The sequence below is a fragment of the Acomys russatus genome, chromosome 14 (genome assembly GCF_903995435.1).
Source record: "Acomys russatus chromosome 14, mAcoRus1.1, whole genome shotgun sequence".
Classification (NCBI taxonomy): Eukaryota; Metazoa; Chordata; class Mammalia; order Rodentia; family Muridae; genus Acomys; species Acomys russatus.
This window is the reverse complement of record NC_067150.1, coordinates 59,378,456-59,666,813: the sequence shown is the minus strand read 5'-3', so window position 1 is coordinate 59,666,813 and position 288,358 is coordinate 59,378,456.

Below are 288,358 nucleotides of genomic sequence, written 5' to 3'. Positions count from 1 at the left end.
GGCTGGGGTGAGGAGGCTCACCTCAGGGTGGCTGGGGTGTGGAGGCTCACCTCAGGGTGGCTGGGGTGTGGAGGCTCACCTCAGGGTGGCTAGGGTGAGAAGGCTCACCTCAGGGTGGCTGGGGTGTGGAGGCTCACCTCAGGGTGGCTGGGGTGAGGAGGCTCACCTCAGGGTGGCTGGGGTGTGGAGGCTCACCTCAGGGTGGCTAGGGTGAGAAGGCTCACCTCAGGGTAGCTGGGGTGAGGAGGCTCACCTCAGGGTGGCTGGGGTGAGGAGGCTCACCTCAGGGTGGCTGGGGTGAGGAGGCTCACCTCAGGGTGGCTGGGGTGAGAAGGCTCACCTCAGGGTGGCTGGGGTGTGGAGGCTCACCTCAGGGTGGCTGGGGTGAGGAGGCTCACCTCAGGGTGGCTGGGGTGTGGAGGCTCACCTCAGGGTGGCTGGGGTGTGGAGGCTCACCTCAGGGTGGCTGGGGTGAGGAGGCTCACCTCAGGGTGGCTGGGGTGAGGAGGCTCACCTCAGGGTGGCTGGGGTGTGGAGGCTCACCTCAGGGTGGCTGGGGTGTGGAGGCTCACCTCAGGGTGGCTGGGGTGTGGAGGCTCACCTCAGGGTGGCTGGGGTGTGGAGGCTCACCTCAGGGTGGCTAGGGTGAGACGGCTCACCTCAGGGTGGCTGGGGTGAGAAGGCTCACCTCAGGGTGGCTGGGGTGAGAAGACTCACCTCAGGGTGGCTGGGGTGAGGAGGCTCACCTCAGGGTGGCTGGGGTGAGGAGGCTCACCTCAGGGTGGCTGGGGTGAGGAGGCTCACCTCAGGGTGGCTGGAGTGTGGAGGCTCACCTCAGGGTGGCTTGGAAGCAGAGGGGAAAATAAGCCTCAGACTATCAGTGGTCTTCTCCATTTTCCCCTTTAATGCCTGCCACTCACACCCAGGGTGGGCTTTACCTTGTCTGTTAATCTTCCCTGGATACCTCCTCACAGACCCAGAAATGAGCTAAACTAAGCTCACTTTCTGGCCAATCCAGGAGACAATCAGAATTCACCATTGTCATGAGACAGTAGAAAATTTTTGGTGGGAAGATGACAAAATGAACCAAACATCTGAGAAAGTTGAGTTCTAGGTGTTTTTCTCTCTCTCTCTCCCTCTCTCTCTCTCTCTCTCTCTCTTACTCTCTCTCTCTCTCACACACATACTATATAAAATTATATAATTATATATATAATTCTGTATACACCTAAATATAAACACATAATTTTATAGGAACAACATATATAAAATATAAATTTGATTTATATAATTTCTTATATATAAACATATAAAAATAATTCATATGTAATATATAATTATACATAAACATATATAAGCAGTGTAACAGTATTAATATGGAACTAGAGAAAGAAAAAGATTATAGGAAAAATATATTGCACTAAACCCTTTACAATTTTTTATCCCAACTACATCTTTCTTGTATACAGCTATTGAGAAATTGTGACTTTGACTGACAAAGGTTTAATAAAAAACAGACTTGTTTGTAGCAAATATCACCTAGCAGCTGAAGGACACCCACCAGGACAGCCACATCCAGAGCCATGAAGGGATCCAGGAGGCAGGAGCTTGAAGGCTAATGTCATATCTGAGGCATAAACATATGTGTACACACACACACACACACACACACACACACACACACACACACACACACACACTCAAAAAAAGAATGAAGTCAGTATATAGCCAGTAAGAGGTGTTCTTTTTGGTAAGATTTAATTCTCATAATATGAAGAGATATAAGACGCATTCAGTAGATCTAAGCTTAGTTCAGCTTCTCTGATATGCCATTATTTTTTTCAGAAGATATTTATCCATTTATTATCTGTCACCTGTGTCATATGACACTGAGAAATTGATCAGCAGCCATCCAAAAATGTCTGCCTTTAGAATGGAAAGAGCTGACAAGTATGGATTAAATTGATAAAAAAAAAAAAAAAATAATTCCAAACATGATTAGAGTCACTTTTTTGTATATCCTGCACAGCAGGTGGAGAATCCTCAGAGAGAATTAAGGAAAGGTTTAGGGAAAGCAGATTAGTGGAGAAAGATTAAATATGTTTCAGAAGCATATTTCAAATGACAGTCCTTCAACAAGCAACGTTAAACTATTAGGCACACAGAGATGCAAGGCCTTTGTCCAAACACCTATCCGTATACACAGCAAGACACATGAGTGCGTGTGCCCTTGTAGAGCAAACTGTGCATTCAGAAAACAACTTAGAAGTGAAGATTGTAACTGAGGACTATATTATTTTTCTTTTTATCTGCACAGTTAATCATACAACGTACATAGAAAAACATATTGTAAAAGATTCTGACAACACAAAACCCTCGGGGCCTGAGGAGATGGCGCAGGGCATTAAGCACTTGGTGCATGTGGGAGGTTGGGGACAGGAGTTTAGATTCCCAGAATCCACTGGGATTCTGGCATGGTTGCTACTTGTAATTCCAGCACTTGGGAAGCAGAGATGGCACCTTTAGGGTGAGTGAGATAGGTAGAATAGCAAGGATTGGCCAACTCTAGGCTCGCAAAGAAAACCTGCGCAGATAGATACAGTGGAGGAAATCAAGGAGGGCATCTGATGTCAACTTGAGGCCTGTACATGCATACATACGCACCCATACATATATACACACTTACTCATGAGAACCTGTACACACACTCATACTCACCCACACACACACACACACAGACACACACACTCACACACACAGACACACACACACATACTCACACAGACAGACAGACACACACACACACAGACACACACACTCACACTCACCCACACACACACTCACACACTCACACACACAGACACACACACTCACACACACACATACTCACACAGACAGACAGACAGACACACTCACACACACACAGACACACACACTCACACACACATACTCACACAGACAGACAGACAGACACACTCACACACACACAGACACACACACACTCACACACACACATACTCACACAGACAGACAGACAGACACACTCACACACACACACTCACACACACAGACACACACACACTCACACACACACATACTCACACAGACAGACAGACAGACACACACACACACACTCACACACACACTCACACACACACATACTCACACAGACAGACAGACACACACACACACACACACAAACAGAAACAAAAATCAAATCCAAGAACAAAATGTGAGGGCGCCACTGTATGTCATAGCCTCCTCAGGAACCCCGGCTCCATATTACATGATCCACTAGGTTAGCTGGTGCAAAGCGTAGCATGTCCCGTCCGGTCCTCTCTAGAAATATCCCTGCATAGGCTCCTGTCATTCCTATTTGTTTCTCTTACACAATGTTCTTGTATTACTCTCCTTTCTTCACAAAATAATATGTACGGTGTCTATTTACACACACATGCACACACATATGCATTATTTCAAACGGTTGGCACAGTATCCTTATGTATGTCTGCGGATGTGTTGTGTATGTGTTCATATACATGTGTGTCGTATGATATGTGTTCACATGTGTGGGAGTGCACATGCACTGGCATGTGTATGTGGAGGTCAAAGGTCAACATTAAGAATCTGTCATTTTCCATCTATTTTCTTGAGACAAGGTCTTTCATTGATCCTGGCACTCACTCCTTGCACTAGGCTCGTTGGCCAGCAAGCTCTGGGGTTCTGGCCATCTCCACATTACCCACAATGCTGGGGGTGCAGGAGTAAACTATGCTGCGCTTTTACAAGGGTGCCAAGGATCTGAACTCAGGTTCTCATCCTTGGGAAGCAAGTGCCTTGTACATGAGCCCTTGAGAAGGTCTTCTCTAACATGGACGTTTTATACTTTATTTAACTGATGTTGATTCTAACGAAGGTCCCAAAGAGGCTTGCTTTCTTGCTTTCCAGCCCATGATGGGGGAGACACAATCTCTAGGAAACTTGTTTGAGGTTCCCACTTGATTCTGACTAGAAAAGAGGCCCAGAAGGACCCAATGAAAGCCAGTTCTGCCCCTACTGCAGCAGCCGCACAGTGCTGGCTCTCACCTTCTTCTTCATCTATGGACATTGTGGTTGCAGGGATTTGGGGAGGGGCATTTCAGAGATGCCCATCTCACACACGCACTTACTGTCTGCTCCTTATGGGATCCTGGGGTCCCTCTCCTTATCTGAGTTACCCATATCTGAGTCCAACTACACGATACACAGATATTAGCCGTTTCTGAGTGGTTGGTTACTATGAGATTATCCATGTGTGTTTGTATATACATGTTTCTACAATATACTTTACAGGATTATATAATTTATATGACTTATACCATCAACAAATATGTGCATCATATTATATAATAAAAATACAAGATTAAGAAAGTCAGAAATGGGGCTGGGGAGATGGTTCAACAGTTAAGAAGGTTTATCACTTTTGCAGAGGACTCAGTCTTGGTTCCCAGGACCTACAATGATAGCACATAACCACCCAGCTGTAACTAGAATTCTGGAGTACCTGATGTCCCTTCCTGGCCTCTGCATGCTCCGGCACACAGGCTCACATAGTACATGCTGCACGTACATGCCAAGCCCATATACATACCCACAGTATTAAAACAAAAACAAAACTAACCAGTTAAAAAAAAAATAAAGGTATTTTAAGAAACCAGAAAATAAGGCAAATGAGCAGGCATGCACCCAGAATTTAGAGTTATCCAGGAGACTAAGATTTATCACTTTAATTTTTCACAACATCAAATATGTAACAATTTACAATATCATATATTACATGTAGTTAGTATCTAATAAATAAGAATAAATGTACAGTGGCTAGTTTTCTTGCAACCTACAAATTACTTGTGTAAAATAATGCCCCAGCCCCTCTCAACCTTAGTTTTTCTTTTTTGAAGTGAGGATGATAACTCAACCTCGCAGAATTGGTGAGATCACACGAAATGATGCAAGGCAGCTTAACAGTAAGAACGCAACGGTAGCTTGTGTAACACATCAAATAACGGACCCTGGCCTTGGCACCAGCCAGACCTGGGATCGGAGTCTTGCTTCTCTACTTATGGAAGTGACCTTAAGGAAGTGAGTTAGCCCCATATTCTCCATAAAATGAAGACAAGGCCAACCTCAAATACGATAGAGTGAACTCGATAATGTGTCTCCGCATTAGATTCCCCCCTCCCCCACCTGCAGCGCACACACCATGGGGAGAGTTCCCAGTCAGTTCCAGGTGCTGACTGGCCACTCCGTTCCACGGCCCTTTCTGTTATCAAAAAGCACATTGTATGGCTACATGAGAAAGAAAAAAAAAAAAACATAAAAATAAAAAAGCGGCCGCTCAAGCTTGCTGCGTTGTATTTTTCCAATGAATTTGGCGCCTATCAAATCTCCGGTAATAGCCGTAATACCTCAACGGCGTTTCTATGTTTCCCAGTGTTGAAACAATTTCCCACGGAGCTGCGGTGTTTGTGCACATCTGCAAACAGAAGCACCGGCAGCTCGTGGGGGTGGAGGCTTCTTCCATCCACATTAGGTGTGCTAGGCGGTGCGGATGGAGACCGTGCTAAACGAACAGTGTCGGGTAGGATAGAGATGCCTTCCGAGCCGCCCAGGTGTGACATTTGAGGCTCAGAGAGTATTCATGAGCTTCCTAAGGTCAAAGGGTGGGAGGAAGCTATTGGCTTCACCTCCAGGCTTCCCAAGGGCTCATCCTGCTAAGGCACACCCCGCCCGCCCCCCACCCCGCCTCGTGTGTTCCTGACAGACTAGGATAATCTATGCAAGAACAGTGTGGAGAGGGAGTCTGCACTGAGGTCTATTCTAGGAAGGGTGTTAGGTCTAGAGAAACAGTGAGCAGGAGATGCGAAAGAAAAACAAGAAGGGACTGTGGAACCTGCTGACACACCCAAGTGAAAAGAGAGGCGAGGGGCAGGCCTTCCTGGGAGGCACTGGCGTGTTCCGGTAGCCAGGTAAATTCAGTATAGACTCTCAAAAAGGTGAGGGGATTTAGAATCCGAACTTGCACGAGCAGGCCCTGAACTCTGGTTTTCAGAACAGACATTCCCATGAGTCAGTGCAAATGACTCCCAACACAAGTGCTTCAGCTTTCGCCTACTAGAAACCTCGCACTTGAGCAGCATGCTCGGGTGCATCACAGGAGCAACCAAGCTTGGATGAGATAATCAGTCCTTAGAACCGGCTTGTTCCTTTCCCCCTGTCTGTTTCTAGTATTCTCATTATGAAACATGTGACGTCGTCTCACTTCGGTTCTTCCCACTTCCCTTTTCTCCTCCCACCCTACTATCATTTTCATAGCCAGATGTGCCTTGACAACAGACAAGGCCTTTATGGTACCCCAGTGATTAATCTTCCTCGACAACGTGACTGGATTTAGAATCACCGTGGAAACATGTTTTCAGGTGTGCCCAGGAAGATGTTTCCCGAAAAGTTGGACCAGAGAAAGGAAGCTCCACTAGGAAGGTGGCTGGCAGCCCCAGTGGTGCCTTGACTGAATAAAAACAAGAAAGAGAGCTGAACACGAGCATTCGCCTCTCTCTTCTTGCTGACTATGACGGTACTATGCCCAGCCTCCTGGAAATTCCACTGCCAGGCCTCCCTTTCCTCGCCGGGGTGGACTGCGACCTTGAACTACAAGCCCCAAATAACTAGTTCCTTCCTTAAGTTGCTTCTCGCCAGGAATTTGTTCACAGCAACGAGGAAGGCTGCGATGAGAGAGGAAATCTTCCTTGCAGCGCCACCAGGTCCACCTGACTGTCCTCAATGGCTTTCTATGAAGCCAACTATCACTGAGCGATAATGACCAATGGACTTTTGCCTTTCCCAACGACTTCCATATTAACATAGACTATCCTAGGAGAAACATTTAGGCTTTTTACTCGATGCTGTGTGCCTAATGCTTACCACTGAGCCACATTCCCAGCTTCCCTGAAGCTGTTCCTCTAAGTGAGTAAATGAATCTCTAATGAAATTACTACGGGTAGAGATGCAAGATATTCTTGAAGGGCAAATGGATTTGCTAGACATTTGAAATTACATCCACACCTACGTCTCCACTAATTCAAACTCTTGGAAGGCTGACCCCCTTCTAGGCCCTTTAATCACCTCCTCCCTACCTTCTGTGTTAGGATGCTATGGCTGCACATGGCCCGTGGGCAGATGAGAACACTTTTCTTCCCGGACATAGACAGTGATTCTCTCCACTATCAATGACATTTCTTTTTCCCCGTGGGATCCCTAGGAAATGAGAAAGCTGAGCTGTCCCCAGGGTGTGTTGAATTAGGCCAGTTGCTTAGTTCTTTTTCCTACTGGGGAACGAGCAGGATAATTGAGGAGGAGACGGCTGCATGGTACTCAGTTTTTGAATATGTGTGTCATACACACACCAGGAACTGTTGAAGGTCTCCTGACAGCAGTGGCTGGGTGATGTGTAGTTTTCTGGAAGAGCAAACGAACTTGACATGGGATGGGGGTGTGGGGTTGTCTGTTTCCCTACCCATGGCTAATCTCCTAGGGGCCCTGCAGATAATTCTGAGAACTTCCTTCGTGCCCCGTGCCTTCTCCAGAGACAATGTCCTTGTAGTGACACTCTGGATTCCTGGTTCCTGACCTCTTGCCCCTCCTTAGACCATGCCTCCTGTTCCCTGTATACCATCGCTCTTTGGTTAACCACACAGTTGGCTTTTGATTTTGATTTCACTTGTGTAGGTTATCTCTCAGAGTTCCATGTTACATAAACCCCAAATCATTCCACATCTTCTATCCATTGTAGTCTCCCGGGATTTCACTGTGTAGACACCTATTTATAGTTGATAACCCTGGAAGTGCCACTGAATCCATTGTTTTCTCTTGTGAGTAAGTAAGAATCATTTGGTCAAGTTATTAATAAAAAAAAAAAAATCTATGACAAGAGTGCTGCTTGATCCATTGTCATGTTTAAAAAAAAAAGTCAACCTTGTATACTAGACAAATGAGAACCCGGAAGCCATGACGCAGATAAACATTATGAGAAACAAGATTTGGTGAGCTGAGCCTCCTTAACTGCTGGTATGTTGTTGTTTTGTTTTGTTTTTTTTTGTTTTTTGTTTTTTTTTTGTTTTTTTTGTTTTTGAGACAGGGTTTCTCTGTGTAGCCTTGGCCATCCTGGACTCACTTTGTAGACCAGGCTGGCCTCGAACTCACAGCGATCTGCCTGCCTCTGCCTCCCAAGTGCTGGGATTAAAGGCGTGCGCCACCACGCCCGGCAAAGCTGATTCTTGTAAGATTCAGAAGAGGGAATAGGCCACATTCTGGGAGGAGCACAAGGGAAGTGTGCATGTCTCAGCTTAAGAAAAGAAGCCCAGAGCTAAGCAGCTGAATGTGAAAATATCTTTCAGAGACTGAAGACCGTCACTGAGCTTTTGGAAGGAACCTTCAGCCACATTTTACAGGGTGCCTGCGTTCTTGGTAACAGATACACGGGGAGCTGAGTGGGTGAGCCAACCTTGTTTAAAGTGATACAGAGCTGAAATAGTCATATGCTACAGGCTTTCAACTCTAGGCATTAGAGATGAATTGCATTAATTATTTGTGGTAAGTGTATCAATTAGCTATTGCTGTGTAACAAACCAACCTAATGCTTAGTGGTTCAAAATAACTTATAAATTTATAAGTAACACTATTATTGTTCATGTTTCTGAGGTTTCCTGAGGACTAGCTAGTGTGGCATTGACTTGACTAGATGGCTCTCTTTGTCCCATCTAGGTTTAGTCATGTGTCCACGGGTAGACAGGCAGGGTATTATTGGAGCCTGGGCTCTAGGCAGCGGTAGCTTCATCAGGTCACTTCCGCTCCACGTGTCTCTTGCCCTCTGCTGAGACGAGCCAGTTTCCCCAGCATGTGTGCACCATTTTGGCAGATCTGGAGCTCAGCATGAACATATTCAGCTGCTTGAGGCCTCACCTAAGAAGGAGTCCAGTGTCATATCTGCCTTACTCTACCGGACAAAGTACGTCTCATGGCTGAACACAGGTCAAGAGACGAGTTATGTCCTGCTTACGTGGGAAGGGCTGCTATAAGACATGAAGCAAATATGATATTCATTAAGTACTTAATAAATGTGAGCTAATAAGTGTTATCTTTCATGAGTCCCGTGAACTAAAACACAAAAATCATAAAATACTGCTAAATATAGAAGTCATAGCAACACTAGTAATTCTGATCACTGTTATGACTAAGGAATGAGAGATGCCAGTAATTCAGTTTGTTTGTTTGTTTGTTTGTTTGTTTTTAATGAAAATAAGATCTCTTTTTATAACACTAACAAAAAGATGCCTGACAGAGAGTCGGGATACAGGTAGGTGATAACTCACGGTGGTACACAGGAACCAGGCATCCATCCTGGGGCTTAGGTGTTGGATGCATAATAAATAGGCATTAGCAGCCTCCTTCTCCAGACAACGCAAGATGCTTCTGTCGGTCATTAGACTAAGATCACAATTAAGTGGCAAACAGATTCCAACTTGGTTTGGTTCTAAATGCAAGCTCTTTGGGTGTTAGAAATAGTGTTCAGCCAAGCCCTTCTCTTCAGCTCATTTTTATACACAGCATGCATGCAAACACACACAGCAGGCTTGATAAACAGTTTAGGGGTTCAGCAAATAAAATTGAAATTAAAACAACTCTAATTTCATTACAAATTCTTCCTATCTCTATTTTCCAACAATCTTCATGAGTCCATTAAAAAAAAAACCCACCATATACCACCAGCAGCAGCAGCAGCAACAACAACAACAACACACAATCACTTTGAGTCTTTATTCTGTTCCTTTATAATATTCTGAGAATTTTTCATTTTGTTTTTTGCAGTATGGGGGAATCCAACCCCTTTGAATTCTAAGAAACCGCCCTACTACTGAATTATGGCTCCAGCACTACCTCTGTAATATTCTAGAAAGTTCACCACCCTGCATTAATTTTTCCTCTCACTTACATGCACACATACTGGTAGTTCTTGACACACCCTGACACAGGTTTCCTTACCAAACAAGTCATTCACGGCATGAAAACATGCTCTTACTTAAAAAAAAAAAAAGAAAGAAAGAAAGAAAGAAAAAGACAAGCCTCAGCATTGCATTTATCACTCAGCTATCAAGATACCATTTGGAGGCCTTTTCAGATGGTTCAAATCATGTTGCCATTGCCAACGCTGTGAAATGGCACACAACTGGAGTACTGTTGTGGTTTGTTGGTACATACAGACGTGCTCTATGGGCTCCTGTATTGAAACATTTGGTTCCAGTTGGTGTCACTATTTGAGAAAGGTTGGAGAACCTTTGGCTGAAGAAAGTGAGTCCCTGGGGACAGGTTATGAGACTTACAGGCTAGCTGTCCTCCCTGTTCACTCTGCTTCCTGAGAGCAGGTGCAGTGTGACCAGCCAGACTTCTGGACCTGCCACCACATCTCCCCGGTCTGCTGCTGTGTCCTCCACACCACAGCAGCTACATCTTTCTGAACTATAGACCAGTGATTTGCTTTGGTCCGGATACTTTATCACAGCAACAAGGAAAGAAGCCAAGACACGTGACTTAGTGAGCAGACAGTGGCGCTCCACTGAACACATTCATGTAGGCAAATTTGCTTCTCCTTTATGCAAAGTCAAGTGATAGAAGCTCTCATTGTCCTGACATCACTGTCAGCAAGGAGCCTTGAAAATGGTCAGGGACTCAGTAGACACACGAGAAGCAGTGGGATGATGGAGCTTAGTCTCATCTTAGCAACTCAAGAAAATATAAAGTTTCTGGTGACCAGTCTGTGAGTTGTCCCCAACTGGGCCCCAGAACCCCTTTTTGGTAATAATATGTTTCCTGTGTCTGCTCTCCACTAGCCTTGTGTTACTCTTGAGATTAGGACAGATTAGGTCTCATGAATGAACACAGAAGAGTTATTTCTGTATTGATAATCTATGTGTGGCTTATTTTTAAAAAGGCAATGATGAAGAAGACAGCGAAGCAAATGCGAAGAGGTGTAGGCTGGTTCTGCTCAGAATAACTAACCACTAGGGAAGCCTGGAGAATAATTCCCCCCCCCCCAATTTCTCAGCTCTTTTCTTCACCAGTCAAGCTTTGGAATAAGAAGTTAACACTTCAACACTGGACAGTCCAGGTTGCAGTCCACATAATCATCAGTGCATCTAGCTACATGACAAGCTCTGTGAGCCTGTGTTATGTCATGTCTTGTGCATGTGTATGGGGGTGTACAGCTGTGTGTGTGTATTGGGGTGTACAGTGACACATGCACAGGATAGCTGGCTAATGATCCCCAGGGGTCCTTCTATCTTTGCCTCCCTCACTCTCAGATTTCTTGTCTACTTTATAAGAGAATGATCCTTACTTCTCTTCCTCGGAAGGCTGAGATGCAAGAAGCGTTGGTATTCTTGAACATTTTTTTCCATTTTTGATTGTAATTAATGTCCTGTAGTTTCAAACAGTGGCTTATTGGTGTTTTGAATAATTCTTTTATTCTATAAGGCACATGCTTCTGACAGGTCACTAACGTTGACACCACTATATAACCATTTCAAAGATTTCCCATCGTAACCCACTATATTAGCCTGGCAACCAATGAAATTCTTTTTAAAGACTTATTCATAGACAGCATCTCAAACCAATGGGAAGACAAAAGCTGGAATCTTTTTTTTTTTTTTTTTTTTTTTAGCTCTTCCTCTATGTTATGGGTTCTTTATATACTTACATATGAGAAAGCGGCACAAGGTCACAGCAGGCTCCACAGGAGTCAAACAAACGCCTCTCCAAGTGATGACACTTTGGCCAGTCTTTACTATTTGTAGCTTAGCTCTAAAAGAAGAATACAAATAAGATATCACATTAGCAAGACAAGGCTTAATCATTGTTTTCTCTTAGTTATCAAATTTCCTGCAAATATAGAGGATTATTCCTTTACTTTTTTATTTAAAAAATCAAGTAGCTTTAGTTCTAGAAAGGCTTTGGTTTGCCTGACTTTTGACACTTCTATCAACTCTAAGTCCCAGGGATCTGAGCAGCTGTGGCCAAGAGGAGTCAAAGCCACGGACAATACATCTATCTGATTGGCAGGTGCATTAAGCAGTTGCCTTTAGCATTATGTGGCTTCCTTTGGGTCAAGCAATCCAGGAAGATATTGATTCGTGGTTCTTCAATACCTGGCAGACTATAGATAATGTTTATACAGAGATTTGATATACGTTTTCTCATTCAGGTCTTACATCTACAGAGCAATGATAATAAGAAAGAAACAGATGAGTGTTTAGTTCTTATAACCTCAATGTACAATCCTGTAACAACTAGGAGCGATAACCTTTGGATAGTTCATGACAGATGACAGGGTGAGAGCGCTACTGCCATCATCTCGTGGTCTTCTCTCAAGATGTAAGCTGTTGTGATTCTCATTTAAAGACGAAGATCCCAAGCTACCCAGCCAGTAAAATGTAAAAGGATTACTCATAAAAACAGGTTTTTTAAGGAATAAAATAATTGTAATCAAGGACTATTATACAGGCAGGAAATCCTAGTTGTAAAACTGAGTCTTTGAATGTCAATCTCTTGCTCATTTCCCTGTAGCAATGACTCTCCTCTTGGAGGGCACAATGAGTGTAGGCAGTGAGGATGTGGACAGATGTTATGGAACCGGAGGAACCCGGCCTCATAAACACTCCTTGGGGGCTTCACTCTGGAATAAACAGATCGTGATTTCTTCTATACCATGAAAAGAGATCTTTAACGTGACACTGTACAAGAAGAGACTCGATACTCTAAGAGCATATATAGGTGGGGGAGGTCTCCCTCAGTCACAGACATAGGGGAGGGGAGAAGGGGGGAAGCGGGAGGGAGGGAGGAATAGGGGGGTACAAGGGAAGGGCTAACAATTGAGATGTAATATGAATAAATTAATAAAAAAATTTTAAAGAAAAAAAAAAGAATCGCATGAGGTCAAGCAAGATGACACGGTCAACTCCCAACCAATTTGTAACCTAGAAAAGTGGCAGCTATAGAAGGCTCAACTATCAAAAAGCGAACATAGTTTAGGTAGCTTTGAGCTCTTCTAGGAATTTTCTCATTTTCTCATAGAAATCTCAGTAAATCAAAGCAAGCCTGTTGCGTAAACAGACAAGGAAGAACAAGCATGGCAGACAGCAACTCTATGGCTCTGAGCGGGTCTAGGAATTCTGCTTTCTCATAGAACCACAGTAAATCAAAGCGAGCCTTTTGTGTACAGAGGCATAAAGGGACGAGGAAGGCTAAACACAATAGGGCAGCAATGCGAGCTCTGGCAGCTGAAAAGCAGAGATTCAGTGGAAACTGAGCAGCTGAGAGCAAACTGAAAGCATAAGGAAGCAGATTTCCGCTTCCGCGTTTCTCACTTCAGGTATTGTTTCCTCCCATAGCATTGGAGGCATGGAAGGCTATTCTCTGGACATGAAAGTCAGTGTCTGGGCAGGGTTTGGGAAGACACAGTTGATTATACATACAGAGTAGAGGATGCCCAACTCTTATCTGTGGTTTAGCTTGGAGATTGCTCATGGCAAGTCTTTTGTGCTCCAGACAAGGCGTGAAAAGAGTCCTCCTATGAGCTGATATAAACCAATCAATGATCTTCACAAGCACGAACACAGACAGCATTACCTAACATCCAAGGGGAGTCTCCCATATAAGATGGTGAAAGAAATTTGAACGACACAGGGAAAACAGAGCGAAAATAACCAACCATCACTAACAGCCTTAGAATGGGCACCACTGGGAAGAAGGAGGTGAAGGCGATGTCAGGGAAAGTGGATACGGTCAAGACGTGTGGTATAACTTTCACAGAAAGGACACTATGAAATCTACCCCTTCATACAATGAATCAGCACTGCTAAAATACGTTTATAAAAACCCCAATGAAACTGGAGCAGAATTCTGTGAAAGACGAAAAGTCAGGAAAGTGCAACCTCCGATAGACACCACTTATGGAGATTAAACATGTGATATCAAGGGTGAAAAAATATCAATGAAAGTATTTTAGTAAAAAGACTAACATTGGAGAATCAAGTTATATATTTCAAAATTCACCAAATAGTTATGTAGAGAAAAGAATAGATCCAGGACAGGGAGTAATCAATGAAACAATTCAAGAAACTCTCCTACAGTGAAAGGAAATACCTTTCTAGATTGGAAAACCCTGCTGGGGCTGCACTGGAGAGTGGGTTCTCCTATCATGAAATCTCAGAGCACTTCACTCCAAGAAAATACCTCACGAGCTGCCAGGGACGATGAGCAGGTATACAAAACAAAACAAAACAAAACAAAAAACAAAACCTATTTTTAAAAGATTATTTATTTATTTATTTTTATCAATTATATTAATGCATGTATATAGGTATGTGCCTGTGAGTACAGGTCACCACAGAGATGAGAAGAAGACATACACAGATCCCCTAGAGCCACCTGTAGCGGTCTGAATCGGCATGACCCCCACAGAGCCATGTGTTTGAATGACTGGCCATAGCCATAGGGAATGGCACTATTAGAAGGAGGTGTGGCCTTGTGAGAGGAGGTGTGGCCTTATTGGAAAAGGTCTGGTTTTATTGGAAGAGGTGTGGGTGGCCTTATTGGAGAAGATGTGGGCTTGTTAGAGGAAGTGTATCACTGTGCAGTTGGCAGGGGCTTTGTGGTCTTAAATGCTCAAGCTACACCAGCTATGAAACCTACCCAGTCCCCTGCTGGCCGCCTTCAGATCAAGATGTAGAACCCTCGGCTTCTCCAGCACCATGTCTGCCTGCACGCTTCCATGCTTCCCCCCATGATGATACTGGACTAAACCTCTGCAACTGTTAAGCCAGCCCCAGCTAAATGTTTGCCTTGGTCATGGTGTCTCTACAGAGCAACAAAACCCTGACTAAGACACCACCGAGGGCAGGTTCTGGAAACCAAACCCCAGTAAAAGCAGTGTGAGCTGTAAGTGCTGACTCATCTCTCCAGAATAGTTTTATTTATGCATGCCACATAATAACTATACACGTTTTGGGGTGCAGTGTGACACTGTGACTTAAATCCATTGTGTAATGATCAGGGAGGCTACCCACCCATTGCCCCATGCAATCATCATCTCTTTGTGGTGGGGACATTTAAATATTATCTTCTAACCATTTTGAATCATCCTATAAAATGCTGCTAACCATAGCCAGCCCATGATACAGGAGATCACCAGAACGAAGCGTCCTGTGATGCTCACTGGCCGGCCTGTCTTTACCCTCACCTCCTCTGCCTGCCTCTCCTCCTTCTTCTCTCAACTATCCCACTTCTTATTTATTGATTAAAAAAAAAAGTACTTTGTTATTTCATTTTAATTTTATTCTTTGAGAATTTCATATATGCATAAAACGAGATAGGATAATTTCTACTCACGTCCCCCTATAACACTCATCAGATCTTCCCAGCATATCCCTCTTCCAAATTAGTACCCTCTCATTTTCACTTTAATACCTCATTATGCCCAATGAGTGCTGCTTGTATGTGCACGGCATGGGAGCATCCATTGGAGCAAGAACAGCCTGCCAATGGCCGGCCATATGCCCAAAGAGGAATGCACCTCCCTCTCACAACTTTCAGTAGTGTCTCAGCTATGGATGGAGCCTCACAAACACTCCCCCACTCGTGCCAGAATTTTGACTGGCTTGATCTTGCACAGGTCTCGAGCAGGCAATCATAGATGCTGTGAGTTCAGGTCTGTAATGGCCACATTGTCCAGAAGACAGCGTTTCACAGCACCCTCTACCTGCCCCATCCTTTGGCTCTTACATTCTTTCTTCCTCCTCTTCTGTGATGTCCCCTCAGCTTGGGCTGGACACCCAATAGCCTCTGATTTTCAGTACTTTGACCAGTTGTGATTCTTTGCATCGACTGCTACCAACTGAGAAACAAGCTTCTCTGACCCGACTGAGAGCAAGCCAGGAGAGATAGTCAAGGGTAAAAATGAAATAGATACATTTCTTGATAGGCTGTTGAAATCTGTACTGGAAAGCTTTTGTACTGGGGAAAGGATAGCAATTGATACAAACTAACAGTATCAGGAAGAATGAACGAAAGAAAAAGAAAGAGAAGCAAGAAAGAAAGAGACAAAAGAACGAGGGAGGGAGGGGAAAAGGAGAAAAGAAGGAAGAAAGCTCAGGAGCCAATCAATTTCCAAAACACAGAAAGCAAGGAAGAGGGGGAAAACATAGAACTATGAAGTCACAAATAATATTCTTGTGAGAAATACAGTGAAAATAACTGAGTATTGATTTACTCAAAAAAATGATGAGGCCGGACAGCATAGAGGAAAGGGAGTTAAAACCTCATCTATCATAATGCAAAGTCAGAGGTCATACTTAATATGCACTAACCCAAACAAGGCCGCATGTGCATGCTATTTAGAAAGATTTCCATTTAAATGCCAACATCTGCCCCAATCCAGAGGAAGAGTGAGAAGAGTGTGGGGCAGGGAGCTGCTTGGAAGTCAAGATGAGCCTTTCGAAAGGCTTTGACGTTTAGTCTCTGTGCTCCCACTACCTTGATGAAATAAACACTCATCATCAAGTGCCAAGTGCAGAGTGCGGGGTGAGAACAGGTCCCCTGTCCCCAGTTTGCGAGACCCTCACACTTCCCCCAACACCTCTAGCACGTACAGAATTAGCTGAGCAGTTCCGAAGTCTCCAGATGTGTCATCTAGCCAAATTCATCTTCGGAAGCTCAACGCTTTGAGCTTAAGCGCCTCATAGACAAGGGAGGGTCAATACACGACTGTGTGCTACCCAGGCCTGTAAGCGCATGAAGCAAGGAACAGTTTTTGTGGAAATTACTAGCAGATAACCTGAAGACAAATAAAAACATTAAATATTCATTTCCTTCTCCTGAGCAATAAGTGATTGTGGCTTTCCGATCCTAGAGTCTCTGGGACTTTGTTGACAAATCATTTCGTGTCCTCTGGGCAGATCTTGGAACATTTTTCTTCCTGCTTCCAAGGAGAGAAATCATCTTGGCAAGAAGCTCGGTCTCGTACGCACTTTATTTCTCTTCACAGTGACTGGGTGGATGATCCTCCAGGGGCCCCTGCTCTGGGCCGACTTTCGATGGGTGAAGTACAACATAATTCTTACTTTTACATCCAGTCATTTTAGCAGTGTGGATTCTGGTAGGTCTTTTTTCTGCTGGTCAGTCTTGTCGAGAAAATCTCTCAGCATAAATAACCGGCTACTATGGCTGCCTTCGCTGTATCCATTCCTACCTGCTTTGCCACTGGTCCTGCTGGTTGGGGCTGCCTTTGGCCGACTTGTCATAATTCTTCTTATTAGTTACATCTCTGGTCCTCTTGTGTTTTTTATCAACGTTGGCATCTTTCTGGATTTTTGGTTGGATGCTCATGAACTCCTACAATTTTGGGTTTTTTTGTTTTTGTTTTTTTGATTTTTGGTTGGTTTTTTTTTTTTTTAACATTTATTTACTTTGGGAGTGTTGGGGGGCATGCTATAGTGAGATTGTGAATGTCAAAAGACAGCTTGCAGGAGTCAGTTCTCACCTTCCACTGTGTAGGTTCCAAGGATTTAACTCACGTCATCAGGCTTGGCAGCAAGCGCTTTTACCTGCTGAGCCATCTCTCTGGCCCTGCAATTCTTCCACTGAGGTCTTTCCCTCTGTCATTACGGGTACAAGGTCAGTGTGGTCTTCTGCACTCTACAAGCTTTCGTCTGCAGTTAGCTTCTCTCCTAACTTCCATCAGAAACCCAGATGATTTCTTTCACCGTTACAGAGACTGTGCCATTGTTAGCATCTTCTTTAGTGCCCCCAGTTGGCTTCCTGCTCCTCTCGGGACTATAACATGAGTTCCTGTCAACGACTCATGTTACCTTCTCCCATCTCACACACTAGTCTAGGTACCAACACTGTCTTTTGATTTCTATACTTCTACATTGTAAATGTCTTAATTTGGGTTATTTGTAGTAGATCTAGTCTCTAATACTTACTCTCAGTTTAGAATCCTGAGACGAACCTAGAACTCCAGAGAAACCAAGTATGTGGCCACTGTCCTGGGAAAATAGGAGAGACCAGGAAGAGCTAAGAAACACTGGAGATTCCATCTGCTTTTAGCCCAGACCCTGGTTCCCCAAAGCCATAACGGTTCTGTTCATTCTAACATGACAAAGGCCTCCAAACCTGTCTTCCCAGAGAGTGCTGCCATGGTGGCTTGAACAGGAATGGCCCCATACACTCATGTGTTTGAATGCTCGGCCGTAGGGAGTGGCACTATTCGGAGGTGTGGCCTTTTGGAGTAGGTGTGGCCTTGTTAGAGGAAGTGCGTCACTGTGGGGAAGGATTTTGAGATCTCCTATACTCAAGCTATGCCTACTGTGGCACAAGTCTTCTTCTGTTGCCTGTGGATCAAGATGTGGAACTCTTGGCTCCTCCAGCACCATGTCTGCCTGCACGCTCCCATATTTCCCGTCATGATGGTAATGGGCTAAACTTCTGAAACTGTAAGCCAGCCTCAATTAAATGTTTTTCTTTCTAAGAGTTGCTGGGCTCATGGTGTCTCTTCACCGCAATGAAACTCAAACTAAAACAACACCCGTCTTAGAAACCTGCTGTTTGTAAAACTAAAATAAAGGAGAAAATAATATTGGAGTCTCAGAAGTCCAGTTTCAGCCACTGTGGACAGAGTGCATGCCATTAATAAAGCAAAGCCCGGCCTTCCTTCCCAAACCAGTTTACATATTCAAGGAAGATTTACATATGTTGCCGACGGCATTTATTCACACAGCCATTAAACATTTATTAAGTACCTATTAAGGTCCAGGTACTATATACGGCCTATCCTTTCAGATTGTAATTCAGCAACACATATTTAGGATTGTTACTATTTCCATATATTCTGTACCAGTAATATGACTCTTGGGAATTTTTCCTAAGGTAATAATTCACATGGAAAAAGGGTAATATGCAAAATATATTTATAGCAGTTTAGCTTCTAATAATTGAAAAGTCTAAATGCCCAGTGGTGGGGTAATTAAGACAGTCATGGCATGTTCAGTTCATGAAAAGTAGATAAGACAAAGCACAGAGGACAGAAAAAGAATATGTGAAGTATTAGGGGCAAAACTGAGGACAAATTCTATGAAAATATGATGTCACCTATGTAAAACCATGTTTGTAATGAAAGTTCCAGAAGCCAGTGAAAGATGTAAATGGAGTTGGGTTGGGTGGTCAGATGACGCTCCTGTTTCCCGTCGTAGGATGTAATAGTCCCCTTAATACCTACTACCCCAGGTTCATCTCTGCTGCAGTGGGGGAAAAAAACCACACACACACACACACACACACACACACACACACACACACACACACACACTAAAGTGCAATGTAGGGGAAATAGGGTTTATTTTAGTTCACAACCTCAAGTTACAGTCCGTAACCATATAAAAGCCACGGGTAATAGCATTGAGGAATGACTCCATTCGTGCTTAAGGCCAGCTGGCTTCCTCCACCCTGCACAGCCTAGGACCTGAGCCCACGGGATGGTGACAGCCACATTGAGGCTAGACACTCCTACACCAATTAACACAATAGGACACAAATCTCCCACAGGCCAGTCTCATCTAAACAGCCCCTTACTGAAACTCTCTCCTCAAATGACGCTGCATTTTGTCAAGTTGACAAAGTGAACCACTGTTGTGACTAAAAATAGTGAGTTAGACATATGTCTATCCTGAAAGTGGAATTCGTGAGACCCTTAATAATGTCAATTTGGCTAAATATGAAAATATTTATGTTTTTGGACTGAAGGGAACAGAACTCCTCAGAAAATGGTAATAAGTGGTGGTAATTATGTCCGGGTCTAGAGAGATGAGTGACCCAGCCACAAGGAGCTCGTATGCCCTCGCAGAGGACCAGAGTTTGGTTTCTAGCATGCAAGTGAGACCATTCACAACTGGCCGTAACTAAGGCTCCTCTGGCCTCTGCTAGCACCCACATGCACAGGTGTGCACGGACATGTGCACAGATCTCAAAGCAGCGGAGCAGGTATCATCCAGTATCCAGGACCACAGCTTCACTCCCTGCAGAGACCGTTGCTTCCTCTCTCCAGCTTCTGCAACTTGTTCACCATTGTTCTGTGGTGCTTTCCCCTTAATCTGGTACTCTCAAGGTCTTAAACTCCCCGGGGGTCAGCAGGGGTCATGGATATCTGATCAGATTAGGTTAAAAACCTGCTGAGTTTCCAGACAAACAGGCCACTCAGTGTTTCTGAGCCTTGCTCTTTCCCCCTGTAAATCAGGGTTGCTCACAAAGCCCCCTCTCGCAGGGCCACAGTGACAACACTTGCAAGAATTCCAGCCATTCACTGCTACTGGACGGGAGCCCAGGGGATGTGAACTTCAGGTCTCAAAGCTCGAAAGCCATCTGGGGCTGTGTGAGCCTCTGTGCACTGGAGGAGACAGACAGGAGGTGAGGTCTCTTTTATCAGTTGCTGCTTTTAGCTTAGCAGGTACAAATCTACGCAGTATGGCCTGGGATGGAAGTGGGTGGAGTCCTTACAGCAGCGTTCTGCAATGGCCACCGCGTTGCTTAATATTATCATCATGAAGGCAACATGTGTTTATGGGCTAAAACTCAGAATGGAGAGAAAAATTGAAACCAGCTTTCCCCAAAGTATCTTTCATGAAGATGGGGCTGCTGCAGTTGGCAGTTCTCTCTCAGTTTTCCCAGCACAGGGGCTTTGGCAGGTTTTAAGCCCAACTGTAATTACACTACACACAAAATTCTGCATCTTGAATTTTTCATTTAAATGTAGCAAATAAACTGTTTTTGAACCACTTTTTAGTGTTCAGGGCCATTATTTTTAATGGCTGCACACTGTACTTGTTTGGAAACTATACAGGCCATGTGCAGGCATGCACACTGCCCTTGTTTATTTTATGTTTAATTCATAAAATATATTTGAGATTGTAGCTATGCTATTTCTCCATTCCCTTCCTCCAAAGCCTTCTATATACCTCCCTCTCTTCTTCAAATTCATGGCTTCTTTTCTCGCCAATTGTCATCGCATGCACAGTCTTCCCACTCTAGGAAGACCTCTGAGTTTTCTGGATGGCTAAGGGTAGTCTGGAATCCAGAACTTTTCTTGGAAAGGGGGTGAAAGAAGGAAGTGGATACAAGAAGTAAGTAGGAAAAAAAAAAGGCTGACATAAGAGCTTAGGGATACACAGGGGCAGGGAAGGGGCAACGGAAAAGGATGAAAGAACAAGAGAAAAAGATGAAATAGAAGAAAAAGTAAAAAGGTAAGAGAATAGGAAGAGAAGGAAAGAATGAGAAAGAGAGGGAAGAAAGGAAAGAATGAGGAGGCAAAGGGCACACACTTTCAGATAAGCTATGGCCCCTACCAGTGCAACTAGAAGCTGTCTAAGGAAGATGTCCCCCAGGGTTCTTGTCTCAGGGGCTGATTCAAAGCTTCATGGTCTTTCCTGTTCATATTTAATGCTATGAACATTGGGCTTTTCAATATTTATTATTGTGATCACCCTTATGACATCCTTTTTAAATTCTCTGTCTCTGTGCTGTGTGTGTGTGTGTGTGTGTGTGTGTGTGTGTGTGTATGTGTCTATCATGAATTCAGGTACTACTTAAGGTCAGAAGAGGTCATCAGAGCCCCTGGAGCTGGATGTGGGAGCTGGGAATTGCCAGAGCAGGAAGTAGTCTTAACCACCGAGCCATCTCTCCAGCCCCAGTCTTTCTAAAGATGCCTTATTATTCCACTGAACAGAAGAAGACACCCTTGGGTTTCTTAAGACAGTGCCCGGTACAAGATACCACTTGGATCCTTCCTCCAGGGATTTCGTTTTCTCCCTAATTCATTTGGTGTCCTTGGCTGGGATCAACTGCCTCTTTCCAGTATTGTGCTTCTGTGACCGTAATCAAATTTCGAGTTATGTGGTCCATTAGACACATGCTGGCATTTTTACAGCTCTTGATGGGGAGTTGGGCCCCTGTTCCCTCCTGTTTTGGGGGAAAGCATGCTTTTTGGACGGTTTGAAAGCCTCTTATCCAGCTGTCAGTTGATCAACACTGCTGAGCTGAGGCCTTGAGCTTGGCTCTCCCCCAGTCTGCCCTGGGGACCATCTGTATTTTCTGAGCCTGGGACCTGCCATTGCCCACAGGACGGCTGTGAACATCAGAGGCCCTGGCAGCTAGTAAAGGCTGGGGCTGGATGTGAACAGCTTGCCTGAAAGCAGGCTCATTCCACGATTGCAGGAAGCCAAAAGCTGTACCAGAAAGCCCTGGCAGGAAGGCCTTACCCATCAGTGGGGTTACAAAGCCATCTCCCTACAGGCAGGCCCCCTCGTCTCACTTCTCGTGGATGGGACAGGGTGCTTTTTCTGCTATGCAGGAGGCTTGGAGAACCTGGAAGTGAGCCCTCTTTTCCCACTGAGACACCCTCCTGTGACTGGAGTCGGCAAGAAGCCCTTTAGACAAAGCAGCCCCACCCATAAAATAGGGATGAGGACTCCTGTCCTGGTCACACTGCAGATTTGTTAGGAGCAAGTAAGAGTTAAAGTAGAGAACAAAGCATCCTTCCTGGTCGCTGGGAGTTATGCAGTATTGGCTGAAAGGACATTGCATAGGGACCAGGAGCTGCAGGTTCACATAACACCTGTGCTACCTACAGCTTCCAACGTCTATTTCTGCCATCTGTAAACTGTGTTAACAAAGCCTGCTTGCACAGATGCTTTGCAAGAACTAGATTGTGGAAATCCTTTAAGTAAGATATCCTGATGCTTTGCTGGGTCACCAGTATCGGAGAGGGGCGGTAGACTGAAAACTTGTGTTCTGACCACACTGGTATTACTTATGGGGTACTGTAGGTGGGGCAGGCCGCTAAGATCCAATAGAGTTGGCTAAGAACAGGGGTTGAGCTCTCAGGACGCGGGGTGATGCCTATCCTACAAGAAGAGACACCAAGGACCTTGCTTGCTTTTCTTTCCCTTCCTGTGTGAGGGCACAGGGAGACTGCAGCCATCTACAAGCCAGGAGTAGGTGGTCATCAGAGCCGAGTCATGCTGGCACCGTCACCTTGTGCTTGCAGCCTCCAAAACTATGAGAACTTAACTTCGTCTGGAGTGTTTCGCTTACGAAAGCGTAAGTGTTCTTAGAAACTCAGTGTTAGGTCTTTCCTTGCCCTGGAGGGCAGCTTGATTGCGTACTCCCTATGACCAGCAATAACTCTAAACCCAGGCCTTGCCAGGGAGGTGAGGTGCTTGCATCTATGCAGAAGGTAAAGTGGTGCTCCAAATGCAGGGCTCAAGTTTAATGGAGCAGAGAAGAGCATGGACCTGTTCTTGCAAAGGACCTGAGTTCAACTCCCAGCATCCACACGAAGTAGCTCACAGCTGCCTCTGACTCCAGCTCCAGTGCCCTCTTCTGTCCCCCAAGGGTCCCTGCATTCACAGACATAAACATTCACACAACCCTCATACACATAATTAAATCATAAAATATTTTTTAAAACCTCATAAATCCAATAAAATATTAGAATTTCAAGTAAAGATGTGATCGGTCAGAGTTGTACAAAGTCACACAAGAACCAAGGAAGCAAAGTTGGTAATAACAGTCCTACTATCAAAAAAAAAAAAAAAATGGTATTTTTGTTTCACGTGAATTTTGGTTCTTTAAACATTACATTAAAATGGTATGTGTGTTCATGAGCATATTTGGGGCCATCTGAAGAGTGCTTGAGACAACGCTGCTTGCTCAGCCTCAGCCATCACACACATGACTTCAGCCCATGGAGCCCTCCTGGCCCCAGATCCTGTGACTGCCCCCTCACGCACAATGAAGATGCGCTGTCTATAACCTCACTTGTCTGGGCTCTGGTCTGTTCGTCTGTATTGTATATTAATTATTAACAATTCACTTATGGAGTTGGAATTAAGGAAAAAAACAAAACAAAAACAGTGACAGAAAAAAAAAATCACAAGCCAAAAGACTGAGTCTCTCTTGTGGTAGAGTGCCAATTTTTTTCTTTCTATAAATACATATTAAATGTGCATGGTTGTGTCTCAGGTCGGTACTTAGAACTAGCAGATGAGTCACAGGCTCTGTTCTTAAGAGCTCATAGCCTGCTGAGGAAGCTAGGTGCACAAGGAAGGGTGCTCCTTGCAGTGAGGGTGAGAGCACGAGAGAGCTCTTCATTCTTTCCTCAGAGCCAGAGAGGCCTGTAGGTGACTGGTTGCTTTGGTTCTCAGCAGCACTCATTTTCCGGGCTCGCTTCCCACAGGCTGACTGTAGAGGAGTCAGGAAAAGCCTACTCCTACAAGCCAGCCTGGCTTTCTAACTCTCATCCTCATGTGTGTCTATGATGTGTGTACTTGGACACTCTCAGAGAAGAAGCCTCCAACACTCCTACCATGAAACTTCCTCCCACTGTCTGCCCCGTGCTCCCGAGCTCCTGTTTCATGAAACAGAGGGGAAGAGAAGAAAAGACAAAGAAAAGGAAAATTAGCTTTCCACTAAAATAATATTATATCTTAAAATAGTTTCTTTTTTTATAATAAAGAGTCAATCAATTCAGGGTTCAAACTCCCCAGTGTCTCTCCTTTCAAGGTGGCTCCCATAACCTTGGGGACCTAGCTGATCCTGGTGCAGGTATCAGCCTGGCATCCCATGAGAGTCACATGTCTTCCATGGTCACTGGGGTCCCCTCTCTGTGTCCACTAAGTTGTGTGTGGGTCCATCTGGTCTGGATGGGCAGATGGCCCCTTTGATGAGTTCACCAACCCTTCTCCAGTGGCCAGTCCCTGTTCTCCAGAAACCTCCTCTGCAGCTTCTTTACCCTTGGCATCAAGAAACAACCTCGTCACGAGCTAGCTTTATGATGGGAAAAGTGTTCCAGGGGATAAACAAAGAGGAGATATTCAGAGTTTTCATGAGACAGAGGATTCGAACTTCCTCTGGATGTGATGGGAACCCTTCAAAATCTTAAGTAGCTCAAGATGGTGCAGGCCTCATGAAACACAGGGATGCAGGTGTGTTTGAGGGTATGGGAGGAGAGGCAACATGGCTAAGGCCATAAGCTAAGCCCAGACTGGGCCAAATGTGATGGCCGGCTAAACCTAGGCGGTACCATAGAGATTAGAGGTCTGGGTTGGGGAGCGACCCTGCAGGACTTGCAGACTTGCTGATCATGGGTGTGGGAGTAATCCAGGGGAGGTATAAGAGAATGGAAGGTAGAGTGGGGGTCATGCTGCTACTGAGATGAGGGAACACAGTAGGTTGGAAAAAGCTTTGGGTCCAGGTGGGACCTGGAATTCTGTTTGGATGTGTTAAGCTTGGATGGCCCTGAGAGTTCCCAGGGGAGGCGATGAGCAGGCCTTCAGCAATGTGATCTCAGGGAAAGGGTATGGGTGCCACCAGCACAGGGCCAACACTTTTACCCATGACAAGGAAGGCAGTACTGGTACTGGAGACAGCTAGCTGTAGGATAAAGGTCTAGTGGAGGACCTGTCTCTGTGTAGAATTTGGGCAGACAAAGGAGTCGGGGGCGGGGCTATGGGAAGACAGTATACACAAGGAGTCAAGACGAGTGGGCTCAAGGCGGTGTGCTCTGAGGGCGGCCAAGGGAGGCTGGTCTGGAAGACACTTGCTGCTCTCACCAGCCAGAAGTACGCAACTCCTTCATTCCCTCCACCCTCTCCTGGTCCCTCTCAATAGTCCCATCACCTCCTATTGATTACAATGTAAATAGATCTGTCCCTCACCTAGCTGTGTGAGCAATCCTTTTATCCTTGAATCCATTTCAGAGGTAGTCAAGAGTCTGGCCAAGTCAATGCAAAGAATCATTGCAGGTGTGAGTGGGTAGACTAGGTGTGAGTGGGTAGACTAGGTGTGAGTGGGTAGACTAGGTGTGAGTGGGTAGACTAGGTGTGAGTGGGCAGAGTAGGTATGAGTGGTGGACTAGGTGTGAGTGGGTGGACTAGGTGTGAGTGGGTAGACTAGGTGTGAGTGGGCAGACTAGGGGCAGGGTTCGAGGAGACTGCGTGCAGGCTGTGATGGAACGTACCTCGGTGTCTCAGAGGAGCACGCACCATGAACACAGAGGAAGGATACAGTAGGGGAAAGGGCTCCACTAGAGCAGTGTTTCTTCAAGGGAAACAGGAAAGCTCTGCCAGAGTGTTGGATCAGCCAACTGTTGGCCCCTGTGAAAGACTTAAGTATGGGAAGGACACAATGGCCATTTTCTGCAAGGGAAGTCCAGTTCTTTCTCGCCAACATAGCATGGGCTTCCCTGCTGTTGTAAGAATTCCTTCCCCAGGGACATAAACAATGTCTTCTTCTTCCTCATAAGGTCCCAACAACAAACAGAAGTACCATCTCACGGAAGTTCCACCTGGGGGATGGATGAGTTTATGGGTTTCCATATTGAGAGTGGGTGAGCAGTTACTTACAGGAGTATGAATGACCCCAATGCAGCCATACTGGGAAGCTGATTCCCTGCATGACGGTTTCATACAGCTGCAAAGATGGACAGCCTCCTTCTTGACATGCCCCAGCCCATGTAGCCTACTACCACTGCCAACACCATCTGAGACCCCAAGGCCCTGGGCAACCAGGCCAGGACTTCATAAAAATGGCTGAAAGGAGCAGATGGAATCTTAGGTATGGGTCATTTGGCTCCTCCCACTCCCTCCTTCTATGACAGGATGTTGGTAGTCAACATGTCATACCCTGATGGACTTCTGCAAGCAGGCACAGCTGCTTTGATGAAGATGGAGACTGGTTTGCTCAGAAGGATGTGTTCTACCATAGGGATAGCTGGGAGATTCACATTGCGGGACAGGACACTGACTTCCTATAGCTGCATCCCTACGACTGCAAAACATTACACATCTCCAGGGACAACCTCCTGCTTTGGGTCAGCAAAAGGTGGTTTCCTTGGTGTTTTAGGTTTGTGGGTAGTTTGTGGGCACTAGGACACAGCATGCCTGCTGCAGACCTTCCGATGACCACAGGGCCAATCACTTGAACTAAACACCACCATTTGAAATACACAAGGGTCTTCTGTTTTCAAGGCTAACAGATACTATTGCTCCATAACCTTCAGCCAGCAAGAGGGGCGGGAACTAGCGAAACGATGTCCCCTTCCTTCACTTGCCCATTCAACTGCTTTGAAGCATGGCCTTGGAACGTCTCTACCACAAGTTGACTCCCAGTGAAACACTATGAAGGGTATGCGTCCGAGTAATACATGCTGATGCAAGGGCCAAATAGGAACAACGGAGACTCTGCACTGATGGTGAGCAAGACAGCAAATAAGTCTACGTGGGATGCTCAGCGCAGGACTCCAAACTGAAGAGGAATGGTTCGGGTCAATGAAAGGCTCAGAGCAAGAACAGTGAAGGGGCTCCTGGCAGCAGCCTGGACATGCTCAGCCCCCTGCCATGATGCCCCCGTGTCTTGGACTTACATATTTTACTTGTACTAGATTTACTATTTTTTTTTTTGTATAGAATTCCAAGAGAAGACACACGCACACACACACACACACACACACGCACACACACACACACACACACACACGCATGCACACATTCACGCCCACACATCAGTGAGCAGTGGCGCACCCTTGTAATCGAAGTACTGAGGAGGAAGAGTCAGGAAGGTCCCTGGGGCTTGCTGGTCAGCCAACGTCACCTACTTGGCAAATTCCAGACCAGTGAACATATTCCTGAGAACATATTCCTGAGAACATATTCCTGAGAACGCTGCTGCCCTCAGGTCTCCACGCTCTCTAGCACCCTTACACACGCGCGTGTGACACGGAGGGAGGGAGGGAGGGAGGGAGCGGGAGACCGAGACAGAAAGGGATAGGTAAATCAAGACAGAGGCAAAGCCAAAGGATTCCCATTGAGCTGCCTGTGAACCTCCATCTTACCTTTCCTCTTGGCATTGGTCTGGACTCCCTCTCCAGCTTCTCCATGCAAACCACGATCCTTGCTGTTCACCTTCCCTCTGTCCTCCCCAGCCTGGAAGAGCTGCCCTTTCATTCTCCCAAGCAGTGCACCCCGACACCAGCAGGCTCTGTATCAGAACAGTGTTCCCCAAGCTGGTGACATTCTTGGCCTCCCTGCCTGTCAGTGGCCTCACTCTCCATACAGGGACACCTGGACCTTGTCCGCTGAGCTGGCTTCCCACCTTGCCAGTGAGCACTACAGCTAAGAGAGCAGCACTTCCACCCTTCAGTGAGGGAACCCAGCTCCGTGGGAGCCTGTTTAACTCAGTCTGCACACTGCCCACCTCCACTTGGAGTGACTGGCACAGAAGAATGATTCATTTCTCCCCCTCCTTCCCAAGGCCCAGGGATTATCCGGGAAGAGGAGGTGGAGAAATTTTAAGAGGCAGAGGTTGCAGAAGCACACTTACGCATGTGTACATGCACGCTGCTTGCACACACACAACATACACACACGAGAGGGGGGGTGCGGGGGGAGGGAGAGAGAACAATGGTCTCCAGGCACAGCAGGATCATTGCACAGAGGAACTTCCAGCATCTGTAGTTACCTGAAGGAGACCCGCACAAGATCAAGACCATCACAATCCCAGCATGCATCACCACCGGGAGGGAGTGTTGCATGAAGCTCCACCCCAAGCTGAGGAGCTATTAGCAGTTGATGCTGCTGAGGGCCAGAGACTTGGCTCTGGGATGTGGCCCCTGGTAGGTTGCCCATGCTCAGTGACACTGATTGACCTCAATGGTTTTTAAAAAGAATGCATGAAATTGGAAAAGGACATGGTGAGTCATTTCTGGCGGATGTTAGAGGGGGGTAGATTTTATCAAAACATATTGTACATATGTTTAAAATTTGCAATGTATTTAAATACTTAAAAAGTGTTTGGCTAATTGAAAACCCAAGACAGTTACGGTTACCACTGTATTATATTTTGATTCTGAAAGTATATTTGAAAAAAAAAAAAAGAAAGTATATTTGTATTCACTAATTTATTCCTATAATAGGAATGCTTTTTAACCCACCCAACCCCCACCCCTAGCTTTAAAAAATACAAGAACGACAACAACAGGACCAGAAAACCACTGAGTGGCCAACCACTCCCTAAAGTTGAGTAACACAAACTCATGGCTGCTGCTACCTGAATTAGTTTTTCTGTTGAGACACTGGGCATCAATTCTGTAGGAGGATATTTCTCAGATGGTTGAGAAGAATGATTGAAAACTCATTACCTAATATTAAGGGATCACATTGGTTTCCAATTTTTTTTTTGATATAAGGGTTTGTCAGAAACAAGACACTCTCATTGTCTTACGGTTGTAAGGTTGGGGTCAGAAGTCTCAAGTTGCTTTCAAAATGTCAGCAGGGCTGCATTCCTTCTAGAAGTTGTAGGAAATAATTTGTTTTGTTTTTAATGTTTCCACCCTCTAGAGATCATGTGCGTGTGGCTCGTGACCCTTTGTCAGTCTCCGATGCCAGTGGGGTCAGATGCTCCAAGCTCAGTCTGCCTTCCTGGGTGTTATTAACTCACCTTCTTCCTCTGTTCCTGCCCGCATGTTTACGTGAGGCCACCTGGGTAAGAAAGGTTGCTCTCCTACGGCAAGGCCCCTGCTAAACCGCCCCAGGAGACCCCGTTCACCATCCAAGGCAGCCAGCGGTTCTCAGCCTTCCAATGTGGCAACGACCCTTTAATACAGTTCCCGTGTTGTGGTGGCCTCCAACAACAAAGCTATTCTCATTGCTACTTCATAACTTTTTTTTTTTTTTTTTTTTTTTAGCAATTTTGCTACTTTTATGAATCGTAATATCTGGACTTTCCAGTGGTCCTATGGGGGTCGAGACACACAGGCTGAGAACCACTAAAATAAGGTACCAGGTTCAGGGGCTAGTAGTTAGAAGTCTCTATTAGGAACTCTTACTCCATTTCCACAGGAATTATTAGTAATTTTCGTTAATAGGGTAGTGACATAACAATTATATTTTTAATACAAATGCTTTTCCTCCAGCTTGCTAAACCACTCCCATTTTCTGGAGTACTTTTCCTTTCTTCCTCCTCCTTTTCTTCGTCTTTTGTTTGTTTGTTTGTTTGTTTTGTTTTTCAAGACAGGGATTTTCTGTGTAGCCTTGGCTGTCCTGTACTTGATCTATAGACCAGACTGGCCTCAAACTCACAGACATCCGCCTGCCTCTGCCTCCCGCGTGCTGGGATTACAAGCATATGCCACTACACCAGGCTTACTTTCCCTTTCTTAATAAATGGTCTCCATGTCCCCTCCTCTCAAAGGTTCGGGACCATCATGCGGGAGGGAGGAGGAATACAGTAAGAGCCAGCCAGACGTGGCGAAGGACTGGCATGAAAGCGTGTCTTCTAGCCATGACAGGACCACCACACTCAAGAATGCACAGCGGCTGCACCTGTCTTCACAGGTATTCCAGCAAATCCACAAGCCCCACACCACCACGGTGAGGAGCTGCGGGTGGGTGGGGGATGGCTTCTAGAGAAGGGGGCGGGCGGTTTTATTTGGGGGTGTGGCCTCTGCCAGCTCCACCTTGCTTCAGTGGATGGCCCCACCTACGAGGATATGAACAACACCAACTGGACTTGGTAGGGTGCATAGTTCAAAATGGGACAAGAAGTGGGGAGGGAGTGGGAGTGATCTAGCAACAGTTAGAGGAGGAACGGGGGCGGCGGCGGTTGAATACAATAAAAAAATACATTATATTTATATAATATATACAATACATATATACAATATATGAACATTATATATGTACAATATGTGTACATATATACAATATTATATATATTAAATAACAACATTATAATTTTAAAAATAATAAAATTTAAAAACAAAAAATAAAAGCAAACTAAAATGATCTCAGTTGTCACAGATAATTTCCTGAAGTATTTGCGCTAAAGTAGCAACAATGCTGGATATTTGCTTTATTTTTTTCTTTCTTGGTATTGTTTTTTTACTATAATTTATTCAGATTACATCCTGATGATTGTTATCCCCTCACTTCCTCACTTGTATCTTCGCGGTCCCCACTCCCCCTCCCTCCTTTCCTCCCTCCCTCCCTTCCTCCCTCCCTCCCTCCCTCCCTCCCCTTATTCCCCTCCCCTAGACCTCTGACAGAAGGGGACCTCCACCCTCACCATATGACCACAGCCTATCAGGTCTCATCCGGCTTTAAAATTTCTAGATCAGACATGTAAATGTATGTAGAAAAATAGCCTATAAACTTCTATCAGAAAAATATTAATTACTGACACAGCGTTAGACAAATAATTCACTTTACCTCTGTCTCTTTCATACATATTTGCAAATTCCTGAGATATTTTTTTCAAACTAGAGATATTATTGGAGTTTCTGTCTGACCCCATCTAATCTCATCATTCCTCCCCTCCCCACTCCCTCCCTCCCTCCCTCCCTTCTCCCACTCCCCCCTCCCCTCCCCCCACTCCTCTCTCTCCCTTCCTCCTCCCCCCCCTCCCGCCCTCCCTCCCTCCCTTCTCCCACTCCCTCCCTCCCTCCCCCCACTCCCTCTCTCCCTTCTCCTCCTCCCCTCCCTCCCCACTCCTCCCTCCCTCCCTCCCTTCTCCCACTCCCTCCCTCCCTCCCCCCACTCCCTCTCTTCCTTCCTCCCTCCCCCACTCCTCCCTCCCTCCCTCCCTTCTCCCCTCCTCCCTCCCTCCCCCCACTCCTCTCTCCCTTCCTCCCTCCCCCACTCCCCCTCCCTCCCCCCCTCCCCCCACTCCCTCCCTATCTCCCCCACTCCCCCCCTCCTCCCCCCACTCCCTCTCTCCCTCCTTCCCCTCCCTCCCTTCTCTCCCCCCTCCTCCTTCTCCCCACTCCTCCCTCCTCCCCCCACTCCCTCTCCCTTCCTCCCTCCCCCACTCCCTCCCTTCCCTCCCCCCACTCCCTCCCTCTCTCCCCCACTCCCTCCCTCCCTCCCCCCACTCCCTCTCTCCCTTCCTCCCTCCCTTCTCCCTCCCTCCCTCCCTCCCTTCTCCCACTCCCTCCCTCCCTCCCCCCACTCCCTCTCTCCCTTCCTCCCTCCCCCACTCCCTCCCTCCCTCCTCCCACTCCCTCCCTCCCTCCCTCACTCCCTCCCTCCCTTCCTCCTTCTCTCATTCCCTTCCTCTTTTCTTTCTTTGCTTCCTTCCTTCCCAGAGGTAATTGGTGTTTTGAATTTGCTGTTTCTACTCCTGCTTATAATATTAGACATATAATTATAGTGTTATGACACACACGTGTCTTAAACAACATATAATTACTTTTCTCATTTTTCCAACTTTATATAAATAGCACATCACACATTTTTAAAGAAAAAATTTGAGATGTATTCATGTTGACACACAGATAATTATAGTTCATTATATTTAGGTGATATAAAGTGTTCAAGACTAGCCATATTGGTGAGCTCTGGGTTTGACAGAGGAATGCTGCCTCAGTGAATAAACTAAAAAAAAAAAAAAAAAAAAAAAAAAAAAGTGGCTGAGGCTGATTACAACACCAACCACGCATGCTCATGCACATGTGTGCTCGCACGCGCACAAGCGTGACTCGGTGCGTTGAAACGACAGATAAGGAAGACATGAAGTTGGCAGGGGGATATGTTGGGGTATCACAGAGGGAGTTTGCGGTGGGGGAGTGTATGATCAAGACGCATAGCACACATGTAGGAAGTTTTCAAAGAATAAAAATAAATGCAAGCTACACACACACACACACACACACACACACACACACTGAAAAAAGCCAGATTAGTTTTAAGTTTTAGTTACCACAAATAATACTATGATGGCCCTTTTAAATATCCCTCACATGGCAAGTGTGAAATTCCCTCTGGGATAACTGAGCAGTTGTCCGGCTGATCTGTAAACTATAAGCAACTTCCTGTGTACAGGTCTTGCTAAATATTTAATAACAAACTGGTGAAAACTTAGACGCTTCTGCAGAATGTGGGGTTTTGTACTTACACACTAATATTGTGAGACTTTAGAACTTTGGCTGAGGAAATGATGGTGAAGTGGGATCCCGCCATTTTAATTTGCAAATCGCTGGTAGATGGCGGAGACGAAGACCTTTGCGTCTTCCTTTCTCTGTTTCCTCTTGTAGGCATGCTCCCTTAAAGGGTGTCTCATCTCTGGGTTATCTTACCCATAGCGTTTTAAGTCTCAATGGGTTTTACTTCCAAAAGTATACATTCTTATCTCTGCTTTGTCTTTGGACTACAAATATTCCCATTTCATTATTCATTTGTGCCTGTGTAAGTGTGTGTGTGTGTGTGTGTGTGTAAGTGTGTGTGTGTAAGTGTGTGTGTGTGTGTGTATGTGTGTGTGCATGCGTGCCTGTATACATATATATGTACATGGCTTGCTTGTCTGTGCGCATGACGCGGCCACAAGAGAAGTTCTGTATCTCCCTCAGTTGTTCTACATTTTATTTTTTATTTTTATAAAACAGCGTCTCTCTCTCTGCAGCTAGAGCTCACCAATTCAGCCAGCCCTAGGGATGTGCCTGTCTCCACCCCTCTAACAGTAGGATTGCAGACGTGTGTTGCCACTGAGCCCAGCATATTTCATGGATGCTGGGGATCTGCTACATAGCAAACATTTACCTCCTGAGCCGTCTCCCCAGCCCCAGGCCTGGCAGATTTTTTGGACTGTTTCCTGTATTCCTTTGATGGGTTTGGGATGTAAGCAACGCAGGTGTATTACCAATGGGAGACGCCTGGTCCGCAGTGCTTCTTCCTCTCTCACTATATGCGCATTCTCTGTCCTCTAGAGATTATCCAAGGCCTCTTCTTAGATTCCTGGGCTAGGCCTCACAAGGGCATCTGGGATCCTTTGCCAGGGTGATATGTGATCCTCACAGATCCACCCTGAAGCTAGGGAGGGGCTTAGGTGAGGTCCTGCTGCTGAACCCTATCACGCCCTGGAGTGGTACAGTAGGTCACAGGGTAGATCTATTTTTAGTTATTTTAAGGAGCCTCTGTGCTGACTTTCACAGCCTCTGGGATAATTTGCATTCCCACAGCAGTGCACAACGGCCCCTGTTAGTCTGTGTCCTCACCAGTATCTGTTACCATGAAGGATTTCTAAAGGTTTGCTTTGATTCCCAAGATTTTAGCTTTATCTTTGGCTGACTCAGGGAATGCTGACTTCCTGTTGCTAGGCTACATCATCTGTCTGGTGGTCCTTACTGGTCTTGCCATGATAAAAATGGAGAGCTGTGTGGAGCTTCTCACTCTGAAGGTGAGGCTATGAGATCAGAGAGCCATCCTTTGCCCCCTGCACTTCTGTTCTCCTGCTGTCTCCTGGCCTAGATCCACCCAGGGGTTCCCCTACATGGCTACTCCCTTCTGCCAGCTATGGGCTAACCTGGACTAACCTACCTCCTCATCAGGAAGGTATCCACAGCTCCACTTTGGGTGCTAGAGAGCCGCTCAAGGGTCAGGAACACTAGCTGTTCCTGCAGAGGCCCCAGTGCAGTTCCCAGCACCCACATGGCAGCTCACAACCAGTTCCAGGGGATCTGACACCTTCTTCTGGCTTCTGCGGGTACCAGGCTCCGGACTGTGGAGCTCTGTGCAGGCAAGAACTCCTATGCATAAACCCAACCCTACGTCTAAGGCTTAGAGAACACCACAGGAAGCGGGTAGAAAGACCGTAAGAGGCAGAGGACCAGGGCATGTGCTGTGAGATAGTGGGGACTGCTTCACATCCTTGGTGCTGATTTCCTTGAGACAATCTCTGGGGCGGACTAGGAGGGCTGGATTAATTCTGCCCCGCCGCATGCCTTCCTCGCTTTATTTGCCTTAAACCTCCAAGTCTAGAATTATTTATAGCCTCATAACTGTCCAATACCCACTTCTAAATCTGTATGGTTAAAACCGCAACTGGAAGCAAGGGAACCTGTTATACTGTCATTTAATTAATAAAAGCAGAATTCTCAGTTTTTCTGCCATATGTATTTTTTGTTCAGCGGCAATGAAGGTGCTATCTTCGGAGCTGCTTTTAAACTTTAATAAGCTTCCTTTCTGTAAAGTGTGGCTAATGTTGTAAAAGAGTGCCTAAAACATATTTTCGAAAGAAAAACACAATCCTGAAACAGGAAAAAAAAAAAACAATGTCACCAAGGGGTAGGGGTGGAGGGCGAGGACAACATATCCTTGTAGCTGTAACAAGCCCATGGCTTTGTGGGACTTGGGGGGTGGGGTGGGGAAGAGCAGGAGGAAGGTAACTCCTTTCTGGGAGGGGTCACGGGGGGAGAAAAAAGAGAATAAGGACTAGATAAATAAATAGACAAGGCCCCCAATTCCAAAACCTCTAATGTGAAACCCCCCACTCACTTGTCTCTTAAGGGTTCTACTGCAGCCGACCAGTGTCTTGCCGGAGACCGAGTGTTCAGAGTCCACACCGTAGCACCAAGTCATATGGAGACAACGGAGTCTCATGCTGTGCAGTGGCCTTTGAGGCTCTAGCCCCTCACCTGTCCCACCACTCATGCCTGCTGCCTGCCACTCTGAGTGTCACCGCAGCAGTTTGCCTCTAACTTCAACCTTCTTCTTCCTTCTGGACAAGCTAGCCAACTCTATACCTCCTAGGAAAGAGATAGACCGGGGGTGGGATGGGGGGGGGAGAGGTGTGGGGGAGGAGCGCCAACTACTCCTGGGCATTGGGCCTGCTCTGGAGTGTGGTTGATATACCCAGTGATGCTCCATTGAAGAAAAACTGGTTTTCCATTTCCAGGAGAAATCAATCCCAAGTTGCTTCTCCATTAGGGCGGGTCTCTGTGTCCACTTCCCCTTCTCAGAGCTGGGACAGCATCTGGTTTGAGTTGGTGTGAGCCTCCTGCATGCTGTCAGAGTCTCTGTGAGGCTATGAGACCAGAGAGGCAGCCTCCCCTCACCCCCCACCGCCCCTGGTTTCTGTTCTCAGTAGTGTGTCAGCCCTGTTGTGTCTGGACAAGGCTGTTTCCTTGGAGTCACCCACTGTCTCTGGCTCTTACAGGCTGACGGAGGTGGGGAGGATGTGGGAGGAGTTGGGGGAGAGGAACGAATACAATCAAATATATCGAATGGAAAAACTTTAAATAAATTCTTTAAAATGAAGGAAAATAATTCTTTTAGAGCTTCAGGAAGGGTGAAGACTCCCAGTCAAGTATGTGTAAATAAACACATCTCTTTTGTCTCTCTCTCTCAAACAAACAGAAAGAAATGAAAGAAGTGTGCGCCAACACTGGGCCAGAGAACTTTCCAGAGCATTTTAGATGGTGGGAGACTAGTGAATGGAGAATCCTTGAAACCTTTGTCGCTGCCCAGAGTCCTGAGAAAAGCAGCTGGGTCATGCTTTAGCCTGGAGGGTGAAGTGAGGGGGTGAGAGGATGGGGGATGGGGAGGGTGGAAATGGGGTGGTGTTGAGGGGGGGACACCGAGTCGGGGGAGGGGGGAGCAGAGACTCCTGGCTCAGTTGCTGCCATGGATGCAGCAGGCGCACAGAGAACAGGCAAGGCTGGAGCCCGTGTGAAGCCTCACACCTGAACACCTTGGTCTCTGGGGATGGATGCTTTGTTTGGGTTGCAGCCTATTCTGTAAGAACCCAAGGCTTCTCATTAGACACCAAGAAAAGTCTCCAGACACCCTCAATATCCTCACAAGGATACAGTGGCCTCCAGTTGAGAACCAGTCATTTAGGGAGCCTTGGTCATCCCTCGGAGCCGTAGTCTAGTCTCTAAACTTTCTACTGGATTACCACCTAGGAAAGGGTCAAGGAGCTTCCCTGAGAAACTTCCCAAGGCCAGATGATATTTAAGAGTACCCCAAGGGCTTGGTGGTGGTGGCACACACCTTTAATCCCAGCACTGAGGAGGCAAGTGGATCTCTGTGAGTTCGAGGCCAGCCTGGTCTACAAAGCAAGTCCAGGACAGCCAAGGCTACACACACACACACACACACACACACACACACACAAAAAAAAAAGTACCCCAAGGATATAGTCAGATGCTCCCTCAGCCTCTCTGTAGGAGGTCCCATAGTGACAAGGCCCTAACTGAACACATAGTACAGAACACAGATACACACGTACTTCGCACAAACACACACACACACACACACCAGCGTCTGAATACTTCTCTCCCAAATACAGTCTGACAGTCAAGGAGTCTTTGTCAGGTTCTGCCATCACAACAAACAGCAAACCCCAGCGGCACAGGTAGCCTTTGTCTCCCCGCCCACTTGTCTGCGAGCTGGCTTGGGCTTCCTACCGCCTGGACCTCACTTCAGTTCCCTTCAGCTCCAACTGAGGGGCCAACGTGGCCAGGCAGGAAGAGTCCCTCAGTGTCTAATACAATTAATTTTTAAACCCCGGCATGCGTTGACCTGAATTTTCAGAAGGCGAGAAGGAAGAGAAAGTCCTAAAAGGTTCGAGGGCAGGGTGTGCCTGTGCACACGCACAATGACAGGAACTGGAGGGCACACACGTGGTCACCAGGAGTGTTAGGACAGAGAACTGAACCTTGGAGGTGAGGAAGGAAAAGGCACCTAAGCTACCATCATCAGAATGGAATAACTGATTTCGGATGAGCACCCTTCAAGCAGAGTGCGGAGTAAGGTTGGTCCAGCAGGGAAAAGCTTCCGACATCAAGGCTGACAACCTGAGTTCGAGTCCTGTGATCCACTTGGTGGAAGGAAGGAAGTGGCTCCCAGGAATTGTCCTCTGACTGTCACCTGCACCCAACACATACATACGCCTTCTATATACTAAACAAACCCGTAAATAATTAAAATAAATAAAAGATTAAGCTGAAAAGAAGATGCAAACTCCAATAAGAGACAATACGAGGACACACACAGGACTAGCAATGGTAACACTTGACTGACAGAGGGTACACACAGGTCAGACAGTCCAAGTTGGAGCAGGAACATAAACACCGCCTGTTTCAACTTGTGCTCTGTGGCAATTTGCCCATGCTCTGGGTGCATTTTCTCCCTCGGTCTTCCTCATAGGCTGAAACATCTTTGGAGTCAAGAGGTTGCTGGCACATGGTCGCAACCCCTAACTTTGTAGACTACCCGCTCAGCACTGTGGACACTGTGTCGATGACCTCCAATTTTCATCCTAGGGCAGATGTGACCCTCTTCTTGCAGAGGAGTGCTCTTGATAGCAAGCTGTGCCAAAGGTCGGCAAGGTGGTCATGTGTAAGGGGACACGGGTGGGTGCTGGAAGGGTAGACGGGCGGGCTCAAGCCTTCATAGCAGGCAAAGCCATGGGTGGGAAGCCATGGCTCTTTGCTGAAGTCCACGGCTGGACCCGTCTATCACAGTCCTCTGGGGGAAATGGGCTCACACATTAATTAACAATCAAGAAACTCTTCCCCAGACCCAGCCACAGGCCACGCTGATCTCAGCAATCCCCCAGTTGAGCTTCTCCTCTTAGTTGACAGTAGGTTTTGTCAAGTTGACAATGAATCCTAAGCAGGACACCCTCCCTCCCTCCAGAAGCCTTACTCTTACACAGGAAGGTTCTAGAAGCTTCCTATACAACACCTTATTTAACTTTGACAATCCCCTGGAGGATAGGAGGCTAATCATTGACATGTGACTTGCATTTCCATGTGAAGAAGGTAAAACATATTGGGAACACAGTAGTCCTTGGCCACAATGCAAAGGCTTATGGGAAAAAATGCTAAATCAGTATCCTGGGGCTCTTCACTTTTGAAACCTGAGGCACAGGCTTCTTCTGCGGGTCACCCCAGGTCTCATATGTCTGATGGGGCTAAAATGGGACCAGGATTGTCGCTGTGATTGCAGTTTCATCTCATAGGAATATCAGGCAGGACTTAGCGGGAAATATGCATGAGGGGTTTCCCCAGAGTCTACGTCACCATACCTTGGTGTTGTCAGAGGCAATAAACGGCATGGTTAGCTTTGTGTGCACTGCACAGGGCTAGTGGGCCGGATGTGTCTATGAGGCCTCTCCCAGAGGGACGGATGAATGTGGGTGGCATTAGCCTGAAGAGAAACCTGGCTAGTATTGACACAGTTCCCCTCTCTCTTCCTCTCTTTCCTCTTTCCCTCCATCCTTCCCTCTCTTCTCTTCACTCCTTCCTCCCCCTCTCCTTGGCTACTGTGGTGTGAGTGCCTTCTTCCCCCTCTCCTTCCTATTTACTATGGTGTGAGTGCCTTCTTCCCCCTCTCCTTCCTGGCTACTATGGTGTAAGTGCCTTCCTCCCCTTTCCTTCCTGGCTACTGTGGTGTGAGTGCCTTCCTCCCCATCTCCTTCCTGGCTACTATGGTGTGAGTGCCTTCCTCCCCATCTCCTTGGCTACTGTGGTGTGAGTGCCTTCCTCCCCTCTCCTTCCTGGCTACTGTGGTGTGAGTGCCTTCCTCCTCTCCTTCCTGGCTACTATGGTGTGAGTGCCTTCCTCCCCCATCTCCTCCCCACCACACCACAATAGCTAAAAAATGTAACCAGAACAAATCCTTCCTCCCATAAGTCGTTTCTCTCATGTTGTAGCTAATGTAGGGTATGGCCTAATAATGTTTATTATTAACCCTGCAATTATTATTATGGCTGTGTTTTCTAACCTGCTAGCAATCAATGAAACACAGACACCTGTTCTATTTTAAAATAGCCCTGGTGCAGGGCAGATAGTAATCCCCTAAACTTCCTCCCATATTGGGGCAGGCATCTTACACCCTGCTCCAATCCCATGCCATCTGCTTCTAATAATTTCTATCTCGCTGCCTCCCATGAGCCGAATCCTCCATCCATGCCAGCCATGTACTTCTCCTTCCACCTCACCCAGGGTGTCAGCCCCAGTCTTTCCCCATCTCTCTCTCTCTCTCTCTCTCTCTCTCTCTCTCTCTCTCTCTCTCTCTCTCTCTCTCTGTTTCTGTGGGTCTCTGTCTCTGTCTCTCTCTCTCTCTCTGTGTGTCTCTGTCTCTGTCTCTCTTCCTCCTCCAGTCTTCCTTCATCTCTCTCTCTCTCTCTCTGTCTCTGTCTGTCCGTCTGTCCGTCTCTCTCTCTCTCTCTCTCTGTTTCTGTGGGTCTCTGTCTCTGTCTCTCTCTCTCTCTGTGTGTGTCTCTGTCTCTGTCTCTCTTCCTCCTCCAGTCTTCCTCCATCTCTCTCTCTCTCTCTCTCTCTCTCTCTGTCCGTCTGTCCGTCTCTCTCTCTCTCTCTCTCTCTCTCTCTCTCTCTCTCTCTCTCTCTCTCTCTCAAAAGCCCGAGACCTATCCCATTTGCCCAGGTGTGTTGGCTTTTTATTGATCAAACAGCAACAAGGGTTTAGGCAAGGTTACAAACATTTTGGGGTCCATGGGTCTGCTCATTTGGGCAGCAACCAGACCAACTTCCAACACTCTCAGGTATCTGGGCACAGCCATAAGGAAGCTGACTAACACATTCGAATCATCAAGGCTGGATAAAAAACAGGGCCCCCAGGAAACTCGATTTTCTCCTTTTATTTGGCCTGCGTGGTCATTCGGAACAACAACCTGTTTGCTCAAGGTCCCCCAGATGCCCATTAATGAAGCTGGACTTTATTATTCAAGCCCGCCTTTCCCACACAGTCTGCAGGCTCTCGTTAGCTGATGGAGGGAGTCCGTAGACTGGCAGTAGAGAGCAGAAGTGTCAACCTGGGGATGTAGGAAGAGGGACAGGCGATGGGGACATATAGTTAATGTGAGGCTTCTTCAGATGGGGCGGAGCGGGGGCCCCAGAGAAGCACCGTCCATTAGCAGACCAGTCAGAGGGCAGCTCAGGTAGGAGGGGAGAGGGCAGTTGCTGAGACAGAGATAATTCTGAGCAAGCTCCAGGAAGTAGGACATTACGATTGGCAGAAGTGAATTTGAGTACCGATGGTCTCGGGGGACATTTTATTCAGGCGTCAGTGTAGTGGGCGTTGACTCTCGGACTAATCCCAGCTGGACATTTAGGATTTCCAGTCTGGGAAGTATCCTTTTGCCTATGCCTCTTTTTTACGCTGTTATCCACGTTTGTGTGCAGGTGTGCATGTGTGTGTGCAGTTGCACATGTGTGCTCATGTGTACAGAGGCTAGAGAACAGTCTCAAATATTTTTCCTCGGGCGCAATACACCACAGTTTTTTGAGACAGTGTCACCCAATGGTCTGGGGATCAATGATCAGGCTAGGTGGGCTAGCCAGGCACATCCCAGACACTGCCTGTCTCCATCTCCTCAGCGCTGAGATTAAAGTACACACACATGTACTTTTCATGGGCCCTAGGAATCACATTCAGGCTCTCATGGTTTTGTGGCAAGCACCCACCGAGCCACCCCCTTAGCTTCCTGTTGGCTGTTGGCTAGGCATCTTCTGGACACTAAGATCTGTGAAGGCCGGAACATTGTCTGTGTGGCTCAAGTATGCTTAGCCCTGTGGCTGTGACATACTAGAAGAAGGAATACAGCAGAGAGGAAGGAAATGACTATATTTTAAAAATAATTGTACTATAGCAATGTCCCCAAAGGCCAGAAGAACATGCTAGAACAATGGAAAAAAAGACATTAAAAATTCAAAAATAATTAGCCAATATTTTGGTGTAAGTCAGAATGTGCATGCTTCATAACCACCCCCCACATACACACCAGACACAGTCCCTGCCTCTCCCCCAAACCTACAAGAGAGAGAAGACAAATCATCATGACTGAAGAGACACAGACTCTAGCAGAGACAGAGAAGCAAAAATGAAAACCAACAAGTGACCCTGTGACTACGGGGTAAATGTTTTATGTTTGCTCTCTGGGGTTCCCAGAAAACGCTAATCCTGAAGCAGGAGACTCTAGTCCAGCAGTTCTCAACTTGTAGCTTGTAACCCTTTTAGGGGCTGCATATCAGATATCCCGCAAATCAGATATTTCTATTACATTCGGACTCATAACAGCAGCAAGATTACATTTATGAAGCAGCAACAAAAATAATTTATGGTTGGGAGTTGTCACCACATGAGGAACTATATTAAAGGATAGCAGTATTGGGAAGGTGGGGAACCAGGGCTGTAGGCCTGCCCCATGGAGTGTGGCAAGACGAAGCCAGAATGTTACCACTTCTAGTACACTTGAGGAGAGTGAGGGCGCAGTTGCCAAACAGCCAGTTCTGAGCAGCCCTTACTAGACCCATTTCTGATCCAGGCTGGTGCTTTTCAAATTCAGGTTTAAGGGTCTAGCTTAGAGCCGTGCATGGCAGTGCACACCTGTAACCCCAGCACTCAAGAGATGGAGGCACGAGCTCACAAGTTGAAGGCCAGCCTGGGATACATAGGGTGTTGAAGGCTAGACTGGGCTACACAAGAGTCTGTCTCAAAACAAAACAAAACAAAAATCTACCTGTAACAATAAGGAATTATCACTTTTATTTTCTCCCCCAAATAGCCAAGAGAAAAATTGTCAAAGAGCCTATCAGATATTTTCACTGTCTTTTAAAAAATATTTTTAGAGCTGAAAAAACAATTTCCCTATAAGACATGTGTTAAGGAAGCATGTCTTAGTGATTTTTCTCCTCATCCACAGACACGGGAGGAAGCTCGTTGCCAAGGGCTGAAATGACTTGAGCAGTGCCAATCCAGCCTGCCACTGGATGGTCTAATTGGAAACGAGGCGCGATGAAAGAGAAGAGCAAGTTCTGAGACTCCAGTGGGAAAGATGCTTCTGGAAGCCTGGTGAAGGGAAGGACAGAGCATCTGAGACACAATGTTACCATCTGTGGATGGCACAAGAGGTTTCTTCTTCTGGTCAGTGCTCACTTTGTGCATTAGAGAAAGCCGTGGCACGACACCGTAGGCACCGGTATTTAGTGATGGGCAGACACACCAGGCCTTCCGTCATGAGTAATAACAACACAGTTCGCTTTGCTTTTGTTTTTTTGTTGTTGTTGTTTGTTTTTTGTTTTGTTTTGTTTTGTTTTTTGGCACCACTAAGAAGGAAATAGAAGACAGGCAAGGTGATTTGCTCTAAGCTACTTACATGGTAAGAATGGGATGAGGCAGGATTTGAACTCTGTAGATAATGGCTTCTCTTTAAAAAATAAATAAAGTGTGTGTGTGTGTATTTGTGTGATATGCATGTGTATGAGGGTGTGCATGGTTGCATATGTATGTGTGTGTGATATACATGTGTATGGGTGTGCATTATGTGAGTGGGTGTGTTTGTGTGTGATGTATTGTGTGAGGTGTGTGCATGCCATAGTGCACATGTGAAAGTCAGTGATCAACTTGCAGAAGTCCTGTCTCCCTTTCCACCTTTCCTTGGGTTCCAGGATGGAACTCGGGTCACCAGGCTTGCACAGCTGATACCTTCACCTGCTTACACACCTGAGCCATCTCACCTGTGTTATAACACCTTCATCTGCAGAGCATCGCCAGGCACATACCAACATCCACCAATAGGATTGAGTTCTGACAATCTAAAGAGAAACGCAAAAGTCTCCCTCCTAATCACAGTAGCTAACATCCATCTGTAGCACCGAACAACCTATAAAGACTATTCTATGCTCCTCCTTGTATCTCGTATTCAGTGGAAGCCTCCATGGAGTCCTGTCCCATTAGAAATCATAGCCTGGAGAAGTCAAGGGAGGTGAAGCTATCTGCAGGCAAGATCTTAACTTCATCTGCCTGGCCCCATACCCTGCATGTAGCTGTGTGCACATGCCTGCGTGCCTGTATGTGTGTATATGCACATGCATAAGTGTATGCGTGTGTGTGCGCGCGCGCACGCGCGTGCATTGGCACGTGTGTGTTATGTTTATTTTATTTTTACTTATATTTACAAGTGTGTGTCAGGGCAGGGGTGGGGGCTACACTGAGTGCAGGTGCCTGTGGACTCCAGTAGCGTGTTGGATCTCTGGAACTGGAGTCATGGGAAGCTGTGAGCTGCTTGGTGTGTGCTGGGAACCGAACTCTGCAAGAGCAGTACTGAAACTTCTGAGCCACCTCTGCAGCCTCGGGCTTGCCGTCTCGGTATTATTATCTCTCCGACCTCAGAGGCCAAACCCGGCACGACCTTGTCCAAACACTATCAGCTTTTGCTAAAACTCTGCAGCTGAGGTGGACTGAGTAAATTTCTGACAAAAAAAAAAAAAAAAAAATCAACATGAAGTAAACATTAATTTATCAAGAAATGTTCAGCCAAATTAGAGCCTTCTTTCGATCACACATGATGATGGTAATGATCTGTCTAGGAAAGCATCCGGGATTAACTTTAAAATCTAAGAATGTCAACAAAGACTCATTCAATTACAGTCATGATTACTTAAGGTTCTCATATGAAAGCGCGGAACCTTGCTAAATTTGCACAGTTCTTTGAAGTCACAGAGCGCTCTCCCACTCCTTGTCTCATCTGCCTCTCAAGAGAAGACAGCTATATTCAATTAGTACCTTTCTCAGCCGACAGAAGCGGGTACTGACACGAGGCCAGGGTGCGGCTTACCCACTAGAGACAGGTAGGACCGCGGTAAACCAGATCACCTGGGTCCCGATTCTAAAGCTCTCTAGAGGGTGTGAGGAAACGGCACAGTTGGTAAAGTGTTTTTTGCACGTGCATGAGGGCCTGAGTTCAAGACCCCAGGAGTCTCACTGAAAGAAAAAGTCCAGGGAAGAGTAATGGGGGCTTGTCATGCTCTGGCTGGGGAGGTGAATGCCGGTGGACCCCTGCGGCTCACACTAGTACCTCAACCATAGCCACCCAATTGTACACGTATTATTTTTATGTGGACTCTGACAAAGCTCCCAGACTCAGTGCGTATGTCTTCTCACCGGCACTGGCTGGCTTCTGGGAGGCTCTGGTAAGCAGCCATGAGGTAAGGTGGTGTCATCGCACACGGGCATTTCTGACCTGCCTGTGGATACCATCTGGAGGCAGACATGGAACCCCAGCAGCAGAGAAGGATGTGAGAGACACAGAGGCAGTGGCCACTGCCTGGAGAAGATCTGAGGAGCCATGAGCAGATACAGCCTGGGGTGACTCAGAAGCCGGGAGGTGACTCGGATGCTGAGACTAGTGGAAACAAGTTTAGCCCTAGAACAAAGAATAGGACCGTCTAGAAGAGGACCAACTTGGACAAAAGCTAATACCAATATTTTACATGCCAGGCATGGCATCAAAGATGGCCGGCACTTATGCAACCAATGATGCGTCCCATATACTTGACTGGTCTCTGCGTCACAACTGTAAAACATAGCCATCGCTCCAGAGACATTATTTCGTGGTGTCTGCTCATCGCTTCCTCTTGAGGACACCTTGCCCCTTCCCCAGAAAGCGGCCCTGTCTCCCCTATATCCAGGTCGGCAACACCCGTGTTAGGCTCTCCAGCCCTCTCCACTCTGCAGACATGAATGGGCCTGGCCACATCGTGCTGTAGCTTGTGTGCACCTCGGCGTCTGCCGCTGGACCACTCTCTGAGACCAGCGCCTTTCCCATCACTACAAGGAAGAAAGCATCCACAGCTCACAGTAGCCTATGCCAACATCAGTAAAGAGTGAGAGTTGGGGGGCTGGTAATATAGGCCAGCGGGCAGCGCACTGGCCTGGGCCCCAGGAAGCCTTGGGTTCTGGGCAAGAACACTGAAGAAACTGAGTATGGGCATGATGCTGCTTACCTGTAGCACTGGGGATGTGGGGGCAAGAGGATCAGAAGTCAGTAGTGAGAGTGAGTTCAAGGCCAGCGGGGCAAACATAAAACCCTGCCTTTCCCAGCTCAGTGGTGCACCCAGTGAGTAGTGTGGATTTTCATTTAGAAGTTTTTCCGAACTCCAGAAAATTTTTTAAATTATAAACAATGGACCTCAATTTTATCTCTCTTTGCTCCTGCTTCTACAGAAGAAGATGGTAAATACAAGACTCACTCTCTCTCTCTCTCTCTCTCTCTCTCTCTCTCTCTCTCTCTCCCTCTCTCTCTGTGTGTGTGTGTGTGTATGTGTGTGTGTGTCTGTCTGTCTGTCTGTCTGTCTATCTGAGAGCAGAGGTGGAGGGGTTAACTCTAACCTGAGATCCCAGTGGGCTTGAAAACCCACATCCTCTCCTCCAGCCTGGCTGGAGCGTGTGTTTGCTCCTGTTTGTGGTGAAAGGCTTCTAAGCACAGGCGAACACAGAATGCCGGGCAGCAAGTAGACTTCTGAGAATTTTGTTGGATGAGCATATAAGTGGATGAATCCCAGGAAAAGTGGCGTCACTGAGCTACCTGGGAGACTGAGCGTTCAGAGCTAACCTGGGCCACAGAGGAAGCAGCCTCAAGCGAAGAAAAACATTTTCAAGGGAAGTTACAGGAATCGTGACACTCTGGTGACACAAAGTATGATGCTGAACATCTAAGACTTCCTCAGGTAAAAGCCCTGCGTGTGCTCTGTGGCTGAGGATATCAAGATTCAGAGACTTGGGACGTTGCCCCTCCCTAGACAAATCCTTTCAGGATCATCACTGGTACTGAGGACTGGCTCATAAAAAGGACGTGTGCTTAGCTTAGGAGAATATGTAACTCTGGCTGAGGAAGGAGTGTGGGCAAAGCTGTAGGCAACTGGGGTACTGAGATGCCCAGTGATCAAGGCTAAGCAGGCCTGAGGAGGGTAGAACGGAAAGGCAGCTGAGATCCTTGGAGCTCAGAAAGAACTACAGCTCTCCTTGATGTGCATGAACCCCAGGGTTTCCCCTGCAAGATAATTTTATGAATAAGTTTTAGATAATACCATATTTATCAGCTCAGCTCAAGGCAGGAGTACAGAGAAGTGTAAACCTCCAGTCAGCTGGGTTCCAATTAATGGAATATTTCAAAAAAAAAAAAGGGGGGGGGGTGGGGAGAAAAGAAAGAAATGTCCTAGGGCTTGGTGGGCAAGAGCACCTGCTGTGCAAGCATGAGGCCTGAGTCAGAGTCCCAGTAGCCACATTAAAAAAAAAAAAAAAGCTGGGCAAGGCCACATATGGCTATAGTCCTGGCATGACAGGACATGGCTACATATGGCATGGCCCAGCTGAGATGAGTGAATTCGAAGGGCCAGGCAGATAGCCGGGAGGAAATAGTGAGGCTTTTTGACTCAGCGAGAAACCCTGCCTCACAGGAATAGGATGGAGACTGGTAGAGAAGGAAATCGAACAACCTTATCTGTCCTCCACATGCATACACATATGTGTGAGCGCACACGTGCACACACACACACACACACACACACACACACACACACACACACACACACACACACACTCAAAACTCAGTTCAACGCTCAGAGGAATTTATATTTGCATAACATTTTCAGCTATCACAGGGGACCTCCTATACACCCTTTGCAGAGTTTCAGAGTGTGACATCTTATGTAAATGTGCAATGATGAAGGCTCAGAACTTAACGTTGGTGGGATACTATTGGCTAATCCTATGTTGTAATCCACACAGCCCAGGCCAGTACGGGACTCCACACACACATAGCCCAGGCCAGTATGGACTCCACACACACAGCCCAGGCCAGTATGGACTCCACACACACAGCCCAGGCCAGTGCGGGACTCCACACACACAGCTCAGGCCAGTATGGACTCCATACACACAGCCCAGGCCAGTGCGGGACTCCACACACACAGCCCAGGCCAGTGTGGGACTCCACACACACAGCCCAGGCCAGTGTGGGACTCCACACACACAGCCCAGGCCAGTGCGGGACTCCACACAGCCCAGGCCAATGCAGGACTCCACACAGCCCAGGCCAATGCAGGACTCCACACAGCCCAGGCCAGTGCGGGACTCCACACAGCCCAGGCCAGTGCGGGACTCCACACACACAGCTCAAGCCAGTGTGGGACTCCACACACACAGCCCAGGCCAGTGTGGGACTCCACACACACAGCCCAGGCCAGTGCGGGACTCCACACAGCCCAGGCCAATGCAGGACTCCACACAGCCCAGGCCAATGCAGGACTCCACACAGCCCAGGCCAATGCAGGACTCCACACAGCCCAGGCCAGTGCGGGACTCCACACAGCACTGTGCCACCACTGTGCATGCTCAGCCTCCCTTGGCTTGACACTGTCTAACTTTCCTCTCCTTCCAGGACCGTGTTGCCTTCACAAAGGCCTGGCTAGCTAGTTCATCCCTCACTTTGAAGTTGTTGGGTGTTTCATCATTAGACGGAGGTTAGACTACTGACAAGCTGTGCTCCAACATGCTCTCTGGGCGAGTGCATTGACATGCTTTGTATCAGGTGTGACATGATGTCAGGTCATTTTAGTCTATTTGTGAGGGCAGTGTCTGCCAGATTGTGCCCATTCTTCCCTTTGTTATACATACATACATGCATACACACATACATACACACACATACACACATACATACACACATACATACATACACACACACATACATACATACATACATACACACATGCATACATACATACACACACATACACACATACATACATACACACACACATACATACATACACACACATACATACATACATACACACATACATACATACATACACACACATACATACATACACACACATACATACATACATACACACACATACATACATACATACACACACATACATACATACACACACACACACATACATACATACATACACACACACATACATACATACACACACATACATACATACACACACATACATACATACACACATACATACACACACACACATACATACATACATACATACATACACACATGCATACATACACACACATACATACACACACACACACACACACACATACATACATACTTCTGTGCTAGTATCATGCCTTTCCTTAAACTTGCACTGGACTGGGCTGCGTGGAGTCCTGCACGCGGCAGGGCACAGGTGTGGGTAGAGTCCTGCACGTGGCAGAGCACAGGTGTGGAGTTCTGCACGCGGCAGGACACAGGTGTGGAGGTCAGAGGACAACTTGGAGGGACTCAGTTCACTCCTTCCACTGTGTGAGTTCCAGAGATTGAACTCTGGTCGTCAGGGCTTGGCCACAAGTGCCTGTCTCCACTGAGCCATCTCACCGGCCTACAGGACTGTTCACTGTGGCCTTCTCATGCTGCCTTGTATTTTTAACATGATTGTATTTATGCATGATTAACTGGACATGCATAAGGACAATCTGTTCCTCCTCGTGGACACTTTTCCTCAAACTTTTTAATCAGTGTGGACCTGTGTTTCATTTATTCTATGACTATGACCCAATGGAAAGTTTCTATCTTGTGGCTCTGTCGTGGAGCACTGTTTTGTGGCTCTGGGCTTGGCCATAGAGAATCTGTGTGCCCTTATGAGACGCCTCCACCTTGTTTTTGGTTTTGTTTTCTGTCATTTGAACATCTCTTGTGGTTCTGAAGACATTCTGGGTTCACCCTATGCTGTTCTTGCTGTGGTCCCATAACCAATCACCCCTTCCAGGAGCCTCACTTCCTTTTGTTATTAGCAAAAGGTACAGAGAAGCCAAGATCTCGGTTCAAGATGTGCTCAGTGCTCCTGGGGCATTCTCTCCTCTTATTCCTCTCACTGGACAAAGCCGTGACACGCACACATCATTTCGGTCAGAACCCCTCCCATAGCCATCACTGTTTCCTCACCTATTACTTTGTGTGTGCATTTCCTGGCCACGACTCGGCTCACGTCTCCAATGCTCGTCCCATGGTGCAAGGTTCCTGCAGACCCAATGAATGCTTGCTCTGAGGACAATGTTTAACCTCTCCCTATACCTAAGCGATGTAGCATGTCTTTATAATCCAGCTGCTACATTTACTGAGCTGGGGGGGAAATTTTCCATAACAGAGAAAAATAAAAGTACCCTTTGTGTTCCCATTGGCCAATTTTGTGTCATTCATACTGAGTACAAAAGGGACACCAGCCTACACATGTGACAATGTTAAAGGCATGCAAAATGAAAATATTATAGGCAGGATAGATAGCTCAGCAGTTAAGAGTGCCTGTTACTTTTCCAGAGGACCAGAGATCAGTTCTCAGCATATGCGTGGACAAACACTCATACACATAAAGTTAAAAGAAAATCTTTAAAAAGGATACCCAGCCACTTACATATCTTCATTTTTTTTAAAGCCCATATTCTTAAAAGTCTCACACGGGGGACGGCATTTATCATGGACCCTGCTGCTTTGCAAGCACCCCGATAGAGGCTTAGAAAAGAAAGCCAAGTTTAAACGTTTGTATCAATGAAAACTGTTTATAACTCAGAAGACTGTGCCCTGCATGAGCTTTCCAATGCATTTATCACTTCACTCCAGAGCTGGGTGGGGAGCGACGACCTCTGCCTGCCAGCAGAAGTCTAAGAAAAGCAATGAAGAACATGTCAGAAACACTGTGAATCTTTTGCAGGCAGTTAGAATAGTGAAAATGATCTTGATTCTTCTCCCCACCCCCCATTCATAAATCTCCATCGGCACTTAAAGATAACGCTGTCAATCCATTGCTGTCTTCCCACAGGCGGCACCTTTATGCCAGCTCCCCTCGGAGCTCAAAAAACGGCAGCCGAAATGGGAAGGCCTTCCTGCAAGCGTGTGCTGGTAAGATGCTAATGAGGGAATTGAGAAGAGAGGCAGGCAGAGTAAGAAAGAGGGTGGCTTCTCGCTTTCACTGCAGGTTAATGGACAAATCTTTTAAGGTTTCTGTGATCTACTTTCTCCTCTCAAATAATAATTAGTAGTAATAATCCACGTTAGGCACTGTTCTTACAGAGGACCAGAGTCAGTTCCCAGCACCCATATGGTGGCTCACAGTCACCCAATCCCAGTTCCAACATCTTCTGGCATCTCTGGACACTGCATGCATGTGGCAAACATGTATATGCACAAAACAGCAATAAATAATAAAAATGAAATAATAATATTAGCTTCTCCTAACTCATGGGAGGAACATAAAAAGAAAGAAAAAAAAGTCAAAATAGTAGATCTAAAACACACGTGGAGAAGGTAAAGTCATCACTGTGGTAATTGGTACAAGATATTCTTAGTCACGTCACTGTGCTTTTGTCATAGGAAATGCTCAGATGAAGAGTCTCCAAGTATTTAGCAGGAAATGTGCAGCCTGGAAAAGATATGACGTGGGCGACATCAGGCTGGGAAGAGAGCTCACAGTTGCATTGGCAAAGCTGAGATTTGACACGAGTTCAGCACTCCACAGTGCCAAGCTGATAGCACACGCTCGCTAAATAGTCGTTGACTGAGCATTTGCTTTCCGTGCACTGTGGAATATCTGTTTCCGTCTCTCCTTAACTGTGGTAGGAGCTTAAGATAGGAAGTGTGCTTGATTTATTTGCCATTTTCCTGTACCATCTTTAGTGCTTGCCACAGGCCTGGCATTCAATTTATCTCTTAAAAGAATGGAAAAAAAATATGAATGGATGAAATACTGTGAAAATGATGTTTCCATTGCTATGGGGGAAATAACTGGATGGATAGACCAGTTGCTTAAAAAGTGAACACTAAAGAACCAAGTTGAAAGGAAGCGGCAACCTGACTTCAAAATTACTTCGAACACTGCAGTAATTAAGACAAGGTTGTTGCCTTGGATAAGTGAGTAGGTGAGTGAACAGAGCTGGGAAGAAACTGACACATAGGCCATTGACTACTGCTTAACATAAGATGAAAAGAGGCAGGGAAATATTTTCAAAACTGGGGGCACAGGTAGGGTTTGGTGGCACATGCTTGTATTTATAGCCTACCTAAGGGACTGAGGGAGGAAGATCACAAGTTCAAGGCCAGCCTTGGCTGTATAATAAGTTTCAAACAGCCTGTGTATCTTAGTGAGACTAGGTCTAAAATGTTTTTAGAGGGATAGATGCACTTGGTAGTCAAGGGAAATGAGATCCCCAATTACTGCCTCACAGTACAGAGACTTAATTTAAATGGAGATGGAATATAGGTCAAAACATGGTGCTAGAGCTAAGAAGCTTCTAGAATTAAGCACAGAAGAATACTCTTTAGAGGTAGGCAAAGGTTTTATTGAAAGCATTAAACATGAAAAAGAAAAGAATAAACTGGGCCTCTGTTCGAGTTTTCTTTCCATTGCTGTGATAAAACACTATGGTCACAAACAGCTTAGGGGAAGGAAGGGTTTGTGTGACTCAGGTGTCCAGGTCACTGTCCACCATAGAGGCACCTGAAGCAGAAACCAGGGAGGAATGCTGCCCACTGACCCACGCACAGGATCATGCTAAGCTAGCTTTCTCATACAGCCCAGGACCACTCACCTAGGGAATGGTACCACCCGCAGTAGGCTAGGCCCTCTCATGTCAATTCGTAAAGCAAGACAACCCCTCACAGACTTGCCCAAAACCCAGCCTGATAAACTCAATGACTAAACTGAAACTCTTTCTCCAGCTGATTCCAGGCTGTATCAATTGACAATTAAAATGTTAACTCTATCAGCGTCCACACTACCAAACTTTCTACTCATCCAAAGAAATGAACCAACAAACCACAGGCTGGGAGGAAATTTTTGGCAACACATACTGATGATTCTCCAGGTACCAGCCTGGCCCTGCCTCAGGTCTTTCCTCTACAGACAAGCGTCTTGGTAGAAAACTTCCAAACTTCTTCTACAGAGTCTACTGTTGCCTCACTTCTACACTCTTGCGCTGCTTGCAGCTAGAATGATCTTAGAAAAAAAACCCTAACTCTCTTGTCACTTTTCTACTCAGAACATTCCAATAGGGGATGGGGAGACAGAGCAACAGTCAAGAGTACCAGATGTTTTCCTAGGGACCCAGGTTCTATTCCCAGCACTTGCATGGCAGCTCAATTTTCTATAGCTCCAGGCCTGGTGTATATGGTACCTTCTTATGGCCTCCACTGGCACCAGACATGCATGTGGTACACAGACATATATGCAGACTAAACACTCATATACAAAAATCAACACATTAACAACAATGATAATATTGTTATAATAATAATCCTCCCAATATAGTGATGATGGTGATGATGATGATGGTGGTGATGGTGATGATGGTGGTGGTGGTGATGATGGTGATGATGATGATGATGGTGGTGATGCTGATGGTGATGATGATGGTGGTGATGGTGGTGGTGATGATGATGGTGGTGGTGATGATGATGGTGGTGGTGATGGTGATGATAATGGTGGTGATGATGGTGGTGGTAATGATGGTGGTGATGATGATGATGGTGGTGATGATGGTGGTGGTGATGATGATGGTGATGATGATGATGATGGTAATGATGATGGTGGTGATGATGATGGTGGTGGTGATGATGGTGGTGGTGATGATGATGGTGGTGGTGATGGTGGTGATGATGATGGTGGTGGTGATGATGGTGGTGGTGATGATGATGGTGATGATGATGGTGGTGGTGATGATGGTGGTGGTGGTGATGGTGGTGGTGGTGATGATGGTGGTGGTGGTGATGATGGTGGTGGTGGTGATGATGGTGGTGGTGGTGATGGTGATGATGGTGGTGATGATGGTGGTGGTGGTGATGATGATGATGGTGGTGATGATGGTGGTGGTGGTGATGGTGATGATGGTGGTGATGATGATGATGGTGGTGATGATGGTGGTGGTGGTGATGGTGATGATGGTGGTGATGATGATGATGGTGGTGATGATGGTGGTGGTGATGATGATGGTGATGATGATGATGGTGGTGATGGTGACGATGATGGTGGTGGTGATGGTGATGATAGTGGTGGTGATGATGATGGTGGTGATGATGATGATGATGATGATGATGACCCTCCCAATGGCTTCCTATCACATCCATAACAAAATTCCAGCCCTGAATCTCAATGCTCTTCTTCCTCTTCTAGCGCCATTTACAACATAACTACTAGCAGCCCTTCTAACAGTTACCCCAGTAGACCAGCCTTCCATCTTAGTCACTCTTCCATTCCTTTATGAAATTATTCCTGAATGTTCATAGCTGGAGAGTTATGATACTTCGATTTTGCAGACCTGACCTATATTATAGTCCCTATCATCATTGCATGCTGGTCTTTGGTTTGTTTTTTATGCAGCTCTTTCTAATATCCAAAGTGAGGTATTTTGAAAGCTTTCTGATTCTCAAGGCTTATTTTTATATTCTTCAAATGTCTTTTAACAATAGCATATTGTTTCTCATGAAGCCTTTGCCTTGCAGCATTATGATTGTATATTCCCTTGCCTGTATGTCTCCCCAGCTAAACATAGTTTTATACACCTTGGATGTAGCATTTAAGATGTGAATCCACTGGAATAGGTTGGGTTAGCTACAAATATTGAGGAAATTGTTGAATGAGGTCAACCTTGATCTGAGAGGCTAGTTTTTCACTTAACAATTATCTTGGTAGAATCATTTAACCTGGGACATCTCCAGGAGTTTTGTTGGTAATAATAACAGCTCACAAATGTTTTGCCAGTAGTAAGTGGCCTAGTCATGTCTCAGTTTCATTTCCTGATGCTGTAGGAAAACAACTTAAGGGAGAACGGTTTCATCTGGTTCCCAGCTCTAGGCTACAGCCCATTGCTGTGGGGGAACTCAAGGCAGAAGGAACTTGAAGCAGTTGGTCATATCATAGCCACAGTCAAGAGCAGACAGGAATATATTAATGAATGCACAGTAGTGGTTACCTCGCTCCCTCCACTCTCATACAATTCAGCATCTGCTTGCTAGGGAATGGCACTGCCTACAGTGAGCACATCTTTCCACCTCAAATAACACCATCAAGATAATTCTCCACAGACATGCGCACGGTCAACCTGATCTAGACAATACCTCAGCGAGACGGTCTTCCCAGATGGCTTTATATTGTGTTAAATCATTAAAACTAGCCACCACCAATCAATATGGGATAGTAGGCATATGGCCTGGCTTTAGTCAATAGCTTGCTTGCAAATGTTACTTTTAGCAGTTTAACCATAATGCCTATGGCAGAAACCAACTGTGGCTTTCTATAAGAGAAACTGGGAGTGAAATATTAAAAAAAAAAAAAAAAAGGTGGGTTTGGGGAGGAAGAGGCTGTAACATGATAGCCTTCCCAGTCTAGAAATTTTGGAAAAATCAAGGCAGAATAGACCAAGCACACAGTGCAACCTATCACATGGAAACAGCTGGAAAGTCAGATCATGTGACACTTTTCTTTTAATGTCATGGACATATGGGCTCCTGTTTATGTGTGTAGTTGCACTAGTGCTTGCCTGGGCAAATAGGGGGCCACAGAACAACCCCAGCTCTCATTCCTCAGGTATTGTGCCAGTTTTTTTATTTTTGACCTGTTCTCTTATTAGCCATGGACCTGCTTCTCTGGTTGCCTGTGTTGGGCTTACAAGCTTGCAGTGTCTTGCCCTTCCTTTGTATGTGGCTTTTTGCGGTTCAATCTAGGGCCTTTATGTTTTCCCAACTATGCTGTATTTTTAGCACAAACACTTTGGCCCTAGTGTGTCACCTTACTATGTAGTTAGCTGTCTTGTGTAAAATCCCGTGTGAGGCCCCCATGGCTTCAGAAAGCTCACTGTAACAGAATAGGTCTTGCGATGGACGGGGATGGATAGGGATGGATGAGGACAGATGGGGATGGATGGGATGGACAGGATGGACGGGGATGGACAGGGATGGATGGGATGGACAGGGATGGATGGGGATGGATTGGGATGGATGGGATGGACAGGGATGGATGGGAAGGACGGGGATGGATGGGGATGGACAGGGACGGATGGGATGGATAGGGATGGATGGGATGAATGGAAATGAATGAGGATGGATGGGGATGGATGGAGATGAAAGAGGATGGATGGTGATGGACGGAGATGGATGGGATGGACGGGGATGGATGGGATGAATGGAGATGGATGGGGATGGATGGGATGGATGGGGATGGACGGGATGGATGAGGATGGATGGAGATGAAAGAGGATGGATGGGGATGGATGGGCATGAATGGGATGGATGGGATGGATGGGAATGGATGGGATGGATTGGGATGGACGGGATGGATGGGGATGGACGGGATGGATGGGGATGGACAGGGATGGATGGGATGGATGGGGATGGACAGGGATGGATGGGATGGACAGGGATGGATGGGATGGATGAGGATGAATGGGATGGATGGGATGGATGGGGATGGACGGGATGGACAGGGATTGGATGGGATGGATGGGGATGGACAGGGATGGATGGGATGGATGGGGATGGATGGGATGGACAGGGATGGATGGGATGGATGAGGATGAATGGGATGGATGGGGATGGATGGGATGGATGGGGATGGATGGGATGGATGGGGATGGACGGGATGGATGGGGATGGACAGGGATGGATGGGATGGATGGGGATGGATGGGATGGATGGGGATGGATGGGATGGATGGGATGGATGGGGATGGATGGGATGGATGGGGATGGACGGGATGGATGGGGATGGATGGGATGGATGGGATGGACAGGGATGGATGGGATGGATGGGGATGGACAGGGATTGGATGGGATGGATGGGGATGGACAGGGATTGGATGGGATGGATGGGGATGGATGGGATGGATGGGGATGGATGGGATGGATGGGGATGGACAGGGACGGATGGGATGGATGGGGATGGACAGGGATTGGATGGGATGGATGGGGATGGATGGGATGGATGGGGGATGGATGGATGGGATGGATGGATGGGGATGGACAGGGACGGATGGGATGGATGGGGATGGACAGGGATTGGATGGGATGGATGGGGATGGATGGGATGGATGGGGATGGATGGGATGGATGGGGATGGACGGGATGGATGGGGATGGACAGGGATGGATGGGATGGATGGGGATGGACAGGGATTGGATGGGATGGATGGGGATGGATGGGATGGATGGGGATGGACGGGATGGATGGGGATGGACAGGGATGGATGGGATGGATGGGGATGGATGGGATGGATGGGGATGGATGGGATGGATGGGGATGGATGGGATGGATGGGGATGGACAGGGATGGATGGGATGGATGGGGATGGACAGGGATGGATGGGATGGATGGGGATGGATGGGATGGATGGGGATGGACGGGATGGATGGGGATGGACAGGGATGGACGGGATGGACAGGGATGGACAGGATGGATGGGGATGGACGGGGATGGATGGGATGGATGGGGATGGATGTGATGGATGGGGATGGATGGGATGGATGGGGATGGATGGGATGGATGGGATGGATGGGATGGATGGGGATGGACGGGAGGGATGGGGATGGATGGGATGGATGGGGATGGACAGGGATGGATGGGATGGATGGGGATGGATGGGGATGGATGGGATGGATGGGATGGATGGGGATGGACGGGATGGATGTGGATGGACAGGGATGGACAGGATGGATGGGGATGGACAGGGATGGACGGGATGGATGGGGATGGACAGGGATGGATGGTATGGATGGTGATGGATGGGATAGATGGGATAGACAGAGACGGATGGGGATGGACGGGGATGGATGGGTTCAGACAAGCGTTTTGAGTGGCCTCCTTAAAACATCTCTGTGATGTTTTTATTTACGAGTTAATAAGGTGACATTATTTTAAAAGATACATTTTTAAAATGAAAAAGATACCAGCTTCTCTTATGACCATTCGTTGCATTGATGTAGCAACAACTACGATAGGACAGGTTCTGCTGAGTTAGCCCAGTCACGGGGTAGGACCCGAGCCAGGGTTAAACAAACAGGGGGTAGGACCCGACCCAGGGTTAAACAAACAGGGGGTAGGACCTGAGCCAGGGTTAAACAAACAGGGGGTAGGACCTGAGCCAGGGTTAAACAAACAGGGGGTAGGACCCGACCCAGGGTTAAACAGGGGGTAGGACCCGAGCCAGGGTTAAACAGGGGGTAGGACCCGACCCAGGGTTAAACAGGGGGTAGGACCCGACCCAGGGTTAAACAGGGGGTAGGACCCGATTCAGGGTTAAACAGGGGGTAGGACCCGACCCAGGGTTAAACAGGGGGTAGGACCCGATTCAGGGTTAAACAGGGGGTAGGACCCGACCCAGGGTTAAACAAACAGGGGGTAGGACCCGACCCAGGGTTAAACAAACAGGGGGTAGGACCCGACCCAGGGTTAAACAGGGGGTAGGACCCGACCCAGGGTTAAACAGGGGGTAGGACCCGATTCAGGGTTAAACAGGGGGTAGGACCCAACCCAGGGTTAAACAGGGGGTAGGACCCAACCCAGGGCTAAACAGGCATGGATGCCTCAGTTATACCGCAGGGTTGGTGATAGTAAATGCCCCTCTTTAATTTGGATGATAAATCCCGTTACAAGCTATGAAGTGCTCTAGAAACATAGTAACCATTACTAACTGATGGGCTGTTCTCCAGACATTCAGTGTCTGCTGCAGTTCCTCGTTAGTGACACAAGCCTCTTTTCATGGTTTCCACTGCTCATAATGTAACTTACAATGTTGTGCGTTTTCTCACTTAATGCTTTATTAAAAGATAATATATTATACAGAATTAGGTCTTCTGATTACTATTCACTTTCAGTTCATTTTCTGCTTTGCTTCAGGTAGTTTTGCTCTTAGGATGATCCCGACAGCATTCAGGGAGGCCGTCAATGAGCTTAGCAGGTAAATTAGCTTTCAAACAAGTCTGAGGACCTGAGTTCAAACCCCAGGACCCTCATGGTGGAAGGAGAGAACTGACTTTTGAAAGTTTCCCTCTGGCCTCCACACACATGCTATATGCAGCAAGAGTATGCCAAAACACATGTGAACAAACGTGTATGCACACACACACACACACACACACACACAGAGAGAGACACAAATGAATAAATAAAATAAATGTAATCAGAATTTACAAATAACTCTGATATCACAAGGATAATAAAGGAAGTGTAGGATCTGGTCTACCTCGAACATTTCAAGGAAGTTTGAGAACTCAAGCTAACCTTGTATTGAGATCATCTCCACATGGCAAAGACTAAGAGAGGATGGATCGGGAACGGCGGAGTCTGCTGAGGTGCAGGGTGCCGAGAGCTTCTGCTCGTCCCTGGGGCCTACTGGCATTTAATAGCTGCATGTGCACACTGGAGGGAACTCTGAGGCTGTTCATGGCTGAGCACAAAAGCCAGACTCCAGGCTCAGTATTATTAGAAGGGGGTGTGATGCTCAGTTTTAATTGTCAACACAGCGTAGAGTCACCTGGGCAGGGAGTCTTGCCAGGTTATGCTGTCTTACAGGCGTATCTGAGGGAGCCGTTAGTTAGGTTAACTGATGTGGAAAGACTCATCCCACCACGTATAGGAAGGACTATTCCCTCCGCAGGGGTGCCCTGACTTGTATGGGAGTGGAGAATGAAGCAGAGCGCATGCGTGCAAGTAAACAAGGGAGCTCAAGCACGCATGCGTTCATTTCTCTGTGCTCTTGACTGTGTTTGCAAGGCGACTGGCTGTTTTGAAGTTCCTGCTATGACTTCCCCCGCAATGAGGGACGCTCACCTGGAATTGTAAGATGAAATAAATCCTTTTCTTCCTTAAATTGCTTTTTGTCAGGGTATTTTATCACAGCAACAGGAATGAAACTAGCATATGCGCTTAACATAAAAGAAAGTGTGGATTAAAAATCATTAGCCTATGGGAAGAAAATAAACGTATTAATCTGAGACTAAAGCATAGCAGGGGAATTCTCTGGAGAATTTGTGACCACAGTTATGTACTCACAGGGATTCCAAGGAAATTGCACATCAAAATGTCTGGCTGACAATGGCTACAAAACAGATTAATGGCAGAAACAAAGCCCAGTTCTATAAAGAATTACCTTCAAAGCAGACTTAGCAGAATCCGTTATAACTTAAATGTGTAAGAATAGAGAAGTCAAAGTCACAACTGCAAAGAGACTAACCAAAGTGAATTAGATACTGGAAAACCATAGCAAAAGATTTAAATGCCCACTGATTTCAGTAACAGTCACTGGAAAGAAACTATACAGTTAACATATTCTAAAGGGGCGGAGATAAAGAGGAATTTAAAATATAATCAATGAGCAATGTAATATGAAAAAAATACCAAGCAATTTTGAAAAATCAAACCACTAATAACACAAAAATTACAACTCCCTTAAGAGCAGTAACAGACTGAGAAGCAGACGGCAGGAGTAAAGACAGAGTTGGCGAACTGGAGTACAGACCTGAGTGGATTGCTTATCATAAGGTACACGCTAAAGCTATTGCTTACTGCTTGTGGGGAAAAGTAAATGTAATATGATAATCTTAAGAAAAAGAGATTGAGCCAGGTGTGGTGGCTTATTCCTGTAATCCAAGCACTCAGGAGAGCAGAGGCAGGAGGATCTCTGTGAGTTTGAGGCCAACCTGGTCTACAAAGCAAGTCCAGGACAGTCAAGGTTATACAGAGAAAACTTGTCTCCAAAATAACAACAACAACAACAACAACAAACCCACCCACCTCCCCTGCTCAAAAAAAAAAAAAAAAAAAGAAAGAAAAGAGAAAGGAAGAAAGAAAAAGAGATTGGAAGAGAAAGTATAGTAAATGTCAAATAAAAGTCACAGAAGAAAACGGATGGAAAGCAGAAGAGGACTTGAATGGTATTACAGAATCGATGGAAATTCTCAGATTCAGTAATGACGACAACAAATACCAAACCAAAAAAAAATCTATATCTATAAATAAAAAGACATCTAAGGCAGCTTTTAGAAAGATTATATTGGATGGTGATATCAGCATTTATCTTGCCTGTTTATGAGTCCATTCGTAGTTGAATTGCAGGCATTCTTCCTTTAAGGAAGAAATTTGGCTCACAGTTTTCTAGCTTGTCACGGTCCTCCCACATCAAAGTGCAGACTGAGCATCTGTGATACATTTGACTATCAATTTTCAAAAGCTTGAGTAACCTGGGGAAGGGGTATGAAGGCTGTCTAGGTTTGGTTGGCCTGTGGGCAAGTCCGGGGGCATATACCGCTTGTGTTACTTGGGGTAGGAAAACAATTCTCCCCGAGGGCGGCACCACTCCTTAAGCAGGCAATCTGGGACACTGCTGGAGGACAGAAGGTGGTGAGAAGGCCACCATCACGCATGCATTAGCTCATTGCTCTCTGCTCACAACTGTGGGCGGACTGGGACAAGTTTCTTCCTTCCTGTTGCCTTGACTTGCCCATAATCTTGGACACTATTCTTAAACCGTGAGCCAAATTTCTCCCTTTTAAAAAAGAATACTTTCCTCCAGGTGAGAGGGATATGGAAGAATGGGGAGATAGAAGGACCCAGAGAGTCCAGGAGCCCCACAAGAAGATCATCAAAGCTGGTGGATGTGGACCCGGGGGGTGGGGGCTGGACAAACTGCTGTACCAATCAAGGACAATGCATGCAGTAAACCTAGACCCCCCCCCTGTTCAGATTTAGCCAATAGACAGTGAGTTCTCCAAGGTTGTGGAGAGAGCAGGGACTGCCTCTGACATGAACTCTGGTGCCCCCTATTTGACCACTTCCCCATAGTGGGGAGGCCCAGTGGCACTCAGAGGAAGGGGAAACAGGCTATCTGGATGAGACCTGATAGGCTGTGGTCATATGGTGGGGGAGGAGGTCCCCTTCTGTCAGAGGTCTAGGGGAGGGGAATAGGGTGAAAGAGGGAGGGAGGGGGGACAGGAAGATACAAGTGAGGGAATAACAATCAGGTTGTAATCTGAATAAATTATGATAACTTTTTAAAAATTAAAAAAAAAGAATACTTTCAATTCAACTGCTAAGACAACATAGGTGCCAAGACATAGTAAATTTTTTTCAATCCTCAAGAAAAAATAACTGTATACTTGTAGAAAAATCTCCATGAAGAAGGCAAAGAAAAATATTTGAGGGTAAATTTTGAGTTTACCAACAACAAATCTTCACACATGAAGTATCTAAAAGATGAGCTTCCAGGAAAGAGAAAATAGCTTCAAAAGAAAAGCAAATATCCAAACAGAACCAAGCGAAGAAACAGCCAACAGAACTGAAGTGTGAATCTGTGAAATTTGTCCATATCTAGACAGAAGAAACTATTTTGGGGTGAGAGAGAAGTGAGGAACAGAAAACAAAAATTTGTGTTTCCATGCTTGGCTGCAGTCTTTCACCATAGGAGGCTTTGCCACTTGTCCCTTCCAAAAAGAATCAAATCTACACACATGAAGTGGAGCTGGGACTCAGGGATCCATGAGCACCTGTACCAGCCAACCATGGTCATCAGAGTGCAGCCGATGATGCCCTACGTCATCCATGCTGGCAGTATGTGCTCTTTACCACTGAGCCCACTCTCCAGCCCCCTTATACAGTATTCTTTCAAATTGGGGTGCACAGATGTGATACCTGTCCTCAAGTTCTGCCTGGGATATCTACCTCCCATAGCTCCAGAGGCCACAGTTGGAAAGCAACCTACAGTTGTGCCAACAGCTGGGAAGACAGCTGTTCAATATTCATTCAGGACCCTGCATCGAAAGAAACTGCTGTTTATACCCCTTCAATTGCCATCACTGAGCCTGTTATAGGAAAAGCAGCTGGAAAGATGGTTCAGTGGCTAACGGTACTCACTGTTCTTGCAAACTACGTGTGATTTGTTCCCAGCACCCATCTTAGGTGGCTTACAACCACCTATAGCTCCTGTTCTAGGGGACCTGACACCTTCTTCTGGCCTCTAAGGGCATCTGCATGCATGTGGCACACATAAACACAACAAGGGACACACATGTACTCACAAAGGAATTTTAAAGGTACTGAAACATGTGGCCCATACAGATTTGTCGTTATGTCAAGTGCCATCCAGATCTCTGCACGCCCTGGGTGCCAGACAAATGTGGTCGAAGCTGAGCCGCAACTGTCATGCTGTCTAGTCACCATGCTTGTGAATACTTGCTTATTATCCTGATCAGCTTCTTGGAGACTTCTGGAAATGTCAAATGCTCTTCTTTAAGATAATCCCAGAGCAACCAGCCTGTGAATCTCGCTGTCCTACTTTGATTCCTGTTGCTGTGGTAGAACACGGACCAACACCGACTTGGAGTGCGAAGGGTTGCTTCGGTTTACTCCATCCATCATCAAGGGAAGCCAGGCAGGAACTCGGCGAACTCTCCCTACGAAATGAAGATTCTGCCAGGGAGCCTCTTTCCTCCCCGGGGCATCCGCTGGACTACAATTCAAGGGAGCACTGTGACTTTTTTGTTGTTGTTGTTGTTCTGAGAATTGGTCACACCTGCTTTGTTTTATTACCTTCTCTTTTATGCAGCTGGCGATTAAGCGGATTCAGGTCTTGTTTGTTTTGTTGTTGTTGTTGTTTCAAACGGAATAGCTATTTCCGTGCATTTTTAATAAGGAGCTAGGTTAGATGATGATAATATCTGATGATTGAATGTATGTTCTAGGGGACAGTGGATGCCCCTCAGACTGTGTCATTTTCCTTCAAGGGCATCCTGGTTGGATAGCAGAACTGGATTCTGCCCCGCCTGGAACCTGAGAGTATGTGTCAGCTTCTTATTGCACCCTACAGGGAGGGGTGTGCAGAACGCACATGTCCACTTGCCAGAGGCCCCCTGTTTGCTCTGGGACTCATGGAAGGCTGCTGCCTTGACTTCTGTCTGCTTCCTGATGCCCACCGTCTCCACATAAGGTCTTTTAACCTTCAGACACCCACCTGCCACTATGGATAAAGATGACACCTGAAGCATTCCACCTTCTTCTGTGAAATTTTCTTGGAAACATTTGCTTTCCTCCTCTTGCCCTGTTTCCTGCTCGGGTGGTTCCTCGGGCTTGGGTTACCTCCTCTCCCCTTTTATTTCTAGTTCTAGGTTGCCCAGAAGTCATCACACAGGGCTGGCCCTTGACCCTTCCCAAAATTGGACTCTATGTCCACCATTAAGTCCCACTCTCTTCAAGTTTCCTTGGGTAAAATCCTCTTAAGTCGCTGGGGACTTGGAGCTTTGGTTCTTACATTGACCTACTCATAAAGGGTCAGCCACACTTCCCAGCTGGACTGTCATCTCTACAGCTGGAACTCTACCAGATTCCAGCCAGAGGGGACTTGGCCTCACCTCGAGACTCCCAAGCATTGGTGTTGTCCCATGCAGGCATGAAGCCCTCTGAATCACAATTCTACCCTGTGGCCCGCAGATTCATTATTTGTACTTCTGTTCCTTGACCTCAGTCCCATTTGGAGAACTGAGACGTTGGAGTTGAGCCAAGTCTAGCCAGCTTTGGTAGTCTGTGTATTGCTTTCCTTAAGGTTGGGTCTACATAAATTTAGCTTCCTCTGGATTTGGTGATACCTGTTTCCTTCCTTGTCCCATGTACCTGTGCTGGTGTGATCCAATAGACTTTATCATTGAACCCACAAGAAGTAATAAATTGCTAATAATGACTCAGTGAAAAAGCTCTGTTGAACTTTACCAAACCACAGTGAGGGGTGTTTCTGCGTTCTTGGAATCCCAGCACTTATTATGGCACTCTGTGTATTTTAGTCCCAGAGGGCTGAGTTCTTTCCACTTTTCCCTCATCTCCAAGAATGAGAATGACTTGGTACTACCTTATAGGAACATTATAAAAGCAGTAGTCCATATTAACCACAGGAAACCATGCCTAGGGGAAAAAAATCCAAATCATTCCCTTAATGCTAGCAATTCAGCTCTCTAAAGGAAAAAATACACCAGGTTGCCACGGGTTAAGTAGAGTGTGTGTGTGTGTGTGTGTGTGTGTGTGTGTGTGTGTGTGTGTGTATGTGTGTGTGTGTATGTGTGTGTGTGTGTGTGTCTGTGTGTGTGTGCATGTGTGCGTGCTTCTCACTCAGTTCTTCAGAACTACCTTCCTTTGCTCAGCCTGACGTCTTCCCTACTCCACAGAGCAGCCTAAGTCACTCCTTCTGTTCACAGCCAATGGACTGACTCATTAGCCCAAACCGCCAAGGATCAGGCCCTCTTCCCTGTTGCTCACTCTCTCTACCTCAGGCTAGACCTCCTGGCTTAAGCTTCATGTCTTCTCCCTCTCTGCGACCATGTGTTTCCTGAAGCCCACAGTTTTGATTTGCTCTGGTCAAGCCATCTCTGGCTCTGAATGAACCTTGAATCCCCATAACTTTCTGGATGCCTCCCCCTCGATGCTGTCTATGGATGCCATCCAAGAAGGGTTGCTGCTCTCTCTCACGCTTCCACAGCTGCAGAAGCCCCTACACTTCTTTGGTCCAGATCTTTATCCTGTGACATGATCACTGGAATTTTCTCTGCAACCGAAGGGCTTCCGTGACATCTAAATCACCGCTTCCCCCTTCCACCTTCCAACCCACAGTTGTCTTAAGCCGAATGTCCAGACATAGATTTTCCTTTTCTGTTCTTGGCTGATTTTGATTGTCTTGGGTTTTGTCATTCTTCAAAGTGTGAGCCCAGTCCTTCTTGTCTTTCATACAGTGTCCTTTATGCTTCTAATATCATAGAATTTCTTTCTTAAACTTTGTCACCAGTTGCCAAGCATAATTTTTTAACCTGATGTTATTCCTGGTTGTTATTCTACAACAGAGATTGCTCAACCTTTTGACACTGTGACACGGAACTGTGATCTACAGATTTATCTGGCTGCATTCAAAGCATCCCAGGACACATGTGACCTGCCGCCTTCATTCTCAACATGCTTGTCTGTTGCCATCCTTCTTCCTTTCCCTTCTTTTGGCTCCTCATGAAAAGTTTTCTTAGAAGCCATATGAAAATGTATACTGCATCCAAGTGGGTCCGAGGACCTGAGAAACCTCTGGAGGGGTTGCATTTGTGTGGCAGGTGTCATCACACCTGTCTCTAAAGCTTGGCCTTCTTTTCACCTGCAAATGAACAACTAGGAAAGTCGTTTCAACCTTCCTAATGCTGCGACCATAAAATTATTTTCATTGCTACTTCATAACTTTAAGTTTGCTACTGTTGTGAATTGCAGTGTAAACATCTGTGTCTTTTGATGGTCTTGGGTGACCACTGTGGAAAAGTCCTTTGACTGCAAAAAGGGGGTCGCTATGTTCAGGTTGATAATGGCTGATCTAGGATGAACGCCCTTTGAGCGAGCTGAACTAGGAGGCACTCAGAGTCCATCTTCAGGGCTTCAGAAGAGCAGTGCACTTCTATGGAGCCAGGTCTCGCCCACTGCAGAGGCAGTGGTGCACAGGGGTAAGAGCTTGAGGTGGAGGCCTGGGAGATGGCTCAGCAGGTAAAGGCTCTTGCCACCAAGTCCGAAAAACATGCAGTTGAATGGTATTTTTGTTTTCTAGAATTCAGTCTCATTTCTGTTTCATCATCTGTCTAGTAAATATTTTATTAAAAACGGGACCTCATGGCAATATATTTCAGAGTTTCTGGATCTTGCCATAAAGAATAGGGATTCACATATGTCTACCCTGCAATACAAAGAAGCTAAGCCACCCTTGCTTCTATGTGCTCCCTTGGCTGTTGACACAGAGGACTGGGGTTTGTCCTTGAGCATGGGCAGTTCAGTGATGACTCAGTATTTAGAGTGGTTCAGATCCGCCTGCTTTGAATCCAGCCCCCTCCTTTTGGATGGTTATCTTTCCTTAATCTTGTAGCCATTTTACCATCCCCAGCTCAGCACTCTGACACTTCAATCTAGCAAATCCACAGCTTTCCCCTCTTCTATGTTGCATGGCAAGAGACAGACAGACAGACAGACAGACAAATGACACAGAGAGAGAGAGAGAGAGAGAGAGAGAGAGAGAGAGAGAGAGAGTCAGCATTGTGTGCAGGTGCCATGCCTATGGAGGCCAGAAGATGACATCACCATCACATCCCCTGGAGCTGGAGTAATTGTACCTGTGAACCTCCTATCATGGGGGCTGGGAACTGAACTCAGGTTCTTTGAAAGATGGAAAAGTGCTCTTAAGCATCAAGCCGTCTCTCCCCACTTCCTCTTACTTACATTGCTGTCTGTAGAGAAGGCAGTTCAATACATTTGTTGTACTATGCTCAGAAGCAGCAATCAGTCTTGATAAATTCATTAAGCATTCGCGTGAAAATACTGGGTAGGAAGTTAAATACACACACGTGATATTCAGACATGGGCTCCAGATGCCACTGCAGCCAGAGAGAGAAAGAGAGAGGAGAGTAGTGGGGACAAACACGGGCAAGGAAACCCATGCAAGGCCTGAGCCTCGAGCAGGGTGGGAGGTCTCTGAAGTTTGGAACACCCGGAGGAGAGTTGAGAGAGGGCACTGACTTGGCATCACAAGTATGGCTAAACAAATACCACCACGAGCTTCCCGGGAGCCTGGATTCCGAGTGAAAAGAAAAGTTTAACTAGAATGAAGGACATGATCAATTGTGTCAAATTCTGCTGAGCCAGCTGGTAAGGTGAGAACTCAACTCACTTATTGGATTGGAGAACACAAAGGTCACCAATGACCTTGGGAAGAGGAAGTCTGCTGGAAGTGAATCATAAAAACCATTGCCTACTTCAGAGAATGACTGTGAGGATTTACACGGCGAACCATAAATTATCCTAATATGTAGAAAGCTCATAAAATGAATAAGGAAATGAGGAGTTGGTGTTTAATGGGTATAGAGCTTCCATTTGGAGGGAAAGTCCTGAAAATGGCTGCTCCTGTTGGTTCTCAGCCAAGAGAACACACCCAAGGCCGGCGACTTGCACATTTAAAATTGGTTAAAACAGAAACTTTGATCTTATGTATATTGCATCATAATTTTCAAAAGAAACAAGTGGTAGGGTTGGTGACTCGGTGGTTAAGAGCACTTGCTGTTCTTGTGGAGGACTCTGGTTTAATCCCCAGAGCCCACACTAGGTTGCTTATAACCACCTGTAACTCCAGATCCTAGGGATCTGACTCCCTTCTTTGGCCTCTGCAGGCAGTGCATGAGTGTGGAACACACACACACACACACACACACACACACACACACACACAGGTAGGCACATACACATACATCTAAGAATGAACTAATTAATTTTTAAAAATTCAAAAATTAGACAAGTCGTAACTCAAAAAAAGAAAAAGAAAACATAAAATAAGAACATATAGAAAAGTAAACACAACACATATTTAACACTTAGACTTAGTCCTACATAATAATTAAGTTAATAAAATAGTTAATGTGGATTACACTAGCAGGTAGCACACACCTTTAGGCCAAGAGCAAGAGCTTCCTGTAAGCAAGAGATAAATAAAGTCGATCACTGGCCAAGAGGCAGAGCAAGCAACCAGTTGACAGGGAGCGGTCATAAGAAACCACAGAAGAAGACATTGAGGAAGAATGTTTAGGACATCATGGAGAAGGAGAAAGGGCGTTTTCCTTCTGGGATGTTGACTGAGTAGGAAGGTCAGCCGGCTCCTTTCTCTGCCTCTCTGACCTAGTAGGTTTTCACCCCAACATCTGGCTCCTGAGTCTTTATAGGTAAAACCAAATGTTTGGAATTTTGTTTTAAAAACAACAAGGCTTAACCAGTTTTAAAATGAAGACAAAACACAGACACTATGCAAAGTGCACAAAAGCCCTGGAAATAGAAACAAGCGGAAGTGTTCACACACGTGCATGTCCTGTGGTGTGAGTGAGATATGTTCCCTGGCGTCTCATACCCTTGGACACAGTGGGACTGCTTGGGAAGATTCTGGAGCGTCAGGGACCTGGAGCCTTGCTGGGGTTCACAACCTCCTCTCACTTGCAGTTCATGCTTTGCTTTCCGCGTGCAGCGCAAATGAACCCAGCCGGCCCCTGTGGCCATGCCTTCCCCCATGTGGATTCTAGCCCCCTGAAACCACAAGCAAAACAAACTTCCTCCTAGGAAGCTGCGTCTGGCTGGTGCTGTGTATCATTTGCGCATGTTACTCTTTCACAAAGTGTTAAAGCTTTACAGGGTCATGTGATATAGTCTAGAAAAGCCCACATATTGCAAACATTTAACTTAATGCATTCCCACACACTGAGCTAGTGACATCACAACCATCAAGGACAACAGCAGCTTTCCTGTCCGATGCCTTTTTCTCTCACCTATCCCTCCTTCCTCCCCTCATTTCTACCCTCCTTCCTTCCTAAGTTAATTCCTCCCTCCCTCCCTCCCTCCCTGCCTTCCTTCCTCCCTCTCTCCCTCCCTGCCTTCCTTCTTTCTTCCTCCCTCCCTCCCTGCCTGCCTCCCTTCCTCCCTCCCTCCCTTCCTGCCTTCCTTCTTTCCTCCTTCCCTCCCTCCCTCCATCCCTCCCTCCCTGCCTGCCTCCCTTCCTCCCTCCCTCCCTCCCTGCCTTCCTTCTTTCTTTCTTCCTCCCTCCCTCCCTCCCTCCCTGCCTTCCTTCTTTCCTCCTTCCCTCCCTCCCTCCATCCCTCCCTCCCTGCCTGCCTCCCTTCCTCCCTCCCTCCCTCCCTGCATGCCTCCCTTTTTCCCTCCCTCCCTCCCTGCCTGCCTTCCTTCCTACCTACCTTCTTCCTTCCAGTGTTGTCCTCTGTGATCCCCCGGTACAGCCCTAACACCCACTCCCTGAGTGCAGGCTGCAGGTCTGGGCTCATTTGCATCAGATGGAGGAATAAGCAGCCCATCAGTTGGATCTAGTACAGGTTGAGCCTGGGAAAGTGCTTCAGGCAAGAGCAGGATTTTTTCCCCTCCAATTCTATACTGGGAAAAACCTAAAACACACTTAGCCCAACATTCTGAGCCCTGAGGCACTTGGAGCAAAAAGTAATCTGTGTGTTTCTGACTCATTCCCCTCACCTCAAAGGCTCTTCAGAGGGGAGTTTGGCTGCTATGAAGTCTAAGAACTTCAACTTTTCCTCTACAATAAGGAGAACTCATCCACTGAACCTATTTCCCCAAAGAGAGGTCCGCACGGAACTCATATCGGTGAGGGTTCTGGACGCAGAGGCACAGATTCCAATCCCTACAAAGCTGTCCTCTGCTTGACAATGAAGCAGTTTAAGATCCTAATGAAAGTCAAAAAAAGAAAAAGAGGAAGAAAATAATGCTAGGAAATGATTTTTTTTTTTTTTAAAGGAAAGGTTCTTTTAGTTAGGAGGAAATTGAAATTCTGTAATTCAATTTGGTTCAATTTCTACTTATTTTATAGTGAAATATAAAATAAGTTTTTTCATTTAATTTTATAAGTGGTGATTTATGTAATTTTTATCTAATATGAAAAAAAAAAGTATTCCCTCTCCTCCTTCCTCCTGCCTGTTTTTCCTCTTCCTGTGACACAAAAGCTTAAAACACATATTCCAGGCACAAAGCAATTTGGTGCCCTGCCAGGGATGGTCCAGGTTGTCTGAACCCTTCACCCCGCATCAGCAAGCTCTGTCTTTTGAGAAGTAAACAAGTTATCAGGGTAAATGCAGAACCGAGGAGACCTTAAGCCCACTGTGAGCGCTCAAGGAGGCACACAGGGATAACACAGGAGGTGCCAGGACCCCCAGGGTGGGTGGAGTTTGGACAGGGATGTGGTACACACAAGTGATGGAACCTCTGTGTTCTAAGAGAGGTAGCTGAGGGCTAAACCTGGGAAACTGATCATCGACCTTCACAGAACTTTGACCTTCTCAGGCTGCTTGATAAAGAGTGGCCAGGGGAGGTCTCATGGCGTGACGCACAGGGTGGAGGGGCATCCACCCAAGCCAGCTGACTGACTTTATTTCCTGGACTCCACACTATGAAAGAAGAAACCGACCATGCAGGTTGTCCTCTGGGCTACACACACACACACACACACACACACACACACACACACACACACACACACACACATGAATAAATACATGGGAAGGAAGAACAGTAAAGAGAAACTGTCCAGATGTCCACTGTTCTGTCTACATGCACAGCCACTTAGGACACTGATTCAATAGACTGGTCATTCCACACTGAGAGTTAATTTAAAATTTCTTTTAGAACCCCTCCCTCCATCCCTCTCTTCCTTCCTCCCTCCTTCTCTCCCTCCCTCCCTCCCTTTCCCCTGTCTCTTTCTTTCCTTCTTTCTTGACAGCTCTAGTTATCTTAGAACTCAATATATAGACCAGGCTAGCCTTGAACTCACAGAGATTGGCCTACCTCTGCCTCCTGAGTTCTGGGATGAAAGGTATGTTCCACCATGCCCAGCCCAGGTTTGTTTTATCAAAAACAAATAAGCAAACAAACCTGAATTCATGCCTGGCAAGTTAACCAACCTAGTTGTAGGTCAAGTAAAATATTCTACTGGATGTCGGGCGTGGTGGCACATGCCTTTAATCCCAGCACTCGGGAGGCAGAGGCAGGCAGATCACTGTGAGTTCGAGGCCAGCCTGGTCTACAAAGTGAGTCCAGGACAGCCAAGCTACACAGAGAAACTCTGTCTCAAAAAGCAAAACAAAAATTCTACTGGGAATTATCCTTGAATGTTGTTTTGTGTGTGCATACATGCATGCAGTACACTCAACTGTACAGGCATGTGTGAAGGTCAGAGGTCAATGGTGAGTGTTTTTCTCACTTACTATTCACCTTGATTCTTGAGATACGATCTCCATGGACTCTGGAGGTCGCCTTTTCTCAGTTAGACTGGCTTGCCAGTGAAATGCAGGGATCTCTGTCTCCCTGGCTCTGGGGTTCCAGGTGAGTTCCACTGTGCCTGGCTTTTGTGTCTGAGTTCTGGGAATCTGAATTCAGGACCTCATGCTTACAGCAAGCGCTCTACCCATCGAGTCACCTCCCAGCTGTTGGAGAGTTTACATTGATGAAGTTTATATCACCTGGCTGGATCTTCAAGTTCCTTGGGTCTAATAGTTCCCTATTCTGTCGAGAGCCATTATAACATATGGTAAATGAAATGCAATTTTCCCAAGTAGCTTGTTTAAAATGAGAACTTAAAATAGCTTTTACTTCACTGTGAAACTTTGCTGCCTCGTCTCCCTTACGAATGGAACCAGGTCAAGTCCGATGGGCAGAGAGGCTACGGAGAGGAGCGGTCAGGAAGATGCCCCTGGCAGTCTTTTTCTTTTCATTTTCTTTTTGTGTATGTATGTGAATGTGTATATGGTATATAAATGCATATGTACGCTCACTTGTGTGTACATGCGTGCACACGGGTGTGAAGGCCTGAGTCTGACATCAGTCATCTTTCTCAATATCTATCTAATCCTTTTATTTATATTTGTTTATTTATTTACTTGAGACAAGGTTTCCCTGTGTAACAACCCTGAATGTCCTGGACTTGCTTTGTAGGACAGGCTGGCCTCAAACTCCCAGCTATCTACCTACCTCTGCCTCCCAGAGTGCTGGGATTACAGATGTGTGCCACGCCTCCCTGGCTTATCTTATTATTTTATAGAGGCAGGACCTCTCTCTTAGACTCAGATACAGTTACAGCTACAGTTAGGCTCTAGTCATCTTGCTCCAGAGATGCCCAGTCTCTGCCCTTCGAGGACAGAGTCAGAGGTGAGCTGTCACACCCACACTATAGTTCTGGGAATTCAAACTCTGGTCTTCTTGCTTAGATCACATGAACTTTAAACCCTGGTCCATCTCCCCAGTCCCACAGAATGTCTTTTAAATTGTTTCCTAAACCACTAACTGCAAAGCATTCTGTAGAGCAGGTGTCACTGTGCCCAACCACAAAGCCACACGAGGGTTTGTAGCACTCAGATTATTTCCGGTGGGCAGAAGAAACTGTGTTAAAGAGATGCATTGTTTCCTATTTCTCACTGTCCTACTGTACAAGTACACTTTTTTTTTTTTTTTAGTTTGATACCATTTAATTAGAGAGGTTAAACAAAAATGTCTTCAATATTCTTGAAAATATTAAGATCCTTCATCTTTCTTGAGCTGCTTCTTGTTGGTGGGTATTTGTCACGCAACATGATGGGGTTTATAATGCCTTTTTTGATGGACCAAGGAGAGGGCAAGAATTAGCATCCAAGGTGATCTCTGACCTCCACATGTGCTGTTGTATAGAACCCCTCTGAAATGTGAGCTTTACTATCCTCTCAGGGGCTCTTTGAAAGTTTTTTTTTAACAAAATTATCTTTGTTTCAGTGAGAAAACCAAGGCTCAGCAACCTGTGGGATGCAACAGGGTGGCAATCCTGACTCGCTGTGGTTGTTGCTGTTTACATTGTTGCTGTTCTGTTCTGTTAAAGAAAGGTACCACAGGGGAATGATACGTAGAGAAAAATCAAAATTTGTTTTCCCACCACCATAAATTATTTAAAATTTTATTTTTAGCTCTATGTATGTGTGTGTGCACATACAGTACAGGTGCCCATGGGGGACATAAGACGGTGATAGATCCCATAGAGCCGGTGTCACAGGCAGTTTTAAGGCCTCAATGGTGAGTTTTACTGCGAACCAAACTAAGGCTCTTTAACCACTGAGCTTTCCCTCCAGTACATCCAAGATAAATTTGACAGAAAGATACTATCTAAATGTTATTAAAGACAGATGAAAGATGCTGTCAACCACTAAGCTTAAACTCTCTTTGCTGGAGCATATATGACACAATTTGGCCTCATAAAATTCCTGAACTGTAGATGCTATTACCCTCCCTTTATGGAGGGGGGGGACTGAGGCTTGCAAACTCTAAGCCATACAATTGAAAGTAATAACCTAGACCACCTGCAGCGGCCTTGTTCTAAGGTGCATGCCTTTCTTGTTATGTGGGGTATTTCTCTAAGTGAGCGGAGAAAAGCAAAGGAGAAAAATTAATTATAAAAATTAATTATAATAAAATGTGCTGAGACTTGATGCAGAGACAGGTGCAGATATTTCCACAATGAAAAGTGATCCCTCCTAGCTAATGACTTGTTGGCTGTATCTTTGTCATGTCTTATTCACGAATTTCACTTGATGTATATACCTATTTGCTTTATGCTGCCTTTACTCCACAAGTAAATGGACAGGAGACCTCTGTTGCCAAGTACAATGATGTACAAAGGAGGTGAGGTGAAAACGCATTTTGCAAATGCACTGGAGATGAGACTAAGGAACAAGGGCTGATTAGTTAACAATGCAAATGACAGAACCATTAAACCATGTAGTCAGTACGAAAGGGAAGAGAGAAAAGGGCAGAGACAGGTGAGGTGGCTCTGTGGGTAAAGCTACTTGTCGAAAAGCCTGATAATGTGAGATCAAATCCAGTAGCCCACACGATAGAGAGGATTAACTCCGGAAGTTGTTCTCTGACCAACACATAAATACTGTACCCCTGCCCCACGAGTCATAGCAAACAAAAAAAGAGCGAATGGGATAAAAAGGAAACACACTGTAGAATGAACCTGAACATACTAATAATTGCATTACATGTAAATGCTGTAAATATACCAGCACAAAGACAGAGATTGTCAGATCAGAGAAACCTGAACCTGTCTGTGGCAGAATGAGGACATGCTTTAAACATAATAAAGCTGCAGTGTAAAAGTAAGAGATGCCAGAAAGGATAGTAAGTAACTCTATTTTTTTTCCTGGCTTCATTTCTTTCTTTCTTCTTTATTTCTTTATTCCCTGTTTTTCAGCCATGTAATTTGTGAAAGGATAAAAAGCTCTCTAAATCAAATCCAGGCTCCATGTCCGGTTGTTAGCTGATCTAGTTATTAACAAAGCTAATGAAGATTAGATTTAACATCTGTGGGCTTTGAACCACCTCATCAAATATAACTTTTCTTCTAGGGAAACAAGAAAACAAGTATTTATAAAGGTTTGCTTTGTTTTAAATGTAAGTAAAATGTCTTAATGATGAAATCAAACCCTTCTGGAGCTAGGGAACTGGCTCAGCAGTTAAGAGCAGGTAGTGCTCACACAGAGGACCCTTGTTTGCTCTCCAGAACCCATGTCACGTAGCTTGCTGACACCTATAATTCCAGATCCAGGAAATCTAATATCCTCTTTTGGCCTCTGAGGTCACCAGCACTTACATGCACATATCCACACAGATATCCACACAGACACAGAAACACAGACACCCCCCCCACACCCCAACACAGACACACACACATACAGACACACACACAGACACACAGACACATACACACACATACACACACACACACACACAAAGACACATATATTAATGAATTAAATAACAGTATATACTTACAAGCACAACAAAAACTTAAAATCTCTAATATCGTGCCACCCATAAAGAAACACTTGTTATATTTCAGATACTTCTGTGCTACTAGAACTGAGCTACCTTTTATATTAAAAAATATGTTGACTCTACTTTGCACTACATTGTGTGATTCTTTTCACACCAATGTAATGTCTAAAAAATGCAATGACCACAGTTCCCCCTACATTACACCACAGATATTCATGCTAATAACTGTGTCTAGGTTAACATTGACTATATGTCAGACACTAAGAGCTTTTTTTCCTATCACCTGTTCCCTTTTCATCTTACTCCCAGTGACTATATACTTTTGAATCACCAATAGGCTGACTTGTAATTTTTAGCATAAAGTTGAGTTTTTCTTTGGCATTGACTTGACATATACACTACTTCCCCTAAATATTTTGTGTCTTTCTGTTCTTATTTTCAGAGGCTCATTCATTCCAATATCCTGCCTGTTGAATGTGCCTGGGATAGGATATGACCACAACGGAGCAGCCTACACACTCTGTGGTAAAGGTGTGAGTCCTTCTTATGCACTCTCCTGCTCCACGTCCCAGTCCTTCACTGTAGGTCACTAAGTTGGGCTCGGGCTTTTACACATCGAACGGTGGTGAATATCCTTGCGTGCACGCTAGCCTACTACGTCACGAATATCCGACGACTTGCCTGATTACCAGATGTTCTCTGGAAACTAAAGCACACACCTGGTGTAGAACATGAAGTCAGTCAGTGGTGGATGGGTGCAAGCTTCTGCTGGAGTTGGTATCCGTGTCTCCCGTTACAACAAGACCTCAAGTCACATCTTCCTACAGAGGTAGCATGTATGCCACCAAACCAAGTGGACACTATATAAAAATCTGGGAGATTCCCCCATCCCTAAACTCCAGGGCCCTTTGTTCACATTTCCCAGCACACCCGTGTCCTCATTGATGACTTGAAACAGGTCCCTTTAGGCAGTACCATGCGGTGACTCAGTTGGCATCATTCCTAATCAATATAGAGTTGTCTACCAGCCAAGCAGTCTGCAACAGAGCAACACTGAATATGTAGTGTGGCCCAAGGTCATGCAGCCAGGAAGAGGCAGAGTCAGGATTCCAACCCCTTGGTGTTCTGTCTCCACGGTACAAGGTCTTCTGTCCTTTCACTGTGGCAGGAAAAGCCAGACTCTGGAGACAGACAGTCTGGCATTGTCACTTGGCTAACACTGAGTAAATTGTCACCTTCTCTGTCCAAACTTTCTTTACCTAAGAAGGACTGGGAACAGTATCTACCTCATTGTGAGGTCATAGGGGTCAAGGGAAGGGATGAATCCAAAGAACAAAGCACACTCTATGTCATATAAAAAAATAGAGCTCCATACATCCACCACTATCTCAGTAAAGTGTGTACATTGTGGAGACACGGCTCTGTGGTTAAGGATGCTTGCTGCTCTTCCAGGGTTTGTGAGTTCGGTTCCCAGCACCCACACTGGACAGCTCAGAGCCACTGGTCACTCCAGCTCCAGGCCACCCAGCATCATCTTCTACCTGCCAGGGACGGTGTGTGAGCGCACACACATACTCAAAAATGAAGCACTGTGATAAGATTGCATTGTGTACAGTGTTTGTTTCTTCTCTCACACGGTCTCTACAAGGATTGGAATGTTTGACACTTCTGCTTTTTAGTAAGGTCACACGCCTTTAACCCCAGCACTCAGGAGGCAGAGGCAGGTGGATCGCTGTGAGTTCGAGGCCAGCCTGGCCTACAAAAAGCAAGTCCAGGACAGTCAAGGCTACACAGAGAAACCCTGTCTTGAAAAACCAAAACCAAAACCAAAACAAACAAACAATGATTTATCAAGCACAGAAATTCCTTTTTTGTTAAGGAGAAGCTAATTTATGTTTCAATGTAAAATATTTAGCCCCACCCATTAAAGAACAACAATAAGTTCATTTAGTTGATGAAGTTTCTTTAGGAAGGAAGGAAAGGAGGGAGGGAGGGAAGGAGGGAGGGAGAGAAGGAGGGAGGGAAGGAGGGAGGGAAGGAAGGAGGGAGAGAAGGAGGGAGGGAAGGAGGGAGGGAGGGAGGGAGGGAGAGAAGGAGGGAGGGAGAGAAGGAGGGAGGGAAGGAGGGAGGGAGGGAAGGAGGGAGGGAGGGAGAGAAGGAGGGAGGGAGGGAGGGAGGGAAGGAGGGAGGGAAGGAGGGAGGGAGAGAAGGAGGGAGGGAAGGAGGGAGGGAAGGAAGGAGGGAGGGAGGGAGGGAGGGAAGGAGGGAGGGAGAGAAGGAGGGAGGGAAAGAGGGAGGGAGAGAGGGAGGGAAGGAGGGAGGGAGAGAAGGAGGGAGGGAGAGAAAGAGGGAGGGAGAGAGGGAGGAAGGGAGAGAGGAAGAAATGAGCAAACTAACAAACGAATGAACGAAGGCACAAAGGAAGCCAGCTAAGTGACTTTACAGGGCCAATGGCTATCCCCACAGCATATCCTGAACACCTGAATTTTGACAATGACCAGGAGTTGGATTATTGTCATGTGAATAAACATAGTCCCATTAGGTTTCTCTTTACAAGGAGCATGAGCTTTGAACATGACGATCTCGTCACTTCACAGAGCACCTCTTGATAAGTGAAAACATTAACTCTCAGGAGACAATCTTCTTATATAGTCTATTTAAAAAGCTCTTAGAGGCTGGAGAGATGGCTCCGTAGTTAAGAATACCTGCTGTTCTTCCAGAGGAACAGAGTTTGGTTCCCAGCACCCACGTCAGGTGGCTCACGACCACCTGTTACTCTTGCTTCAAGAGACAACACACCCTTCTTCTGGTGCCTGATGATACTGTACTCATGTGTGTGTGTGTGCGTGTGTGTGTGTGTGTGCGCGTGCGTGTGCGCGCGCATGTGCATACACTCATACATAAAGAAAAAAATGTTTTTAATATAAATAAAAAGAGCTTAATGGGCTTCCAAATCTCTCCTGTCAATTGATGGCTCTAGAAAAATTTGGAGCACATTATTATTTATAAAACAGGCAATTACAGACTAGATAGAACCGAGTCATACGAACACAAAGACCCAAGTTCAATACCCAGAAGCTATGTGTCTAAGTTATTTTTCCATTATAGTGAAGAGACACCATGACCAAAGCACCTTCTAAAAGGAATCACTTAGTTGGGGGGCATGATTACAATTTTAGAGGGTTAGTCTATGAACACCATAGAGAGAGCCTGGCAGCAGGCAGGCAGGCATGGTCCTGGAGCAGTAGCTGATAGCTTACACGTTAGTGATAACCTGAACAGCACGTGCTTCTGGAAACTCAAAGGCCACTCCCAGTAAGGGATCTCCTCTGACAAGGTCACGCCTCCCAATCCTTCCCCCAACTAGGGACCAAGCGTTCATACATAACAGCCCATGGGCCCTGTTCTCACGCAAACTGCCACACTATGTTTTGTTTTTGAGCCTCATGTATGTCTTTAATTTCAGGAATGGAGATTCAGGAAACAGGACCCTTGGGCTTCAATCACAAGACAGCTTAGTTGAACAAGAGAGCTTCATGTTCTGTGAGCGGAGTCCCTGCCTAAAAACAGTGAGGTAGAGAGAAATCTAAGAAGATACCTAATGTGGACCCCAGACTCCACATGGACAGACATACATGCGAACATGCACACACACCCATGTACTCATGCCCACACAAATCAACATGTACACATGTGCACTCACAGATCCTACAATATATGATGTGTGTACTGTGTGCCAGTAAACTGTCATTTGAGTGACACTATCTCATTCTAGTACAGCCTGACCTATTGAGGATGTCTCTGTTTGACTTGTGGGAAAACTCAAGCACAGGCCAGAGAGGGAGCCACCATGGTCGCCCTCGGGTACCACAAGAGAGCATGCACTTTGACCTCTTTGTCTCAACAGCATTCTATTGTCACTTGAAGGAAGTCACATCCACCTGAGGAAACCCTCTGAAGACACATCACAATGTCCTTTCTATGACCGTCTGTGTTCCTGTCCATCAGCGTTCCACACCCAGTCCCACGGGGCAGATGGCAAGTGTCCGCACAACAGAAATAGCACGGGGTTTCATCTGGACACTGCGCTGTGCACGCAAGGCTCTGTGGAGTCCAGGCAGCTGTGACTCACCCATCAGCTCCGGAATCTCTTTCAAAATTTACTGATCTCCTGACAGGAATGGGCAATGGCTTCACAGAAAATGCAAAGCTCTGAACCTTTGCCAGGCTCTCCAACCCAAGCAAAGCCCAGCTGCTTACGCTGGCGATGGGCAATAACATTGTTCTCCTGGCTCCTGCAAAGTCAAAGATGTCTCTCCTTCCATTCCTCAAGGCTTAATGAATGACGAATTAAAGTCAGCCAAATGTGGGCCGACCCAGGCAGGGCTGCCGGAGACAGATTTCTGATCTAATAGCCTTGGGAGTTTTCTCTGACATGGCTAAGCCTGAGAGAGTCCACTTAGTGAAGCAGCAAGAAGTGAAATCTGATAGAATAAAAATGTATATCTTCCATTACTGCTAAGGCAGAGGTTTAGGGAGACAGAGGGAGAGTGAGGAGAAGAAACACACTGGTTTTGGGGGGACACTGGCTGGACTCTCCATTCTTCCCCTTAGTGACTGTGTGACTGTGTGACTGAGGCAGGCTGCTCAGCTGCCCTGAGCCCCTAGTTTTTCATCCACAAATGAAGATAGTATTATTTACCACCTGGGCTCCATGTGAGGACTAAGTGAATTAATTAGGAATCTAACTGGGCACACGTATATTGGCCACATCTCCACATTCCAGAAGTTTGGGGAATTTATAGTCAAAAGAGACTTACAAAATTGAGTTCAGACATCTGATATTATAGCTTAAAGGTGAGACCCAGGAAATTAAAATCTAAAATTATATAATTAGATAATGAATGAATTTCATTCCGGCCCATTCTTTAGGTAGCCACTTGGGCACTGTGTAAATCTTGCGTTCACATATGCACATACATACCCACCAATCACCATGAAGCATAGATATGAAACATGCTATGTCCACATACCACACTGACAAGAACTGTTAAGGATTTGGCTGGGGAGATGGCTCAGGCATTAAGGTGCTTGCTTAGTAAGCATGAAGAAGTGAGGTGTTTCCTAGCACCCATTAAGAAGCCAGGTGTTGTGGTACACACCTGTAATCTCAGCACTGGGATGGGCAGAGACAGAGGATCCCATGGGTTCTCTAGGCAGCAGACTAGGCAAATTGGCAAGCCCCAAGCCAAAGTAAAAGTAAAAGACTCTGTCTCAAAAACAAACAAACAAAACAAAATAGTGGCTGTGGAGCAACAGGTGAGGCCTCCACCTGTCTGTGAAGGCACGCACATGCATGTATGTACACATACACACACACACATGCACAAAATCAGAGAATTATGAAGGATCTTTTTCAAGGCCTCAGGCATCAGGACCTTGATGTGTAGAAAGTCTATTCTGGTTGGTTGTTACTAACACAGCTTAAGGGTCACCCAAGAACAGAGTCACAATTGGAAGATTGCCTAGGTCAACTTTGGCCTGAGAGCATGTGTGTGTGTGTGTGTGTGTGTGTGTGTGTGTGTGTGTGTGTGTGTGATTTCCTTTGTTGCTAACCAATGCAGGAAGGTCCATCCCACTGTGAACATTGCTGTGCCTGGGTAGGCGAGCCTGGGTTCTACAAGAAAGGCAGCTGAGAATGGAGCTGGAGCAAGGCGGCTAGAGGGCTTCCATTTTCAAATTCCTGCTCCTGTTCCTGCCCTGACTTCCCTCAGTGATGGACTGTGTAAGATGCAACAATCTTTCCCTTACATTTGCTCAGAGTTTTTTAAAATCATAACAACAGAGTGAAACTAGACTAGAAAGTGTCCTGAGGGTACAGTGCCAGGATGACAAATCCAGAGGAAGATGGGCATGGGCTGGCATGCCATCGGGAGAAGTGACCATCCAGTTAGCAACACTAGTTCATGTGAAACAGACGCCCACGAGTGGTAGCTTGTATGAATGCTAAGTGTGTGGTTTAAGCAAGGAAGTGAGAGGTGAACATGAGAGAGCGCTGAGGGCTCATTAGAAGTTTCCTGGAGTGCCCAACCTGAGGGAGTCTTCTTCCAGGAGGAGATTAGCAAGGGAGAAGGGACATGGTCAGCCACATCTTGGTGGGAGGTGAAGCCTTGGTAGCCTCACGTCTGTAGAGTGGAGATGAATTAGCACCTGCACCACAGGCTGTTGGGAGGATACAGCACTAGATACCTGGTGAGCACTGAGTGCAAACTGGAGATGATTAGTCCCTGAATCGTGGGCTCTTGGGGAGATACAGCATTAGGGCCTGGGAGAATTCAGTACTCGGTGCATGGTGAGCACTGGGCACTGAGCACATGCTCAGCTTTACACTGGGTCTTATGCTCAAAATCCCTGCAAGGCACAGACAATAGCTCTCTTCACTTTACAGTGAGGAGCACAGTTAGCTGCCATACCTGTTATACAACCAGAAGATACCCAGGCCTGGACTTGATGGCAGATGTCTGTAACACCAGGCCAATTTGTCACTATCACCACGTAATTAGCCACCTGTCACAGCCATTATTCCATATAGCCCTGGTGTGACGTGCAGATCATCTCCTTACCCAACCATTACTTACTGGCCACTTGTTATAGGCGCAACACACTGCTGGGTGCTGTGGGAGGAAAAAAAAACCAGAACTGTAGTCCTTGGAATTAAGAGTCATAAACACTTGCTGCTAGAGAGACCTGGGTTCAATTCCCAGTATCTACCTGGTGGCTACAATCATCTGTTGCACCAGTTCAAGGGGACTCAATGCCCTCTTCTGGCCTCTATAGGCATCAGGCACACACAAGGCACACAGACTTAGATACAGGGCAAAACAAAAAACAAACAAACAAACAAAAAAATCCCAACCCATACACGTAAAATAAAAAGAGAGAAAGCAAAGGCTAGAGAGAGTGAGGACGAGAGAGAATGCAAGAGAGCGAGAGCGATGGAAGGAGGGAGGAAGTGAGGGAGGGAGGGGGAGAGAGAGAGACACAGAGACAGAGGAGAGAGACAGAGACAGAGACAGAGACAGAGACAGAGACAGAGACAGAGAGACAGAGAGAGAGAGGAAGACTCGAAGAGATCTCTGTGTCCCTAGAGGTGAGTGAGCTTCTATTCCATCCACCCTCCCCTCACTGCCCTCCCACTGCTACGCAGCTGCCTGCCCAGCCTTAGGCTCTTAGGGCCCTCTTCAGGTGGACCATCTGGACCAGCCGGACCTGTGACTACCCAGCCTTACCTAACATCGGCTCTGTGGATGCAAGTCTGGCATGGCCTGTCCACCTCGGTGATGATGTCGGTCTTTCTCTCCCAGAGACCTCTAGAAGAAGTTGGCTTTCTTTTCTATCCATAAACTTCTTGGTGTGAGGGGGGCATGAGGGTCTTCCTGGTGTGAGGGTGCATGAGGGTCTTCCTGGTGTGAGGGGGCATGAGGGTCTTCCCGGTATGAGGGGGCATGAGGGTCTTCCTGGTGTGAGGAGGGGCATGAGGGTCTTCCTAGCTCGCTGGTTGTTTCTCCAGCTATTACACTTATAAAGAGAAAATTGTCATAATCATTTATGGCCTAAACATAGAAATTTATTGCCCCCAAATTATTTTTTACAAATCATGTAGTTAGCTAGGTAGGTTGACACACATCGTGAATCCCAGCACTTGGGAGGCAGAGGCAGGTGTATCTCTGCGAATTAGAGCCCAGATTGGTCCAGTTATTTCCAAGCTATCCAGGGTTATATAGTGTCTCAAAAGAGTAGCAAATAATAAATTCTAACGGATAAAAATTATATATGGTCTATATTATAAAGTTTTGAAATATGTATGTATAATGGAATGACCAAAGAAAGCTAACTAACATATATTAATCTTACAAAATTTACATTTTATCAGTGAGCATAATTAAAATCTACTGTCAGCAATTTCCCAGAACACAACACATCACCATTAGCTACAATCATCATGTCACAGAATGGCTTTCTTCAATGTATTAAGTGCCGCGTCCTTCGGTCAACATCATCTACCCATTCCCCATCTCTTCCTGATCCTGTCACGACAGTTCTTCTCATTCCGCTTTACTGTGAGACCAGCCTTTAGGTTCTACACATAGAGGGGGTCATGTGGCGTTGTAAAGCATGCTGTACACAGCTGGAGAGACAGCTCAGTGGTTTGGAGAGAGAACCAACTGCTCTTCCAGAGGATCTGCCTTTGGCTCCCATCACTTGCAGCAAGCAGCTCAAACTGCTTATAACTCCAGCTCTAGGGAACCTGACACCCTCTTCTAGCCTCTGCGCTACTTGCACACACAGACACATACGTGCACACTCACACACACACACACACAGACATAAATATAAACACAACTTTTGAAAGTAAAGCCATCGAACAGAAGCACTCACTTTGCCTTAACTGTAGTGACTTCCTCCCTGAGCCCCAGGCTTGTCTGCTCTCTCCCCTCTGTTCTTGAAGAATCATCATTAGGTATTGGTGACCCCAATATCTGGCATCCAATCCATCTTCCCTCACAAACCCCATCCTGTGGTTAAATCCTACACTGGTCATTGCCAATAGCTCCCAGCCTAACACTTCTTCCTCTGTCTTCCTAGCTCAGCTCCCAGACACTCATTCAAAAGGCTGCAGGACCTTGATTCTCTGGCCTGTTGGTCTGTTTTCACCATTTTTATTTCGTGTACATCCTCACCATCTTTGATGCCATGACCCGTCACTCTTGCAAAATCGTCATGTACTTCTTACCCGTCTCTCCTGTCATCTGTTCACTTAGAAAATCCTTATCCGAGTTTTCAGCTTTTGGCTCCCAGGAGGTTACACTGCAACTTTCCTCTGTTTTCCAGAATCTTGGTCTATCCAACACCAGCCACCTCCCACCATTCTGCCCAAGTTCCACCTCAAAGAGATAAAAGTCATGTACTTGAGGTGCCCTGGAGGTGAGGTCGGCACCACATCGACCTTGGCCCTCAAGGTGGGTTGCCTGGTCTTCAAAAAAAAAAGTTGGTGACAACATTGTTAAGGCAATCTGTGACTGGAAAGGTCTGAGGATTACAGTAAAATTAGCCATCCAGAAGAGAGAGGCCTAGATTGAGGTGGTGGCCTCTGCCTCTGCCCTGATCAGCAGAGCCCCAAAGGAGCTGCCAAGAGACAGAAAGAAGTAGAAGAATATTAAACACTGTGGGAATATTACTTTTGATGAGATTGTCAACATTGCCCAGCAGATGAGAATACCTTCTGGAACTGTTAAGGAATTCTTGGGTACCGCAGTCTATGCACTGCAGTGTGGATAGCCGCCATCTTCATGACATCATGGTGTGACATCATGACACCAAGAGTGGTGCAGTGGAATGCCCAGCTGGTTAAGAAGCAACAAGAGAAAACATTTCAATAAAAAAGGCCATCTGAGAAAAAGAAAGAAAGAAGGCCCTTATCTGTTTAACTTCCCCTCCCATCTTAGCATCTGCGCTCAAGAACTGAGCAGGGATGGGGCAAACGCTGGATGACTGGTTGCACTTGAAATGTGTGTTTGCAAATCTTACACATTTCCATAGTCAGTCCACTCTTTTCCTCATGTTACCTTGTACCCGCTTTCCCCAGGCCTTCTACAGGGTGTCGACCAAAGACACCCTCCTCCAAATACCCACACTGTAAATACTGTAAGGCCCAGGCCCACACCTGGTCATCACCTCAAAGACACTGCCTCAGTGCCTGCCGCTGTTCTCCTGAACACTTAACTTGTATATTTTGAATTTGTGAGGCAAATGAAAGTTATTTCACACGTACAATCTTAACACAAAAGTCCTTTTTCAGCACAACGTCTCTCTCTTTACAACATATATTTGAGGCAAACCTCTGTAAGCGTGATCTCTAATGATCAAATCCTCTTCATCAATGTCTATTCTTTCTTACCTAGGGTCCTCTGACTGCTCTTCAAGGCCTTGAGACTGTTCAAACCTAGTGACTAATTCTCAAAGCTTTCATTATTTTGCTCACAGGTTCTCAGGAATTTTCTTTGTTGAGGTATTTGGAGTGCTCGCCTACCCCGTCAGCTAATTCCCCCGACACTGCCATCTTATGTCTCTCTCCCTTTCTTGCTTGTATGGGAAAGAGCAGCTAGCCTGACATCTTCAGTTGGTTGCCCAGCAGACGTTACAACTCAGTCTACATAAATAATTTTCTTCCTCTGTTCTTCAGAGCTCTATCTCCTTCTTGACTACTTTTCAAGGCAGTCATTGGTGCCACTGGTCACCCAGCTGCTCGGGAAAAAAAGCCTTTGAGAGGCCCTTAATACTTCTCTCCTGTTTTCTCTCTTCCCCGACAACACACAGATCCAGAACATCCTGCATGGTCTCTCAAAACAGCTCCTTACACCTGCATTCTGATTCTGTCATGACAGGATCTAGATGCGCACACTAGCGCTGCCCTCACAGTGCAATAGAGACCGCTGGCTTAAACACTTGTTTTTAAAACTTCTGGGAGAGCACTGCAAATACAGACAAAGTCTAAAGCAGGCTATGAATTCATACAGACAATCATGGCCCTGAGGACTCTCTAGCCCAGGAGTATTTAAAGCCCAGGGAACCTGAGTTTAAGTTTTAACAACCCATTCTTTATGCGGAGAGATTAATAATATGCCTACATAGTCTAAGACCATCAGGACTTACATCTTTAACAAGGGTGATATGCCAAAGTAAAGCCAGCCCACGCACAAACACAGGCAAGAAAAGTTGCAGGGCAGTGAAGGAGGCAGCCATCATGTGTGTTTATAGTCCAGCTTAACATTGCAAAGATGGCTAAAGCCTGTTAGGCTGCAGATTTTGTTTAAAAGGTACTTAGGCTCTCAGCAGCTAAGAGCAGATTTCCTATAGCTGAACAGATTTTGTGCTTAAGCCTCAAAGGTGCTTCACAAATATTCTTTGATAAAAGTGGTCAAACCCCAGGTTAACAGAATAGTCACTGCGGCAGAATGAGCAGAAACAACAGACAGTGGAAACAGGCCCACAGAGAGCGAAAACTGGACCGTTCACATATGACCATGCTGGAATATATGCGTGTTTGTGTAAAGCGAAAGCTAGACAGGACTGTAACTAGAAACCTAGAGACACTTAAATGGGGGTAACTTTTAGCAAATGCAAAAAAGAAAAATTAAGAAAAATAAAGAAATTTTGACCAATCAAAGTCTGATCAATAATCAAAAGAATGATTTAAAAGGTTGACGGTATTGACAAATATTGCACACAGCTCACAACAACTGCATGGTATGTACCTTTAAATACAGCTGAGACATTAGCAATTTACTCCACATTAAGATGGAAATATGAATTGTAACAAATTTCACATTAAAATAATTCAGTTAGTCAAAGAAATAGTAGGATATGGATGAAATGAAATTAAAAAATGAACAAAACTGAAATAGGACACAGATCATCACAAGAGACCCAAATTTTATTATTTAAGAAGTTATTAAAGTCATAAGCACTTTGAAACTATTAAGAATGTCACAAACATCTAGAAATAAAGATATTTTTCAAGCTCTTTTAAAATGTTTTTAATTATCTCTATGTGAGTGTGTCTATGTATGCGTAATGCACTCACATACCCGCCATGTGCACAAGTGTGGAGGTCTGAAAAGGTGTGAGATCTCTGGAAGCAGGAGTTACAGGTGGTTGTGAGCCACCTGATGTCGGTGCTGGGAGCTGAACTTGAGTGCTCTAAGAGTATCGAGTGCTTTTAACTGCTGAGCAGTTTGGTTTGTTTTTTGTTTTTTTGTTTTTTTGGTTTTTTTTTTTTTTCAAATTACCAGTGAAACCTGAAGATTTCTATTTATAAATTGTTTATAGAAACAGAAAAATAGTACTTAGTGTTCTATTGCTGTGAAAAGACACCATGACCACAACAACACTTATAAAATAAAACATTCAATTGGCGCTTGCTTACAGTTTCAGAGGATTTGTCCAGTATCATCATGGCAGACAGACATGGTACCGGAGAAGGAGCTGAGGTTCTACATCTGGACCCGCGGGTACCAGGAAGAGAGAGACACTGGGCCTGGCTGGATTATTAAATAATCTAAAGTTACCTGATACTTTCATTAGAAAAATAAAAACATAGGCACACGGTATAGAACAGAGAGCCTAAACACAAACCTGAACCCGCACGCTGAACTACTGTTTATAAAGGGCTCCACAGAAGCTCCATGGAGGAACCAGCGCATGTGCAGCTGACATAACCGGACACTGGCACAGGAAGACGGCAACTGCATCATACGTGGCGCGTGGGGAGGGCTGGGGTGACACACAGTGGATCATAATGACAGGAGTGTAAGAAATAAGCCCGTAAATCTTCTCGGAAAGAACATGGTAGAAGTTCAGGAACATTGGCCTTGGAACCTTTCGGGGGCTGGGGACTATCACCAAAACCTCAGTCAACAAAAGAGGAAATAAATAAATGTGACCATATCAGACCAAGACATCAGTGTGAAGCAAAAGACACAACGCAGTGAAAAGACAACGCACAGACTTGTGGAAAATATTATGATTACATACCTCATAAGAGGTTAACTCCCCATGTTTTATAAAGAAATCTTAAATTCAACAGCAATAAATAAATAAATAAATAAATAAATAAATAAAAATTACTTTATCAAAAACTGGCCAAAAAACTGAATAGAAAAAATACTATGCAATGTCACTAATCATCAGGCACAAGGAAACCATTCTGAGATGGTTCCGCACCCACTAGAATGGCCATTATAACAAATAAAAGTGCATAAACACATTGATGGATACTCAAAGAGAACAGAAATACAGATTTGTGCAGCCATCATGGGAAACAGTACAGGTGTTTCTTTAAAAATTATTTTAAAAATACACCAACCTCACAGCACAGCCATGCCTTCTCTTTGTTAACTAACCCAGAAGTCAACTCCTTTGCAGCATCCTTTACGGTACCCAAGACATAGACAGAGCCTTAACATTTATCCAAAGATGAGTAGGTAAAGAAAATGTGGCACAGGTATCGGTATATTAATGGAGTATTATTCAACCTTATAGACAAAGGAAGTCTTGCCACCATCCACAATCTTGAAGCCATTTTGCTGTGTGAAATAAGCCAGTTACAGAAAGAAAAATATTGCACGAACTTATTCATAGGTAAAGCCTAACATAGAAACAAAAATGGGACCCATATTTAGAGAAGGGTTAGGGGTGTTGCACAGTCATAGCGTGTGTTTGCTACAGAGGACATTTATACCACCCTCTTAGCAGCAGCTCAGGTAACATCTCAGAAGAGGGGGGCGGAGAAAATCTAAGAGTTACAACATACGGAAGAGCACTGTGAAATGTTCTTCTGTATGTGACACAGCCAATACACTCATGATCGAATTGTGGCAGAAGTTGCCACAATTCCTCCCCGATTAACTGCCAGTGAATTCTTGGGTAGAGGCATACAGTGTCTTCAGTTATACATCCACGTATGAACCCACCATGCTCCAATAGAGAGCTCCAAGTCCCTGGTTACCCAGATGATCCTAGTTAAACTCAGTGAGTCTCAAAACAAAACAAGACAGACATGAATGTGGGAGAGGGGTTTGTAGAGATGACAGAAAACGAGATGAATAGGAGGAAGATAAGAGGGTTGGGTGACAGTAACCAGAATACTTTGTGTAGATGTATGAAACTGTCAAAGAACAAATTTAATAAAAGACATAAGAAATAAAAGCAACTGCCTTTTAACCTTGCTACCAAGCTCAACAAGGGCAACTCCAGAGAAGTAAATCCCACGGCATCTCATTCATAAACATTGATGCATTGAGCAGAATTTCCAAAGAAAATCAGCCAACCAAATCAAGAAGCCAGAACACATCGTGACTGAATAAAATTCCTTTCATCAAGGCAAAACTGATTTACATTAAAGAAAGCATCCACTTTATGTAATCGCAGCTTAAGGGAGATAAACATATTCTCATCCCCATAGTGGAAGAAGAGACAGCATTCCATGCGACTCAATACTTATTCACAAATGAAGACATTATCCATACATTGGGAGCCCCGGTGAATTACTGATATTATAACGTACTAAAATGGCGAGTCTGATGGTGGTTGACTGGCACGCACTGTCTTCACCTAGGCTTGGTTTCAAGTTCTAGGTCCTATTTAAGACTGTCCACATTTGGATTCCTAGGCTATTCTGAGCATGTTCTCCCGGAAGCAGCAGAAGAAACGGAATGGACGGCAGAAACTTGGGGCACTGCCCAAAGCCAACGCGTGGACTCAGCATACAGTTGTTCCCCGGGCATCATGTGTCGTACAGTATATCCTGCAACCAGACTTAGTGTTGACGAGGTGGCATGTGAAGAGGGAAGGACTGGAATGTCAGGGAACACAAGGCATGAATATAGAACAAGTGAGACATTATGGGTCATATGCATCTCATCCATGAGAAACTAAAGAGAAACTAGCTGCAACCGACATGGAGGGTGATGAAAAAGTTGCAGAGATCCACAGCAAATAACGTGAAAAAAATGTGACATGATACTGGAATGGCTTACGCTTAAGGCTCATGGGAAAGTGAAATTGCAAATCTCCAGGAAAATGGATGGAACTTGGTGTGTTAATCAGGGTCATCCAGGCTCTGAAAGACAAATGTCACACATTCTCTCTCGTCTGTGGATTCCAGCTTTTAAATATATGGATGCATATTTACACACGTGTGGTTAGAGATCAGGAAACTCAGAAGAGGACCAGGTGAGAGGGAAAGAAATGCTAGGGAAGGCAGCAGAGTTTGGGAGGTGGGAATTGAACACATCAGGTGTAAGACTAGGAGGCTACTAGGGGTAGGAGAATTAAAAAAAAAAAATTGGGGTGGAGTAATAGGAGAGAAGAAAGGAGGAAAGATCAACTAAAGCACATTTTGCTTGAAAAACGGCATTGTGAAACTACTCTATGTTGATAATTGCAAAGTAAAACTAAAGATCTTAATCCCCAAGCCACATTAGGTCAACTGATCCTTGAGGCTGAGACTCTGAGCACTGGAAGAATCTAAGGTTTGCTGTGAGACCATAAGAAGACAGGTGGAGAAGCTTCATTCCAGAGTCCTGCTTGCAATACCAGGATCATGGCATGCCCATTGCTAGAGTCCTCTCTAGGTGATTAAACCAGGATATGTGAGGGTGGAGCCTGCATATTCTTCAGTGTTCCAAGCTCTCCAGAGAGGCAACAGTCAGGCCTGGGAACCTCTGGTTTTGGGCATTTCTACTTTACATCTGCCAATATTGCAAATACCTGCTGTACTTTTCCTACACCAGGGATTCAGTTCCAAGGTAAGGTAGCTAAATGGTTCTTTGACTGGTGAGTGACAAATACTAACCAATATAATACTGGGCAAAGCTATCCAGTATTATTGCATAGTTATGGAAGAAAAAAATAATTCTTTAGATGAAAAAAAAAAAGCCCCACAAACAAATACATATTCCAGTTTTTTGGTTAAAGGTGGGTGGTCCCAGTACCATCAAATTCTTCAGAAGCCTCTTACTACAGGAAGAAAAGTTGACGAAGATACAAGGCATGTCTCTATCTTCTCTGCAGACCTTCAAATACAGCCCAGTCATATGAACCACATAACACCTCTCCTGTTCTCACAGCTCGGGAAAGAGGAGAGGGCAAGGTGGTGAGAGCAGGAGGCAATATCACACCAAATATTATAATAGTCCTGCCAGCCCCACCGTACCTGAGAAGTGTAGTTCACACTCACAAGAGCGTGTAGCAAGTTCTGCACCTCTGGCGCCTCCTTGGCAGGCATGTAACTCCTAAATGACTTAGCAAAATTTGGATCTCAGGAGGCTGGGACACTCTTCTGTAGATAGAAACGGGTAAGAGTCATCTGAGGACCCCATAGACACCGTGGCTTGGCCTGGTCTTTCTCTGTCTGTCCTTCTGCCAGATGCCAGTCACTGGACAAGGAAGGAAAACTCAAGCCCCGGCTGCATACATACCAAGGACCCCAATGAGCAAAACCTTTGCCTAAAATGCATATTCATGTTCCTACTTTATGAAGCTAATTTTATAGATTATGTGTCATGCTACAGAGATAGCGCCATTCTGTTTCTAGAAGTGTAAAGAAGTGGTTCAGGGTCACAGATCAAGGCCAGGGCTGAGATTTTTACTTGAAATCTTTCCTCCTGGCCCGTGTGCTCCCCTCTAGGGTAACTGGAGCTCTTGACATGGCCATGGTGCCTGCAAAACACCCACTGTTACTGTTACACCATGCTAAACACACAGTAGGCACATACTACAGGAATCTATTTCTATCCCCCCTTTTTTCTTCAGATAGTTTTCCTAACCCTCAAGCAAGTCATAAACCATAGACAACAGGGCCTGATGACATCATGACTGGGGCCCCCGCCTGATGACATCATGACCGGCCACTGTACTGGGGCCCTAACCACAGTTCCTTTGATCAAAATGCCAGACCATAGGACTGTGTAGTAAGTGTATTATTACCTTGAGCTTCACAGGTCAAAGAGAGCACGACAAATAGTTGTGTGCACTGGAGAGGTCCATGGCCTCTAATCAGTAAGAGACGTCGGAGGGCCCTGAGCAGTCAGCTCTCATCAAGTCCCCACCATGGTGCTCATGTTTCTTTTCCACAGCTATTACAGGCTGATACAGGGGTTAGGTTAGTAGGATGACAGTTTGATCAGAGACTCAGAAGTATTTGTAATAGTCCTAGTAACAACTGTATCTGTTACTTTTTATGATGCTGTGACAGTATCTGACAAGTAGCAATTTAAGGAAAGGAGTGCTTATTCTGGCTTACAGTTCAAAGGGATACAGTCCATCATTCTGGGGGAAGTCATGGTGTCAAGAATGGACCAGGTGTCACCTAGTCACTCTGCACTGCAGTCAAGAAGCAGAGAAGGGATGGGTTATAAAGCTTCTACTCCTCCCCCCTCGTGACCTACTTCCTCCAGCAAGGTCTCGTCTCTTAAAGATTCCACAGCCTTCTTAAACAGCACTTCTAACTGGGAACCAAATGTTCAAACACGACCCCAGGAAAGACATTTCATATTCAAATCACAACACTCTGATTCCTCATTCTCCATTCTCCCTCCCCTACCCTTAGAATGATGCACACACAAAGGCAAAGGCAAAGGCAATGGAACAGCCTTGTTAGTATCTAACTCCTGGACCAAAGTGTTGATTTTAATAGCCCTCTTGTGACCTGTGGCTTTAGCTCTGGGCTAAAACAGACAGATACTCCTTTTCTGTCCCGATGCTTATCTCTTTGGATCTATACTATGGGGCCAGTGAGCATCCTATGAGCCTACAAACAAGGAGACAGAAGGCTAGTGTAGGACTACTCACCCAGCCAGGCATACAAAGGAGACAACGGGGAGATAACTTACATGTAGCTGGGTACTGTCTGACCTCAGCAATTCAACTACTTGGAGGAGGGGCATGAGAGAGCAAACAGAAACTCTGCCTTCACCACTCAAAAGGGTGATAAAATGTGGTCTAAGAAATGTTCTGCACCCTGCCATGACCTGGAGGCAAAGCAGGATCTCAGTGGAGGTACAGAGAGGCATGAGCCCACAGGTTAAAAAGACTAATGGGGGTGTCTTCGCCATAAAACCCACTAGGGTTCAATTTTCCTGTTCCTTTCTCTCTCTTTCCTTTCTTTCTTTCTTTCTTTCTTTCTTTCTTTTTCTTTCTTTCTTTTTTTCTTTTGAGCTCCTGTGTTTACAGATTTAGTGAGGCTTGAGTTCCAACCAAAGCAACAACAACAAAAAGACCAAATCACCCCTCATGATTTTTTTTCATAATAATTTTATTGATTATTTAGGAATTTCACATCATGCACCCAAGCCCACTCACTTCCCAGTGCTCCCAGGTCTGCTTTCCCACCGTGATTGTTAATCTTTATCGTCAACATCTCTGGATGTAAATGACTATAGCGATGCATTTCTCAGTGTGTCTATGAGAGGATTTCTACAAATGTTTAAGGGGAAGAGGGAAGACCATGCCTTCACCGACTGTGTTTATCCTTATTCCATGGGCTGGACCCTAGAGTGGGTAAGAAAAGGAGGCAAGCACCAGTATTCATCTCTTTTTGTTTCCTGAGTACAGGTGCAATGTGACAAGCTGCCTCAAGTTCCTGCTGCCATGTCATCCCCACCAGGGCAGGCTGCACCCTGAACTTATCGGCCAAGACAAACACTTTCTTCTTCAAGTTGCTCCGTGTAAAGTATTTGGTCACAGGAATTAGAAAAATGATTCAAATGACTCTGTAAGCAGGATCATTGTCCTATAACCAACACAGCTGAGAGGTGACAATTCACTCTGCATTCACTTTTCTTTTCCTTTGTCACCTGCAGCAAAACTCCACCCTTGGGTGCCTGGGTGTCCACATGGAGATGGCTGAGCTCCGGGGTTGCTGTTGATGGGGGCTAAGAGAGGGTTTTCCAGTATGTTCTCAAGAGAGTTTGCTTGTTCTTCTGTCAGCAGGACCTGAAGTCCTTTCACAACTTTTCAACTCTTAAGACTAGTCTCTTGTCAGCCTTCTGTCAACCAGGCGTTAGCCCCTAAGCAGCTGTCAGGCCAGGCCCCTCCTGCCCACCGCATTCACAGTTTAGCTTACTCGAGCTCATTTTCCTCCTACTCTTGGCTCTTTCCAGCCCTAGGTCCTGGTCATGCTGGCCCTGGCCAGCATCCTTTGGTGGCTGCTCATTGCCTTTGGTTAGTATGCAAACGTAGAATGTAGGGATTTTTAAAAATGTAACCAAATCCTTTATAACACCATGTTCCTCCTTAACAATGGCGTTTGTGGTTCCTGGTTGCTGCACACATTCTCTGTTGTTTCTTCCCTGTACCCTTCCATGTCAACTTAGTTCTACAATATATGACAAGACAGTCTTTATGCAACAGAAGGATGGAAGGGGGAGGTGAGGGGAGAAGAGAAGACAAGGAAAGGGAAGAGAAGAGAAGAGAAGAGAAGAGAAGAGAAGAGAAGAGAAGAGAAGGGAAGGGGAGGGGAGGGGAGGAGAGGGGGGAGGGGAGGAAGGGAAGAGGAGGGGAGGAAGGGAAGGGAAGGGAGGGGAGAGGATTAGAAGGAAGGGGAGGGAAGGCAAGGAGTGGAGGAATAAATGGAAAAAGTGACTGAATTTTTGGAGGCTGGGAATTGTAGGCTAGGCCTGTGGGCAAGGCCGACTGAGACGTCTTTAGGTAGTGTGGCTGGGTGACAGCAAAATGCAGATACAAGTTGGTGGTCCATAAAAAGAAGCCCCTCCCCTATTCAGATAGGCTGCCCTTTCCCCCTGCTTGTCCCCAAAATTCTCCATGCCTAGATCCCAAATGCATGACACCAAACAACCCTGGCAGCCTCAAGAAATAATGGAGCAGACACCAGTAAAGTGAGGAAAAAGAACAAAGGAAGATTGTGACCACCTGTCATAAAGACAAGACAAGAGAGGGCCATTAAGGGGGAGGAGAAGTCATCCTAGGCTAGGGAGATGGCTCAGTTGGAAAGTACTGCTCTTGCAAGTATGAGGACCTGAGTTCAATTCCAGCACCCACATGAAAACAAAACAAAATGAAACAACAAAACTCTGCCTGGTAGCATTCCTTATAATCACAGCACTGGGGTGGGGGTGGGGGTGGGGCGGGCTTGGAAACAGATGCCTTGGTTTCACTGATCAGTTGGTCCAGCCAAATCAGGGAGGTCCAGAGTCAGCAAGTGGCTCTCACCTCAAAAAATAAGGTGAAAACAAATTGATGGCAGCATCTAACATCAACCTCTCATCTCTATGTGCATGCATGGCACATGCACACTCTCACAAACGCACTGTACATACACACAAATACAATATTTTAAATAAAAGAACGTTCCTCTAATAACGGATGTATGCACCATCCTCTTTGGATGTTTCAGTGCTGTGTTTGAGATTGGACTTTAAACAACCTTTTGAAAAGTGGTCAGTCACAACTTACAGCTTATTATCTTTTGTTTTCATGCTTCTGTGTCTCACATTCTGTTTGTTTCTTCTGTTCTATTTTCAGATAAAGATGGCTTAAGTAAAAATTTTTTAAAAGGAAAGCTGCCTTCGAACACATTCATGAATATTTTAGCATGCATTTTGTGTACACATTTAATATTCTCTCCAGAGCACACAGAGCAAAGAAGCAGGAAGGAGACGCCAGGCCACACATCAGTGCCTGCTGCCCAATGGCTAATCTCAGGAGTAAAGAGCAGAGTCCCCAACAAAGCCTGACCATGTCCAGTACCACCAGAGAGGGACATGGAAGCATTCCTGATCAGATGTTGAAGGGGTGGGGCACATGAGGGCACAGAGGTGGAAGGGAGCAGGGAGGCAGGAAGACACTGCTGCCGCCCATCACTCACCCATTCCAGAAGAGCTAAACACTTCCTTACTTTCCATGGTCCTGAATCTATGTCGTTAGCAGGAAGTTTAGTAAAGTGTGGCTGCTACTTCCCGCTGTTGTGGGAGATGCTCTGGTGCAGCGTCTGGAGAAGCGGTGGGAGCAGTGGGCATATCTAGGAAGACTTCTGGGTTGAGTCGGTGCTAGATCTGAGGAGGGAGAAAGAGCTAGCTTTAAGCAGGGGACCTCCACCTTGGAAACTGCATGCATGAAGGTCCTTAAGTGAAAAAGGAGGGCTCAGGGTCAACAACAGGATAGCTCTGCACAGGTGCCTAGTGTGGAAAGAGAGGTGGGATGAGAAAGAAGGCTGGCCCCGGCCAAGCAAGCTCTCCTGTAGAATAGCTGGCATGAGGTGCTCAGGGTATGAACTTTGGGAGGCAACGGAGTTTGAGCCGTGAAAAGATTCAAATCTTTTCAGCTCTGAGGTTTTAGAAGGTTCACCCAGGTGGAGGCAAGAAGAAAGGAGAAGTTAGCAGGGTTGCCATCAGACAGAGGAGAGATGCCAAGGCCCTTTGTGGAGGCAGAGGAGTGGAAGAGGCCCAAGAGATGGAAGGGAACAGTGTGATAGTCTATTTGGAAACCCAAGGGACAGGACAGAAGACGGAAGGGCATGGCATGCATTGGCGCCTACTGTTCCTTAGTTCAATTGCCTGTGAGTGGGGCAGCAGAATTGGGGCTAAGTGCTGAATAACCCGGCCATGAAGCCTGCTGCCTTTGTTGGCCTACACTGTGACCACTCAGTGTAGCTGCTTGAGTGCCTATAAAGAGGGGAGTGAAAACTGTATCTTAACAGTGACATTGGGGAATGCTTTAAAGGGCTGAGGACAGCACCTTTTGGAGAAATATGTCTTATAAGGCCGTGTCCAGTAGTCTCTGGAACCTCTGACCTATAGGAAGCCAGTTTGCGTGAGGTGGGGTAGACTGGGTGTTGTAACCGGGGTGGACTGTGACCTGTGCTAGTGAGTTCAGAGTCCACTCCAATGGCCACTACTGGTCTTCAGACTCTCTGTAAAGAATATGTGGCAAGTTAAAAAAAAAAAATCAAACGTGGGTAAGCACTTACCAGTCTTTGTACCAGTTGGACATTGTTACTATATCCAAGGCAGGGGACTCTTTTACACTCTGTAGCCAGGTGGAGGGGAACTCAAGAAGCAAAATGGCCACCTCACAGGGATTCGAGAAGCATTGAGGAGGACAATAGTTTCTGGAATTTGTTCTGCATCAAAGTCACCAGGGAACATTCCAGAAACCCGGCAGACCCAGCTGACCCCGTATGCCACGAGGATCTCTCTAAGAGGAGGACAATAGTTTCTGGAATTTGTTCACATCAAGTCACCAGAGAACATTCTAGAAACCCGGCAGACCCAGCTGACCCCGTATGCCACGAGGATCTCTCTAAGAGCAGCAGCCAGTCTTCCGTATTTTTTAGGCTCCCACATGACACTGCTATGTGTGTGACTACACGGTCATCACATGAGGAAAGAACTGAGTGGAGTTTTCTAAATTTTAACATGCAAGAAAATCACTTGTGACCTGATTGAAATACAGATTCATTAATTATAGAGTGGGGCCTGCAAGGCAGCAGCCTTGTGAAGCTCCCAGGTAAGGCCCAGACCACGTGTCATGAGTAAGATTCACGTGAGCTATAAGTGTTATTTAACCAGACTGTGGACACTTGTAGGTCAAGGGTTAAAACAGACACAAAGGCAGACACAGGTGCCAACCAGGAAGTAGCCAGACAAGGCCTTAGCCCGGGACAGCCGATGCTCAAAATCACTGTGTCCCTGCTGCACCGTGCCTTTGTCAGGGCTATTTCTGGTGATGATTTGGGATTCCATCTGCTCTGTTTCCTCTCTTACCCACCACTCCCACCCCCACCCAGCCACTGGTCTTCCAACAAAGTAACTTGTGGAAAATTATATAATTTCCCTGGTTCAATTAAAGAGAAAAGAGAACGTGCCTACGTGGAAGCCTGACCCTAAGTAAACGTCAATGGCTGCCTCTGGATTCTGGGCACCTTGGGGCAGAGGGTTTTCTAAGAGTTAGGAACAGTTAGAGAAAAACACATCAAGGGAATGAAGATAAACTGAACCCCCCAAAGACAGCACCTCATAAAGTCCATGAGCTTCCTCTATTGGGAGTCTTGGTCTCCTTAACGGTAGCAAGTCAATAAGCTCCTGTGTTTTCACCCCAGACCAGGCCAGACTACAAAGGGACTGCCTCAGAAAGTCCTTCATCAATCAGCTGCATGAGCCAGCTTGGCCAGAGCCAAGAAGGTGTGACCATCAAAGAACCTTGGCTAGAAGAGTTGTTCTCGGGGTCCCCGTCACTCCTGCCTGGAAGAACAGCCAGTCCTGTCCGTGCTTCCAGAGAACTTTGCATGTGTCCCTACATGACACTAACGTGAAGCTAAGTATGTGAGACTCTCACCGGAACCTAAGCCTTCTCAGTCACGCGATGGCCACATTTTTCCATAGTCCAATGTGTCGGTAGTGGCTAGGGGTACTGCATGGCCCTAGTTAGTTAGAGGAGCTATTGAACAGATATGTTTCTGTTTTGTTTTCTGTGCAAGGTCAGCCAATGGTGGTGGTGGTGGTGGAGTGGGTAACTCAGACAACTGGCGGGCATGCGGGACCTGACAGGAAGTCCTCCTGAGGAGGCAAGAGGTCAACAGGAAGAGTGGACGCTGAAGAACGGGGACTCCAGGCAGGAAGAAGACAGAAAACAGACACAACCAAGGAAGGGTAAGGAGTCTGACCATCATGGTTCTGGGTTGGGCCTGCATCTTTCAGAGGGCATTGAGCAAATAACCGTGATGACTTAGCATCAGCAAAGGAGATGAAGAGCCCTCACGATAAACACAAGGAGATGTTGAAGCACTGACTCCAGGCACTACCCGCAAAGTGTCTGACAGAGGATGCTGGTGGGGGTTGGCTTCCGAGGTGATAGATCTGGAGCGGGAAAGGACATACACGTCTCCACACACCCAGACAAGCTGAAGGGCATGCCTGTGTCTGGGGATTTGGCGGCATGGAGCTGGGGAATTGCCAGGTTCCCAATCTAACTCCTGTCTTAATAGTGTTTTATAGTGTTTTATGTTAATTAAATGTCAACTGTAGGCATGTGCCAAGAGGCCCTGCAAAATCTGGTGTGTAGGGACAAGGGGACAATTGTACTTACTGCAGCAGCTGTCCCCAGATGCCCACAGACCAAAGTGCAAGAGGGAAAAAAATACAGACCCCGTCTGGGCCCTCTACAGAGCTAATTGCAAGTAAGCAATAGCTGCAGAGTGGCTGAGGAACCGCCTGGGTCTTCTGCTTATAGAGATGGCCATGGGTCTAGCCTGCCTACTCCTCCTTGTCCCCATGCCTCGAACCTTATCCCTCATCTCCTCATGCCCAGTAGAAATCACTTCTACTGGTAACGGAAACAGGAGCTCCTAGGAGGAAGAGGAGGCCCGTGGTGCATAGCAGAGGCAAATCTGGCAAGAGCTTTGATCATGGAGCCACAGACTGAATCGCTTGCTGTATAACTTTAGGCTGCACAAGTCACACCTCACATGGCAAGAACACTTACTGCAGGCCAGACCCTATGGTGAAGCTGCATGTGGCTCGGCAAAGCTGTCCTCAGAGACAGAGTCCACAGTCAGAAAGGTAACAGGAAAGGAAAGATGTTGGGCGGTCCTTGGGAGTGACACTCATAAGGATGAGGAGAGCTCACAGGGATTGAGGAAATGCTTGCTGGACAACAAAAGACACCCGAGTTCGACGCCCCACCGGTGGAAAAGATTTGGGTGTGGCAGTGCAGGCTTTTAGCCCAGTACAGAGGAGACAGGGAAAGGCAGAGCCCTGGGGCTTGATCAACAATCTTCAGGTAAAAGTGACAGATATTCTCTGTCTGTCTGTCTGTCTGTCTGTCTGTCTGTCTGTCTGTCGCTGTCTCTGTCTCTGTCTCTGTCTCTGTCTCTGTCTCTGTCTCTGTCTCTCTCTCTCTCTCTCCTCTGTCCTCTCATCGTCTCCTCTCCTCCCTCTCTCCCCTCTCTCTCCTCTCTCCCGATCTATCTCTCGCTCCTCCCTCTCTCTCTCTCTCTCTCTCTCTCACACACACACACACACACACACAATTTAGATTGACAGAGTGCTAAGGGACAGCACCTGAGGTTGACCTCTGTCCTCCACACTTGTCCATATCTATGCAGACAAGAAGCTGTACCCCACTAAGAAGCAGGGCAGGAATTTGAGGCAGCTATACACAGGACCTCCTGTGTGATGAGCCATCTTCCTGACTGCCTTCCAGCCTGTGAGTCTGAGGCACTTCAAACTCTCCAGCAAGAAAGTCAGGGGTGAGTTACAGGCCTTCCTGAGGAGAGTGAGCCTCAGGCTCCTCCCCCCCCCCCTCCTCACACCCTGCACCCCCCTGCTCCCCTGCAGCTCCTTCTCCTCCAAGCAGGCTGTGGATCTTGAGGCTCCAAGTCTACTCCCTGGGCAAGAGGGGACAGTTACCTAGCAGCTTCTTGAAGCATCTTTTCAGGGCTCTGCCTCATCAGCCCAAAGTTGCATCCTTGTCCAAACTGTCAGAGCCATCTGCCTGCAGCCCGCGTGGCAGAAAGACCATCTGTCAGCCTCTGACCCATGCCTGCTCATCTCACAGGCCACTTGGGCCAGCTCATGCTTGCTGAGAGCCTCTGGTGTCTGCCTCCACAGCCCATCTTCCCAACCTGACTGACAACTCCCGAGCAGCTAGAAGAGGGGTGCAGAGGGCGAGATGACCTGAGAAACCATGTTCACCCTGGGAACACAAGCACACAAGCACACAACACAGACACACACACCGTTGGGGAGGGGTGGAGAGAACATACTTTCTTTTTTGCCGTAAGCCTTGACTCACTCCAAATTCTCTCCTTATGGTGTAGGGACTACATAGCAGGAATGTGCACCATCCTAATCCCACCTTATCAAGTTAAACCTTATAGATACAATAAACAACCCAGCATTATAGGATTATCTCAAATTATTGTTCATGGTTCCTTGCCATGCAGTTTGAGCTGCATAGTAGAATGCCTGGAAAAAAAAAAATAACAGCGCTGGTGACGCTGCTGGTCGCAGCACCCACATTTGAGTCTAGGAAACAAGGACTGAAATGTGGTCATTTGGAAATGTTTCCTGGATGCCGCAGATGTGAATGGTGACGTGGGATGGAGTATCCACAGAGCTGTGGGGATAGGAAGGGTAAGGAAGGAGGGGAGCCGAGGGCGGGAGGCTCTCTACCACTGCAGGTAGATAAGGACGGTTTCCATCAGGGTATAAAGCAGGTAGAATGGGCCTAGAGTGACAGTAAGCTCGGAGTTTGTGGGAGGTCGGAGGAATCTGTGTAGGGAGCATGGGAGGGGGGGTGAATAGTAGAAACGTAGAAGAGGGGATGCGGGTGGCTGGTTCCGTGGGAAGCCCATGACAGTCTAGGTTTTCTCCTAACTCCACTAGCCAGCCCCCTCTTTCTGGAAGATCTTAAGAAATAGAAATAGAAAGAAATATCTGGTTTTGTATTCTAGAAAGATTACCTTGGCTCCATATAGGAAGGTAGATTACAATGGTGTTGTCAAGGAATTAGGGGCTAGGGATAGCTCAGTTAAGTCCCATGTGAGCATAAGAACCCGAGTTCTACCTCCACATAAAGCAACCAATCAAACAGGTACGCACTTGTAATCTCACTGCCAGAGAAGCAGAACTAGACAGAGCCCTGGGATGCGCTGGTCAACCTGACTCACCCAATCCGAGAGCTCTGGGCCATTGAGAGATGCTGTCTCCACAGAGCAAAGTGGATGGAGCCCTCTGGCCTCCACATGCATACATGGATGCTGCATGGACACCTGCCCAAAGTCAAAGAACTGGAGCAGAGAGATGGGTGGGACCCATAGGGTGTCAGGAGGGCTCCGAGGGTAGACTTGTGTAGCAGGGTGCTTTGTGATGCCAGGAATTATGAGAGACAAAATCATGGAGACAAAAAGCTAACATGTCACAGGCAGAAAAGATCCCTGGTCCCCCAGTGGCAGGGTTGCAGCTGAACCAACACTGACAGATGCCTGACCCTGGACTGCTCAAGGAGAGAGAGAGAGAGAGAGAGAAACACACCCATGTTTGTGACAGCGATGGCCTAGTTTCCAGTGATAGGATCATGTGGTTATAGGCCGTAGAGCTACTATTGTGTGTCAGACATTCCTCCTCAGGAGGCATAAAAATCAGTAATGTTGGGCTGGGGTGTGGTTCAGTTGGCAGAGTGCTTGTCTAGCATGCATGAAGCCCTGGGTTCAATGCCCAGCATGCATGAAGCCCTGGGTTCAATGCCCAGCACTGCAAAAACCAGAGATAACATGTATATATAGAAAAAAAAAAATCCTGATCCTCCAATGCCAGGATGGCAATTGCACCAACGCTGACAGATGCCTAACCTTGGACTGCTCAACAGAAAATACATACTCCAGCAACAAAACAAAACAGCAAACAGGTCCTGCCTGTGACAGTAGCATTTTTGAGGTGGATGCCGAGCCAGAAGCTCAAGGTCACCCTCAGAATATAGCAACATGAGAAGTGTGTGTGTGTGTGTTGTGTTGTGTGTGTATCCATGTGTGTGTCTGTGTGCACGCGTACACACACGTGTATGTCCATCCCTGATTTACACCTAAACTTGAGGTAGTTTGGAGAATTTGCTTCCAAAAATTGAGTGAGCCAAAAGTATCTTGGTGCCCCCGATGAAAGAAGTGTGGGCTGGCTGCTCTCCCTTGGACAGGACCAACCATTAAGAGCATCAGCGTGGAATAGCTACAGCCTGGTCCTTCTACGCATGACAGTCTCGGGCCAACAATAACAAGCTGGAGGAAATGAACCCCCAGGGGAGAGAAGCATAGTGCGAAGAGCCGCTGGAGAGCAGAAGCAACCGGCCCTAGCACTGTACAAGAGTCTGTGCAGACAGGCTAGTTTGGGAAAAGGGTGTTGAGAACCCAGCTAGGACCATGGACAAGGGGGCAGGGGAGATCAGGAGCAGGTGGCACTGCCCCCCTCACCCCAGTCTCCACTGCCGTTTCCAGGGTCATGATCTCCCAGTTGCTTTCAGTTAGAAACTGCAGTGGGACCACGGGGCGAAGGAAGGACCCTGACTGGGGTTAGGGCAGGCAGCTGGTCCCCGAGCAGGGAACCCAGGGTCCTAGATATGCACAGGCCCTGCAGTGTCTCTGCTGCCCAACAGTAGGCATGGACATGGGCCAAGGAAGGGATGTGTCTCCGCTTTCCAGGTGAGCGGGAGGACATCTGACAAGCCAGGTGGAAACACCAAGTATAATTTAATACCTCCTTTCTAACAGCGATTAGACGACACACTTCTACTCTTAATGTGCTCATAGTAAGTAGATTATCATCTGGAGCTAACCTAAGATTAACCTGAGATCTCGCTGTCTTTCTTACATACTACACGAGGGCCACTGTGCTCCTGAAACTGACTTATAGAAGTACTTTGCATTACTATGCGAGAGAATTCTACACGAAAGTTTGAGGGTGGGATCTGGATGTAGCGGCCTGGGGGGGGGTACTTGCCTATCATATCCATAGCCCAGAGCTCTACCGCACAACACTGGGAAACAGATGGGTTAAATGACGGAAAAGCTGATGGACAGATAATTGCTCGTATTTATGGGATTTCAGTAAATGTATACATTGCACAGCAATAAAAATCAGGGCAGTTCAGGATGGCAGCCGTTCTCAACCTTCATCAATTTTTATGAGAACATTTAAAACCCTCTTTTAGGCAGTTGGAGTATGCAAGACCCCACTGCTAACTATATTGACCCTACTGGGCTTCAGGCACCGGGACCTATTTTTGTGTCTGGGAGCTAAGGCTCGCCGGCAACATCTGCACATTGTAATACAAGACATGCATATTCAAGTGGGCATATTTTGGGTCACTAGGTTCCGGGACATGTCTTGACATTTAATGCTTTGGACATCCAGTTTTGACTCACTGGATGAATAAAAAAATATTTTTTTAATTGAAGGAAATGTATTTTGGGGTTAAAAAAATTCTCATTTCACCATGAAAATATCACCCAGAAATGTGTATTTTCATGCAGAAGTCTGCTTTTAAAAGTTAGAAAGCTATAGCTTAAAGGAGATGGCCAAAACTTTTCATTTTTAACTCCTCAGTTTTACCAAGTAGGAGAAATGATAGTTACAAAAACTGTTCTGGGCAGTAATCCAGATCATCTGAGATATTCAGAACATAGTATACAAAATTATTAAGGGGTTTATTTTGTTTGGCTTGTGTTTGGTGTGTATGATGAGTGTGTGAGGGTGTGTCCTATGGTTCACATGTCAAGGTGAGAGGACAACTTGAGCGAGGCAGTCACAACACCTGTCATCAAGGGCGTGGTCAGGTGTTTCCACATTCTGGGCCTCTTGGTCTTCAAAAACCTCAGCGTCCTACAGAATATGGCATTTAAAGATGTTTTCATTGTTTTAAGGATTCTTTGACAATAAAACAAGTCAACTCCTGGCAATGCCCAGCCTACTTCAAAGAAGATGATGAGCGTCAAAGAACCTCCTTATGGAGATGGCTTCAAACGTGGCAAACAAGCCACTGGGCAACATGTCCTCATTTCAGCTACAGACAGAATTCTGCCTAAAAACAGGCAAGCTTGGATCCAGGCCGAGTCGACAGCCAAGCTCTGCCAAGACAGGGTAAGCAAGTCCTCAATAGTTCCTGCCTCACAAATATGTCTGTCAGATATAGTAAGCCTGAAGGCTGAAGATGATGCCCCAACGTTATAGAGTTTTGAGTTCTGTTCAGGCAGCAAACTGTCTCTGACTTTTTTTTTCACTTTGAAGCTGTTAACTTGCACTTCCTGTGTACTCGGGTAATTAATTTTATTCCTTCTCAAGTCTCTGATGGGTTGAAGACCAGATAGTTTAATTTTACAATTAAACCTAGTTGTTTCGGGGTTAAGATGTTTTTATGTCTAGATAGATGTTTTAAATTGATAGAGATGAGATATGATAGATATTGATTTTCATTCAGAATTTTAGACTCACCAAGATAGGAAATGTTTTCTTCAAGGTTGCCAAATACAAATATCCAAAACACTATGAATGTATAATTCATATATTCCTGATTGTTTCGTGGTTCTTCTTGCTGTATGTAGCTTATTTTATATAGTGTATTAATACAAATGTACAAGTTAAAACTAAAAATTATTTTTAAAAAGCAGTGGCTTGCAGAGTTTTGCAAAGAAACAAGATCACTGTGTTTGGAGCTACGTGACAGTACAGACTAAAGAGGAGTAGATACGCTGTCAAGAACAGTAACTGTCCACATGAGTGAGAATACTCTGCAGGCCTGTGCTATACCTTCAAGTCTGTTTTTATGAGGTTGAAAGGTTTGTACGTGGTGTAGTTTGAGTGGTTCTCTGCTTTAATAGATTATGCAAGCATTGCTCTGCTGTAAGTGTCCCTTACCACAATACATCTGATTTTAATTATATGCACGCCCAATTATGCATAGGCATAAGACGGTAAATAGGGAAGTGCCCCTGAAGGTTACTAGGAAACAGCTTTTCTTTACTGTGCATGCACCCAAACTAGTTCAGGCCAGGTCAGCCCTTCTAACTTTCACACCTAGATAATAGTTGTATCTATACTTAAATGGAAACCATGTAAATCTGATTGTTACCAGGGGTGGAAAGTCACACTGCTGTTCAGAAACAGGAGTACTCATCAACCAGATGCAGTGCGGAGTGAAAGGGGTTCTGAAGCTGCCAGGTGCATGGGGCAAACGCATGAGAGATAAACTCAGAAGCACCGGAATGTGTCAGCCACATTGATGACTGAAATCTCAGCATTTCCCCGGGAGCTCATCGAACCAAGGAAAAGGCCAACTTTGAATCTTCCTCTCCCCTCTCTATCTCCCATCTGTCTACAGCCCATGGCTTCTCGCCTTTCTGTGGTCTGTCTTATGCATGTCCAATATGTCCCTACTGCCTATGTGTGCCATGCCCCTAACAAGGCGATTTGCTCTATATTTGTTGAGCAGTGCAAAAAATTACCATGTGGGAAAGAAATGATGGGTTATTTATAGAAACCTTTAACAGAGTTTTACAAGGGATTAAGTTATTAATTCCAACTGACCCCCAAAGCACTCTGTATTACAAACCATACTGTTATCAAGCAATTTGTGCTATGCTCAACATTTAAGGTGGATGTTTGTTTCATAAAGATGCTTTTGACCTGCTCCTTCATTTCAGCAAATGATCACCATAAGAGACATACACACACACACACACACACACAAACACACACACACATACACACATGTATTGCTTTCTGAGTCAGGGACATGGAAAAACACATAGCTTGAGATTAAAGCTGTGCATTAGTTTAGGTTGCAAATGGCGATCACGTGAGAAAACCAAGGCAGGAAGGTTGGTTGTGACACTGCTCTCTTAAAGCAGGTAAGTCAAACAAACAAGCTGAGCACGCAGCAGAACATCAGGCTACTCTCAGGTAACCTTGGGGTGCGTTATTAACTTGACTGTGAGGTCCAGCAAAAATTCCAGTTTCTTAGGCTATAAAGATGTGCTGCTACAGCTAGTTGTGTTGTTGGACGTGGTGAGTGTGTGCGTGGTACATGCAAGCAAAGCATCTAGGCTACAGAGGACAGCATTACAAGGGGTGTGCATAACCGAAACCAAATAGGGTTCAACAGAACTAAAGTATCCTTCATTCTTGCCCACCTCAGTTCTTGGGGCACTGTTGTAGCCAGTGTTGGCAAGTGTCTGTGTGCTGAGCCACCTCACTGGCCCATCAACGGCATTCTTGAAGGAGCACATGACACCATTGATGGCAACAGCTTGATAACCAATGTTCAATTATCATTTAAGACACGTGTATGTTGCAGTTTTTGTCAAAGGATAAGTCACAGCGCAATGGCCATGGGGTGACAAAGAAGGCAATGAGAAAAGAAGCAATGAGCCAAAGATCTGAAAACAGATGTGATGGCTGAGGAGAATCGTGTCACAGGTCAGAAAGAGCAAAGCTGTAAACTACCAGTCCCATAGTACCACAGCAGCCGTGGTGCTTTGCTATTCTGTTTGCTTGCTTTTCAAGCCAGGGTTTCTCTGTGTAGCCCTGGCTGTCCTGGAACTTGCTCTGTAGACCAGGCTGGCCTCGAGCTCACAGAGATCCACCTGCTTCTGGCTCCCCAGTGCTGGGATTAAAGGTGTGCATCACTATGGCTTGGCTAACACGGTGTATTTATATCAAAGGAAAAAAAAAATGCGCCCTACCAGACCACAAGGCACATCTCAGCACATCTCAGTGAATTAATTAATACAAGGAGAACATCTTTGCAGCAAAGCGCAATCAAATTATAAACCAATAACAAACTGATCTCTGTTCTTCTTTTAAGAATTTTAAAAATAACCTTATTCATGGACAAAAGAAGAAATCATGAAGAAACTAAACCAAATAGCATCAGAAGTGAGAAGTATTGGGCCACTCCCCCCGGATACAAACTCCCAGCCTCACACTCGAGGGGCACCCCAACATTCCTTTTCCTCAACACTTATAGTGGAAAATGTAGACTTTTTAAAATTTCATGATCCTCAGGTTCTAGTCGAGAAATCGAAATTAAAACAACAAATAGTAAAGTGCACCAAAATGTTAATAAAACAGGGCAACTAATATACAACAGAGCTTCGTGGAACAGAGAACGGCCATGATAGAGGCCCATACACCGACTAAGCACTCTTTCAACAAATGCTGCTGGTTGACATGAGCACCGGAGACGCAGCTGCACCTCTGCTGGATTAACAAAGCTCTGCTCTTAGGGGAATTTTATGCCACTTGGGAGACAAACAATAAACAAGAATAAAAAGTAAATAAAACACATGCTGTGCCGCACGGTGATCTTTTATCTAGAAAAACTAAGCCAGGAACTTTGGATACAAAATTGTCACGGGCATAAAAAAAAAGTAAAATCTCAGAGGGGATGACAGCAAGGTGTGGACTCCAAATGTGGCTCTCTGCTCTTCTAAAAATGTTCGTGTTTAGCCTGCCAAGTTGGTGAGACTTCATCGGCTTAGCTTCTGATATTGCCGGGAGACAGGATCTCAGGGCAACCTCTCTGTTCCTCTGGGTCTCACAGTCTCCCCGCCCCCTCCTCCACGACACATGGAGCCTTGGGTGCGGCAGTTGTTTTGTAGATGTATCCACAAAGAATGGGGTCCACAACTCAGCATCTTGGTAGAAAGAGGCAGAGATCGAGCCAGTAAGCAGCAGTCCTCCATGCTCTCTACCTCAGTTTCTCCCCTAAGTCGCTCTTGGTCATAGGGTCTATCACAGCAACACAAAGCAAACTAGACCCATAACGTACACACATGTACTCAGATGGGCGATGTTAGGAATGTTCTAGGTCACGTGAGCATTTCTACAACATATTGTGATCAGAATTCAGACCACAATTTCAAATCAGTACAGTTTGAAATGCCCACATAATAACACATTTTAATCGAATCTGTTAAAAATTTTTAAAAATATTTTTATTTGTTATAATTTATTCACATGACATCCTGATTGTTATCGCTTCCTTTGTATCTCCTCGCTGTTCCTACCCTCCGTCCCTCTCCCCCCTATTCCCCTCTCCTAGACCTCTAGCAGGGAAGGGGGTGGCCCTCCTCCCCCACCATCTGACCACAGCCTATCAAGTCTTGTCTGTATAGCCCGCTTCCCCCTTCTTCTGTGTGCCCACAGGGCCTCCCTGCCAAGGGGAAGTGATCAAATCTTGGGAATAAGAGTTCTTGTCAGAGGCAGTCCTTGATCCCCGTAGAACCATGGAGAATGAGCTGTCCATTGGCTATATCTGAACAGAGGGCCTAGGTTCTCTGCTGGGATCTTCCTTGGTTGGTGCATCAGTTTGTACAGGGCTCCATCCCTAGGTCCAGATCCACAGCCCCTGTGGGGCTCCTGAACTTTCTGGGTCCTTCCATCCCCCAACTCTTCCATACAACTCTGAGCTCTCCACTCAGAGTCTGGCTGTGAGTCCCAGCATCTGTCCCGATCCCCTGCTCAGTCGAGACTCTCAGAGGACATCTTATAAGTGTGTAATATATCATGTGTGTCTTTATTGGTCTGCGTTACCTCACCCAGCATGAGATTCTCTAGTTCTAGCCATTTGCCTGCAAATTTCAGCATTTCCCTGTTTTTAATAGCTGAGCAGCATTCTTTATCCATTCTTTGGTTGAGAGACTTCTAGGTTGTTTCCAGATTCTGACTACTATGAATAAAGCTGCTATGAACATAGTTGAGCAAGTGTCCTTGTTGTGTGGTGGAGCATCTTTCGGGTATATGCCCAGGAGTGGTATAGCGGGGTCTTGTGGTAGCACTAGTCCCAATTTTCTGAGAAAGTGCCAGATTGATTTCCTAGGTGGTTGTACTCCCACCAGCAATGGAGGAATGTTCCCCTTTCTCCACATCCTCTCCAGCACATGCTGTAGTAGAGTTTTAACCTCCAGCCTACCTCTAGCCTACCTCCAGGAGCAAACAAATTCTACTAAGCTTGGAAGAAAGAGCTTATGAGTTGAGCATGCCCAGAGCTATGATTGTTGCCCTGCCTGGGCCAAGAATCTTTGTGGTGTGGTGATGTGTTAAGAATCTTCAGTTATGGACTAGAGAGATGTCTCGGGGTTAAGATCTCTCATTGCTTTTGTAGAGGACCTAAGTTCAGTTCCCAAAACCTATGTGGTGGTTTACAGGCATCTATAACTCCAGCAAAGATGGAGAAAGCTAGCAAGCTGTTTGTGACCCTAGTACAATCTTGATTCCAAAGTAGGCAAAACTCACTTTTGAAAAAAGATATATGCATATCAAAGAAAATATAAATATCCTAAGTACAACAGTATGTGATATATGTAATGCACTGTACTTTAAAGGATATATAATATCTTTGAAATGCAAGAATATTAATGGGAGAGCTGTTAATTTCCAGTCGCATTTTAAAGAGTAAAAAGAACAGCTAGCTCTTAATAGATATAGAAAACATATTTATGAAATTCAGAACACATACAGGATAAAAATCAAGCTTATCAAAACCAGTCTGGGGTAGTGTTTAGTTGGTATAGCATTTACTTAGCATGCATGAGACCCCGGGTTCAGTTCTGAGGACTGAATATAGTGGACATTCCTGTTAACCCAGCATTTGAAGACCCAGGAAAATCAGAAGTTCATGGTCATCCATGGCCACATTTTTAGTTTAGGACCAGCTTAGGGTGGGGTGATACATTCCTTTAATCCCAGCACTTGGGAGGCAGAGGCAGGCAGATCTCTTTGAGTTCCAGGGCAGCCCACTACCTGAGCCTCTATCTTAAAACACAACTAAGCAAACAAAAAAAGCCAAATAACAAATTGATTAATTAATTAATTAAAAAGAAAACCAGAAACAAAAAGAAAATGCCATGGATTCTTTGCAATAATAACAAAATTCCTGGGGAAACATTTAGTGATGAGATGGGCAGTCCAGAACTAGAGGTCAGGCGGTTGGGCCACGGGCACTACTGAAGGAAGTTGGGATGAAGGCCAGCTGCTTTGTGGCTGTAGGGTGACAGTGAGGTTCCAGAGCTCTTGCTGGGTCAGCCACGGCAACACTTCAGTCCTTTCTGATCCATAGCTCTGTCTAGCTCCTTTCCCTGCCCTCTCTTGTGATCATCTCCCAGCCTCGAGAGTCTCAGCTGTCAACACACTGTACAAGAAGCCACCACTCTGTTCTGCTTTTAGGCAGGTCACCCGCGAGGCTGGGTATATTCCCACATCTGGTCCCCCAGGCCAGGCTATTCCTCAGAGAAAGCATTCTCTGTCATTGCAATGTGACAGCAAAACAGCCATTTCTGACCACAGTGTCGCCAATGTGCTTTGTTCTAGTAGGTGGAATCTATGGAAAGAGAGTCGGGCGCTCAGAATCACAATGATGTTTTCTGGGGTTGCCCAAGCTTTTCTCACCTTGTCTATGCTTAGCCATCTTCTGTGGCCTTACCTGACATATAATCTGACCCGTAAGATCTCCTCTAGATATTAAATGCTCTAATTCTGTAAGACTATGTTTCACAACCTTTGAACTTCAAAACTTGAATAGACCTGTCATGGTGGTAGTGGTGGTGGTGGTGGTGGTGGTATGTGTGTATGTGAGTGTGTGTACATGTGTGTTCTATGTACGTGTGTGTGTGTGTGTGTGTGTGTGTGTGTGTGTGTGTCTGTGTGTGTGTGTGTGCTGCATGTGGCAGGTCCATGGTTGACATTGGGTCTCTTCCTTGACAGCTCTCCACCTTTAGATGTTGTTTTTTTTTAATTTAAGTAATTTATTCAGATTACATCTCAATTGTTATCCCCGTACTTGTATCTTCCTTTCCCCGTCCCTCCCTCTTTCACCCTATTCCCCTCCCTTAGACCTCTTGACAGAAGCGGACCTCCTCTCCTACCATATGATCACAGCCTATCAGGTCTTGTCCTGGTAGCCTGCTTACCCTTCCTCTGAGTGCCACCAGGCCTCCCCACTAAGGCGAAGTGGTCAAATAGGGGGCTCCAGAGTTCATGTCAGAGTCAGTCCCCGCTCTCTGCAGTAAACCTAGAACCCCCATTCAGACCTAGGCAAGGGCCAGCACATTCTCCACCATTAGTTTTTGAGTCAAGGTCTCTCACCAACTTAAAGCTAATCAGTTTGGCTAGGCTGGCTGGCCAGTGAGCTGCAGGGATTTGCCTGTCTCTACTCTCAAGCCACCACCCCAAATCCTCCCAGGGCTGCAGTGGGGTTACAGGCACTGCCACCCTGACTTTTGGGGTTGGTTTTGGGGAACCCAAACAAAGGTCCTCCTGGTTGCATGACAGGGACTTTGCGGACTGAGGCGTCTGTCTCTCTAGCCCTGTGATGGCGAATCCAATTCGGTTGGATCTGGAATCTGCTAAGGTGCCTCCTGGCAGGCCTCTGAGGGCGTTTTCAGGTGGGTTAGCTGAGGGGAAGTGCTGACTTCCTGCCTGCTTCCACTCCCTGCTTGCGTGTACATTCCTCCAGTGTCACCTTCTCTGCTGTCTCTGCCACCAGCTCAAATCGTGCAAGCCAACCTTATGAACTTCCTTTTGTAATATATGTTTATTAATTATATATATACTTTTTTTTTATTAACTCAGTTCCCCTAGAGAACTGTGACTAAGGCATGACTCGTGATCCCAGCCCCTCTTCTTTTACAGGTAAGGGAAGAGCAAGGACAAAATGGGGATGTGACTGGTCCAAGCCAGTATTGCCTCTGTTCCCTCAGCTCTAGACCCACAAAAGGGAAGTAAAGGCTTGCCAAGGTGACAGAGGCGCACCTGTGCCACTGCAGAGACAGATGGCAGGCAGCAGACAAAGAGACGGACACAAAGACAGACAACAGAAAGCAGTCAACCAAAACCCTGCTTCTACCTTCCCGCATACAGTGACCCAGGCACCGAAACTTACCCATGGAGAAGAGAGGCTCTCACAGCCAGAGAGCCTTGCAAATTGTCACGGTGAGCTATAGGGTGCAGGACACAAAACAACACTGCTTTTCAGTTTATGAAATGCCTGCTGGAGGGGCTAGGACGATGGCTCAGTTAGTAAGAGTGCTTGCTGACGAAGCATAAGGTCCTGAGTTTGAGCCCCGAAAACACCCATAAAAAGCTGGGCATGGCTGCACGCACCTGTAATCTCAGCATTTGGGGCAGGGACAGAAAGAGGCCATGAGCTTACTGACCGTGCCCACCTCTAGTCTAAACTGCTGCAAGCTTCCTGTTCAGTGAGAGAGTCTGTCCTAAGGCAACAATGAGGAGAGGGACGGAGAAAGACACCTGACATACTCCAGCCTCTGTAAGTCAGCGCACACTCCTGCACAGCAGCATGCATGCTCTACACACACACACACACACACACACACACACACATCACACACACACACACCACACTCACACCACACACACACACACACACCACACACACACACCACACTCACACACACACACACATACACACACACACACACACACCACACACACACCACACTCACACACACACACCACACACACACACACACCACACACACACACACCACACACACACACACACCACACTCACACACACACACCACACACACACACACACACCACACGCACACACCACACGCACACCAAACACACACATACACACAGAAATAAATTAAGGTGGAACAAAATGCCTATGGGGGTCAATAATTCCCACACACCAGTATTAATTCTGTGTGGCATAGATGCTGCCTCTGAACCCTGGGTTGGGGATTCACTCATCTTTGTGTTTATGCTGAGTCCACTTGATCCAAAGGCTCTGAGCCACACACCTCATGTAACTCCAGACCTTCCCTGCAGACCCAATGACTCTAAACTTGAGTCTCACCAAAAACATCATCTGGGGCTTTGGCTTGAAACACAAAGTCTTAGGATCCACTCTGAGGATTATAGGTTTGTTGCTCTACAATGGGATCTAGAAATGGTCTGGGGTAGGGGTGTGATCTGCGTGTTTGTGGTCCTGCTGGCACTCTGTGAAGAGAGCTGACTACTGTTTCCCTGCCTTAGCTACCCAAAATCTAAGTACCTTAGCAGCAGAGAGCAATGAGAGACTCCAGGGAGAGCAATGCCGTAATCCCCCGTAAACCCTAAGAGGAGTCACTAGCTGTTCTCTTTGTTGCCCAGTATTGTCTTTTAGGAATGCCTATGTTCACATAATAGAAATATTGTACAAGAGTTTGGCAGCCTAATTTTTGAAAGTAATTACTGTGTGTGTGTGTGTGTGTGTGTGTGTGTGTGTGTAGGTATATGTGCATGTTCACATATGCACATGTGTTTGCAGGTGGTATGTGTGTGTGTGTGTGTGTGTGTGTGTGTGCACGCGTGTGTGTGTGTACATGTGGAAGTCAACCTAAGACATCATTCTGAGAGGGCTATCCACCTTTCTTTGGGACATGGTCTTTCCTTGGGACCTAAGGTTCACTGATCAGGCCAGGCTTGCTGGCCTGTGATTCCCAGGGGTCTGTGTCTCCAGCAGAAGCACCACCGCACCTGGCTTTCACATGCGCCCTGGGCCAGACTCAGGTCCTCATCTTCTCAAGATAAGCACTTTTGGCCTTAGTTTCCCCACCCTGAGGCCCCGCAACCTAAGTTTCATTTTAAATGTCTTTAGCCAAACGTCCAAGATTGGTAGTGACTTGAGGATGCCTCCATTTTTTTTTTAATTATTGTAATTATACACACAAAGAAATCAAATTCTTCCAAAGTAGGTTGGGGATTGTAACCATCTATTTCAACCTCATTGTTTTACAAATATATTACTTGGCCATCATGCGCCATTTGGGGCAAAACAAAATGTTGTTCCTATTAACTTTTAATTCTTTGTTTTAATGATATGTGGCTCTTTAAAATATTTTTGTACATTGCCATATGTACTTTCCTGAACCATTGGGATACTCAAGGTCATTGGGTGACCTTCAGAACGCAGGGAGCTCTTAAGTTTAAGACCCTTCAATAAGAACTTAGCACAAGAGACTTCAGGTGTTCAAGGCAGCAGGAAGTCATGACAAGGACACAAGGACTTTCGTTCCGTGAGCTTTGCCAAGCAACCACATTTTGAAAGCAATGGCCAGGCAAAGTAAAAGTCCCTCTTCTCCAAAGCTGTCTTGAGAACCTTCTAGTCGATCTATGTCCTTGACCACAGCAAAGCTTCAATGGGGAATGACCATATCTATCTCCAAGAGCCGACTGCTGTCTGGGGTGGAGGCGGGGCAGAGCAAGTGAGGGCTACATCATAAGACTCATACAGAGCGACAGGCCAGCTACCCAGGGACGGACTACTAAGAAATTTATGATATGGAAAATTTAATTCTGAGTCGCGCTAGTGATTTATTTCTTAAGTTTTGGTGTACTCTGGACATCTCAAATATTGCAAAAATATTTCAGAACACTTAAGCTATGGAAAGACTTATGACAACAGTGTCAATGAGAACAAAGTAAGGACTTTTTTTTTTCATATCATCTTTTAATTCCATGGATTCCCAGGTCTTCTCAGAGAGCAGTCCTGCTCACTGTAGAGGGTGGGCAAGGGGAATGCTTTAGAATTGGCCTGGTCCGGTCCCAGTGTGTAGGGTTTCTGACCTGAGGGGCCAGTCATTGGCATGAACTCTGAGGCCTGAATCCAGATAGCCCCCATCTTAGATGCAGACATTGTGGGTCGGTGTTTAGGTTGTTTTGAGGTTATGGTGTGACATATCCGATCCTGTGCCTGTTCTCGCAAGACTCATGGGGGGAGGGGCACCTGAGTAAAATCAGCTGAGCTTCCCTCCACCCCTCCACCCTCAACGCTTGCCCACCGTGCTCTGGAGCCACTTAAAACACTGGTCATTCCTGCCCTCCCTCCCCTCTGCCCTTCACAGCTCAGACCACTATTCTAATATTTATGTCTACTCCCATTTTGCCTCCATAACCACACACAACAGTATAGTTCCTAGAATCCAAACTTGTTATGCCATACTTGAAGGTGCCCTTGAGTTAGAAGCTCTACGTTAATATCCTGTCATAGTCTAGGCAAGATGTTGGCAAACTATACACTGGGATCACCAGATGTGCCCACTTACTTATTTTGCCAGTAAAGTTTAATTGGGATACAAGAATAGCCATTAGTTTATATATTGTCTATGATTTCTTTCAGAGCCTCCCAAAGTCCAGAAATACATCTCTACAGAGAAACCTGGCCAATTCTGACACAGGCCTCCATCTACTTTTTCAGTCTGATTTTTCTGTCACTTCTAAATTCAAATTCACTATTTTCTTAAATTGGATAGACCGTTTCTCAAACCTATTGTGTTTTTAACATGAATTGCTTCCCAGGGCTGTGGAGGTGGCCTGTGGGCCTGAGGATCTAAGTTTGAGCCCCAGAAACCATGTAAAATCTGGGTGTAATGGAGCATACCTACAAACTCACTGTTGTGAAAACAGAGGCAAGAGGATCATGGGAAGGGCTAGCCACAGTCTAGCCAAATTAGCAAGGTCCAGGTTCAGAAAGAGAGGTGTCAGGCTCTGAAGAGAGAAGTTGGAGAGTGACTGAGGGGGATAACTGGGTATCTGATGTCAATGTTAAGCCTCCATGGAGGGAGAGGGGGAGAGAGGAGGAGGAGGAGGAGGAGAGAGAGACAGAGACACACGGAGAAAGAGACAGAGACAGAGAGAATATTATCATGCTTAAACACGCACTGTTCACTTCTTGAACACCATGCCATAATGCTAAAACAGTCGTTTCTCTTTCTTTAAGACTCCACAGACAGAAAGATAATCTTCTCTGGGAACAACTCCCTGCCTCCCACAGGCAGACTGGCCTGTCTCTGGTCTATTCTTTACACATGCCCTGTGAGAGCACACACCATGCCATAGCTCACTCACCAAGGTCCCGCAATTAGCCTGTAAGCCACAGAGGCCAGTTGTCTGCGTGTTTACATTTTAAATGCCTTGCAGAACATCAGACTTATCTAATAATTCACTATGTATTTGATAGGCACATTAATGATATGCAGACCAAGCATAGTAAATTATAAAGCTCTCCAGGGGTGTTCAATTACATTTTACTAGTTTAGTAAGCTTAAGCCACCTCAGAGAAAAATGTTCTGTACTCATGGGGAAGTGTCTATGACATAGAGGGTAAAACAATTTTCAATTTACCTCTATTGAATAAAAAAAAGTACCCAAGGAAAGGGTAAGCAGTCTGTTTGTCAGTACATTATTAAGAATGGTGCTATCATGGATGAGCTACTGAAAATATATACAATCGATTAGGCAAAATTACAGTGTCTGTAAAATATAATCTCCCTGTTTAATTAGGTCTAATTTATTATTTTTAATTTTTAACATTTATTTTTATCACTTTTAACTGTGAAAATATGTGTACCCAAGTTTGGGTATGAGCATGTGAGGTCAGAAGAGGGTATGGGTCCCCTGGGGCTGGAGTAATAAGTGGTTTTGAGCCACCTGACGTGGGTGCTGGGAACCCATTCCAGGTCCTCTGGAAGAGTGGTGCATGTTCTTAGCTTCTGAGTCATCTAACTCTCTAGTTCCAATTTTTTTTTTTTAATGTGTTTAAGTAGGTAGGTAGGTAGGTAGGTGAGTAGGAGGATGGGTAGGTGGATGGGTAGGTAGGTAGGTGGGTAGGTGGGTGGGTGGAGGGGTAGGTGGATGGGTAGGTAGGTAGGTGGGTGGGTAGGTGGGTGGGTAGTTGGGTGGGTAGGTAGATAGGTAAGAAGGTAGGTGGATAGGTCAGTGGATAGGTGGGTAGTTAGGTAGGTAGGTGGATAGGTATGTAGGTGGGGGTGTAGGGGTAGGTTGATAGGTAGGTATGTAGGTGGGTAGGTATATAGGTGGGTAGGAAGGTAGGGGTAGGTAGGTAGGTGGAAAGGTAGGTAGGATATAGGTCTGTAGGTAAGTATGTGTAGGTATGTGTAGGTGGGTAGGTATGGTTGGGTAGGAAGGTAGGTGGGTATAGGAAGGTGGGTAGGTAGGTAGGTAGATAGGTAGGTGGTGGTAGGTAGGTAGGTAGGTGGGTAGGTAGGTAGGGGGTATGTAGGTAGGTGGGGGTAGGTAGGTAGGTGGGTATGTAGGTAGGTGGGTAGTGGTAGGTGGGTCGGTAGGAGGTGGGGGTGTAGGTGGGTAGGTAGGTAGGTGGGTAGGTAGGTAGGTGGGGTAGGTAGGTGGGTGGGTAAGTGGTAGGTAGGTAGGTAGGTAGGTGTGGTAGGTAGGTGGTAGGTGAGTAGGTGGGTAGGTGGGTAGGTAGGTAGGTGGGTAGGTAGGTAGGTGAGTAGGTAGGTAGGTGGGTAGGTAGGTGGGTAGGTAGGTAGGTGGGTAGGTAGGTAGGTAGGTAAGTGGGTAGGTAGGTAAGTAGGGGGTAGGTAGGTAGGTGGGTAGGTAGGTAGGTGGGTAGGGGGTAGGTAGGTGGGTGGGTGGGTAGGTAGGTAGGTAGGTAGGTGGGTGGGGGTGGGTAGGTAGGGTAGGTGGGTAGGTGGGTAGGTGGTGGTAGGTAGGTAGGTGGGTAGGTAGGTAGGGTAGGTAGGTGGTAGGTGGGTAGGTGGGGTGGTAGGTAGGTGAGTAGGTAGATAGGTCGGTTGGTAGGTAGGTGGGTGGGTGGGTAGGTAGTAGGTAGGTAGGTGGGTAGGTAGGTAGGTAGGTGGTGGGTGGGTGGTTAGGTAGGTGGTGGGGTAGGTAGGTAGGTGGGTAGGTAGGTAGGTGGGTAGGTAGGTGTGGGTAGGTGGGTAGGTAGGTAGGTGGGTAGGTGGGTAGGTAGGTAGGTGGGTAGGTGAGTAGGTAGGTAGGTGGGTAAGTAGGTAGGTGAGTAGTAGGTAGGGGTAGGTAGGTAGGAGGTGGGTAGGTAGGTAGGTGGGTGGGTGTAGGTGGGTAAGTAGGGGGTGGGTAGGTAGGTAGGTGGGTAGGTAGGTGGGTGGGTAGGTAGGTAGGTGGGTAGGTAGGTAGGTGGGTAGGTGGGTAGGTAGGTAGGTGGGTAGGTGGGTAGGTAGGTAGGTGGGTAGGTGGGTAGGTAGGTAGGTGGGTAGGTGAGTAGGTAGGTAGGTGGGTAAGTAGGTAGGTGAGTAGGTAGGTAGGTGGGTAGGTAGGTAGGTAGGTGGGTAGGTAGGTAGGTAGGTAGGTGGGTGGGTAGGTAGGTAGGTGGGTGGGTAGGTAGGTGGGTAAGTAGGTAGGTGGGTAGGTAGGTAGGTGGGTAAGTAGGTAGGTGGGTAGGTAGGTAGGTATAAATGCAGGTATTTACAGAAGCCAGAAGTGAGTACTGAACTCCCTGGAGCTATAGTTACAGGTGTCTGTGAGCCATCTGATGAAAGTGCTGGAAATCAAAATCAGGCCCTGTGCCAGAGCAGAATGTGTTCTTAACCAACACGCCATCTCTCCAGCCCCCATTTCTTCTTTTTTGCTTTAAAAGGAAAAGGAAAAATGACCAGGGCTGAGTTTTAATTAAGGCCGTTTGCAAGCACCACTTTCCATCTGCTTGATGAAAATCCAATACATCAAATAAGGATTTATTGACTAGAACCTTAAATTCCACTTTGTACACAATGTACATAAATCCTTCCTTGGTCCCTTTGTAAACCTTTCTACCGACAAATCAACACATTTAATTCTGAATCCATCTTAGGCCAAAGGCACCTGTGAGCACCCACACCTCAGCACTAGAGTTAAGCCAGAAAAGGCAGGAATGAGCGTGTGACACCACCATGTCTATTTTTTTTTTTTTTTTTTGCCCAAGGTCTGTTTCCTGACAATTCCCCACCTTGAAACAAGCATATTCCTGAAAGCTCAAAAATAATTATTTTTATTTAATAGCCTGGAACAAACACTAAGATTCAAGATGTTCATTTCACCCCAGAGACTGATTCATTCCTTTGGTACCTCTTGCATATGGAAATGGGTCTTTAGCTATTTTTAAAAGACTCACTCTATCATTAATGAATAGCTAAGGTATATTAAAATAGAAGCAGATATTAGACAATTCATGGAAAGGCATCTGCCGACGTTTGAACACCACAATGGTGGCCTCGCTTGCTCTTCCAGGCAGATCACAGCTTGCTGCCTTGGCCTGGCTGGGTGGGAGGTGACAAGTCCACTGTGACTCCTAATTGCTTCCTTGGCTCATGTCATCCCATAGCCTACCTAGAATGGGAAGACTCGCATGAAGCTACTATAATTAAAAAACAAGTCCACATCTTGTGGGTTAACTGGTTTAGACTCAGGAGACTTGACCTTCTGCCAAGTCTTAAAATCACTCCTCAAGGGGCTGGAGAGATGGCTCAGTGCTTGTGAGCACTTGCTGCTCTTGCAAAGGACCCAGGTTCAGGTCTCACAAACCGCCTGATCAACCATCTTTAACTTCAGTTCTAGGGGATCTGACAACCTCTCCTGGCCCCTGCAGGCACCGCATGAACATGCGGACACATATGGTCAGGCAAAATGCTCATAGAGATGAAATAAAAATAATTAAAAAAATAAACAGTAAGATAAAACCATCCATGAGTGAAGGTTGCAAGGGAGCCAACTTAGAGACAGAGTACCCAGTGAAAGGTGAAAAACCATCTTGGGAAGCTACAAGAACTAGAGATCAATTTTTAAATGACCTTTGGCTGGAACGGCTTTGGGAAACATGAACCAAAGGAGAAATCAAGGCGGAAGGGCTCCCACACTGCCCTGTGTGCCCCTGAGAAGCGTTCTCAAAACTGCATAAGCAACACGCAGCTGTGGCCTTGCAGGGGTTCCTGGGCCCTCTTCTGTATTTCACTGGGGATTCAGGGCTTCCTCACCACGGGGTGGCATGAAAAAGCCACGTGCTCAGCTTGATTTTGGCTGTTTTCCTTCTACCTACATGGTATTTTTCCTATGAGTGCAGCTCATGGCTATTCCACAGGGTGTGTACTCTCCTTAGTGTTTGAATGCCAGGCACTAGGGGAACGCGTGAAAATATATTAAAATACTATATGGACCCAGAAAATCCAGAATGGTTTAAATAATCAACTATTATGATTGGAAACAGAGAGACATGTTCAGCCTGCGCAGGATGCACCATGGGGGCTGGGCTGCACTTCACTTGTGCAGATCTGGTGACCAAGTTTTCACATTCTTAGGTGTAATATGAATTTTTAAAGTAGTTAGAAAAATATTGCCATAGTCTTAAATAGAAATGTTAGCAAAACCATGAACAGATAATTCACAAAAGGGAAAAAAAAAGAGCTAAAAGCACATAAATTTCACCTGTTATTGACCCAAGAGGCAAAGTTTAGTGAAGTTATCGTTGGGCGTGAAGACGTCTCCATGGGAAAAGCTCTTGCTGTGCAAACATGAAGACCTGAGTTTGGTCCCCAGAAGCTGTGTGAGGCTGGCTGGGCTGCGTACCTGCCATGCCAGTGGGAAGTAAACCCAAGGTCACCCTCTGACCTCCACACACTACACACACTTGTGTGTGCCCACACAAACACACACACACATACATACACCTGTGTGTGCCCACACAAACACACATACACACTACACATACCTGCATATGTCCACACAAACACACATACAGACTACACATACCTGCGTATGCCCACACAAACACACATACACACTACACATACCTGCGTATGTCCACACAAACACACATACACACTACACATACCTGCGTATGCCCACACAAACACACATACACACTACACATACCTGCGTATGCCCACACAAACACACATACACACTACACATACCTGCGTTGTCCACACAAACACACTACACACTACACACACCTGCGTATGCCCACACAAACACACATACACACTACACATACCTGCGTATGCCCACACAAACACACATACACACTACACATACCTGCATATGCCCACACAAACACACATACACACTACACATACCTGCGTATGCCCACACAAACACACATACACACTACACATACCTGCGTATGCCCACACAAACACACATACACACTACACACACCTGCGTATGCCCACACAAACACACATACACACTACACATACCTGCGTATGTCCACACACACATACACACTACACACACCTGCGTATGCCCACACAAACACACATACACACTACACATACCTGCGTATGCCCACACAAATACACATACACACTACACATACCTGCGTATGCCCACACAAACACACATACACACTACACATACCTGCGTATGTCCACACAAACACATATGCACATTACACATACCTGCGTATGTCCACACAAACACACATACACACTACACATACCTGCGTATGTCCACACAAACACATATGCACATTACACATGTGCAAAGATCAAAAAGGAGAAAGAGGAGAGTGTGCTCTTCACGTCCCAGAGCGACTCTTGGCCCTGCTGTGTGTCACAGTCCCTGGGAGCTCCTGGGTGCAAAGCTGTCTACGTGGCAGCTCCCAAGGGAGCTGGTGCAGGAGATCAGAAATGGGAGCGAAAACCTACCCAGCAGTGGCAGCGGGGACTCGTGTTGAGAACACTCGTGTCCTTAACTCTCTGTGGTGTTTTTCATGCCCCGCACTCATCTTATACTGTAACATCCCAGTCCTTAGGTTTTCTAATTTTGACATGAGTGGTGCAGTTTACTTGAAGTATTTTCAGAACTTTCTGTTGTTGTTACCTTCACCTACAAGAGAGTTCTGTCTGGGGGCTGGGAAGATGGCTCAATGGCTAAGAGCATGCCCTGTTCTAGGGACCAGAATTTGGGTCCCAATATCAGTGTCAGTTCACATCCACCTGTAGCTTCAGCTCCAGGGGATCTCACACCCCCTTCTGGTCTCCTCGAGAATCTGCACTCATGTGTGCATGCAGGCTTGCGCGTGCTCTCTCTGTCTCTCTGTCTCTCTCTCTGCCTCTGTCTCTGTCTCTGTTTCTATCTCTGTCTCTGTTTCTGTCTCTGTCTCTGTCTGTCTCTCTCAGTCTCTCTGTGTCTCTGTTTCTGTATCTGTCTGTCTCTCTCCATCTCTCTCTCTCTCTCTCTCTCTCTCTCTCTCTCTCTCTCTCTCTCTCTCTCTCTCCCCTCTCTCTCCTCACACTCAGAGGACATAAGTTGATATGGGGCACCCTGTTCTGTCATTCTCTTCCTTGTCCTCTTGAGAAGGCTCCCTGAATCTGGAGCTAGGCTGGCGATCAGCACACACTCCACTGATTCTCGCGCCGGCCCTGCCCCAGCTTTGGAATTACAGGCACATGCACTGCCACACCCAGGTTCTCATGGGGGTGCTAGGGAGTTAAGCTTGGATCCTCATCCTGGAGCAGCAAGTGCTCTTGCCCACTGAGCCATGCCCTCTGCCACATGTTAGTGTTTCTGCTGTGTCTTGTTCTTCTTTATGGCACCTGCCCGTGTTTCCTAGACGTCTAGAATTTCTTCTTGAGGAAAATAGGGAAGGCTGCTTTGTAAGATCTAAATTTGAATTTCAGAAAAATCATCTTCAAGGCATCTTCCTCTAAGCCATTGGGCAATTTATTCCTTTAACGCGTGGCCCCAAACTATGTCTTTTATCCAATATGATGCAGAGACATCAGAAAGCTTAGGTGCCCCTGTGTCTTGTTTCACTCTCTCTGTTAAATGTAGCTTTGCACACACATAAGGATGTCTTCACATATCCATGCTATGGTGTCCACAGCCCCCTCTCCATCTCTTCCTCGCTTCTCCCTTCCCTTTTCTGTTGTTTAATCATCCTTAAAGACAGGAAAAGTTCCCCCCAGCGCTAGTGCCTCAGCTGCAGAAGGAGCAGGGACACCCTTCAACCTCCTGCCGTCCAGCTGGGTACCAGCAGCTCCTACTGCTTACCTCATCCTGATAGGCAGTTTCCTCGCTCAGCTCTCCCCTCCCTCGCCCCCCCCCCCCCCCACCACTGACAGCCTTTCTCTATCTGGGTGTGTCTGGTTGAGCCTCAGTCTGGTCTGATATTTGCTTTTTTGACAAGACTTGAAGAATCAGTCACAGTTTGAAACAACACCCGCCGATCATGAATCTCTGCTTTTCTTCCCCCTGTCCGTCAGATTTTTCCCCCATGGAAATGTATAAGCTATTGCTTATGGCATAATGAGAGTTCTGAAATACAGTGGCTAAAAGCATGTGGGGCAGGGTGGGAATCTGGGCTTGGATGCCAGTGTTTAATTCCTATTTTCTTGAGCAAGGCAGTGCTCCATATACCAGAATATCGCATAGTAATACAGACAGCCTTTTCCCAAGACTGGTGCTGCTGCGGTAATGCTACAACCAGTGATTCTGTTCATGTTAATTTTCCGGCCCTGGCAAATGGAGCTGGAAATTCTGTCGCCAGTCTCTGTCTTTACACGCATTTTAAGAGCATTTTGCTGGGACACCCGCCACTGCCTTACTGGGCCCCTCCAGTTCACCACCGTGAACACTCAGAAGTGCAGGGACCTGGGTACATTTTCAGACTCTTTCAGAGCGGAGAATCCTGTAATGAATAAAGACAGAAAATGGGCTAATTGAAGGTGGTACGAGGGAATTAAAAACCCTAATTTTACAAAAATGTAGGCATTTTATTTCATTGCACCCCCTGAAGGTAAGCAGGACGTGATTGGGGAATAACTTCTGTTAACAAATGGTGAGAGCTGAGACACTCTAAATTGGGTTAGAAATCCGGAAATGCACAAAATGGATTGTGCAAACATAAGACGCTCGGTTTAGTCACAGAGTGTAGGACCCACTCTTGCCCTATTTATATCGATACCACGTAAATCCAGGGACAATGTACACACAGTGTACTGTACACTGCACTTGAAGGATGCGTGCCTCCAGATAGCGTCAGCAGGGCAGAAACTTGAGCCTCACTGTGTCTCGTCCTCCAGGGCAGAACTGGTGGTCACTGTCCTGAGGAAAACAGAAGCACTTTGGCAAAGATTGGAAAGGACGTCTGAAGTGAATGAGGGGTCCTCAGTGTCAGCGAGGCACTGGCTCAGGGGACTGGAGGATCGGAGTGGATCCTGTGAAAGGGAGACTGAGTTTAGGGAATACATAGTGAAGCCAGGTGTGGTGGCACACGCTTTTAATCCCAGCACTCGGGGAGGCAGAGGCAGGAGGATATCTGTGAGTTCATGGCCAGCCTGGTCCACAAAGAGAGTCCAGGACAGCCAAGGCCACACAGAGAGACCCTCTCCCTTTCTCTGCATTGACTTCAGTAGAAGATAAGGGCGGAATTTGATAAGGAAATACAAGAAGAAATTAGGACAGGGGTAGAAAAATGCAACACAGCCCTCTCCTGAATCACTCGGAGATCCTGTCGCAAAATTTCAATAACATATCATTCTGTCCTAAAATTTCAAGACCAACGTCTTTACCAAGCAAATTGCAAGAACCTAAAGGAGTCCTGAGAAGCAGAGTGTGTGCCCTCGGTGTGTGTGCCCACAGTGTGTGTGCCCTCGGTATGTGGTGTGCCCTCGGTGTGTGTGTGTGTGTGTCCTCGGTGTGTGTGCCCTGGGTATGTGGTGTGCCCTCGGTGTGTGTGCCCTCGGTGTGTGTGCCCTTGGTGTGTGGTGTGCCCTCAGTATATGTGTCCTTGGTGTGTGTGCCCTCGGTATGTGTGCCCTCGGTGTGTGTGCCCGTGGTGTGTGCTCTCAGTGTGTGTGCCCTTGGTGTGTGTGTGCCCTTGGTGTGTATGTGCCCTTGGTGTGTGTGTGCCCTTGGTGTGTGGTGTGCCCTCAGTGTGTGTGCCCTCAGTGTGTGTGCCCTCGGTATGTGGTATGCCCTTCGTGTGTGTGTGCCCTCAGTGTGTGTGCCCGTGGTGTGTGTGCCCTTGGTGTGTGTGCCCTCAGTATGTGTGCCCTGGGTATGTGGTGTGCCCTCGGTGTGTGTGTGCCCTTGGTGTGTGTGCCCGTGGTGTGTATGCCCTCGGTGTGTGGTGTGCCCTCAGTGTGTGTGTCCTTGGTGTGTGTGCCCTCAGTGTGTGTGCCCTCGGTATGTGGTGTGCCCTCAGTGTGTGTGTGTGCCCTCAGTGTGCGTGCCATCTCCTTGTTCCTTATTTTCCTCATGGGTTTTGTCAGAGAAAAAGATGTAAGTAGTATTGGTCAAAGGGCAATCCCAGTGGAAGATACTCTATGCCATCTTATCTGTTCTTCACAGCACAAGGCTGGGGAGGCAGCTCACTCAGGAAGGCGCTCACTTTACAAGTACAAGGACCTGAACTGGATTGCTCCAGGGCCCGTGTTTAATAACAACAACAGGCATGGGGGTGTGCACTTCTAACCCCAGAGCTGGGAGGCAGAGGCAGGAGGATCCCTGGAAGTCATCAGCCTGCTGGGCCAAATTGAATAGCTTCCAGCTAGCGAGAGACCCTGCCTTAAGAATTAACTAACTAACTAACTAATTAATTAATTAATTAAAAAACAAAAATTGAAAGGGCTGGAGAGATGACTCAGTGTGTAAGAGTTTGTCCCAGAAAAAGCTCTTGATGCAATGCTAGGAAGAGCTTCCATGTAAGGTCAGTGAGAGATGGGATGTTCTGCCTCAGGCAGTAGTAATAATTTTAGTCACTGGAGGGATTTGGATATAATTGTGCAATGATAGAGTGGAGACAGTTCTGTGTCTAAGCAATGACACAGCACCAAAGGCGGCCAGGAGCTCAGCGGCTTGCAGCATCCATGGCTTATCTGCTACCCAGTTTTGTTTGAGTATCAAAACGGGCTCAGCCATGCAGGTGCCTCAGGACTTTCATCTCCAGCACCCAAGGTTATGCTTCCCATGTCTGTCATGGTTGGGCCATAACTCCCTTCTTCTTCCTCTGTGTCTTCCAAGCAAAAGGAAGGAGGAGATACAAAATTAACAGTGGGTGGATTCTGGTGTGTGTGTGTGTGTGTGTGTGTGTGTGTGTGTGTGTGTGTGTGTGTGCACATACATGGGCATCAGTGTGTGTAGGTCTATGTGTCCATATACAGCTACACACATATGTATGCTCACCTATATATAGAAGGCAGAGGTCGACGTTGGGGTCATTCTTCAAGTGATGTCCACCTTGGGATTTTTTTTTGAATTTTATTAATTTATTCAGATTACAACTCAATTGTCATTCCATCACTTGTATCCTCCCATTCCTCCCTCCCTCCTGCTTTCGCCCTATTCCCCTCCCGTAGGTCTATGACTGAGGGGGACCTCCTCCCCCACTATATGGTCATAGGCTATCAAGTCTCATCTTGGTAGCCTGCTTATTCTTTCTTTTTAAGAGACAGTCTCTCACAGGGCCTGGAACGTTCCAGTGAGCCCCAGAGAGCCACCTGTCTCTGCCTCTCCAGTTCTGGGATTATTTGTGTGCCACCACACCATGCTTGGTAGAAATGTGCCTCAACACATGAGGTATCTCGCTGTTCCAGGAGTGCATTCTTGGAGTGCTAAGAATGACATTTCTGTACATATTTCTTTGGCCAAAGCAAACCTCATGGCCTGTCCTAAATTTAAAATGGTAGCGTGCAGGGTTTGCTCCCAGGAATGGCCACTAGCCACACTCTCTCTTCACATGCCTGGAACAAGGAAGCCTGTGGCCTACTCTACAATGACCGTGTGGTAACGAGAGTCACGGCGTGCTAGTCAGGTGGCTTTAGCTAGGCAACTGTAGGCTTCCTATTAGCCTTGGGGGTTCCGGGATGTTTGTGGCTCTCTCCATGTTTATGTGGGAGATTATTATCTGGTGGTAGATTCATGCAGGAAACAAAAGTGTGGAGCAGAGAGAGTACATTTCCTAGAGCAGACTGCCAGCCTTTCACCACGTCCCTCCCTGAGGATGCCAGGAAACTTGTAGCTCAACAGAAATGAGTCTCATTAAAAAGTCCAAAGAAAGGCAAAGGTAATAGTCATTCTAATAGTGTGTGTTGTCCGACATAATTAAACCGTTACCATTTCAACATCAAATCAGTCAAAAATATTAATATAATTTTGCAGCCTTGTGAGAGACTAAACCTCTCGAGTATGAGCTCATTTTTTAAAGTACATCATTATTTGGAATGGCCATCATATGACTCTAGGATAAATAGATGTGAATTTGTGGTCTCAGAATGCATGTAAGGAGGGTCTCTGGTTGCTGCTACTAGAAGATCTCATTTATGCCACTGTTGTAGCTGAGATCTATCACATATTTCGGACCATAAGACGTACCTGACCATAAGACACACACAGTTTTTAGAGCAGTAAAACAAACAAACTAACTAAAACTAGTACAAACAGCAATCAGACCATAAGGCACACCCCAATTCTCCCTCCCCCACACACACACTTTTGAGGGGAAAAAGATCATCTTATGGTCTAAAAAACATGGTATTAAACAATTAGCCTTAGAGACTGAGTCTAGACAAACAGGCTTTGAAGCCACCTGTGCCACGCATGTGGTTCTGGGGAAGATACTTCACTTCTTTATACAGGTTTTCTCCCCAGTATAAAGAGGAGAGTTTTGCCTCCCTTGAATGATTTATATAAACATTACTCATAGCTTATATATGTTGGCTGGCATATGATAGACCCATAATTAATAAGTACACTTATTCCAAGTGTTTGGGGAAATAGTTCACAAATGACAATTAGGTTTTGTGGGTTGAAGATGGCTGCAGTAGATTAGACTTCTGGCAGTTTACCTCGGAGTGCCACTGTGAGATTAACGGCCAGTTTGTTCCTGACTAAATCCAATATAGCACCATCATTGAAGCTGAGGAGGTCCTACCTGAGAGTGAATCTTCAGCTGTATCTTTAGGGTTTTAGCCCAAAGCCCAAGACACTTCCCAAAACAGGGAAAGTCTTTCAGTTAGAAGATTAAAAAAGCTGGAATTTAAAACACAGCCAGAGGGCTGGGGGGTGGGGTCGGGGTGGGGTGGAAGCTCAGTATAGAATGATTATCTAGCCTGTAAAAAACCCTAGGTTCAGTTCCCAATACCACATAAAAACATCCTGTAATCCCAGCATTAGGGAGATGAAGGCAGGAGAAGCAGAAATCCAAGCTTGGTTACACAGCAGGTTCAAAGTCAGCATGACTACACACACACACACACACACACACACACATACATACATACATATACACGCATGCACACACACATGCCTGCACACACACGCACATACACACACATGCACACACATACCACACACACATATACACACACACCACACACTCCCACACACAAAGTATATACACAGACACACACACTCACACACACATGCACACAAATATCACACACACACACACACACACACACACACACACACACACACACACACACACGAGAGCCACTGCCAGACCTGCTTCTTTGGCTATACCTTAAAAAAAAAATTCTTCACCTAAGCTGCCTCCTCACAAGCAGCCAGATTTCACATTCTTCCAAGTGTGCACATCTTGAGAGTTAGTGTTCCCCTGACTCTACTGTTCCAGCATCTTTCCTGGGACGAAAGAAAGAAAGAAAGAAAGAAAGAAAGAAAGAAAGAAAGAAAGAAAGAAAGAAAAGAGAGAAAAAAGAAAGAGAAGAAAGAAAGAAAGAGAAAGAAAAAAAAAGAAAAGGAAAGAAAGAAAGAAAGAAAGAAAGAAAGAAAGAAAAGAAGAAAAGAAAGAAGAAAGAAAAGAAAAAAAGAAAGAAAGAAAGAAAGAAAGAAAGAAAGAAAGAAAGAAAGAAAGAAAGAAAGAAAGAAAAAGAAAAGAAAAATCAATACGGATTCTACTTCCTGGATGTCAGGTTGGAGAAAGCTTGCACCACACTCCATTTTCAGAACAATGAGCACCTCCAAGTTGACTCTTGACCCCAGAGCAAAGCAGAAGATGAGCCACATCCTCTGGCCAGAGAGCCCTGCTAGCAGCTGGCATCACTGGCTTAAGAAAGGGAAGAGACGACCTTCGGAATTTCCAATGACCAGTTTCCCAGAACTGCCTCCATCTCTGCTGAGACCAGCAAAGACCAGTTGGCTTACGTGGGGTATCTGGGGTGATCCATCTCAAAGCACCCACAAAGACAGCAGAAAATAGAGCCTAGATATTTCATAGTAAAAAATCATTTATAATTTCAATTTTTTGTATATCCTTAGCAACTTTTACACTGGAGGGGGGGTGAAATATATGTATTTTTCCTCCCAGGAAACATTTTGGGTAACTCTCTTAGAACCAGACAGGAGTGTGCACAATTGAGACAAATCACAAAGACATTGGTCTCATTCTATTTGATCTTGTTATTTTACATAAATAAGAAAACAAATGAATCTTTTATGAGCTTCACTTTCATCGTGAATAATGTTATATTTGACATTTAAACATACTCTTAATTATTTACTGCCTTTTCCCCTGTTAATTTCTGGGCACTTAAAAATGGGGATTAAAAAATAATTTTGGAAGGGGTCAATTTTGCATAAACATACCTTTCAGCACTTCGATGTGATCTGTTCATTTCAAGGACATTTTCCATATAGGGTCCAAATTCTGCATTTCCTTTGCGCTGCAGCTTAATGAAACCCCAGCATTTTTCTTGCTCCAAAAATGCCAGATGTAGTTAAGAATGCCTTGATAATATGCTGTTGCTAAAAACTATTTATATTCATACATTCCTGACAGGTTTCTGCTTTGTAACATGATTTCTCTCATTGTAAGGCTTTGGCCAACACCTGGTATATGTATACATGTCTGTATATAGACCAGGCAAATATGTATATGTGCATTAATTTACAGAATTAACATACATGTTATAAGAATTTTGCTGCACGTGGCTTCCAACTACGTCCCATATTCTGAGAAATACAAATACATAAAGCACTCATTATCAGGATAGAAATCTATACATCTACAAATCATCTTTAAATGGTTATGAATATTTTAGAGGCTAGGAATAATGTATAGGGATGCAAGATGCCCTAAATTTCAGCCACTGTCAGCCTCACATTTTACTGCTTTTATCTGAAATACCTCGTTACCACCAAGGATGAGATTAAAAAACAATATTAGTGGCTTCTGTGAAGGTGTGTGTGTGTGTGTGTGTGTGTGTGTGTGTGTGTGTGTGTGTGTGGTAGTTGTGTGTGTGTCAGTGCATGTGTGTGTGTGTGTGTGTGTGTGTGTGTGTGTGTGTGTGTTGTTACAAGTTAAAAAAAGATACAGAAAGTATTGAAACCATTTTGATGAAAGAGCTTGACACATTTTAGCTTAAAGGTGAACATGCAGCATCATTAGAACCTCATGTGTGTGTGTGTACATGTGCACACACACACACACACATGCACTCACGCACAATATAGTTGTATGAAAATTAGAAGTCAACATCAAGTGTCTTCTTCAGTTGCTTTCCACTTTGGTTCTTGCTGTAGTCTCTCTCACTTCAGCTGATGCTCAAAGGTTTGGCTAGACTAGTCGGGTCTGGTACCCTTCTGGCTCTTTCTTCCAGGCACTGGGATTGTGGGAGTTGACAGGCACATGTGCCTTTTTATGTGAGTGCTGGAAATCTGAACTCAAGTTGAACAATGAGCAGCTTACCCACTGACTCGCCCATCTCTCCTCAGCTCTGGCAGCTTTTGCCTTCACATCATTAGAGACTGCTTCTGAGGCGCTGGAGACAAGTCTCCGCCCTGAGGAGCACTGCCACTCCTCCAGAGGTCCAGGGGTTCATTCCTAGCACCCACATTGTGCCTCACGGGCCTTCCATAACTCCAGCTACAGGGGATCTGGCCCCCTTTTCTGGCCTCTGTAGGAACTGTACACACATGTTGCACAGATATACATGCAGGTGCACACACATGCAAATTTGTATATAATATAAATGATAAATTAATTATAGAAGTGTTCCAGAGAGGCTGAGCAGGACAGTCAAGGGAGTTAATGTGAGTCAAGGTGTGCCAGCAGTAAGGAGCAGGCTGTAGTGCAAGAGGCCACACCTATACTCCTGCCTCTCCCACGTCCCCTGGGTAACTGTATAACTCTATCAGCGGGTGGTTTATTGGTAGAATCTTTCCCCCGCTGGCCAGATAATCAGTGGGCAATACTCTGGATAAACATAGTTAAGTGTTTCACCTTGGGGCTGCTGCACTTCACCAGAACCTAAGGATTCACCTCCAAGACCTGGGTTTTCCACTGAGCTCAAGGTTCCATGAGGGTGTGACTGGGGTTGAGCATCTTTGGCCTTGTTTTCAAAAGGTAACAGGCCAGAATACTGTACTCAGTCTCCTCGCAAAAGCGAGAATGCAAGCAGCCTCAAAAGAGAGAATGAATTAAAATGCTGTTGATTATGCTTGAGGCTCTAACATTGCTTCCCGAGTAATTATGGGAGAAATCAGCATCTCCAGTGCTTCTGGCTCCTGGGGGTTTGCAGAGGAAGTGGGAAGAGGGATCTGTGCACTTCTCTAGAATGTTCTTGGTCTTCCCAGATCACCTTCAAGCAAGAAAGCTATTTGTAGGTCAGCAGGGCCACATACTCACTATAAAAATGGGGATAGGCCAAATGGGTGCCTGCTGTGTTGATAAAAAAAAAAATAACCTATTTTTGACTCATTTGTTGATTAGAATAGTGCCATTTAGAAAGGACACGACTATACAGAGAGAGATACTGAGGCTCCAGGCCTCGCAGCTCATTATGGGATTTTTTTTAGTTTTGCCACCATCCTCAGCTAAGCCTTTCACCCCTTAGCTACAATGCAAACAAAGAGAATGAAGGAAAGATATCCGATGGTAGATAAGACGGGAGGGAGCTCCGAAGCCTGGAGCTGAAGGGATTGAAATAATCTGTCACCTTCAGAGTCTCCCTTGACCTATGGCCACCAGTTGCCAGAAGGAAAGACATTCCAGCTACTGCTGAAGTAGGAAATGCAATGTCTGGTACAACGTCTTTGGCAAATGGATTACAGGAAATGCTGATGGCCTCTGATGTCGTCTCGGTGGCGTTTGGGGACAGTCTGGAGTTGAGCTGTGGCCCTCTGACGATTACATGTGTATCAGAGGTCAGAGGTTTATTTGTTCTTGTGGAGATTCCAAATGCTCTTGAATGCAGCCCAGAGAGTGAATTAAGAGGGAACAGGGCACCACAGGTACTTGGGAGACGTGAGGGGACTTGATGAGAGCTGTGTTAAGATGAAAAGCCCTCAAACTCCGCCAGCTGTATCCTTGGGAAAAAAAATATACACGCCAGCAAAGACATTCTGAAATGGGTGTCAATGGTACCATCCACTCCAAAGCCAGTCCACTCAGATGAAATCAATGAAGCCTCAAACAGGCAAGGCTGAGTCCTGGGGATGCCCTACCCAAGAGAGCGCCGTGGGTAGGCCTCAGTGAGGAGCCCGGAGATTTAGTTTCCTAAAGGTTCTGGATGGTGTAAGGAACTGGGTTCAAGAAGATGCTACAGATTACTGGGGAATAAAGAAAGAATTTATTAGAAAAATGATTAATGCCATGAAGAGAAACAGTCCCTGTGGCAGAAATGGAGTCTCTGCCTCATAGCCTTTTGAGGATGGGAATGATTTCCCAGCCTAAGATTACAGCCAGACTCTCTGCTTCCCAAACAGTGGGTGAAGACAGGCATAGGAAGCAAGATGTGTGGCCCCTACAGCCACCTTTGCTACTCTCACTTTCTAGGTGAAGAATCGATCCTGGCACCTGGTGTGTTAGCTGAGGACACAGAGGAGGAGCCAGCAGTAGCCACAGGATGAGGGCAGTGGGTGCTGGTGCTGTCTGAGCAGGGGCTGGCCTCTACTCGTGCGGTCTTATAATTTCCATGTGAATTCTGGAACTCGGATCCCCTGCTTCTCCATGTTAGGACATCTTCCTGGCAGGAATCAAACTTATTTCTAAAAATGTTTGTATACCCCTAGGCAGGGACCAGCCCAAAGGAGAACTTGTCTGTGGCAAACCTCAAGGTCATTATTCTAGGGACTACATTTTCTGAACCAAAGACTTTTTCCAGGATATATGAGATAGATAGATAGATAGATAGATAGATAGATAGATAGATAGATAGATAGATAGATAGATACACACACATACATAGATACATACATACATACAAGAGGCTGTCTGGATGATGCACTCTTTTCTTTCTGTACAGCAAGCATATAGTCATTTACTCATGGAAACTCAGAGCTCAGGGAGCTCTGAAATAAATCCTCACTGAGGCTGAAATCTTGCTTTGTCTTATTTTGAGCTTTGGTTTGTTCAAACAAACCTCATTCTTCTAGAAACTGCTTCTCAAACTGACAGCACACTGTAATCAGCTAGAATTAGAAATATCACTTACAGGAACCCAGTTTAATTGACTGGAGAACCACCTATCTGGGAGATTTTAAATGCACACGCGCACACAGCTAATTGCATTATTAACAGGTTAACTTACAGGAACACTCATGCAGCTACCCACACAACATTGGACAAAAGGGATTTGGGTTTTTTTTTTTTTTAATGCTAAAAATGCTTTTATGAAAACAAAATTAGGTACTGTGAGGACTGGAGGAAGGATGGTTCAGTTGGAAAAAGCTCTCAGCTCACAAGGACCCGAGTTGGTAGCCCAAGGCTCTATGTAAACAGTCTGCTGCCGTGGCACACACCTCTAGTCCTAGCAATTACAAGACGGGAGGCAGAGGCAGCTCTGGGCAGCTGGCCTGGTCTACGTCCTGAAGTTTCTGGCCTGGGAGAGAACCCCATCGTAAACAAAATGGTGGAAGGCCTCTGAGGACCAGCACGCAAGGTTTTTCTCCTATCTCCACACACATTCTGAGTAGCTGTGTGCCCACACGTGTGCACACACAAATTACATGCAAACCAAGACATTCTGCTCAGAGGTGGGGATACTTGCATATTGGGCCCATCCAATGAAGGGCATGCTGGGATAGGAGATAAACAACAGAGTGGGGCAGTGACTTTGCTCTGGCCAACTAGCAAAAAATGAACAGACAGCCTAGCTGGGTTTTCCTGCCAGTTTTGTAGTCCAGGCTGATCAGCCAGAGTCCCTCCATGAGGGAGACTCTCCTTGCCCATCAATGCATTGTCTGGAATAAATAGCCAAATTTCTGCATCATTCCTCCGTACACACAAAGACGCACGCTCATCCCAAGGCCGGCTCTGAGCATGTTAGCTGACAGTGGCCTTGAATCTGTTTTAATACAAGATTATATTTCAAAGCTGGAGAGAAATGAGGATGAGGCCACCGCTAGCTGGCCTATGGGGAAGACAGATGACTTATGTAAGTAGAAAGTCATCCATGGCATGTGTCTTCCCCCAACCCTCTACGCAACAACCTTATCCAGAGCCTGAAGGTTCTTCTGTAAAGTCGTGGGTTCCGGGAGCCACACCTGCTGTGACTTTCAGTGGCTGGAGGCACTGGGGTGAGAACCCCCTAGAGTCTAGTGGATGCTCTGCCAGGACACACACACACACACACACACACACACACACACACACACACACACACACACACACACGGAGCTTGGATTATAGTGTATTGAAGGACAATGTTGCTAATGGGGGGTTATTATGTATTTCATACACATGGTGTGGAGATACATTCTTTTGGAAAAAAATAACTGAGGACGATTGATTTAAACCAAAAGTGATTAACATTTTGGCACAAATTAGCTGATCAGATGCTAGCAAAAGCCCTAGGGACAAGGACACGGGAGAGGAGAGACGTGATGGAGAAGTGGGCAGTGAAATCCAAGGCTTGGGGGAGGGATGTCAGGCAAGGCATTGCCCCAAGGGTCTGTGGCCAAGAGTGGGAACAGAGGAATGGAAGTTTAAAAGACAGGAGTGAAGAAGGCAGGACACAACGGAAAGGCTGAAGGACAAAGTGCAGGCTTCTCTCTGAAGCTGGGAGGGAGGGAGGAAGCTAGCTTGTTTCTCCTCCCACATCCTCCTCGAGCTAAACATGTTGGAACAAAATTTTCTCTCTTTACTACATTAACAGGAGCAGCTCCCACTGGCAAGTGCTTGCTAAGTCCCAGGCATCGCTTCTCCCTGCAATCCTTTACAGCATTTCTATGACATGGTGCTGCCATAGAGACCGGCGAGGCTAATTCGCCAAAGGTGATGCGGCCATAAGTCTCTAAGCTAGACTTACAAATGCAGTGACAGTGTTAAGTCTCTCTCCATCTCTGTCTGCCTCTCTATTTCTCTCCCTGTGTCTGTCTGTCTGTCTGTCTGTCTGTCTGTCTGTCTGTCTGTCTCAGTGGCATGAGAGTCTAAGTTGAAACTGGTAAAGTGCTCTGCCTGGCTATTCTTCCTGTTTTTCTGTAGATGGCCCTGCGGATGGACAGACGGATGGATGGGATGGATGGGATGGATAGAAAGGCTAGCACAGGATATCTATCTTACCTTAGACAGAGAAACAGAGAGACAAGGGGATGGAGAGGGAGAGGAAGAGGAAGAGGGATAATTATGGGTTGTTGTTTGAAAGCAAGTGTTAAGATGGCTGAAACCAGAGGTATTTGGGGTTTTCCTGGTGGGTGGAGAGGCTGTGTGATTATAAAATTGTTAGTGGCGTCTTATCCTAACCCCCCACCCAGCCACCCAACAACTCCCAGAAAGGCTACTTGCATGTTTGTGTGTATGAATGCGCATGTGTGTGCATATGTGTGGGTGCCCCACACACATGCTCCTTGAGGCTAAATATGTTTGTAAGAAAAGAGAGAGAAAACAGATAATATATGCATGTGTCTATATTGGTATGTAATTATCTTAACTGGGTCCAGTGTGTGACATTTCAATACACGTGTAAATGTGCAACGACCAGATCAGCGAGGGTCATGGGATATCCATCACTCAACATTACCCTTATGCCTGCTGCCAGGGAAGGCCAGGAGCCCTGTATCCTTGAGGCCTGTTCTTGGCCTTCGAAGGTGGTACCCGAGTTGGAACTCTTGCTTTTTGTGTTGTGAGTCTAGGCTTCCAGAGCTGAGCCATCTCAGCAGCCCCTGGGGTGGAATTCTTAAAGACTGTGCCTGCTTCCACATGGCCAGTGAGCAGGAATGAAGGAGACAAGAGAAGGAGAGAAAGTTTCTGTGGGTGTGCACGAAAGTAGGGGTCATAGCAAAAGGGGGCTACCTAGAAGAGGTGGGGAGAAGTGGAAAGCCACAAAGGGCTTAAGGGTGCCCAGAGCAGAGACACTGTGACTCACTCCAGACAGTGGTGTCTGTCTGCCAGGCTGGTGTGAAGGAAGCAGGCTTCTAACAGTAGCTGTCTTTACGGCCCAGGACTAGCTCAGGCCTCATCACGTCAGAGATACCTATGGAGTGTTTCTCTCTTGGAAAGGCAAAGTGGCTCCTGGCTGTAGCTAGGCGGCAGCAGCTTTGTGCCTTGGTTGCAGATGCCTTCCCAGGTCGACTTGTTTCATAGAAGGGGCCTCATGTTTGCCTTGATTTTAAAAGCAGAGTCATTTAAAAAGTAAAACCAAAAGGCTAAATGCATCTGCTTGTGTTGAAAGTCCCCATCAGTCTGATCGGATTTCCCTTGCTAAAAGCTCTCTGGATGGCTCTGGGTTTGTCTCTCCCTAGTGCTTCAACTGACCACTTAAAAAGAAAGGCCTAGAGTCTCTCTTCAGCTCCCTGTACAGCCAGGAGGGTGATGGTAATGTCGCACATGCACTGAGACTGGACGAGAGGCACCATGGGGACAACGCAAGCTGCCTGTCATTGAACTTGCTGCAGGAGCCAGCACAAAGAAGGCCCTTGGCCAGGGCACTGCAGTTCAGAGATGAAGCTGCCCTCCTGAAGTTGCTCAGTGAGTGTGTTTGTCGTGTGTTGGGCACAACAACCTACCACACACACATCACAAATCCTTGCTAACAGCCTAGCACCGTGTTTATTGTCCCAGTTTCTGAGGGGCAGATGGATAGACACAGAGTCAGAGCTTTAGCAGAATAGTAGAATGTGTGCTTAGCATGAAAAGGGCTCTGGGTTCAAACCATAGCATCATGGGAGGGAGAGAGGGAGGGAGGGAGGGAGGGAGGGAGGAAAGGAGGGAGGGAGGAAGGGAGGAAAGGAGGGAGGGAGGAAAGGAGGGAGGGAGGGAGGAAAGGACGGAGGGAGGGAGGAAAGGAGGAAAGGAGGGAGGGAGGGAGGGAGGAAAGGAGGGAGGGAGGAAAGGAGGGAGGGGAGGAAAGAGAGGGAGGGAGGGAGGGAGGGTAGGAAGGAGGGAGAGAGGGAGCAAGGGAGGGAGGGAAGGAAAAAGGCAGGGAGGGAGGAGGGAGGCAGGCAGGGAGGGAGGGAAGGAAGGAGGAAGGAAAGAGGAGGAAGGGTTGATGGGAGTAAGAAGAAAGGAGGAGACAAGGGGGAAGGAGGGAAAGGGAAGAATAAATGGGGAAGGGGTGAGAGGGGAGAAAGCAGAGGGGAGGGGCAAAGCGGAAGGGAGTAAGAAGAGGAGGAGAAGGAAAAGGGGGAGAGAGGAGTAGGGGGAGGTGAAGGGAGAAGAGAAGGAGGGGGAGGGGAAGGAGGAAATAGGAGAAGAAGCAGGGAAAGGGAGGAGAGGAGAGGGAAGGAGAAAGAGGGAGGAGGAGGGTGCAGGGGTGGCGGGGGGGGGGGGGAGGCGGTTATAGTCCCTCTGCCCCAAAATCCTCTCAAGGCTGTAGAGATGGTGTCACCCAAGACCATGGTTTCTCTAAGGCCAGATGGGGACAAGCTCTCACGCTCAGTCTTGCTTGACCATTGGTAGGATCCAATCCTTTGGATGGCCATGGGTCAGCAGCCACAGTCATATCCCACCCATGGCCACTTTCTTCGTCAAAGTCAGAGTCTGTCAGCGAGATGCACTGGCCATGAATATGGCCTCACCAGCTTTGTACTCTGTACCAATGAGACACAAGTCACAGGTGCTACCTGTTTCAAAGGCAGAGACCTCATGAGGCTATGAGCCAGCTACCTGGAATGTCTCGGAGACTGGCCCCATAGTTGACAGTGACCAGGAACCTGCAGCAAGCAGTAACTCGGCCTTCCTTCCCCTCCTTCCTTCACGGCCACCAAGATTTATGCTGACAACACACCATACAGCATGGGGACAGCCTAGTTGACTGTGAAGGGACTAACAGTGTGCTGGGAGAGAAGAACGCATACCAAATGTTTCACAAGAAATGCTGACCCACAAAGCGCAGGCTGGGATCTGAGGACGCAAGCCCCGAGTCCTAAGGTGAAGCTGATGAGCTTTGGGCTGGAGACATCCAGACAGTCCACAAGGAATGTGACTCAATGGGGCTTTTGGGTACAGAACCACCAAAGTGCTTAGACTTGTACCCACATGTTACTGGGTGTCTCATGGGGAACACTTCATTTACTTTTCAAAACAAGCCCCAAAGGGAACAGAACCCTAGAGAGGTGGAATAAGTCTCTGAGGACTGCCCAGATTTTACGTAGCAAAAAGGAGGCCAGCACACGAGCCACCCAGTGTGTACACTCTACACTTGTTACTTCTGTGTGGGGATGCTCCCACTGGTTGGGGAAATGGTTTTTAAAAAAAACAGCCTCGTGCAGGGAGTCGAGGATGACACTTACAGAGACACAGAGGCAAGTGGAGATCAGCTAGCTCTTCCACCAGGGAACTTCAGATCTCTGTGTCTAGAAATCTTTATCTTTCTGGGTCTGTCTTACAGATGGCTTCAGAGCTCATTTCAGAGGTCATTTCCAGAGAAAGTGGTCAGGACCTCATAACCTATCACTGCCAGCAGAGCCACCTTCTGTCACTGGATCTTGGTCGTTCACTGTTCTGGTGTCACCAGTATGCTCTTGGACCAAGTAAAGCATATATCTGATTCCATCTGAGGTGGCCAAACATGAGGAATGTGGCTGATGGGGGTGTGCATGGCGCCCCTGAGGAGGTTGACTTTCTTGGTAAATGGAGAAGGAGCCATGAAGACTGCACAGGATGGAGATGAGATGAGAAAGGCAGAGCTTGGGGACCACTACCAGGGGAGGGGCACGAGTCTGGGTAATATTAACCAAGTGTGCTTTCAGGTCCCTAGAAGCTACTTTTGTGTATGTGTTTGTGTGTGTGTGTGTGTGTGTGTGTGTGTGTGTGTGTGTGTTTGTTTGTGTGCCCCCTGTCTCCTGACACCCACACAATCCCACCTCTGCCTTCCTCCTCCAGAGGGTGAAACTTCTGTGGTGGGCAACATTAGGGACTTCTTTCTAATTCTTCATGAAAATTTTGCATCAAACTAGAAAACAAAACACCCAAACGCTGGACATCTCAGCATTCCAAGTTCCAGACCCAGTTTTGGCTCTAACATGCTGTGTGATCTCAGAGGAGGCTCTTCGTATCTCTAAGCCTAACTCTCCTCTTCTAGAAAATGAGGGGTTGGGCTAGAGGCCAATCCTATGACTTCATCGTACTTGTTTCTGATTTGTAGCTAGGAAATTTTGATATATAATGCAGAACAAACCAGGCTTTATTCTAAGGCTAGGGAGATGCCAACATATCTGAGTTCATTGTTTCTTGTTCTGTTAATAAGGAATTTCAGTATTTCTAGTTATGTGTCCCTGTTGCTTACTTTCAAAGTTTCCTGAGCAGTTTTCACAAAAATATATGCCTTATTGTGCTTGGAAAAGGTGAGCTGGTTTACCTATATATTTTTAGACAGGGTCTAATATAGCCCTAGCTGGCTTTGAACTCTGTGGCCAAGGATGACCTCGAATTTGTGATCCTTCTGCCCTCACCTTCCTAACACTGGCGTTACAAGCAAATGTCCCCGTGAATGGATTATGCTGGAGATGGAAGCCAGGCCTACGTGTGCACTATGCAAGAGCTCTACCTACTGAGCTACAGCTCCTCAACACGCTTCCTTGAAATCTGAGTCCTCCTCCTTCTCCTCTTTAAAAGCTCTAGAAATATCTATCATGTCTTCTCAGAGACACAGTTCTGGAGGTAGGGGGCATCATAGTATAGTGCCCCAGCCAACAAGATAGGATCACAGCGCAGGGTCATCCTGGGACTTTCAAAGGCAAGAAGCAGCAGTGACCAGGAGGTCTCAGGACTTCCTCATAGTGCAGAAGGCTGACAGACACCATCATCGTCTAACTATGGCAACTCTGTCCTCCGCACTGTACCCTCTGCACTCAGGAATCCACCTGCCAGGGGACTCTGCAGCTTCCAAACTGAACCAAGTACCCTCACATCAGGAAAGCCTCACGCTCCACTTCAAAAAGTGTGAAAATTATACTGTCAAAAACTGTACATGCCCTTCTATTGTTTCCTTGACAAAGCTTGCTTGATGAGTCACTTGACACCAGTGAAGGACAAAGGTCCCCTGGGTCAGAGACACAAGTCTAACAGCATGCAGCAAGCAACAAGACCCTCAGGTGTGTCCAGCTGCACTGGACTCAAGTTCAGAGAGCCACTGTGAGAGCACGAGACACTGGCCTGAGGTGCTGGTGTTGTGGCTGGGAGACCCCCGAGCAAAGGAAACCCAAATCTTTTATAACAGTGCTACGAGAAAACTCAGCCAACGGGCGCTCCAGAAGATGATATTACCTTCGTCTTACTGAATGGCAAACAACACTGTTCTCTGTTCTAGAGGGAGCCAGACTCTGTATTTCAGGTAAAATATAGTCCAGAACAGATGTTTCCAGAGGCCCACCCTTCCTTCCCTCCTCTCTTCCTTCCTTCCTTCCCTCTTCCTCCTCCCCTTTTTTCCTCCTCCTTCCTCCTCCTTTTCTTCTTCTCTGTCTCCTCCTCCCTTTCTTCCTCCCTCCCCCCTTCCTCGTTCTCCTCCTTCCACCGCGAGACAGAAAACAAGAGGCCCATGAAGCTGTCTCACAGAAGATAAGGCATTCTCGAGATGTGACACACAAATAGAAGTGAGAAATGGATGGGCGCCAGGCACGGCAGCGCACGCCTGTGATCCCAGCACTCGAGGAGGCAGAGGTAGGCACGCCTCTGTGAGTTCCAGGCCTGCCTGGTTTATAAAGTGAGTCCAGGACCGTCAAAGGCTACAAAGACAAAACCTGTCTTGAAAAACCAAAAAAAAAAAGGTGGGGGAGTTGAGTGAGCTGCTGCTACTCCAAGACTAAGGAAAAAACCTTTGATAAGGCCAGATTTTAAAAATCTATCAACATAGGGTCATAACCACTATATAAAACTGGGTGCAAGGCGTGGGGGTATAACTGTCGGCAGAGCACTTGACTGAAGTACCTAAAGTCCTGGGTTCGATCCCCAGCGCTGCATAAACTGTAGATGGTGGTGCAAGCCCGGAATCCCAGCACTCAGGAGAAAGAGGTAGGAAAGTTGCAAGTTCAATATCATCTTTGACTACACAACCAATTTGAGGCTGGCCTGGGATACATTAGCTCATTTCAAAGATCAGGAAATTGGGAAGGGGGCTTAGGATGCAAATACATATGTGCTTTTAAATATTAGCAATGGGTAATTACTCATTTATATAAGTTAGAAATAAATATTCACAGAAGAAATAAAACTGGGGTCTCAATTTGTTTCTTATTGGGGACTACTCTCTCAAAGCATAAGAAGCATCACTTTCAGAGTGGATTTCACACGAGGGGTGGAGAGCTGGGAGGAACAAGGAGGGAAAGGGCACTAGTACAGTGTTCTTCTGTGATGGCTGAAGATACAGAAGCTCCTCAAGAGCCTCTGCATCCTGACCAGCTCCTGTTGCTGCAGTCACTTTTGTGTCCAGTGACAGGTTGTATCCTAGCCCTGGAGCACGTGGACTAGATTCACTGGGCTGACAACACTCAGCTTCGCCCCTATCTTCTGTAGTCTGTTTCTCTAGAAAATTGCACGTCACCCTGGCATGCTACCCACAATTTCCCCAACTCTCGTCCACACATTTCCACAACTCCAAATTTTGTCCTGTCATGTCGGTGTGTGGATAACATTGGGGTGGAGTAAATAACACCAGAGAGGGCAGTTTGGGGGGACTGTGAAAGGGCCTTTAGGTGACTAGAAAACACGCAGCTTTGACTTACTTTCCAGGTAAAGGCTCTACTCTCCGTTTCTTGGTCTTGCCCTCAGAGGTACATGAAGCAGCCCCTGCCAGGCACTCCTGCTGTGCATGGCATCACCATCTGTCCTGGACATCAAGCCACTGCTCTGGTTTGGAGACCCTAGAAGCAATCTTCACAGTCGTCTGGTGCTGAGACATCCACAAGGGCACAAAGTGCTCGGCTCTGGCTGCTCTCTACAGGCACGGAACAGCCCTGGTGCTCGCCTTCTCATGCCTTGGTCAAAAGGTGGATGTAGCAACCCTTGCTTCACTCTCTGGTGCACAGGGTATGGATCCTGAGGTCCTGAACCCCTCGCTGCGTACACGGGCTCATCTGTAGCTCACACTGTAAGCTCTCCTCACCTCAGACACCTCACCTGTCTACGTGCGTTGATGCTCTTATGAAAGTTATTTGCAGCAAACACATGGCATGTGCTAGATTCTCCTCATACGCTGTTTTGCTCTTTTCTCAGTTCCCGTGTATGTGTGTGTGTGAGTATGTGTGTGTGAGTGTGTGTGTGTGTGAGTGTGTGTGTGAGTATGTGTGTGTGAGTGTGTGTGTATGTGTGTGAGTGTGTGTGTGTGAGTGTGTGTGTGTGTGATGTATTTGTATGTATGCGCTTAGAGGTTCACATGGGTATATTTGTTTATACAGGTGCATGTGAATATGTATGTGTTTGCATGTGGAAGCCAGAGGCCAACAACACTAGGTGTCATTCCTCAGGCAGCATCCACCTTGTTTTTTTAAAGACAAGATCTTCTCTGTGTGCTGGAATTCATGAAGTAAGCTAGGCTAGCTGGCCGTCGAGCCCCAGGGATCTTCCTCTCTCTGCCTGCCCAACACTAGGAGCATTGCAGCGTGTGCAGAATTTTAACCCAGGTTCTGGGAACTAAACTCAGGTCTTCATGTTCTCCATATTTCTAAAGCAAGCACCTTCCAGACCGGGCCATCCCCCAGTTGCAGGGGGCGCCATTTCTAACTCCTCTGAGGTGGGAATCAGTGACAGAAGGAGTTAGCAAAGCGGAAATGCTGGCAGATAACCTTTTTTGTTGTTGTTTTATTTTTTATTTATTTATTTTTTTAATGAGCTTTTAGGGGCATTTCACAATCAAATCGTAACAATGAGATCCTTGCACAGTCCATGCAGAAGCCAAGAAGGGATTTAATCCTCTAGGATTCATCAGGGGAAACTTCCTGTGAGGGAAAAGTGGGGCAGGACAGGGAGACCTTGGACAACAGTCACACTGCCCCGCAAGCTGGACACAGGAGAGGGGAAGAGAGAGAGAGAGAGAGAGAGAGAGAGAGAGAGAGAGAGAGAGAGAGAGAGAGAGGAGTCAGATGGAAGCCCTCGGGATGCCTACAGGACACAAGAGGTTAGGCAAGGACACTGCAGAGTTCGCTAGCCAAGTCAGCTGTCACTGGAGGCCTGTGTCTCCTGGGAATGGGCCTGTCTTGGCATTGCTACCACACTCAGTCTGCGGCGCCTGGGGATGCCTGACTGGGAAGGCCTGCCCTAGACACAGAAGCAGCAGAGAATACCAAAGCAACGCATCTGGGTCCTGGCTCAAGCGCCCTTGTAGTAGAGGCCTGCTGCCTGACCATATGGCCAACACAACGTAGGCCCCCTCTACTCACTTGCCCTCCTTGAGGCATCTTCAGAGTTGCAGTACCTTTTTCCTGTGATATTTGAAGAGACGGAAATCATAGTGTGCTCAAAGGCACGTGCTCACGGAGTGACAGAAATGCCACTACCGAAGTTTTAACCCCAACTGGATTTGGTGACTCTTTGGGCACTAATTCATTCACAATGTTTGCAGTATGAGAGGGTGGAACTGCTGTGGTTGGAGTGTAAAATGTCCCCTAAAGTTCATGTTTTTGAACACTTGGTTCCCATCTGGTTGCATGTTCAGGAAGGTTGTGGAACCTTTAGGAGGTGAAGCCTCCTCGGAGGAAGTGTGTCACTGGGGAAAGGCCTTGAGGTTCTATTGCCCATCCCTACTTCCTGCTCGCTCTCTGCTTCCTGGGTGCAGTGGTCTGAGGAAGCACCTGCAGCTGTGACTTCTCCACCACGGAAGACTCCGCCCTTGAGCTGTAAACTGAAATAATCCCTTTGTCTATAAGTGGACTTTGTCAGGGTATTTATCACAGCAACGGCTGTGATAGGGTGCAGTTGTGTTGAGAATGGTCTGCTCCAGAGGACGAGTAAGCCCCAGCAGCAGCAGTGTCTTCAGAACTAAGATGTGAGCATTTGACATAGCTGACCATCTTACTGGCCCTCACCAAAAAGATTAGCCTGAATTGGGAGAAATCAAGACCCAGTATAAGGGTCATCAAGTCTTAGTACTGTGTCCAGCTGACTTCTAGGGGCATCAATGTGGAGGCTGGGAAAAACCTCACTGTCTCATTGAACATACTCCTGGCAAAGCTGGACCCACAGCTTTGGGCTCTGTGACCTCAGTGGTGGCTGAAGGACTCTGCCTGTCCTCCGTGCTCGGGACAGAGCTGTGGCTGTTAGAACATTCAGGTCTGAAGCACACACCTTCTTTGGCTGGAGCTGTGGTTCTTCCAGAGGACAGAACCAACAACGCGCTGGAACCATTCCCAGAGACACATTTCTCTAGGAGCCAAGAAGAAATACAAGTGATCCGTTTTGAACTTATTAATAATTGTCACCTTCCTGTCAGGGTCATGGGAGAGTCAGTGTGGGGGAGGGTTCACGCCTCAGGCTCTCCGTGGTAAGTCAGTAGGTCGAGATGGTTCAGGGCTGTGAATGTTCCAGGGAGCTGCCCTTCAGAAGACAGGGTCATGGGGCTGTCAGACAAATGTGGCTCCCGGGGCTCCAGAACCCCATTGAAGGGGGTCCGGCAACCTTTATGGGGGAATCTCTATCCTTCACATGGCCATCCATATAGGTATGAGCCAAAAGCCCCGTCCTCAGAACGGCACCAAAGACACTAAGATGTAGTTAATTTTGACTTCGTTCTGATCTGAATTAGATTGTTTTTGAAGGGGCGGGAGTGGGGCGCAAGCTGAGCAGAACCATAAGTAATACAGTAACATAAAGTCAAAACAACCTGCACGCACCAAAGTGTGGCTTCCCCAGGCAGCTGGCTAACCGGCTCTGAGATGGAGGTTAGTACACAGGGTTCGTGTTTTCACATCTAGAGTGTCTTAGTTAGGGTTACTGTGGCTGCGATGAAATAGCATGACCAAAAGCAAGTTGAGGATGAAAGGGTTTCAATGTTCATCACTGGAGGAATACAGGACAGGAGCTCAAAGACAGCAGGAACCTGGCGGCAAGACCTATCAAATCAAGCTTGGGCCCTCAGGGAAAAGCAGCAAGTGCTCTTAGCCAGTGAGCTATCTCTTCAGCCCAACGCCAGTGTGCCCTGAGGACCGAATTCATACGCTTGTGCTTACACAGCAAACACTTCACTGACTGAGCCATCTTCCCACCTCAAGCATACAAGTTTGGGTCATAGATGATTCTTGGATCTGGCAGCTATGGGAGAGGAAAGAACCAGAATTGCACAGAGGCAGATGGCTGAGCTGTGATGAAGTCTCAGGAAGAGGCCCCCACCCCAGGACCCCAGAAGAGCTTGGGTAGCAGACAGGCTTTCTAGTATTGTCTCAAGTTCAGGAAGAGTCTTAGCCCTTCAAATCATTGGGTCAACCAGTCATGCACCATAGGCTTCCCATGCAAAGTGGTGTGATCTTAAGCAGTTTTATTCAACATTAAGAAGGCTGACAGCTGAGGGCACCTGTTAGAAGCACTCACTTCCAGCATCTGGAGGGGTGTCCTTTATTTTTGTAGAGGTATCTAGGGGCATAACCACTGCCAAAGTAGTTCTCAACTTCCTCCATGATTCATGTATAGCTAGCATTTCACCAGCACCTGCTGCACTGGGAAGCAATCCAACTTCCTCCTCCACCCTCCGTAACACACTGTCTCGAATTAGCCCCCGATGCCAAGGGGGGAGCCGGAATCTATCGCTCTTTACCATCTGAGAGACACTGACTGAGCAATCCGTGTGTGGGAGTCAAGTGAGGCAACAGATCGGGCATTTGACTCCTAATGTTTGGTAGAAGAAAGCCATGGACTGTGTGCCCTGCTAATCAGGTCAAAGAGCGTCCTAGGACGTTGGTGTTGACCAATGAGGGTCACTTTCCTCAGCTCCTCATGAACTGGAGGGGAGCACGTTCTACCAGGACGCTAAGGCGGAGGTCATACCAATTCCCCAAATCACACCTTAGGACAAAAGAGTGACCATACTATCCCAGCAGGGCACACCCACACCTGACCCCATCTCCTTGGGATGAAATGCGAAGAGGCTTTATGTGGTGGGAAATAATGACATCGCGTCCAGATATTTGTACTGAGTTTTCCATGTCTCAAATGGCGAGACTGCCCTGATCCCTCAGTCATGATTTGAGCCATCTAGGAAAGTGACCCCACCCTATCCCTTTGATGAGCATGGTTGTCTAGTTTCTCTGTTTGTTTATTCACTTGTAATGAGCAGCAGACACTTGCTCTGGTGAGTCTCTTCTCTCCCCTCATCAGATTCCTTTATGCATAAGCTATTTGAGGCTGAGATTTATCCTCAAAGAATAATGAAGGGGAAACATGAGTGAAAGAAATAATTTAGGAGCAGTTCATATTAAAGAAGAGATCAGATGCACAGTAGAAGCCTGGGAGCCCACACTGTTACTCAGTTAGGTCTGAAATTGTGTCAAGGGACAGCTCAGTCCCAGGAGAGACTTCTCCAGTGCAGCACCCCCTCCCACCCTGCCACCCACAGATTCCCCCTTTTTTTATTTCCCCAAAGAAGGCACATAGGAGTATATGTGACACCCCTTTACGGTCATATGTGACACCCCTTCATTTTATGCTGCCTCTCTCTTAAGGTTGTGTAGGCTGTGGTGGAGGCAGTAGTGAAAGGTGCTTCATTTCGTTTCATCTTTAAGTCATGGACTCTTAGGCTACTATTGATTCTCCTCCAAACTCCTCAGTAGTTGGGACTTCAGACTTGAGATGTTTACTCTTTATTTTTAAAAATTATTATTTTATCTATCTGTATATCTGTGTGAGTGTATGCTACCTGTGTGCAGGTGCCAGGGGAGGCCTATGGAAGGCGCTGGATCCTTTAGTGCTGGCATTACAGGTGGTTGAAAGTCTTGGGGTGGGACCTGGGGACCAACTGGAGTCTTCTGGAAGAGCAGGAGTGCTCTTCACCACTGAGTCACCGTCTTTCCATCTCCAAGATCTCCATTCTTTAGCTTCCCGTTGTATGTAGTGTGTTCAGTCCCTTTGTTACAAGAAGTTCTGAACAAAGGTTTTAAGGAAAGACCATTGCCTGACTAATGGTGTTCTAGATTGGGGTAACGGGAAGACATTTCCCATTTTATTTTTAATTACGTGTATAGGGTACATGTGGGGCAATGGGGGAGGTATGTGAACCTGACGGTAAGTCCCTGCCTGGGGAGGCCATGGAGGGAGTCAGGTTCCCCAGGGCTAAAGTTACAGGTGGTTGTGGTCTGCCCAATGTGGGTGCTAGAAAATGAACGGTATGTGCTCTTAAAGGCTGAGCCATCTCCCCAGCCCCTTACTTTCACAAACAACAATTATATTTGCTTTCTGTGTCTGGGTTCCTAACCTTCATGTATTTATGGGCACTACATGCACATCTGACGCCCAGGGAGGTCAGAAGGAGACATCAGATTGTCTGGAACTGGAGTTTCAGATGTTCGTGCGTCATGAACTTCTGGCTCTGAGAGCTGAACTCTTATCCTCTGGAAGAGAAACAAGCGCTCCTGACTCCTGAGGGTCCCTCCAGCTCGGGCAGCCTCTTACGTTTCTTTTCTAAGGAATTCTATGCACATGTGCATCCCACCCAGAGACAGAGTCTCCATCATTAACAGAAACGACGGTGACCAACAGTGCTGATTTGCTTCACATCTTCAAACAACTTACAGAAACCTAAAGGAGGCCAGGCTTGGTGCAGATGTAAGTCACATGCACGCTTCTGATGAAACCAAAAGGCATTAAAGCCTACCAAACAATTTGATGACCGGAATGATAAACAGAAAGATACTTTGCTAACGGTTTGTTTCGGAGGCCAGGCCTTACTCATTTCACATGGTCGTTAATCTGTGACATCAGGGAAACTAGACAGAAGCAACAGATCTGCCATAGCTTGGAGATCGGCAGGGCTAGCTGAGTGGATGCACTGGGAAGAGTGTCTGGGTGATCTGGAGGGCCCGTCTGTCTTCGGAGCCATGCAGTCTTGTATTGTGCTTGCATTTCCCCCAATGGCTGCCCCATAACTACAACATATTGATTTAAAAAATCTATGAGTAATATTCTGACCTAGGAAAAACAGCTCTGCAGCTTCTCACTAGAAGCCACTGGACTCTAACCTTATGTCTCTTGCATGCTTTCTGACCTCTATTTTTGCCTGCTAAACAGGCAAAATGCCCTCTGCTTCCCCGGGGAAAGCTGTACCTATCACCTTATTGGACACCCAACTACTTTACATGCTGTGGCTCTTTTTAATGTGTGTGCCCTGTGTGTAGAAGAGGGTACACATGTTCACAGAGAACACCTGCGGGCTAGGGAACAACTCTGGGCGATGGTTGTCACCTCCCCTATCTGGGTTGAGACAAGGTCTTATCTTGCTCCATAAGCCAAGCCTTCACACTTCCTGGGACTCTCAAGTGTCTGCCTCCTCCCTACACAAAAGACTACAGCCATCAAAAACAAGAACTCTAGCCCGCTCTACACAGTAAGTTCCAGGCCCAACTTGGTCTTGTGTTCCAGTGAGTTCCAGGATAGCTACAGCTATCTAATAGAAAGGCCCTGTCACAAAATAACAAACAAATAAACAACAACAAAAATGACAAAAATCAGGCTGCTCCCATACATAGATGCACATGGATTTCTTTCGGGGATTGAACTCAGGTCTTCAAACTCATGCTTTGCCCACAGGGCTATCTCTCTAGCCACACCCTTGCTATTATTAATAGATACTGAGCTTCATAAGACTTTACAAGCTACATTAACCTGCATGTAAATCATAGACACGTGTCTAATTTTATCAACTCTACCCTCTACACATTTGTGCTATGTAGATGTTGGGGGTGACAGTGCAGAACACTGAAGGAAGTGGTAAAAACAAAAAATTGTAGTACAGTACTTAAGTCAAAGAGGAGTTAAAGTAAAAATCTAACTTCCAAATTAGACAGGCAGATCTGGGGCTGCTGTCACTGGCTGGTTCATCATGAAGCCACAGTTTAACTGGCCTTACACAGGTCATGTGACCTGACACTGCACTAACCGAAGAGCGTGCTTGGAAAGTCGGAGCAGATCGCTTTCCTGTGCTCCATGCTCTCACATCATCGTTCAGTTTGGTTCCTGGTGCTACATTTCCATGTGAAAATAGATGCACCTATATTTAGAAAAGACAGGGGAATGCTGAGGGGACCCAGATCCGCTCTTTGGCGGTATTTGCAGGGACTGGGAAGCCTGCCCACGCAGAGGAGGGCTCTGAGGACAAGGGGCTTCACAGGATGGGTGTCATGGCTGCCTGCATTTGCCTTTGACTAAAGGATGTCATACAGAGCACTGGCCCAAAACTACTTCACAGACCCAAGCCAGACCAGTCAGATAGGTATACCCTGAGATGACCTTCCAGTTTTGAGTCACATCCCAAGCAAGCCCTGGTATATGACTTGTACTTTAAGGGACCCCAAACCCATGTAAATGAGAATTCAGGATCTGTAAACAGGCAGCCAAGAGCCATGGATGGGAGTAAATCTCTGTAGACTATCAACGGATACATTTAAAACCAGCCATCCAGAGAAGTGATTGGTTTCCTTAGAAGAAAGGGTGGCAAAAAGGAGGAGGAGAAGGAGGAGGAGGAGGAGGAGGAGGAGGAGGAGGAGGAGGAGGAGGAGAAGAAGAAGAAGAAGAAGAAGAAGAAGAAGAAGAAGAAGAAGAAGAAGAAGAAGAAGAAAAGGTGGCATGACAAGCCACTAGGGATTAAAAGAAGGCTGGAGGGACCCTTGCAAGCATGAAAGCATGCTCTGAACAAGGCAGGCAGCCAGACATCATGGTCTGAACATTCTACGTATGTGCTGGAGACAATAAAGACTTAGATTCTCCACAGTTGTGTGGAGAGCGGGGACTGACTCTGACATGAACTCTGGTGCCCCCTATTTGACCACATCCCCTTGGCGGGGAGGCCTGGTGGCACTCAGAGAAAGGATAAGCAGGCTACCAGGATGAGACTTGATAGGCTGTGATCATATGGTGGGGAAGGAGGTCTCCTTCTGTCACAGACCTAGGGGAGGGGAATAGGGTGAAAGAGGGAGGGAGGAGGAATGGGAGGATACAAGTGAGGGGATAACAATTGAGACGTAATCTGAATAAATTGATTAAATTAAAAAATTACTTTTAAAAAATGGGCAAAGCCTTTACAGGGTCTCTAAGATTGTCTATTGTGCAAATGCCAGTACATAGCAGAGGCTGCTGGCACCCTGGTCCCTTTTTAGTGTCTGTTGGCCAGATGTCCATCTGTACCTCTTTTGTGGGGAGTGTGTGTGAAGATTTGTGCAGAGTTGTGTACACAAGTATGCATGCGTGTTCACATGCATGTGGAGGCCAGAAGACAAGCTTGAGTGTCATTCCTCAGCCACTGTCTGCTTTGCTTTTGAGGCAGGGTCTCTCTTTACTTAGAACTCTCCAAACAAAATAGGCTGGCTGCCCAAAGAACACCAGCGGTCTGCCCATCTCTGTGTCCCCAGGACTGGGATTACAAGGACACCACCACACCAAGAATATTTTTGAAGACTAATTCTGCGGATTGAAGCCAGGGACACCTACTTGCAATGCAAGCACTCTACAGACTGCACCACCTCCCCAGCTTCTGCCTGCATTTCTTTATTTAAGAACTCTGAACTCCAGAGTCCCCTCTGCCTACATGCAGAGCATGTCACACATGCTGGGGACTGACCAGCTTCCAGGTCCCAGTGTTCTATCACAAATGACAGTAAGAGTTGGTGTGTAAGTCACCTCCCCAGCTCTTAGGTAGAAGAATCTTAGGGCCATGTTTCCACTTATTATTCCAGAGTGTCCATCTGGGTCTAAAGTTCTAGTTACCACAGCAGCAATGACACTGGCTGTTTTGCTTTCACTCTTTTCTCTCCTCCTCCTCTCCTGGGATCACCACAAAATTAAATTACTTGTGCTCAAATCCTTGTCTTAGGGTCTGTGTCTAGGGGAACCCAAAATAACTCACCAACCAATTATTGCCAGCTAAGCAGCAAATAATTACCCACTAACTCAAAGTTTGTGGAAATCAGAATTAAGAAGACATCTAATTAAAACTTTTTAGGAAGACTTGGCAACTTGACAGCACCTGGAGTCTGGGGTGACACTGGTAGCTATAGCTGTAGTAGAGGGTTTGGCTGCCCTCGGTGTTCATGTGATTGCTGAGGGCCGTTGTCTGTTGCTCTAAGCTGCTCCAGCTTCTTTCATAGGATGTTCTGCATGCGTCCTCTTCACAATGCCTTGCAGTCCCTTCTAATTCCTGGCACACACCTTGTTTCTTGCCCCCGCCCCAGCCTCTGAGTTATTTATCATCTTTCTAGAATTTTCTCTTCATCTTTTGAAACACATTAAAGCTGTCTCCTCTTCCTGCAACCCCTCTATCTCATTTCTTACAACAGGTGGAGTCAACTAATGCTTTGATTGTTTCTGCATTCTAAGGTCAAATGGCATGACTGCTTCTCAGTTGCTGACTCTCCACTAACATAGATGTCAGTGAAACCAGAAGGCACAAGAGATTTCCACCCTGGTTTTCCGATACCCATGGCAGAGGGCATCCCAGTGCAGGGTGGATTTCGAGGCCAGTTTCCTCAGACAGGGTTCCTCAGCTAGTTGGGTTAGGATGCAATCGGCAAGCCAATAGGCGACACATGAATACAGACCTAGTGCCCCGCAAATGAAGATGTATCATTCAACAATTTGGAGCAGCGTCTGAGGGGCTGGAAAGATGGCTTCATAGTTAAGGGATCACAGCACCCATGTCAGGAGGCACCCAATGTTCAGTAACTCCAGCTCCATGGGATCAATGCTCTCTTTTGCCTATTAGGTTAACACACACACACACACACAGACACACACACACACACACACACACACACACACCAAAGGCACAGAAGCAGAGTCCATGATGGGGGCCAGACACAAGACTGATATACAAACAGTTCTGAAACATCCCCCCACTCCGTCCACATAGTTGGGGAACACTCTCATCTTTAATAGCTGTGAGCATATAGCATATCTGGAAGCAAACCCTTTGAGAGCTGTGACACACGTGGAGAAAAACAATATGCTGTGGCAGGTGGTGTGAAAGATGAGCCGAGTGAGCAGAAAGATGGACGGGCTGATAGAGCCGCTTGAGAAACACTTATTACAGGCCTTAGCACAATCTCAATTAAAAACAAAAAACAAAAAACATTACCAACCCCTTTCCAGCAAGAAGATCTGGATTCTTTTTAAATGTGAGATGTGAGAACACAGCCACTTGGAGATTGACATGGAGGACACAGCATACATGCCGGGCCACTCAGATCAGACAAACCCCACCCCACCCTTGTGTGTGTGTGTGTGTGTGTGTGTGTGTGTGTGTGTGTGTGTGTGTGTGTTTACTGATGCATGAATTGTGTATATGGTGTGAGTGCATGTGTGTGTGTGTACACACAAGCTTGTGGAGGTCAGAAGACCAAGGCGTTGGCCTGAGGCTCGCCAAGCAGGATCCTCCTGACTCTTCAAGCCTAACGTGGGAATCCAAACATGTGTTAACACACGTGGACTTTTTTTTAAAACATGGGATCATGGGATCGAATTGCTGTCCTTGCGCTTACATGGACAGCAGTTTGCTAACTGACCTCTCCCCGTAGTCCTCTTTATAACTTTATGTTTGAATTTTTAACTCATTTTGTTGGATCTTTCATTGTTCCCTCCCAGGGAGGTGGCAAATGCCTCAGCACTTATATGTCTTTCAGTCAAACATCAAATGTGCACTAGTCATCCAGAAAGGTGTCAGACTACAAAGCCATCATTAGTCACTACTACAGGGAAAAAAATGTCACTGCTCACCGTTGGGGAAGTTAAATTTGGGCATTAGCAAAACAAGCGACATGCTGAGCACAGCCCCAGCCTGGCATGAGCCTTGGTCAACTGGAGCAGTCATGGCACATATGTTGGCTGAGGCACTCCCTCCCTATTCCTAAAACATGCAATAATGGATGATGGAGATCCTAGGTCAGCTATGCCACTCAGCTGAGGCTTCTCACACAGTAGGGGTGACTAGTTCGAAGAAATACACATTTGCTTTGTCTCAGTCCATGACCCACAAACCCAAACAGCTGAATGAATTCACCCAAAAACTTCAAGCACCAAATATTTTAGAAGGCTGCTGTGAGTGGGCCTGGCAGATTCTCAAAGGAAAGAGGCTGCAAATTACTCACTTGATATTTTGAGCATATTTTATGTGCTTACATTTGTTTAAAAAAAATCTGTAGAAGTTGAGGAGAAGAGACTGTTAGTGGGAAAGTCTATGGGGAAACGTAAGTATGAAGTCAGGGTGTACAGCTTCCAAGAACAGTGAGTAAGCAAACCACGTCTTGCCTTCAGCTGCGTGTCAGTTCCACGGAAATGTATGTGAGGTATTAATGCTATACTGGTGTTTACTTTCACAATCACCAGGCCTGTGTGAAAATCAGCTTCGCAGCCAAACAGAGTGATAAAAATGACAACCCCAGGAACACAGAAGCCACTTTGCAAGTTCTGCCTTCATTTTTCTGTGTAATCTCCAGAAAGGGGGAGGAAAAAAAAACCTTTTCTAGTCATCTACGCCACCTACCCAGTTCTGAAGACCCTGTTCACTCAACAGTGAAGGGTCTTAACAAATTCAAGCCAAAAAACCTGCCTCTTGTGTTCCAGTTACTGAGGCAGGTGGATGGTGTTCTCAGTCAGAGCCACCCTCCCCCTGTGTGTGAGAGTGCGTACAGAGAGGGGGGCCAGGCAGGCAGGCAGACAGGCAGACAGACAGACAGACAGACAGAGATGGGGAGGGAAGAAGAAGAGGAGAAAGAAGGCAAACCCTGCCTTAGAAGGAGCTCAGCTTCTGTGTGACCGGAAGTTAGCCTTCTCTGTGTCACCTCTCCCTCATAAACTTCTGGTAGGCCACAGCACAAGCGTTCAAGGCCTGTACTTTAACCAGGCTAAAATATATATGATGAGAAGAAAATTCACAAATCACATGAATTAAATGGGAATTTAAGATACGGATAGAAAATCTGTTAAAAGTCCATGATGTGGGCTGGGGCTGCAGCTCAGTTGGTAGGATGCTTGCCTACCATAAACAAAGCCCCATATTTGACGCTCAGCACCAAAGCAACCAGGCACGGTGGTTTATGCTAGAAATCCCAGCACCAGCAGGAGGAACAGGAGGCTCAGGAGTTTAAGGACACCACTGGACACATAGTGACTCTGAAGAGACTATGTCATGGTGGGGCCATTCAAAGAGGCTTTAGGAGACAATGCACCATTAACCGGGGGCGTGCTTCCCATTTCCACTCTAGCCCACAGAGAGCCGTGTGTTCTTGAGACTGTCATGTGATCCTCTTAAGCCTTGGTTTTCTTGCCTGAACATGGGTCTAACGGTATCTACCTTCAGGACTGAGTCGAGTAATAAAAGCAGAACATCCGATGTATGGTAAAGGCTGGGTAGAAAGTTAGTTCCCCCGGTGAAACAACTTGGCCTTGAAAGACAGACTTTTGGGCAAAAGATGAAGGAGGGATGAAGGGGAAAATGCAGTTATGAGCATGCGTGGTAGAGAGAGCGGAGGGAAATGCAGTTCTGAGCATGCGTGGTAGAGAAAGATGAGGGAAATGTAGTTCTAAGCATGCGTGGTAGAGAAAGATGAGGGAACTGCAGCTCTGAGCATGCGTGGTAGAGAGAGCTGCCGCTGGAAGCTACGTCCTTCTATCATTAGCTGATCTGGTCCCTACGGCTCGCATGTTTGCACACCTAGTCATTCTGTTTGGGAAGGTTGTGGAGCCTTTAAGAGGTGGAGCCTTGTTGCAGGAAGGCCTTGAGCTTATATAACCTGCTTTTACTTCCTGTGTGTTCTCTGCCCCTCGAATGTGAGTATAGTGACCTCCAGTTCTGCCACCATGCCTTCCAAGTAAGACGGACAAGATGGTTGAATTGTAAGCCAGAAATTAACCCTTCTTCCCCATGAGTCGCCACTTGTCATGTGAAGCGACAAGAAAAAGGACCTAACACTCTTGCCAACATCCATTTGACCTCCTTTTTACAATCTGACTCAAAATAGGGCACGGCTTTATTTCCTTATTGGTCAGTGAACACATTTTGTGACCAGCACGGTATCGGCAGAACCCCACCCCAAACAGGTGGACACCTCAAGCGAAAAGAGCTAAACACCTGCTCTATCTAGAAAGAGCTGAATTTTCATGAAAACTGATTTAAGAGTCATTCTGCCACTCAAAGATGTTGCCTCCTTAACCAATCAGTAAGGAGTTTTCAACAGTGGAAACACTCAGGATGGTGTGGACAGCCATCACCTGCCCTCACTAAACTTCTACCATACCCCCGAATTCTTTTCTGTTATTTTATTTTCCTATTTCTTCTGCACAAACATTAAAAGGTGTCCCCATTGATCGATCGCCTTGGCACCATACAGCCATAGCCAATGAGTTGAAAATTATTCAGCCAGGGAATAGTCTAGCAAAAAGAAAGGACAATAAAGGGGCCATTTCATGACCGCCCACAATGACTCCCAAATTTCACATTTCTACCTATGATCTGGCAATTACAGCTACATACTAGAGATTTTCCAAGCAATTTCTGCCATTCCAGGTGCAGGCAGAGTTGTTTAACGGGCATTTGTAGGCTAGGAGCGAGTTTATGGGACTCCTCCTCTCTGGCCTCCCAAAACCCAGCTGCAAAATCTAGAGACTACTGCACAACACTTTCTCACTTAACAACATAGAATCAGAGAGCCATTTAGAGGAGCTGAAATCACACTGTTGAGTAGCAGCAAAGGAGGGATGGAAGAGCCAGCCCCAGCATCCCCCGGCTCCGTGTTTCTGGAGGACACCTTTAGCCATAGTACCAGATTGCCAGTTGGCAGATGCTCCCAGCAAGTGATGAGCCTCTGCCTTCCTGGTGAGAGCTGCCACATTTTCTCTTCTCACATGCCATGGGCTGGGAGGCACGTTAGAGAATTGACAATCAACTTAAGAGTCGATTCTTAAAATCGCTTCTGCACGGAACGGAACGGCCCACTTTTCCCCTGGAGCTTGGGGGTTTTATCATATTAAGGAGAGGCTGTGAGAGAGGTGTGTCCTACCCATCAGCCACACATATCTCCAGGCAATGTCTACAAGAAGAGGGACTCTCAGACCACCGTGCAACTCCAGAGCAATCACTAGTGAATCCTTCCAGGTCACCTTCAAGGAGTGTATACAAACAACCCGTCTGTCTCGTTAATCAGGGGGATGCAATTCTTAATACACAGGAAATGCACTGACGCCAACTTGCCTCACTCATGAGGGATCCTGCCTTGGTTTTATAAAGCATTAGCGGGACCAGGGCAAATCTGACTCTGGTTTCTCCAACCACAGTCTGCCAGCCTGCTCCATCCTTGTTGCAGGGACTGTGGCAACAAACCTCTTCTGTCTGCCCCCTCTGTTTAGTGGATGCTTGTTACTTAGTTAACCCCCCAGATCAAGAGCGGAGTTACCTAAGAGGTAGCTGGGGCATCTGAATGCACATGGTTCTAGAGTATTTTCTTCATATGTGATAAAAGCCAAGAGGATTTGGTGAGAGTGCAGCCATTAGTTGTGCCTCGACCCCTTCCCTCTCCCCTCTTCTCCTTCACCTTAGTAAGCTTGCGCCAGCCGCACGCAGAACATCTACTTCTGGGAGGCTCTGGATCCCTTAGCACGTACAGTCCTCAAGGGTTGCGCTGCCCTTATTTCTGCAAAGGGAGATTCAATCATTTTGGCAAGACCTCCTGCTTACTGAAGCCTCTCCTATGCACTTTAGACCTAGATCAGCTGCTTTTTCCCTGGAAGTCTCACACACTTGTCATGACAGCGCCCAGAAGATGGGCACGATCTATAAAGGCCAGGGGTGGGGCTTCCAATGGGGGCAATCCTCTTGCTTTCCCCAACACACACTACACACTCAACAAATGACCAGTAAGGGGGCAGGTGAGAGCAAGGGTCTTCCCTGGGTATGGAGATCTATTTGTCTCACTTTCCACACCCATCAAGCTTACTCCATCCCTAACATGCTTGCACATGCACGTGCCACCAATGGAAACATGGAAGCTGACAGCCAGACTCAAAGTGCCCATTAGCAGTGAGTGCCAGGACTTAAGACACAAACCCACTTCTCCCATCACTGACACCTCTAGGAAGGAACTCCACAAGTACAGGGATTTGTATACAAACCACTGACCGATTTGTGCCATAAGCATGCACAAGCGAGAGGGCATGGGGACTGGCTGAGGGCCAGCAGCCCCCGCGATGTGCCAATCCCACCTTGGCTGGAGTGGAGCTTCTCAGCCAAAGTACATATTTGAGTCCTTGATCCCTTCACCTCTGCAAAGGTGATGACTGCCTCATGGGCTCAAAGAATGACCCTTTCTCTGGAAATTCTTGCCAAGCGCAGGCAGCGTATTTGCGAGGGGCCTCACTTCAGATGCCATCTCCCTGTAGAGCTTGGTCTTTTGTTTGTTGTTAAGTTCCTCATGGTGCGCTACGCCAGTCAAGTTGTAATCAGTTTCCCGTGTATTTCGATCTTGTCTTCCCATCTGGGTCGGTGCCAATTTGGATACATCGTTTTCCTTAGATCTCACAATGGGTGGTTGTGTGCCAATCACAGCAGGTGTCCGGGAGTTCCTGTTACACCTGGACATTCACGGCTTCCAAACACGGAGGGGTTAAGTGGGTGTATGCATATACATGTGGCGGGTTAACAGCATCTGAATTACTCTTTAGCTAGCCCCGCCGAGGAGAACACATGGTGGGATCATCTAAGAGTGGAGGTATAAAGCCTCTAGCTCAAGGTTTCAAAGAAAAGCAGTACTGGCACAGTGAGAAGCTGACTGTCTGGATGGGGGTAGGAGGACCCGCGGGTATGCTTGAGAGCAATGATGGGACCTGTATCAGCTCAGGATCCCCAAGTTCTCAGCTCAGAAGAGATTTATTTGCCCCAGAGAAACAAAGCACAGAAAATAGGAGTCAAAGAGAGGAGACAGAAGAGGGAAAAGGGGGGAAAGGAATAAGGGGGAGGGGCATTTGTCCTGGGGTGGGGGCGGGAGGCTCAGGACCACCTCTGGATAGAGAGGAGATAGATGTTGCCCATAAGCAAATGGAGGTTTATAATGGCAAAAAGGGAAACCTCATGTAAGGATGCGATGTTTCATTTCTATTGGACATGTTAGTTAGGTGAGCCAGAGGGGGCTTCTGATTGCTGGCCTTCGATGCTTTGATAGCTGGCCAGTAGCGGTCAGCCTCAAGAGGAAGAAGTGGCCAAATACAAATGTGGACTAGGCCTTGATGGCTAGTCAGAGGGAATGAGGGAGAAGGAAAAGGCCTGCCAGAGCCATGTCTGCCACGCTCAGGCCAGCGAAAGTCCCTTCAAGCGACCCTGAGAGTGGGAAGAAGAACAAGGCTGAATCTCCTCACCCGAGCCGGGAGCCGAGGCACGCACCTGAGGTGCCAGGATGTCTAGTGTCGTCACCAGAGCCAAGGCATGCACCTGAGGTGCCAGGATGTCTAGTGTCGTCACCAGAGCTGAGGCATGCACCTGAGGGGCCAGGATGTCTAGTGTCGCATCTTTGGGCTTCTCTCATCTGCCTCTCAGGTGTCTGAACTTCGCCCTCTTGTAGGACGGCTCTGTGTATGCAGTTGCTCTCTGGTCAAAACCAGTCAAACAGTGAAGAGACTGTGTTAGTACCGACCTGTGAGGGAGGAACTCAGGCCAGTGGCCAGAAGCACAGACTCAGAGACAGAGAGGTGAGGGGAAAGCAAGAGATGCTGCCGCACCCCCAAGACTCCCAGAAATGTGGAGAATGCTGTCTCATGGTCAAAGCATAAAGTCCAAGCAAACTTCTGCCAGCCCTCAAAGGATAGCAAAATGAAACCGACAGGTGCCTGACATGGGGGCTATAGGCCTTTAAGGAGTGTCGTGGCCACAATCAGCATAGGCAAGGCTCAGGGAGGGGAGGTGTCCGGGGCGAGGTCACTTGGGTATTGGAGGGAGGAGGTGGGTCCAGAGCCCCAGATTTCTGGACATTTCAGTCTACCTTCTTTTTCATGCTGTGCCTCTGCCGTAGCTTGGCCATGGAATCTGAAACCAGGGTCTGTCCAAGACCATGGCATTTGTTGGATTTCTAATTGGAGGAATTTAGGTTACTACGTGTGCCAGCCATGGCTACTGCTTATCTAAAGTCTGTGACCACATCTGTGCTGATTGGCCATCCAGGAGAGCCATCTGTCATTTGGGGGACTCTTAAGGGAGTCTGGCATGGGACACTAAGTCCTGGGGTGGGTGGAATTGAGGCGGCCTCCAGTAGCCTCCAGACTTCCGTCCTGAAATCCCCTTCCCCTTCCCCCATCACGGTCAGATAACAGTGCAGCCTTTGCTCAGCTGTGCTGACAAGAACAGAGCTTCTGGCCTCGGCTACAGCTCTCAGTCCAAGCAAACAGTGACCACCACCAGATTGAGGACCCGAGGAGGCGGTGGGATGCCTGGGAAACTGCCTCTTTTTTTTTAAATCATATTTTTTGTTTGTTTGTTTGTCTGTTTGTTTTTAATTTCAGGGTAACCAGAGTAGCTAGCTAACCCTGAGAATGGAAGTTGAGCTTGGTTCTGTCTGCCCATCCCTCCTGTCACAGGCATCACGTTGTGAACTGAGCCGCACATACAGAAGCTGAAGCTGGCTAAACAAATAAGACGCTGCAAATCAAGGCCGCTGTAGCCACTTAGCCCTGAGCCCAGGGCGGAGAGGGTCAAGTAGTGGCTGCCTCCGAACAGCCAGAGAACCAGAGGACTAAGGCGGCTTGTTAAGGGGTCCAGGAGGACTACAGAGAAGAGTGGCTATCCTTAGCTGATTCTGAGAGCCTGGCAACTGAGAGAAAGAGGAGAGACACCCCACACCCCCCGCACCCCACCCCATCCCCCGACCCGCCCCCACCCACCCCCACCCCACGACCACCCCCCCACCCCCACCCCACCTACCCCACCTACCCCCTGCACCCTACCCCGTACCCCCAACCCCCCTATACCCCACCCACGGCCAACGCAGTAGCTTGCTGTCTCTCCCCCTTGGTGGCTCCAACATCTGATAAGATCAAAAGAGCACGTTTCTTCTCCTCTGCTATTGTGTGGAGAAAGAGTGGCTAAGGAGATTGAGGAGAGGTCAGCCACCAAATCAGAAACTCCCCTGAGGGGCCCTGTCTCTGTTCTTCCCCCACAGCCACCAGTCATGTTTCTATTGGCACAGAAACAGGAAGCTGCTGGAGCAAACAGAAGACACCCCCCCCCCGCCCCGCCCCAGGTCCTTGCTATCCTGGATATAATAAACAAACGCTAAGCACCACTTCCGGTTTTGACTCCTCTATTAAGAAAGGTGATAGAGGGCAGAGGGGGCTTCTGAACCGGAACCTGTCAGTTCTTTAAATGTATCTAGAAGGCGGTGGGGTTCTGATGGCCTGTGGATCTGTCCCTTAGCCTAAGGAGATCATGAGAGGTACACGTATGACAGCTTTTAGAAAACTAGGAAGCTAGGAAGATGATGTCTCGGCGGGTAAAATGCTCCCCATACAGGCACGAGGACCTAAGTTCGATACCCAGCCCTCACAGAAAGGACATGACTGTGCATGTTTGGAATCCCAATTCTGGGAATACAGAAATCCTTGTGGCTCGCAGCCACTCTAGCCGAATCATAGACCCCTGGGTCCCAGCAAGAATAACCTGTCTCACAAAGCCTGTTAGCTCTAGCTCTGGGAGATCTACTGCCCTCTTCTGGCCTCCACAAGCACTGCACTCAGATGCACATATCACCCTCACCTCACCCCCACATAAACATTTGACCATGTCCCCTGGAGGGGGAGACCTGGTAGCACTCAGAGGAAGGACAGCAGGTTACCGAGAAGAGACTTGATACCCTATGAGCATATACAGGGGGAGGTAATCCCCCTCAGGAACAGTCATAGGGGAGGGGAATAAGGGGAAAAGGGGAGGAAGGGAAGAATGGGAGGACACAAGGGATGGGATAACCATTGAGATGTAACAAGAATAAATTAATAATAAAATTTTTTTTTAAAGATCAAAAAAATATTTTCAAAAATGAATTTTGGAGAAAGATCGTAATTCAGATATAGCCTCCATTAAAAGGAGTGAAAAGTATTAGAAAACTGAGTTAGGTAAGTTGAAATTACAGTCTCGGGTATGGAAACAGCATTATCAGCTGACGTAACGCTTTTGCTGAGATAAATGCAAGGCACATCTCCAGGAGAGACAAGGATGAAGCAAGGTGGTGGGGCGGGCTTGTAGATGATGCTTCTTGGATTTGAGACAACATTGTTTACCCTGAGCCGTGTTGTTTGTTTGTTTGTTTGTTTGATTGATTTGGAAACTAGAAATAACATGAAAGCTCTATTTGTAGTTTGTGAGGCCACTCCGTGGTGATTCCAAGGTGACTATGTCAGCTCACACACCCAGTAGGAGTTCGTGAGCCTTTCTCTTTCCCTATATCCTCACCAGCCATTGATGTCATCGGTGTTTTCTTGACAGCCCCTCTGGAGGGGAGATGGAGCCGCAAAGCGTCTGGTTTTAGCCTGCACTTTCCCACATTCTTGACTCTGTTCCCTGTTGCTGGGTTTGCTCCATGCTAGCCTCAGGCCCTAGAGGACACTGGGGAGCCTGGGACAGGGCGGATGAAGGAAGGACTCCCTGTGGGTGTGGGCAAAGGCATCCTGTTGCTTTCATGTCTGAAAAAAACCCACATCCATCCTACTGCCTCTTCACCTTCACATCAGAAGCTGCTGCGGCTGAACGTGGTCTGGTCATCTCTCAACATTTGTGAAAAGTTTCCTAGCAAGAGATGACTCCACACCAGCTGATGGGCATCTCCTCTTCAGGGGACCACAATCCCAGGCCCTTGGGTACCCTTCTTCCTTGAGCTCAAAGTCCAGCTCTCAACAAACAGTTGCCCTTTTTCTGAGACCTAAGTTTCAGACCCTTGGTGCTCCCACCACTAGCTTTGAGAACTGTCTAGAACCTTCCCTCAAGGAACCAGCTGCCATTAGTCACATGAGCACTGGGAAATATGGCCTCTCTGTGTGTTTGCTCCCTTGATAATTTGCCTTTTTTGGTGACTTGTTGACAATCTTATGCCTCTATATTTAATTTATTTTGTCAAATAACTGGTGGATCGCCATCTCCTTCTCAGTCTCCAGCTGATTTAAGTCACCCTTAAGCCTATCTGTGTATGATTCTTCCTTCATGGAACAGCTTGAAGACCAGAATTCTGCCAAACGTAAGAAAGGCCGCTCTGAGCATCACCGTTAAGTTAGAGAGAAAATAAATAAACAAATAAATGAAGAAAGGAAGAAAGGAAGGAAGGAAAGAAATCAATAAGAAAAATCCAACAAATTCCATGCACCTCTCCTCATACAAACAAGAGAAGGTTTAGCATAGGCTGGGCCCTGTGGAATGAGTACACAACCGTCACTTTCCAGCTGCTAGGTCCACAAAGGAAAGACTTTGAGAAGCAGGAAGAAGCGCATTGAAAAGTGGACCCTCAAGGGGGAGGCGTTTCAGGCAAGACTTTCAGATCTTGCGCACTTAATCTTCATTTGTGTTTCATTTTATCATCTTAAAGTCTTTTAGTCGTTGTGGCTTAATCATCTATCATGCCTCCTCTCGTTTAGATTTGTGGATTGGGACACCTTTTCTTTAAAATATAGTGCTCAACCAACAAGCCATGAATATTCCCCCTCCACTTTACAAAGCTAATTAAATTCTCTTTCCCGCTGGAAGATGGGCTCTTCCTGCCAACTTTAACCCTTGACACTCCTCTTCTCCCAATCATTCCAGCAGGCGTGAGTTTTCATTTCTGTTTTTCCTCTCCTGCCTGCCTGGCTGCAAGAACAGTCACTCTGTTGCCTACTTCTGGCCTCTCCTACTCCTGCTCATCCGGGTCACTCACAAATTGATGTGCTACATTCAATCAAATCTTTTGGTCAGAAACCTGAAGGTCTCCCAACTACCCACAGGACGCGTGCCTGTTGCAGCAACATCTCTCTTCCTGTCCTCCCGAAGGAAAGAACTCAGTACAGTTAAGCAGAAGTGGGTTTTTTGAAGCCAACTGAGGCAAATACTCCCAAAAGAATTTGAGGTGGGCTTTCTCAAAGTGGGGAGCAACTTGGGTTCTGAGTTACAGATTTTAAAGGAGGCCTTAGAGATATTTATATAGTGTAAGGTGACCACCCCCAAAATCATGGTGGATCAGATTAACAGATCCCCCTTTTCAAGTATTTTGTCCCACGATCCTCTAGAACAGCACACAAAGAGGAGGATTTAAAAAACCACAATGCAAGTAGTCCTACAATGATCCAGGTCTTCTGAAAATGCAGAGCCTTTGTCGGTGCACATGCGAGCCTCAGTTTCCATCTCACAGATGCTAACCCTCAGAGGAGCTGTCTGCTGTCTGTCTTCTGGGTAGCGCAGCTGCCGTTGCAGAGCCCCGGGTTCTCTCCAGTCCCCTCTCTTCCTTCTCACCTAACCAATGTTGTTCCCTTGGCATGACCTTCATGGTGCTTTCCATCTGACCACTGCAGCCTGATCGCCACTAAACCATTTTCCTATCGATCCCGGCAAAACAAGTTAAATCGTTGTTAGTTGGAACTGGCTTTTTTTTTTTTTTTTTGCCTGTGGGCTCTCACATACTCTACCATCCTGATCAAGAATGCCCTTTGGTTCTCACTCTCTGTCTGAACGCTCTAGGGTCAAGACCTAACTCACTGCCACCCTATGAGCACGTCTCCTTCCTGCTGCAGTGAGTCCACTCCTTCCTCCCTTCAACTTCCGCAGTGCTTGGTGTGTCAGTCCATCCCTTCCTCCCTTCAACTTCCGCAGTGCTTGGTGTGTCGTTCCCTCAGAAGTAGCATCCACCCTTTGCCAAACATCTACTCTCTACAAGATCTTTAAACGGATCCTTAGTGATCACAGATCCTCTCATGATGAGTTCTTTGCCTGGTTTAGATGAAGAACTTGAGACTGGAAAGGCTCCATGGGCCATGAGACCAGGCAGTTTCTCAGGAGACAAAGCCAACAGGTAGATGTCATTGGCTCCACCATGTTACTACCTGTTGGCCTTCCAGTTAGACGACCCAGTGTCAGTAACTAGTGGTCCGACCTGACAGGTCACCTCACCACTATGACCCTGGTTTTTGCCTCTTTAAGTCTGTTTCCATCACTGGCATTCTGAGAGCCGTTCCACAGAAGACACGGATCCCCTTCTGCCATCCTAGATAAAAGACCAGACCTCTGGCAGTGCAGACTGGTGTTTCCATTGGTCCTCTAATTCCCAGGGAAGGGGCTGCCTGGTGAGGGCCAGGACGCTGAAGAGATTTTCTTTGCAAGGCGCTTAGAGGTATCTTGTCATATTGAATTAGGCATTTGTCTTTATTTAGTGACTCCAGAAATGTGTTGGGAAGGGGTTGCCAGGAGAGACGTTAAACTGTCAGCCCACCATAGGAAGAAGGGAGAACACAAAAGCTGTGGAGAGTTCCCTGTCCCCCGTGGGAAGCAAAGAAGCTTGCCTGCGCATCATAGGGGCCTCAAAGAGGGGATTCATGTCTCAGTGAAGACAGAATGTGCTCAACAACTGCAGGAGTAAGCTGGACCCAGCCTCATGGACAGAATGTGCTAGCTCAATATGTACACCTTTATATGTATAGCTTTTGCCAGGGGGGGGGGGGGGAAACTATATCTCAACCCTTGGGCATAACCAGGGAAATGCAGGGTACCGACAGAAAGCAATGTACACTGGGGGGGGGGGGCGCAGGATGTAGCTCAGCTGGTAAACTACTTGCCTGATATGCACCAAGCATCGATTGATCCCCAGCACACCATAAGTGGGGTGTAGTGGTACACACCTGTAATCCCAGCACCTGAGACACTAGAGACAGGAGGGTCAGAAGTTCAAGGCCATTGTTACCTACAAATAGAGTTCACACCTAGATGGGGACCCTCTCTCATAAAAAGGAAAAAGAAGCAAAGACCAAGGTAGGCAAGCTTCCATCTCAACGCTCTGGCTAAATTCAAATTCCTTTCTGCGTCTAGCCTGGCCCTAAATAGAGGACAAGTCTGGACGCAGGAGTCAGGCGAACCAAATTCACGGCTGACCTCCGGGATGCTGAGCAGCTGTCATTGTGATGCTGAGGCCCCACAGTGCATCCCTGGCAAGGGATAGCTGCACTTCCAGGCCCACTCCAAATTCCCAAAGAGTCAAGAAGATGCCACCTGCTGAACAGGACCCCTGACTTAGAAGTGAAGTGTGCATGCATGGGGTGAGGTGGGGGGTGATGGCATGACCAAGAATGGGCAAACATTATCCATCCCACTTTGTCCGTTTCCTCTCATTTGAATATCCCATTTGTCAATCTTGCAAGGCAGGGAAGAAACAGCTCATTGTTGAAGGGATTTCACGCTCCCCCTCCACCCTGAATAGGAAGGCGCAGCGCTTTGCAGCACCGCTACCCCCAATCCCGGGAAGCCGCTCTCCTAGCTTGCTTTTAAGTGCTCGCATGACTAATAAAGTGTGACATGGCAGAGATTTGCTAGCCTTCTCTTCGGGGCGTACATTCTAGCTGACAAAATATGGCTAAATTTAGCTGCTTTAGACAACAAGCACCTTCCAAACAAAATGGGTCTCAAAGGCGAAAATGAACCATGACATGACTCTATCCTGACATGGATTTGGCTCGGCCTCTCTAGGGTGGGCACCCAGGCCCATCGCACAAATATGCAGGTACCACGGGCAGCATGTGAGCTGTGTGTTCACGGTGGACCTACCTGCAGATGAGGCAGGCTCTGAGGCAGGAGTCCTTTCCACTGTGGGAGGATGGACGGATACTCTGGCACTACTGAGCCCATGGAGACAATACCAGAGGCTCCCCCAGCCTAGTCATAGGCCACTGAGTCCTGCCTCCAATTATCAGTGTTGAGTCAGTAAGAGAGAGATAGGGAGTCCAGAGAACCATCAAACAGAACAGCCAGCCAGTTCTGTGCTTTGGACAGCAAAGGTTAAGAAAGGTGAAGCACTGCGCTCAGGGTTCCACAGCCCATGGGGACACAATGCTTCTGGCTCCTGATTGATCCAAGCCGTTTCAGAGGAAAGATAAGTGTGGGGAGTCTGTTGGGACATATGGGAGACACTCTGTGGAGGAGAATCATATGTTGCTGAAGCAGTCTGAGAGCTAAAACTGTCTCCCTTTCAGCCCAAAGTTTGTGTAGTTGGATCCAAAACATTGTGAATGCATTTGGCACACTGAGTTGAAAGCACTGAGATAGGCACAGGCTCTGAGTTTAAGGGGTGACGTGGCCTCAACTAGAGACCGATGACAGCAAGGTTGGGACTGCTGAACCATCTCGGGCACATATTCAGGGTCTGCACAAGCTCAAAGGAAAGATGCCCTCATTCTCTGAGGTTTTGACTAAGAGTTGCTTGTTGGCACCCTTTGATGCCCTCTCCAGGTCTTGGGGGCGGGGGGAGATAAGAGTGGGTTGCTGTGCTTCCCAGGTTCCTATTTCATCAGGGTTTTCCACAGGGTTGTTGTTCTGCCTGTGGTGATGGTGGGGTTGGGGGGTGTGGAGGGTGGGAAACACTTACTAGCATGGAAGCAGAACCCATTCTTTTCCTAGAAGAGCTGTGACCATACGTCTTCTGCTACAAGTTATCAGGTGCCTAGGTGTTGATTTGCAGGGCTAATTATGAGCACTGATGAATTTTCTGAGTTTCTTGACCGCCTAGAGGTAGAAATGCGGGCTGGAGAGATGGCTCAGAGGTTAAGAGCACTGGCTGTTCTTCCAGAGGTCCTGAGTTCAATTCCCAGCAACCACATGGTGGATGGCTTTAGACTCAGACTTCGGTACCCTAGAAGATGACCCTCTGCTCCCCAGTGGGCTTTCCAGGAGAACCCTAACACACACAATCGGTTACACCAACCCTCTCTTAGAGCCCCACTTTTTAACACTCCACCTACTGCTAGTCCTTGCTCATAACTTTGGTTGATATATGTGCCACTCAACCTGAGTGTCCTTTGACCTGACAGCTGGAAATTGTCTAAATCAATACTACCTGGAGCTAGAATTTGCCTGGCAGATCATTTGGGAAACTCTCAAGGGTCTAGTTTGGCCTCACCCACAAACATCTCTAGCACCTCCATGGTTTGTGACTCCCCAGCCCCAGCCTTCTCTTGCAGATAGCTCTGGGGTTTCTCATTGGTGGTACTGTGACTTACTCATGGTAAGAATTCTGAAAATAACCAGTGAAATATAAAAGAATGTCCACCATTTGGAAAAATTTCCAATTTCACTAAGATTGACAGATTCCCACCCCTCCGCCCCCCAAAGGAAGAAGATGGCATCAGTTATAACAGGGTCACTGGGTGGTAGGTCAGTGAGGTTCAGGTGGCCCAAAAATTCAAGGGGGTACTGGTCATTCTGATTAAGGAGCTCAGACAAAGCAGATTAAGGGGGTTCCAGAAGAAAGAAAAAAGATGCATGAAAAAGGTTGGAAGTGGAGACCACGTGGGGCTTTGTGAAGCTGAAAGGCAGACCCAGGGAAGCCATCGTCAGAGGGGTAAGTGTCAAGAAAATGCTTTGTAAGAAAAGGGGAGACGGGAGGGAGTGGGAGAGGAGAGAGAGCAAGCTCTCAGAAGATAGAATATAAAATAGGGAAATAGGTCAAAGTGTAGGAAACAGATTAAAAAGGGACAGAGAAGAATAAAAGATAGAAAGATGAGAGAAAAGATGGGAAGAAAGACAAGGGGAAAACTCCACTAAGAATTAAAAATGGCCCTGGAGATCAGTGAGGAAGCCTTCAAATGTTCACACGGAGCCCTGTGGATGCTGGGAGATTGCTGCTCTTGCTCTGTAGTTTTGGGTTCTTGAGAGATATGTCTAGTATATTCATGATGCATTGGTCAGCCTTAGTCATGTGAACATCAGCAAAGGTCTATAATATATGACTGACTTAGATATTAAGGTCTTCTTATTTTCACTAGGAGTCCACAGAGGGTTAGCTGGTGCTGTGTCCTACAGTGTCCTTGCTTAGAGACTCAGACCAAGGACAGCTCCAAAAATGAGAGTGCAAGAGATTATGTAATGACTTACACATTTTCTACTGATGTTCAGTTCCATTTTACAGACCACCAGCAAGTCCTGTGACTAAGGATGATCCCCAAGGAGAGGGCCCTTAATCCTGCTGAGTACTTAAAAGATTTAGGGATATTTGATTGACAGAAGTAATGATTATCATATGGTAAATCCACAGGACCTCTTTCTGGCATAGCATTTTAATATTTATGTTTTTGTTAATAACTCTTTTATCCTTGTGTATGTATGTTCCTGTGTGTGTGCGCGCGCGCAGAAGTCAGAACAGGGCACAGGTGTCTTTATCACTCTCTCCCTTTTTCCACTGAGACAGGGTCTCTCACTGCCCCTGAAGCTCATTGTCTCTGAGATTTGCTTTCCCTGGAGCCTACAGGACTCACCTCTCCCCACTCACAGCCTCTGGAGTTTCAGGAATGCACAGCCATGCCTGTGTTTCTGTGGCTCCAGCAAGGATTACTGCTGAGGTAGGTCTTCATGCATGCATTCTTCCCCACTGAGCCCTGTCCCCAGGCAATAACCTTGTTTATTCTTAAACAGAATTCATGCAGCTGAAAAGTAGAAAGAAAAAAAAAAAAAAGCAAGAAGGAATCTGGAAAAATATTTTGCCTTGCTTCCTCAGCTTTCTGGGAGGGAGACAGGACCTAAGAGAGATAAAGTGACCTATCCAGGCCCACACTGTTGGTGGACCAGCAAGGTCGTAATTCCTGAATTCCCATGCCAGTTGTAGCATGCCAGGGTGCTTCTAGTAGCTTAATAAATATCTGCTTATTTGAAGTACCAGATTAATTTCCACTTTGGAACAGGCTTTTAATTACTACTATGAGGGAAGGAAGGGTTTCTTGCCAAACGTCTGGATGCTGCCAAGTTCCTTGTACCTCCAGTAATGAATTCCAACCACATAAACAAATGGAAGGCAATTAGAAGTTGAAGTAAGAGGCTGAGTAGGATTAAAGAGAAATGTTGGATGATACACATTATTGCTTCTGCAAAACATACTTACTTTTGGCTATTAGAAGTATATGCATAACAACATATGTGTGTGTGTGTGTGTGTGTGTGTGTGTACACACATATATAAACACACACAGATGTATTTTTGTGTGGGGAGCCATGCCAAATTCTGCCATGTCAGAAATCCTGTGCTTAGACTACATGCTGTGACCTTCGAGTTGCTGACCTTTGCCTCACAAGGTCTTGAGTTCGAAGCTATCCTTGGATTTATTTACCTTTGAAAGAAGTAGGAAAGTCCCAACTTGGAACCACCCAGAGGATCAAGGAAGTTCTTACAGGGAACTACTCAAGAGAACTAGGAAGTTCTACAGGGAGCAATTCAGGCTATTGCATTCTAGCCCGGGGGCTAGGGTGAGTGAGATAAGAATAGATCCTATTGACCTTGCCCTATATATGTTCCTGCTAGTCGGCAATAAGGTGAATCTTGATCAGAAATGTCCTGACTTGATTCGTTATTTCTCGCGTCTCTGTATCCTACTTTGAATCCCCACTCCCTCTTTCAGGTGAACCCTGATTCGATTTTTCTCGTGGGCTGGGACACAGCATTTTTTTATATATAGAATAGTCCAAAAACTCTTCCAAGAAAGTAGTAATAGTGAGAGGAGATCTACCAGTAAGAGAGAGAGAGAGACACACTCCCCTGTGTGCCCTACTCTGTTATCTGAAATGCTTTTACTACACTTGCATTACTTTTTCAACAAAACAGTGTTAATAGGACAACAAGAGAAGGATTCGTTGGTTTTTGCTTTATTTTTCAAGTAGCAGATGTCAAGAAATGCTTGATTGGACCTGAGCGTCTTTTCGGGTAACACGAAGCCGAACGAGATGGGGGAAAGGACTGAAATGGAATCGGCAGCAGCACTTACCAGCAGGCAGCACATTTTTTAGCAGGTTGCGGTATATTTTTATGGCAGACAAGCATAATTTAAATATCATTAGCTAGGATAATCAAGATGTAGGTTCAAGACCCCCAGAGGCACACCCGTCTTTTGCTGCTGCTCTGAGGGGAAGGAGATCACAGGAGTCTCCGTGGGTTCAGACATCCTACCTACAAACAGCCTGGGATCTAGGCAGCCGCTAGCCATGTGTGTTGTGCTGTGGCCACGTGGGTTTTGTTAAAGAACAGTTCAGAGTGCGTGTACTGTACATAGCCCAGTAGACAGAGTGCATAGCACACACTGAGCCTTGACTTAAATCCCCAGCACTACCTAAGACTGTGGGATGGTGGTGCATGCCTGCAATCTTGGCACTTGTAGGTAGACATGGGAGGACCAGAGGTTCTAAGACATCTTCAGCTACATAGTGAGTTCAAGGCCAGCCTGGGCTACATAAAAATCCTGTTTCAAGAAAAAGAAAATTAAAGCAAATTTAAGGCAGCAAGCAGTGGGAATAAGAGTAGACCTGAGCTTATACTCTTCTGGGATCCATTCCTTTCCCTTAAGAGATGCCACTGGCCCCTGTTGCCACTTGCTGCAGTCACGGTCAACGCCACCATGCTCTTCAACATCATGGCCGATGGCGAGCCCTTGGCCCGTGTCTCCTCAGAGCTGTTTGCAGACAAAGTTCCAGCAACAGCAGAGAACTTTCCTGCTCTGAGCACCGGAGAGAAAGCGTTTGGATATAAGGATTCCTCCTTTCACAGAATTATTCTAGGGTTTATGTGCCAGGGAGGTGACATCATATGCCATAATGGCTCTGGCGGCAGGTCCATCTATGGGGAGAGAAATCTGAGGATGAGAACTTCATCCTGAAGCACACAGGTCCTGGCATCTTGCCCACAGCCAATGCTGGACCAGACACAAATGGTTCCCAGTTTTGTTTTGTTTTGTTTTGTTTTTATCTGCACTGCCAAGACTGAGTGGCTGGCTGGATGTGGTCTTTGGGAAGGGGAAAGAAGGTGATAAGAAGGCATGAGCACCGTGGAAGCCGTGGAGTGCTTTGTCCAGGGATGGCAAGACCACCAGGAAGATCACCATTCCAACTGTGGACAGCTCTAACTCTTTTGACTTGCAGGCATCTTACCCAGTGGGAGGCCATTCCTTTTGGAGCTCAGAAGAGCCCCCACCCCATCTGTTCGCAGTGCCCTGTAATCTCTTGCTCTCACCGAAGTTCTTTGGGTTCCATATTGTCCTCATTCTCCTCCAAGTCTAGCTGAATTGTAGAGTTAATTTTATGATTATGAATAAAGAGTAAATAAGAAAAACACCAAAACAGGGACCCTGTAGAGGTAAAGAAGGGTGGTGTAGGCCTCAACCCAAGTGATAGCCTTAATTCTTGTCCCTAGCCAGTGTGCCTACACAATGTCATCCCTTCTTCTATTCCTTCGGTCACCTGTTCAATAATGTGTATATGAGCACTTGCTACATGCCAGGCACTGTAGCAGATGTCAGAGATCACTGATGAATGCAGGAGCTATAGCTCTTGCCCTTAGCCATCTCACCACTCAGCGAGGACAGGAAATGTGGTCACTGAAGAAATCACTCAAGTAAATGACAAGTTAGAGTTGTGCTAAGTGTTTCTGAAGACTGTGCGCAAAAGCCCTGTGGCAGGAGATAGGGAAGGGCAGTAGTAAGAGAGGGGAGACTGCTGTGGGAGAAGCAGGGTGCGGGGTGTGGCGCGATTACTTGGGGGAGTTTCTGTGAAGCCATGCAAAGCTTTCCTTAGGACCTTCAGAGAACCGAGGCTTGCCCAGGAGCTGAAGTCAGAGGTGCCAAGGTGCGTCACAGACTCTTGCAGCTGTGTGTGAGCAGGAAGAGATGTGCACAGAGCGGGCAGCCCTGGCTTGAGTCATCTGTGCCTCCTGAATGGAATTCAGACAGCCTAAGGGAGTCCTTGTCCTGTTCTCATCCCCCAAAAGCTGCTCAGGGGAGCGGGGAGGGAGGTGGGGAGGGAGGTGGGGAGGGAGGCAGGGATGGAGGACCCAGTTCTGGAGCTTCATTTCAAAGGCAGCAGAGAGCAGAGCTGTAATGCTTGGGGGAAGAGGATGACACTGGGTCTGTCTTTAATAATAAAGCTTGGGTTTCAATACTCCCCTTGGCACCCATGTTTTTCGTTTTTCTCCTGTCTGTCAGACATAGACTTTTATTATTATCAATGGCCTTTGAAAACTCTTCCATCTTCTAGAAGCCAGAGAGCAGACTTGGGGAAGCAGGAGGGGCTGCACACACCTGCAGAGACATGTGAACACCCCACACCTCCAAACTGCTGGAGTCTCTGTTTCATATCTGTTTATGTGCATATGTAGGCTTGTGAATGTATGTGCATGTGTTTGGCTGTACATATATGTGCAGGTACAATGTATATGCTTCTGCATGTGCACGTGTGTTTTGCTGCGTGTGTACATGTGTTCATGTACACATCTGTGTGTGTGTCTGTGTACATACATGCCTCTGTGCATGTGTGTGCCTGTATGTCTGTGTGTATTAGTGTTTGAGTGTGTGCCTGTATGTGTGCAGATGTGTACCTATATCTGTGTTTGTGTATATGCATGTGTGTATCTGTGTGGTTTTGTGGCTGTGTGGTTCTCTGTGTTTGCGTGTGCATGTGTGTGTGTAAAGATCAGAGGATAACTTTGGGTGCTGTTCCTCAGGTACCATCCCTTTTTTTCTTTTCTTTTTTCTTTCTTTTCTTTTTCTTTTCTTTCTTTCTTTTTTTTTTTTTTTTAGACAAGGTCTTGTACTGGCCTGGAAGCCACTTACTAGTCTGGGCTGAGTGGCCAGTGGGCCCCAAGGTCCCTACTGTCTCCCCTTCACTGGCATTGCTGTAAGAAGCATGTGCACCAAGCCTGGTTTTATTTTATTTCATATTTGAACTAAGCTCTCATTATAGTGGCCAGACTGGGTTCAGGACACCATGCAGCCTCTGCTTCCAGGGTAGCTGGAGCTAACGCTCGTGACACCATGCCAGGCTCCTGTGAACACTTCCGCAGATGGCGGGGAAGGCATGGATTCTCAGTTTCTTTTTTTCGTGTTTGCCAGGAAATGTTTGTATGATGCGTGTATACATATATGTTCATGTTTATATGTATGTGGGTGCATGTATGTGTGGGTGCCGCTGTATATGTGTGGGTATACATGCGTGTTTGTGCATGGGATATGCTATCACCCCCCACTCTCCTCCATGATGCAGGGCTCGCCCTTGATTTCTCAGCTGCCTTATTCTTTGAAGCAAGGTCTCTCAGTCAAACCCAGAGCTCCTAGATCTAGCTAGTCTTGTTAGCTGTCTTGCTCCCGGGATCCCCTGCTTCAGCCTTATGAGTCTTAAGTTAGGAGATGGAGCCTTCCTAGAGGAAGGCTGTCACCAAGGGGCAGGCCTTGTTGTTTTCCAGCCCAGCCTCAGTTCCTATTTGCTTTCTGGCAGCCAAAAGAGTGTATGATGGGCCATTGCCATGCTCCTGCAGTCACACGTTCCCCGTCGTGATGGACTGCAACCCCTCTGCACCTGTGAGCTGAGATAAACCCCCTCCTCTGAGTTGCTTTGGCTAGAGCATGTCCCTACAGCAACAAAAGAGAAGCTGAGGCAGAAACAAACAAAAGCCAGCAGCACAGCATTCTCTGGGCTGGATGTTATATGGAACTTTAAGTTTTATGGTCCCTTCATAGTGCAGTCCTCCTCAGCCCACTATGCTGGGTTGACCTTCAGTGTGTCATTTCATCAGCAACATGGCCCAAAAACATAAAAGTACACTAGGAAGAGCAGAGGCTGCTGGGCCTTTGTTAATCTGTCCCCTAGTCTCTAAGAAGCTGTAGCAACGGCAGCACAGAAGAAATAGGGTATGGGCTATTACCATTGCTTAGAACCCAGAGATCATCACCAAGACGTTTGAGATTGAGAGACGCAGACATTTGTTACCCATGGTGTGGCCTCACCAGATGAGCCTGTTAAGATTTAGATGCTGTGGACACCCAAGCTCTCGTCCCTCTCCTGAGCTCCACAGTAAACAGGCCCAGCGACTTGTTTTGAAAAATAAAATGCTTACCATCCCATGAAATGGAAGATTTGCAGAAACAGGCTTCTCTTTCACCTCGTGTACCAAGCCCTGTAAAAACTCTCATGTTGAAATGTCCTATATATGTCTCCCCTGTGATAGCGAACACTGATTGTCAACTTGACAGGATCTGCAATCACCTAGGAGACACACCTCTTGGAATGCCATGGGGGACAGTATGCTAACGGAGGTAAAAAAGACCCAGTGTAAACACAGGTGACAGCATTCTACGGTCCCAGACTGAGTAAAAAAGTAAGAAGCAGGCGAAACACCACTAACCATTGCTCTCGGTGCACCAGCTGCCTAATACCCCGGCTGTCATGCCATCCCCACCATGACGGACTGTCTCCTTCAACTGTGAGCCAAAATAAACCCCATTCTTTGTTTCTCTCAGCTGTTTTGTCACAGCAGAAACAAAGGCAGCCAGTATACACACTGATCTTGAAATCTTTCCCAGGCACTTGCCTCTAAGCATTCTTGGTCATTTTCTCCCTCCATCCCAACTGGATGACTGTACTAAGACACAGCTTGAATGTCACCTGTTTCTCCATATTAGAAAAACATCCCTAGTCCCTCTTTCTATGGACCCCAATAAATTCCTTCCTTGCACCACTCTAGCCTTCTGCCCATTCATCGACCTGTGCTTTGTCTCTCTAGTAGAATATCGTACCAGAAAAGGTAAGGTCTCATTTTATTTTGCTCATGTTAAGGTTCCAATATTTAGCACAGTGCCTGACATGTTACAGGCTCTCAGCAAACATTTTTGGGGTGCACGAATGACTGAATACTCGTTGTGGTAAGCCCATATTGTATATTCTTGCATAGCAGAGACCCTATTATGTATCTTATGCTCCCCCACTTTGCCCCAGCCATGACCTCTACTCCATATCCTCTTTAATAAAGACATTTCACTTTTCTATAAACTTCAAGGACCTTGAGCATGCCTGGGAAGTTTTGCATGCTGGTCTTCAGACCGAGACGGCATTCTATGCCTTCTAGCAAACCCTGCGTAACTTTGAGGGGCATGTTCACACCTCATGCCTTTTAACAGCTCCCCTGTCCCCTCTGCCAGTCTCTCCACTTCACCCAATTGGCACTCAGATCCCTCTCCTGGGTCTTCATTTCGACTTCGTTGTGGCTCATCCGTTTAAACGCCTGCTTCCCGCACTGGGCCATGAGCAATTCAGGAGCAAAGATGACTTTTGTTCACTGTGTTTCCACCAGCACTTGGGATACAGCTGATGGACTTCTTCGGGCCATATCTGACATTACAGAGCGTGGTCCACACACATATCTGTCCCCTTAGGTGCTAAAGTAACTAACTACTTGGCAAACTGAAGAGCAGGTACTCTTGGGCATCCTGATCCTGCCAAAGGGCTTGCCCAGGCATGTCCTTTAACCACGGGATTCAGCTGTGGCGACGATGAGTGAGCCCCAAGTCCATTTTTGGTGGTAATGGGGGATCCACTATGTCCTGCTGCTGGAAATGGCCTTCTTTTGGCAAACCCTGAGTGCCGTCTCTGCTCCGGGCACTGTGAGAGGAACTGGGGCACCCCAAGTCATGCATCTACAGCGTAAGGTGCTAGTGCTCTCCTAGGAGCCAGGGAAATTTCACTTTTCTGTTCCTCAGGCTCCTTCAGCTTAGCGATGACTGACCAGTATTGATAAATGACAATCTTACCCCAAGTGGCTGCAGGAGGAGATACCCAAGCCATCGACCAAGAGAAGAGGGACTTCTTTCCTGGTGTCTTTCCGTGTATAATTTAGCAAATAGCACCTGTAACTGACTCACATCTTGTGAGTGGCCACTAAGATGGAGCCCTTGAAACCTACAGCATTCAGCAGCCTAAGGTATGCATATGAGCTCCAGGATAGCCCTCCCCCGTCCCCGCAGGGTCATTATCAGAGCCTGGCCTCAGCTTCATGCGTCAGCTTCAGATCACTCAAAAAGAGGTCGTTGGCCCTCCTGAGTAACCTGTTCTATTATCCTAGAGCACCGGCACGTGAGGCCATTTGCAGACTCAGGATCTTTCTATTTTGGAAAGGTGTGTCTCTAAGACTGCACAGCGCAGAGGAAGGGTGGACCACCACGCGGCCAGCAGGCTGCTCTCCTCTGGCTCAGCACCCACCAGGGGTTGAAGAGGCAGTGCTCCTGCATTAAGTCCAGGCCAGGCTCTGGGAAGATGAGCATCTGTGTCTGCAGATAGTCTCCTCTTTGTTATCTCCTCCTAGGACAGGGATGCTAGCTAACTCGGTGCTTTGCGGAGATCCTTCTGGTATTTAGTCTTTTAGGGCTTCATTTTGGTCCTAAACCCCAGATTGTACCTGTTGTGTTCATCAGCAGAAAAGCTGTTCTATCCGGAATGGAATCATAAATTTTACAAGTGACCCAAGTAATTGCAACAGCAAATAATTAAGCTGGTAGGGACCGCCAGCACTCTCCATTTTTCTTGGAAGGTGTTTTAGGGTGTATATAATGCTATCATCAAATTTATTATTGATGACATTTTCAAGGTGTTTTTTTATTTTTTTAAACTTCACAGCCCCTTGAGACTGACACCCACTGTGCTAATTCACAATGACATGAAGCTGCTTTGAAACACAAGATTTGTCTCTGAAAAGTCTAAACTAGTAAAATATTTATTTTGCCCCTCAGCTTATAGATGTTTTGCAAAGAGAGGAGATCATACTGACTGATTACGCCAAGCAGCGGTCAGTTACAGGACAATTTGGACTATCTGCTAACACTCTTAGAAGACACCCATGGAACCCACACCAGACATATTACTGATGATGTCCCATCAGCCTGCACAACACCTTAAGAAGCAACAATCCCAGGATCTAAAGCCTTAGGACCCAAGCTGGCTCAGCCTTTTGCTTAATGATGGTTTAAGAACTTGTTAGATGGCCAAAACCAATGGAGTAAGTAGACATTGTGGCATGCAACTGTCTTAGTTATGTTTATATTGCCATGAAAGACCATCATGACCAAGGCAACTTATAAGAGAAAGCGGTTAATTTGGGGCCTCGTGATCCCACGGGGTTAGAGTTGGTGACCCTCACGGTGGGGAGCATGGCAGCAGGCGGGCGAGGGGCCGGATCAGCAGCTAGGAGCTTACATATTGCGACAACCAGAAGGAATGGAGGGGGGTGCTGACTGGGAATGACAGGACCCTCAGTGACACACCTCCCCCCAATAATCCTTCCTAAACAGTTCCACCAACTGGGGACCAAGCGTTGAAATACACGAGCCTATGGGGCCCACTCTCGTTCACACCACCACAGTAGCATTTCACTCACCCCTGAAGAAAATCAAAATGTTGTCATTTACAGGAAAACGGTGAAACTGGAGGTCACGCTAAACAACAACAAGCTAGACTCAGGAGAAGAGCATCTATTTCATTTCATGTGTAGACATGTCGTCATGGGGACATACGTGTATGGCGTAAAAGTACAGAGGGCACCATTTGGGATCAGAATTGGACTAATGGGAGGAGGGAGACAGGAGAGAGTAAAGGGGAGGTGAACATGACTAAAGTACAGAAACTTCCTGAAGGGAACATTTTTAGGAAACTTGTCACAATACAATGACTATGCACTAATGAGACACACTTGGGTTCAGGCACTTGCTCACTTTGTTCTGGAGGTCAGATGCCATCCGCCTTGCAGTCCTTTATACTACCCTGCAAAGGCAAGTCAGGCTATGCGTAACTGTAGTAGAAGTTGGTGGCTATTTTCAAAAGAGTCTGTCTGTGCTGTGCATTTTTATTCACATTTTTCAATAGCCATCAAAGTCCCACTTGTGGTAACATCAAGATGTCTACTTCATAATTCACAAATATTACACAACTTGCTACAGAGCTACTTCAAGTCTTCCTTTGTCACCTCTTCCATGGGCCCAGAAATGGATGCTGGGCATTTATAAAGGAGTACTCTGCAAAATAGAACAAGAGATTGATTCAAAGACTCAGGGTGCTTTGAGAGAAAGAGCACAGACGATGCACACTGGCCTTGGAAAAATACTGCTTACCCGCTCCGCTTTGAGCATTCTTACTGTCATGTTGACATGTGATGAGGAAGGTGACCAGGACGATGACCCGCTACCCTGAAATAGAAGTCTGAAGCTGGCTGCCTGCTGGGAGGTGCCAACCTTTCATTGTGGGGCTAACAAAATGGAGGTCTAGGAAGGACAGGTGATACAACATCCTAGGCTGGTGTCTCGTGTGTGTATGTGTGTGTGTGTGTGTGTGTGTGTGTGTGTGTGTGTGTGTGTGTGTGTAGAGAGAGGGGGGTTGGTCAGAAATTAAACCCTACTACTTGAAACATGACAGGCAAGTGATCTATCACTAAGCCATAGTCCAAGCTTATTTTTAACTTTAATTTTGAGACAGTATCTCAGCAAGTTGCATAGACTGAGCTTACTTTATATTTCAGGCAAGCCTTGAGCAAGTGATCTTCCTGCTTTTACTACCCCAGTAGGTAGAAGTGGATCAAAGTCCAGCTTCGACATCAACTGGGGAAAACTGAGGCTGGTGGCCCTGCCGACTTTCTCTGAGGGTGACCTTCCAGGCTGGAACTGATAGTTACCAGCAATGGTTTCCACAGATGGTGGCAAGCTAGGGCTAAGGCTGATGGCCCCTAGCTGGGGCTTCCACTGATGGAAGGAGAGAAAAGAAACACACACACACACACACACACACACACACACACACACACACACACATGATGAAGTAAGACAGACTCCAACAGGTAGGTTTCAACAAGCTTCTTCTTCCAAGTTTCTCTTACTTTACAATACACACACACACATACACACACACACACACACACACACACACACACACATCTTGGTGGAAGGAACAAGATTCCAACCTAGTCTTATACATATACACACTCCTTTGTGGATGGAAAAAAATCTAATGACTTTCTTATTTCTCCCACAGCTTATATATCCCAGCAAGATCTTTCAAGCAATACAAAAGTCACAATGTGTTTACCTTCTATTTCTCTATAAATAAATGATTACAGTGGATATACATAAGAAAATCATGTTCCCTAATACCTTCACTTGATCAAATGTTTTACATATTATAGGTGAGAAACAAACATGAATAACAAGTTATTTTCAGGAACTCACATACATTTTTATTTAAGCAACTTGTTACATATTAACAGAGTCTAAGCAAGCAAGGTAACTTCTCAGCCAGCTTTTCTTTACTGGCAGGCTACAATTTGTGGTTATAAAGAAGGAATCAATTATCTTAAGAAGTAATCTTATAAAGATCTTAAAAGAATCACAGATCTAAGCTTCTATGGAGTAGATAGGCAGCATGGTGTCCTTTTGGCTCCCACAATATGGGGAGTAGGGGCTACCTCTGACATGGACTTGGGCCTCCCAACATTGATCACTACCCCCCACCCCACCCCGCAAGATGGCCTTGCCAGGTCACAGAGGAAGAGGACACAGGTAGTATAGCTCAGACTTGATAGGCTGAGGTCATATGTAAGGGGAGAAGGGCTCCCCTTTCTGACAACTAGGGAGGAAGGGAGAGGGGATGAGGGAGGGAAAGTGGGATCAGGAGGTGATGAGGGAGGGGCTACAATCAGTATATAAATAATCCAAACTGCAGAACAAGCAGGTAATTTATATTGCTAATCCCACTACATGGGAATAGTTCTGAGACTGGCTGAGACATGAATGTCTATGCATAGACAAGGCTTCTTGTTGGTCACAGAATCCCTGTGACTTATTGTTAGAGGACATTCTTCATAGGGCACGAATGAAGATTTGCAGATATCTTATTTCTGCTCATACAAAAAGCAAAGAACCAGCCTCAATTGTTTTGTGTATCATACGCATGTCATACGTTTGTAATTTTAAGACTGTATAATGCTTTTGAGAAATTAAATGTTTTTAGAACAAAAGAAGTGGACACCAACATTGGATCAGACAGGACAGGATTCATTCCTCTCAGCAAGCTGGATGCTGACATCCTGTGTTTCAGCCGCAGGTGCATCAGTTGCTGTTACCCATCTGAACAGGACAGCTCCCAGGACAGTGCTATAGAAAGCTCCTGATCCCAATTGGCCCAGCATTTCAGACTGTCCCACACAGGACTCCAATTAAGCCTGGAATGTCTCAACACTTAGAAACTGGACCACAAATGCTATTCCTGACTTGTTTTACCATCTTCTTCAGTTTTATTTGGGCCCCTAAAAAGGTATTGTTTGCCCCTAATCAGCTGGAAGAAACCTTAAGAGAACAACGCCCTATTTCCCCTAAGGGGAGTTGGGTGGGTTTCTGTTTGCTCTCCTGGGCTACAAATGCTTATTTTCATTGGGAGTTGGTTGCAAGTTATTATCGGTCTTATACAGAGAGAAAATGGGGTGGGACTTGGAGATATCGCTCTTTTCCTTTATCTTTCTTTTGTAGGTATGGCGATACAGGGGTTGACAAGAAAGAAGGGGGGATATAGAAATATGTAGGGATGATAGAACAAAAGGTAGATTAGTGAATCTACTCCTCAACTTAAGGCTTTAATGGTTACTCACAAATAAGGTTATTTTTAATTCATTGGCATAGAATTTTGTGTATTGATGCAAAATAAGTTTAATTTTGATACGTTGGTATAGAATTCAAATTTCAGATTATTCTTCACACACACACTATATATATTCCTTTCTACTCTAATATGAGGCGTTGTGTCCATAAACTCAATACAAGGCTCACTTCCAATACCTTGAAAGGGGTATTGCAGGCTGTTTAGGATAACTGAGTGATACAACATAATTGTTAGTTGATCAAATCATGGTCATGTCAATTACTAGTCTATTTTTATCACAAGAATATACATCCTAGGTATAACAGATAGATATGATTATATAGATAGATAAGGTAAAATAGTTAGATATGGTCTTCAAAAAGCCTCAGAGACATACAGAATATGGCATTTAAAGATGCTTTTATTATTTTAAAGATTCATTGACAATGAGACGGGTTAACTCCTGGCAACACCCAGCCTACCTCAAAGAAGATGATGAGCATCAAAGAACCTCCTGATGGAGATGGCTTCAAATATGGCAAAATCTATTTTCCCCTAAAACTTTCTACAGCAGAGCCACTAGCACAGCATTTTCACCTAACCTTGTTTAAAAAAAAAAAAAAATCTATTTTTTCCAAATTCTTTCTAAGGGTAGTGATCACTGCTAGCAATCTACACCTGCAGGTTCTTTTCAGGGGTGGTGGTTCAATCATTAATCTGTCCCAGCAGCAATGCCTGAGATCAAGCATTGTTACTGTGCATGTCAATGATATTGTCCAGTGAGGGGCTGGAAGCTCCCTTCACACAACTCACATATTAAGGGGATTATAAGGACTGCAAAGGTAACAAGCAGAGCTATGCTCCATAACAGCATGGAGTCCTCAGGACACGTGGTTCTCAGGGTTAAGCCTCATCGAGACACACCCACCGTGGGTTTGCTTACCGGTGGCCTGCATCCATGAGTTCTAGAGCCATTTGCTGCTCCTCCTGCACGGCCCCCAACAGAAGTGTGTTGTGTATACTTGATACACGTGAGCATGTGTGAGTGCGGGCGTCAGTCCTTACTTTCTACCTTGCTTAGATCAATCTCTCTCTGTCTCTCTCTGTCTCTCTCTGTCTCTGTCTCTCTCTCTCTCTGTCTCTCTCTCTCTCTCTCTCTCTCTGTCACTTCCATTGTACTTTTCCTTGTTGTTGTTTACCATGTGTCAGCCAGACTATCTGGACCCCGACCCCAGAGCCTCTGGGGATTTTCTGTCCCCACCTCCAATCTTGCTATGGAAATACTGGGGTTACAGATGCCCAGGTTATTGCTCCTGGCTTCACGTGGACTTGAGAGATTCGAATGCCGGTCCTCATGCTGACACAACAGGCACTGCACCCACCGAATCCTGTCCTCAGCTTATGAAGGATTCCAGTCTCATAAAAGATTTTACTAAACTGAAGTCAAGATGGAGCGACGCGTTATCATGTCTAGTAGGGCAATGGCATGAGCACTGCAGATGCGTCAACATTAGGCATAGAAAAGAATGGTCCACCGTGAAAGTTCTAGAAAGTATTAGCCAGGAGGGGGGAAAGGTGGTGCTATATGTAAGGCACAACTCTCAGGCCTTGGAAGTGCGGCTACTGACAGCTGAGTGGGTCAAGATTCTAAAGATGCGAATTTGAGATCTGTGGCTGGTTGTCGGCAGCAGAAGTAGGACTGGAAAGCAGGTTCCTGTGCTGAAACTATTTGACCAAAAACCAAACAAACAAAACAGCTTATGAGACAAAGGACTTTCCTCAGCTTACAACACCAAGGGATGAACCATCAAGCAGAAACTTCAAACAGCTAGCTGTGCCCCTGCACCACAGCCATGGGCAAAAGGAGAAACCAATGAAAGTTGTTTGTTGCTTGTGTTCAGTTTGATTTCCATACTCTACTCGACTACAGCTCAAAACTCTTGCCTAGGGAATGGTGCTGCCTACAGTGCCCCGACTCTTCCCACATTAATTACCTCAAGTAAGGCAATCTCCTACAGACATGGCCACAGATCAAGCCAAAGTAGACATCTCTCATTAAAATTCTCTTCCCAGGTGAGCCCAGGTTGCGCTGATAATGAAAGCTAGGCATCATGCCAAGCGTTAACCTCCCATCCTTTCTCTTCTCTCCTCAGTTTCCCCTAAGGCCACACCCTATTGCCATCCATGTAAATGACCCAGAGCCCAACAAGATATTGTGGGGGGAAAATGTTCTAGAGAAACATCAGCTAATAAGGACTTTACAAGAAGAGAAACCTCTGATATCTGAGAGAATTAATATTTAATTATAAAAAAAGGAATAACACCACAATGAAGTAATTAAATTCAGACAAACACATTTCCATGTTGACCTGTTTTAAATATGCATCAACTCTATTCTGGGCAAGCATATAATTGTGCTTATAATTACAACAACTATCACTTATTGGCCACTAATTTTAATGTATTATTTAAACTTTACATTTACTTAGTAGGTAAATATTCTTACCCCAGAGACAGAATGTCAGCTGCCCATCTCATAATCTGTCCTAGTTCCTGTTCTGTGTTGCTGTGACAAAGCACTCAGAACAACAGCAATTTGCAGTGGTGGGAGAGGGCAGGGTGTTTATTTGGTTTACACTTACAGGCCACAGTCCTTCGTTGAGGGACGTCAGAGCAGAAACTAAAACAAAACCATAGAGGGATGCTGCTTTTCAGCCTGCTCACTAGCTCACGCTCAGCTAGCTTGACCATAGGGATGGTGTCACACACGGTGGCTGGACCCGTGCACGTTACTCTTCAGCCAAGGCAGGCTCACGCAGACATAAATGCAGGCCAGTCTGATGCACATGACTCTTCAAATAAAGTTTCCTCTTCCCAAATGACTCTAGGCTGTATCCAGTTAAAATGACAATTAACCATGGCAACCTCCATTCTTCCTTTATTTTGAAAAATATAAATTTGGATTTCAGCTGGATGTATTTATTTTTGCCTTGGCGGCTTAATATATTTCTATTATATTTCTTGGGCACTCTTACCTATATTTGCTGGTCTGTAACTAAGTTCTGGAGAGTGAAATGTTAAGTAAAATGGCCATATGATCTTTTCTAGGATGTTCCTTTGGGGGTGGGGAAGAAGGACTGGCCATATGATCTTTTCTAGGATGTTCCTTTGGGGGTGGGGAAGATTAGGCCTCTCTTTCCCTTCTTCCTGCATCTTGCTTCTTAGAACCTGAATCTGATCTCTAGAACTCTCGCTGCCATCTGAAATCATGAGCGATGACATGCCAGGCTTAAGAGAGTTTGGAAGATCCCAGATCTCTGAATATTTCTGTATCTGAGGTATCAGTGCTAGACAACCTATCTGTAACACACCTTTGTACTGGGACAATTAAACTTTTTAAAGCAATATGACTTTGGACTTTTGATTATAAATAATTAAAATCCAATCTTAATTAATACATTCTCTCTCTCTCTCTCTCTCTTTCTTTCTTTTTTTTTTTTTCTTTTAAAGACAGGGTTTCTCTGTATCACCCTGGCTGCCCCAGAACTTACTTTGTATACCAGGCTGGGCTTGAACTCACAGAGTTATTCCTCTGCCTCCTGAGCCCTGGGATTAAAGTCATGTGTGCCCCTGCCTGGCTATGTAATTCTTTTTAATATACAAGTAAGAAACACAGAAAGCTTCAGAAACTCCAATTTATGCAACAGCTAGGATGTTAAATAGTCAACACAAATGTATAGTTTTCTTGGGATCGTGGGGAAAGCATGTTTTCTAGGTCTTTCTGCTGTTAGACTGGAGACATACAGGTGAGTTCCAGCTTACAGGTCAGCAGTGCGAATGGCAGGCTCTGCTCTAGCCCAGGCAATGCAATCCCCCACGCTGCCCTATGAGTTTGCTGTTCCCACATGGCAGTGACTGTCCATCCTGAAAATTGGTAGTTGAGGACAGAGGACTATAAGTTTCTCAGTGACTGTGGGGAGCAAGAACCCCTCCTAAGCCCAAACACATCCGACTGTGATGGAACAAACAACTGAACCCCGGGGAACATGAAAAACCATGCGATCATGGGGCATTATTACTCTTGCTGGTGTTGAGGCGTGTTGGCCAATCAGCCTATCCTAATTGGCCAGTTCCAGGTTTGGTAGAGACAACGTCTCAAAATAATAATACGTAGAGAACCTGAAGAAGACACCATTGTTAAACATCGGTCTCCACGTGCACTTTCAAACATGTGCACGCACCCACATATAAGTACATGCACACACACACAAATACACACACGCGCCCACACATAAGTATAAGAGCACACACACATATATGTATACACACACACATGAATGCATACATATACACACCACACATAGTTAAAAGCAAATCCTCCTCTAAGGGCTACATCATTATCAGGTTCAGGGGAGAAACCCCAGATACTGGGGGACTTTGGAGCTGAGAGGCAGGCTGAGGAAAACCAGGACTGGACGAGAGGAGCTACAGGAGACAGGCCCTAAGCTGTACCTGACGTACAGGTGGGTGTGCACTGGTAGAAGGGAGTTAGAGAAATGATTCACAGAAGAAAAGCGCTGGTGACGGTCCCATTCCCAAAGGGGGATCAAACTCTTCCAACGCTCGGAACATGAAGCCTCTGTCCTGGAAGGGTCTAGAAGGGGAGAGAGAGCACGTCTGTGGATATCTGTTCTCCATGGGGTACAGAGTGCCCTCAGAGGCATCAGACAGATATCCCAGGACCCTGAAGAACAGGGAGGAAAGAAGGGAGGTGTTAGGTCGCAAGAGGGGGAGTGTTCAGAAAAGAGGCTGACACAGAATTACCCTTCAGAGCGAGCTTTAGTAAGAGAGAGGACATGGTGAACATGCAAGACGTGATGGAGCCTTAAGGCAGGAAAATGTTCAAGGACAGTACATCATGTCAGAGACGACACAGACAATGCCACGGGTCCCTTTTGAACCAGACAGGGACTCCATTAAGGGGGCTTGCTTATCGTAAGAGCAAACAAGGACCACGGTGTGGAAGCTGGAGGGAGGCCCAGAGAAGAAAGAACCTTGGGAGAAATTCCATAGACAGAAAAACGACTTTTGTAGTCTTTCAGTGGGTGACAGGAAGATGTACACGGCATGGCAGGAAGATGTACACGGCATGCTTCAGTCTAAAAGAACCCCCATGACAGGGAGCGTGGAGGAGCCAGGTAAAGGGCAGGACCGTAAGTAGGAAGCTGTGAAAACCACAGACCAGAAGTTTACAATTTTCAAATAAGGAAGAGACGACGTGGAGGTATGGCCTGATCGTACCAGGTTGTGAGATCCAGCAAACTTTAAGTGACTGGCCCGTCCTCTCACAAGAGGCCAGACAGACTGAGCCAAGAGAGCAAAGAAGATTTCATGGGGTCCTGATGATAACATAGTCATTAACAAGATGAAGCAGGGAAGACATCTCCAACAATTGGGGGCCCGAGGAGGATGGCATGGCTGTGGGTAGACAGGCAGTGAAACAGTTACAAGCGATGCACTGTAAGATGGAGAGATAAGAAAGAAACCCGAACAAAGAGGGAGAGGCACTGGGGAAGGCTCGGAAGTTCTAGCAAGAAAATCTCATATGGGATACAGAAACTGGAAATTGCCTAATGCATAAATAAGAGCTACCTGGGTGGGGTGCCTTTAGATGGGTATGGAAACAGGTATCACGCTTCTTGGAAAAGTGGTAGAAGATACAGGTTTTACATTAGCTTACAATCTTGGAAAGGAGGGTCTGCAGAGATGGCTCAGTGGTTAAGGACACTGGCTGCTCTGGCAGAGAATCCAGGTTTGGTTCTCAGCACCCAAAGCCTGTCTCAAGAGCATCTATAACTCTAACTCCAGGGACTTTGATGCCCTCTCCCGGCTGCTGTGGGTATTGCAAGGCTTGGCGCACAGGTACTTCGACGCCCTCTTCTGTCTGCTGTGGGTATTGCAAGGCTTGGTGCACAAGCATACATGCAGGCAAACACCTACACACATAAAAATGGAAGTGAAAGTGTCAGTCACGGAAAGCGCAGAGACCACTGCTGTCCCTGGTCTCAGGTAGCCTTGGCTAGGCATAAGGCTAACAATGGCGGCTGGGATGCCCAGGAGGAAACAAGAAAGGGGACTTACAGAGGAGGTGATTGACGGTGGGGATCTAAGTAAGGCTTCCAGCACCAGCTAAACCCTCCTTTGCCCAGACATCAAGTCCTACCCTCTATCACCTTTCCCCAAGTTCACTTATGAGTTAGCTGGGAACCATAACTAAAAGAGTAATAAGCTGGATTTTATCAACTTTTTAAAATACCTTCTATTGCAAAGTTACTTTTAGGAGCATGAAAAAGTGAATTAAAGACTGGGAAGAAAACTCTTGCAATAGACAACTGATAAACAGCTTCTATCCACAATATGTAAAGAAGACTCATAAATAAATAATTAGAAAATGAATGACCAATTTAAAAAAAATAAACAAAATATTTTAACAGATGTTTTGCTACAGAAGAATTATGCAATGACAAACAAGCATGCGGACAGATCGTCAACAAGCTGGGGGCGATGTTGCTCATCCTACCAGCACTCGGGTAGCTGTGGAAGAAAGATGAAGAACCCGTGGCAGCCTGGGCTACACAGTGAAACCTTGCCTCAAAATTATGTCAGGCAGAATCAGCGGCTAGTGATGATGCGCATGAAAACGGCATCATGATAGCATATTGTACTAGTCCAATTTTTCAGACTTAGAATGGCAAGACGGGCCAGTGGGTAGAGGTGCTTGCTGCCAAGACTGACGGGCTGAGTTCTATCGACAGGAGCCACATGGTAGGGGAGAATGACTCCCACACGCACACCTTGGCATGTGCACATCCACACAAACGCAATACCAAATGCCGGTGGGCTCGAAGCCTAACGAGAGTCGCCCATTGCTGATGGCATTGAGAAACCAGTTGGCAGTTTGTATATAGCTTCGTTCACATAAAACACATGATCAGCGATTCTGCGCCTAGCTATCTACTCAAGAGGAAGAGAACAAAACAAAACAAAAATAAACCAAGGACGTACAAATACTATCTGCAGGTGTCTGTGGCAACATTATTGAAAATTGAAAAAAAAATAAAACCAGAAGAAAACCAAATATCTAATGGGTGAATATGTAATCCAGTTAAGTGTAGATGGCCCACGTGATGAAATATTATACAGCAATGAAAAGGAACGAGCTACTAATATATGGAAGAAAACAAAACTACTAATATGTGGAATGACGTAAGAGGATCTTGCATTTTGCTGGGGAAGGTAGACTGAACGGTCTAAACACTGCATGATTTCAGTCCTCTTGCATTCTAGGGTTAGCAAAGCTGTTGGAAGAAAGAATGAACCACCGATCGCCACTGAGACTGAGAGAAAGGCCTGACTACAAAAAAGCAAGGAAGTGCTCCGTAGTGTTGGAAATACTCGCCGTGGCTCTCAGAGTGGGCACTCAAAGTGATGTTGTCAACGCGCAGGGAACCCACAGGTGAGCTTCATTCTGGGTAACCATGACTCTGTTACCATGAGTTAAAGCTCTAGTAAAGATGGGTGTTGGTTCCTAAAAGCCTCCCTGGGGCTTACAGCCGCATCCCCCAGGCCAAGGGCTGGCTCTCCTAAGGTGTGGCCTTGAAGACAGTGCAGTTCACAAAGCAGCTTTTCAAAGGGATTCCTAGGGTGAAGTCGTTAAGCCTGGCCAACCAAACAGAAGCAGGTTCTAAGAGTGAGCTGCGTTCTGTGTTCCGCCCACTGCTCTCATTCAGAGGACTCTTCATTGGCACGCACACACTTGGAGAACTGTCAACGCAGGCCCCTGCACACAGGAACTCATTGCCACTGTGGCTGTCTCTGCTCAAGATTAGCATAAGAGCAAAGTAGTCAACTTTCCCAGCTAGGTGGGGGAGGGTCTCACAAAGCCCCTCCCCCTGCTAAGGATCTATTGGCAGTTGATGTTTGCTGGTGTAAGCAGAGCCAGCTTTCTTCAGGGATGCAGCTCTGGCTAGGTTGCTCATAACCCAGTGCAAATTCTGCACCTATGAACACACTGCAGCACCAACTGGACTCATTGGTTTAAAAAGGAGGCAGAGGAACATAAAGTTGGGCGGAGCCTGGTTTCTAGAAGGTGTTAGAGGGACCAGAGTGTGAATCTGGCCAAAACCTATTGTGTTCACGTGTGAAAAACTGAATGAATAAATTAAAAATATTTTCAATTGCCTTTATAAAATTGTCTTTACTGAAAGCCTGAAGGCTGAGAACGTAGCTCAGTTGATACCTGGGGACCACTCCCTACACTGTGTAAAATAGTGTGGTAGTGCACGTAGGAGGTAGAGGCAGGAGGATCTAGAGTTCAGCGTCATTCTCAGCTGCACAGTGAGTTCAAGGCCAGCACACAATAATGTGAGACTGTCTCAAACAAGAGGGGTCAGGGCTGAAGAGAAAGATGTCTCAGCAGTTAAGAGTGTTGGCTGCCCTTGCAGAGAATCCAAGTCTGGCTCCTAACACCCCCATCAGGTGCCTCACAAATACCTAGATTTCTAGGTGCAGGCATCCAACCCCCCTCTTCCAGTCCACACACACACACACACACACACACACACACACACACATACACACACACACACACACACACACATACACACACACACATATGCACGCACACGGGCACACACACACACACGCACGCACACGGGCACACACACACACGCACGCGCGCGCACACACACACAGGAGAGAGGGAGGGGGAAGTACTAGGGAGGGAGGGCAGAAAGAGAAGGAGAGATAGGAAGAGACGGAGGGAGGAGGGAAGAAGAGAGAAAGAAGGAGAGTGGGGGAGTTGGTCAGTAACCATGGCTCCTTCACTGAAGCATCTTCAGGAGCATTCACCTAAAGACAATGTGTTTCTAGGAGGAGCCCTGTGTGGCTGGGAGTTTCCTGCTGACAGGCCCTCCAACTGCTGGCACTTGCAGCTCTAGGAGCCAGGCTGTCAAAAGCCCCTGTGCTGAGCCAGTCCTCAATGGGACTCGCAGGGAGGGCCTCTAACACAAAGCCTGCCACTGCTGGAGCAAACCTCAGGAGTGTCCGCCTTCCTCCCAAGAGGGCTGAGGGAAACACTAGGACTGAATTCTCTTTTCCCAGAGATCCCTTCTTCATCTCATTTGGTTATCCATGAGGTTTTGAGGGCCATGGTTTAAAAGGATAAATTTTGAATCAAATGGCTATGAAATCCCAATGGGCCCCCGACTGCTTTACTTCAGTAGCACATGGTGAACCACTGGGACGGAAATGCAACCAGAGAATCTACGTAGGGATACAATCAGCCTAAAAGTAAAAATAAATGGAAACAAATCAGCCACACAAGTAGCAGGCTCCCAGCTCCCAGGAAAGTATCAATTAAAAGTATTAGCGGCAAATCCGCCCTGAGGATGCACACTAAAACCCCCACTGTGCCTGTCTTACTGTTTACCTGGGTGTTTTAATTTGTACCTGATGTGAAATGCTTTTCTCCGTGGCTTTGGCTTCTATTGATTTTCTTCCTCTTCAGGCAGAATAATGGCTGTTTTTTTTTTTTTTTTAAACATATGACTATTTTGACAACAATGAATAAAATAAATGAACAACTACCTGCGGATCACTAAGAAGCCCTATAATATGGCTCTATGCAGGGGGTGGAGATGGCTTGGCCGGTAAAGCGCCGGCCATGTGTGAGTGAAGACCTGAGTTTATATAGGCAGATGTGGCTGAGCACACCTATAATCCCAGCACTGGGGGAGGGGTGCGGACAGGACGGTCCCTGGAGCTCAATAGCCAGGCAGTCCTCGCCAAGTCAGTAAGCTCCGAGCTCAGTGAGACACCTTGTCTCAAAAAATCAAAGTGGAGAGTGATCCCGGGAAATACTCGATGTTGACCTCTGACCTACATGCACAGGTTCACACATACCTGAGTCCACAAATGTATACACACACACAAATACTCAAATGTACACACACACACGTATGTATGTGTATATATATGCATGTGTGTGTTTATGTGTGTTTGTATACACACATAGTGTATTATATATGCTTTGTATTATTATGTATGCATGTTATTATTATCATATGTATTACACAGTATGCATGTACTGTATTATATGTTTTGTATATATGGACACTATATTGTGTATGTCATGTGTTATTGTGTAAACTGTTACATATGTATATGCTGTGCATGTATGTCACATGTGCACCATAGCATGTATCACGTGTTATTACATGTGTTTTATGTGTACTATAACATATGTGTGTATATGCACATATATGTAATTATAACCATAACGCGGTACTCAGCTCCTTCCATAATAATTTGACTTAGCTGAACAGCAGCCATGTCTCAGACATGGTGCCAGAACATTTTAATGAGAAAGGTAAGTCAAGGTAAATAAACCATAGTACACCATGGCAGGTGACACAGCAAGCTGACTATTTGTGAGGGTCACCCGTCCTCCCACCTTTGAGGTTGTTGTCAAGGCCACCATTTGAAGGATGGCCATCGTTTCCAAGGAAAGAAGGGCAGGAGGGTATCCCAGGCGGAGAAGAGAGCAGGCTGGTGGGATACAGTGATAGCATAATACATTCCAGGGTCCACGGAGCTTAGTTATGGGGCTACCAGGTGCAAGGTGGCAGAGGCATTGGAGAGGAGCAGGCCGAGGCCATACCCACAAGAACAACTTATGCCATGCCAGGGAGGTCAGAAGTCACCGTAGGTAACAGGAGTAATGGGGCAGAGACAGCAACAACATTGCTACTTGAGAAAGATTACTTCGTCTGCAACGCCAGTGCCCGAGTCTCACCTGAAACCCAGGGCAGAGGGCAAAGGAGAGAGAGGACTTATTGAAGGCTTCATGGCAGCAGAGCCAGTCTGTGCAGGAGTGGAGGAAGGAGGAGCAGAAGTTAAGTCCCAGTTTTCTCTTAGGAGGCTATGTGGTTGATTGTGTCAGCTGCAGAGAAAAGTACAGAATGTCGGTGCCATGGCCTGCCTGCTTGTGTCTCCCCAGATTGCGTGTTCAAGTTTAGTCCCCATATGGGATGGGATTAAGAGGCCATGAGACCAGAGCCTTTACGAAGGCCTCTCTATCCCCATAAACATACCCAAGGAGGCCTATGTGCACAAGCTACGAGGAACCCACCCTCTGATGGAATTTTGATCTGGAACTTTCTGCTTCTGGAACCATTAGAAGCACATTTCTTTAGTTTGGGGTCGCCTACCAGGAGTCAGCTACGCCACAAACATGTTTGACATGCATTTCCAGACATGGGAGATTTATTATCAAACCAGCTCAAGGGCCAGTCTGCAATCAATAATGGAAGAGAAAGAAAGAGTAGTGCCCAGAGTCACCCATACAGAAGCCTCCACTGGGGAATTGCCTGGCTCACGCTATCCCGTGGGAGTGTCTGTTAGCCTGTCTTGACTGCTGACTGACGCAGGAGGGTCCAGACCACAGTCCCTGGGAAAGCGGTGCTGGAATATACACGCCCCTAGGTGACATGAACCTGAGGCAGCCACTAACCAATGTTCCCCGTGGCTTCTGCCTCAGTTCTTGCCTTGTGTTCCTGCCCTGACTTATCCTTCATGCCGGGCCAGAACCTGGAAGCTGAAATAAATCCTTTTATGAAGTTTCTTTTGCTCAGAGTGCTTCATCACAGTAACAGAGACCAAACTAGAAAGAGCAATTTGCCTTCTAAGTCATCACATTCTTCTGGATGAGCTAGCAATTTGACGCAAAACAGCACGGCTCATCTCTAAGTTGGCAGCTGGAGAAATTGGAAACATACAACTAGTAATGGTTTCGCTTTTTCCAGAATTTTATCTTCATATGTGTGTATATATACATGTATATATATACATTCATGTGTGTGTGTGTATGTGTGTGTGTGTGTGTGTGTGTGTGTGCATGTGCATTTCTCATTTATAGCAGTGGAGTAAAGCTGGTGGAGTGGTCCTTAGTCCACCCCAGGATTCTCTAATTGACCAACTAATCCTGACACAGAAAAAGACTAGGTTAAGTTCATAACTCAACTTGATGTCCAAGGAAATTCAAGCTTCCCCTCCATAGAGCCAACATCAGCTATAGTAATCTAAAGCAGCAGGGTAAAATTACTCAAAGGTGATACTGGCTGAGAGAAGGGAGCCCAACCCGCAAAGCTCCCTGGTATATGTAGACTTTGATGACCAAATACAAATCAGAGATCAGCTACAGCTTGCTCTTTCCAAGTACTCAGTAAGTAACCCAAATGAGTTGGTGCCCTTCTAGTTTCTTCTAGAATTCTCCTTGTAGAATAGGATGCCCCACAAGATTCCAGTATCGTCTACAACAGCTATAATACAAGGACAAGCCATTTTAGTGCTCAGCCTTTATGCAGTAGGGGTGGCATCTACTAGGATGCTGGCTAATTTTTGTCAGCTTTAACATAAGTAAGAGCCACCTGGGAAGAGAGAATTGCAGTTGAGGAATCGTCTCCATCAAATAGGCTTGTAGGAATGTCTGAAGTATTTTCTTGATTAATGATTGTTGTAGGTGAGCCCAGCCACTTTGGGTTGTGCTACCCCTGAGCAACTGGTCCTGAGTTGTATAAGAAGGCAGGCTGAGCCAGGTATCATAGTGCAATCTCAGCACTCAGGGAGGCAGATTGCTGAGAGTTGGAAGCCATCCTGGTCTACAAAGTGAGTCCAGGATAGCCAAGGCTACACAGAGAAACTATGTCTTAAAAAAAAAAAGAGAGAAATAAAAAAGAAAGGAAAGAAGGGAGAAAGAAAGAAAGGAAGGAAGAAAGAAAGAAAGAAAGAAAGAAAGGCTGGGAAAGCCATGGAGACCAAGTCAACAAGTGGCACTCCTCCAAAGCTCCTGTTTCAGTTCCTACCTCCAGGTTCCTGCCTTGACTTCCTGTTCTGATGTCCCTTCATGGTCGACTATAACTGTAAACTAAAATCAACTCTTTCAGCCCCAAGTTTGCTTCAGCTAACAGTGTTCATCACAGCACCAAAAAGCCGACCAGAACAACTGCAGGTATTTGTGGCTGGCTTCTTAAGATAACAAGGCTGAAAGCGAAGAAGAAGCTGGAACTGACCCTGGCGACTCAGTGTGCACCTCAGGGGTGGAGACAACCTAGCAAGACGTGCTCTGGGTGTTGGTGTTGGGGTGAAAGACAAAGCCAAGAGGAATCTAGGCATCCCTTTGATTTGAACCCATACATGCCCCGGCTTAGGCTCCTGTGCAGTAAACTCTGCATAGAGAAAGTACCACAGTTTATCCAGAGGGGAAGACACTGGCAAAGCTAGAAAGAAAAGTCAAGACAAAGTCTAAATGGAACTGCTCTAAGTCACCAGGTGAAGAAAAGTGAGGAGGCAGGAGGATGTGCCTTAGTTAGCAGAGTGCTTGCCTGGGTCTCAGCACCATATCACCACGAAGTGAGTGTAGTGGCTCAGATCTGTAACCCCAGCACTCTGGAGACAGAGGCAGGAGAATCAGAAGTTCAAGGTTATCCTGGGTTATACACTGAGATCTAGGCTAACCTGGACTACATGAGACCCATCCTCAAATAGAAGAAAAGAAGAAGAAGAAGAAGAAGAAGAAGAAGAAGAAGAAGAAGAAGAAGAAGAAGAAGAAGAAGAAGAAGAAATTTGTGATTTTAGTGATCACTCATCTGAAATATTTTTGTCTTAACTTATTTAAATGAGGAACTTATTTTATCCTAAGTGTTCACTGTATCAGCCTACTAAGCAACCACTTAATTGATTAATTAATTTTCAGTGTTTGGGGGCGGTCAAAGATAGCGCCTCATAGATGCCGGGCAAGCACTCTCCTGCTAATCTGCAGCCCCAGCCCCTGTCCAGTGACTGTTTCCACTGTTATTCTAGTGAGCTCTAAGAGTCTACCTGCCTGAAGGCCCGGCCCAGCCCTGCGCTTTAAGAATATCTGGTCCCCAAGACATGTATGTTTAATGGATGTGGGAATTACTGATTGGATTTTATTTATGGCATGAGTGGCCACAATGACAGTTTCTTTTTAAATATAAAATTTAAATGATCTTTCCCTTAAAGGGAAGCAGCTGCCCATGAAATCCTGCTGTTGGCTATTTTTAGCATTTCTAGTTTGTGCTGGTGGGGGAAGTGGGGCCCTGCTTTGGCTAGTCTGCGCTGAGAAGTCCCCACAGTCCTGCTGTTTCCTGATAACAGTCACCAGTCACAGGCTCTCAAGCTTTCCCAGAAGACAAGGCAGAAGAAGAAGGACGCCAGCACAGGACAACAGCCCTACCCCGCTGTCACCTTGCACCCTATACATAGCCATCACTTGACCTGAAGATGATGTCATTTTTCTTGGCACATAAGAAATACCACTGATCCCTTCTAAGAGACACAAGGGGAGGTTTGCTGGCCACTAGGGAAAATGAAGTCCTGTCGTTTGAAGGGAGCTGGATGCAACTGGAGATAATCATGTGGAGAGAATTCAGCCAGCGTTCAATAAGACAATTATGGTGTACTTCTTCCTGTGTGGGACCTTGAGGCTTCGAATCAGCTCACAAAACCGCGGAAGTGAAACAGTACAGGGAACAATCAGGTAAAGGGGAAGGAGGAGAAAGAAGGAAGGAGAGGGCAGGCACCATGGGGAGGATGCGCCCAGTGTTTAATAGACCATGCACAAAAATGTCCTTAACACAGTACCACAAACAATAACACAATACCACATACAATGACTTTTCCATGCATGATGCTTAAACACAGGAAATGCATAGGTCCAGGGGCACAGTGGTACCCAAACTCATCTTTAGTTAAAAGCTCAGAGACACTTCAGCATACAAAAGCCCCACTGGGACTCAAATATAGCAGGGAACCGACCACTGGAAGTTGTCCTCTGACCTCCACATGCCTGCTCTAATGTGCCTGTGCCCATGCGCATGCACACAAAATAAATGATGGAATTCAATTTTCAAAATTGTATCAAAGCAGCTGGGGAAAGCAGCAACAATCCCCAAACATACATGGCACTTCTGCCTCCACTCACACTCACACTCACACTCACGTTCTGCTGGTCTGTTTATCTTACCTCACTCCACAGCAAACCACGTGGGAGGGTGCTGGTTCTTAGTCCCGCATGCTGGCTGGTTTCTCTTGGAGAGTGGAAGATACAGGTCTGAGTATCAGAAAAGGGAGACACAGAAAAATTCCAGTGAATTCCCTGTGATCACATGTAACGTAACCAGCACCCTTTTCTATTAACCTGTCGTGCAGACTGTTGACCTTCCATGAGCAGCAGCCCACTAATATATACGTGTCTCTTTCATGCTCCGTGCTCCCCTCCAGGTCCTGGTAAACTCTCACTAGAGTAACAGGCAGTTGTTAAAAAAGTGGGCCAGAGGCTGGGAAGATGACTCAGTGGCTTGGTAAAGTGCCTGGTGTGTAAGTGTAAGGACCTGAGCTCAGATGCCCACCATGCACAAAAGTATCCAGGCTTGGCTGCATGTGTCTAAAAGCCCAGTACTAGAGGGGAGCAGAGACAGAGGGATCACTCGGGCATGCCGGGAGCTAGCCTAGCTGGAAAATAGTGAGCTTGATGTTCGGTGAGAGACAGCCTACCGAGGTATGAGGTGGAGAGCAGTAGAGGAAAGACACTGGATGTCTTGTTCCCACCACCACACATGTGTACAGCACACACGTGTCTATCGTGAACACCAGACACACAAGAGCCTATCTATGACTCTCTACTGCTCTAACAGACCTTCTGGGTCCCCCAATTGCAGAAGAATGACAGTTGGCATTCTCATTTATCCACAGAGTGACAGGTCTCAGGTTGTCAGAATCTAGGGACATCAGATAGCTCCTAATAGTTGCATATAACACACACACACACACACACACACACACACACACACACACACACACACTTATGTGGAGACTGTACAACATTAGTGTTCAGTCTTCACACAACTGCATGTTACCTGTCCTCACAGCTTCCCATCTCTGTGACTCAGTTTCTTTATCTTCATGGGATGCCAGTTCTAACGTTAGTAGATGCTTCGTGGGGACGCTGGGATGATTAATGGACCAAATGGCTCTAAAGACATAGGGACCGTGAGTCCGCCACATGGGAACGGCTTTACCTGCAGACACTAAGGGATGCCAAAGCAAACCCAAGGAGCTACTCTAAGATTATTCAAGGAGAAATGAGATGCTCATATCTAAAACTCTACATCCAGAGAGGTAAGGCCTTGGGAGTTCGGAAAAGGAACAATTTCTCCCATTGTATCAGAGCAGGAACTAGGGAAAGGGTGGAGAAGATGGCTGTCTTAGCTAGGGCTGTCATTGCTGCAATGAAACACTGTGTGAGCAAAGCAATTTGGGGAGGAACAGGCTCATTTGGCTTATATTTTCACATTGTTGTAGTCATCACTGAAGGAAATCAGGACAATAACGCAAAATAGCACAGGAACTTGGAGGCGAGAGCTTATGCAGAGGCCATGGAGGGGTGCTGCTTACTGGCTTGCTCTCCATGGCTTGCTCAGCCTGCTTTCTTATTAGAAGCCAGAACCACCAGCCCAGGGATGGCAGCACCCACAATGGGTTAGGTGGTGCACATACAATGCACTCCCCAACCAACCACTAACTAAGAAACTGCCCTACAGGAGGACCTTATGGGGCATTTTCACACATGAGATTTCCTCCTTTCAGATATGTCTCAGTTGTGTCAAGTTGATATAACTGTAACCAGTACAATGGCAAAGGAATTGAAAAGTGGTAGGAGGGGCTAATGAGATGGCTCAGTGGGTAAAAGCAAATACCGATAGCTCCGATGACCTGAGTTCGATTCCCAGGATTTGTGGTTGAAGAACTCCTGAATCTATCTTCTGATCTATATGAACACAACATGACATGCGCCTTCCTGTACTCACATACACATGAGAGAGAGAGAGAGAGAGAGAGAGAGAGAGAGAGAGAGAGAGAGAGAGAGAGAGAAGAGGGAGAATGAATAGGAGATAGTGAGGGAGGATGACAAATATTTTTTTAAGTGATAGAACTGGTGAGCTATCTCAGTGGCAGAATTCATACCTTGCATATAGAAAGCCATAGGTTCAGTTCCCAGCCCTGCCCTGACCCCGACCCCGCACACACATACACATGCACCTTTCCTAAGAATTCTTGAAGTCGTCACAAAAAATAGGATACATTCTACAAGAAGGAATTGTATGCCAAAGATAAAGAAAGAAAAGGAAAGAAAAGAAAGAAATTTGAAGTTGTTTTGGCTGATTAGTAAGGGTGACTTAAAAATCAATCCACGTTCAGCCCCACTCCATCCTCCCAGATCCTGATTTAATTGGCCTTCAGTAGTTCCTGCCTGTGGCTTGGCAAGGCAGCGGCTCTGTTGGCAGTGAGGCTGGGTAGGAGGGAGAGGGGTATCCGTGGGCGCATCCCCAGGATCAAGGGCCAAGAGAGCTATTCAGTGAGTCACAGAACAAAAACAGGGGTAAAAACCCACAGAACAGCTAGGGGCTCTCAGGCTCTCTTCACTTCAGGGAAGAGATTCCCATGTCTACACCAATGAAAGCTATTTGTTGGTGTTGGCTCCAATCAGGGATGACCAGTGTGGGACCTGACTCCTGACTTGCTCTTCTGGGTTCTGAGCCTGCCTTCTGCCTCCTCACACTTGGAACTTCTAACTCTTCTCTCTCTATGAGTGTCCAGAATCTTCTGGACACAGTGGCTGGGCTTTGCTGGACAGACCCACGCTGGCCTGCAGCATCCCATCCGGGCCTCTGGTTGGCAAGTGAAGCATCTCTCCTCTTCCTAAGTCTTCCCAACCCAGGCTTCTGTCTTTTTTTCCTAGTCAGACTATTAGCCCTAGTATCACCCCTATCTTTTCTCTCTCTTCTCTGCCCCACCCCAAGCCCCAAACATCCTTTTCAGCCTGACCTGCCCATCTGCAGATGGGAGGGCCTCAAGTGCCATCCCAAGTGTGGATCTGTGTGGTCCCACACAGGACCTCTGTTGCATCAAATGAAGACCCTAAAACTTCACTTTTTTCTAGTATCTTATCACCCCCTCTGGACACATGGGCTTCTATGCCTGTTTTATTTACTATGTATGGAGGTTTGCTTGTACAAACAATACGCACCCATTTAAAACTAAGTGCTTGGATTAGGTTTTCAGCTATGGGCTGGTGGGTTACCCAGCTTTTTTTTTTTTTTTTTTTAATGACCTCAGCTACTATCAAGAGCCTACCCATGAATCCATGATGTCCTATCAGACTTTTCCACATGCAGAGAATGGCAGGTGTCATTCACTCTTCCCCAGCAAAGTTGACAGAGCTCAGGTTGCCAACCTCCGGGGACATCAGAGAGCAGCCACTGGGCACACCCGTTTCACATCCCCAGAGCTGAACACAGACACTTCTCCCAGGGCATTCTCTCCACTTCCCCACGCAAGGAGCCTTAGGAAGCCAGCCTGCAGGCTCTGCATTAACTACTCAAAAGTGTATGACATGGAAGCTTCTTCCTTCTTACAAGGCTTATAACAAGGGGCCTCACTCTGCCTCATGGATCTGAGCTCTCATCAGTGCCTACCGTGCTCTCTCTGTCTACCTATGGTATTGAGCCTGACCTCTTCCCAAACCTGCCAGCCAAGTTGCTGTCTGTCTGTCTACGTTAATAACTCTTCTAGAAGCTGGAGAGATGGCTCAGGGGCTAACAGGGCTGAGTTCCCATTGCTCAAAATCTACCAGCTTACAACCACTTATCTCCAGCACCAGGGGCACCCAACATGCTCTGCCAGCCTCTGTAGGTACTTTCACTTGTGTGCACATTCCTACACACAGAACACACACATGGGTGTGTGCACACACGCATCCACACACACAATTGAAAGTAAAATAAACCATTAAAAATAATAGCTCAATGACTAAATCTCTTCCTCAAAAGGCCAATCAGTACCAGCAACCCACTTTGAACTGCAAACCTGAAGCCTTTCAGTCTACTATTTCCCAAATATCAAGCGTAAGTCTTTCAGATGAAAGAGGTTTATTTTGAACCGGCAACAAGGCTGTCCCATCTTTAAGACATGAGTCTTTCTTTGATTTCATTTTCTTGGCTCCCATCTATCTGAACGCTGTGAGCACTGCCTAGCAAATGAAGCTCTGTGGAAGATGAGAAGCTGGAACGGCCTCCCTGACATACTCAAAGAACAGGGACATTTTTAGCACAGGCACCATCACACACATTTCCCGCTGCCTCAACAAAATGACATGCACAGTATAAAAGTGACACCTGCCATCTCTTCTTAAGTGCATCACAAAATGCAGTGACTCTGTACACGTCTTTAACAGGGGAACAATGAGACAGATCTCAGTGTTCCTTGTTTCAAGTCACCTGGTCTGTGATGGCCACAGGTAGGAAGGAGGTCGGTCCCTGTGCCTGCAGCCTCCGTTATAGAGGACTCCGGGAGCTGCAAGCCCTTCCCACATGCACCCAAGCCCATTGCTTTTAAACTGTTATTTTTTCCCCTTATTTCAAAATTATCTAAAGACCAATTGGTTCCAGGCAGCTCTTTCTGTATATTAATTTTTAATTGGAGAAATAGCAATTAGATGGCTGCATTGATTGCCAGTTCCCGTAATCTTTTTTAATTTGAGATAACAATCTATTCAAAAAATGAGTTTGTCCCTAAAATATCTTTTCTTAATGGCAATAATAACTGAAGTTATATACAAAACCAGCAGAGCAGCCCGCGGGGAGAGGGTTTAAATTATACATGGAATATTCTGCACCTGGCTTGTCAGTTCTAACAAAACCTTCAGAGTGGGTGCCCTATGGAAATGGTCAATTTCATATGTTTTTCTTATTAATGTTATTTTTGAAGCAACCAATCTCCAAAAGAGAAGATATTTGTGGCAGGAAGTATGCTGGCAAGCTTTGAAACTTAGATCACATTAAAAACTTAGGAATATACACAATAAAGCCTTTATTTAGCTCTTGCTGCGGACAATAACCAAAGGAAGATTATAAAGGAGAAAAAGGAATTAGAGAGGACTAGGCATCCTGCTTGGAAGGAACTCCCAGGCTGGGGCTGAGAGGATAGGAAAGGAAATTCAATACATAGACCAGCACAGCTTAGGTTTCCCCCCAGATATCCTCAGCTATAAGGATCCATAAGTTCTCCAAGGGGACATGCACTAGCCACCGTCTAAGTTGTAGCTAAGTTCTAAAGAGTTGAAACGGAAGTCAAGTGTACCTCTGTTGTTCAAAGAAGCCAAGAAAGAGAAGATGGCAGAGAGGGTGAAGTCAGTTGACAGGTTACCGCACTTCTGGACTACAAAGGCATCCTCCTCACCTGTCGCGATACAGCAAGACAGCCAGCTCCCCACAGGACAGCCCTTTCAGGAAAGAGCTACCTATGAAGGAGTCAAGGTCTCACTTGCTCTCCACAAAGAGAGGGGGCACATCTGAAACAAAGAATGGCCTAGTCCCACCCTACTCCCCACCTCCACACCCATTGTCATAAAATATCTTGACAAAGATCACTCAAGGGTGGAAGGGTGAGGGAAGCCACAGTGGCAGGAGCTTGGGGCAGCTGGTCGCCGTGCCTCTGCAATGAAGACATAGATGGAGGAGACCAGGGCTCAGTTTGCCTTCTCTATTTTATAAAGTCTCGGAAGGCGGTTCCACCCACAGGTAAGGCAGGTCTCCTCACATTAGTTAACTTAGTCAAGGAAATCCCTCACAGGCACTCTTTTTTTTTAAAAATATATTTTATTAATTTATTCATATTACATCTCAATTCTTATCGTATCCCTTGTATCCTCCCATTCCTCCCTCCCTCCCATTTTCCCCCTACTCCCCTCCCCTATGACTGTGACTGAGGGGGACCTCTTCCCCGTGTATATGCTCATAGGGTATCAAGTCTCTTCTTGGTAACCTGCTATCCTTCCTCTGAGTGCCACCAGGCCTCCCCATGCAGGGGACGTGGTCAAATATGGGGCACCAGAGTTCGTGTGAAAGCCAGTCCCCACTCTCCACTCAACTGTGGAGAATGTCCTGTCCATTGGCTAGATCTGGGTAGGGCTTTGAAGTTTATTGTATTCTTAGAGGCTCGTCTCCCAGCAAGTTGGCTGCGATTGGGCGATAGAAAGCTGAGCACGCTCACTCACACTTTCCACATTTCCCAAGGAGAAAAGTCTACTCCGTCCCCTCCAGGCTTGTATGGGAAAACAGAGGAGAGGTGGGGAGTGGGTATAGGAAAAATAACTCCTCATGAGAGACACATGGAATGAATTGGACCTTAAAAGCCTCTCAGCAGCTCATGTGTGAAGGCTTGATCCAAAAAGCAGCAGGACGTGGAGTTTTCAAGAGGTGACTGGTTCATGAGGACTATGGCATCATCAATGGTTTGGTCCACATGGAATGTACTGCTTAACAGGGTATTGGGGTGTGGTAGGGAGTAGAAAGTAGGGCCTCCTATAGGCGACAGATCACTGAAGGTGTGTCACGAGAGGGTATATTTTTGTCTCTCGTCCCTCTTTCCCTCTCTCCTCTCTCTCTCTCTCTCTCTCTCTCTCTCTCTCTCTCTCTCTCTCTCTCTTTCTCTCTCTCTCTCCCTCTCTCCTCTCTCTCTCCCTCTCTCCTCCTCCTTCTTCTTCCTCTCTCTCTCTCTCTCCCTCTCTCCTCCTCCTTCTTCTTCCTCTCTCTCTCTCTCTCTCTCTCTCTCTGCATCCTGCACACTACCATGCGAGCAACCTTCTTCTATCACATGCTACACAATACCATAGTTCCATTCCTGTGTCTATGATAAGACACTGTGATGTAAAGCAACTCAGGGGAAGGGTTTGCACTTTGCTCCCAGTTCCATCACTTCTGGGAAGTCACAGCAGGAGGAACTTGGGAGCAGCTGGCCACAGCACATACATAGCCAAGAGCAGAGAAGAATGGGTGTGTGCAGGCTTGCTTGTTGGCTAGTGCTCAGCTCCACTGCTGTTCTCTCATATAGTTAGGAAACCCCTATTTAGGGAATGGGGCTGCCCATAGCAGGCTGATTTTTTCCAACATCAATTAACTAGAAACACTCCCTCACAGACACGGCCATAGGCCAAGCCAACACAGACAATCCCAATCTGAGACTCTCTTCCATGGTGATTCTAGGTTAGGCTAAGCTGAAAAAGTTAATGTTCACATCCACCAAGATGTTTCATTTCAGCACACGATAAGAAGTCTGGCAGCGATGCGGGGGGGTGGGGGGGGGAGTGTTGGAGAGATGGCTCAGTAGTTAAAAGCCCTGACTACTGCTTTCAGAGGACCCTGGTTCAATTCCCAGCACCAATATGGCAGCTCACAACTGTCTGTAACTCCAAGACCTAATACCTTCACACAAACATACATGCAGGCAAAACACCAATGCACATAAAATAAAAATAAATAAATAACTTTTAAAAAGAAGAAGAAGTTCAATATCATGCCAGGCATGATGGCACAACCCTAGCATACAGGATCGCTGTGAGTTCAAAGCCAGCCTGATCTACAAAATGAGTCCAGGACAGTCAAGACTACACAGAGATCCCTGTCTCAAAAAAACAGAAACCAAGACAACAACAACAACAACAACAACAACAACAACAACAGAAGTTCAAAGTCATCCTCGTTTTCACAATAGGTTTATGGCTAACCAGGACTACATATAACACTGTCTTAAAGGGAGAAAGCATTTTAATACTTTACTATTCTAATTCGTAAGACTTAAGCAAAATATTTTGTCCAAAATATCTAAGAATGTTACAGTAGAGAAATCTCTGAAACCTGGACATTTTGGGTTTCAATTTGGCTTTTCAGTTTGGACAAGTTCTTTGTGTTTGTTTCCACAACTGAAAAAAAAACTGGAGCAATGACTTGTAGCATGGGTGACAGTGACGGACTCCTTCCTTCCTTCCTCTACACTGGAGCCAAGAGCCCTTGTTCTGAACTACGGCCAAAGGGTACAAAATCAGGAAGAATAACAGCAAGAGTGGAAGTTCATCAGAACATACGTGCGAATTAACTGACCCATGCATATAATCTCCACATACAGTGCCAGAAGGTGAGATACAATCTAATCCATAAAACAGTTGCTTTAGAAGCATTTCCCAGAGGAACCGATAAAGTCAAAGCTATAGCTGGCAAATGATGTGATGGGTAATATCATACCTAACAACAGTAACTGATACTATCTATTCTGCAATTTTAGAGCACCAAAGTCTTGGATTGCATCACTACATTAAAAAAAAAAAACTTTTAAGATGGTCATAAGACTTGGGACAAAAGAAGCATGCCTTAAGTCGAGTTCTGTCATGGGGGTGCTAAGTCAGCTTGTGAGTGGGGACCGGCCACAGTGACAGTGCTCTGAGCAGGATAGAAAAGATGACTGGGGGAGAAGCTGAATCGCTGTTGTTTAGTTTTGCATTCCTACAACAACAACAACAACAAAAACTGACTTAAAGCATTATTTTTATTTTATTATAATTTAAAAAAAAATTTTTTTTTGTCTTTTCAAGACAGAGTTTCTCTGTATAGCTTTGGCTGCCCTTGCTTTGTAGACCAGGCTGGCCTCGAACTCACAGAGATCCAACTGCCTCTGCCTCCTTGAGGATTAGAGGTGCCCATCATCACACCCAGGCTATAAAGCATTTTTAAAAATAGATATTTATTTGTGATTATGGTGTCTGAGGGTTCATTCCATGGCTGTTTTGGCCCCATGTGCTTGGGTAGGACCTCAAGGTGATGGGAACCTGAGGTAGAAGAGGTTCTTTACATCACAGAGAGAGAGGAAGTAGAGGAGAAGGGGAGGGGAAGAAATTAAGGACGGTGAGGAAGTGAGGAAAGGAGAGAGGGTGGAGTGGGGGTGGTATCGGAACAAGACAAGGAAACCTCACCCTGCTTAACCTAGGCTTGCCTGAGAAGGGATTCTCACCTACGGGGCTCCCCGTACCGTAGTGGGCTGTGGGAATGTCTGTTGGAGATTGTCATTGTTATAGGAGGTCTCATCCCATTGTGGGTGGCACAATCCCTAGGCAGGTGATCCTGAATTGCAGAAAGCCAGCTGGAAGTATGCCCACCTGTGAGACAGCTAGCCAACATCCTTGCCCATGGCGCCCTGCCTCATTGCTTTTATTGGGAGCTGAGTTCCTTGGTTGGTGGTAGCGCTTAGTGGACTAGCAAGTGGGCCTTGCATTCCAGTTTCCTGCCTTGACTTCCTTTATGAGTGACTATAACCTCAAGTGTAAGCTAAATAAACTCATGCAGTACTAGCATGGCCTAGTGGTTGGGGATACTGCCAAACCTCCTACAATGCACAGAATGACCCCTTAGAGTAAAGAGTTAGTGAGTCTCCAAATGGCCACAGAACTTGATAACAGACCCTCAACCCACAGGAGGAGAACATACAACTAGGAATGATTTTCGGTCATCTCTAGACCTCTACTTGTCCTGATGGAGTCTCGAGACCATTGAAGATTTCTGAGAAGAAGGGGGTGGGCCTGGGAGTGGATAATACCGCCTTTGAGGTGCAGTGATTGGAAGGACCAAGGAGAACTCACCTCTAGAGAGAGAAGTCTGGGGAAAACGTGCTGGCTTACCTGGCTCTGGGTTATGGGGATAAGACCATCTTTGACTTCTTTCTTGACATCAGAGAGTCAAGATACCTAAGTCCCATGTATGGTAGCCTATCATGCCCAGGTATTGAGTGATTTCCCCCCCAAAGGTCATTAGCTGAAGGCTTGACTTCCAATCTGTGGCATGTTAGGGAAGATTTAAGAAGGCGAGGCCCACTGGAAGGAAGTTAAGTTGCTGGGAGCATGCCTACTGTGCTGGTTAGCTTTAACTGTCAACTTGACATGACCCAGAGTCACTTTGGAGGAAAGTCCTACCTCTTAAGGAAGAGTTGGTGGCATGTCTATGGGGGACTATATTGTTCAATCACCAGTGTATGAAGACCTGGCTCATTGGGTGTGTGGTGCCACCTCTAGGCTGGACCCTGGACTCTATTAAGAGAGAAGAAAGCTAGCAAGCAGGCCGGCATTATTACTCTCTGTTCTTGACTGGATATGTGGCACGTACGCACAGCAGTCTCAAGCTCCTGCCTCTGTGTCTTTCCTACAGTGGGGGACTAACCTTTGAAACTGTGAAGGAAAATAAGCCCTTCTGTCCCCCAAGTTGCTTCTTGTAAGGGAATTTTTATTCAGCAATTGAAATGAAAACAAAACACCCTGAAGGAGATGCTGGGATGTTTGGGTCCAGCCCAACATCCATCCAGTCAGACTCATGTCCCCAAAACCATAGAGGGAACACATTAGTGAATGGACTGGGATAGTTCCCTTTCTCCTTCCTAAGTTGTTTTTTGTAAGGGTATTTTATCATGGCAATCAAAATGGAAAAGCACCCTGAAGGAGATGTTGGGACCACTCCTTTCCCTATTTCCAGGCTGCCACGAGGTAAGCAGTTTTGCTCCACCACATGTGTCCCGCCATGGTGTAATTAATGACTCATCATCACCAAAAGCAATGATGCCAGCTGACCATAGCCTGAAATTTCTGACACTCGAAGTCAGAATTAAACTTTCTCTGTCAAGTTGGTTTATCTCAGATAGTTTGTCACAGAGCTTCACAGCTGATGAAAACATGCCTGTATCTCAGCTCTGGGGGATCGGATGCCCTCTTCTGCCCTCTGGAAGTACCTACAGACACACATACACACACACACACACACACACAGAGAGAGAGAGAGAGAGAGAGAGAGAGAGAGAGAGAGAGAGAGAGAGAGAGAGGAGAGAGAGAGAGAGAGAGAGAGGAGAGAGACAGACAGACAGAGAAATAGACAGACAGACAGACAGAAGCAGAGATAGAGACACAGAGAGACAGAGAAAGAGAATTTTAAATAAAAAGACAAACTACCACTTGTCATTCCTACAATCACGCTGGAGGTTTTAAACGGTTAGGAAGGTTAAGCAGTCTGAGTAAAGCCAGTCACCAGCAAGGTTGTATTTTATAACCAAGTTTCCCTGCTACAAAATCTCGGGCTCATCTGTTGGGAGGACACGCAAAGCCTTTGAAACTAACCGAAGGGAATATCCTTGTCTTTCTGTGTGTCCCCTGATACCTCAAGACGCATGCGCGACTGGACGGATGTTGGGCTGGACCCAGACTCATCAGCTTTCTGTTTTCCTCTTTTCTGAAGTGGAAAAACTCTGAGCGTTCCCACTTCTAAGGGAAGGCCAGAAATGAAAGACAGACTGGGTGATTTATACGGAGTGATCACGCGAGAGGTCTACTCCTTGCAGCCATCATTTTAGGCTGCAATAAAAGTGACGGCTCTGACACCCTCTGCTTCCCGAATATCCAGGAGGCTTAGCTGCTTGCACTCTGAGGCATAGAGCTCTCTGCTAATGGACTTGTCAATTTTTTAAAGTTGGTAGTTCTTCATAACACTCTGTAAAACCAAAAAATAAAAAATAAAATTAAGTTAAAAAGAACAGAGCGTTTAACAGGAAGATAGGGATTGTCCTTTATGCAGCATGAGCTAAAAGCAGCAGCAAGCAAAGAAACTAATGGGCTGACGGTGGGAAACAGAAGGATCTAGAAAAGGGGCGGGCAGGGAACTCTTTACCTATGAAACAGGGCCCTTATTTTTAGCAACGTTAAAAACAGCAGACATTCATTAAGTGTTGAATGTAAAGAGCATTATGTTCCCCTAATAACAATCTGGTACCCTCATAATGACAGATTTACTAACCTGAATTTAGACTCTCAGAGATCAGACTCACATCCCATAAAACATAGACGGAATACATTAGTGAAAAAAATATATAGTAATATATAGTAATAGATTACATAAATATCTATGCCCTATTAAAATTTCAGTTATAAACTGGTTAGGTTTCTTTTTTTTTTTTTTTTTTTTTGAGTCATTTTAATTCATGAAATTGTTTACAACTTTACAAGCACCAAGGAACAAACTGGAAATACTCGTATGCAAATGTTTTTCCAACTATGGAAGTCTTAAGAATAGAATACATTTAATTATCACCATATAATTATCAGGGCTATTTTAGAGCTGTATTAGTGACAGCTGCCCATGAGACATTTGGAAGTTTCCTTAATCTCCTACAAATGCAGCTTGTCTATGAAGTTCACCACTATGCATGGTTTGAATACCATTCACCTCATATTTGGATACTGTTCAGATATCATTCAGAGGCTGTCCCCCCAGAGCAAGTAAGATTAGATAGCAAAGGGCATTAACCTCCGTATAATGGATACTGTGGTTTGAACACTAAGGGTCCCTGTCAAGCTCGGGTGTTTGGACGCTTGGAATTGCTAAGGGATGTTGTGGGGATCTTATGCGGGGGCACACTGGAGGAGGAAGTGGGTCACTGGGGGTGGGCCTCGAGGTTTTACAACCTGGCCCCATTTCCTGTTCTGCCTCTTCTCTCTGAAATGGAATGAGAGTGACCAGCTGCCCTTCTGCTCCTGCGGGAAGGGTGCCTCCCCCACCACCGGTGCTTTGTTTATTTGCTTGTTTCTTCCTGCTGTGAGGGAACAGATCTCCTTCCATTATGTGAGCTGGAACTAAACCCCTTTCCTTACATTGCTCCTGGTCAGCAATTTGCCTATAGTCACATAAAGAGTAACTGTTGTACAGTATTGTTTGCACATCTCGCAAAAAAGGCCAGGGGTTGAGTCAGGGGACCTGGCTGTTGGGCCCAATGCTGCTGCAGTCAAGTAACCTGAGAAAGCTCCCAGGCTCTCAGAACGTCTGGCCCCCACATGGGTATGGGTGGAACATGAGATAGTCACATGACCACACTTTGTCCAGTGATCCACAATAAGCAAGTATATTATCAGGAGCAATTGAAGTTTGTTAAAATCTTCTTGGAGAGCATGCCATCGCCAAACAGTAATTGTACTGATTAGGTTGGTTTTTTTTTTTTGTTCTTAGTTCGTTTTTTTGTTTGTTTGTTTGTTTGTTTGTTTTTTGGTTGGTTGACTGGTTGGATGGGTTAGTGTGTGTGTGTGTATGTGTGTGTGTGCGCGCGCACATACTTACTGTAACTGCAGTAGTTTGAATGAGTACTGTCCCTCCAGGACTCATGTACTTTAACAGTGGTCCCCAGTTGGTGATGCTGTTTGGGGAGGTGATGAAACCTGTAGGCTCTAGAACCTTCCTTGCTGGATGAAGTACAACACTGAGGGGGCTACGAGAGGCATCTCTCTCTCTCTCTGTCTCTCTCTGTCTTTCTTTCTTATCTCTCTCTGTCTCTCTCTCTCTCTGCCTCTTTCTCTCCCTCCCTCTCTCTCTCTCTCTCTCTCTCTGTCTCTCTCTGTCTTTCTTGTCTCTCTCTGTCTCTCTCTCTCTCTCTGCCTCTCTCTCTCTCTCTCTCCCTCTCTCTCTCTCTCTCTCTGTCTCTCTCTGTCTTTCTTTCTTGTCTCTCTCTGTCTCTCTCTCTCTGCCTCTCTCTCTCTCTCTCTCTCTCTCACACACACACACACACACACACACACACACACACACACACACAATCCAAAATAAGCTATTTCTTCCATCAAGTTTTCAGTGAAGTCAGGGGATAGGTACGGCTTTCAGAGCTCTTCTCCTCAACCTTAGGCAGCCATCTGGCCATTGAGAGTTTTACTTCTTACCCTTCTTAAGAGTTTTGTTCTTGTTGACTGTTGAGGGTTTTCAGGACTATTCTCTCTTCTGGACAAGCTTTTGGGTTTCCTTCTTGCTCTGACACATACATCAGAACATTATTACCCTCTAGTATAAACGGTTACGAGCTTATCTTCCTCATTAAACAATGTGTTAACAGAGGGATGAGGCTTATACTCATTTTGAATATATGATACCTGTTTTAATGTCTTACGCATAAGAAGAGTTTTGAAAGTGTATTATAAATGACAAATTATAGCTTTCTTCTCACTGGGGAGTCTTGCCCGTGTCTGCTATGAAAAGGATGAAGGCCGTTGGACAAGTCAACAGTTTGTCTCTCAGATTTTGCCCTTTCCATTGGTATTCAGATCGATGCTCCAAAGCAAAGGATTGGCTGGCTCCACGTAGATCCCCACAGGCACCTCAAAAACTCCACACTCAGTGCATCGTCCTCTCCTTAAAGCTCTGCCTTGGCGGTGACTGTAACCACTGCCAGAAAAGTGGCTCCTTCCAGACCGCTTCCTGTTCTTCAGACCCTCATCATAAGGGCTTTTCATGAAAAATTTTTGCCAGAATCTTTGAAAGGAAAGTTTTGATCAGTTGGTTTGGCCTGGGGCCAGAGAATGGGTGTTTTTAAAAAAGCTCTCCATTTGATTCAGCAGTATTTATAAACCGATGTCCTATAAAACAGAGACAGTCCTCGCAATGGCCCCTCTGTGTGGCCTTACTGTTTCCATCTGAAATGTGAAAACGCACCCGTCTCTCTGGTTTCATCATTTTGTGAGCCTATTAGCTTCTGACCAAAATTCTTTATGGGGAATTTTCCAAAATAAGCTTCCCATTCTTAAGTATGGTTTTTACAATGGCCACTTTTACCTTCCCATAGTTCAGAGCAGCACATTTCTCTTTGTATAATGGAAACTTCTACAAGAAATTTAATATTTAAAAAGTCAAAAATAATAGTTACTTGGCACAATAGTCATCTTTCCTCATTTCTTCACCTAGACTCTAGAAGTATTGCTAATTTGAAATAAAATTAGGAGAGATAGTAAAAAAATAGGGTACTCTAAGTTGCTCATACATACATAATACACACATGCACATGTGCACATGTGTGCACACACAAGTTTTATATCATTTATATAGTCTTAGGCATTTGTAACTGTATCAACTTATCCATAATCTTGCTTGGAACAAGCCCAGAATCTAGCTTAATTGTCAACATTCAACAAATGCTCCCCATCCACGGCACTCTCAGCAAGCAGACCATTTGCCTTCTATCTCACGTCACACACCAACAATAACTCTTTAAAAAAAAACTTATAATCAGTAAAAAATAATTTCTAAACTTTTTAAATAAATGCTTTGCCCAGAGGTAAGACCTTTTATACTATTTTAGCCAAGAGCAAAATTCTCTAGACAAATTGGCTGGCTTCTTCTTGAATTCTTCTCAGCTGAAATTGAGGCAGTCTTATTATTGATATTATCTGGCCATTTTTTAAAATCCACATATTTTGTTTCACTGGGAAGAAAATTAGATTACATTAGGTTGTGTACAACATGGAGCTTCAAACATTCATCCTGTCAAAATAATTTCTTAATTAGTTGTACAACATACTTTTTTGGAGACAGAACTTGTCAGAGAAAACATCTCGCAGTGGGGAAAGCCTAACTGAATTCATTCTGGGGCTTTTAATAAGACTGCGTTCTGCCTTCTGCATGGAGGAGGAAGGAAGTAATTGTCTGTCAATTCTTGGCTTCCTCGGAGACCCACCTCAGGAGGGAAAAGGTATTCAGGTACTTTTTATAAAGAAATCCCTTACATTTTTGTTAAGGTAAAAAGAACCCATAGGTCATTATGTTGAGTTAGCTTGGTAATAAGACCTGTAGAAAAATGTGTTGAGGGTAAAATAAAACCATCGCCCTCAAAAATAATATCCATCCATGTATTTATATAAAATGAACTGTTAAATACGAGAACCCAATTACGGAACACTCCATTTTGGCCTGCCACACATTTAAAATATTTTCCTCCATGTCTGTGTTTCACATTAACTATGTTGCTTGGTCCGTTAATATCAAGCATAACAGATCAAAACATTTTGGGCATCCAGAGCAGAAGACTCGAATTTTCGGCCTGTTTAGTTATGTCTCTGAAGGGTATCAAGAAAGCCGGCTAACCTTTCCACACCTTGTCTTCGTTTTTTTTTTTTTTTTTTTTTTTTTTCCTCTGTAAAATCCCCACAGAGTTCTTGGGAGGGATGAATGTCATCAAGGCTACCAAGGCAATCTAGAGCAGTGTGCAGGAGGCACTCCTCTCAGCTTCCTGCGTGCTGCTGCAGAGCAGGCACTAGATTAGACCTGTGCATTCATTTTCCATAAACAGGACATGAAGTGGGAAGTTTTGTCCGTAGCGGTTCACGTGATGAAACCATTGCTGAAAGTGTCTGACCACGTGCCCCGAGTCAAACACCTAAGAAGGAATAAGGCTTAAAACAGATGTGCATCCAGGGCCCCAGACCCACCCGCCACCTTCTTCTCCCATCTTGCATCTTAACCTTGTTCTATCTCTTTTGCTATAATAAAACACAGACAAAACCAAAAACCAAAACAACAACAAAAACCCTGGGAGGAAAGTACTTACTTCAGTTTACACTTTTACATTATAGTCTGTCCCTGAGTGGAAATGTAGGCAGAGACCATGGAGGGACACGGCTTACTAGACAGCTTCTTTGGATCATTCTTAGACAACTCAATGCCACCTGCCCAGGGTTGGTACCACTCACGGTAGAAAATTGGGAGTCAAGAAAGTGGCCCTCAGACATGCCCACAGACTAGTCTGATGGAGACAACTCCTCAGAGCTTCCCTCTTCCAAGGTGACCCTATTTTATGTCAAATTGACAGTAAGTAGCCATCACATGCTCTTGAGGCTCACATCTGAGCCCACCTGTGCTTCACTAAAAATCAGAGGGAGACAGAGAGAAGGAGAGAGGGAGACAGAGAGAGAGAGCCCAGAATGAAGTAGTTTTAGGATGGCATACAGCAAGGGGCCATCGGTGGGTCTTACTCTTCAAAAGGTGAGTCATCAAAGTATTGTCACCATATCAGTATGCGGGCTGTCTTTGGATTTCTATTACCACCGTGCCAAAAACACTATGACCAAGAGCAAGTTGGAGAATAGAGGGTTTACGCCATTTTACAGCATTGTAGCCTGTCATCCATGGAGGGCAGGGCAGGGACTCCAAGTAGGAACCTGGAGGCAAGAACTGATGCAGAGACCCTGGAGGAGTGCCTCTTACTGTCTTGCTCTCTATGGCTCACTCAGCTTGCTTTCATATACCATCCAGGACCACCAACCTAGGGGTGGCATCACCAACAATGGGCTGGCCTTCCTATGTTAATCACTAAATTAAAAAAATAAAGTAGGATAGGCTTGCCCACAGGCCAATCTGGTTGAGATATTTCCTCTATCAAGGTTCCCTCTTCAAAAATGACTTGTGTCAAGTTGACAAATAAACAAACTAAAAACCAGGCAGTATAAAGAGCAAAGGAAGAGCCAGGCTCAGTTGTCAATTACAAGAAAAGCAGTCAAGTGGGACCCTTGGTATTGAGGCTTCTGCTTTCCACAGCGCGACCTACTTAAAACACAAGCAGATCCCTCCCCCCTTCCACCCCCCACCCCCCCCGCCCTGCCAGCTACAAATCAATATGGTGGTCACGTGGTAATGAGGTATCCCACCCATTCGTATAACTTTTTGGTATTTGTCTTGTGCCTGGAATTCTGATACACACCCTGAAGGATACTTGGAAGTGAGGGTGTGGCCCCTGACCCGACAAAGGACAAAAATCAACATCTCTCTACCACATACCTGCATATTCCCCATCTATCTATCCATCTATCTATCTCCTTCCTACTTACCTCACATAAAAAATTAGATTACTATGCACAATTAACTTTTTAGGGACTGATGAAAAGTCAACACAGGGCAGTATATGAGTAGCCATTTGTGTGTCAGAGCTAATAATATGTTCTAAGAAGTATGGAGGGAGACTGTTTAGGCTGAGAATGGCAGAGTGGTGAGGACATCAAAGTCACCCTTGATAGCATACCAACCATTTTCATTTCCTTCCATCTAAAGCAAAGTATCCATTCTTCACTCCTTGAAATATCTTCTAAAACACATCTATTGCCCAGAGCGCCTTGATGTGCAGGTAAAGGAGCAGAAGATCACATGAGACCAACGGTCCCATCTGTTAACTCCATAATACACGGATGTATTCCTGTTTCTTGAGACCCCAAGAGTTCTTTCATCTACAAAATGGAGATAGGCGATAAGGAGACACTTAAAGACTGTGAAGTCCACTCACCTCTGACGTCACAGGATAATTTAATTCCGCTGTAGTTAGGGAAGTAGTTTCCATTCTTTTCTTTCTCATAGAAGAGGAAATGAGAATCCAAAAGGGAAGTTCCTGCCAGAATCTGGCTTCAAACTAGTATTGTCCACTTACAACTCAACCCAGTTTTTTCAGTGACTAAGAAACACACTTGTAATCCATGAGAACCATGCCAAAGTGAGGCCGTTTGTGTCAGTAAACATGGCAAAGAATATGAAAGATCATTAGCACTGAAGAAGCCCTGAGGCCACCGGTAGTGATGTCTCCCAACCTTAGGAAGGTGTCCCTTCAAGATAACAAACGAGGTGCAATTTTCTATTTTTGAAAGAGCCAAGACTCTCGCTGAGAAGACAGACTCGGACACTACGGCCTGCTGTCGATGGTGATTTCTAAGTCAAGAGCCAATGTGCACTGCAGAGCAGAGCTAAGGCAAGCTGTCGAGGCCAGGTGAGAAAGGTAAAGCCAAGGACCAGTGGGGATGACAGGAGGCTGGAAAGCCTGAAGTGAGCAGGTGGGATGCCCAGGCCTGGAAGCATAGCAGGGGCTCAAAGCAGGGGCATGGCGAGGCATCAAAAACCAGAATAGCCATGGAAGACATCAAATCCCAGCCCAACAAATAACTCCAGGCCATGGGCTTGGCAGACTACCTCCAAATCCAGCAAGGACTACAGACATGATACACTCAGTAAGGTTGAGGATGCTGCTAGCATGTTTAAGAGGCCGCACCCCTGAGCCCCCACCTACATGTGTCCTCAGAGCACAGCCTATAACCCCACCCAACCCTCCATTCTGGGACCTGTGCTGCAGCAGGACAGCGCTGTAGAACCAGGCAGAACTGGTGACCGAGGCTCATTCCTACTTCTCAGGGTCACATTCAGAAGGCTGAGCATAACCAGAAACACTTCAGTAAGGATTTTAGAGCCATAGTAGAACAACAACAAAAAAAAGGTCCAAAATCTAATATTTTCTTTTAGAACAAAGTTAGATAAAGTCTTCAATATGCCACTCAACTCTTAGGACCAGGAAATCGTTTCTCCTACCTACAACTGTCTCTTTCTTCATGGAGAAATTGATGGTCTCAAACTCCATGTTTAAAAAACTAGTATTTGAGATGTTTCTTGAAACAGAAATGCTACTGAATGTCCAGATTTTTTTTCTCAGCTTTCTGCAGCATTAACATAGTGTATAACCATCACACACTTGACAGAACTAAGGAACTTACACTAGACATTCTTATTAAGATAGAGATTATATTCTCCACATTTCATTTTGACTCTCAAATACATTGTTAAAATATTAGTTGGCACGGTGACATACACTTAAATTTCTAGTATCCAAGCCCAGCCCCAGATGCACAGAGGCCCTGACTCAAAAACTTAATCAAAATATCTGTAAGAAAGACGTCCTGACTGTACACTTACACATAAAGGCCAAACAAAGGGACAGAGAGCTCGCTCAGCACCTAATGACGGTGTGCACGGCTCCCACAGAGACCCTAGGTTCTGTTCCCAGAACTTAGGTAGGGGACCTCACAGCTGCCTGTAAGTCAAGCTCCAGCAGATCCAGAGCCGTCTTCTGGCTCTGCAGGCACCTGCACACATCACACACACACACACACACACACACAAACACAAACACACACACACACACACACACACACAAATAAATATTTTGAAAAAACAAATAACTTTATCTTTATGGTTTAATTCATTAATGCCATGATAATTACCTTTTTAAAAAAAAAAGGTTGCTGACAGTGTTGAAAACAGTTTTTGCAGAATAATATTATTTTCTGTTGGCAAATAATAAAGAGATTTATGAATAACCATCAGTCCTGTTTTCCACACTCACTCTGAATTTAAAAAGAAATGTCTTTTGTTTTTACTTTTGGACATACACGTGTAATTTTAATGGAAACTTGAGCCCTGAACTTGGGACTTGCATATGCAAAGGCTGTACATTGCCACTGAGCTATCTCTTCTGTACCAAGCAACATTTTAGAGTGTTTATACTCAGAAACTAATCAAAGGAGATAGATGTCAATCGAGGCTTTCAGATCAGAAGCAAATAGACTGAGCTATGGCTTCTGCAACTTCCAGGGACTAGGACAGTTACAATCATAAGAGATGAGGGTGTGGGCAGTTTGATGTTTTATTCAAATGATGACTGTCTTCTGGTCCATCCACCAAAGTATCTCAGAATGAAAACAGGGAATGCTCACATGGGAAATCCCTTGGCCTCTACACTTGGTATTCCATTAATGTGCATTTATTTAGTTATCTTTGTTTGACATAATATTATCCTGCCTCGTGTGGTACTATACTAAAAGGGCATTTTATTTAAATATATGCACCAGACTACTGCACTCATCACCACAAATCAGGAAACCTCAGATTTTTCATCCATTTCTTGTTTTTCCTTCTAATTTTCTTATCTATGCTATTTCTTGGGAAATTAAGTATTAGTCATTTTGAGAGTGAGCAAGCTGGTTGAAACACAATGACAGGTCAAACACTTTGCTGAAGGATTTATGAACAAACATCAGCACACCACGACCACCACCACACAAATGCCTGGGACAACCTCATGACCTCTACAGCCATTTATTTGCCTTGTGTTTGGAGACAGAGTCTCTTGCTGGGTTTGTAAGACTGGCTTGCCAGCAGATGCCGGTGTTCTTCCTGCCTCCCCGGCACTGGCATTACAAGCATGCACCATCATGCCAAGTTTTTATAAACGTGTCTTCTGGGCGACTGGACAGACTAAGGTCCTCGTGTTTGCATGGTAAGCACTTTACTGAAGAAGCCATCTCCCCATCCAACAGCTTGCTCTCTCAGCCTCCACATCATGCAGGCCTATTCTCAGGACATTCACACACTGGCCACAGAACTGGGACAAAGCCATCTGAGACAGAAGCTCTGTAGTGTTATTGTCATCAGCATGAAACCCATCAGTTGGCAAGACATCTGAGACAGACCACTTACAAAGAGGAACCTTCTCAGCCCATGGTTGCTTGTGCCGTTGCTTTGCGTCTGCATCAAGACTGAAAAGTAGAGAAGGGCCTTCTCACCTCACTGTGTCAGGAAAGCAAAGAGAGGAAGAGGAAGGTCCCAAGCCCCAAGTTCCTTCAAGAGCATTCCCCCAAAGACCTAACTTCCCCCAGATTGGCCATACCAAAAGGTCTCATTATGTCCCAGCCCGGGGAGATGGCGATGCCTCAGGGAGTCAAGCGTTTGCTCCTGAAACGTTAGCACTTGAGCACGGATCCCAGCACCCACCTAAGAACTGAGTAAGGCGGTGCTTGTCTGTGTCCCCGTCCCTGGTGGATGGAAGCAGATCCTGGGGCCTCATTAGGCAGCCAGAGAGGTCTGTGTTTGCTGAGACCCTGTCTCAAAAGCTGAAGTGGAGAGTGATTTTTTTTAAAAAGTCACTTGATGCTGACCTCTGACCTCCACAGTATGTACACAACCGCATGAACCTCTCTCTCTCTCTCTCTCTCTCTCTCTCTCTCTCTCTCTCTCTCTCTCTCTCACACACACACACACACACACACACACACAGATGGGCACACATGGCACATGCACATAGTTTTCTGTCACTCTCCACTTGCACTATGGAATGTGGACCAAGCCTTCAACACTTGGGCCTTAGTGGGACATGCAAGATCTAAACTATAGCAGAGAGATTACACAAGCACATGACCTCAGCCAGGTGTGTGTGCATCAGCAATCGTTTTATTTTACTTACCTGGCAGCACGCGGGCTAAGAAGCATCAACATTCCCCATATAATTATCCGTCTTAGCATATACTCTCCCTTCTAGCTCCTTAGGTAGGAAAATCAAGTTCCGTGTCAGTTATAATAACGAAAGATAAAGAAGGATGCAGACAACAGGGAAGGAGGAGCCGTTTTGCACATTTTTAAAAGAATTTGAATGTTAACATCTAATGTTTCAGAAACAGCTCAAACACCAGAGAATATTTCCTGGAGTGTGGGGTGGGACAGAGGACAAGGAGAAAGCCAGAGAAGCCTTCGGGGCTTCCTTTTCAAAGAGCTTCTGGGAACAAGTCCCAGCCCCACTTCCTACCCATAATAGTTCTTTTTCTTTTCCCTGAACTATATATACATGCATATATATATATATACACATACACACACCAACCAAAACCAAAACCCCAAAACAAATACATCTGGACAGTTTACAAAGTCCTCAGAGGCTGAGAAGGAGCCTTAACAAGCAGTCGGTTTGACACATTTTTCTTCAGGCTAACTTACTTCATTCAAGGTTTTAATGTTTAAATAAACTGCTGCCCAAATCAATAATCTACAAAATCAGTCACTCGGGGCGAGGTCCTCGGTTCTGCTGGCCCATCTCAGGCCGATCTGTGTGAGGAACAAAGTCATTTTTGTAATATTTCAGTCAGCTCCAAGCTCCCCTGAAAGTGCAGTTGTGAATTCTCTGTAAGGAAAATACAACCAACCTATGAACATCAAGTCATAAATAATACCTAGAGCAAGCAAGCAAGGGCTGGGCCTGGCTGCCCATGGTGACTCTGCTGATAGAGAGGTGCAGGAACCATCCTATCAGCACCCGTACAGCGTGCTGAACCTCCACGGACCCATTTCTTTACCATAAGGAGAACAAGAGAGCCTTTGCTTCGCAGGGCCATTCTGTGCTTGATGCAGGACACAGGAATGTGATGTGATACTATTTGTCACAGATTTGCAGAAAACATTTAAATCACTGTTTTCTGGAGGAAGTAGGATTCTGGGGGCCTATCTTTGTCCCAGCTTAGTCTGTGCGCTTGCCTCTGGGTGGAGTGCGCAGCCTCTGAAAAGTTGGCAGCCCCTTTCCTTCCTGACTGTGCGCACCATGGAGAATGGAACACTCATGGTAGAGTCCAGCCACCCCCAAATTTAAAACTGCCTTTCATTAACGAGACCAAATATATCTTTTTTTTTTGGCTAAGAATCAATGTATAATATAAACATCTCGTGATGTTTACACTGCCATGGGAATGACATAGTTTGAAAGCAAACAGCGGCTAAGGATGTAACTCATGGTAGCGTACATGCCAGTATGCACAAGGCACTGAGTTCAATCCCCAGCACTGCCACAAAGATGAGAAATTCAAAATGGCCTGTGTGGCAAGATGTGCTGTTTCACTCAAAGACTTGGGGGCAGCCTTGCCCACGAGGTGATAAGGGAGCAATTCAGGCGGAAACAAAAATCAAGTTTCAAAGGTGCAAGCAGAGGCTGACCCTGGCGATAGTGGAGAAAATGAAAGCAACAGGGAGGCAGGCGAGAGACTGAGTCAGAAAGAGAGCATGTCTGCCCATCTACAGGATGTAGGCAGCAGTAAGACTTGGGATATTGCCATGGGAACCACATTATGGTGCTGAGCAGAGGGATAGCTTACTTATCTTTGGGAAGGGAACTCTGGTTGGGAAAAGATCACTGGGACTTCCAAGGAGGGAGTGACTATAGTGTTATGTAGGCTTTTGTATGTGTGTGGGTGTGTGGTATGTCCCCAAGAAGCCTGTCACACAAGAGGTTTGGAGATCATAGGGAAAGCTATGTGTCTCTAGAGATGACCCCTTCCCCTCTCCCCTCTTCTCTTCCTTCCCTCCATCCCTCTCCCTGCATCAGGGCATCAGCCAGACCAAAGTGGCAACTCCATCAAGGACCACTTGGTTGCCCAGCAAGTCTACTAGACTTATTTACATGGATGAGGGGTTACCTCCAGCTCTCAGGTGAGGGGGTCTGATGACCCTCCCTCCCCAACCCTACCGTCTACAGAGGAATACCAACTGGCTGGCTCCTGTCCATCACAAATGCTCAGACAAAGAGGGCGATTGGCCTGACCAACTCAGAAGACAGCATTTCACAGCATAGGTTGCTCGTCACTACTTTGGCCATCCCAAGAGTGATGTAGAAGGAAGGCGTCCACGATTATTCCTCTTGTAAAATTTAACTATTTAGCATCTGAGCCTTTGTATACCGTTGTCAAGTTGGTCCCAGTCTTCCCCGTTTCTTACACTGGAGAGGAAAGAGCTCACCCAGGGAGAAAGATGGAGACACTGGGGAGTCAGGAGGACCTGGGGTGAAGGCAGGATGAGTCACAGTCAGGGCATGTATTTCCAGCCATTGGTGTTGCAGGCACAGGAATACCAATGTCTATCCCAGTGGCATGACCCTTGATCTGCTTCTGTGCACAATGCACCTCACTAGAGAGAAAATGGAGTGTCCATACATAATTACCCTTCCATTAGTAGTCAGCCCAGAGGCACAGCAGCCTTGTGACACAAAAGCCTCTGAACATTTGGCATGCATCCTGCACTCACAGGCTACTTGAAGTCCATACCAGTAGAACAGAAATCTAGACAAAAACTAACTTTGGAAGGAATTTTGAGAAATAACTTTTCCCCAGGATCCTTGAAACACAGCATGTAGAGGATCTTTCAGTGTTAAGAAAGCATAGAACTCCTTTTGGAAGGACATCAAGAGAAAGAAAGTACTAGAAGCAGGCAAAATATCTATGGTTCCCAAAAGAGGAAGCACACAGAAATCAGAGCCAATACCTCCCTGAGAAAGTTATTGCAAGGAAAATAAATCAGAAACCTTCCAGTGTATCCTGAGATTGTTATGTTCCTAAAACTAAATCAGAGTCACAAAGAGGGACGGAAAGCCCACGCAGAAGCTCAGGCCCCACAGCCAACTGAGAACAGAAGGCAAGCTGTGAGGTGCTTTGTGCCGAGGAAACTCTGGGATCCACCTCTTTCAGTATCCCTGGCAGTCGAAGGCATTAGCAAGCAGAGATGGGGCAAGGCGTGCCTGGGAAGTTTACTGGGAGCCACGTTCCCTTTGATATTTTGGCATTTGCTTTATGTTTCTCGCTACTGAAGCAAAATTTTGCAGATAAAGTAAACTATAAACGGGAGAAACTTAAGCTGCTCACACTGCTGGAGGCTGGGACGTCAAAGAGCACTGTGCTTGCTTCTGGTGAGGGCCCCAGGGATGCGACCTAACATGGCAGGCAGGTGAGCCTGTACATGTGAAATGGAAGGAAATCAGGTAAAACACTTTCTGTCTGTCCTGAATTCCACCCAGGTCAGAACAGCACCAGTCATCGTAGACATCTTCCCCCTTTCTCCTAATTTATTTATTTATTTATTTATTTATTTATTTATTTATTTATGTGTGTGGGTGTGCATGTGTGTGTGGGTGGGTAGGTGTGCAAAGAGTTCAAAAGGGGATGCCACCCTCCCCTGGGGCTAGAGTTACAGGGTGTTTGTGAGCCACCTGATGTGGGCACTGGGATTAGATCTCTAGTTTGAATGGAGCAGTGCCTACTTTCACGTGCTCAACCATCCCTCCAGCTCCTCAACCCCTTCTATTTACACAATCAGAAATTACATCTCATCATGGATTTGGGCCAGTAAGACCACACCAAAGATCATTTCCATTTTCACACCTTGCACTCCTAATCACTTGTCAAAGACTACCCTAAAAAATTTAGCTTGGATTTGCACCAGATTCCCTCCCTACCCTCAGTGTTCCACCCTCCATCTCCTGGGCAGGCTCCATTCCCAGGCCCCATCTCCATCTGCAGTCCTGGAGGCAGGCAGACATCAAGAGGTAACAGTTCCAGAGACAGGCAACCATCAGAGAACAACTGTCCCAGAGACTAGCAGCCATCAGGGAACAGTACCAAACATCAGGAAATAACAGAGACAATCATCAGAGTCCAACAACTCTCCACTCACCTCATTTCATGGGCCCATCTCCACCTGCAATACCAGAGACCAGCAGCCATTAGAGACTACCAGCTCTCCCTGTATCTCTGGAGGGCTCCTACCACCCAGGAAAACCAGAGGTCTGCTACCACCCAGGACCACCACCAGTTCTACCTACAATTTTATTGGCCTACTACCATCAGGTACCAACAGATATACTACTACCAGGGTCAACCAGACAGCTTGTGGTCAGCATAAGAACACAAAACCCAGGGCCACATGACACCTCCAGAACCCAGCTATCCCATTTCTGCAAGCCCTGGATACCCTAACACAGATGAACCAAAAGAAATTGATCTTAAATCTGATGTTATGAAAATAATAGAGGGACTGAGAGAGGAAAGCAAATCTCTCAACGAAATACAAGAAAATACAATCAAATTGAGGAAGGAATTGAATAAATCCCTTAAAGAAACACAGGAAAATACAGTCAAACAGGAGAAAAAAACATGAATAGATCTGTTCAAGATGTAAAAATAGAAATAAAAGCAATTAAGAAAAACACAATCTGAGGCAAGCCTGGAGATGGAAAACCTAGAGAGGAGAAGCGGAACTACAGACCCAAGCATCATCAACAGGATACAAAGAGATGCAAGACAGAATCTCAGGTATAGCAGATATGACTGAAGAAATCAACACATCAGTCAAAGAAAATGTTAAATATAAGAAGTTCCTGATTCAAAACATCCAAGAAATCTGGGACACTCTGAAAAAAACAAATCAGAGAATAATAGAAAGAGAAAGAGAAGACTCCCAGCTCCAAGGCCCAGACAATATTTTCAATAAAATCATAGAAGAAAACTTCACCAAACTAAAGAAAGGGATGGCTACAAAAAGTTTACAAAACTCCAAAATACATTGGACCAGGAAAGAAAATCCTCCTGCCATAAAATAATCAAAACACTAAATGCACAGAACAAAGAAAGAATATTAAAAGCTGCAAGGGAGAAAGGCCAAGTCACATATAAAAGTAAACCTATCAGAATTACACCTGACTTCTCAACAGAGACTACAAAAGCCAGAAGAGTCTGGGCTGATGTCATGCAGACACTAAGAGACCACAGATGTCAGCCCAGACTATTATACCCAGCAAAACTTTCAATTACCATAAATGGAGAAAATAAGACATTCCATGACAAAATCAAGTTTAAACAGTACCTATCCACAAATACAGGCCTACCTAAGATACTAGAAGGAAAACTCCAACCTGAGGAGGCTAACTATACCCAGGAAAGCACAGGAAATAAATGACTCCACATCCACAAAACCAAGGGAAAGGAAAATCTCTCTCTCTCTCTCTCTCTCTCTCTCTCTCTCTCTCTCTCTCTCTCTCTCTCTCTCTCTGTCACCTCCAGCATCAGCATCAAAATGACATGAATTAACAACCACTGGTCATGTAGAATCAAGACCTTTGCTTCCAGTGCATGCATACATGACATATACAAACAGGTATGTCCCCCAGATTGATAAAGCCATTGTGATAAGGCCATTGTGTCGTATGGAGAAGCCTACTGATAAAGGAGCTCGGGACCTCAGGCTCAGCTACACCCCAGGCCAGCATCTGAAACAGCATTTTGGGACTTGTTAGAAACATGAATTACACCGTATATCTCAGATCCAGTGGCCCAGACACTCTCAAAAGAGACTTGGGTTTTGTTTGAAGAAAGCCGCAAAGCCACTACCATCCATGCTAATGCCAGAAAGCTATAGATGTCATCGCAGCAGAGGAGGGAGGATGGAGTGCTGAGGTTCTCGTGCATGGAGAGTGCTAAAGATACTTTATGCTGCCTTTCTGGCTTTGTTTTGTTTTTATTTCCTTTTGTAAAGATTTCTTTAACCCTCATGTGTACGAGTGCTTTGCCTGCCTGCATGTCTGTAGGTCATGTGGGCCTGGTGCCTACAGAGATCAGAGTGGGCATCAGGTCCCCCCTGGAACTGGCACTACAGGTAGTTTAAGAATCACAACGTGGGTTCTGAGAATCAAAGCTGTGTAAGAGCAGCCAGTGCTCTTAACCACTGAGCCATTTCTCCAGCCCTTTGTTTTGGTTTTACATAATCAACACTTCGTTAATCAACCCAGCCTCGGTATGGAATACGCCATCACTCTGTGCTTCTTTGGGTATCATAATCCTTCTTCCAGGTGTCAGAACTCAGGCTGAGTGATGAGTTGTGCGTTGCCAGGGGGCTCACCTTCACACCCGTCTTTTATGTTTTTCCACCAGTTCAACAAACACACACACGCAAACCTATTTTGTGCCTTCTTGACCCTACACAAAAAAAATAATAAGTTTTAGTTTCTGGGAGAAGTATTTGGGTGGTTCTGAGGAAAGCTGAGTCTCAGAAGTTTTTCTTCAGGCAAAGGGGGATGTAAGTGGCAAACAGAGGTGCTGTCTTAAGCAAGAGAAATGCACGCGTGGAAGGAGGCGTGGGTGGGGATAGGAAACAGACCCAAGCAGTAAGGGAGGAGAGCTTTGCATGATGCCTAGAAAGTGGAGATGCAGGCTGGGCTGTAACTGGGTTGGTAAGCTGCAGGCTGGGCTGTACCTGGGTTGGTAAGCTGCAGGCTGGGGTGTACCTGGGTTGGTAGAATGCTCCCTTAGCATGCATGACGTCCCCTGATTACAACTAGGCTTGGAGGGAAATGCCATCCAGCTGAGCGCTCTGGAAGTAGAGGCAGCAGAATCAGGAGTCCAAGGTTACCCTCAGCCATATAGCAAGTTTCAGGCTAGCCTAGTCTACCTAAGAGATGAAAAGAAGTTCAAACCTTGGCCTTCCTGAGAGCAGAAGTACACTCAACCCTTAGCCTTGATGCCGCTGAGCCTTGGACCATATCTGAAGGTGATCAACAACTAAAGATGCCGTGAAAGCACACCCCAGAAAGCAGCTAGTCCTGTGACTCGCATGTTTCCTGCATAGTAGGATTACCTCAGGAAATTTACCTACTCGGGTGCCCATTTTCCAGCCTCCAAAACAATTGATTCAGCTAGACTGGGTGTGACTCAGCACTTAGTGGTTTAAAAGATACCCCAGGTGAGTCTGCCCTGTAAAGAAGTTTGGAAAGACCAACGGAATGTGTGGAATGGACAGTCTGGAAGAACACGGCCAAGTAAATGAAGAGCAGAGGTGTTGGAATACAACTCTCATGAAGGAAGGAGAACAGTGTGCCTCTGTGCTAAAGTAGCTCTCTGATGTCTGGATAAAACATCTCCGGAGAGACCCATCCTCAGACGTAGCCCTGTGTATCACTGAAATTCAAGGGCCCCAGGAGGGACAAGGCAGAGGAATACACCACCACGAAAGAAACACATTAAATCCAATTCATTGTATACATTGGGAGGGTCCTGAATTCAAGTGCAGAGAGACAGGACTAAGAGGAAGGGCAGCAGGGTGCTTGAGTTCAGCGAACTGTGGGGCTCCAGTTCTGTACGACACAGACTTCTGACAATGTACGGTGGTGATAATTACATGAGATTGACTCAACTGTACATTTCCAGATAAATAAAATGGCATATTTTATGTTATGTGGGATATGTCACATTATAAATATAAATTTTCAAAAAAAAATGGAGAAGCTTAAAACCCAAAAGCCATTGTTGGTCAATGGCCCAACCATTAGGCCTGCAGGATCTCAAATGTGATTGTGTGTGAGAAACTCAGCAATTCTTTGAAGAGCACCGCAACCCTATTGCTAATGCCCAGATGAGCTGATTTAATTGGCCTAGAGTGGATCCCCCAAAAGTGTCTTTAAGTGGTTCCCCAGGTGATTCTAATGTGTAGCTATGGTTGCGAATTGCTGTACTAAAGCACAGTTAATTAAATAATTATCACTAATAACAATTATTGAAAGAAGATGAAAATGAAAATAATAATTTAATAACAATCTGGCTCTAAACTTCCGTATTGTATTTACTTCTCCACCAAGTGAAAAAATAATTAAGTTAGTGTGTTACTGAGCTTCCTGTATAGCTCTGGGGGATTCTCAGAGCCCTGCAGGACACCTGGGATTGTGGATACCCACGCCATTCCGTGACAAGATTCCAGTATGTCTGTTCTTGGGTGAGGTTCAGAGACCAGTTGAATTTGGGAACAGAGGTCTCCTGGGGCCATCTGAGTGTCCACTTGTCTTAGGCTAGATGTGTGACAGAAGCAATGTCCCTAGTGGGAGCTACTGAGTCACTCCTGTAACTATGAGTCCTCGTTAGTTTGAGCTGTTTGTTTGTCAACTTGACATATATTAGAATCATCTAGGAAAAGGGAACCTCAACAGAGCAAATGCCCTCGCAGACCTCCCTACAGTTCCATCTGATGGAGGCATTCTCTTGATTCCTAACTGATGTGGGAGGGTCCAGCCCACTGTGGGTAGAGCTACCCCTAGGCAAGAGGTCCTGGGTACTTTTTTTTTAATCAACTAAGCAAGCTATGAAAGTAGCATTCCTCCATGGCCTCTGGTTAAGCTCCTGCCTCTAGGTTCCTGACATGACTTTCTTTGATGATAGATTCCAATTTGTAAGATGTAGTAAACCTTTGCCTCCCCAAGGAGCTTTTGGTCGACAGTTTATCACAGCAACAGAACAGCAAACCAGGGCAACATGTTAAATATAGTGTGTGTGTGTGTGTGGATGTGTGTGTGTGTTGGGGAGGGATATATGCCACTATGCATGTGTGGGTGTCAGAAGACAATTCGTGGGAGTCTGTTCTTCCCTTCTAGCATGTGGGTCCTGAAGATCGAACACAGGTCATCAGGCTTGGGAGCAGGTGCATCAGGCTTGGGAGCAGGTGCATCAGGCTTGGGAGCAGGTGCATCAGGCTTGGGAGCAGGTGCATCAGGCTTGGGAGCAGGTGCATCAGGCTTGGGAGCAGGTGCATCAGGCTTGGGAGCAGGTGCATCAGGCTTGGGAGCAGGTGCATCAGGCTTGGGAGCAGGTGCCTTTACCCACTGAGACTCAAAGCTTCATAAGGAGTGGGCTGCAATAAGATGCTTGTGGCCGATGGAGACTATGGGTGTTGAGCATGTTTAAGGTAGACGAGGCTAAGCTGTGATGTTTTGCTGGTGAGATGTGTTAAGTGCAGTTTAGAGTGAGGACATCACTCCTGGTAAGTTGAGGAGCACATGAGTGGGCAAAATAAAGCCATAAGTAAATGGACCAGTGACCTTACATAATGAAGTAAATGCGAAGTGCATATCAATCCTAAATTTACTTTATAATTAACAGAGGTAAAGTAGTCTTGAGGTCAGAAAACAGTAGAAAAATTAGATATTGTGATTTTTCTTTATTTTCCACTTTTCTTTCATTGTAAGCTTTAAAAAATAGCGTTACTCTTATGTGTGTATGTCTATGTGTGCACACACGCACAGGACTGTAGTACCCACAGAGACCAGATAAGGGTGACCAATGCTCTGGAGCGGGAATCACGGATAGGTGTGAGCCACCTAGTACGGGTGCTAGGAGGAGACTCGGGTTCTCCGGAAGATCAGGAGCTCTTAACTGTTGAGCCAGTTCTCCAGCACAGACTCTGTCATTTCTAAGGCTTTTGTTTATTGTGTATTCACAGGGCCACTCTGTCTCACACACACACACACACACACACACACACAGCTACTCTTGTTTATAAAGTTGGCTAGTGAGCACGTTGACTTGATCCAGGGACCCTGATGAGGTTGCCAGTTGCCTGTGTTATGCTTCAGATTTAATGTGAAGCCTACGGGATGTGCCGGCATGAGGGATCTCCCACACGGAGCGCTCTATACCAAGAAGCTGCTTGTTAATTCAAGATGCTACAAGGCCTATATTCAGCAGAAGTATACGCTAGTGTGGTGGAGGAGCACTCCTGTCAGATGGGATCGCTTCCTGACAGCTCCTCGCAGGCTCCTCTCCTGCACGGCGGCACGGCCTTGAAATGGTATGTGGGGCTGCAAGTTCTCAGACATCAGTGGCACAGGCCCAGCCGAGTGCTGATGGCAATGGTTAATGAAAGGCACCCCCATCCCATCCCCAATCTAGGATGGGGCTGTTAAAACGCCACGCTTTCTTTTCTTTTTTTTTTCTTCCATTGTTTTGAGACAGTGTTTCCGCAGCCAGCTGGTCTCAACTTCTCAAATTTGATATATAGATGAAGTTAACCTTGAGCTTCTGATGCTCCTGCCACTACCTCTCAAGTTATCTGCCATCACACACAGCTTGAAAGGGATAGTGCGTGTGTGCAAGTGTGTGTGTGTGTGTGTGTGTGTGTGTGCGCACGCGCACATGTGTGTGTCTGTCTGTGTGTCTGTGTGTGTGTATATGTATGTGTGTGTGCACCTGCATGTGTGTGTGGGTGTGTCTGTGTATATGCGTGTGTGGGTGTGTCTGTGTGCCTGTGTCTGTGCGTGTGTGTATGTATGTGTGTATGTGAGTGTGTGTGTGCATGTCTGTGTGCATGTGTGTGTGCACGTGAGGGTGTGGGTGTGTCTGTATGTCTGTGTGTGTGTCTGTCTGTGTGTGTGTATGTGTGTGAGTGTGTGCGTGTGTGCATTCCTGTGCTCATATGTGGCAGTCAGGACAACCTCACGTGCTAGTCTTCAGGTATCTTCTACCTGTGATTTGAGTCAGGGTCTCTCACTGGCCTGTAACTCGCTGCAGGCCTGGCTAGCTGACCCTGGGGCATGCAAGGATCTGCTTGTGTCAGCCTCCTCCCACCTCTCCATCGCTGGGATTGTGAGTGTGTGCCACTCTGCCCAGCTTTTTAATGTGAGTTCTGAGGGCCTGAACTAAGGTCCTCACACTTGTGAAGCTAACGCTTTGCCAGCTGCACCATCTCACCATTCCCCTAAGGAATGGTTCCATGATGCACGACATATGTAAGTCATGTGTCTCGGGAGAGCATGGAACAGCAATAGCTGATGCTATCTCGTGCTGCAGGACCACTGCCCATAGGATGCCACAGGACAATGCGTGTGGATGCACTAGTGACTGACCAATCTGCATGCCATATCCCTCCCATCCTTCCAGTACCATGTGACTTCAAATTAAATCTCACAAAAGAAAAAAATATATATCATCCTAACAAGGTGTTATTTAATGCTTCAGACAGCCTTTGATCAGGGTTCAGTTTGAAGCCAGAGCCTGAAGCTGTAATTGAGATTGATATGAAGTCTTCATTCAGATATCTCCTCCTCCTCCTCGTCTCTCTCTCTCTCTCTCTCTCTCTCTCTCTCTCTCTCTCTCTCTCTCTCTCTCCTCTCTCTCTTCCTCTCTCCCTCTCTTTCTCTCCCCACCTCTCTCTCCCTCCCTCCCTTCCTTCCTCCCTCCTCCATCTCTCTCCTAAAAAGTATACACAAAAAGAAATCCAGATCACTTAAAAATAAAGGAAAGCTACTTTTAAAATGATATCAGCACATATTTATGCTTCTGATAGTTTTAAACATTATTAAAGAAGGAGAAGGATATTTTTAGATACGAAAAGTAAAAACAAACCAACCAAACAAACAGACCTAAGATGTGCCTAACCTTTACTGATTCAATTACGATTGTAAGATTTAACTTTTGAATTTCTCTTGTCTGCATTGTTTTGGTTTCTGCCTTAATAGATCTCTGAACACACCTTCCACGATGGGAAAACATGGCTCTTTACACGCATTGAGCTGGTAAATGTTCCTTACAGCCCAGCATTGGACAGAGAGACAGGGATGAGGCAAGGGGTGAATGCCACAGCCTTCAGTGCCTATCCAGGGTGCAAAATGAAAACACTCACAAAAATGCTTACAGTATAAAACAATAATATCACATTAAAAGTCTGAATAAGTTGTGCATAGTGGAGAATTCTGTAATCACAGGACTGGGGAGCAGAGGGGAATCAAGGCAGGAGGATCATGAGTTCAAATCCAGCTTGGGCTACATAACAAGACCATGTATCAAGGGTAGGGGATAAATGGGAGCCAAAATAAGACCTTAGAAAGGCAGCTTGGGACTGGTTTACATTTAATAATGAGATATGAAGATAGGGTATGTGTGTATGTGTGTTCCCTCATCTGTTTAGATGGTAGAATTCTGTTTAGTTCCTGCCTTACCTGCTCAAAACCCTGACTTTATCAGATATGGTTGATGCACATCCAACACTTGGAGGCAGAGGACAAGAAGCTCAAAGTCACCTTCAGCTATGGAGTGAGTTCAAGGACAGCCTGAGTGACAAGAAGCCAGCAGACCTTCTCTGGATGAATAAATACATAAACACACACACATACACACATACACACATATACACATACACACACACATACACACACACATACACACACACATACACACACACATATACACACACATACACACACACACATACACACACACATACACACACATACCCATACATACACATACACACACATACACACACACATACACACACACATACACACACACATACACACACACACACACACACACACACACACACACATACACACACACATATACACATACACACACACACACACATACACACACACATACACACACACATACATACACACATACACACACACACATACACACACACATACACACACACACACACACACACACACATCACACACACATACACACACACACACACACACACACATACACACACACATACACACACAACTACCTCACACATACACACACCAATACACACACACATATACACTACCACATACACACACATACACACACACATACACACACATACACCACACATACACACACATACACACACATATACACACACATACACACACACATACACACACACATACCCATACATACACATACACACACACATACACACACATACACACACACATACACACACACATATACACACACATACAAACATACATACACATATACACACACATATATACACACACATGCACACACACACACACACACACACACACACACGTAAATAAACAATGAAAATGGAGGCGAGAGTAATCCACCTACATTAGATAGCCGTGGGGAACAGAGCAGGGGACAGGGTGAGCACTAAATTAAAGGAAGTTACTGAACACGCTGAGGTTGAGAGTCAACTTTGAAATAAACTATTTTATATCTGTTAAAAGGAAAAAAATCTATGAATACTTGCAGGAGCCAAAAGACCTGGCAAAGGAACCCTGGCCTGGCTGGTGGCAAAACTGCCTGGAAGGTTAGGTGGCCTTAGACATCACACACCTCTGTGTCAGTGTTTTCAGTGTACCACCTGGTCAGCCATTGCCTTGAAACAAATGACTTGAAACACAGCACAGCATCTCAACATGATGTTCACTCAGCCACCGCTGCAGCCAGTGCTACTGGGAACAGCCATCTCTGCTCCAGTGGGCACCTACTAGGCAGCCTGAAGCCAGGACTAAAATCCACTGCAGAGTCCTCCTCTCTGGGGTCTGCTGCTATTGGGTCCTCAGCTGGAATTAGCATCCCAGATTCCTTCACTGGGCTCTATGCTTTCTCAAACTTGGCAGCTCGCTTCCCAAGGAAAGTACCCCACGCGTATCTGCCTGCCTTCTCTGACCTAGCCTCAGGAGTCACTTGGTAAAAACATCCGCACAGTCTATTGGTTGAAGCCTAGCTTGATTCCCACACAAAGACAAATGACTCCAGTTCTAGGTGGTGGAGTGGAGTGTATCTAGACCGACAGGTAGCCCGGTAAGTACGGTCTGCACACCTGCGTACATCCTAAACCATGTGTGACGGCTAAAGAAAGCTCGGTGCAAGATATCTGTAACAAGCAAAGCATCTTATTGTGGCCCCAAATGCAGAGACATTCTTCCTGTCCTCTAAGGACACACAGCTATAAACGCACACACCAGCGAACACCCGCGAGGCCAGGGAAAGGCACAAGTATGGACACACAACAAGCTGAGTGGACAATGGGCTCAGGTGGTGTCCTAGTCGGGGAAAGACAGCGCAAGGTCTGGAGAGCACTGTTAGGGACCTTAGTCTAGATCCACAGGGAGACACAGGTGTGGCAATGTGTTCCTGTAACGACACAGCAGGATCCCTGGAGCTCACCAGCTTTCCAACCTAGTCAGGCCAGAAAAGCAGAGACTCAGTGAGAGGTGCTGTCCCCCTAAATAAGGTTGAGAGTTATCAGGAAAGACATAGTGTCAACGCTTCACCTCTACAAACATATGAGCACATATGCATGGAACGCATGCACTGGAACACACACGTGTGTACACACACATACACACACAGAGACACATACACACACACACACACACACACACACACACACACACACACGGCACTGTCAGAGCCAGATTAAAGAAGGGATCAAGGGATGCGGGGCATACATAAAGTCAAGGACTTCAAATCATAAAAACGGAAAGTCAGAAGGGTCCCCATATCACTGGGCAAGAGACAATAGTAGAAATATGAGTGTATTCTGTTTGTATTTTCACAGCCAGAGAAGGGTTGAGAGACTAGGAAGGACTATCCACCTGCTTAGCAGGGATTTACTGATAGGATACAGAAAGGATGCTGTGTGAAGGGTAGTGTGCAGAAAATTTACAACTAGGGTCACTGTGGTCATAGCTGAGCATGCAGCCTGTAGCTAGTCAGCTTAACTGGCCCTGCTAAACACAGACATGGAGGGTGAGGCCAAATATTTTACAGTGTGAAAATCATTAGGTGTACTTTGGGCACAATTTTCATTCTTCAAAACATCATATGGTTACTAAAATCAAATTTATGACCTCTACAAGTTGAAAAATGTAGTGGATGTAAATATGTTTTTGTTTTGATCCCAAGTGTGGCATGTGAAACAGACTTGTGTGAGGCTGTGCAGTGTTTTTCTGCTGGAAACACTTGTGAGAGAACACGTGATGTTTATCCACTAGAAGAGGAACTGGTAAACATCCTGGTATGGATTCTGAGAGGATATATATATATATATGCCCAAAACAAGAAGAGACTGGGCTTTTTGGTCTTGGCATCATTTCCTATTGTTTGGCTGTTCATCACTCCCCTTTGAGATGCTCCTAGAGAGAACTGCTCCAGAGAATGCTGTGAGGTTCCGGCTGCTGCTCCAGTTCTGGCTGCTGCACTTGCAGTCACCTTTGCTGAATTGCTGGTTTGCTGTCTAACGGGTCTGCTGGAATCCTACTGACTACACCAGTGGATCTAAAAAGGTCTGCTTCTCCTATCCCCATTAACCTCTTTTCTCTCCTGTCTAGGGTAGGTGGGTTGGAAGGGATGTATAAGCATTAAAGAACCCCAAATAAAGTAGGTTTGGAAAAGTTCAAAGCCTACAATAAAACATATAAGATTTCAAGTGATTGAAGCATATACACATACATACGTGTGTAAATATATTTGCTACATATGTATATATAAGTACACAGATACAGTGCATATATGTATACATATGTGTGTGTGTATACACACACACACACACACACACACACACACATACATTGTTAAAAGAATGAACATACATACAAGTAGACAGAAACAACTGTAACAAACTGATACCATAGTTCTTGACTGGTTTGTGGAGAGTAAATGCTTACTCCGACTCTTTGCCTGTTTTGAATATTGTGCAAATGTTGATTTAGTGACTGAGTAAAAGGTTTGATTTAAGGTCCACCCTTCAAATACCACACCCTCAGGAAGATTGATGAGAAACCTGACCCTTGCTCTCCATCCCAGCATCCCAGAGCAGAGGTTCCACTCATTCCTCCAAACCGCTTTGGATCTGCTCACAGGCCTCTTCTGCGGAACCTTGTTCAGCATCACTTAGTCAGTTCTTCCCAAAGGATGCAGCCCTGCCAGGGGGCGGTTGCCCCTGCTTCAGCGCAGTGAGCACAGTTGGCATTAACCAGTGACTGAACTGAAATGGACTCAGAGTGCATTGGGAACTATGTAGGCCACCCTCCTAGTTTCATCTCTGTTACTGTGATAAATTACTCTGGCACAAAGCAATGAAAGGAAGAAAGGGGTTAGTGGGTTCACAATTCCAGGTCACAGCCCATTATTTCAGGGAAGTCAAGGCAGGAAATTTAAGTGTCACAACCATGGTCAACAGCAGAGAGAATAAATAAACGCACAGGCCCCACTTGCTTCCTCTCAGCCAGCTTTCTCCCCTCTTATATTGTTCAATACATCCTGCCTAGGGAATGCCACTACCCACAGTGGACCAGATCTACTTCAACTGACAATCGAGACTGTCCCTTACAGGCCAATCTGACCTGGGTGCTTTCTCATTAAGACTCTCTTCCCAGGTGATCCTAGCTTGCGTCAAGGTGACAGTTAAAATTAGCTGGCAGGGGAATGTATAAGCTATTTAAGTAATAAGACTGATTAATGATCCTGCAATGAAGAAGCACAGGACATTTTCCAGTGACCAGTGATGGATCATTTTGAATGATGAAATACAAGCAGTAATATTTGTAATGCCATTGATCCCTTTCAAGATCTCTGGGGGGAAGGGGGGACAGCAATTCCTGTCAACTGCAGCTGGATTCTCCGACCAGGAGAGTCAATGTCTGGTGCCTAGGAGCCCGGCCTATTGTTCCCCGTGATACATTAGACATCCAAGAGCTCAGTGTAGGATTATCTGATCGTTTTAGCTCTATCTCTTATGTCCCTACTAGGCCATAATCACCAGGGTGGACAGAAACCATCTTTCTTCTTACCTAAAGATCTTGAATACTGGTCCATCTCCGAAGCCGTAAAAGTTAGACAGCTTCAGGCTCCTCTGTGAGTTCAAATCCAGTAATATAGTCACTTCTCCATTGACCCTGAACACCATTATGGCCCACAAGATACAATTAGACATTTTGAAAACTGAAGATTATTATCATATATTTAGCATCTTCAAGCCCACAAACTTTCCAGTAACATGTGCCAGATTCTGTATGGCCATTATCCCAATCGTAACAGCATCCATTTGCTAAATGCAGACTATGAGGTCCATGTGGTAACCGGCATGGACTAGCGCTATTTAGTTATCTCAAAACTCCAGAGGCGTGTGATAGCTTTATATTCATTCCTGCTGAGTGACCTCATGCCATGCCCAATTTCTGAGCTAGTAAGTACATTTAGCTGGATGGCCACAAATATCTTCTATTTTTTAATTCACTCTGCCAGTAGAAAATGACCTGTGAATACACTAGAGCCATGAAAGAACAGTAAGACACGACCTTTATATTATTGCTGACTTTTCCATCTTAAGACAATGGGCATATTATTTTCATTTCCCATCATTTCAAGAATAAAAAACCGCTCAAGGGAGGAGAGAAGCATTCACTTGGGTTCACAGTTTGAGGGGTTTGCCCTACCATGATGGGGTGGGACTGGAATTATGAGAGCAGGAGCAGGAGGCAGCTGGTCACATGGCATCTGTAGTCAGTAAGCAGAGGGATGCTCGCTCTCAGGTCACTCTCTACCTTTTAATTTTTTTCTCTTGTTATTTGACATTATGATATAGTTACATTATTTCCCCTTTCCTCTCCTCCCTCCAAACCCTTCCATATACCTCTTCTTTAAAATTCATGTCCTCTTCTTTCATTAATTGTTGTTACATATACATACACACACACAAATATAAGTATGAAACGTGTGTGTGTATGAGTGTGTAATAAAATATATAAATGCAACCTGCCCCATCTGTATGTTTTTATGAATTTATTGCCAACCATTCAGTATGAGATAACCAATTGGTACGTTCTTCCCTGGGCAGGACTTTTTTTTTTTTTTTCCCCTCTCAATATTCCTTAGTTGTCTATAGTTCTCTGTATATTGTTGATGTCTCATGGACTTTCCCTCTCTCCACTTTAGCATGTCTGCTGTTGTCATCCTTGTTCAACTCATGTTTAGCCGGTCATGTTGATGAGACTTGATGGGTGTAGCTTCTGACATTCCTAGGAGACACAACCTCACAGCAAACCTCCTGACCTTCTGACTCTTACAGTCTTTCATCCCCTTCTTCAGCAATGTTCCCCCAAGCCTTACATGCAGGAGTTGTTTTGTAGATGTATCATTGGGACTGGGCTCTACAACTTCACTTTTGATTGGCTGTGGTTTTCTGTAATGGTCTCTGTTGCAAAGAGACGTTTCCTCAGATGAGAGATGGGGGCTACACTTACATGTGTGCACAAAGACAAATTTTCAGAGTGTAGTTAGGAATTAGGCTGGCTTGGTAAGGTGGTTGTTGCTTCTCCTCCTGGATCCATGACATGCTCTGGGTCCTGGGACCAGACTCCAGGAAATGATGCCACCCACATCCTAGTTAGTGTTGACTGTCAACCAGATACAGCCTAGGGTCATTGAGAAAGGAGTTGCCTAGATCAGATCGCTTGTGAGTGCGTCTATGGGGGCTTGTTTTGATTGTTCATAGATGTTGAGGGCCCTGCCCACTGTGGGCAGCACCATTCCCTAGGTGGTGCTGGATGGGCCCAAGCCTGAGTGAATGCCACAGCATTGCTCCGTGGATTATGGTTCAAGTCTTCCCCTGACTTCTTCCAGTGCTGATTTGCGACATGGAAGTGTAAAGCCAAATAAAACTCTTCCTCCCATAATAAGACCAGAACAACCCACATTTAAAGTGGATCTTCCCACCCTAGTTAAGTGAATGTAGAAATGTCCTCATCGACATGCCAAGGGTTTTGTCTCCCAGGTAGAAACCTAGCAGTTTGGCAATTCATATTAACTGTCACACCATGGGGCTGAGAGCAGGATGAAAATTGTTCTTGTACCACTAGGATGGTCTGTTTGTCTATCTGCTAACAGAATGAAAAGAATCATCAGGAAAAAAACAGAAGCCCTGGTGATGGTTCATCTTGGCTGTCAACTTGGTTGGATTTGTAATCAACTAAGGGACACACCTCTGGAAGGCCTTTGTAGAATTTTCTGGAAAGGTTAGCTAAGGAGAGAAGACCCTCCCTAGAGTGGGCAGCCCTTTCCACTAGCAGCCTGAGTCACAGACTCCCATTGTAACTGGAGTTGGGGTTAAGGGACAAAGTGTCTCGTCTGCCTGCTGTCACTCTGCTGGCTGAGCTTGTGTGCTGCAACTGACCTTTGATGATGTCAGAGCCCATCTTCTTCAACCTTCTAATGTGGCTGAAAACCAAAAGCCCTCGAAGAACCTCCTCACCCTTCAGTGCCGACTGAAGCAGCTGGGACTGCTGGAGTGAGCACCCACCAGGTTCTCAGCTTCTCCAGCATATAGGCGGCCATTGCAGACCTACCTAGCACCTACTGTAAAAGCCACTCTAACATGTTCGCCTTTGTAATACATACATACTCCTTCTACCAGCAGTGGAGCGCTAAGAAGAGGAAACCAGGCGGCAAGGGGAGGCTTTAACCAAAGTGAAGTGTTCATGGGAAGTTACGATATTTCAACCCAAGTTACAGACACACACACACACACCGACACATACATACACGCTGACACACACACCAACACACACACATGCCAACACACACACACACACACACCAACACATACACACACACACCAACACACACATACTGAGATACACACACACATGTACACACACACACCAACACACAGACACACACACACACACACAGTAAGAAGGACAGTAGGACACATGTGATACAGAATAAGGAAGGGATACTGGGAGGTAAACATTTATATGAAAATATAAATATAAATGTATGGGAAAGGCTTATGGTAACCAAAACTAGGATATATGATGTCGCCTTATGAAATCTCATTAGCTTATAAAGATAATAATGAAGCATTAAATAACATAGAAGGGAGCTTGAAAATAGGCGTTCTAAATCAAGTTTATTCCTTCTCCAGTCTCTGATGGGGTCGAAGACCAGGTAGTTTTGATTTACAATGAAGCTTAGTTGTTTAGGGGGTTAAGATGTTTTGCGGGTCTAGGTAGATGTTTTAAGTTAATGATGACATGATGGGATGGAGATTGATTTACATTCAGAACTTTACACGCACCAAGATAGGAAAGATGTCTTCTTTAAGGCTGTCACATATGAATAGCCAAAACACTGAGAATGTAACATTTATATAGTTCCTGATTGTGTCATGGTTCTTCTTGCTATAGGTAGTTTATTGTATATATGTGTAATAAGATAAATGTATATGTAAAAAAATAAAAATGTTAAAGAAGAAAATGGGTGCTGTTCTACACAAGTCAACAATGCTGCTCCCAAAAGACTCAGGTTATTGAATGAAAGTCTCAGCGCCAAGCACGAGTTATCGCTCCAAGACTTACTGGTCAGAGAGGCACTCAAATTAATATAGGCTGCTGCCACGGCCTCGGTTGTCTACAGAACTAGATGACACGGTCCTGTCACTGAAGACACCACATACTGTGTTGCGGAACACAATGAAATCCATCTTGACCTGAGTAGAAAACTTCCTGCCCGCTGGCTAGCTTTTGTATGTTGGACGGTGTTTCAGACTTTGATGGTCTTAGCCACCATTGGACTCTGCTGTTGCAATGCCTGCCTGCTAGTCTTCCATTCTGTTCTGTTCTAGAGAGCCCTGTCTGATCTACCCACTAGTCGGAACCTGGCCTAGCCAAGCCTCAGTTCTTCTTTGGCCTCTGAAGGAGGGCGGGGCTCAGCACCGGCCTTCCGTTCTGAAGACATTAACCATACACTCCTCTTTTGTGGCCCTTGCACAGTATCCTCCTAGCTCACCCACCATCGCCACAGGCACAAGTGAGACAACACATTTAGAATATGCACAGGGACACAGGGACCTCAGGAGCCAATGTCAAGAACTTTGTCCCTGACCTCTCCCTTCTGTCTTGCTGCCCTTGTCCTGCACAGGGCGAGGAACAGACATGGTGACCATTAGAGAGAGAACAGTCTGTGTCACAGAGTGTCGAGGCTTGGCTGGTGGCTGCGTCAGTCCCTTCTCTTTGAGGAGGTTATAGCCAGGAGATCTGAGCTTCTCTTGAGATCTGGAAATTGCAGGTTTCTCTTTCTGTGCAGGCTGCAGCTTTGTTTCTCCCACCTGCCAACGGCCAGCTGCCAGTCCCTCTGGGGCCATTGTTCAGTGCAGAGCAGGGTGGACTGAGGATGGCGTATCTCTCTCTCTCTCTCTCTCTCTCTCTCTCTCTCTCTCTCTCTCTCTCTCTCTCTCTCTCTCTCTCTTCTTTTTGTCCAGGAGAGCATTTTGTTCCTTCAGCTGTCAAGGCGCCTTTGTGCAGACAAGTCTCTATTCCCAGGGCAGAAGAAGTGGAGACAAGTCGCAGACACTTGGCGAGTTTTCAACATTTCCTTACTCTGTACACTTCATTCTCTAGACTCTTGTTAGATAGTGCCTTTATCTCTGATGTGCTCTGCATTCTTTTTCCACATATGGCTTAGCTACAGCTAGGATACAGAAGAGCGATGGAGAAGAGGAAATATGAGGCAAGGAAGGAAGTGGCACTCGACAGTTTAAATGTTAACCTAAGCAATCTTCTGTGTTTTCTCTCTCAGGCTCTTGATAGGCAGTGCAGACAAGGAACCAACACTAAGATCACTAGCTGTCATACAAGGCACCAAAAGGAGCCTGACCGATGTCACATGAGCATTTGGGGTCTTTCATTGCACATGCTTTAAAATGTTCCAGGTTCCTTTATCACAGCCATAGGTGCTAGGAGTAGAGAGAACAGATTTTAAGGCTAGGGTCGTAGCTCAGTGTTAGAGTGCTTGCCTAGCATGCGTAAGGTCCCAGGTTCAATCCATGTCTGCCACTTTTATGGGAATCAACCCAAAAGATTTCTAGTCTGTGTTCGTCCAAATGCACAAAATCTATGATTGGTGTAAGCCAGGTCACCTGGGATACACAAGCCAAGATGGTTTCTGATTGTTCTCCCCAGCTCTGGCCCCTTCACTAGTTTGCTTAAATCTTTGATTGGATTGACATCCAGTATGGTCCTATATCGTCCTGCAATGAAGCAAGAATCAAATAAAGACAGCTGGGCTAGGAAGACGGCTAAGTCCTGAGGCACTTTCATCCCAAGCCTGAGGACCTGGGTTAGACCCTCAGGAACAACCCCCAACATCCCCACATGTCGTGACAAAATACCCCGGAGCAAAAACAATTTGGGGGGAAGAAAGGCTTAGGCTTACAGGCCACAGGCGACCACTAAGAGAAGTCTAGGTAGGAACTCAAGCAGAAACCAAAGAAACAACCATGGGGGGACATTGCTTAGTGGCTCACTGGTTCACTGACTCACTGGCTCACTGGCTTACTAGACTGGCTCACTGGCTCACTGGCTCGCTGGCTCACTGGCTCACTGGATCACTGGATCACTGGCCCACTGGCTCACTGGATCACTGGATCACTGGATCACTGGATCACTGGCCCACTGTCATGTTGGCATGCTGACTCATGCTCAGCTAACTTTCTTATATTGCCATACCCACCTGACTAGAAACGGTGCAGCCTACAGAGGGCTAGATCCTCCCACAGCAATTATCAATCAAGACAATCTCTTATAAACATTGCCAAGGCCAAAATGATCTTTGCTATTATTCAGTTAAAGTTCCCTTTTCCCAAGTGACTCTTGGTGTCATCAAGTTGACAATAAAAATAAGCTAGAACCCCACAAAAAGGAAGAGCTTTGTGATACATGCTTATATTCAGAGATGGTGCCATGGGGGCCAGCAGACAAACAGATCCTTGGAGGCTCACAGTCTAGCTATCTTGCCCTATATGGTAAATTGCCAGGCCAATAAGAGAAAATTTGAGACTCCTGATAAACAACACTGGACACCATCTCTGGCTTCTATTCACAGCTACACACATGCATCCACACACACAAAATATACACAACACACACACACACACACACACACACACACACACACACACACACACAAAACCATATAACAAGCTATTAAGGTGATTCTCTGCTAAAGAATTCATCAGAAAAATTTGACTTTGAAGAGAACAGGGCCCTTTCTGCAAGAAACCTGTTTGTTCTCATCCTTTGGACATCATTTGGTAGAGCTGAGATCTGATTATTCTTGTAGAATCAGCTGGTTTGAAACTCACAGCTGCATCTGGGGCCCAAGCCAGGCAGTATATAGGATTTTGTCATACCGGTACTTAAAGGAGCATCAGTGCCGTGGTCATTGGAAGCTACCACTGGAGATTGGACTTTGCCTCGCCTTTTCAATCCATTTTGAATATTTAATCTTGCAACTTGAAAAATATTCATGGAGATTCCAAGATGGCGTCGACCAGTATGCACCATAGCTGATCTACTCCGAGGAGACCAGGGACGTGAATGGAGCCACAGACTGCTGGATTTTGAGAACTGTAGGGAAGGTCACTACAAACCACCTCCCAACACCAGAGTCACCAAAATGACAAGAGGACAGGGAAAGAACGCTAACAAAACCCAAAGCAGGTTGGCATCTCCAGATCCCAGCAATCCCAATGAAAATAACCTGGAGAACCCAACAACAATTGATATACAAGAAAATGACCTCAAGTCCTTAGTAAGTAAGATGATAAGGGAAGAAACAAATAAAATGTGTAAACAAATGCAGGAGGAGGCAAACAAGAGGGCTGAGGATTTAAAAGAATCATATAAAGAGGCATTTGAAGAATTTCAGAAAAATACAAATAACCAGATGAAGGAAATCATTAAAACAGTTCAAGACCTGAAGATAAAAATGAAAGCTATCATAAAGGAACACACGGAAGAAAAACATGATCGAGAAGCATCAGAAAAGAAAGCAAGCATCTCAGAGGTGGCCTTATCTAACAGATAGCAAGAAATGAAAGAACGAATATCGGGACTTGAAGATACAATCGCAGAACTGGAAACATCTATCAAGGGAAATTCTAAATCTGAAAAATGCCTGACACAGAGCGTTCAAGAAATCAAGGACATCATGAAAAGACAAAACTTGAGAATAATAGGGATAGAGGAAAGAGAAGGCAACAGACTCCACAGCCCAGAAAATATCTTTAATAGAAAAATAGAAGAAAACTTCCCCAATTTGAAGAAGGAGATGCATATGAGCATACAAGAGGTATACAGAACACCAAATAGAATAGACCAGAAAAGAAAATCTTCCCGCCACATAATAATAACAACACAAAATATACAGAACAAAGAAAAAATATTAAAAGCTGCAAGAGAAAAAGGCTGAGTAACATATGAAGGCAAACCTATCAGAATTACTCCGGACTTCTCAACAGAGACCATGAAAGCCAGAAGGGCTTGGACAGAGGTTCTGCAAACCCTAAGAGAACACAGATACCAGACAAGATTACTATACCCAGCGAAATTATCGATAACCATTGACGGAGAAAACAAGATATTCCATGACAAAAACAAATTCAAACAGTACCTAGCCACAAATCCAGCTTTACAGAAGTTACTAGTAGGAAAACTCCACCCAAAGGGTCAAACTACAACCAAAACTACATAGGAAATAGGTAACTATACCATCGCAAAATCACAACCTCACAAAATTTCGACTATTACAAATACCAAAAAATGAAGGGACTTAGCAATCACTGGTCATTAATATCTCTCAATGTCAATGGTCTCAATTCTCCAATAAAGAGACACAGACTAACTGAGTGGATGCATAAACATGACCCAACATTCTTCTGCCTTCAAGAAACACATCTCAACCACAAGAACAGACATTGCCTCAGAGCAAAAAGTTGGGGGAAAATATTCCAAGCAAATGGTCACAAGAAACAAGCTGGGGTACCCATTCTAATATCTAATAAAATAGACTTTCAACCAAAATTAATCAAAAGTGATGAGGATAGACACTTTATACTCGTCAAATGTAAAGTCAATCATGAAAACATTACAATTTTGAACATCTATGTTCCTAATACAAAGGCTCCCACATTTGTAAAAGAGTTATTAACAAAGATTGCCCCATTCATTTATACCCACACATTAATAGTGTAAGACTTCAACACCCCACTTTCACTCAAGGATAGGTCTTTGAATCAAAAACTAAGCTGGGAAATAACTTCAGTAACCAATGTCATGAATCATATGGATCTAACAGATATCTACAGAACTTTCCACCCAAACGCAAAGGATCATACCTTTTTCTCAGCACCCCATGGAACGTTCTCTAAAATTGATCACATAGTTGATCACGAAGCAAACCTCAACAGATACAAGAAGATTGAAATAATACCTTGTATCTTATCAGATCACCGTGGTCTAAGGCTGGACTTCAACAGCAAGAGAAATAACAAAAAGAATACTAACACCTGGAAACTAAACAACTCTACTTAATGACACATGGGTAATGGAAGAAATAAGGGAAGAAACAAAAGACTTCCTGAAATTCAATGAAAATGATGGAACAACATACCCAAATTTGTGGGACACATTGAAAGCAGTGCTAAGAGGAGAATTCATAGCACTAAGTGCCTTAAAAAAAATGAACTCATCCCACATAAGCAACTTAACAACATATCTGGAAGCTCTAGAAAAAAAAAAGAAGCAGAAACACCCAAGAGGAGTAGTCACCTAGAAATAATCAAACTCAGGGCTGAAATCAATAAATTAGAAACAAAGAGAACAATCCAAAGAATCAACAAAACCAAGAGCTGGTTCTTTGAGAAAATTAACAAGATAGACAAACCGTTAGCCAACCTAACTAAAAGACAGAGTAACACTATCCAAATAAACAAAATCAGAAATGAAAAGGGAGACATAACAACAGACACTGAAGAAATACAAAGAATCATAAGATCCTACTTTAAAGGCATTTACGCCACAAAATTTGAAAATCTAAGGGAAATGGACAATTTCCTCAACCGATTCCATTTGCCAAAATTGAATCAAGACCAGATAAACAAATTAAATAGCCCTATTTCGTCTATAGAAATAGAAGCAACCATTGATAGTCTCCAAACCAAAAAAAGGCAAGGGCCAGATGGTTTCAGCGCAGAATTCTACCAGTCCTTCAAAGAGGAGCTAATATCAATACTATTCAAGCTATTCCGAAAGATAGAAATGGATGGAATATTACCAAATTCATTCTATGAGGCCACAGTCACATTGATACCTAAACCCCACAAAGACCCAACAAAAAAAGAGAATTTCAGACCAATTTCTCTTATGAACATTGATGCAAAAATACTCAACAAAATACTCGCAAAGCGAATACAACAGCATATCAAAGACATCATTCACCATGACCAAGTAGGTTTCATTCCAGGCATGCAGGGATGGTTTAACATATGGAAATCCATCAATGTAATCCACCATATAAACAAACTGAAAGAGAAAAACCACATGATCATCTCTTTAGATGCAGAAAAAGCATTTGACAAAATCCAACACCCATTTATGTTCAAAGTTTTGGAGAGATCGGGAATACAAGGCACTTATCTAAACATAATAAAGGCTATATACAGCAAAGCAATAGCCAACATTAAATTAAATGGAGAGATACTCCAGGAAATCCCTCTAAAATCGGGGACCAGACAAGGCTGCCCACTTTCCCCATATCTCTTCAGTATAGTTCTTGAAGTTCTAGCCAGAGCAACAAGACATCAAAAGGAGATCAAGGTGATCCAAATGGGAAAGGAAGAAGTCAAATTATCCCTATTTGCAGATGATATGATAGTGTATATAAGTGACCCCCCAAATTCCACAGAGAACTCCTACAGCTGATAAACACCTTCAGTAAATTATCAGGATACAAAATAAACTCAAAAAAGTCAGCAGCTTTCCTATATACAACTGACAAACAGGCAGAGGAAGAAATTAAGAAAATTACTCTCTTCACGTTAGACACAAGCAATATAAATTATCTAGGAATAACCCTAACCAAGCAAATGAAGGACCTATTTGAAAAAAAAACTTTAAATCTCTGAAGAAAGAGATTGAAAATGACATCAGAAGATGGTGGGATCTACCTTGTTCGTGGATCAGGAGAATCAACATAGTAAAAATGGCCATCTTACCAAAAGCAATTTACAGATTCAATGCAATCCCTATCAGAATACCTACAAAATATTTTGAAGATATTGAAAGAACAATTCTCAGCTTCACATGGAGAAGCAAAAAGCCCAGAATAGCAAAACCAATCCTATACAACAAAAGATTCTCTGGAGGAATCTCCATACCTGATCTCAAGCTGTACTATAGAGCAACAGTAATTAAAACAGCATGGTACTGGCACAGCAATAGGCTAGTGGATCAGTGGAATCGAACTGAAGGCCCAGAGATGGATCCATACACATTTGGTCACTTGATTTTTGACAAAGAAGCCAAATCCATTCAATGGAAAAACGACAGCATCTTCAACAAATGGTGCTGGTCTAACTGGATGTCTACATGTAGAAAAATGCAATTAGACCCCTATTTATCACCATGCACAAAACTCAAGTCCAAGTGGATTAAAGACCTCAACCTAAAACCAGAGACATTAATCCAGTTAGAGGAAAAAGTGGGGAAGAGTCTGGAACACATTGGCACAGGAGACAACTTCCTAAACAGAACATCAAGAGCCCAGGCCTTAAGGCCAACAATTAATAAAAGGGACCTCATGAGGCTGAGAAGCTTCTGTAAGGCAGGAGTCACTGTCAAGAGAACAAAGCGACAGCCTACAGACTGGGAAAAGATCTTCACCAACCCTTCATCTGACAAAGGTCTAATATCCAAAATATATAAAGAACTCAAGAAATTAAACACCACTAAACCAAATAACCCAATAGAGAAATGGGGCTCAGAACTAAAGAGAGAATTCTCAACAGAGGAATATCAAATGGCTGAGAAACACTTAAAGAAATGCTCGACCTCCTTAGTCATCAGGGAAATGCAAATCAAAATGACACTGAGATTCCATCTTACACCCATCAGAATGGCTAAGATCAATAACTCAACTGACACCACATGCGGGTGGGGATGTGGAGAAAGAGGAACACTCCTTCATTGCTGGTGGGAATGCAAACTAGTACAACCACTTTGGAAATCTATCTGGCGCTTTCTCAGAAAAATGGGAATAGGGCTTCCTCAAGACCCAGCAATTCCACTCCTTGGAATATACCCAGAAGATGCACTACCACACAACAGGGACATATGCTCAACCATGTTCATAGCTGCCTTATTCATAATAGCCAGAACATGGAAACAGCCTACGTGTCCCTCAGTAGAAGAATGGATAAAGAAACTGTGGTACATTTACACTATGGAATACTACTCAGCTATTAAAAACAAGGAATTTCCGAAATTTGTGGACAAATGGATTGAACTAGAAATTATCATAATGAGTGAGTTCACCCAGAAGCAAAAAGAGTTAAATGGTATATACTCACTTATATCGAGACACTAGTCCAAGGGGTATGTCCCCATGAAAAACTTTATCTACCAGGAAAGTGGGTCAGAGGGGAGGACATCCTATTGAGACTTTAGGTGTGAGAAGCCTGGGAGAATGAGGAAATAGAAGGATCCAGAGGGTCCTGGAAAACTACAGGTGGGTCTGGGCCCTGGGGTCCTCCTCAAACTATGGCACCAGCCAAGGAAAATATAGGCAGTAAACTTCGAACCCCTACCCAGACTAGCCGATGGACAGGACATTCTCCACCGTTAAGTGGAGAAGGAGATCTGACTTTCACACAAACTCTGGTGCCCCATATTTGACCATGTCCCTTGGATGGGGACACCTGGTGGCACTCAGAGGATGGATAATAGGTCACCAAGAAGAGACTCGATACCCTATGAGCATATACAGGGGGAGGAGGTCCGCCTCAGTTACAGACATAGGGGAGGGGAGTAGGGGGGAAGCGGGAGGGAGGGAGGAATGGGAGGATACAAGGGATGGGCTAACAACTGAGATGTAATGTGAATAAATTAATAATAAAAAAAGGGAAAATTTTTTATTGCCTAATCTGGGTGTGGTGGTCATACCTGTCATGCCAGCATTCAGAGCACCAAAGGAAGTGGATCAAGCCAGGAAGAAAAAAAAAATATTCATTAACCTGTCTAGTTATTTCTAGAACAAGGTAGGCTAAAATAAGCATGCTTATTAAAAGAAAAGAGAGCCTACTAATTCAAGAGAAGTGAAGAGTTAGGCTGGCACTAAACTCTTTAAAAGAAAATCTACGTAAGTGTGATTTAGAGGCCATTACCGTTACGACACGAAAGCCATCAAAGCTAGCTCTTATAACATGTACATAGGCTGTACTCATATGTCTTTTTTCTTCCGGGGGTAGGAGGGGGATCTGATAGGATTTAAGGTCTTAAGAAATTGTACAGAGCTCAGCCACAGCAAGATGTATAAATACATCAAGGTACCTCATATTGCTTTTGCACAATAGAGAAATATACAACAATAACACAGCAGCAGACGTGTTAGTTTTTCTTGTCCACTTGACTGGCCCTGTCGTTGCTTGGGAGCCATATCTCTAGGCATGTCAGGGGTGTTTCCAGAAATGTTTTAACTGAAAAGGGAAGATCCACCCTGTGTATTGGCAGAGCCATCCATGGGCTGCAAACCAAGACCGAATCCTAAGGAAATGCTGGAAAAGGTAAGCTGAGCAAGCGCCATCTGCTTCCTGACTGTGATTGCGATGTGACCCAACACCGCACACTCCTGGTAGCAGGCCTGCTCCTCCATGAAGAGACATGTCCTCAACCCACCATCAAAACAAACCTTCTTCCTTCAGCGCTTTTAGCCAATTATTTTGTTACAGCAAGTTCAGCAACAACGCAGAGAAATCCTGCAGTCGCAAAGCTGAGTAAGACGGAGCCACGGAAATGAATCCACGAGAAGCTCTGGTCACAGAAAGCCTCAAGTCAGGCAGAGCCCATGTACCGGAAGTTGGGACAGCATCTTTCTCTGTTGGTGGCAATGCCTGGAAGATGTTGGATTGCTTTGGGTCTTGCATTCAGAACTAGGTACCGGGTACTGGGTACTGGTCAGCGTTAAGTGTTGGCTTGACACAATGCAGAGGTACCTGGGAAAAGACTCTCAATGAGCAACTGACCAGATTACGTTGGTCTGTGGGACATGCTGGCGAGAGACTTCCCTTATTTTGAATAATTTAGATAGAAAGACCTACCTTGAAGTTGGGGTAACTGGGGTGTGTAGACATCTTCTGTGTGGGTGGCACCATTACCTGGGCTGAGCCCTGCCATGCATGTGCTCTGCCCATGACTCTGGCTCTACCACGCTGCCTCAAGCTCCCGCTGCCTCAAGCTCCCGATGCCTCGACTGTGCCACAGTGACGGGCCTGAGAGCTAGAGCAGACCTCCTCTCCCTAAAGTTGCTTTTGTTGTTGTGTTTTATCACAGTGATAGATAGGAAACCAGGGTACTTAGACAAATTTCCCTTATAAAAACCAATCAGTTTGCACATTAATCACGTGTTTATTCTGATATGTGGTAGTTCAGTTAAAAAGTTTTCTAAAAATGAAAGTAAGGAATGCATTAAAGATGTGTCTCATTCTTGAGACCGACCATAACTCTGATTCAAATGCCAGTTTCAGTTTGCAAAAGGCCGAATAGCCAAGGCTACTTATTTATGAATTTAGTTAGTAAGCAAGTTATGAGTTTGGGCAGGAAACCATGTCCAAGGCAGCCTTGAACTCACTGTGTAGCCTAAGATGTCTTTACATTTTTGAGGCTTCTGCCCCTGTCTCCTGAGTGCTACGTTTGCAGGCATGTACAGCTATGGATGGTCTATTGGTGCTGGGACTCAAATAGGCAAGCACTCTAAATGACCAAGCTACACTCCCAGATCCAAAAATCCCACTTTAGACTGAATTTGGAGGACTAGCGAGAGGGTTCTGCAGTTAGAATTTCATACCTTTCAAATGACTCATTTAGTTCCCACTATACACGTTGCCAGTGGCTTACAACTGCTCTACACATACACATGGCGTGTGCACAGACCCAAACACACAAAGGAAAATAAATCATAAAATCGATTTAGTTTTTCCTGATAGTGTGCATCTCCAATGACCATGCATGAACAACAAAAGTTGCTCCCAAATATTTCATCACAGTGTCAGTATTGTAAGTGAGATGTGCTGTTCCATTTTGTTTTTATTGTCACAGATAGGCCTCTCCAAAAACCTTTGCACGAGTCCTCTGTACGTTCCGAAATGACAAATTATAGACCTATTATTTCACCAGAAGTAAAAGAAGTATCAATTAAATATGGCCTTCAGCTATAGACAATGACATTGCAAACAAGTCCCCCAGACTCACAGATGTCCCTACCTAACGCAGTCACCCCTCAGGAATCCTTCTGGCCTAGTTATGTCCCCAAAGGTGGAGGATGGGGAAGGGATGGGGATCGGCTTACACAGAATATGCTGACACTGCACTAACTATAAAGCAGGCACCCCGTGATGACACCTTTGGATAACACAGAAAATGATTGTGTTCCAAGGATGGGTCATAATGAGAGAGGAGGGGACCGAGAGCCACGGGAGGCGCTGTTTTCAATCTCACAACTCATCTGGGAGGCAGGGACAGGCGTGTGCTTGTTTTCAAAATAATACACATTTCTGTGTTGCCTGTGCCTGCGGCTTTTGAGAAGATAAAACTGGAGCCAGGTTTGAGCACTCTCTTGCCTCCCTCCAAAGAGTGGGTCTGGCCATCATCACTGTGCATGGGACATATTTCAGCAAGTGATACGTTTGCCGTGAAGGGTTTATCAGCATCTTCCCTGGTGCCCTAGAATCTCCTAGGGAAGGAAGCACTTTTCTTAGTTAGATTGACTGAGGCGAGGGAATGCTACCACCCCATGGGCTGGGGGGCGGGTCCCAGGCTGCATAAGAAGCAAAGTGAGCTGAGCTCCAGCACTCAAGTCCTTGTGATTCCTGACGTGGATGCCATGTGACCAAACAGCCTCCTGATCCCATTGCCTGTGTCTGCCCTATTTGGAGCAATTTTCTCTCCAGCATGATGGAATGACCCCCCCCCCCCAATAACCCATTCCTCTCTTCAATTGTTTGTTTTAGTTTAGTTTAGTTTAGTATTAGTTTAAAAAAATATATGAATGCATTCTTTGAAAATTGCTTCTTGTCAGGTATCTGGCCACAGCGAACTGAGAAAAATGAGCGAGATGAGAAAAGTTAACGGTACAAGCCCTATTACATGGACAAACGAGGGAGTCACTTTGACCTCACCCTCTGTGACTACAGAATGGGCACATTATAATAGTTCCTCCTGGTAAACAGCTGCCCATGTGTCCACCATCTTAACAGGTAAGTGACAGGTAAGTTTCTGTACCGTCTGGACCAGAGTGAGTCTTACCTGCCTCCCCACCTCCAAAGTTCATTCTAGCTTTGATAAGAAGCGAAAAGGCTCACTCAGCTCTTCCTGAACAGCAACGAAACCCAGCCCTCTACCTGCTTCCTGGAGACAAGAGCCACTCAGTCTAAAGAGAGAGCTCAAAGTCGGAAGGTGTCATTCTGTAATCCCTTACAGAGCGGTGACACTTGGCTGATTTGTAAAAAAAAAAAAAAAAAAAAAAACCTTCTACATACGTATCCAACCGCCTTCCCTTAATGAATGTCAGCCTTTTGGAATCAACGGCACTGACATTGCTCTCTGGAGCGAAGACTGACGGCCCAGCTTAGAAATTCCCTGACGCCTGTATTAACACGAAGGCGAGATGAGTTTTCTGTTCGCTGGCCTTGTTCTGCTGTCAAACTCCGGGGGACTTGCATCTCAAGTGCCCCCAGAATATATTCTCTTCAAATTAAATTATCTTCCTTTTTGCCAGCCAGCGGGGAAAGAAATTCTTAGAAGAGTATTATCAACTAAGTGGATCAGAAAATGTGAGTTTAAGACTTGCTTCCTGGGTGAAAAGATATTAAAATGAATGGTGGTCCCCTAGCTACATGATGTATTTCAAAGGGTCATCCACTACATCTGCTAGGGACGTCTTTAAAAGGACCTTCGAATCAAAAGGAGGAGGGAAACCTGCAACAAGTAGAATTTCCTTTCTGAAAGAGCTGGCATGAGCTCCTTTGCCTTTAGCAGAACCTTGACGGCGTGTCCCCACCTTGGTTTGCCTTCTCTCCACAGAAACTTTTTAACCACTAACAAACAATGCTGACGATGCTGCACCACATAATATATTTTTCAGTATACAAAGGCAAAAAAAAAAAAAAAAAATCTCAGTTTACTGGTATGTGCAGAAGCTGTTTCTTAAAAAAAAAAAAAAAAAAAAAAAAAAAATTTCTAGGCCAGTGAGATGGCTCAGTGGGCAAAAGAATTTGCTGTGCGAACCTGCCAACCTGAGGGGACTTGATTTCCAGGTCCCGTGGCAGACAGAGACAATCCATCAACTTCCAAAGTCTGTCTTCTTCGCCCCTCCCCACACACACACACACACACTGTGCCACGTCTGCACTCCGCACAACGATAAAGTTTTTTTTTTTCAATTCTAACTTCTCTAACTTTTGTATCTCATTTACATTGCCCGCCCTTAGCCTGACCCTCCTAGCTCGGGATGAACACATTTCATATCACAAACATTCACTTTGAGTTCCTTCAAAGTACATGCCTAGATACTAAACAGCAACAGCAGCAACAAAACACCCCTCGTGCAGTCAGGGGAGTTAGCTCAGTTTGTGGCCAAGGTTGCTCAGCATGACAGAAGCCTAGAGTCAATCCCAGCCCTGCATAAATCCAGTATAATGGCGCACACCTTTAATTCCAGCACTGTAGGATGCTCGGTCACATAAAATTATCTTTGGATACATAGCAATCCTGAGGCCAGCCTGGGCTAACCAAAATGCTGTCTCAAAAAAAAAAAAAAGGAAATTCCTTGTGATTTTGAAGCCTGTAGTGGGGAAACTGGGGCTCGGTCCCCTTGACACCTTTACACTAAGCCGCTGCTACCACCAGCTGCAGCTGCTGCCTTTCCGCCAGCCTTGCCACAGAGCCGTCCTCATGAAGACCATGAGTCAGCGGACTTTCTCCATAAAGGTGGAGCTGATTAATATTTTAGGCTATGTGAGTTATTTTATTTTTCTTATAGCTGCCCAGCTCTGAACAATGAGCCTACAAATGGGTATGGGTGTCATTGTGCAAAACATGTGTCAGGCCAGATTTGGACGGGATGATACTGTGTTTACCTTTGGTCTAGATCATATTGGCCATCTTTATCTTGGTCACATTCACAAAACCCACATTGGCAACATTTCTTCTTATCTCGTGGACCGCGTTGCAGATTTGACAAAGTACAGAGCTGCCCTGGCCCACACTTTCAGCCAGTCCGTCATCTGCCACAATCCTAAGGTCAGGCTATGTCTTTTTAAAATGCCAGAAGAGTGTTTTCATGAAGGAGGGAGAAATACCTCATCTTCATGGACCGCCAGACACTTTCTTCTCCGGGGTGAGTGCAGTTTGGCGGCGGCCTCAGCTCTGTAAAGGATGATACGTGAATCTCCATCTTTAGCACAAACTCCAAGCTCCACTCAGCACTTCACGCATTTTAAACCTACTTAACCCAGGATCTGTACGGACACAGTGCTGCACTGGGATGCCATTCTAGAAAGTTAAGATCTAGATTAAGATTACCTGAAGTATTTCCCCCCTGGTTAGGAAATATTAAGGAAGTTTTTGGTACAAGAAGAATGAGAGGATAAGATGAATCCTAAAGGAGACTTTGCCCTGCTTGAACAGGGAAATACCTGATGGCTTGTCTTTAAGCTAAGCCAAGAAGTCAGCACTTTTGTTGCATAGAACAGTGCCAGAGCAAATACTTTCTCTGCATATGTTTAGAGAGAGTGTTGGATTCGGAGCCTAGACACAGAGAGGCTGTTTCAAAACAAGAGGGACACTCAGTTTGCTGCAGGCCCAGCATCGTGAGCTCTGTAGATTCCACTTGGTCGGCACACCTGCAAACTACATGTTGAGTGTCATGGTCAGGAGAGTTCTAATATCTAATCCAGTCAAGACCAGCTTAACACTAAAAAAGGCAGTGCTTTGACCACAGGCAACAGTAGAAAAGCAAATAACCCCGGGAAGACCCAACACCTTTCTCGATCAGCGAACTCATCCATTTGAGATTATGAGGCTCTGTGGGGTAATTACGGCTGATGTCATCCAACCTATCATGTGTGAGTCTGTCTCTCCAAGAAGGAGATGAAGCTAGGCCTGCCCCAGGTCCATAACATCACATAAAACTTCAACGCGACCAAGGAGAATAAGGATAAATTTTAAATCGCTCTAAACTAAAATTTTAAGAGGAAAAAAAAAGTAAAATATTATGTCTTAATAAATATGCCGGCCTCCTTTCTTAAAGTCATAACAGAAAAAGGCATTGGGGGGGGGGGTACACAACATGATTGGCATCTCTGCAGCACACAGAGGAACAGCGAGACAGAGTCCTCAGGAAGCACCAGGGATTGGAGTCAGGATGCAAACTGTGAGATTCGAATGACTGGCATCACCCATGAATTTTAAAGAAAGCCTGAAAAAAAATCTGCACAAGTGAGTTTAGCCTGGAAGTAGCATAGCTGGGGCATCTGGGAGATTGGGCGCTTGGCCTGTCCAACCTGTATGCGGGTTTCAGCTCGGTGCAGTTTCAACTACGTGACCTCTGACAAGATAAACTGCCTAAGTATTTTCAGGCTCATTTCACAGATGAGGTTTTAATCTAAATGAGAATGGGATAATCACAGTGCTCACCTAGAGGGTAATTGTGAGAATCCATGGGATAATTAGTCCATCAGAAGGGACAGGCCAGTGCCTGCGGAGCGGTGAACACTCACACCAGACATAAGGTAGACCTCACGAAAACCATACACAGACCACAGCAGAACACACTTCACTAAAAGACTTCAGGGCGCTTCTAGATGCCTCCTTATGGAAACAATCCCTAGCAGTGCTGGGTGGTTCCTGTTGGTTTTGTCCTGACTGTGGGTTATATTCAGTCACTCAGTCCCTGCGATGACTAAGCATCGTGGACAACTAGACCAGATTTGGAATCATCTAGAAAAATTGGAGAGGCATACCTGTGGTGTGTCCATGAAGGAACTTCCGCAGAAGATTAGCTCAGCATGGAGAAGCCAACCTGAGTGGGAGCCACACTATTCCATGAGCTGAGCGCAGGTATAAAATAAGCAGGCGTGGGTCGGGGGCAACCAGCTCAGTGTAAGAACTCCCCCTTTCTGTTTACCTGTCTCTGACCACTGTCCTCAGAGAGGTAGAAGACTGCCTCCCCCACAGGCTCCCACCACTGGATTCTCTGCCTCATGAGGGCTCAGAAATAGAAGCCAGATAGCCATGGACTGAAAAGCTCTGAAACCATGAGCCAAAATGAATTCTTTTTCCCTTAAATAGTTCTATCAGGTACTTTCATCATGGTGACCAAAAGTAACTCATACAGTCTCCAAGATTTTATTGAAGACTAAGTAATTGGATGAAAAGACTCATTTGAGAGTTTCAACCACTGACTTGGTGAAGAGGAAATAAAGAATAAGTGAACTCAAAGACAATCTGAAAGGACTCAAGGAAATAAACAAACCAGCAAAAATCAGAATAAATAAGCCATGCCCAGTGCTTCACACCTGTAATACCAGCACTTGGGAAGTGGAAAAAAAGATCAGGCCATCCTTAGCTGTGTATTAGAGAACAGCCTGGCCTATGAAAGCCTCTGTCTGTAACAAACAAGCTAAGAGAAAACCAGCAAAGGAAACTTTAAGAGCCCATGACCATGTAGTGGGGGAGGAGGTCCCCCTCAGTCATAGACCTAGGAGAGGAGAATAAGGGGAAAGCAGGAGGGAGGGAGGAATGGGAGGATACAAGTGACGGGATAACAATTGAGTTGCAGTCTGAATAAATTAATAAAAAAAAAGAGCTCATGGAACACAGTGTACTAGACAGTGTCCACATGGTGAGTGTCAGAAGAAGGGGAAGAGGGCAGAAGGTGGGCGAGAGAGCTTCCTTGAAGAAAATAACAGAAACTTTACAAATTCTGGAGAAGAAATTAACATTCAAAGTTTAAAAACCAAAACAGAACAAGCACAAGCAATGGCCACTGACTAGGGCTCCCTCAATAAAAGCCGCACTGAGCGGAAGACATGGCTCCATGGCTCTCATGAGCCCCAGAGTGCAGATTCCAGTGTGAGCATCCATGCTGCCTAGCTCATAACAGCTTCTAACTTCTGCGCCAAAAAAGTCAGACGCCCTCTTCTGGCCTCTATGAGTATACACACACGTACACATACACAAGCACAATTTTAAAAACAAATGACATACACAGACACTTTAAGTCAAGATTTGTCAAAAGAGACAAAGAAGAGCATCATGTGGTGGTGCAAGGCTCAAATCCTCAGGAAGAAATAGCAATTATAGATGTACGTACATTCAGGGACAGAGCTTCCGAGCGTGGGAGACAAACACTGTCAGAGTTGATGGAGAAACCGGCAGCAGGACAATGGCAATGGTAGTTTCCCATCCCCCACCCCACCAAGTAACACAACACCAAAGTAGAGCACCAAGGAGGTAACAGAGACCTTGAGGCTACAGGTTAAATGGGCTTCACAAATATATATGAAAACTAATTGAACATTCTCAAGTGCATATGGAATATTGCTTTGGGATAGAGCACCTATTAAGTTAGAAGATAAGTTTTAACAAATTTAAGATTAAAATGATGTCGAGTAGGAGGCCAGGGAGATGGTTCAGTGGTTAAGAGCATTTCCTACTGTTACAGGGGAGTAGAGTTCAGCTTCCTGTACTCACTTGAGGAGGCTCAGAACCATCTGTAACTCCAGCGCCAGTGGATCTGATGCCCCCTAGTGGCCTCCATGGGTACCTGAACCCATGTGCAGGTACACACACACACACACACACACACACACACACACACACACACACACACACACACAATTAAGAGTTTTAAAATAAAATTTGAAACAAGATACTATAACAAGTATATTTAGTCACTACAGTGGAATGACACTGAAAGTGGGTGACAGAAAGCTAAACATATTCACACAGATGTGGAAAAATTTTCTAAATAAACTTTTAGACAGCTAAAAGATCAAAGTAGAAAAGAAAGAGAAAATTAGAAACTACCTCATACCAAAAAAAAAAAAAAAAGAAAGAAAAAAAACTTCACAGAAATACCACATTCCAAAACCCTAAAGATAGAGCCAAGCCAGTAATATAAAGTCAATTTGTAGAGTAAGTCCTGTCTTTAGTCTCTTTTGGCTGATCTATCAAAATACTAAGACTTGGATGGTTTATAAACAACAGGAATTTAAACACCACAATTCTAGAGACTAGAAGTTCCAAGGTGAAGGCATAGACAGGGTTGACGTCTGGTACTGGCCCCTCCTAATCATAAATGGCTAATTTTTTTCATAATACTTTATCCTTCTGTGGGATCAGTTACAATTTTAGTTCTCTTTTCTTTAGTAAAGCTAACTAAAGTTTATTTCCTTGAATTTTTAAAATTTCTATTGGTTTTAGGTATTTGCTATTTTATTTTATTTCCTTTTTAAAGTAATTCTATCTTTCATTTCTTCTACTAATTTAGGCTTTATTGGCTTGTTTTGTTTTGTCTTTTTCTCTTTTTTAGTCTTTTATTTTAGATTTTTTTCTTTTTCATGTAAATATTTTATACAGTTTGAATATCTGGGAGTAACTTTATAAAATTATTATTATCTTTGTGTCCAAGTCAGGGAAAGAAAATAATGGGTTAATACACACCATGAAAATAGATGCAAGAACCCTCCACAAAATTTTAACAAACTAAACATAGCATATTAGAAGTATTACATTGCATGACCAAGAAGGATTGGCCTGCGGCATGCAAGGATGGCTTAGTGCCTATTTGTCAGTATTATACACATTAACAAAAGACACAGGTCAACAGTATGTTATACTAATCAATGAGTAATGCTGTTTGACAACATTTTACATCATTCTATGACTAAAAAGCAGCCCCAGAAACCAGGAAGAAAGGATAATTGCCTTCAAATAACAAAGGTCATATGTCAAAAGCTTCCAGTGACATACTCAAAAGTGAAAACCAGAAAGGCTCTAAGATAAGGAACAATGTAGCCTTCATTCGGTGTCACTGAAGGTCCTATCCAGTTTAATATAAAGAAGAGGAGGAAGAGGAAGAGGAAAAGAAGAAGAAGAAGAAGAAGAAGAAGAAGAAGAAGAAGAAGAAGAAGAAGAAGAAGAAGAAGAAGAAGAAGAAAGAAGAAGAAGGTACCTTAGAGAGACAGACAGACAGACAGACAGACAGACAGACAGACAGAGGAAATTATCCCTGTTCAAAGATGACAGGATCTTCCTTATGGGAAACCCTACAACTGAAATAACTTCAGTAAAGTTTCAGGAAATTATATCAACACCCAACACCACTCTCCTTGGCCAGGGAGATCAGGTAAAGGTGCCTGCTGCCAAGCCTGATGATATGAGCTCAGTCCATGGGGTGCACATGGGAGAAGGAGAGGCACAACACCCACCAGTTGTCCTCTGACTTTTACACCCACAACGTGATACAAGTACGTCCACATATGTATGTACACAAAGAAGACCAAAATGTAACAAAACATTTTAAAGTCACTTAGCTTTCTATGCATCACCAACGAGCGACCTCTAAAGCATATAAAGCCACAGCCCCATTTTTAATGGAATCAAACGAACAGGGTGTCTGAGAGTATACAGTCAAGTAAAACTCCCATACATAGAAAAGTATAAAATACTGATGAAATTAATTTACATTAATTTGGTCTTGGGTAATGATAGAGAATAAATAAATAAACATGAATAAGAAAGAAACCAATGAAGAAACACTCACATGGAGAGACAACTCATCTTTTTTCATATGGCTCAAGTCCAGAGCTCACGTACGCAAGGCATAGCCTCTCCCCGCGCCCTGGAAGGACACCTCAGACCCATGCACTGGATCTGTGTGATGCTAAAATGGCCCCAATACTTAAAGGGATTCACACATTCAACACTATGCCCACCAAAAGTCAATGATATTTTTAGAGGAATAGAAAACAATCCTAAAAGTGATATTTATCTTTACAAAGGACACAGAGTCACCAAAACAATCTTAAGAAATTAAAAGATGGAGTTTCGTAATGAGCTGACCTGAAGATATGAGAAGCTAAAACCAAAACAGTGTGGTGCTTGGATAAAGGCAGACAGGCCAGTGGAACATAGCAAAGAGCCCAGAACTGAACACATCCATATTCAACCAATAGATCTTTGACAAGGGTACCAAGAATCTTAAAGAGAGAAAGACGGTTTCTTCAAGAAATAGCATTGAGTAGCAGATTGTTTCTGTGTAAATAGATGAAGTTAAACCTGAACCCAGGTCCCCTGTAAGATCAGCCTGTGTGCTTAATCACAGAGCCGCCTCTACACCTAAATCTGTAGCTCACCATTTTGTCTAGATAGCATGGCCAGTAACCCCATGGGTCCTTCTGTCCCATGAGTTCAGGGACACACATCATCATTCTTGGCTTTTTAAGTGGGTACTGGGATGCAAACTCAGGTTCTCATGTTCTCATGTTGTGTGGTAGGCGCTTTACTGACTGAGCAATCTCCCCAGCCTATTGCTCATTTGCTATCATGGCCAAAACCCTTACAACACTGATTTTAACTTTACTTATACTGCGTTCTAACTCTGTAGCATAGTGCAGATCCTGCCTGACCCTGTGTGTGCGTGCATGCATGCATGTGTGTGTACATGTGTGTGCCTGCAGGCTTGCATGTGTGTCCTCATGCACATCCATCCCTGTGTGTGCATGCGTGTACATGTGTGTACATGTGTGTGCACGCATGTGTGTGCAGGCATGAGTGTGTGTGAGTGTGCACCTGTGTGTGCATGTGCATGTGTGTGTATGCATGTATGTGCATGTGTGTGTGCGTGTGTGTGTGTGTGTTGGATCCTCTGAATGACAGGCTGTATTGTGACAGCTCATTTGGGGCCCTCACAGTTCTGTTCCCACAGCTCTGGCCTGCTTCCATTGGTCCCTAGACCCTCTGTCTTTTTCCAGATCACTAAACCCAGTAATCAAATGGTCCCAAAATGCTGGGAGTGACCTCCAGAGATTTGGGTGAGTATTCATTTTGAAAGGGCAATTCTTTAGTCATAGATACCTCAAGATCACAGGGAGATAGGTAAAAAGCAAGCGAGAATTCTAGCCACCTTGATGAGGCAGGAAAGCAGGTGTTTGTTGAGAGAAATCTCCCCTTTCCGTGGTCTCCCTGCGGTAGAGGCTGTGGTTGGTCATGGAGTCTGACTCCACGCACCATGGACAGCTTTACTCACCAGTAATGAGTCTAGCAATGGGGCTGGTGGGGGACAGGGGGAAACACACTATTTGAGTCTTTTCCTTCCACTTGATTTTCAGTTATCTGCACAAAGTAACCCTGGGCGCCTTCCCACAGTGTCCTTACTTTATTTTCTTTCCACGGTCGGCACTCGAAGTATATAATTTTTCCTTCTCTAGATTTGTAAACGGCTCAGTCACTAGGGGGAAAAAACACAGTGATTACTAATGGGAGATGCCGCTACAGTCCCAGCTGTGAACAGGAGAAAGCCAAGATGACCCGTCATCGAAATGTCACCGCAAACAACACCACGCCACGCGGAACAAAACAAGGAGGGCTGCATGCAGACAGCCTGGATATATTACCAACCGCATATTTAACTCCAGAACTCACCAATCTTCACAAGGAGATTTAAGGGCTTCTCGCTTGATTAAATAGCCTGTGATGGAAGATGCCCTTGCTCCCTCCCTGGCAGCATACAAATGACAGATATTTGCATGGACCAGGGTATCCAGAGCCCTAAGGCTCTGGATGGTATTAAAATAATTCTGCCATTGTTTTTGCTTCGTCATTGGAAGTGTACATTCTATTGGTTGTGATTCTTATTAGGAGAGAAGGTAGCTATCTGCTCTTGGCTACGGATTCTGTTCATTCAGGATCACCAGGACTTAGAGATAAGAAAACTCGGTGCATATGATCTAAACAGGAATGTACAGTAAATGCTAGCACGTCCCCAGCCCAGGCCGGACTCTCAACGTTCATATCTCTCTCGCCCCAACTTCCTACTATGTATTCAGCCTATTTCTGCCACATGAATAAAGGGCCTCCTGATGACTGGGAAGTGACTGGAGTTAAATTAGTCATGTTACAACAGTAAATTAGCAAATGATTCCCCAGTTACCAGAAGAGACTGTGCTGTTGGATGTGTTCAGTGTCCTGTTACCATATAGGTTTCAGGGATGCCCTCCACACACCAGTCCTGCATCCAGCGGGATGGAGGATTTGGCCAGGAGCAGCCACACAGCCAGGAGTAGAAAGCACAACTGGGAAGGGTACATTAGAGCTGTCGGAGAACCGCGTGGGCCAGCCACGTGGGGAAGGACAGGGAACAGAATTCCTTGCTCTTATGCTGTGGGAAGGATGGCTTTCAATCTGCAGCATTCAGGAAGCCACTTAGAAGTAGCTCAGCTCCTCTTCAGACATCATAAGCAGGAAGGGTGTGTGTGTGCATGTGTGTGTGTGCATGCGTGTGTGTGTGTGCGTGCCTGCATGTGCACATATGTGTTTGAGTGCATGTGAGTATATGTGTATATTTTGTATGTTCCATGTATATATGGGTGCACAGACTGATGCACACACACATGGAGAACATTGAGTGTTTTCCTCTATGGCGCTCTGCTTTATTGCTCGGAGCTCCCCATTTTGGCCAGGCTGGCTCCCAATATCCGCCTGCTTATACTCTGTAATAGGGTGGCAGATACATATGTCCTCGCCTGGCCTTTTTCATTGGTGCCTTGTGTACCTGGGCAAATGCTCTTACCCAGCGAGCCATCTCCAAAGGCCTTGTTGGAACATGGATTTTCATGTGATTCTCAGATGACTTCTATCCCAGCGTCCCAAACACACACCCTGCAGCTCTGCGTCAGCCCACGGGGCAGTGCCTGGGGAAACACCTGCTGCACAGCTGACACTCAAAAGTGGGGGCAGCGAACTAAGTGAGAAGGAAGAAAGGAAAGGGAAAATCTGTGCAATGTTAAAAAATAATGCTTACAGAATGAAAAAGGACAGAGGGCCAGAAATGCAAAGCAAAAGCAGCCAGGAAGCCAAATCCAGCCTGTGGAGCTGGGCTGTGGCCCCACCTGCTGGCCGGAAGTGCAGGTGGGTCCTCCTTGTCTGTGACCTTCAAGGCCAGGTCTCCGCTCTGTCACTACATGTACAGCCTGTATCTTGGCCACCCAGGCTTGTGAGCCCTGGTTATCTCTTGCATACAGAACCACAGGGACATTTTCAAGTAGGAACACACATGGACCAGGGTCAAATTTTTTACAGTGTCTTTAAAATACTGACCTCCTGCTTGAAGTGGATAGGAGGTCCAGGGTGACTTATAATTACCAGCCTCCTGGGGTGGTATCTGCCAACCTTTCTAGCAAGAGAGTCACTCAGGCCAAATACCAAGGGAATGTGAGTCACTTTCTGGAGAGACTAAAAAACAAACTAAAATCATCAAACCCCAACCCTGCTCTGTTCCCCAGTGTCTCCCACGCTAGTTGCATGGAGGAGGACACGGCAGCCACGGATAAATGTCAAACTATGCGACTAGGCTGTGCCGAGAGGAGAGCACGTCTGAGCATAAAGCTCCAGGTTGTCCTTGATGTAAGGAAGCTGGGATCGTGGCGATGGCCAGGTGGCTAAAAGGCGATGCTCTCCTTGCAGAAGAGCCAGGCAAGTTCAGTTCCTAGCACTCACATCAGGCTTCAGGAGATCTGCTATCCTCGTCTGGCCTCCGAGGGCACTTGCGCTCAGGTGCACACAATTAAACCTAAGACTACAGAAGGAAAAGAAAAATCAACGTGCCCGAATCAGATCAGTTCAAAGGCCTTACTGTGTTTACTCACTTGCTACTGGCTCTCAGAAGCTAAGCCATGGTGCTGTAGGGATTTTGAAATGGTAATTCCCGAATACCTACTGTGTGCCCTAATACCTACTGTGTGCCCTAATACCTGCTGTGTGCCTCCGCAAACCCCACACCTGCCCAATGAGATAGGAACTATCTCATCACCTGTTTCCTGTGAGAGAGAACTAAGACCCGGTGAAGTTAAGCAACATGCCAAAGGGTGACACAGACAATATTTAAAGTGGAAGTAGAAAATACAAGACCTGAGCCTAGGTAGGTGTGACTACAGGCAGATAATCTTAGTCACTAGCTACCCTACCCTACATCTCTCGTGTGTGTGTGTGTGTGTGTGTGTGTGTGTGTGTGTGTGTGTGTGAGAGAGAGAGAGAGAGAGAGAGAGAGAGAGAGAGAGAGAGAGAGAGAGAGACTGTGCAAAAATGTGTATGCAGATGCATGTTATGTGTCATGTGAAGGTCAGAGATCAACCTCAATGGAGGTCAGGGGTCAGCCTCAGGTGTGGTTTTCAGGAGCCATCTATCTACCTTGTTTATTGAGACAGCCTCTCACTTAGGCCCTGGGAATTGTCAATTAGGCTAGACTAGCTAGAGCTATTACCATTTTTTTAGAGACTGGTTCTCACTCTCTCTAGGACCCAAAGCTTGCCAGTTAGGCTGGACTGGCTTGCCAGCAGCTGAGGGGTCACCCCTTCCCTCTGTCCTCCTAGGGCTGGGATTTTGCGTGTACATGACTCTATCTGGCTTTATACATGGGGTTCACGGTTCAAACTCAGCTCCTCATGCCTGTGGGGCAAGGAGTTTACAAAGTGAGCTTTCTCCCCAGCCTCTCCAAGTCTTCTTAATATAGGAAATGACGTGTAGACGTTGGAAACAGGAAAGAAGTGAAGGCAATGGCAACCCAGCACTGTAGACACTGAACGAGGAACATGCTCCCAGGACGGGGGAGGTCTGAGGGACCCTGTCGCAAGGCTGACGCCACGCACTTCTGCCTTCTCAGGAATAATATTTTTAATTTTAAGAGTTACTTAGCAAATGGGTCTTAGAGGCTCAGGGAAAGAGATTTCTCTTTTGAAAAACATTTTAAATGTTTCGTTTGTCTTTATTTCCTTGTATGAGTGCTGACCTGCATGTATAACTATACACTGTGCACATAACAGGTACCCACAGAAGTCAGAAGATGGCATCGTGTGCCCTGGAACTGGAATTACATACAGTTGTGTGTTGCCTGCCATGTGGGTGCTGGGAACCAGGTCCTCTGGAAGAGTAGCAAGGGCTGTTTGCCTCTGAGCAGCTCTCCAGCTCTGAAAACATTCTTCTTAAAGAGGAAAATGCATTCTTTTCCTCTCATAGCACAAGGAGTGGCCACCGTTTGGAGAAGAAAACTAGTCTCCAAAAGTCAGCAAGAGAGCTGGAGAGATGGCTCAGTCTTAAGTGCACTCACTGCCCTGGCAAAGGACCCAAAATCAGATCCAAGTACCTATATGGGGCAGCTCACAGCTGCCTGTGACTCCAGTTCCAGGGGGATCAAATCACCTCTTCTGGCTTCTGCAGGCACTTGCATCGGCATGCTCCTATGCACACCATACAAAACATTCATGCCACATACATACGTGCCACATGCCACATATCACACACACACACATTTTTGCAAAACACTCATGCACAATATACAATAATAACTAAAAGCGATAAAATAAAACTTGCAGGACAATTTGCAACGCATAACACTGCATTATGATATCGGCCCCCAAAATAAGCCAGATAATTTCCTTATTTGTGTACCATCGACTGCTAGGCCCCCTGAGAAAAGAAATGTTTGAATTAAGATGTATCAGAAGTCAGTTTCCAGAGTCTTCTGCACTTAATTACAATCCACTAACACAGCTTTTTCTCAAACGCTGGCTCTCCCACATTCCGACCTTGACTCTGGACACTGTTTTACAAATAGTTCCACCTCTCCCCCACCCCAATCCTGAAAACCCCTCTTATTATGACGCTCACGTGCCCTTCCATGTTACTTGTGTTCAATCCTGACTAGGAAGGCCTAGACTCTTGGTGGGCTAAAACATCAAAAGCAAACTCATATTTATGCAAATATAAATTAAAATCCTCTTTGCTTTATTAGACTTTCCATCCTAAAAACATATACATAATTCATGATGGGGGATAAAGGGAGATTATTAGCTGTAGGGCTATGGACCAACTTTTTAATAGTGAAGAGAGGGTGTTGTGAAAGCTGATTTTAAAGGAAAAAAAACTTTTTATTTTCTAATGAGTCAAAAGAACAAGACTAATTTGAAGCAATTGTGTCAGTGTGGTTTGTCTTCCCCTTCCCCATCTTTGAAAGCAGAGAGAGTCAAAGCGACATTTACCTTTTAAACCTTGTGAAATGACCACACATTTAATGAACTAAAATGTCAAAAATGTGAAACTTTTAAGGAATCTTGATCTTTTGTTAAACACACAAGGTGATGTTCAAAAAGGGGGGAAAAATGACAGCAGCTATTTGTGTCCGTAACCTTATCTTTCTACAAGGAAAACTGTAAAAGGTCGGGACTGTGTGGGGTGGCCGGGTGGGGGTGGGAGGTGCTGGCCTACACTCCCACATTGTCCAAGAACAAGATCCACCCACGTTCAGCAACTAAGACCTTGACCTAGCCAAAGGGAACGGTCACTGTGAAGCCTGATCCCCTTTGTCCTGGACACCGGCGCACACCTAATGAATCCTTTCCTGCACCGCGGGCCCCAGACAGCGGCCGGCAACCTGACTGCACCTGCCGCATCTCCCTTCAGATCACGTTGCTGTTATGAAAAATAGTTTGCTATTTTGGAACCCCCTGGCAGCCAGAGTGAATTGCCGAGGGCCCCGAGCTCGTTTATCTTGTGTCAGAAGCAAAGCCAAAGGAACGCCACCTCGCCCAGCACCTGAAGAATGGGAAGACGCTCGGTGAGAGTAAAAATAACCAAGGCTGGGGAAACGGTGCTGAGCAGAGCTAACTAAGTAGGGCTGCTCACAACATACCCCACTTATATTTATTTATATTTTGGTAGTCCAGGCTGGCCTCCAACTCTTTATGTAGCTAGGATGACCTTGAACTCATGATCTCTTTCCATGTCCTTAATACCAGGGATCCAGAACATTCTACAGGCATGTCCCACCACAAGCATTTGTGCCCTGCCAAGAATCAAACCTTGTGCATGTGGGGCAAGCATTCTACCAACTGAACTACAGCCTCAGCCACTCCCTCTTGCGCTTTTTAGGATAGTGCCCCTTGCAACAGACAGCCAGGAGCCTTTCCCTCTCACAAGGGAGAGGACTCTGCCATCTAAGGTCTGGGGTTGGGATGGGAGGCTGGCCCTGCCTAGATAGATCCATACAGTTTTGGAAAACGGTGGTGCCCATAGAAACTGACTGGACTTCCACGGGCAGCGGAGGCTCCACCAGAGTCTATGCACCTGGAGACAGACTGTGCAGTTCAACCCACCCAGCGACGTGTTCCTTCCCACTCAAGCCAGAGAAGGGCTGAGGCTAATGTCATGTGACCAAGGATGAATTTAAACTCGTACCTCTGGTAAGGGCCAAAAGAGAAAGAAGGAGGAAGACTCGGGAGCAGTGGGAGACGGTGCGTGCCAGAGACAGAACTACATGAGATGTCGTGTGTGTGTGTGTGTGTGTGTGTGTGTGTGTGTGTGTGTGTGTGCGCACACGCGCGCGCGTGTGCACATGTATGTGCATGTGTGTATGTATGTGTGTGTGTGTGCATGTGTGTGTGCGTGCGCATCTTTGCACATGTATGGGTTCACATATATCTGGGCACGCATCTATGCATGTGTGTCTGTGTGTGATGTTGCAGTGAGTATCTTCTTCAGTTGCTCTTCGCGTTTTATTTATTGAGGCAGTGTCTTTCAAACCCAGGGCTTGCCAATTGCAGCTAGTCTAGCTAGTGAGTTTGCCCCAGGTATCTCCTGTCTCTGTCTCCCAAGTTTATCAGAATTACAGGCAGCTACCACACCTGCCTATCATGGACTCTGGAAACCCAAATTCTGGCCCTCACTCCACTAAGCCCAGTCTACCCACTGCCATCAACCCAGCTCTATTGCCACCTCAACGCTTATCACTTTATATGAAGGGTGAAGTACACCATGCTCCGGGGAGCTGCCAGTCTATGACTGACTCTTACAGGAGGTGCAAACTACATTTGCCATCTTTGATGGGGGTGCTGAAATGGTTGTTTGATGAGTATTTATTTATTATCAACTTATCCATTTATTGTCTACTCATTTGCTCCAAAGCAAATGGCAATCAACAGTCATAACCTAGGTGCTTATATGCTGTACAGAGGCATGTCATAAATTCTGGGGGTTGGGGGGGATGAGATTGGGATTAAATGCAAATACTAGAGAAAAACAAAGGCCACTGGGGATTTCCCCCACAACATTGAGTCAGTCAGGATCCCAGAGCAGAGAATCTCTTGAGGGGAGATGAGCAGGGGAGAGGCAGACTAGAGCTACTTCCCCAGAAAGGACTGGTTTACAAAGGAAGGAGAGGGCGCGTGAAATTCCTGATTGAATGTCAAGATAAGGCAACCATTGGGGTCTTTGTCGCCAAAGGTTCTGTCATTCTCCAGACTTGATCTGTAATATTTAGGATTCATTGTCGACCTGATTAGCTTTAAAACCACTATGGCAGTACATCTCTGGGTATGTCTAGGAGGTTGTTTCTAGAAGGGTTGGACTGAAGATGAAAGACCTACCCTGAAAGTGGGTGGCATCGATGACAAGGTGGGGCCTCAGACTGAATCAAAGTAAGAAAGTGAGCATCTGCCGTTGCTCCGTCTCAGCTTCCTGCCTCCAGATGCAATGTGACCAGTGCTCCCCTTCCTGTCACCACCATGGCTTCTCCTTCTCTGCCATGATGCACGTATCCCACAACCGTGACACAAAACAAGTCTCTCTAACTGCCTGTGCTGCTGGGCAATGGGTTGGGCACATGGCTCAATTGGTAAAGTGCTTGCCACATGAGCATAACAGGTTGAGTTCAGTTCCCCAGCAACCATGAAACAGCCAGAAGAAGCAGCATGCACCTGTGACCTCAGCTTTCAGGGGGAAGGCAGAGAGAGAAAGTAGATCTGTGGAAATTGCTGGTGAGCTGATCTAGCCAAAGCAGCTCCAGGTTCGGTAGATCCTGACACCCCCGCCCTCACTTCAAAAGTAATGTGGAGAGTAATCATGGGAGGTAGCCAATGCTGGTCTCAGACCTCCACACATGTGTATGTATGAGCACATGCACCCACATGCAAGCATACAACACTCACACGCGGATAATATAATGTCTAGTGCAAAGTGAGTGTTTAGTAGATGTACTGACTGGCAGCAAGTCGGGGCTTGAGGAGGAGATTAACCCTGAGAAGATAAAGTGACACCAGAAAAGAAAGCAGAGGTCAGAAGTTACAAAGTGCCTCTGGCCCATCACATTGACCCAGCAGACCTTAGCTTCCTTGGCAAGCAGTGTGTGGGTCTGGTGGTTCCACAGTTATTCAGGGGGGGAAATGTTAACTAAAACAGATCTTACAAAGCTTCAACACCTTGGAATAGAGAGTCCAACCCGATACTCAGAATGATGCTGGATTCATTAGCACCAGAATTTAATAGTTTTCTACGGTTTCAGATTCCTAGTTCAACATTTTGGGTGTCAATCATGTGTAGTAATTAAACACTGAGATAATGCTAAGATTGTGTAGGCTAGAAATAAACGTGGGTTCTCGGTGAATGGCCCAAATTTGCAGTGTTGAAAGGTGCTGGAAAGCCTTGAGATCCTCGGGCAGGCAAGAAGCCTCCTTCAGCTTGAAGAAAACAATCTGCCCAAGTCAGCAGAACCAGGAAGTTCACCATCTGTTTGTTGGCTTCTGACATGGTTATTTCCGTTCAATTCTAAAAGAAAAGTTGTTTTCAATAAAATTATTTATAGCCTATCTCGAAATTATTCTTATTTGGGGATAAATAAAACAAGAAAAAAATGTTATTCAGCGAAATTGAGCCCATTAGTTTCGAAGACTGTCCTATCTTTGTGTAAAGGAATACAATCAGGGGACAATAGTGATCCTTGGATCTGGGGGCTAAGGGCATGCATTCGGGCACTCCAACTTTTCTGAATGCATTCAAAGATCCTTTCAAAGAAATCGAATGTAAAGGGCAGATAGCAAATACAGTGAGGTTCCTAGGCTGGCTTTTCTTTTTTTTTTTTTTTTTTTTTTTTTTTTTTTTTTTTTTTTTTTGGTTTTTCGAGACAGGGTTTCTCTATGTAGCCTTGGCCATCCTGGACTCACTTTGTAGACCAGGCTGCCCTCAAACTCACAGCGATCCGCCTGCCTCTGCCTCCCGAGTGCTGGGATTAAAGGCGTGCGCCACCACACCCGGCTGCAAGGCTGGCTTTTCTTGTTCTTCAGCTCGCGGATATGGCTGACTCAAGTGGGTTTAACAAGTCTGAACACTGTTGCAATGAGAGAGAGAGAGAGAGAGAGAGAGAGAGAGAGAGAGAGAGAGAGAGAGAGAGGGAGAGGGAGAGAGGGAGGGAAAGAGGGAGGGAGGGAGAGAGGGAGGGAAAGAGGGAGGGAGGGAGGGTGGAGACAGAGACACAGGCAGAGACAGAGAGGAAGAGACAGAGATATAGAGAGGGAAGAAGAGACAGAGAGACAGACAGAGACACAGAGAGACAGACACAGAGACAGAAAGAGAGAGAGACAGAGACTGACAGACAGAGACGGAGGGAGAGACAGAGAGACAAGAGACCATACATGCCAGGAAGAACATTCAGGCATTTGGGTTAAAAGCAGCCATTCAGAGGAGGGCTTGTGATAAGCCTCAATCTCACAAATCCCCTGTGGGTCTGAAACACTTGCCCTTCCTCCTGGGCAATGCCCTAACACAGTGGGCTGAGGACTTCAATCACAAGGTGTCGCTGGCCTTCCTCAAGAGAATGAAGCTGGATTTTCATGTGTCTCTCTTCACAACGGCTAATGTTTACTCACAGAAACACAGCCTGGGGAAGATTTTCTCTAGATTGTTGGGTTTTGTAGTGGTGTTGTCATTGTGGCAGGGGCTATCTCCGGTTATATCCTGTGCTAGTCTCCCCTGGTCCTTTGGGCAAGTCCTTGCTGGTGTTTTATCACTAGATCCTAATCAGAGCCAAGTGCAGGCAACAATTCATGGACCCCGGCCAACGGCACATCCTCTGTCATGGCACCTGAACTCTCTCTCAATCACCAAGAAGTAATTTCCCTGAGGCATCTCCAGCCATGCCTGTCTGACACTCACACCCATGAATTAGATGACCCTACCCCCAACCTTGGCCTAATCTTTGGCCAGACCTCAGTACTATGCTCTGGGCCTTCACAAATGGATGCTAGAGCCTTCTGTTTTCAGGAGACAACATGAGCATATGAAATGAAACCTTACTTCCATATGGTCTGAGTGCTTCTGTATTTTCTTGGTGAATTGGAAGATTCCTTAGGGACAGGGTGTGAGGCCAGTGTTCTCTGAGTCTGTTCTAGTTTCAGTTCTGCTGATATGATAAAAACAGCCTGATAGAAAGCAACTAAGGGAAGGCAGGCTTTATCTGAGTCCCAATCCCGGGTTACAGTGCGTCGCCGAGCAGGCGTGACGGCAGGAACTTAGTGTCACACATTCACACTCAAGAGCCTTGCTTGCTTTCACCCAGCTTCCTCCTGACCTGCATCGCTCAGGAACCCCCTGCCTTGGTGTTACCCACATAGGGTCTTCCCACGTCAAGCAAGAATCAAGACAGTAGCATGCCTCCCCCCCCCCGCCCCCGCCACACGGTCATGGTTGCAGGCCAACCTGAAGCTCTCGTCCCTTGTCACTCTAAGCCGCGTCAGGTTGACAATTAAAACAGCCAGCAGTCTTTCCACAGCTTCATAAATGAAGATCGGCTTGTCTGCCTGCAAACTCCTCGCCTCATCATTTACGCCTTAAATTCTCTAAATACACTCTTGTATTGCCTTCAGCACAAGTATCGTTTTTGAAAAAAAAAAATTGATAGCAACCTGATCCTCTTTCTCTCTTGTGGAGATAAATATCATTGTCTGCTTGAACAAAAAGAAGCCTGTTATTTTAAAGCCAGCTTGGCTGTTCTGGCTTATTTTGGGAAACTTTTCATTAATTTAAAGGTTTTTTGTTTTTGGTATAAACTCTATCCCATCCATGTATTGTGTGTTCTCTCTGTCTCTTTCTCTGTGTATGTGTGTTTATCTTCTTTGTCTGTGTCTCTTTCTCTCTCTCTCTCTCTCTGTCTCACCTCTGTCTGTCTCTGTCTATCTCTGTCTCTCTGTCTGTCTCTGTCTCTCTCTGTGTGTCTGTATCTCTCTGTCTCTCTCTGCCTCTGTCTGTGTCTGTTTGTCTGTCTGTCTGTCTCTGTCTCTGTCTCTGTCTCTCTCTGTGTGTCTCTGTCTCCCTCTCTATCCCCCCCACCTCTCTCTCTGCCATCAGCAGGGTTAGAACCCAGGAACTCACGCACTCTGGTCAGGTAGTCTAACCACTGAGCTATGCCCCCTAGCAGTTACATCACACCTCTACTGTCTTTCCTCTGTATCCGTTTCCCTGGGATGCGCTTAACGGTTTTCATAATTTTCCAGATTTGTTTTTGATTTAGACTTTTCCTTTCTTGCTTCTTCTACAATATTCTCTCTAGGACCTGCTGTAGTGCTCCTATCTGCTCACGCTTCTTCTCGTTTTCCCTTTGACTCGGGAGTATTTTGTTTTTAGTTATTTTATGGGTCTAGGTAGACCATTCTCCTAACACCCCTTTCATCTCTTTTTTTTCTCAAAATACCTCTGAGATATTCTAAGCCTGTCCCTGTCCTCATGTCTTCCATTCTTTCCTTGCATCTGTTTTATACTTTACAGCTCTCATCTGTTCTGTGAGGACATGCTTCTGGTGTCTGTGACTATCTGTGAGGACCTCTTGGTCCCCCGTCTATGAGATTTTTCCCATGATCCCACTCTGTTCATCATCTTAAATGAAATGGTTTTCTTTGCTAGAAACAGAAGCTAAACTCGGGCAGCGTTCTTCTACTCCGTGCTTTCTGGATGTAATGAAATGGTTTTCTTTGCTAGAAACAGAAGCTAAACTCGGGCAGCATTCTTCTACTCCGTGCTTTCTGGATGTAAGTGTCCAGATCCACATCCTCACATCACTCCTGACATCCCCAGCTCTGGCATCCTGCCTTTGCCTTGCCCCCGACATTTCTAACAAAAGTCGTCTTAATTCTTACTCACAGAAACTCAACTTTGTTGGAGGGAGAGGGGCATCACCTGCATTTATGGCATAAAGGGCACACAGGTCCCCAACTTCTCTGACTTCGTTACTCCTAACCTTGCTTCTCCATCAGCAAAGCTTCTCTGAGACTTGGCTGTTCTAGCCTGAGCCATTGTATAGTCACATAACTCGACCCACCTTATGAAGAAAATGTTAAGTTGGGAAGGATTTGTTGCTCATAACTGGTGACAGAATATAACAACATTTAGAGAGAGTGATTTGTTTACTTCTCTAACTTGGGACGTGAATATTTGATTTCTGGTGGCCATACATTGCTAAATTGAGGTTGTTGCTCAGTGAAACCCAAGGTCATCTTGAGTGCTTCTCAGTCCCTCTATTGTGCTCCCCTGACTAAAACTGCTCAGCTTTTTTTTTTGTGTGTGGACATATATTATGTTATTTTGTTGTCATTTCTATAATGGGCAGAGCTTCAAAAACTATGTCACTACCATAGCCATCTCCCAGAATCCTGCCAATGTCATTTCAAGCAATGTCAAGAAGTAATTCTGGGAATGCAATAATAAATTTCCAAAATAAAACAAAACTACTTATATGTAACAGCACGGATTGATCCTTTTTTAAAAGTATGTTCAGAGAAATAATACTGGCACACAAAAAGTATATACTATGATTTTTTTTCACACAAAGTTGAGAAGCGAATATATGCTGGTAAAAGTTAGAATTAGTTATTTATTAAACAGGGATAATGAACAGGAAAGAGACCCAATTAGACTTTCTGTGGCGGGGAGGCATAAGTACATTCTGTAACTTTAACTGGTAGTAAGTACATAAATTCGTGAATATAAAAACTTTATCTAGTTGTACATTCATTAATATCTGTGCATCTTACAATATGTAGGTTACATCTCTACCACAGTATAATAATTAAAAATTAATTACTTTTTAAGAACAGAAGTCTGATTTTCCCTAAAGGAATTTCTGGTCATATTCTTACTTCCCTTAAACTTAGCACAATGCCAGGAATACAATAAGAATAGAGGAAATGTTTGTTCTCTGTGTGGAATGGGAGGCCATACTCTCAAGCCATGGATGACCTCATCTCCTACCAGGAGTCAGCATCTTTCACAAAAATCTAATCTCTCTGTCTCTCATTAGACAACCACAGGAAGCCACAATCATTTGTTTTGTTCAATTTAATTTAAAGAACTTGCATCCTCTATAGTAATATAGCAGGTACCTTTTAGGCACATACAGTTTAAAACAAAACAAAACATGATTCTTATCTTCAAGGTCTTCACAGTAAGTCAGTCTTTTTTAACTTTTAAGTTTATTTTTATTGATGTGTATGTGTGTATGTCTGTTTGCCGGTTCATGTACTATATGTGTGCAGTGCCTGCAAAGGCCAAAAGAGGGCAGCAGACTCCCTGGATCTGGAGCTACTGGTGGCTGTGAATGTCCACACATGTGCTGGGCACTGAACCGAGGTTTTCTGCTGGAGAAGCTTGGGTTCTTCACTACTGAGCCACCTCACCAGGCCAACAGCATTGTGTTTCAAATAGGACTTAGTCTATAGGCGGGCAGATTATTAAGACTGCAGCCCAAATGATGGGTTTAAAAGCCAATAGCTTCCAAAAAGATACTGACCAAGGTACATTTAAATTTAAGAGACCATAAACTGCTGGGCATCACTAGAAATGAAATGCTAAGGTAGAAGAAATCACTCCATTCCTTAACTCAAGACACCAAAGGCTAGCGGTTCAGGCATCAATACAAGACAAGATTTGTAGAATGGTCTTTGAATGGTGGCCTGGGACAGCACCCCAGCTGCTTCACAAATACCCTCCCACATTCTAACTAAACACGGGATGCCAGGATAGGCAGAACAGCAGTTCGGACCCAATAAGAAAAGACAAGCTTTCTTCACACATACAGGAGTCACATGTGGACCTTCTTCAGTCAAGAGAAAGCATGTTCTAGGCCTGCTGCCCTGCAGATTGAAAGTTGGGCTGCACAGAGGAAGGCTCTAAGGGAGCATGTCTGTCTCTAGGCCTATCCTCTTGATGGTTCCACAGAGCTCAAGAGTTGGCCGTAACACCTGCCTGACCCTGGACTTATACTCAGATAATATTCGGAATAAGCGGAGATAAGAATTTTTATGAGATTAGGGAGAAGTGGACAATAACACCTTTTCATCAGCTAACAGAGCCATATGTGAAATGGGATGTGTGTGTGCATGTGCATGTGTGCATGTGTGTGTGTGCGTGTGCATGTGCGCGCGCGTGTGTGTGTGGTATCTTTCAACATCTTCCCTTCTCCCTGGCACTGAAATCTTCAGTATGGGGACAGCAGATGAGGAACACCCATCAAAGGGTAAGGTGTTTATGTTGACTTTTTTCCCCCTAGCTCAAAATGGCAAAGTCACTTGGGAAAATGAGCCAGCAGATCAACAAGGTTCTAAATTATTCTTAAGTCAGTACTGCAATTAATTTACTGTCACAAGCCACCAAAATATTTATAGCTATTTTCCAAAGCTTAATGCAGATAGAAAGTAGTTTTCACAAATAGCAATTAAATACATCACTGATGTTAATTATAATAATTTGCATTAATAGAGAGGAAGTGATTTTAAATTTCCTTGCCAAAGATCACAGATTGCTGACTCTGCTCTATACTTTAGGTAGAATTATCTCTTCAGCTATGGATCAAGAAGGTCAGGTGGCTGGCAAGATTTATGGTAATTCAGCTAGTTTTGTGTGTGTGTGCGTGCGTGCGTGCGTGCGTGTGTGTGTGTGTGTAGGGAGTGAACCTTTGATCTTGTGGTTTCCAAGCACAGGCTCTACTACTGAGTTAATATGATTCTAAGAATATCAGCTTTGAGGATATTCAACCCAGTAGATCCAGTTAAGCCTCCTCCTCTGTCTGTACATAGAGAGGAGAGACTTGTTTTAATCTTGGTTCTTAGACTATCTGAACATGCGCCCGAACATGAACCTGAGCATGCGCCTCGCTTCTGAGAGCTTTCTTACATAAGATGGGAGCAGTAAGAATCAGCTGGGCGTCCTCTGAGTTCTCCTGACAAAGCTTTCAACTTTATAGTGTCCTTTGAGTCCAACACAGTGATCCTTAGAAACGAGGTCAGCCATCTTGAAAATGTGGCCACAAAGGATCCTGGGTAAGCTTAGTACAAGAAATGCTTGGCTTCACGGTAAAAGCACTTCAAAGCCATCTTCTTCTACGATGGCAGTGTTCTGGGCTGGAAGGAATAGTACTTTCCTAATTGAAACAATGGAGTTAATTAGTGGGAAGAAACGCAATTCCCCAAATTAAGTTCTGGCAAGGGCATTTTGATTCAGAATTGCCAAGAAATCCTCAATGGCTGTTTCTATACTAGCAAAGCAAAATGTACCCTGGCATGAACTCCAGAGAGTAGGGACAGGGGAAGTATTCTCTCACAACATCAAGCCACACACCAGAAAGTTAAAAAAACATAAAATAAAACTACAAAAAAGGGCATTTATATATGTACCTTGTCAGGGAAATAATCTTTGCTAAAATAATAAAATTAACCATAAATAACTGCTTAGACCAAATATGTCATCAATCCGTCGTATCAGAGTTACTGGCATTGTCTCACTGGCTTTGGTTTTCAAAGGCATCTTGTCTTATACAGGGAAAGGGCTAGAGGTGTGTGATTGTCTGATTGTCTGCAGGTGTGAGGCAGGAACACCACCCCTCATGTAGGAATTAATGAACCAACAGTGGGCACTGCCGTGGCTCACTCCAAGGGATCCCCTTTTGTTTAGCATAGTGGTAAAACTGAGAGAAACAACCTTCAACCTAAAGGAATTAAACACTGATTTAAAAAACAAGGCTAACAAACAGAGGTTCCATTTAATGACTTATAATGAGTGCTCACTCATGTTCATCAGACACGAGTCAAAGATTCTCCAACCTGTTCCAAGAAAAGATCCCCTTTGATTCTCTCCCATCCTCTCAATTTATATGTAGGAATAAGAAGAAGGCAGACAATAAAAATGTCTCTGAAAATACTGCACATTAGACTTTGCTCACTGCCAGATGTTGAAAACACTACTGGGGTGTTTGTCAAACAGTTTGTTTGGAGGTTAGAGGTGTTGGTTACTTTTCTGTTGCATAGATAGATAGATAGATAGATAGATAGATAATAGGTGGATAGATGGACATATAGATAGACAGATAATAGATGATAGATGGATAGACTGATTGGTAGATATGAAGAAAGAAAAAAGAAAGAAAGAAAGAAAGGAAGGAAGGAAGGAAGATGGCTTTAGTTCTAGAAGGGACGCTATCCATCATAGTGAAGAAGGCCTGACACCAGAAGTTATGAGGTCAGCCTGGCAGTCAGGAAGCAGAGAGAGAGAGAGAGAGAGAGAGAGAGAGAGAGAGAGAGAGAGAGAGAGAGAGAGAGAGAGAGAGAGAGAGAGAGAAGAACAGGAAGTGGATCCAGGCTGAGATCGCCCCTCCTAAAGTTCCCCAAGCACCATATCCAGAGGCCAGGTGCTCAAACACAGTAGCCTATGGGAGACATTTCACATTCAGACCACAACAACAGAAAAGCCTGTGGCAGGTGAGGGAACTGCAGGAGGAATCCTAGGAGGCAGGGTATCATGGGAAGTTTCCATCCAGAGAGACTGGCCCACCTACCTTGTATCTTTCCAAAGTCCTTCTAAAGGGACCATAGGGCACAGAAGTGAAGGAATGCTTTCAAAGGGCAAGCCAGGCCAGGGGCAGAGGGCTGCCTAACCAGACACAGAGAGAGAGTAAGGAGAAAAGCCAAGAGCCACAGCTCGAGACGTGAGGCCAAACAAGGCTCTGTTTCAAGACACCGGATCGTGAAACAAGATGCTGGGCGAGGAGTGGGAGGCAGTAAGGATGACTTGAGCATGATGGCGATGACTCGTCAAAACCGAGCTGCCAAATACGAGCAAGCCGTCAGAGGCTGATTCTAAACACACGGACTTCGGAGCCTGGGAAGGCACAAAACATTTCAAAGACAGGGGAGCAAACACTAAGTGACTCAAAATAGAAAGTGGGCAATGGACAGACAGAATAAAGCATATTAAACATAAAATCAATATCAAATGCCATATATTTATCTAATATAGTATTTCATAATGAAAATTTTTGTCATGATTCTAGAAATATCTTTTGTAACGCCGTGTTAGAGTTCGTTACTGTCTAGGATATTTGAGCATGCAACATTTCTATAAAAACATACTATCCTAGCCTGCCTTCACCAAGAATCTGAACAGACAGAAAACCAAACCTGGCCCAACACCCTTGCCTGGGGAGGTCTTGGGCAGACGAACAAACTTACTCTTGCTGTTGAGCTAAGCTGTATCTTACACGGGCTGGCACATGTGCACACGTGTACGCGTGGAAGCCAGACGCCAAGCGTAGGTTTTATTCCTCAGTAGCCATTGGCTTTTTTAAAGACAGGTTTTTTCCTTCTCTGGGGCCTTGCTTAAGGTAGGCTGACATGCTACTAAGCCTCTGGGATGCACATGCCTCAGCCTCCCCAGGGATTATAATAAGCACAAGCCACCCCAGTCAACCTTTACATAGATTCTGCACCTCGAACGCAGGTCCTTATGCTTGCAAGGAAAGCACTGGGCAGACTGAGCCATCACCAGCCCCATAAGCTTTCTGAGCTATATAGGCAAGAGCTTATCCTACAGATGAGACCAGAGAGAGGTGAACTGCATTGTGGGAGGCAAGGCAAGAGAGGGTGAAAGGCCTCTCTCTGAATGTCCCTTGGGGTGGGAAAAAAACACCCACAAATCCAGCTGTGAGCACAGATCACCCTCCTCTGCGAGAACAGGCATCAATCTGATGCTTATCCAGCCACACTTCTGTCAAACAGTCCCTCCTGCCCCGAGTTTTAAATTATTTAAAAAATTAACAGCCTCTATAGATGTAATACTGTGAACGGCCTTGTGATCCAGGGAGAGTTACACCTCTGGAGATCTTTAGCAAATACACAGAGACCTGGGCCGTGTGAATTTCCTCTCTGCCATAATTAGCAGCAGATGGACGACTTTTATGGGGCCACCTGTCAGCAGGAAGCGTCTCCTTACACTTCCTACTCTCTAGAAGAAGCAGGATTAAAATAGACCCTTCGAGTTCGCTTCAAGTGCTCTTAAGGGTCCCCGGTGCAATTGGATCTGCCAGATACCGACAGGGCTCAAGGGACAGCCACTGCTGGCACCGGCTCACCTGCAAGGTGTGAGGCCAGGAGACAGGGCGATATTTCCCAGCAAATTTTGAAGAACAAGTCAGGAGCCAGGCTGTGCTGAAGCGTCCCATTTTACTAACCTTTTTATCCAATTTGGAAATACAAATAGAGCTCTCAGGGTGTAATTAGCAACGGCGACTCTCGATACCTGCTTTCCAAATTTGACCTTAATGGACGTTCATTAAAGTGGGCTCTGACTTCATAGCCACGTTAGCAGAAAATGGAAAAGTCCATCTATCTCTGTCAGCTCTCATTTTCTGCGTAATCATTCCTGGAAGAGAAGCGTGCCCGTGAGTGTGTGAGCACGGGGGCGGGGGCGAGGGGGTGCCTGTGAGTGTGTGGGCACGGGGCCCGTGAGTGTGTGGGCACGGGGGCGGGGGCGAGGGGGTGCCCGTGAGTGTGTGGGCACGGGGCCCGTGAGTGTGTGGGCACGGGGGCGGGGGCGAGGGGGTGCCCGTGAGTGTGTGGGCACGGGGCCCGTGAGTGTGTGGGCACGGGGGCGGGGGCGAGGGGGTGCCCGTGAGTGTGTGGGCACGGGGCCCGTGAGTGTGTGGGCACGGGGGCGGGGGGAGGGGGCGCCCGTGAGTGTGTGGGCACGGAGACGGGGGGAGGGGGCGCCCGTGAGTGTGTGGGCACGGGGGCGGGGGGAGGGGGTGCCTGTGAGTGTGTGGGCACGGGGGTGGGGGGGAGGGGTGCCTGTGACTGTGTGAGCACGGGGGCGGGGGTGGGGTCGGGGGGGGGGGGTGGCAGAGGTATCTAAGGAGGAAATGCTGGTGATCGGAGCCAAGAGCTGGTGCGTGGGTTCCTGGAGGACCTCTGGCACCACTGGGAAGTTGAGGAGCAGGACACTGACCCGAGTTCTGGATTCTGCTCTCTCCTGGCATTGGTGTGAGAGTCCCAGGAAGTGACCACATGAATCCTGTTCCATAAGGTCTGTCAAACAAGGGTAGTAACAACGTGCCTGCTGCTAGAGACACTAAAAGAAGGTGTGTTCCAATTGCTATAAGGACTGTGGATATTTTGAGAATGACAGCCGCAGCGGTGATGGAGGGCGATAAAGCATTACACTTTGATAAGGTCACAAAGGGGAGAGAGATGTGCACAAAGGCTACTTTACTTCACTGCCCCCTGCCATTTCCAGCTCTCTCTCTCTCTCTCTCTCTCTCTCTCTCTCTCTCTCTCTCTCTCTCTCTCTCTCTGTGTGTGTGTGTGTGTGTGTGTGTGTGTGTGTGTGTGTGTGTGTGTGTGTGTGTGCATGCGCATTTACATAGGTTCTAGGCATCAAGCTTAGGTTCTCTGGCTTGAAGCACTTTCCTGATTGAGTCACCACCCTGAAGCCATTTTCTCTGTTTTTATGGAGTCTACTTAGGATAGTTTTCTTATACCAGTTTGAAGTGCATGAAACTCTTGTGTGTGACAAATGAAAAGCGAGGCAAGATGGCTCCCGACTCAACCCTAGAAAGCTGATGAGGAGCATGTATCCTTGCAGCACAGGAGGCGCAGCCCTGTGGGGCCCATGGACACCATATAGTGATGAACAGCGCTAGGTAAAGAATGTGCAGTGAACAGCCTCAGCTAGCCTTGCTAAACAATGTTGCTTCCACCGATTATATGTAAGTAATTTTTTTTATTTTTATGTATACATATGTGTGTGCGTGCGCACATGAGTGCAATGCTCATAGAAGCCAGAAGAGGGCATCAGATATCCTGGAACTGGAGCTACATGCGGTTGGGAGCAGCCCAACATGGGTGCTAGGAACTGAATTCTTGTTCTGTGAAAGAACATAAAGTATTTATTACTGAGTTATTTCTCCAGCTCTTCCAAACCTGTTCTAATCCCACTGCTGATTATGTTCTCAAAACACTCCCAAGCCACTGTGGGTGTGAGCTTTGTAGGACAAGGCTAAAGTGAAGAGGGAAGCCTTAGAAATTGAGGCTAAGAGCTGGTTTCTGTTTTAACAGCCACCAGGAAAAATGTGTGTGTGAGTGTGTGTGTGTGTATGTGTGTGTGTGTGTGTGTGTGTTAGAAATGATAATGAAAAAGCTTCCCAACTGATTCATTTCCACTACTGACTTCCTGATTCTTTTGTCCACTAAGAGACTGTGCCCACAATAACTAAAGGGTCCCTTTGACAATGAAAAGAAAAACTATTGGCAAGCTAAAGAAAACCCTAAGTCAGGTCTGGTAGCAGAGCTACTTTTGAGGCAGAGGCAAGGAGATCACAAGTTCAAGGTCAGCCTGGTTTACAAAGAGAGTTCAAGGCCAACCTGAGCAACTTAGTGATTCCTTATTGCAAAAGAGAAAAACAAGGACACAAAACACAGTGAACAGAAGGGCTGGGGAATCTGGCTTAAGAGTAGAGCATTTGCCTGGACTGTGTGAGGACTGGTGTTTAATCCCCATTGAAATACAGCACACACAGGAGAGAGCGGGGAGGGGGGAGGCTAAGTAAAGGAAGCAGCTCTAGAATGTCAGTCCACAGGAAAATCTCCGGGACTTCTCATTCTATTTAATCTGTATGAAAGAAGAGCCACCTGTCATAAGTGGGGGCTGCCTCATCTGGCTTGATGCAAAATTCCTTTGAAACCTGGGGCCCTGCCTGCAGCCTCTCCTGATACTTCCAGCCTCTGGACACTGAATACCTGATATATAGCACATCTTTTACTGGGGACTTTCCATTTAACACAGAGAATTTTACTTTAAGGACCCTTCATGAAAAAAAGATGTACTTACCCTGGTTAGCTTTAATTGTCAACTTGACACACTGAGAAAAATCTCAGTGAGGAAATACATTAGACCAAACTGTGGCCACGTCTAGAGGTGCTGCCTTAAGTCAATTGTTATGGAAAGACACAGTCCACTGTGGGTGGCACCATCCCCTTGGCTTGGAATCCTGAGCTGTGTTAGAATGGGAAATGGAGCTTATCACAGACAAGCAATTGAGCAGTCACTCGTTTATTCTTTTTCTCCTCTTGGCTGTTGATGTAACCTAGCCAACTGTCTTCCCAAGAATGATGGGCTATATATAGCCTAAAATTGTTAGCTGAAACAAAGCCTTTCTCCTCTTAGTTAACTTTCAAATCAAAGCAACAACTTAAAAACTAAACTGATATTTTCCCTCATATTTCAGAGGGGGAAACTGACACTCACTACTGTCTCTAGAATTCTAAATCAGGACTTAGACGCAGTTACTCTGCATCCTTACAATCCAGCCCTACCCTGTCACCACACAGACAGCTGATTACCCTCTAATCTCAAATCTCTCTCCCACAGGGCCAGGTTTTGGTAGTAGACCCATTTCTGCAATATGCTACAATGTAAAGTTTCCATTCATTGTTTGGTTCTTGTACATATTTCCATGCAGTTTTCTAATCATTTAAATGTGATACATCTTGTGGACAGGACACGTGGGTTATTCAGTGGATGCGTGGGTTATTCAGTGCAGCTGGTCATTTGTTGTGGCCCCGAAGGCTTAGCACTAAAGCCAATATGCACATAAATGTTTGACAAAGACACTTTGGCTATGAGGCTGCTTGGCCAGGTGGAGGGGAGCCCTTCTGGGAGGCCAGAACTGAACAACCATGTCCCAGGGCAGCTGAAGCTGGTCATTTGTAAGACCTGCACAAAGGTGTTCTTTGGGCTCCTGGTACATTGGAGCCAGGTCAGACAATAGAAATAATGCCATTTGCATGACACTTTCAAACCCATACACACACACACACATACACACACACACACACACACACACACACCTAGGTTTCGTCTCACGTCTGGTCAGAAACACTTCCTCCCAGCTGGAGATGGGGCTGTGTGCTGAGCTGATGGGCATTTTTCTCCATGGTATAAAAATAACTGGAATTGATACAATGAGTTTGTTCCAGTTAAATGACAACTCAGTTTACAAAAAAAGGAAAAAAAAAAAAGTAGTTCTGAGCACTGGCCCAAACACCTCTGCTCTGTCACGGCAGCCTTCCCTGGTAGCAAACAAATGAGAGTCTTGGTCCTGTATTGATCATATAGGAAGGAAAGATGAGGGATGAACTCCCTAGCAGCTATGGTAGGTCAAGACTGGCACATGCCTATTCTCAAGTGAGGCAGCATCAACAGCATCATAAACCTGGATCCTAGAAATGTTATCTCACTCAATCTCACTTGTCATCAAGAGTGGGTGAAATAGTCAATGCCCCCGACCAATCATCTCAGCGGGAAGCCTCTTCCAGGGCAGGGACACTTGTCCTGGTTAGCTTTAACTGCCCACAGGATACAGGATACCGTCACCTGAGAAGGGCATCCCTAATGAGGGCTTGCCCAGCTCAGTTGGCCAGTGGGCGTGTCTACAGAGGACCACCTTCATTGTTAGTTATTGCAGGAGAGCCCAGCCCATAGTGGGCAGCATCATTCCCCAGGCTGTATAAGAAAGCTGTCTGAGCATAAGCTTTTGAGAGAGACATAAACATCATTCCTCCTTGCTTTCTGCTTCAAGTTCCTGCTTACATTCCTGGCTCATGGTCAGTGGATATGTTGGGGCTGGGCGGGGACACTCTTCCTAGACTGGAAACATGGCCACCTGGAGACCAGAACACAACTGGGTAGTAATGGTCATGAACTTCACAGCCCTGCCAGAGGTTCAGCGTCAACCCCATCCCTGAGGGAAGGGGGAAGTGATGGCAAAGCGTCTCCCCTCAGGCCTAGAACCTGTAGACAAATGAAGGGGCACGGGGGGGGGGGGGACAATGGCTTTCCCTGGACAACTGCTTTCTTTGCCTGGCTGTGGTGTGCTACTCCTGGATGGATCCAGTCTCAGCGGGCTCTCAGGTGGGAGATGGTGTATCTAAGGTGAAGGCCTATCCCATGACACATCGCTTTAGTTACGTGTGCCCCGCCCCCACTCCCATCAATGGAGAGCCTGTGGCTGATACTCAGATGACGTCCCTCTGAGCTTTCCCAGTTCCTCAGAAGGTCATGGGTGACATTCTGTGAATCCCATCTGAAACAGCGTTGTCTTGTATCTGCCACTACAGCTTTAGCAAGCTCAGACCTCTGCGTTGGAAAATTCCCACTCAGCCTCCAGAAAGCAAAGCAAAGATAAGATCTTGCAAACTGAGCCAACCGACTCCTTTGCTCCCAACAGTATCTGAAGGGAGCCAGATGAGCCGCTGCTACCTTGTCACTGGCCTCTGGCCAAGAGAGGGAACTCAGAAGCCGCTCTGGGCCGCCTCTGCCGCAGCCCTCCCTGTTCCCCAATGTCTGCCTGGCCTGTTCTTTCAGGAGTAGAGAGGCCTCTCTTCCTTACCCACCTCAGGACCTCAGACAAAACACTGCCTAGCAACTGGGGCTTTCTTTCTGTGCAGGAAGGGTGTCTTTCCCAGCCCCCAGCACCAGTCATTTCCCCATAAAACAAAATTTGAGGAGCGTCGGGTAGAGAGGCGGAAGAAGGGCAAGGTGATGCTGCTGAGAGGGACATAAATAGTTAATTTGATAGTGATTTAGAATGACTGCTTGCTGTTTCTGATTTTTTTTTTTTTTTTTTTTTTTTTTTAAGCTGCAGCAAGTGGAGGAAAATGCTGGAACGGGGCTGCACACAGGCATTTCATTTAGATTTAATAAGACCGATTATTAGCAGCATATTTCATGACAATTAAGAATTCTGACAGCCTCCCATCCACCAGCTTTAATGCGCACCACAAAAATTAAAATACTTATTTATACAACAAAAGTGCTAATAAGTTCATTTTGAGAAATGCCCTGAACTCACACAAGTCTTAACTTTTTACAGGGGAGAGAGAATGACTCAGAGGTGGTAGGTTCTAGGAGTTCAGAAAGTAAGTGGCAATTAAAATCCCCTATCCTGACCTAGGCTGTCCTCTGGGAGAACCAAGTACCTCACTCCCCGGTCCCTGGATGGACATGCATGTGTGCATATTCTCTCTCTCTCTCTCTCTCTCTCTCTCTCTCTCTCTCTCTCTCTCTCTCTCTCTCTCTCTCTCTCACACACACACACACACACACACACACACACACACACACACACACACACACACACACGTTGCTTGTGTCCAGCCCAGGAAAAAAATCAACTAAAAGAAACCATTTATTTTGAAACACAGTTTGGGAATCTCTGTCCATAGGTGGCTGGTTCTGCTGCTTATAGGCCAATGGAGAAATGCTAACATCATGACAGAAGGGCATGATGTAAGAAAGGGGTTCACCTCACCGTAGCTGGAGATGCAGAGCCACTGAGAGATAGCCAGGGACCAAGGACAAAACAGACTCTTTAAGTACTCCCCAACCATCAAGCGGTCCACTTCTTCCTGCTTGCTTCTGCTGCCTAACAACACACGTGGCTACGAATCCATCATGCTCTGCTTAGCTTTTTGCCAACTTGACACAGTTAAGGGTCATCTAGAGAAAGGGATCGTCAACTGAGGAAACGCCTCCATCAGATTGGCCCTGTGCTCAGGCTCATGGCGAGTGTTCTTAAGGAATGATTGTTACAGAAAGATGCAGCTCCCTGTGGGTGGTACAAGCCCTGGGCAGGTGGCCTTGCTGGGTGTAAGACAGGTCGCTAAGTGCAAACCTGGGGAGCAAGCCAGTGGGCATCACTCTTCTGTGGCCTCTCCTTTACTTCCTGTCTCCAGGTCCCTGCACTGACCTTTCGCCTCAGTTTCCCTTACATGCTGCACGGTAAGCTGTAAGATGAAAGAAGCCCCCGCCTCCACGCATTGCTTTTGGTCATGGTGTTTATCATAGCAGTCAGAGACCAAACTAGGGCAGATCAAGTCATGGACAATGCTAGAGCCCTCGCGATTCAATGACCTCACAACAGCTCCACACACTGGAGACCAGACACTCAAAAGAGGAGTCTTTGGGATGAGGGAGAAAACTTTACCTCCAATCATAAATAGATAACTAAACTCATATAATGAAGGATTTAAATTGCAGCCATGCCCCGAGACTGATTCCAAGATTTGAAGTAAGTTGTTAAACTTGACCCTCAAATTATCACCCAAAGAGTATAGCCTACCTTGTGGGCAATCTTGAAAAGTAAGCAAAATAACATCAATACAGTGTGTAGGCTGGCACCTCTAAACGGGCACTAAAGTCATGGCACTCGGTTCATGATGCCTAATGACTGCTGTGACTGAGTAAATGTGGCATTTGGCACTTTCTACTAGAGCTCATGTTTCTAGCCTTTGCTGAGCTGTGCTTTGGATTTGAAACCGTCTCTCCACCCACCACTATCTCAGTATCCTGCCAGCTGTCCCCACGGTGGTATTCCCAAGGTCCTAAGAATGCCTTGCATTCGGAACTTCCCTGAGCTCCTATTGCAGAGGGCCATTCCCTCCTTCATCCTTCCTGGCCCCTAGCCTGTGAACCAGGGCCTGAGAACTGGCACAGTCATCTGATCATCTCTAGGGCTTCACAGAGAAGAGACTTGTGACACGCCTATAGGTGATGGTATTACAGTCTCTGCTAAACGTCCCCACATCCACCTCCGGCCAACCCTCTTCACACCGTGGTTCTTCCCCACGTCCCTCTTGGCCTCCATCAATGTCATCAAACACCCAGTGATTTCTTTAGGCCTGGCTGAGCCCACCCAGTAGCAACTAAAACTATGGGAAATAAACCAGTGGATACAAAAAGGTATGTCCTGTCCCAGCACCTGTAAAGGTAACCTTATTTGGAAGCTAGTCTTCGCTGAGGCTTAAAGAATGCTGAGATAAAGTCACCCTATATTTAGAACCTAAGTGCAACAACAGGTGTTCTTTTAGGAGAGAGGCAGAGAGAGGTCAGTCTCAAGTATAGAATGAAAGAGGCGCAGATGGGGCCACACAGCCTCAAAGGGCACCTGGAAGCAGCAGGGGCTGGATGAAGAAGTTGAGACTCTCCTCAGAGGCTGTGGAGGGAGTGCAGCCTCACTAACCCTTGATTTTTTAGTAACCCAGACTCCATCACTGTGAGAGACTGGATCCCTGCTGCTCGAAGCCACCCACCCAGTTTGGCAAGCCTGAGAAACTAACATAAAAAGCCAAAGAAACTTAGCCATTAGTGGGAAACTGTGAAGCGCCCATCCCCAAGCTCACAAAGTCAGAGGAAGGCAAGTGTCTACAGAGCAGGGGAACCACTTAGATATGGACACCCTGCTGTCAGCCTGGCCTCTGGGGAGCAGTGTCTGCTCTGCGTCATCCCTGCACTGCACTAGTTAAAAAAAAAAAAAAGCCTCTGTCCAGAAAGCAGGCCACCAGCTGGCACACGTCTGGACACACTGGCTACCATGTCCCTCTGCTCCAAGACCCTCGAATGCCAACCTGGAGTCTCGGACCCCACGGTTTCTTCTCCTGATTTATGCCTTAGACACCACAGCTTCACATCTTTGCAGTCTGTTTTTCTCATTGTAAAATATGGGAAAACCAATTAATATCTTTTATATAGGCTAGAGCTTATAGACAACAACAGCAACAAACATCTAGCTCTGGTGCAGGTGCCAGCAAGCAGAGGATAATTCTTTATTGTGCTGTTTTCTTACACCATCAAGACCTCCGTGGGGAAAGGGTCACATTTACTTGGAAACACAGCTACTGTGCAGTCATCAGGGGCAGAAAGTCGTTCTTGAAACCTCAGGAATAGCAAGACCTTTGAATCTCTGCTTTCATTTTCCTTTCTCCTTCCAAAGAGAAATAACGCAGGCCACTAACTGAAAAAGTAATAAAGTATTAATTCTTATTAATTCTACATGAAGTATTTAAGAGGGAGATCTCTATGGACCTCACCTGTGGCCATCACAGAGACCCACTGAATCATGGAAAAGTAATGTCACAAAGGGCCTTTATTATCTAATTGAAGTCTTTCCTTGCATAGATGGGGAAATTGAGGTTCAAAGGAACAGAGATGCCCAGGTCATGCAGCAGGCCTGTTAGCACTGAAGCTGCTGTGCACAGGTGGGCCTCAGGCTCTGCGGCCTTGCCTCACTCTCTCGAGAAAGTACAGCCAGCCCCGCATCCCCATAGCTCTCCTCCCTACAGCCTCTATCTGACTCAGTGAGGGCCGTGTCGACTCATGAAGGTGCACGTTCAAAACTCCATCACAGGATGGCCTCCTATTCAGCAGAAATGGAGAGAAAGATTGGTATGTATTTGGAACATACCTACTGTGCACTTATTAGAGGCAGAACATTATTGCTGCCTTATACTTGATACCAAAGACTGGAGGGGAATTAGCTGGCTTTCATCTTAAACGCCAAGGCACATGACCCATGTCTGAGCAGGCAAACAGCATTTGCAAAGATCTTGAAGTGCTTTTGCTATAGTTAAAGTGTGATCAAAACACATTATTTTGAGAGTAAAAATATCTAGTATTTTAATATTAATAATGTTATTTTGAATAAGGTACCATACAAGAAATCATTGTTAGGGCTGTAAAGATTTCCATAGTACAGAAAATGGGAAAAGTACTGAGAAGGGGTGGAAGGAGGGAAGGAGGGAAGAAGGGAGGGGAGGAGGGAGGAAGGGAGGGGAGAGAGAGAGAGAGAAGAGACTAACACAAGATCCAATTTCTTTTCTTTGCAGATATTTAAGGCAGGCATGCATTGCCAAAGATAAGGACATAAATTGACAAAGAAGAGGAGTAATTTATTTGCGAGTCATCCCTCCCACGGGTCTGTAAATGAAGCCTACCCCAAGAGGAACTACACTTTACAGCTTATGGGCCGGGAAATTAAGCTTAGTGGAATTCTCACAGGACGGTTAGAACCAAGCCTTCTGAATTAGGGGCTGGTCAAGAGGAACCAGTGATGGCATTTTCAGAGGCTGAGACGAAGCATTTAAGCAGCATCTTTACATGCAGGCCAAGATGAATATAAACAGAAATTCTGGACCAAGGCACAGTGGTAGTGAGAAACTGGGGGCAGGTGCCTTTCTTTCCCTTCCTCCCTCCCTCCCTTCGGTCCTTTTGTCCCAGGGTCTTGTGCATACTGTGTTTGAGCTCTGCCTCTGAAGCACAGCCACCCTAGACAGCTGGTTAGAAGCCGCAGTGTGGCAAGGGACCTACGACCCCATACTTTAAGACTTTTTCAGTTTTATGTGTATATGTCTATGCCACACGCTGGTGGTAACTTCAGAAGCCAAAACAGGAATCAGACCCTGTAGAGCTGAAGTGGCGGGTGGTCCTCGACCGACCAAAGTAGGTCCCGGGGATGAACCCTGGGAAAACGTCAGGTGCTCCTAAGCACTGAGCCATCTGTGCAGCCCAGACCCTGGATTTCAGAGACCCAGTTCGCATTAGAAACATAGAAGATTCTAGCTACGGAAGACGGACAAATGCGATTTAGCTCTGTGCCTCGGTCTCTACTTCTGTAGCATGTGCATAATAAAATACCCACCTTATATGGCCATTGTAAGATTGAAGGTCAAGCTCGTCAAGGTCAAGCCTGGGTGGGGGAGTCACAAAGCCCCACCCTGAGCTATGGAGGGCTGTGGCTGCTGGGGAAAGGGTACTCAATCACCTTTCTTCTGGGCTATGACAGCTGGTAGGTGGACGGCCCATGCTGGATTCGCAGCCCTCCACCCATTCACATGCTGCACTAGTGGCACTTGATCGGTTATGGGGGGGGAACACAAAATAATATGAGGGTGAGGGGGAGGCATGTTCACATGGAGGGGTGGGAGAGCCTCTAAGCAGTGGGAGGGAGGAGTTGAGGGTAGATACAATCAAAATTAATTGTATACGTGTATAAAATTGTCAAACACTGGGCTTTCAGCTTTGTCATTTCCCATCTGATTCTCTGCAAAGAATCTGTCTCTCATCGGTAGCCAGACAGCCCCCTTCTCTACCCATGAGCAGCAAGATTAGAACCT